The 243,679-nt window shown below is 46.9% G+C and overlaps 8 protein-coding genes, 4 non-coding genes and 3 pseudogenes across 18 annotated transcripts; 8 read left to right on the top strand and 7 right to left on the bottom strand.

The window, feature by feature from the left end:
• Positions 1-4,159: 4,159 nt before the first annotated feature.
• On the top strand, positions 4,160-22,745 carry TERB2 (telomere repeat binding bouquet formation protein 2). The gene is made up of 7 exons (XM_044231327.1): positions 4,160-4,223; positions 4,338-4,419; positions 4,990-5,129; positions 7,170-7,231; positions 10,997-11,082; positions 16,617-16,705; positions 22,603-22,745. The coding sequence occupies exons 1-7, from the start codon at positions 4,160-4,162 to the stop codon at positions 22,743-22,745; spliced, it is 666 nt and encodes a 221-aa protein (XP_044087262.1).
• A 25,445-nt stretch (positions 22,746-48,190) lies between these two features.
• Positions 48,191-53,408, top strand: LOC122894578. Its single transcript, XM_044232363.1, is given in 3 exon segments — positions 48,191-49,646; positions 49,649-49,813; positions 49,816-53,408. Coding segments are annotated over 3 exon segments (5,214 nt in total).
• An 8,850-nt stretch (positions 53,409-62,258) lies between these two features.
• SORD (sorbitol dehydrogenase) lies at positions 62,259-94,969 on the top strand. Of its 2 annotated transcripts, XM_044230545.1 has the most exons (9): positions 62,259-62,442; positions 74,463-74,496; positions 77,274-77,438; positions 80,981-81,140; positions 84,628-84,746; positions 87,921-87,986; positions 89,153-89,328; positions 92,538-92,659; positions 93,532-94,969. In XM_044230545.1, exons 1-9 carry the CDS (start codon positions 62,380-62,382, stop codon positions 93,695-93,697), a joined length of 1,071 nt encoding a protein of 356 aa, XP_044086480.1. In that variant the 5' UTR covers positions 62,259-62,379; the 3' UTR covers positions 93,698-94,969. The 2 variants fall into 2 exon arrangements, with proteins under 2 accessions (XP_044086480.1, XP_044086482.1); XM_044230547.1 differs by lacking the exon at positions 74,463-74,496.
• A 3,571-nt stretch (positions 94,970-98,540) lies between these two features.
• Positions 98,541-100,325, bottom strand: LOC122894577 (annotated as a pseudogene).
• A 6,083-nt stretch (positions 100,326-106,408) lies between these two features.
• LOC122894575 lies at positions 106,409-107,262 on the bottom strand (annotated as a pseudogene).
• LOC122894019 lies at positions 106,536-106,935 on the top strand (annotated as a pseudogene).
• Positions 107,263-119,916: 12,654 nt separating the features above from the next.
• Positions 119,917-139,163, bottom strand: DUOX2 (dual oxidase 2). Its single transcript, XM_044230745.1, has 34 exons — positions 139,111-139,163; positions 138,530-138,613; positions 138,186-138,275; positions 137,740-137,904; positions 136,925-137,112; positions 136,583-136,784; positions 136,270-136,436; positions 135,810-135,870; positions 135,563-135,659; positions 135,045-135,135; positions 134,660-134,762; positions 133,913-134,076; positions 133,131-133,306; positions 132,785-132,903; positions 132,287-132,424; positions 131,953-132,066; positions 131,557-131,759; positions 131,067-131,252; positions 130,425-130,650; positions 130,252-130,345; positions 128,241-128,422; positions 127,614-127,683; positions 127,127-127,210; positions 126,439-126,623; positions 126,064-126,294; positions 125,780-125,879; positions 125,018-125,067; positions 124,631-124,758; positions 124,222-124,375; positions 122,796-123,028; positions 122,397-122,555; positions 121,907-122,062; positions 121,671-121,799; positions 119,917-121,358 (listed from the first exon to the last, which is right to left on the bottom strand). Exons 2-34 carry the CDS (start codon positions 138,597-138,599, stop codon positions 121,236-121,238), a joined length of 4,638 nt encoding a protein of 1,545 aa, XP_044086680.1. The 5' UTR covers positions 138,600-138,613; positions 139,111-139,163; the 3' UTR covers positions 119,917-121,235.
• Positions 139,164-139,742: 579 nt separating this feature from the next.
• DUOXA2 (dual oxidase maturation factor 2) lies at positions 139,743-143,240 on the top strand. The gene is made up of 6 exons (XM_044230282.1): positions 139,743-139,955; positions 141,064-141,121; positions 141,387-141,521; positions 141,783-141,996; positions 142,289-142,503; positions 142,865-143,240. Exons 1-6 carry the CDS (start codon positions 139,809-139,811, stop codon positions 143,056-143,058), a joined length of 963 nt encoding a protein of 320 aa, XP_044086217.1. The 5' UTR covers positions 139,743-139,808; the 3' UTR covers positions 143,059-143,240.
• Positions 143,241-143,774: 534 nt separating this feature from the next.
• Positions 143,775-152,887, bottom strand: DUOXA1 (dual oxidase maturation factor 1). The gene is made up of 9 exons (XM_044231105.1): positions 152,829-152,887; positions 152,462-152,539; positions 152,039-152,117; positions 147,011-147,187; positions 146,614-146,671; positions 146,138-146,272; positions 145,708-145,921; positions 145,242-145,459; positions 143,775-144,540 (listed from the first exon to the last, which is right to left on the bottom strand). Exons 4-9 carry the CDS (start codon positions 147,155-147,157, stop codon positions 144,284-144,286), a joined length of 1,029 nt encoding a protein of 342 aa, XP_044087040.1. The 5' UTR covers positions 147,158-147,187; positions 152,039-152,117; positions 152,462-152,539; positions 152,829-152,887; the 3' UTR covers positions 143,775-144,283.
• A 947-nt stretch (positions 152,888-153,834) lies between these two features.
• On the top strand, positions 153,835-185,676 carry DUOX1 (dual oxidase 1). Its single transcript, XM_044230426.1, has 34 exons — positions 153,835-153,885; positions 154,866-154,974; positions 157,030-157,113; positions 157,304-157,468; positions 159,187-159,374; positions 159,515-159,716; positions 159,863-160,029; positions 160,431-160,491; positions 160,663-160,759; positions 161,927-162,017; positions 163,007-163,109; positions 163,363-163,535; positions 164,681-164,856; positions 165,042-165,160; positions 165,702-165,839; positions 166,505-166,618; positions 167,348-167,547; positions 168,171-168,356; positions 170,473-170,698; positions 170,966-171,059; positions 171,325-171,500; positions 173,756-173,825; positions 174,236-174,325; positions 174,876-175,054; positions 175,220-175,450; positions 175,989-176,088; positions 176,383-176,432; positions 177,804-177,931; positions 181,451-181,604; positions 182,025-182,257; positions 182,498-182,656; positions 183,737-183,892; positions 184,121-184,249; positions 184,905-185,676. The coding sequence occupies exons 2-34, from the start codon at positions 154,917-154,919 to the stop codon at positions 185,025-185,027; spliced, it is 4,620 nt and encodes a 1,539-aa protein (XP_044086361.1). The 5' UTR covers positions 153,835-153,885; positions 154,866-154,916; the 3' UTR covers positions 185,028-185,676.
• Positions 185,677-187,156: 1,480 nt separating this feature from the next.
• On the bottom strand, positions 187,157-206,520 carry SHF (Src homology 2 domain containing F). 6 transcript variants are annotated; one of them, XM_044230405.1, is made up of 7 exons: positions 206,020-206,520; positions 197,172-197,313; positions 194,749-194,955; positions 193,050-193,190; positions 191,643-191,814; positions 191,379-191,498; positions 187,157-187,983 (listed from the first exon to the last, which is right to left on the bottom strand). In XM_044230405.1, exons 1-7 carry the CDS (start codon positions 206,518-206,520, stop codon positions 187,797-187,799), a joined length of 1,470 nt encoding a protein of 489 aa, XP_044086340.1. In that variant the 3' UTR covers positions 187,157-187,796. The 6 variants fall into 6 exon arrangements, with proteins under 6 accessions (XP_044086340.1, XP_044086341.1, XP_044086342.1 ...); XM_044230406.1 differs by lacking the exon at positions 193,050-193,190; XM_044230407.1 differs by lacking the exons at positions 191,643-191,814; positions 193,050-193,190 and having other exon boundaries at positions 191,379-191,574.
• Positions 206,521-212,123: 5,603 nt separating this feature from the next.
• On the bottom strand, positions 212,124-212,195 carry TRNAH-GUG. The gene has a single exon. It is a non-coding gene; the product is annotated as a tRNA-His (tRNA).
• Positions 212,196-213,654: 1,459 nt separating this feature from the next.
• Positions 213,655-213,726, bottom strand: TRNAH-GUG. Its single transcript has one exon. It is a non-coding gene; the product is annotated as a tRNA-His (tRNA).
• A 631-nt stretch (positions 213,727-214,357) lies between these two features.
• Positions 214,358-214,429, top strand: TRNAH-GUG. Its single transcript has one exon. It is a non-coding gene; the product is annotated as a tRNA-His (tRNA).
• Positions 214,430-222,675: 8,246 nt separating this feature from the next.
• LOC122894904 lies at positions 222,676-222,779 on the top strand. Its single transcript, XR_006381904.1, has one exon. It is a non-coding gene; the product is annotated as a U6 spliceosomal RNA (small nuclear RNA).
• The last annotated feature ends 20,900 nt before the right edge of the window (positions 222,780-243,679 follow it).

Genomic DNA, 243,679 nt, shown 5'->3' with positions numbered 1-243,679 from the left:
TGCAATAAGGACTTGTTTTGTGCCTGAAACCTTGCTGGATGTTTTGAAAGATGTGAAAGAAACATAAAAAGAAAAAAAGGTTCATTTGGAGAGACTTAAATTCAGATGCTTGGATATTTAATCAATATCTAAAGTCTGTCTTTGGGGATAGAGAAGTACTACAGAGTTCAGAGAAAGGAGAGGTTAATATTCACCAGAACAGGAAGATAAAGTTCTAAAGAAAAGTTGTTATTAAGTTGGAGATAGCGAAAGATGAATAGGAATGAATAAAAAATTCTAATCTGAATTGGTAAATATATTTCTTAAAAATGAATGTTTTTTGTGGTTGATGGTTGGATAGCTGCATAAATATACTAGAAATTTTAAACCATATACTTATAACAGGCAGATTTTACGGGATGTAAATTATATCACAATAAATTTTTCAAAAAAGGGAAAAATAAATATTTTTTCTGAATCACCAGGGGAACCAGGTGTATACATATTTTCCACTATCTAAGGTATCTACCTTAATATTTTCTCTAACATACTATCTTAACTTTCCAGCATTTGTCTTATAATAGATAACACAAATTTATTTTCATGCAGTTTTCCCTGATAATTGGTTATTCTATACAGAATAATTTGAGCAATCCTTCTATATAGAACTCAGATTACAATTAAAGGCAGGAATCCTTCTAATGAGTATGAATCATAAAACACCAATATGAGACTTTCCTGCTAGAAATAGATTCTGAATGGTATTCACTAAGAATTATTATTAGAGCTATCTTATATATTGTTCTATCCCAGGCTATAGGAGATGAGTCTGCTAGTAACAAAAAAGTAGAAGGTAAAGTCACTGTGTTAGAATTCAGAGATGAGAACCTTAAAAGGAGAATGACTGCACTTTTCTGTGACAAATTGACCTTTAGAATAGCAGTGGCAATATCATTGCACAGTTGTATAACATAGTTGAGATATAGGAGAAAAAAAAAAGAAATATTGGATTACCAAGTACTTCCTAGGAAAGAGATGCTCTGGACAAATTTATTATTCAGATGAGTAAAAGTGATTTATTCAAGGCCAGAGATATGCTTAACTACTTTACAAAAAACCCTCAAAAGTTTACCTAATTGATTATTCTTAAGAATTAAATTGTAAAATATACACAAGGGAGTATATACATATATTATATATATATATAATGTGTGCATGAGTGTATATATATATATATATATATGCAATTTAGAGAATGATACAAAAAACAAATACTCACTAATTGACCATCTAGTTTTGCATATAGAATAGTATCAAAATCTTTTAAGGCCCCCAGTGTCCCTCTCTAGGTCCTGAAGTAATCATTATTCTATATTTTGTACCTGTTTTTTCCTTTCTGAAAATAATTCATAGGTATATTTTTCCAACAACCATACTGATTTGTTTTTTCATATATATGTATCCTTAAAAAGAAAGTTTCATTATGCCTGCATTTTTTTAATTAAAAAAATATTTATCTAAGTAATCTCTACACCCAATATGGGCTCAAACTCACCACCCTGAGTTCGAGTCTCATACTCTTCCAACTGATCCAGCCAAGAACCCCCCTTATGTCTGTTGTTTGAAGTTTAAATGAATGGAATCATGTTCTATGTCTTCCTTAGCTTTTTGAAATTCAAAATTATGTTGTATTTCGTTCTATGAAACTACAACAGTTCAAATATCCAAACTACTATTGACAAATAAGTAGTTGTTTCTAGTTTTGTTTTTGGTTGTTACTGTTGCTTTAGCAACAATTTTGCCATAAACATTATTGTACAAGATGTACTAGTAAAGGAGAGCAAGAGTTTCTCTAGGTATATATCTAATAAATGCTGGCCAGTAGGGTATGCACATTTTTAAGTAAGTAATGCTAAATTATTGGTCAAAGTGACTATGCCAATTTACGTTCCTAAAGTTCCCATTAATCTATGTTTTTAGCAATTCAGTTATTACCAGTTAAGTGAGTACATGATGGTATCTCATAGTTTCAGTTTGCATTTCCCTAAATACCCCTATGGCTGAGCATCTTTTTTTAAGTTTATTGGCCACTTAAATTTCTTCTTCTATGAAATGTCTATTCAGGTGTTTGCCCATATTATCTATTGTGTTGTCTGTCTCTTACTGAATCATAGGGTTACTTACGTGCTCTAGATACCAATCTTTTGTTGGTTATTCATAGTGCAAATACTTTCTACTGGTTAATACTTTTGTCTGTTAAAATGTTATTCTCCACCCAGAGGCCTGAGAGGTATTCTTCCCTGTTTTATTCTGGGTTTTAAAGTTTTGCCTTTCATATTTAAGGGCTTAATAGTTCAGTCAGGTAGAAAGTATACATTAGCATGTGCCTAACAACATAATTTCAATATATATAAAGCAAAAATTAACAAGACCCTCTCTCTCTGCCTGCCTCTCCATCTGCTTGTGATTTCTCTCTCTCAGATAAATAAATAAAATCTTTATAAAAAAAATTAACAAGAAATCAATTTATCCACAAAGGAGATTTTAGTATGCTTCTTTCAGTAACTGACAATAAAACCTGACAATATGATTAACAAACTTGACCATATAAACATGCTGAATCCTGCATCCAACACTCAGAATATCCAACAGCTGCAGAATATTCTTTGCAAACACACAGAGAACACTGACTATATTCTTCAATCATAAGGGAAATTTCAACACATTTTAAAAGATTATAACCATACAGGCCATATTCTTCGACCTTACTGCATTTAAAATAGAAATCATTGGGCGCCTGGGTGGCTCAGTGGGTTAGGCCGCTGCCTTCGGTTCAGGTCATGATCTCAGGGTCCTGGGATCGAGGCCCGCATCGGGCTCTCTGCTCAGCAGGGAGCCTGCTTCCTCCTCTCTCTCTGCCTGCCTCTCTGCCTGCTTGTGATCTCGCTCTGTCAAATAAATAAATAAAATCTTTTAAAAAAATAAAAAAATAAAAATAAATAAAATAGAAATCATTAACAACAAGTTAACTACATAATCTCATGTTTGGAAATTTTTTTAAAAAAGATTTTATTTATTTATTTGACAGAGAGAGATCACAAGTAGGCAGAGAGAGGGGAAGGGAAGGAGGCTCCCTGCTGAGCAGAGAGCCCCATGTGGGTCTGGATCCCAAGACTCTGGATCATGACCTGAGCCGAAGGCAGAGGCTTTAACCCCTTGAGCCACCCAGGTGCCCCTGGAAATTTTTAAGCCAACACAATTTCAAGAAAATTTATAGCCTTATATGCACATATTAGAAAACAGAATGAAAATCACTCATCTCTTTCAAGAAATTAATAGAACAGCAATTTAAAACCAAGAAACATACAAGAACAAAAATTAATGATATAGAAAATACATTAGAGTATCAACAAAGCCGGAAATTTATTCTTTGAAAAGACTGATAAAACTGACAAAAACCTGTGGTGAGACCAAGAAATAAAATGGCACAAATAACCAATAACAAAAATGAAAAAGGAACCGTTGTTACAGAGCCTGCAGATATTTAAAAAGATAATAAAATGTTTTATCACCTTTATATCAATATTTTTGAAATTTTAGATTAAATGGACCCAACACCAGAAAAATATAGATTATCAAAACTAATGTAGGGGGTAGGTGGTGTGTGGTGGAAACAAAAAGCAAAGTATAATTTTGAAAAAAAAAAAAAAACCAGAAATTTCAACACTGGTGCAATTTGACTGTATTAAAGAATTATTATTTTTAAGTGTGATGATGGTATTGTGGTTTTGTCTTCCTAAAAGTCGTTATCTTTTACAGATTCTAATTGAAACATTTATAAATGATAAAATGAGTTTGGCTTCAAAATAATACCTTATGCCACAGAACCTGTGGCTATGCCTGTAACAACAGCACAATAACTTTAACACTGAAGGTTTAACACTCACAAGCATGACTGACCCTTCTCCGCCACCTCGGGGGGTGAAAGCTGAGCCGCTTCTTCACAATCCCACGCATCGGTCGCTTGCCAGTAGTGACCATACGCCTCTTCCTTTAGCTTCGGGCTTTTCCCGCCCATTACTCTGAGAACCAATCATCGAGCTTCGCTTCGCACCTCAGACCAATTAGCGATCGCCATTAGGCCCCCCTCCCCCACACCCCCGGGTGCGAGCAGATCGCCATGTTTCAAGGGCAGCGGGGTTGGTTCTGTGGCAGCGTCGGCCGAGAACTGAGGCAGTTCTGGGGTAGGCAGCTGGGTGGAAGGTGCGGGTGAGGTGGTGGGCAGACCATCTCTGTTTTCTATGGGGCTTTTATCCCAGGGTACTAGATAGGCTCACCTTGTGCTTTTGCCTCCACAGTGGCCGAAGGGGGCTCCATCAGTGACCCAAGGGACGCCGACTTCTTGTTCAGCTGTGATGCCTCCCACCCAGACACGCTGAGGTACCTGAAGGCCATCAGTCCGTGCCTCTCGGGTCCTGATGATCCAGGAGCTGAAAATGGAAGTCGCGGTCACTAAGAAATATTGATGATAGGAATAGACGGGAAAGGAGCAAATTTTCAACCCTAGATTGGAAGGGGAGAGGGACATAAACAACCTTTCTCTTCTCCTTTCTGCCACAATGACATGGCCTCCTACCTGGTCCATGAGCCTTCCCGAGTTCCAGTCTTGTGCTTCTCTCCCACAGCTCTCCGTGGTGCTTTGTAAATGTTCTTGCTCACTACTACTATCTTCCTACACACGGTCATTACTTCTTGCTGGACTATCACACTAGCTTTGAGAGAGATTACTCTGCCTCCAATCTGCCCACCCGCTATCCCCCTTCACGTTATCATTACAAAGCAGAGATCTAATCACCACCCTGGCTGCCCTTTCCCCATTCCCTTATTCCCCACTGTCCTGATTGCCTGTAGATAATTATCCCTACTTCCACTCAGTTATTCTTTCTTTTGAAAGGTTGAATACATTCTTGTTTCTTTTATAACCTAAAATATTTCATTTCTTTCTCCTAGAATATATCAGAGTCTTGATTACATAGAAGATAATGCTACAGTTTTTCACGCCTACTATCTCTCTGCAGTAGCTAATGCTGAAATGAAAAACTCAGTGGCTTTAGGTCATTTCATTCTTCCTCCTGCATGCTTGCAAGAAGGTTAGCAAAAATCATTTTTCCAATCTCTATTAGCCAAATCCACCTAGGTCTCCCAACTTGGTTGATCTTCATTCTCAATAAGAGATTTTTGCGTTTTGCATCATTTAATATAAGTGGAAAATCAGAGACTCGGGATCAGATTGCCTTGGGTGTATATTCTAGCTTTGTTTGTTGCTCATTCACACATTCACTGAACTCCTGTGTGTCAGGTTTCAACCCAGGTGCTGGGGATTCAGTAGTGAATAAGACAAAAAGCATATCTTGCCCTCCCAGTGCTCCTTGGAAAAGATACAATATTTACTAGTTTTGAGAATTTTAAAAAGTTGTTTTGAGGATAAAATGAGATAATATATTAAGTAGTCTGACATGTGAACATTTAATAAATATTTGCTAGTTTTCAATCTCTTCATTATTATAAAGAAATTTTAAGATTCATTTTAATAATGAACCCATATATTTGTATTATTCTTTATACATTGGGGTGCCTGGGTGGCTCATTTGATTAAGCATTTGACTCTTGATTTCGGCTCAAGTCATGATCTCAGGGTTGTGAGTTCAAGCCCTGCATTAGGGGCTGCATACTCAGTGCAGAGTCTGTTTAAGACTCTCTCTCTCCCCCTCTGTTCCTCCCTCACCCTACAACATATGCGTGCTCTTTTTCTCTAAAATAAATAAATAAACCTTTTTAAAAATTAAATTAATAAATAAAATTTTAAAAGATCTGTTTTAAATAAAAACATGTAATAAAAAGTATACATTATTATCCACCTAGACCAGTAGAGTCTAGTAGAAGTGTGAGATGCAAATATGAACCACATACTAATTTTAAATTTTCTAGTATAAATAAGAAATCTGTTGATAAAATAGGTGAAATTAATGTTTTAAAGATTTGTTTGTTTTTAGAGAGAGAGAGCCCAGGGGAGGGGAGGGGCAAAGGGAGAAGGAAACAATCTTAAGCAGACTCCCCACTTGATTTCATGACCCTGAGATCGTGACCTGACTAAGCCAAAATCAAGAATTGAACACTTAACCAACTGAGCCACCCACGTACCCCTAGGAAAATTAATTTTAAGAATATAGTTTATTGGGGTGCCTGGGTGGCTCAGTGGGTTAAAGCCTCTGCCTTCGGCTCAGGTCATGATCCCAGGGTCCTGGGATCAAGCCCCACGTCGGACTCTCTGCTCGGCGGAGAGCCTGCTTCCTCCCCTCTCTCTCTCTGCCTGCCTCTCTGCCTACTTGTGATCTCTGTCTGTCAAATAAATAAAATAAAATCTTTAAAAAAAAAGAATATAGTTTATTTAGCCTAATATATCTAAAATGTCATTTCAGTATATAACCAACAGAAAAATTATTGAGATATTTAATTCTTTTTTTGATGCTAAATCTCTGAAATTTAGTGTTTATTTTACACTCATAGCTCATCTCACTTTGGACTAGCCACATTTCAATATGGTGCTCATATATAGCTAGTCCAGTGGTTACTGTATTGGACAACATAGGTCTAGAGGAGTGTTACCTTTTTGTCCTCAAGTGGTCTACTGTGGAAGCTTTTGAGATTATTAAGGATGATGACATATTCCTTTGATATGCTGAACATTCTTAGAATTCCTATAATACTATGCCCACTAGACATGTTTCTCTTCCACTCTTCTTTTACCAAATTACTGAATTCTTGAGGACCTCTACTCTACAAATTTAGGAATTTTATGCCTTTTATTTTGACTGATTGGTCTATTTTATTTTTATGGTTGGCCTAAGACACATATCTAATGAAGGCATAAATTCCAGCAGAAAAAATTTACAATAGTTATTTTCATAATGCTTTGGAATCATCTGGGGAGGTTGTCAGAAATGCAAATTCCTGAGCTCCTCGTCAGTCTTCTGATTCAATAAGAATCTGTGTTTTAAACAAGTATCTTAGGTGAGTTTGATGGAAGTGGAATAATGCTGACCTAGAAATTTCAGACTTCAGGTAAACTTCAGAAAATTCTACAAAATTACTTAAAAAAAATAATATTGGATTTGTCTTTCTCACCACAGAAATAAGAAGAAAACTTGGTAGTTTTATTTGGGAACAAGACCAACATATTCAGAGAGAGAAGGTAAGAGTAAATTAAAGTATTTGGTTAGAATCTCCAGTTTCAAAAGTTTTTGAAAGCAATGTAATCTGAAAAATGCTTATTTGTGACATGTTAACACAGTGATCCCAGTTATGGAATTTAAAGGGCATGCTTTTATTGAACATTAAGTACTCTGACATTGTTTTCACACTAGTACACTGACAAATTTGAGATATTTTTGTATGAATAAAATTATTCATGTAAAAAACTTGAAAATTTGCTTTTATCATTAATTAGGGGAATAATAGGTTCACAGTATTTACCAGTTTTTTTTACTGCCAGCATAGATTCTGATTTACTAATTCCTGTGTTGTGTCATTTGTTAAATGTTTTGAATAATACCCCTCAATAAATGTGTACAATACTGGAAATTGACTGTTTTATAGCTTCTGCTGTTCTGCCTCAAAGTTGTCAATGCTTTTGACTTACTTCAAAATCTTTATGCAGTAGCCAAATTTGAGATAATTTGAGAATCAAAAAGAATGACTAGTATGAATAAGTAATGAATAATGCATTAAATTTAAAAGAATCCATGATTCAATAGTGATACTCCAAAAGCAGAAAGAAAGAAAGAACAGCAGGAAGGAAGGAAGAGAGATGAGAAGAAGAAAGAAAGGAAGGCAAGAAGGAGGGTTGGAAGGAAGGAAAGGAAAGGTGGAGTAAGGGAAATTTTCCTTATAAAATAGCAGCTAAATAGAAAACCCTATTTTACCACCCCCAATAAAATAACTGATTTAGGCAGAGTCATTATTGGGTGTTAAAACCATGTTCTCAAATTATCACCTCACAGGTTACCTATTAGTTACAAAGGTAAGCAATGTACCTTCACAGTAGGGAGATCTGGCAGACACCATCTTAGCCAACTGGTCAAATTTAGCATCACCAGAATTGGAATACCCTCTCATTACGTTCAGCTGGATGTGATATAGTAGAAAGCATACAGTGTTATCTATATAGTGTTCTTGTTCAAAATGTTTAACCTAATTAACACTCAGACTGTTCCAGGATGTGAGACATATCACACTAGACTCTTTAAAACAATATCATAAAGAAAAAAAGCAGGAATACTGTTCTAGATTAAGAGACATAACAACCAAATATGATATATTAAACCTTGATATGATTCTGGACATTTTAAAAATAGAAAGTAAAAAAGACATGTTGAGAACAATTGGGAAAATTTAAATATGGATTATTAGGTGAGATTGAATTAATGTTAATTTTCTTAATTGTGATGGTAGTATTATAAAGATAAAAGAATGCTCTTTAAAGAAAATGCAAGCTGGGGCGCCTGGGTGGCTCAGTGGGTTAAGCCTCTGCCTTCGGCTCAGGTCATGATCTCAGGGTCCTGGGATCGAGCCCCACATCTGGCTCTCTGCTCAGCAGTGAGCCTGCTTCCCCATCTCTCTGCCTGCCTCTCTGCCTACTTGTGATCTCTCTCTGTCAAATAAATAAATAAAATCTTTTAAAAAAAATGCAAGCTAAAGATTAAGGAGTAAAATGTCATAATATCTGCAAATCTTTTCAAATGATCCAGCAAAAAATAAAAAATGAGAGAAGTAATAAAATTTATTACATGCAGAGTAATAAAAATGTTGACACGTTAAGAATCAGGTGAAAGCTGTATAGTACTTACTGTATTATTCTCTAACATTTCAGAGTTTGAAAATTTTCAGAATAAACACTTAGGGAGAAAATCTTCTATGTCTGAAGTCAAGCATTTAACTTACACATTTTGTATTTCTTTCATTAGTTTTTTTTTTTTCCCCAAGTTGTCATCATCTGAAAATCATAGTTGTTTTAGTATCTTTGGCTGTGTTGTACTAAGGACCATAATATCTAATCCTTGGCTTGTGATAGTGTTTTCAGGAATGTGAATGGTGACTGAATGGTTGTTATTTAACAATAATTATTGAGTATGCAGAACTTTAGAGCTAAAAACTCCTTAAAGCCCATTAATTAATCACTCAGTTCTGAAACTGAGAGAACCAAGGTAAAGAGAAGGTAAAAACCTGTTTTAGTTCACATGCTAGACATTAGCAAAATGGAATCAAATTTTCTCAGCTCCAACCCAATCCATTATTTTTTCTATGAAAAAAATTAGTAGAGTAAGCCTGATGATTCACAGACCTATACTCCTGGGTCAAATAATACATTATATGTTAATCAAAAAAAAAACAGGGAAAAAATTAGTAGAACATGCCTGTAGTGATAACTGACTCTAGAAATTATGTGATTTTATGATAAATGATTTTGTTAGTTCTTTCAAAATAATGATTGATATAGCCAATTATAATAATGTAACTATAGAATATGTAAGTAGAAAGGACTTCATTGAATGGCAACAACAAGGGTAAATCTGGTAAGTAATTTGAGGAACATTATTATTGTTTGGAGTGGATTTGTGATCTAAACAGAGAAATTTCCTAATGGCATATTAAGTAATTATATTATGTGACAGGTACCAGTACCTGAGTCACTTTCACATATCTTTTTGAAAAGCTTTATACACATTTTACTCTTCCTTAACTCCATAGCCTAAGACTCCATTTTAATTTTGTGGGTTTTTTTAAAATTTAAATTTTTCTTTAATTTTTTATTTTTTTAATTTTAAATTTTATTTAAATTTTAAATTTTTAAAAATTTTATGTATTTATTTGAGAGAGAGAGGAAGAGAAGAGAAAGAGAGAGAGCAGAGAGGAAGAGTGAGAGGAAGAGGGAGAAGCAGATTCCCTACAGAGCAGAATTGGACATGGGGCTCCATCCCAGGACCCTGAGATCATGACCTGGGCCAAAGGTAGACACTTAATGACTGAGCCACCCAGGTGCCCCTCCATTTTAGTTTTGGAGGGGAAATGTGATTTGTTCAGGTTACTTCATACTTTTGATTTGTAAGTCAAGGGAGTCTGGGAATTTTCGAGTCAAAAGATTTTTTTTTAAAAAGATTTTATTTATTTATTTGACAGAGAGAGAGATGACAAGTAGGCAGAGAGGCAGGCAGAGAGAGAGGGGAAGCGGGCTGCCCTCCAAGCAAAGAGCCTGATGCAGGGCTTGATCCCAGGTCCCTGAGATCATGACCTGAGCCGAAGGCAGAGGATTGACCCACTGAGCCACCCAGGCGCCCCTCAAGTCAAGGATTTTTAAGACAGTTTAAGTTAATAAACATTTTTTTGTTTCCTTATCTTTTAAAAACTAAAAAGTAATAAGGCTACATCAGGGAAAATGTAAAAAATTGAAAAGAGAATAAAATTAGTCAAAGTTTTATGATCTAATACAATCAGAACTGATATTTTAAAAATACAGTCTTCATTACATAGCCCTAAAAGCAGATAGTATAATTGTGTGTGTGTGCAAAGTTTTGTAAGTTTTTGCCAACGCACTAGATTCAATGTGCCTAAGTGTATAAATATTTTTATGACTCTTGATACATATTGTCAATTTACTTTTTTGCTTTTTTAAAAACCATTTGATTGGATCATTGGTGTGCTCATTTTAAAAAATGTGATTTCTTGGGACGCCTGGGTGGCGCAGTTGGTTGGACGACTGCCTTCGGCTCAGGGCGTGATCCTGGAGTCCCGGGATCGAGTCCCACATCGGGCTCCCAGCTCCATGGGGAGTCTGCTTTGCTCTCTGACCTTCTCCTCGCTCATGCTCTCTCTCACTGTCTCTCTCTCAAATAAATAAATAAAATCTTTAAAAAAAAAAAAAAAAAAAAAAAAAAAATGTGATTTCTTTTGCTATCTACAGCATGATGAAGTAATACCAAATGAAACAAAAGCCCTTAGGGAAAGCAGTGAACTAGCAACAGATCAAGAAAAAGAATTATCCAAAAGGTATTGAATTCATACATTTCTTTGATATTCAATTCCATGTAGGGATCTTCAAACACTAACTCTAAGTGTTTATCTCATTTAATTTTCACAGTCTTCTTGCATAATTGATATTATCATTATCATTATCATTATCAGCAAAAGAGATCTAGGATTAGACAGGTTAATTTGCTGAAAGTCATACAAACTTATTAAGTGGAGAGAAGTTGGATTTGAACTGGGTCAGTGTAATTCCAGAGCCAACCACTATGATGGACTATCCTTGCAAAAGAAAAAATAAGAATTTATGTATATTGTATTACTGTTACATTATTTTTTAATTTTTTAAGTAAGGAGATACATATAATATGAGCAGTAATTTTATTAGGATTGGAAGTTCTGAGTGATTTTCCCCTTTCCTTTCTAAATTGTTTGTAATGTGGTTACTTTGGTTTAAGAAATTAATTTTAAAAAGACAGACAATCATGGATTTACCATTATGTTGGAGCCAATCTCTGAGAGGCCCCCTTTGTTTCAGGCTTATTTATTATCCAATCCTAATTCCATATTTTCTGGTTCCTTTGTTTCCAAATACTGATAGAGATTACTGGCTGTTCGAAGGTCTGGCATTTAGCTGCAGAAATAAAAATTATCAAATAGTAGTGTCTCTTTTCAATATAAAAATTAAAGGGTTGGCTCAGACCTTTGGAGAACAGTCTCCCCTGAGCCCACCAGTGTTAAATAAACCTCCAATCATCCAAGAAAAAAAAAATTAATGGGTTTACATTATATAGTATCTTCGATTTTAAGTTTTTCTTTGTTTTTTACTTATATCTCTTGTACCTACTATTTGTTTGTTATAATTTGAAGTTGGTTGTTATCTAATTTACACAAAGTTTTGTATTTAATTAATTTTAGTAAACTATTGTTTCATGGTCCTGTGACTTCTAGATATTCTACCACTTAAGTTAGAGAATCCATATTTTAACTCTTGGGATCTCTATGTATAGCACTCCTTTGAACTTACTCCTTTGAACATAGCAAAAAAAGCTATGCTTTTTTTTGAGATAAGAAACTGGTAAAGAGAGGAAGGAAAATAAGAATGGAAGAGGTAAGACCATGAAGATATTCTTAATAGAGATATTCTTACTGGAAGAATATCTTAATGAAAATAATAGAGGAAAGAATAATAATCCTAAGTGACCTTGTAAGAAAAGGCTGGGAAATATAAAATAAAAAGTAACTCCCAGTGCTTCACTTGACTAGGAAAGATATAAGATATATAAGTTCTTTAGGAAATAGTTGCCCTGCAGAACACGGATGCCATCAAGGAAAAGATTGGTAAGTGTGACTATCAAAAATATTTTAAACTTGTACATGGCAATAAAAACACCATAAACTAAGTCAAAAGAAAAATATGCACGTGGAAAAACACCTAACAAAAAGTAGTTTAGGATACAAAGGTGACGTACTAATTTGGGGAAAGTATGTCCAATCCAATAACAATAACAATGGAAGAAGGATATGAACAGATGCCTTAGTAGGTGTCTAACCTAGAACCTTTACTTTATAGAACCACCAGAGGGTGCAGTGTGAACATAGATAAAATATACTTTGCCCTTACTCAGGAAACATTTTGATTTGTTGGCATACTACTAATGGTATCGAACAGTAGGTAATGAACCAGTTATTAAACACTTGCTAAATGTACAGCACTTGTGAGCTTATCGGTTCATTTGATTCTCATAACTTTGTAAGAGATAAATGCTATCAGCCCCATTTCACAATTGAGGAAACAGGTTCAGAGTGTTTAATGTCACCCAACATTACTTACATAGTGAAGCTGAATTTGAAGCTAAGTCTAGCTGATCCAGAATCCAAACTCTTAATTACAATGCTTTTCCTGCAGAGAGCCTGATGGAAGGCTCTATCTCAGGACCCTGAGATCATGACCTGAACAAAGACAGAGGCTTAACGCACTGAGCTGCCCAGGCGCCCAGGCTCCCCTCTAGTTGCTTATTTTAATGGACTTTTAGGTAATTTCAAATTTGCTGTTTAAAACAATGCTTCAGTGACTGATTATGTCATGTAGCTTTTTAGGGGTGTAAGTGTCTGTACGGTAATTCTTAGGAGGTCAAAAGGCATGTAGATTTGTATCCTTGATAAGTCTTACCAAATTGCCTTTCATACGGGTTAAATCAATTTATGCTCCTACTGGTTGTGTATAAAAGTGTCTTTTACAGCAAGGGGAACCAAACATCCAAGTTTGCTTAGAACTCTCCTGATTTTAACACTGAAAAGTCCCATGTCCTGAGGAATCCCTTAATCTAGGGTAAATTGGGATGGTTAGTCATCTTATTTTATAATACCTCCCCCAACATAGAGTACTATCATGTATTTTGGTTTTTGTTAATCTAATAGGTATAAAATGGTATTTTAGTCTCCTTTTGTTTGAATTGTTATTATTATGAACAAGGTTGTGTGTCTTCAGGTGTTCTTCATTTCTGTGAACTGTTTGTTCATATCCTTTGCACATTTTTCTATTGATCGAGTTTTGCTTTTATTTTTTGATAAGAACACTTTACATTTTAGGAGAATTGCTTCATTGTGAAATGTTGGAATTAATCCTTAGCCTATTGTCTAAAATGCTGGGTTTGGGGCGCCTGGGTGGCTCAGTAGGTTAAGCTTCTGCCTTCGGCACAGGTCATGATCTCAGGGTCCTGGGATTGAGCCCCGCATTGGGCTCTCTGCTTGGCAGGGAGCCTGTTTCCCCTTCTTTCTCTGCCTTCCTCTCTGCCTGCCTATGATCTCTCTGTCAAATAAATAAATAAAAAATCTTTAAAAAAATGCTGGGTTTGTCATGCAAATATATTTTACTATATACATTAATGCTTATTAACTTTTTTTTTTAAATGGCTTTCAGGTTTTGTGTTGTACTTAGGGAAGTCTTCCTTCTCTTAAGATTATTATTATTTTTTGCTTTGGTTTCTTCTTAATTACTTATTTTTCAATTTAAATTTGTAACACATTTGGAATATGTCTTTGTGTAATAAGTGAGGTGGGGATCCACTTTTTTTTTCTTTCCTTCAGATAGCTAACTACTTGTGGCTATTGATTAAATAATTTATCTTCCCCTCCCCTAACCTGCCTTAAAATGCCACCTTTATCAAAGGGTTAGATCCCTATAGGGATTTGGGTCTATTTCTGCATTTTATATTTTTATATTCCATTCATTTGCCATACAAATGACTCTGTTTTAGTTCTTTATAATACGATTTAGTATCTAGTGCTAGTTTTCCTCTTTACTCTTTTTCAAATTTTCTTCTTGCTGGTTTGTTTTTCTATCTGAATTTTAGAGCCACCTTGTTCATATATTTTTTAAAAGGTACTGTTGTTACTTCTAGTAACATTACAAAAAATATATAGATTAACTTAGGGAAACTATCTCTGATACTGAATCTTCTTATCTGAGAAAATGGTATTTTTTCCCCACCTGTTCGAATTTTCTTTTGTGGCCCTTGAGGAACATTTTCATATTCTCTTCACATAAATTTTATTTATCTTTTAAGATTATTGCTAGTTTTTTTTCCATTCCATTATAAATTTGGTCTGCCTCTTATTAGATATTCTAACATGTTGTTCAGGTAAATTTTAGAATTATTTTTTTCTTAATCTCTAAAATCCCTATTAAGAATTATGTTAAAATTTTTTAAAAAGATTTTATTTATTTATTTGACAGAGAGAGATCACAAGTGGCAGAGAGGCAGGCAGAAAGAGAGGAGGAAGCAAGCTCCCTGCTGAGCAGAGAGCCCTATGCGGGGCTCAATCCCAGAGCTCCACAATCATGACCTGAGCCGAAGGCAAAGGCTTTAACCCACTGAGCCACCCAGGCACCCCGAGAATTATGTTAAAATTTAAGAAGAACTGATAACTTTATAATTTTCTATATTCCTCTGCAGGAGAATGTTTTTTGTTTTTCTTTATTTTCCTTTTCTATATTCCAATAAATTTTCCCATTTTTCTGCATATAGAGTAACAAATACCTTGTTATGGTTATTTCTAGATTTTTATGAATTTTGTTGCTGTTGTGGATTGGTTCATTTTTTCCATTTTATTTTTTATTAGTTATTGCTATTATATAGGAAAGTTATTGATTTGGGGATATTTGTCTTATAACTACCCACTTGGAATCTTTAAGATTCTAGAAATATTTCAGTGATTCTCTTGGCTTTTCAGGGTGTATAATCATATCATTTGTTAATATGAAAAGATTGCTTCTTCCTTCTTTCTAGATGTCTTTTCCATTTCCTTCTCTACCCTCCCCCATCTCATTGCTTAGCCAGAAATTTTAAAGCCATACTAAATAACAATAATGGTTATCCTTTTATAGTCCTGACTCTTCTGGGAACATTATTTTGCTTTGTTTGAAGGATCTTATCCTAACTGGGCTGTCATTTCTTTTGTAGGAGTTCAGGGCACCTGGGTGGCTCAGTTGGTTAAGCATCTGCCTCTGGCTCAGGTCATGATCCCAAGTCTTGGGATCAAGTCCCACATCAGGTTCCCAACTCATTGGGAATTCTGCTTCTCACTCTGCCCCTCCCCCTGCTCATGTGCTCTCTCTCTCTCTCTCTCACCTGCTCTCAAAAAAAATCTTTAAAAGAGTTCAGATGAAACCTAATTTTTAAGCAAATTGAAAATAAAGCTTTACTTTCACTAAGTATAACTTTAGATTTTTTAAGGAAAATAATAAATTAAGGATGACCCCAACTTTATTATTGAGGTTTTTATTTTCATATAATCTATTGTATTATCTATTGGTTATATGTAGTCTAAATACAGTAAACATTATTACTTGGCACAGTTAGAAAACAGAATATTTTAGTTGAAAACTACTTAGCTCTTAAAAGTGAGAATATAATTAATTATACTATACAACCACACTCAGAATACTTTAACTTTTTTTCTTTTTAACTCAGAAGTCACTTCAGAATCTTAGTGTACCTCATGATTTCCCCAAATTTCATTTTTTATTTAAAGCATTGAAGTACTAGTTAATAGAGTTCCAATTCTTTAAATACTGAATAAAAAAATGCTTTGATTATTTCAAATAAACCCCACTATACTTTGGCATATTTAAAATTATATATATATATATATATATATATATATATACACACACACACATATATAATCTAATTATAAAGTATTATTGAATTATTTTGCTTTTAAGAATACTGAAAAAACACTGGGTGTGGTGAAAAAATAATGAATACTGTTTTTCTGAAAATAAATAAATTGGAAAAAAAAAAGAATACTGAAAAAGACTTATGCCTCTATATACACAAAAAATATGTTTTGTGAAGTGGCCAAGAAAGCCAAAAATATCTATATGGGAACTTGTATTACTTAGAAGCACAAAAGAAGTTTTGTTAACATTTTCACCCAATAAGATTGAAGTCTGCTCAAAAACAAATAGATTACTGTATATATATTGTCTGGAATAATTTCTCAGGGAAAAACAAATATAAATAAGACTTTCTGTATGTTTGATTTTATAGCACAGAAAAGCATTTTATAAGGACTCCAGTTACAGAAAAGCAGATGTACTTCCCTCTTCAGAATTATCCTGTGAACAACATGGTAACAGGTAATTTAAAATAAAATAAAATTTAGAGAAAACCCAAATAGGGAAGAAACAAAAGACTATTTTGTATGATAAAGCACTAAATACCCAATGTACAACAATGCATTAAATAAATCTGCAGAACTGACCCAGAGATAGGTCCCATGTTTTCTGTTAAAACATTTGTCTATTGGTAGCGTGAATACACATTCTTGTGTACACAAGACAGTCCCAGTTTATGTCTGTTGTCCTGGGATCAGTTTTTTCCTCTTGGGTGTCCCAATTTGGAAGATAAATTATATGGACAACTCTAATCATAGTTTTCTCTGAGAATCTGATGGAACATAGACCCCCTTCCCTAGCATGCACACATACAAACATAACACACCAACTTTGCATAAAATTTAAAGAGGTTCACAGGTGTCCCCAGACTCCGTATTTGGGTTTTCTAGTACCTGACATGTAGAAGGACTGCTTACTAAGGCTGACATGAAAGGGTGGAACCATGGGAATCAGATGACATTGGCCATTGGGATTTGGACAGCAGTTAAGTGAGGTCGGTATTTATATACTTTGATCTAGGTAGTATTCAGTAGGGTCACGGATTGTTTTTTAAAGTATTGTGTTTCAAACACAGCAACTTAGAAGTATAGGTTTTTGAAATTTCATTTTAAAAAATCATTTGTATATTTATCACATTCTCTTTATCAGTGTTAAAACTAACTCTTGCATCTTCCACAAATTCTTACATCTCTCATACTACTATTCCTTCTTATGTTTGGTCTAGTCATTTGTTCATTACTTTTTTCCTTCTGTTCATAGTCTTTAGAAAAGCACTTTATTATTATTATTTTTTAAAGATTTTATTTATTTATTTGACAGAGAGATAGATCACAAGTAGGCAGGCAGAGAGAATGAGCCTACTATGGGGCTCAATCCCAGGACCCTGAGATCATGACCTGAGCCGAAGGCAGAGGCTTAACCCACTGAGCCACCCAGGTGCCCTAGAAAAGCACTTTAAAAAGAACTTTTGATGTGTCTTCTGAGGCTGTGTCTGTTACCTAACTTTCACAGCAGAGAAGTCAGTTCTGGGGTTCTTAGGACCAATCGTGGCCTGCAAAGGACAATGAACTAAGTAGAAATACTTAAGTGTTCTAATATCAGGAGCAGCGATTGCTACCCTAATTTATCCCTAGGTCTAAACATTCAGATAAAATATAGGTACCCCTTAAACCATGGTTTTGGCCTATTACTGGTATTGATTTTGTTTCAGGCAACTTTATCACCAGATTCTAAATGTCTCATGTTCATTTGGATTTACCAAGTGTTTGATAGCATATTTTAAAAATCAATGATAAGTGTTAAAATCAGCCGTAAAATAAAGACAAATCCTTAGATTTGGACATGTAACAATACTGTTCTGTTTCATTGCTGACTATTCAAAAGACATGAAAGTGTTGTATTAAAAACAAACTAAAAAAGAACTATGAAAAATCATTAGTCAGATTTTTTTTTTAAAGGTTTTATTTATTTATTTGACAGATAGAGATCACAAGTAGGCAGAGAGGCAGGCACAGAGAGAGAGGAGGAAGCAGGCTTCCCCGCCGAGCAGAGAGCCCGATGCGGGACTCGATCCCAGGACCCTGAGATCATGACCTGAGCTGAAGGCAGCGGCTTAACCCACTGAGCCACCCAGGCACCCCATTAGTCAGATTTTTTAAAGTAAAATTTCAACCTGTGATAATCTTTTGTTAATTTTATTGATAGCCAAAGTAAAATTTTCTGATCTTTTGATTTTCTTGATTATTTTCTTTCCTTATATTTCTATATTAAGATTTTATTTTTTTAAGTTTATCTATTTTTTTAAAGATTTTATTTATTTGACAGAGAGAGATCACAAGTAGGCAGAGAGGCAGGCAGAGAGAGAGAGGAGGAAGCAGGCTTCCTGCTTAGCAGAGAGCCTGATGTGGAACTCGATCCCAGGACCCTGAGATCATGACCTGAGCCGAACCCAACACTGGACTCCAGCTCATGACCCTGAGATCAAGAGGCATGGCTCTTCTGACTGAGCCAACCTGGTGCCCCTACATTAAAACTTTTATAAAAAAATTTTTAAAACTTTAAACTGTACTTTCTTGAAAGAAAGTTTCAAGCTTTAGAGATGATTCTTTGACTTTAGTTTTGCTGTGAAATGACAACTACTTCCCTTTTTTTTTTTTTTAATCATGCCCATCTGCTCTATAGGAAGGAATAACTTCTTGTTGGAATATAGTGAGTGACAGTTCTAATTTAGGCAGTGGTAGTAACTTCTGTGACTGTAACTTGACTGTGTCTTCCTCAAAATGGATTGGGTTCATTTTAATGACTGTTAAGTCTCTTAAAATAGAACTAATTAGATTTTAGTTTATAGAAAATACAAGTTGGAACTATACCCTAGAACTGGTGGTCCCAAGTTGTGACAACCAAAAATATCTTCAGATAGTGCCAAATGTCCCATAAATTTCAAGGGATTTTTTTCTTTTTTGGTCTCTTTTTGTTAGTTTTTGCTTTTGATCAGAATTAAATTATTTTAGTCTGATATCATTACATATCACCCATGATAAGAAATTCTGATTGACCACTACATGTGTGACTAATTTTAAAAATTAGTAAATAACTGGAAATAACTTGTAACTGTAAATATCTTGCAGGCAAAAATTTTCAAACCAAAAAGTTCTGATAATTAAAAATCTGGGAACTTATAATAGATACCGTATTAGTTACCTATCACTGTGTAACATATTGCTCTAAAAGTTAGCAGCTTAAAACAATGAACATTTATTACTTGCTAGTTTCTGAGGGCCAGGAATCCAAAAGCATCTTAATTAGATACTCTGTCTCAAAATCTCTCCTAAGGCTGCAGTCAAGTTGTCAGCTAGGCTGAAGTTACTCAGGGACAAGTGGAACTGGAAAATCCATTTCAAAGCTCACTCATGTGGTTATTGGCAAGCTTTGGGTCCTTGCTGATTTTTGGCCAAAGGCCAAACTTCTCACCAAGTGGGCCTCTCCATAAGGCTGTTCACAACATGGCAGGTCACTTTCCTCAGAGTGAGAAATACAAGAAGGAAAAAAAGAGCATACCCAAGACAGAAGCCACTGGTCTCTTTTTCTATCCTACTCAGAAGTGGCATAAATCATTTCTGCCATGTGCTGTTGGTCATACAGACCAACCTAAGTACAGACTCTCCTTCTAGAGACTACACAAATTTGTGAATACTAATAGATAGGGATCATTTAGGGCCATCTGGGAGGCTGGCTACCATAGACATGTATGGAATTCTCCACCAAGAATACCTTCCTTAGGAACTTTCTTTTCTTCCCCTTCAATTCATCTGATACACAGAAATAGTCATTTCCTAAAACATGAGCTTGCTCCTCACCCCCAGCAGTTGCCTTGGGAATGAATACCTGATTTGAGTTGGACCAATCATAGCTTTCTCTAGATTTTTATACATAGAATGCAGCCAGTCAAATCATTCTCATTCAGGTGACCTTGGCTTTTTAGATCTAAAACTTGGAAGTCATGTGGGTCCATGTTTCCTACCATGTTAAAAAAAGCCAACTTGCCTCAAGAGAGAAGAACTGAAATTAACACAGAGAGAAAAATTGGATACCAGTGAGAGACAGCTGTGAGCTCTGGTTACTTCTGAGGCCCTGCAATATGTCTGCTTTCTTACAGTTTGGTTGACACAGCAATCTTTCTATTAAGCTAGTTTAGTTTGAGTGTCAGTGAACTTCAGCCTGAAGTCCTAATTGCTTCAAAACTGCTAAAATAATCCATTTCTGATGCAAAAATGTCCTATCCTTCTTATAGGAACATTTTTATTAATATTAAAATTATTTTAAAAATTCCTATCCTCACACATACCTTTAGAAACTTCACACAGTGCAATTAACTAAATGTTAATATTTTCCTTTACTAGTTTATTTTACACAGAAACCTAGTCATTAGGCAAAGATCATGAACCATATGGAGTACAGAAATAGTGCTCAAGAGATTTTCTAAAGTAAATGATTATGATTAAAATAGCTTTAAAGACACTAATCAGTTTTATATTAGTGAATTCATAGTTAATTTATTAACTGTCAATTTATTATATATTATTAAAAGCAATCAAACTATATACATGTGTACTGCATGTTGGTGGTGGTATTCTAAAATCAATCGTCTTTGAGCTCTACCAGAATTTTTTTCACACAGTATTGACTTCTAAATTAGGTTTCAGTTTTAATATCAATTATAAATATATTACTCATAAAATATAATAACTCAGATAAGCAGTTGCTGTGAAGATAATATTGCTTCAAGTCATTGAGTCCCTTTTTTTTTTTTTGAAGTGAGTAAAAGTTTATTAAGTGAAGGCAAGGACAGAAAGAAAGGGAAAAAATTCTTTAGAGTGAGAGGGGTCCCAAATGGGTTGCTCTAAAGTCATTGAGCCCTTAAGCTTTTAAGCTCTCCACATTCTAAGATGGGTTTTTTAATACTCTTATCAATTTCAGATTACTGTTATAAAAGTTAATCATACTCATAACCTTTGTTGACTTAGCAGTAATACTGATTATTCTTAATCTATTATTTTTAATTTTTTTTTTTTATTTATTTGACAGAGACAGATCACAAGTAGGCAGAGAGGCAGGCAGAGAGAGAGAGGAGGAAGCAGGCCCCCTGTTGAGCAGAGAGCCCGATGCGGGACTTGATCCCAGGACCCTGAGATCATGACCTGAGCCGAAGGCAGCGGCTTAACCCACTGAGCCACCCAGGCGCCCCTTAATCTATTATTTTTAAAAGATTTTATTTATTTATCTGAAAGAGAGCATGGGGGTATGGGTTAGGGCCAGAGGGAGAGAGAGAAGCAGACCTCCCCCCAGCACACACCTTAGAGAGCAGGGAGCCTGATTCGGGATTCAATCCCAGAACCCTGAGATCATGACCTGAGCTGAAGGCAACTTAACCAACTTAGCCACCCAGGCCCCCCTTTCCTTAATTTCTTATTATAGAATGCTAACCCTGTGTTAGCAGTGCAGGAAAGTGTGTCCTGCTCTACTAGTGAAGATGAGCTGTTTGTGTTGTTAGTAGCTATTGGATAGATAGTTCTAAGTTATTGTATTCTAAGCCAGACACTTTCCAGTTATTTTGGTCTAGGTACTTTATGGTTTATCCTCAACCTGGACATTATACTCTCAGTAGTCAAAGTGGATAATCAAATATTTGTGTTTTAAAAAGAGGTAGAAGGGGCTCCTGGGTGGTTCAGTTGATTAATTCAGTTTTAGCTCAGGTCATGATCTCAGGTCCTGGGATCCAGCCCTAAATTAGGCTCTGTGCTCAGCATGGAGTTTGCTGGAGACGGTCTCCCTCTCCCTCTGCTCTTCCTCTGCTCACTCTCACTCTCTCACTCTCACTCTCACTGCTCACACTCTCTCTAAATAAAAAAATAAAATCTTTAAAAATAAATAAATAGGGTGCCTGGATGGCTCAGTTGGTTGCGCGACTGCCTTTGGCTCAGGTCCTGATCCTGGAGTCCCAAGATCGAGTCCTGATTCAGGCTCTCTGCTCAGCAAGGAGCCTGCTTCTCCCTCTGACCCACTCTCTTCTTGTGCTCTCTCTTACTCTCTTTCTTTCTGCCTCAAATAAATAAATAAAATCTTTTAAAAAGGTAAAAGAAAATAAGAGGTAGATGGCTTCAGGGAGTGGGGAGTTGGGAAGGAGGTGTTCCATGGTAATTATCAAGTTTCATAGAGAATCTTCTCACTGGCATTATTTCTTCTTTTCACTTTTTTCTAAAAACTTTCTTTAGAAATCTTAACTCTAATAAATCAAAGATACTTCAAAACAGTATGATAACATGATAGGATTTCAAATATAGGTATTTTTTATTTTGTAGGTTATATATCAATTGATGCCATGAAGAAATTCCTTGGGGAGCTGCGTGACTTTATTCCTGGAAGCTCAGGATATTTGGCATACCATGTTCAAAATGAAATTAACATGTCTGCTATAAAAAACAAATTGAAGAGAAAATGTTAAGTTAAATTTTCTTTATATCTAGGCATTTATTTTTTCTGAAATTTTATCAAAGATGTGCATAATTTTACATTCTCCCCTTTGGGAGAGGGGAATGGGGAAATGGGGGAGAATTCTGTTTCTTTCTCAAAATGTGTCTTCCGGAATTTCAGAGTCATTCTGGCTCCATGATTTGACATTTGAGCTGGATTTTTTCCCCCAACTTGTAATGTTATGTCCACAAATCCTGAGTATGCAGTTGTTATGGAGTAGTTGTCTTTAAAACACTTCATAAGAAGTCTCAGTCCGTCAGATGGTCTTTTGGCTTTAACATTCTATTAATTATTGTTTTTCTAGGTTCAGCGCTTTGAGTACTAAGTTTAATGATTCTGTTCATCTTATTTTGATTTTAAAAAATTAAAATGTTATTGTTGAGTTCTAAATCATTGTTTCTATCTTGAGAAATATGGATAAAAATGTTTTAATGATGCAGACTTCATGTGTGGACAGTTCCTGATAACATACATGTACCAGAAGTGATTTAATGTATACAATACTATATCATCTGAAATAGGCCCTCACGTCACCTTAGAATCACGGTGCTGGAAAGAACCTTAGGGAACAATGAGGAAGTGAAGGCCTTGAGAGTGTGTCCTGCCTAGAGTGACTAACTAGGGGCCAAATAAGGACTAGAACATGACTGTCTTGATTTTCCTAGTCAGTTCCTCCCACTGTCTCACGTGATATGTGCTGTAGCCTGTTTCAAATGTAACTGACAGCAGATCTGCAAAGGGGACCAGAAACCAGCCAACATGCTTGGCTTATTTTTTAAATAATGATTTCAAGACAGCAACTTCTTATCTTTATATATATGGTCATGCTATATAGAATCTGGTGGATTTATTACTTTATATATATATATTTTGTGTGAGGCTATCATCTTTTTAAAACTGTAATTTCTCCTAGGAAGTGCATACCAGCTGCAGAATTATCTAAAGAAAATGCACTTTTTAAAAGTGTTTGGATCATTTGGATGTATGTGGGCTCTGACCTTTCCTTTCTCCCATGATTCAAATTTTATTATACAGCATATTAAGGTAATCTCAGCATCATTTGAAAATTCTATTTTCCCCATATGGTAACTTTTCCTTATTTATATTTGTATTTATGATTAACTCTTCTGAACTTGTAAACTAAAACAAAACAAAACAAAACAAACCCCACTAAACTAAATGTTAATAACCTTTTCCTGAAACATATTAAATGTTATCTCTCCTGAACACTTTATCTCAGTCACATTGTTTCTTACATAGAAACCAAGCATGTCTGTGGATCTTAAATTAATGATTAAAAGGACTAAGTAAATTTACATTAAGTTGTGTACACTGCGATTTCTGGGAATGTTCAATATTTTTCTGATAGTATTAATATAGTAAATAAAAAACTACAACCACAGTGATTTCTAAGGAAAATTAATTACATCTTTACGAGTGTAGAGAAGACTAGGTATGATGCATATCCTTGAAATACTACCAGAAGCAAAAAAAAGAAAAAGAAAAATCAATTGATAAGGTAAGCCCTTTGGAATTGGAAACATATGAACAAATGAAAGAGGCAAAAATAAAGTGTTTTGATAAAAATTGATGGTCTTAATGGGACCTGAAAGGAAGTGAGATTTTACTTATTGTTCATTTAAGCCACTTTTTATTTGCCTAGTATATCTGACTGATATTGCCTCTGGCTCCCATCTTATAAAAATACTCATCCCATTTTACTTTTCTTTTTTTTTTTTTTTAAGATTTTATTTATTTATTTGACAGAGAGAAATCACAAGTAGATGGAGAGGCAGGCAGAGAGAGAGAGAGGGAAGCAGGCTCCCTGCTGAGCAGAGAGCCTGATGCAGGGCTCGATCCCAGGACCCTGAGATCATGACCTGAGCTGAAGGCAGCGGCTTAACCCACTGAGCCACCCAGGCACCCTACTCATCCCATTTTAGAACTTTTGGTTATTTCTCTACCCTTTTGCAAACATGTCTCCTCTGATGCTTTTCACTATTAGGCATAGTTATTCCTCATACTGCTTAATTTTTTTTCCAATTTATTTATTTTCAGAAAAACAGTATTCATTATTTTTTCACCACACCCAGTGCTCCATGCAAGCCGTGCCCTCTATAATACCCACCACCTGGTACCCCAACCTCCCACCCCCCCGCCACTTCAAACCCCTCAGATTGTTTAGTGTATAGTTCTTAGTTCATCTTACTTCTTTCATCCTTTGTGACCAGATTACCTTTCTCTAGATTTTGATGGGGGTTTGTGACAGATAAATTCCGAGTTACTGGGAGAGTCTGTGAGTTTTCTGAATGTGTGTTTCCCTTTCTTTCATGATGATAAAACCCCTAATTTCTACCTGGGTACATGGTAACCTGGGATAAAGACCATATTCTCAGTCTCACTTGAAGTTAAGTATGGCTCTATCACAATGTTGTGGTCAATCAGTGCACAGCAGAAAGGGCATCTGGGAACTTTTCTTAAAGACCTTGGCACATACACTTGGTCCCCTTTCCTCCAACCCCTGCTCTTTCTGTTTCATCTTGTTGCTTGGATGAACTGTAACAGCAAGAACTCTACCCTATGGTTGACAGAGCAGTAGACTGTGCCTGGGACCTGTGACAGGAGCCTGGGATCCAGAGGTCATTTGAGAGATATCTGCCATCTCAGCCCTGGGTTGACTGTTATGTGACAGAGAAATAAACTTCTGTTTTGTTTAAGGGAGTATATTTTCATGTCTCTTGCTGATAGAGTAATTTGAATTGAGGCTTAAGGACAGGCCACTGACCTTATTGTATGGGAAAGAATTGTGTGGAAGATAATAGTTCTTTACACCTGTAAAGTGTTGACAGATTTATGATGTTGAAAACATGTAGGTGACCTTAGGGATATCACCTATCTATTATAATGTTTTGTAGTAGTTTTAGTAAAACACGGTTCTTTCACATGGAGTGTTTGGTTACACTAAGCAATGTGAAAAACTAAAAATGAACTGTTTAATAATAAACGAATAGAATGGCACCTTAAATAATTTTATTTATTTATAAAAGATTTTATTTGTTCATGGGGGGGGAGAGGCCGAGAGAGAGCACAAGCAGGGGGAGGGGCAGACCAAGAGGAAGAAGCAGACTCCAGGCTGATCAGGGAGCCCAACCATGCTCAATGCTGGGTCCCAGGACCCTGGGATCAGGACCTGAGCCAAAAGCAGGTACATAACTAAGTGAGCTACCCAGGAACCCGCCTCAAATCATATTGCATCAATTTAATGGAATAGCCACTTTTTAATAGCTTTATTAAGCTATAATCATATACCATAAAATTCACCCATTATATATAATTCACCCATAAAACCATTAAAATGGTTTTTAGTATCACAACAGAATTGTGCAAATACCACCACAGTCTGATTTAGAACATGTTTACCACCCCAAAAAGAAACCCACTAGTAGTCACTGCCCATACATCCCCCCCACCCCCAGCCCTAGGCAACTACTCATCTACTTTCTGTCTCCATAGATTTGCCCATTCTGGACATTTTATATGTACAGAATCATATAACATGCTCTTTGATGACAAGCTTCTTTCACTTAGCATAACATATTCAGAGTTGATCCATGTTCTATCATGTATCAGTACTTCTTTTCTTTTTTATTGCCAAGTAGCATTCCATTGTTTGGAAGATACTACATTTTATTTATCTGTTCATCAATTGATGGACACAGGTTGTTTCTACTTTTTGGCTATTATGAATAATGGTGCTATGAACATTTAGTGCACAAGTTTTTTGTGAATGTATGTTTCTGTTTCTCTTTGGTATATGAAAGTGGAATTGGTTTCTCTTTGGTATATGAAAGTGGAATTGCTGTATCACATGGCAACTACATTTAACATTTTGAAGACTGCCAAACTGCTTTCCAAAGTGGCTGCATCATTTATCCACCAGCAATGTATGAGGGTTCCAATTTGCCTACATCCTCACTAACATTTGTTATTATCTGTTTTTTTTTAATATAGCCATCCAAGTGGGTGTGAATTGTTATCTCATTGTGGTTTTGATTTGCATTTTCCTTATGGCTAATGATGTTGACCATTTTTTTCACATACTTATTGACTATTTTTATATCTTCTTTGGAGAAATGTCTAACTGTTAGATGAGGTCACCAAGAGGATGTGACCACTGATTAACCTGCAATTTGGACCCAGGCAATTGGAAGCTCCTCATCCCTTCCCATGTCCCTGAAATGTGTGTTCTGCCCACTGTTTCCCACAGTGAGAGCCATTTTAAAGGGTGCAGACTTGAGGAGAGCAATATGGTGTTAAGACCATCTGGCCAATATATATTCAATTTAACTCAGTTAAAGCCTCTATATAAATGTTTAAGATTCTGGTGGGTGTGTGCAGATATCTATCCATCTTGCAACTGCCCAAGACAAGCCTTGTATGTAAGTGCCCTTGCTTATTAAACTATCACCTACCAATCTGGAGTGGTCTGCCTCTTTCTTCAGCCTTTCCTTGTCCTCTATATCTGGGGCCAGTTACAGATTTCACCTTAGTTTAGGTTGTCTTTTTATTATTGAGTTGTAGTAGTTTGTATATATATATATATATATTCTGGATGTAAGTGCCTTATCACAGATATGATTTATAAATATTTTCTCCCATTATGTGGGTTGTCTTTTACTGCCTTGATGGCATTGTTTGCAACACAACAGTTTTTAATTTTGATGAAGTCCAGTTTTTATATCTTTCTTTTGGTTTTATATCTAAGAAGTCTTTGCCTAACCCAAGATCATGAAGACTTAGGCTATGTTTTCTTCTAAGGCTTTTTAAAATAAGATTTTATTTATTTATTTGTCAGAGAGAGAGAGACAGACAGAGAGAGAGGGAGCAAAGGCAGGGGGACAGGCAGGCAGAGAGAGAAGCAGGCTCACTACTGAGCAAAGAGTCCAATGCAGGACTTGATCCCAGGACCCTGGGATTATGACCCAAGCTAAAGGCAGCCACTTAATGGACTGAGCCACCTAGGCATCCCCCTTCTAAGACTTTTATAGTTTTAACTCTTACATTTAGGTCTGGGATTCATTTTGAGTTAATTTTTGTATATGGTATAAGGTAGGAGTATAAATTCACTTTTTATTTTATTTATTTGACAGAGAGAGAGAACACAAGCAGGGGGAGCAGCAGAGGGAGAGAGAAGAATGCTCCCCACAGAGGAGGAGGAGCCCAATGTGGGACTTGATCCCAGGACCCTGGGATAATGACCTGAGCTGAAGGCAGTTGTTTAACCAACTGCGCCACCCAGGAGCCCCACAAAGTCATTCTTTTTCATGTGGATATCTAGTTGTTGCAATACCATTTGTTGAAAAGACTATTCTTTCCCCTACGAATTATCTTAGCAGGAATAACCATTTTATTTTTCTGATTATGTGTGATGTGTTCTTATGAAAAATTAAACAACATATAAATAATATTAAAAGTCCCTTAAAATGCTACCTTCAAAGATAATGATTGTTAATACTATAAATAAGTGGTCTAAAATAATTGATCTCTAAGGGACCTTCCAGACCTATGAGTCTATAATATTTTATGAGGTATAAATTATTTCCAGAAATACTATTTAGCACAAATTTCTATTTAGTATGAGTGATTCCTTGAAGTACTCAAATGAAAGACCTAGTGGCCCACTGCCACATATATCATCCCGCTACTAATATATACCAGAAGAACCCACTTGAAGCTATTAACAATTTATTAAAATATATAAATCTTTCCTGGAGTACCTTAACTATTTTTTGTTTGTTTTTTTTACTTTGCATGCTGCAGTATGTCAAAGCAAACATGCTCATAAATGACACCTGGGCTCATATCTTCTGGCCTAGGGAGGGCATCTCATCTCAGTAGCAGTATAAGGGAGTGGCTAAGAGTAGAGTCAGACTGTCTTGTTTTAAATTCCAATATAGGGGGCGCCTGGGTGGCTCAGTGGGTTAGGCCGCTGCCTTCGGCTCAGGTCATGATCTTGGGGTCTTGGAATCGAGTCCCGCATCGGACTCTCTGCTCAGCAGGTAGCCTGCTTCCTCCTCTCTCTCTCTCTCTGCCTCTCTGCCTACTTGTGATTTCTGTCAAATAAATAAATAAATAAAATATTTGAAATTAAAAAAAAAATTCCAATATAGTGCTTATCTAGTTGAGTGATCTTAGACCAGTTACTTAACCTGTCTATGGTAAATGGGAATAATAATGCCAAAATCATGGGGAAATTGTGAGGCTTAAGCAAGTACTTCATGTAAAGTACTTAGGGCAACAACTGGCACTTAATAAGTGCTCAGTGAAAAAGTTATATAGGGGCACCTGGGTGGCTCAGTCGGTAAGGCAGCTGCCTACAACTCAGGTCATGATCCTAGAGTGCTGGGATTGAGCCCCACGTCAGGCCCCCTGCTCAGTGGAGAGCCTGCTTCTCCCTCTCCCTCTGCCATGCTGCTCTGCCTACTTGTGCTCTCTATCTCTCTGTCAAATAAATAAATAAAATCTTAAAGAAAAAAAAAAGAAGGGGGCGCCTGGGTGGCTCAGTGGGTTAAAGCCTCTGCCTTCGGCTCAGGTCATGATCCTGGGGTCCTGGGATCGAACCCTGCATCGGGTTCTCTGCTCTGCGGCGAGCCTGCTTCCTCCTCTCTCTCTCTCCTTGCCTCTCTGCCTACTTGTGATCTCTGTCTGTCAAATAAATAAATAAAATCTTTTTTAAAAAAAGTTACATAGTTTCATTACTATTATTACTACTAGCATATTTTAGTATCATACTAACATACTATAATATCTAGTATTATTACTAGCATATTTAGTACTTTCTAAACTCAACTTGGGGTTACCGGATATGGAGGAATGAAATAGAGTTAAGATGCTCTGTATTCTTTCCTGTAATTCACAAAAACCAAATAATTTAACTCAAATAAGAGGAGAAATAGGCAAATATAGAATTATAGTGAGAGATTTTTAATATACTTCCCAGTGATTCACAGAAAGCAAACCAAATCATTAAAGATATAGATTTAGATAAGCAAACTAATGAACTTGGCTTAATTGATACATACAGAACACCACACCCAACAATTATAATTGTCAGTTAAAAAAACACGCACAGAATATTTAAATAAATTGACCATGTTCTGGAGAACTATTCCTGCATTACAAATAACCCATAAATGTAGAGCTTAAACATAGCAATTTATTATCTCTCAAGGTTCTGTAGATTGGGCTCAGATGGGTAGTTTTCACTTAGAGTCTCCAGTGTGACTGCAGTCAGAAACAGCTGAGACTAGAGTCATCTGAAGTCTTGACTAGATAGCCAGGATGACTAGTCACATGTGCTGGCACCTGGGTCCTCCTTGGCCTTGCCTTCTCTTCTTAAGATATCTCATCCTCCACAGTCTCTCCACATGGCTCAAGTCTTTCAAGCATGGCGGCCTCAGGGTAGTCACTTCTTATATGGAAGCCATCATCCAAGAAGCTGGGAGCAAAAGATGTAAGGCTATTTTTTCTTGGTTATCTTGGAATTCTGCTGAGATTCCAGGGGATGGAAACCTAGACGTCCCCCTTCTTAATGAGGAAGCTGCATAGTCACATAGCAAAAGAGCATGAGGCATTGAAGATGTTTGTGGCCATCTTTGGAAAATATTATCTGTTACGGACCATATACTGGGTCATAAAGCAAGTCTCAACAAATTTCAAAGAACTGATATATTTGAAGTGCGTTCTCTAACCACAGTACAACTAGGCAAGAAATCAATAAAAAATAATAACTAGAAAATCCCCATATCTAAATATTAAAATATATCCTTCTAAAAAACCCATGCATTAAAAAAAATCATGATGGAAATTATAAAATATTTTAAACCAAGTGATAATAAAATAAAAAAGTGGTGGGAGGGGCACCTGGGTGGCTCAGTGGGTTAAAGCCTCTGCCTTCAGCTCAGGTCATGATACCAGGGTCCTGGGATCAAACCCCGCATCAGGCTCTCTACTCAGCAGGGAGTCTGCTTCCCTCAGCCCCCACCTGCCTCTCTGTCTACTTGTCATCTCTGTCTGTCAAATAAATAAATAAATAAAATCTTAAAAAAAAAAAAGTGGGATACTGCCAAAGCCGTACTTGAGGAAACTGTGTAGTCTTAAATAGATACTGGAGATAAAAATAGAGACTAAACGGGTGCCTGGGTGGCTCAGTAGGTTGAGCCTCTCTCTGCCTTCTGCCCAGGTCATGGTCTCAGGGTCCTGGGATCGAGCACCGCATTGGGCTCTCTGTTCGGCAGGGAGCCTGCTCTGCCCTCCATCCCACCTGCTTCTCTGCCTACGTGTGATCTCTCTTTGTCAAATAAATAAATAAAATCTTTTTTTAAAAAAAGAATAAAGACTAAAAATCAATGAGCTAATAAGCATCCATCTCAAGAAAGTAGGGGGGAAATTTACCAAAAAAACCTAATAGTGGAAATAATGTAGATAAGAGGAGAAATTAATGAAATAGGAAACAAATTTATAATAGAAAGGGACAACAAATCAAGAGATTGTTTTTTTGAAAAGACTAATATAATGGATGTATCTCTGGTAAGCCTAGTAAAGAAAAAGAAGTACCTGTAATGAATATCAGAAATGAAAAGAGGAATACATCTCAGATCCTAAATTGTTTTTTTAAAGATTTTATTTATTTATTTGTGTGTATGTGAGAGAGAGAAAGAGCAAGCATGAGCAAAGGGAGCAGCAGGCAGAGGGAGAAGCAGGCTCCCCACTGAGTAGGGGACGCCACGTGGGACTCGATCCCTGGAAGCTGGGATCACGACCTGAGCCAACAGCAGACACTTAACCAACTGAACCACCCAGGCAGCCCTCAGATGCTAAATTATTTTTAAAAAACAAAGTTTTTTGACCAGATTCATGCCAATAAGTTTGGAGGTTTAAATGAACTGTCTAAATTCCTAGGAAATGTATCTTACTAAAACTGATACAAAAAAAGGAAATCTGAAGAGCCCTATAACTATTAAAAAAAAGCTTCCTACAGCCCCATAGGTTGCTAGCATTGTGATCTTAGCAAGTCATGTAGCCTATCTCCCTGAGAAATGAAGATAGTAACATAATGTCATAGGTAATATTGTTTTTTTTTTTAAAAAAGTTCTATTTATTTATTTACCTGTGATGGGAGGTGGGCAGGGAGGGGCAGAGGAAGAGGAAGAGAGAATCCCAAGCAGACTCTGCTAAGTGCAGAGCCTGACAGAGGGCTCAATGTCACAACGATCTCCCCCACCCCCCAGATCACCACATGAGGCAAAACCAAAAATCTGATACCTAACTGACCAAGCTACCCAGGCGCCCCTGTCATAGGTAATATTGTGAAGACTAAATGAGATAATACCTGTAAAAGCACTTTGCACATGGCCTAGCAGTTACCACACACTCAATGTATGCTAGCAATTATTAGTCTCCATTACAGCTTTGGGTGTGTGTCACTGAGTACACAAACGTATGTTCTTTAGGCACCCTTGTATGCATGCTCTGAAAGGTGGAGCACAGTCTGGTCTGTCTTTTCTCGGAAATAAAAGTGTTTAGAGGCAACAGATGCATCTGACATTTAAAAATAAAACAGAAAGTAAATCAGTCTTCTTCTTAAATCAGATTCTGGTTTCCTTTTGTACACCTGTTCCAATGCCAGTCTTGGAATTTTTCCCGTTGCCGCAGATGCAACCTTTGTATGTGTAGATTACTACCTACACACCTCCAGGCGAGAATCCCGACTTCAGTGATTGGGAAAGGCTATCCCAACTTGTAATTTACACTATAACCTAGTCACCTGCTATTTCCAATCTGCTTTCATTCCCCCACCGGGGGCTGATTTCCCAGGCTGATGTCTGACTTGGCGTGCCGACTGCTCCTGTGATCTCTAGGGCACGCGGTACTGGCTAGACCGAATATTGCCCACATCTTCTGTGTTAGTTACGTAAAGTTCTTTCCAGCTTATCTCATATCTTCTCATCCTTTCCCTGTCACTCTGGGACTCTGCTCAAATCGGGTTGTTTAACATATTTAGGGGAGTCTACTTTCCTTGATCAGAGAAGGATTTTATTCTTCTGGTCCCTGCCTCTGCCACAGGAGTGTATGACATAAACCCATCTCACTTCCTTTTGGAATTCCCCGCTTCACTCCCCGAGCCCTTCTTCCCGGCATTGTCTTCTTCAACAAGGGTGCCTTCCAGGTCTGGAGTCCTCACCCCTCTCCTGAGATTTGCTCCTCCCCTACCCTGCTGTGATTTCTTCCACCCTGCTCTTATCTTTGTGGTCAGTCTCATTTCCTTGTCCTAAGGAGTCTCTTCACCACACCTCCTCTGTATTGTGTTTCTTCCTCATTTGTCAGATTTCTAAAAGCTGTTTGTTTCTCTCCTTCCATTCCCACTTGTCCAAATCCTGTCCTAGCCTCAAGCATCATCTCAAGGATAGGTCTGAATGAAGCCTCCTTTGCGAGTCCCTCTTCTTGCCCCTCTCCTACCTGGCCTCTTGATTCCCCTTATAGCCCTGAGGTTACTCAACCTAAAATTATAATTATTTGTGTAGACCTGTCAAAGGCCCTGTACTAGTTAGGGACTTGAGGGCAAGGGTATGTGTTATTCATTTGTGCACCTCCCAGAGTACCCAGCACGATGCCTGGGGCATGGAAGTTGTTCAGGAACTATTTGTTGAACTGAGTCTGTGTGCCTGAGATCCAGATGACAAAGACAAGTATTCCCCCCAGTTTCTAGGCTGGGACTGACAGTGCCCTGATTGGCTTCACTGTTGATGAGGAAACAGGCTGTATGGACCTAGGGGTGTCAGATAAAACAAAGGTTTCCATAATACAGGTTTACCAGTTCTGTAAGGAGTCATTCATTTATTCAACAATTATTCATTTGTGGATGACTAGGTGTTGCAAAAAGAGATGCCTTTGAGACCTTTGTAATCCAGCTGGGGATTAACATAACAACGGAGTGTAAAGCAAAATGAAATAGAATCCTATAACATAGACCACATTCTGTGAGAGCACTAGCCCTTGACTTCAGGAAGGGAGAGGAGAGGCATATTGGAATAGGTGAAGATGGTTCAGAAGAAGAGCGACTTGTTTTTTCCTAGTGAACTTACGGCATTGGCATGACAACAAGGCCTCTGAACTCCTGGCCCACCCCTCAAATCCCTGCATCTGATGGGAGTGGGAGATAGAGTGGGAAGGAGGAATCAAGTCAAGTACCTCTAGACCTGTGCTGTCTAATACATAGGCACCATCTATACCAGATGGAGGTATAGCGCACCTAAAACTGTGGCTAGGCTGGGTGCGCTGGGGGGTTCAGTTAAAGCATCTGACTCTTGATTTCAGCTCAGGCAGCTTAGGTCATGATCTCAGGGTTGTGGGATCCAGTTCCACATTGGATTCTTTGCTCAGTGTGGAGTCTGCTTGGGATTCTCTCTCCTCTCTGCCCATACCCCCACCCCTACTCGTGTACACATGCTCTCTCTCTTAAACAAATAAATAAATAAAATCTTTAAAAAAAAATGCAGTCAGTCTGAACTGAGATGAATGTATGCGTAAAAAAATGCCCCAGATTGTGAAGACAGGACCAAAAAAATTAGTTTTCATATTGCTTGCATGTTAAAAATAATATTCTGGATATACTGGGTTAAATAAAATATATTAAAATTAATTTCACCCATGTCTTTTCACTTTTATTGCATGAAAACTGCACAAGTTTAAATTAGATATAGGTTTGCATTATACTTCCACTGGACACCACTGTTCTAAAGGCTGTTCCTCAGGTTCAGAGAGCCTGGAATATTTGGAAAACACCTGAAGGAAATGGATTCCGATACTGAATCAGGACCCAGGCTCAGTGGTATTTACCGGCCCTGACCTATATTCAAACTCCCAAGGACTTCCGTCATCATCACTTGAGTCCGGGCTGGGCAGAGTCAACCCACAGATAGGAAACCTGGTTCTGTCCCATCTGTATTTCCTTATGACTCAGGCCAGGGGAATATATGTGACAGGGAGTTGGTTTGTTTTCTGTGTTTCTTTCAGGCAGCTTCCTTGAGGACACAAACAGCTCTTAAATAGCAAAGGTTAAGGGACAGATTTGGTAGCATCTTCTAATAACAATTAGGTTTTTGATCATTAATCAAGTTAGTATAATTTTTTCCTGGGAGGATATATAACAAATTGTTGATGGATCTTTAAGATGTTAAAAATGATACGTATTACTAAGACAAAACCCTAGGTGTGAGAATAACAAAGCTTTGAAGAAGGAGCTACTTCTTCTTCTTCTTCTCTTCCTCCTACTGGTAACACAGTTAAGTTGCCCATGTTGGGCATCTAGGTTCCCAACTATCCTTCTGAGCCCTACTGCCCTTACCCTTTGTGAGAGATCACAACCCCCTGACTATTGCTCTGAGGCTGTGCCCAGCCACTGATATCTTTATGTTCTCTCAGCTCCAAGCCTCGACTCTTGATATTTCCTTTGCCAGTAATATTCTTCTGCCTCCATTATGCCCCACTGTTTCAAGATCCATTTAAAAGTGAGACAGAACTACCACTTGGATTCTTTTTGTTTTAATTAAACTCTTTTGTGTAAAATAAGGATCCATTGACAAACTCAAGTAATAGGACTTTGTTTTAAGATGGCATGTGGCAATAAGGAAGATCGACAAATTGTGAAATCCAAGATTAGGAGCTTTTCTGAATCGAAGATGGCACTAGGCATCTCCGTGGCAGAAGTGAATGGGTCTTCACTCTTCTGTTCTGCCATTTTTGTGACTTGGCTGAGACTTTGCTTATTGGGGGAGTTCCCCACTTCTGGCTTTCTTAGCATCCATCCTATCACTTTTATCTTGACCTCCCTACGTTTGCATACTCATAGTTTCTGTTTCCTCAGTAACTGAGCCCTACTCAAGAATTATGTTAGCCTTGGGGTGCCAGGTGGCTCAGTGGGTTAAAGCCTCTGCCTTCGGCTTAGGTCATGATCCCAGGGTCCTGGGATCGGGCCCCACATCGGGCTCTCTGCTCTGTGGGGAGCCTGCTTCCTCCTCTCTCTCTGTCAAATTAATAAATAAAAATCTTAAAAAAAAAAAGAATTATGTTAGCCTTAAAAATAAAACTGCCGTTATTTTGCCAGCAAAAATGGGTTTATTTGGGAAGAGCAGAGAACTGCAATCCCAGAAGGAGGCTATAGCAAACCATAGGCAAATCCAGACAACAAAAAACCCTTTTTTTACGGAGGAAAGGGGGAATTGGGAAGGGCCATTATAAACAAAAAGTCCATTGAAGTAAACTGGGAGCTCAAAGTATAGTGGCTTTTCATTGGTTGAAGTTTTGACAGTCTCACCAGCCAGGATGTTGCCAGGGAGAAGGAAAAACTTTTTCCCTCCTGCTGGGATAGTGAAGAAATACACACCTGGAAAGCCTGTCCCTACCTGTAGGGTCTGCAATTCACAAGGAGTAGCGGGGTGTGAGAGCTCCTTCTGTTGGCCTCTCCACACCTTTCTAAACAAAGGTTTCCTTTCATTAATTATAACAATCACAACTTGCTTTTGGCTCCACCTCTTCCTTCTCAACATCTTTTTACCTCCAGTTCTTATCCCTAATTGCCTAATTCCCTCTTTACGTTCCATTTCAGGTTCCAGAGAGCAACCTGAGGTTATCTTACTGTTTAGACAGAACTTTCTCCACTGAACTGCATCATTAGCATCTGATCCGCCTATGGATCTTGCTGACTTTGGGATATCAGGCACCCACACGTGGTCTGACCAACTGTGGCTGGCAACCCTAAATCTGCCATCAGAAATCACCATTTATAAATTTTATTTATAAATAAATAAAAATAAAGAAAGAAAGAAATCAAGTAGCAGCCTCAATGGAACACATTAAGTGAATTCTCTAGAAACAAAATTACAAGGCAGAGAGATGTCAGAAGTAGGACAACACTACTGCTGCTCTCTGTTCCTCCCACAACTGCATAAAGGGCAGGTTTTCCTAGAAGAACTCACATATGGTTTATGAGTGTGTGTTGTGTGTGTATATGAGAGAGAGACTGTCCTGTGGATTCAAACCAAGGATATTACTTAGAATAAAGCCTGATGGGGTGCCTGGGTGGCTCAGTGGGTTAAAGCCTCTGTCTTCAGCTCGGGTCATGATCTCCGGTCCTGGGATCAAGCCCTGCATCGGGCTCTCTGCTCAGCAGGGAGCCTGCTTCCCCCTCTCTCTCTGCCTGCCTCTCTGCCTACTTGTGGTCTCTGTCTGTCAAATAAATAAATAAAATCTCTAAAGAAAAAAAAAAGAATAAAGCCTGATGGATGAAGTTTAAGATGGGGACAGGGTGTGTGGTGGGGCCAACTGAGGATGGGGCCAACCTACTAACACACCTCTCTATGATTAATGAGGAGATGGGAAAAGGTGAGAGTTGGATGAAATAATATATAGAAAGCCTTTAGAATAATGCCCAGCTGTATTCATTTACTATGGCTGCTGTAATAAATTACCACAAACTCGGCAGCTTAAAACAGCATACGTTTGTGAGTGACATTACCAGGATGGTGAAGTAGGAAATTCCTCCATCTCTCCTTAAAGATCAACAATTAGATAGTTACCCACAAATAAAAACAGCGCTGGAGAGCTCTGGAGTCCACTTGATAAACTTCAGCAGTGCAGTTAAACAAAAAGTTTGAGAACAACCACACAGAATGGGAAGGAAGAACCGCTTTGTTTTGTTACATCAACCCATGGCCCCTGCCAGCACTGCTTAGCATCAAGAGGGAACTCCCAAGCTAGAAAGGGTTCCCCTTACCAGGAAGGAAAGAGCCGTGTGAGCAATGGGCACTTGATAAGGAGCATGCAGTTGATGGGACAGCCCCCAGTGGCCTAAGCTGACAAGTCACCATGGCCGCCAGACCTGGTGCCACTAGAGGGTGTTCAGCATCACTGGATTTGCCTTACCAGAAATGCTGAAAGAGTTCCTCAAGCTGAAACAAAAAGATGCTAACTAGTAACATCAAACATGTGAAAATAAACAACAAAGATGTGCCTGGGTGGCTCAGTCAGCTTAGTGTCTGCCTTCAGCTTAGGTCATGATCTTGGGGTCCTGGGATGGAGCCCCGTATTGCAGGGAGCCTGCTTCTCCCTCTCCTCACCTCTCGTGCTCTCTCTTGTTAGCTCTGTCACTATCTCTCAAATAAATAAATAAAAACTTCAAAAAGAAAAGAAATAACATACTGGTAAAGACAAGGATACAGATTGAGAATACTCTAATATTGTAATATAGTGGTGTGTTTACCACTTAACTAATATAAAGTTGAGGAGCAAAAGTATTAAAAATAGCTATAGCTATAATAACTTATTAATGGATACACAATATAAAAATATGTAAAATATGAAACAAAAATGTGGTGGGGGGGGCGCCTGGGTGGCTCAGTGGGTTAAAGCCTCTGCCTTCGGCTCGGGTCATGATCCCAGGGTCCTGGGATCGAGCCCTGCATTGGGCTCTCTGCTCCGCGGGGAGCCTGCTTCCTCCCCTCTCTCTCTCTGCCTGCCTCTCTGCCTACTTGTGATTTCTCTCTGTCAAATAAATAAAATCTTTAGAAAAAAAAATGTGGTAGGGGTGTGATAAAAGGGTAGATTTTTGGTATACAGTTGAAGATGTTCGCAGTTCAAAATAAATAGACTAATGGAACCAGAAAAGACCTCGAATAGCCAAAGAGATATTGAAAAAGAAAGCCAAAGTTGGTGGCATCACAATTCCGGACTTCAAGCTCTATTACAAAGCTGTCATCATCAAGACAGCATGGTACTGGCACAAAAACAGACACATAGATCAATGGAACAGAATAGAGAGCCCAGAAATAGACCCTCAACTCTATGGTCAACTAATCTTTGACAAAGCAGGAAAGAATGTCCAATGGAAAAAAGACAGCCTCTTTAATAAATGGTGTTGGGAAAATTGGACAGCCATGTGCAGAAAAATGAAATTGGACCATTTCCTTACACCACACACAAAAATAGACTCAAAATGGATTAAGGACCTCTATGTGAGAAAGGAATCCATCAAAATCCTTGAGGAGAACACAGGCAGCAACCTCTTCGACCTCAGCCGCAGCAACATCTTCCTAGGAACATCACCAAAGGCAAGGGAAGCAAAGGCAAAAATGAACTATTGGGATTTCATCAAGATCAAAAGCTTTTGCACAGCAAAGGAAACAGTTAACAAAATCAAAAGACAACTGACAGAATGGGAGAAGATATTTGCAAACAACATAGCAGATAAAGGACTAGTGTCCAAAATCTATAAAGAACTTAGCAAACTCAACACCCAAAGAACAAATAATCCAATCAAGAAATGGGCAGAGGACATGAACAGACGTTTCTGCAAAGAAGACATCCAAATGGCCAACAGACACATGAAAAAGTGCTCCATATCACTCGGCATCAGGGAAAAACAAATCAAAACCACAATGAGATATCACCTCACACCAGTCAGAATGGCTAAAATCAACAAGTCAGGAAATGACAGATGCTGGCAAGGATGCGGAGAAATGGGAACCCTCCTACACTGTTGGTGGGAATGCAAGCTGGTGCAACCACTCTGGAAAACAGCATGGAGGTTCCTCAAAATGTTGAAAATAGAACTGCCCTATGACCCAGCAATTGCACTACTGGGTATTTACCCTAAAGATACAAACGTAGTGATCCAAAGGGGCACGTGCACCCGAATGTTTATAGCAGCAATGTCCACAATAGCCAAACTATGGAAAGAACCTAGATGTCCATCAACAGATGAATGGATAAAGAAGATGTGGTATATATACACAATGGAATACTATGCAGCCATCAAAAGAAATGAAATCTTGCCATTTGCGACAGCATGGATGGAACTAGAGCGTATCATGCTTAGTGAAATAAGTCAAGCGGAGAAAGACAACTATCATATGATCTCCCTGATATGAGGAAGTGGTGATGCAACATGGGGGCTTAAGTGGGTAGGAGAAGAATCCATGAAACAAGATGGGATAGGGAGGGAGACAAACCATAAGTGTCTCTTAATCTCATGAAACAAACTGTGGGTTGCTGGGGGGAGGGGAGTTGGAGAAGTGGGGTAGGGTTATGGACATTGGGGAGGGTATGTGCTTTTGGGTAAATTGGAAGGGGAGGTGAACCATGAGAGACTATGGACTCTGAAAAACAATCTGAGGGGTTTGAAGTGGCGGGGGGGTGGGAGGTTGGGGTACCAGGTGGTGGGTATTATAGAGGGCACGGCTTGCATGGAGCACTGGGTGTGGTGAAAAAAATAATGAATACTGTTTTTCTGAAAATAAATAAATTGGAAAAAAAATAAATAGACTATAATATCTACAAGATGTTTCAAGTGAGCCTTAGGGTAACCATAGAACAAAAACCTATAGGTGATACATACAAGACAAAAAGAAGGAAACAAAAGTATACCACTATGGAAAATCATCAATTCATGAAGGAAGACAGTAAGAGAGAAAAGAAGGAACAAAGAAACTACAAAACAGCCAGAAAACAATGAACAAAATGGCAATACTAATTCCTTACTTATCAATAATTACTTCAAATGTAAATGGATTGAATGTTCTAATCAAAAGGCACAGAGTGGCCACATAGATTAAAAAACATGACTCAGTTACATCCTGCCTACAAGAGATTCATTTCAGCTTTAGGAACACATACAGACTCAAAATGAAGGGTGAAAAAGGGTTATTTCATGCAAGTAGAAATGAAAAGACAGCAGAGGTAGCTATACTTATATCAGAAAAAATAGACTTTAAGTCAAAAACTGTAACAAGAGACAAAGAACATCATCATATAATCTTAAAAGGGCCAATTCATCAAGAGTATATAACAGTTATGAATATATATGCACCCAACATTGGAACACCTAAATATATCAAACAAATGCTCAGATCTGAAGGGAGTAATAGACAACAATATAATAATAATAGGGGACTTCAATACCCCACTTTCAACAATGGATAGATGATCCAGACAGAAAATCAGTAAGGAAACATTAGACTTGGCTATTCTTTAGACCAAGTGGACCTAACAGACATACAGAGAACAATCCATCCAATGGCAGCAGAATACATACTCACCTCAAGCACACTGGAACATTATCCAGGATAGATCATGATGACTCTCAGCAAACTCATAAATATTGAAAGTGTGCCAAATATCTTTTTTTTTTAAGATTTTATTTATTTGACAGAGAGAGAGAGATCACAAGCAGGCAGAGAGGCAGGCGGTGGTCGGTGTGGGGGGCAGGGACAGGCTCCCTGCTGGGCAGAGAGACGGATGCAGGACTTGATCCCAGGACCCTGAGATCATGACCTGAGCCGAAGGCAGAGGCTGAGTGGGTTAACACTGAGCCACCCAGGCGCCCCCCAGGTATCTTTTCTGATCACAATAGTATGAAATCAGAAATTACTAACAGGAGGAAAACTGGAAAGTTCACTAATTCATGTGGTAGCATGACCAATGGGTCAAAGATGAAGTCAAAAGGGAAGTAAAAAAATATATTGAAAGAAATTAAAATGGAAACATAATGCATCAAAACTTACAGGATGGGGGACCTGGGTGGCTCAGTGGGTTAAGCCTCTGCCTTCGGCTCACGTCATGATCTTGGGGTCCTGGGATCGAGCCCTGAATCGGGCTCTCTGCTCAGCAGGGAGCCTGCTTCCCCCATCTCCTCCTGCCTCTCTGCCTGCTTGTCATCTCTCTCTCTCTCTGTCAAATAAATAAATAATATCTTTAAAAAAAAAAACACCAAACTTACAGGATGATGGGGCACCTGGATGGCTCAGTGGGTTAAGCCTCTGCCTTCACCTCGGGTCATGATCTCAGGGTCCTGGGATCGAGCCCCACATCGGGCTCTCTGTTCAGAGGGGGAACCTGCTTCTCCCTCTCTCTCTACCTGCTGCTCTTCCTGCTTCTGATCTGTTAAATAAATAAACAAAATCTTAAAAAACAAACAAACAAACAAACAAACAACTTACAGGATGCAGCAAAAGCAATTCTAAGAGGGAGGTCTATAGCCATAAATGCCTACATTAATAAAAAGAAAAGATCTCAAATAAATAGCCTAACTTCATGTGTCAAGGAACTAGAAAAAGAACAAATTAAACCCAAAGTTATCAGAAGGAAGGAGATAACAAAAATCAGAGCAGAAATAAATGAAATAGAGAATAGAAAAACAGTAGAAAAGATGAGCTGGTTTTTTGAAAAGATAAATAAAACCAGCAAATCTTTGAGTAGATTAACCAAGAAAAAGAGAGAAGACTCAAATAAATAAAATTATAAATGAAAAAGGAGATATTATAACTGATACCACAGAAATACAAAGAATAATAAGGGACAGCTATTAAGAGTTATGTACTAACTAATTGGACAACCTAGTAGAAATGGATAAATTCTTAGAAATATACAACTTAGTAAGTCTGAATCATGAAGAACAGAAAATTGGAGTAGACCAATAAGTAAGAAAACTGACTCAGTAATCAAAAACCTTCCCACAAAGAAAAGCCTTTTGGAATGGATAGTTTCACTGGTGAATTCTACACAACATTTAAAGAATTGATGCCAAAAATTTTTAGAGGAAACAGTCCCAAACCCATTTTATGAGGCCTGTATTATGCCGATTCTAAAGCTGGATAAGAACACTACACAAAATGAGAATGTACTTCTGTCAATGAATGCTGAGGAATATATGGAATGTACACCTGACACTAACATAACACTGTATGTTAACTACACTGGAATTAAAATTTTAAATAAAAAAAGGTTTAAAAATCCTAAAAAAAAAAAAAAAAGAACACTACATAAAATGAGAACTATAGGCCAATATCCCCGGTGAATATATAGACACAAAATTTCTCAACAAAATATTAACAAACTGAATTCAAGAGCACATTAAAAGGATCATATACCATGATCAAGTGGAATTTATCCCTGGATACAAGAATGGTTCAACACATGTAAATCAATAAATAAGACACACCGCATTAACAGAACGAAAGACAATAATCATACGATTGTGTCAATAGGTGCAGAAAAAGAAATAGGCAAAATTTAACATCTTTTCATGATAAAACAATAAATTAGAAATAGAAGGAACATAAGTTACTCAGCCATGAGAAAGAAGAAAATTCTGCCATTTGTGACATCATTCATGTCAGAATGCTTAAGGGCATTCTGCTGAGAGAAATAAGTAAGAGAAAGAAAGACAAATATTGTAGGACCTCACTTATATGTGGAATCTAAAAAACTGAACTCACAGAAACAGAGTAGAATGGGGGTTGCCAGAGGCTGCGCAGTGGGAGTGATGGGGGATAGTGGTCAAAGGGTACAACTTTCAGTTATAAAATGAATATGTTCTGGGGATCTAATTAACGTACAACATGGTGACTACAATTAACAATACTATTTGTGTACTTGAAAGTTGCTAAGAGAATAGAGCTTTACTCTTCTCTCCACAACAATGACAAACTGGTAATTATGTGAGCTGAAGGATGGAACTAACCCTATTTCAGTAAATATCTCCCAATATATCTGTGTATCATATCATCACCTTGTACACTTTAAACTTACACAATGTTAAAAAAAAAAACTTACACAATGTTATGTCAATTATATCTCCACAAAAGTAAAAAACAAAAACAAAAACAACAAAAAACATTACCACACATTTATTATCTTATAGTTCTGGAGGTCAGAAGTCTGAAATCTGTTTCAGTGGGCCAAAATCAAGGCATCTGCAAGGCCACACACCCTCTCAAGGCACAGTAAAAAAATCCTGTTTCCTTGTCTTTTCCAGCATTGAGATCTGGGTTCTTTGGTGGCACCTTCCTCCATCTTGAAAGCCAGCAGTATAGCGTCTTGCTTTAGGCATCACATTGCCTTCTTCTGTACTAACATATTCCTTTGATCCCCTCTTAAAAGGACACTTTTGGTTACATTTAGGATCCACCAAGTCCATCTAGGATAATTTCCCCATCTCAAGATCCTTAACTTAATTACACCTGTGAAGTCCCTCTTGCCACATAAGGTAACACACATACATACAGGTTCCAGGAATTAATACCTGGATATCTTTGGGGGCCATTATTTAGCCTGCCACACTGGCATAAAGAAAATGCTTAAGAAACATTAGCTATTATTATTACTGGGCTAAGTACATCATCTGTACCACCTCATTTAATCCTCATTACAACCCTGTGAGGTGGAGACTATATCCCTATCTTACAGAAAAGAGGTATGAAAGCTTTAATAGTTGCCTAAAATCAGATGGCAAGTAGAATTTCAACTCAAGAGACGAAAACCCAGAGCCCATGACCTTGACCACGATCACAGTCTGGCTTGGGGAAGCACACCTAATATTCTTTCCTTACAGTAATGGTGAAGGCCATCCTACTTTTCTATTTCAGTCATTTGAATGGATACATCTTTTCTTTTCTTTTTTATATTTTATTTTATTTGACTGAGAGAGAGAGGGAGAAAGCAGGCACAAGCAGGAGGAGGGGCAGAGGGAGAGGGAGAAGCAGACTCACTGCTGAGCAAGGAGCCCAATGTGGGGTTCAATCCCAGGATCATGACCTGAGCTGCAGGGAGACATTTAACCAATTGAGTCACCCAGGTGCCCCTGGATGCATGTTTTCTTGGAGAAGGGACGTCCTTCCCCACTGACTAGACTCTCTTTCAGAATAGGGAGTTTGTCATACACTTTCCCTTGTGCCTGGTGCTCTGTACATACTGAAAATGAAATCAATGTTGTTGATTTAACTGTCAAAGCTAGAGACCATAAAGACAATTAAATGCAAACAATACTGATCAAACAGAACAAAACCCACAACCTTATTTTGCCAACCCTTAGAGGCTGACATAGTGAGAAGGGTGAACTGAAACGGAGTTTAGTTTTACCTTCTAAAGGTCAGCAAGTCTATTGGTCTGGGACATGCAGAGATTAGAACTACTTTTTGGGAAAACATCTCATTTTGTTCCATAAAGAATAAATATGGTTTTGTTAATGCAGTATGTTCTAGTCATCCTGGCACGTTGGGACTGTGGTTAAACTCGGCATACTCTGGGATGGGTAGGAAATGGGCAACATTCAACAGGAGAAAGTCAAATCAGCAAATAAACTATGAAAAAAGAGGTATCTACAAGGTTAAACTGTTAAGCATTCTGGGTGACGGTGGAGAAAAGTAGTATGAAGGAAAAGTGATAAAAGTATGTGATGAAGGTGGGGGACCTGATGGCTCCATCAGTTGAGGATTGAGTATTTGACTCTCAGTGTGGTGATACTGAATCCCAGCCTCTCCCCGACCTTCAGGCTCTGAGGCCAGCGCTGAGTCTACTTTTCCCTCTCCCTCACCCCCTACTCCCCCATAAATAAATAAATAAAATATTTTTTTAAAAGGTTCATGATGAAGGCACGTATTTCTGAAAGATAATAAAACATGATGAAAGAGAAGAAGAAAAGAAAGGCTTAGAATTAGGCAAGGAGAAGGGGAGGCAGTTTAAGACTGTCTCTAAAATATGAGAGAAAGGGGGCATGTGGGTGGCTCAGTGGGTTAAAGCCTCTGCTTTTGGCTCAAGTCATCATCCCACGGTCCTGGGATTGAGCCCCACATCGGGCTCTCTGCTCAGCTGGGAGGCTGCTTCCCTTCCTCTCTCTCTGCCTGCCTCTCTGCCTACTTGTGATCTCTGTCTGTCAAATAAATAAATAAAATTTTTAAAAAAGAAAGAAAATAACAGAGAGAGGAAAAGAAGGAGCAATAGTGAAATATTAGGAAGAAATGAAATGTGAGCCAGAAGACCTCAGGAAGGTGGAATAAAACAAAATCATCCCCCCTCCCAGAAAAATGAAAGCAAAACTGGAAGTATCACAAAAAAGTAGGCATTGCTAAAAACAGTGAAAGACACAGAGGACAGAATTGAGAAAAGTAAACAAAATGAAATGGAAAGGGACAAATTTAAAAGGAATAAAGAGAAAGTGACAGATATGGAAGATAGGCAAAAGAGATCCAATATTTGCATAATGGATTTCCTGATGAAGATAGCCAAAATAATGGAATAGAAAATAATTTCAATGTGTAATTTGAAAGAACTTTCCAAAAATAAAATAATAATGTGGGGAAAAAATATGTGCTAGGATAAGGGGTTTTTGGTTTCCAGAACCATCCTGGAGAGACGGTTCTCTGACCTAAGGCTGTGAGGAGCCAGTCCCCACTAACAGCTGTGGAGGCATCCGGCCACAGAAGCAGGGTGGCATCAGCAATTGTGAACATCCAGCACACCCCCTCTCCCATCCCGTGGTTTCATGCTCACTGTGCAATCTTCCTAGTGACATTTTGATTTCCACCCAGATTTGCTCACAGGAAAGGGAGATGAACCAATTGCATATCCGCTCAATCCCCTTAGTGCTGTATGAGTGGAAATCTAAAACTCCTTAGACCTTGGCCACCTTAATTCCCTGAGTTAGGCCCTTGGAGATGCTAGTAAGGATACTCTGTTACTTATTGTAGTTTCTATTTTTTTATTAACATGACACCCCATGTTAATACCATTTCCCTGTAAAGATGCCTTTCTCATTCTACTCAGGCTCTACACCTATGTTGCCCTCCCCCACTCCTGTTTTGCACCCCTTCCATCCTACCTTACCTCCATTGTGGAGATTGGATACCCTCTTCAGTTTAATGGCAAACTTCTCTATCACAACTTTCATTTGATCCCCAGCAATATTTTTCTGGTGAATGTTCTTTATTTCTTTTCCTCTACCTTTCTTCCTCTTTTCCTGTTTTGTTTCCTTTATCGTGTTTGTACAGTTCCTATTCTGGAACTTCACTGATAACTAATGAATAACATGAATTACTCCTGGACCAGTTATTTGTAGACATGACATGAAGAGAAGAGGACAAAGCAGAGTTCTAGGCTAACAGGAATTTCCTTTATAACCCAGGTTCTTTATAAGAGCTCTTTTAGCACTTAACCACGGGGTGGTTAAGTGTCCCAACTTTTGATTTCAGCTCAGGTCATGATCTCAGTTAAGATCGAGCTTCCTGCAGGGCTTCGCACTGATTCTCTCTCTCCCTCCCCCTGCCCCACCCTTTCTCTCCCTCTTTCTCTCCTAAAGAAAATAAAAATAAAGAGTTCTTTTTAGCTCCTACTTCTCCCAGCCATGGCATAGACCGGCTGTTTGCAACAGAGTCTGCCAGCTGCTCCCTATTGCCTCTTCCAAGACAGACTTGTTAATGGCATTCCCTTTCCAATCCTATCTTCTCTGATTCTTAGAATCATACCAGTTCTGGTGAAAGGACCTCTTCCCCCTTCCCCTTGCTTAAACAACCCTCCTTTGTTTTAACGGCCCGATGGCTAAAAAAGGCAACAGCATGTTGCAAAAGTGATAAGTAAACTTGCTTAAAGATATGCTGGGAGACCAGCCTCCTAGCCACGTTCGCCTAGTCACGTAGGCGGGATGCTTCTCTGCTGAGTAATGAAGACCTTGTATCCCCTTTCCCGCGCGCGCCAAGTATGCCTTTACATTCAAACCAGCCAATGAGAACCTTGTATCCCCCTTCCCGCGCGCGCCAAGTATGCCTTTACATTCAAACCAGCCAATGAGAACCTTGTAACTATGCTTCTGCTTCTGTACGAACGCTTCCGCTTCCCGAAACCCCATAAAAAGGCCCTGAACAAAGGGCTGGCACGCGAGTCCTCCTAAGACTTGATCGCCCGCAGGTACCTGTGACTACTCAATAAACCTCGTGCTGTTTGCATCTGATCTGTGGCCTCGGCTCGGTTTTTGGGTCCTGGGGTGTCCTCCTGAGGAGAGGTCCATTCCGGGGTGCTTGAAACCCGGGGGGATCTTTCATTTGGGGGCTCGCCCGGGATTCGAGACCCCCACCCAGGGACCACCGACCCACTGTCAGGAGGTAAGCTGGCCAGCGCTATATTCGTTGTGTCTGTGGTTGTGGTTGAATCTGTTACTTGTGATTTTGCGCACGCGTTTGGTTTGGGGTTCGATCGGATCCATTTGTATTTGGCGAGGGCCAGAAGGAGCTGACGGGCTCGGACTTCTCCCTCGCAGCCCTGGAAGACGTTCCAGAGGCGTTTGTAGTCCCACCAGGCGGGACATTTGGGTCCTTCGGGACATCTATGCCCCGGGGCAGCGGGGCATTTGGAGCTCGGCCGGTATCGGAGGGATACGTGGCCTTGGTTGGAGAGGGGGAATCCGGACCCCCTGGATCTCCGCTTGAGTTTTTGCTTTCGGTTTTGCGCCGAAACCGCGCAGCGCGTTTGTTTGTTCTGTGTCTGAGTCTAGTCTTTGTCTCTGTGATACTAACCTTTTTTGTTCTTGAAATTATGGGACAGACAGTGACTACCCCCTTAAGTCTGACCCTAAGCCACTGGAGCGACGTCCGGGACCGGGCAAACAACCAGTTGGTGGAAATACGGAAAAAGAAATGGGTCACCTTCTGTTCCTCCGAATGGCCCACTTTCAATGTAGGATGGCCACGCGATGGCACCTTTAACCTCGATATTATTTCTCAGGTGGAAGCCAAAGTTTTCAGCCCCGGGCCCCATGGACACCCCGATCAGGTGCCCTACAATGTCACCTGGAGGGCTCTAGCTTCAGACCCCCCACTTTGGATCCAGCCCTTTGTTCCCCTTCCTAAACCCTGCTCTTCCCCTATCACCCCCACCGCCCCGCCTCCCCTAAGAGAGCAATTGTCCCATCCCCAACCCACTCCTCCACCCACTCCTACTTCCTCTTCTCTTTACCCCGCCCTCACCCTGCTCCAAGATAAGTCCCCAAAACCCCCCAAGCCTGCTCCCGTTTTGCCTCCAGACACGGGGTCCCCTCTTATCGACCTGTTAACAGAAGAACCTCCTCCATACCCGGAGGCTGCAACAGAAGAGCGAGAGCCTAGTTCTCTGGCGTCACCCATTGCGGGGCGACTTAGGGATCGATGTGTGCAACCTCCAAGCCAAGCCTCCCAGGCTTTCCCCTTGAGGGAGGGTCCAAATGGTCGGCCACAGTATTGGCCCTTTACCGCTTCTGACCTTTATAACTGGAAGCAACATAACCCCCCCTTCTCTAAGGACCCCGTCGCCCTGACTAACTTGATTGAATCTATTCTAGTTACCCATCAACCCACTTGGGATGATTGTCAACAGCTGTTGCAGACTCTGCTGACCTCGGAGGAAAAGCAGAGAGTCCTCCTGGAAGCCCGAAAGAACGTACCGGGCGATGATGGGCGACCAACCCAGTTGCCCAATGAGATCGACACAGCCTTTCCCTTAACCCGCCCAAATTGGGATTTCGCCACACCTGCAGGTAGGGAGCACCTTCGTCTCTATCGCCAGTTGCTCATAGCGGGTCTCCGAGCAGCCGCGAGACGGCCCACTAATTTGGCTCAGGTTAAGCAAGTAATACAGGGGAAGGAAGAAACACCTTCTGCCTTTCTAGAAAGACTTAAGGAGGCTTATAGAATGTACACCCCGTATGACCCTGATGATGAAGGGCAAGCAACTAGTGTATCGATGTCCTTTATCTGGCAGTCAAGCCCTGACATTAGAAGCAAATTACAGAGATTAGAAGGGCTACAGGGGTATACGCTGTCTGACTTATTAAAAGAGGCAGAAAAGGTGTTCAATAAGAGAGAAACTCCAGAAGAGAAAGAAGAGAGAATGTGGTTAAGAATGAAAGAGGCACAGGACGAGAGAGACAAGAAGCAGAGCAAGGAATTGACTAAGGTATTGGCCACCGTAGTTACTCAGGGACAGAACAGAGAGGGAGTCAGACTGGGAGAGCGAAAACGAAGAGGGACCAACTAGACAAAGACCAGTGTGCCTATTGTAAGGAAAGAGGACACTGGGCACGAGAGTGTCCCAAGAACCCCAAGAATCTCAGAGGACCCCCGACGCCCAAACCACTGACTTCCCTACTGACGTCGGAAGACTAGGGAAGTCGGGGCCAGGAGCCCCCCCCGAGCCCAGGATAACTTTAAGCGTCGGGGGGCAGCCAGTTACCTTCCTAGTAGACACCGGGGCCCAGCATTCAGTCCTAACCCAGACTCTAGGACCACTCAGCAACCGAACTGCTTGGGTACAAGGAGCAACTGGAGGAAAGAACTATCGGTGGACCACGGAACGCGGGGTCCAGCTGGCTACCGGTAAGGTGACGCATTCATTTTACACGTACCCTGATTGCCCCTACCCGTTACTGGGAAGAGACCTTCTAACCAAGTTAAAGGCCCAAATCCACTTCAACCCGGAAGGGGCAGCGATAACAGGCCCCAACGGGGGACCCTTACAGGTACTAACCCTCCATTTGGAGGAAGAATATAGAGTATATGAACCTGAACAACCCTCAGAGGTCCAAAATGGAGCCTGGCTAAAAGAATTCCCTACGGCCTGGGCGGAAACGGGGGGCATGGGAATGGCTCATCAACAACCCCCTCTCTTAATCCAACTCAAGGCAACAGCCACCCCAGTGTCGATAAAGCAGTACCCAATGTCTCATGAAGCCCGCCAAGGCATAAGGCCCCATATTAAGAGACTTCTCGATCAAGGAATCCTAATTCCCTGCCGGTCACCTTGGAATACACCTCTCTTACCAGTAAAAAAACCCGGCACAGGAGATTACCGGCCAGTACAGGATCTGAGAGAAGTTAACAAAAGAGTTGAGGACATACATCCCTCCATGCCCAATCCATATAATCTACTGAGCACCCTGCCCCCTTCCCATGGATGGTATACGGTGCTAGATTTGAAAGATGCCTTTTTCTGTTTAAGACTACATCCGGTGAGCCAACCACTCTTCGCCTTTGAGTGGAGGGACCCAGATCTTGGGCTCTCAGGACAGTTAACTTGGACCCGGCTTCCCCAGGGTTTCAAGAACAGTCCCACTCTGTTTGACGAGGCGCTGCACAGAGACTTAGCTGATTTCCGGGTGCAGCATCCCTCCCTGGTACTTCTTCAATATGTCGATGATCTCCTCTTGGCTGCTAACACCAAGGAAAACTGCCTGAACGGCACTAAAGCCCTCTTACGGGCACTGGGACAGTTAGGGTACCGGGCCTCAGCAAAAAAAGCCCAGATATGCCAAAAACAAGTCACCTACTTGGGATACCAGCTGAGGGAAGGACAGAGATGGCTCACTGAGGCACGAAAGCAAACTATCCTCCGCATTTCCACACCCACCACCCCACGACAGCTAAGGGAATTTCTGGGAACTGCTGGATTTTGCCGCCTATGGATCCCTGGGTTTGCGGAAATGGCAGCCCCTTTATATCCCCTCACTAAGCAAGGGGCTCAGTTTCACTGGGGCAAGGAGCAGCAACAGGCCTTTTCCAACATCAAAAAGGCTTTACTAGAATCCCCAGCCCTGGGACTCCCAGATGTGACTAAGGCCTTCGAACTGTTCATAGATGAAAAACAGGGCTATGCCAAGGGAGTACTAACCCAAAAGCTAGGGCCTTGGAAGCGCCCGCTGGCCTACCTGTCAAAGAAGTTAGACCCTGTGGCCGCTGGTTGGCCACCCTGTCTGCGAATGGTGGCTGCCATCGCCATCCTAGTCAAGGACGCGGGCAAGCTAACCTTGGGCCAGTCACTGACCATCTTGGCCCCCCATGCAGTTGAAGCCTTGGTCAAGCAGCCCCCAGACAGGTGGCTCTCCAATGCTCGCCTGACTCATTATCAGGCCATGCTCCTGGACACTGATCGTGTACAGTTCGGGCCTGTGGTGGCGCTCAACCCTGCCACCCTACTCCCCTTACCCGAGGCAATGGAAACACATGATTGCCTCCAGATTCTAGCTGAAGTCCATGGCACCCGAAAGGATCTGATGGACCAGCCCCTCATGGGAGCGGACTACACCTGGTATACAGATGGCAGTAGCTTCCTGCACAATGGCGAGTGAAGAGCGGGAGCTGCAGTGACTAGTGAGACAGAGGTAATCTGGTCCAAGACGCTATCCCCTGGGACATCAGCTCAGAGGGCGGAACTCATCACCCTGACCCAGGCTCTGCAGATGGCAGAAGGTAAGAAACTAAACGTTTATACCGACAGCCGCTATGCCTTTGCTACGGCCCACGTGCATGGTGAAATCTATCGGAGAAGAGGGCTCCTCACCTCCGAGGGAAAAGAAATTAAAAATAAACCTGAAATACTGGCTCTGCTCAAAGCTTTGTTCCTGCCCCAAAAGTCGAGCATTATACACTGCCCGGGTCACCAAAAGGATAATAGCCCGGTGGCAAGGGGAAACCAGCTGGCAGATCAAGCTGCTAAGGAAGCTGCCCTGGGGGAAAAAGAGACTGGGCCCATTCTCACCCTGAGCACACGGCCCCCACAAGAAAATAATAAACCTATGGAATACAGTTCTGAGGATCAGGAGCTGCTAAAGAAAATGGGGGCTACATGGGACCCGAGAGAAGGGACATACATCATGAACGAAAAAATTGTTATGCCCACTTCGTATTCTCACCACATAGTCCAATCCTTGCACTCACTGACCCATCTGAGCGAAAACAAAATAAAAACCCTCCTAAATAATGAGCACCAACCGTATTTGTTACTAAACCAAGACAAGGCGTTGCGATCCATAATTAAAAATTGCTTAGTCTGCTCACAAGTAAATGCCAGGAAAACTTATGCTGCCCCTGGAGTGCGCGTTCGAGGACATCGCCCTGGTGTTCACTGGGAAATCGACTTCACGGAAGTAAAACCTGGACTCTATGGCTACAGGTATTTGTTAGTTTTTGTAGACACTTTTTCAGGATGGGTAGAAGCCTTCCCCACCAAGCACGAGACTTCGAATGTGGTCACCAAGAAACTACTTGAAGAAATCTTCCCCAGGTATGGGATACCCCAGGTATTGGGCACCAACAATGGTCCAGCCTTCGTCTCCCAGGTAAGTCAGAAGGTGGCCAAGTTATTGGGGATTAATTGGAAATTGCATTGTGCATATAGACCCCAGAGCTCAGGGCAGGTAGAGAGAATGAATAGAACAATCAAGGAGACTTTAACTAAATTAACGCTTGCAACTGGCTCTAGGGACTGGGTCCTCCTCCTGCCTCTGGCCCTATATAGGGCCAGGAATACCCCCGGGCCCCTAGGGTTGACCCCTTTTGAAATATTATACGGGGCCCCACCCCCTATTGTAAACCTTTTCAATCCTATTGATCCTCATGTTTCTTCTCTTGCTGATTGTGCTACCCTACAAGCCCACCTCCAGGCACTCCAGATCGTTCAGAAAGAGGTCTGGAGGCCACTGGCTGCAGCTTACCGGGAGCAGCTAGAAAATCCAACTGTGCCACATCAATTCCAGATCGGCGACTCTGTCTGGATCCGCAGGCATCAGATCAAGAGCCTTGAGCCCCGATGGAAGGGACCCTACACCGTTCTCTTGACCACCCCGACGGCGTTAAAGGTCGACGGCATCGCAGCTTGGATCCATGCCTCCCATGTAAAGCCAGCTCCTCCGGAACCAGACGACCCGGCAAAACCCGACCTCAAGGAAAAATGGAAAGTTCAGCGCACTCAAAATCCGCTAAAGATAAGACTCGTGCGACCCTAGCACTGACTATTCTTGCTCTGGCCTTGAATCAGACCTCTGACTATTGTGTGTTGGTACAACTGTGGCCCCGAATAACCTACCACACAGATGAACTGGTCCTCAGTTATCATGAATGGAGTGATCTTAGCCGAGTAAGGCGTGAGTCTGCCACCCTAATCACCCTAGCTATGTTGTTAGGGGTAGGAGGCATTGCAGCCGGGGTCGGTACCGGGGCAACCGCCCTGGTCCGAACAGATCAATACCTACTTTTACATCATGCTATGAATGAAGATCTTAGGGCCTTAGAGCTATCCGTACGAGCCCTCAAGGAATCCCTAACCTCCCTGTCAGAAGTGGTGTTACAAAACAGAAGAGACTTAGACTTACTGTTCCTTAAGGAGGGTGGCCTATGTGCTGCTCTCAAAGAAGAATGCTGTTTTTTTGCCGACCAGACTGGAGTAGTAACAGAAACTCTAGACAAATTAAAGGAAAGGCTAGATAAGCGTAAAAGAGACTTTGAATCCCAACAGTCTTGGTATGAAGGAGTTTGGAATCGTTCACCCTAGTTTACTTCCCTAATAACCTTCTTAATAGGACCCTTAATACTCTTGATGTCAATTCTAACCTTCGGGCCATGCATCATTAACAGGTTAACCCAATTCATAAAAGATAGACTGTCACTTGTCCAAACCATGGTATTAACCCAACAATATCATGCTATATATGACAGCGAGATACTAGTCCCCCGTAAAGTAAAAGATTTTACTCGGGCCAAAAAGAAGATGGGGGAATGAAAGGACCTCTTCCCCCTTCCCCTTGCTTAAACAACCCTCCTTTGTTTTAACGGCCCTATGGCTAAAAAAGGCAACAGCATGTTGCAAAAGTGGTAAGTAAACTTGCTTAAAGATATGCTGGGAGACCAGCCTCCTAGCCTCGTTCGCCTAGTCACGTAGGCGGGATGCTTCTCTGCTGAGTAATGAAGATCTTGTATCCCCTTTCCCGCGCGCGCCAAGTATGCCTTTACATTCAAACCAGCCAATGAGAACCTTGTATCCCCCTTCCCGCGCGCGCCAAGTATGCCTTTACATTCAAACCAGCCAATGAGAACCTTGTATCCCCCTTCCCGCGCGCGCCAAGTATGCCTTTACATTCAAACCAGCCAATGAGAACCTTGTAACTATGCTTCTGCTTCTGTACGAACGCTTCCGCTTCCCGAAACCCCATAAAAAGGCCCTGAACAAAGGGCTGGCACGCGAGTCCTCCTAAGACTTGATCGCCCGCAGGTACCTGTGACTACTCAATAAACCTCGTGCTGTTTGCATCTGATCTGTGGCCTCGGCTCGGTTTTTGGGTCCTGGGGTCTCCTCCTGAGGAGAGGTCCATTCCGGGGTGCTTGAAACCCGGGGGGGTCTTTCACTGGGAGGTTCTATGCTCCCTGTCCTTGCTACAAAAATGGACTTTTTGTACTTCAGAGGGAACTCCTGACCTTGGAGAGGTGTGATTTTCCAACTTTTCCCCTAGATCTTCAGGTATTCCTGCCACATTTCTTGTAGTCCTGTATTTCAGTAATGTGAAACACTGGAAAACCTATGTACATCCCTGGATTGGGTTCCCTTATTCACCATGGCCCTACCACATGGCTAACTAAAGATTTATTTTACTTATTTTTTATAAAGAGAGAGAGTACAAGAGCACATGGGTGAGCAGGGGGAAAGGCAGACGGAGAGGGAGAGGATCTCAAGCAGTTCCCAGCTGTGAGCAGAGCCCCACCCAGGTGCAATCACACTACCCTGGAGATCAGGACCTGAGCCAAATCCAAGAGCTGGCTGTTCAGTGGCTGGGCTGCTAGGCTCCGCAACACACTGCTAAGGTTTTTTTTTTGTTTTTTTTTTTAGATTTTATTTATTTATTTGACAGAGATCACAAGTAGGCAGAGAGAGAAAGAGGAGGAAGCAGGCTCTCTGCTGAGCAGAGAGCCCAATGTGGGGCTCCATTCCAGGACATTGGGATCATGACCCGAGCAGAAGGCAGAGGCTTTAACCCACAGAGCCACCCAGTGCCCCACCACACTGCTAACTTGTAACGCTGGTCTCTTTTGCCTCTAGGACTCCATGCTTGTGTTGCTGGAATACACATTCTCTCTTCTTCACCTCCCTGGTGTGACTGCTTAAGCCTTTCGATTACAGCTTTTGTATCACTTCCTAGGGGCAATCTTCCCTTGCTTTCAAGCCGGACTGGGTTTTTCCTGTTACACACTTTCATGGTATCCTTTCCTTTTTCTTCATAGCCTTTACCTTAATTATGCTAGAGTTAGACTTCTGTAGTCCTCTATTTAATGGCTTCTTCTTCTTGAATGGAATTGTTTCTGTCTCGCTTATTGTACCTCCAACATTTTATACCTGGCATGTCATGGATTACCTACTATGTATTTGCTAAATGGATACATGAATGATTCCAAACGAATATGGCTCCTGCTCCTATCTTCATACCAAAATTGTTTGCCATGATCACCCAGGACCTCCTTTTGGCTAAGTTCACTAGACACTTTTTGTTTCTATCTTGATCTCTCGTCAGTATTCAACAGTTGGCTGTGTCCTTCTTAAAATACTGGCTTTTGCCAATATGATCTTCTTCATTCTCAGGATTCTTTGTTGGTTCCTCTTTCCTTTTCCTGGTCCCTCAATGTTGGATGCTGGAAGTTCATACCTGAAGTGGGTCTTTTTTCATTCTATAGCTTGCAGGATTTCTTTTCCTTTATTGTCCACAGTTCTTGGTCATGCCACTTCAAAGAATAAAGAGGTAGACCTGAAGAAGAATGACAGGCAAAGCAAAGTTTACTGAGTAATGGTGAAGCAAAGTTTATTGGGCAATAGTACAAAGCTCCCGAAAAGGGAGGGGACCTGAGAGAGTTGCCAATTTGGCGTTTACATCTAGGTGTTTTTAGGGACTTTTGGGTGTGGGCTGCTTTTAATCTTGTTAAGTGTCTGTCACCCCATCAGGTTTTTGTTCAGGTGCTCATCTACCTATCAGGTAGTTGTTCACGTGGGAAAGGATAGAGGGTTCCTTCCAGGGTGGTGTTTCATAGCCCAGGGGCCAAGAGGGCAATGGCTGCCACTATCCTAAGGCATGCTGGGCAGCTACCAGTCACCAGATCAAGCTCTTTGTTTAAATATCCCACTGGCTGTCAAGCTGTCCCATAGGCCTGTGTTAGGACGCCCAGGGCCATTCCCTTAAGTCCCTTCCCTTTCTCCCACTAGCAGACTTAAAGCTGGGGCACTGAATAAATACAGTCTAGATTAACAGCATGGGGGCTTTTTCCTTTTAAGGGTAGTTTTCCTCTTAGGATGGGGGCCCTTGTCCCTGCCTACAATTTATTACTATATACTCTCCCTACATTACCTCCCCCTCTCTTATTGCTTTAAATACAGTTTATATACCAATGATACCCAAATTTAGTCTAGATTTTCCAAACCAAGACTTTCTCAGACACTCATATCCCTGGTTTATTTCTCTTGGATATCTCACAGGCATCTCAAATGTGCCCTATCCAAAATTACCAGCCTGGTTTTTCCCAAAATCTGTCCCTCCTCCCTCAGTACTGCCCATTAACAGATAACAGGACTCATCTATCCAGTAATCACGTCAGAAATCTGAGAGCCAACCTTCCAACTACCTTCTCCCCAACCCCTATAAACCAAAATAAATCGCAGGTCTACCCGCTTCACTCCATCTCCACCTCCAGCATTTATCCAAATCACCATCCTCAGCTAGCACGTGACAGTAACCTTTAACAGGTCCCCTTGCTTCCACTTGTTTGGGCCAGCACTGCCGCCACTACCAGCAAGCACCTCTCTTCTCTGGATAGTTCTAGACTAGAACACCTGCTATCCTTATTCTTTTCCTAAAGTTTTTTTTTTTTTTTTTTTAACAGAGAGAGATTCCTTCCTTCCTTCCTTCCTCCCTTCCTTCCTTTCCTTCTTTCTTTCTTTCAATTTTTTATTTATTTGAGAGAGAGCATAAGCAGGGGGAGCAGCAGGCAAAAGGAGAGAGAGAGAAGCAGACTCCCCACTGGGGCAGGGAGCTCGATGTGGGCTCAACCCCAGAACCCCGAGATCATGGCCTGAGCCCAAGGCAGACACTTAACCAACTGAGCCACCTAGGCAGCCGGAATCTGAAACAGACTGCACTGAGCGTGAAGCCCAATGCTGGGCTCATTGTCACCATCCTGAGATCACGACCTGAGCCAAAACCAAGAGTGGGGTGCTTAACCCACTGAGCCACCCAGGCTCCCTATTCTTTTCCTAACCTTCCTTGAACTTTGTTAATGGAGGTATGTTATTAGTTCCTTAGGGAGGCCCATTAATCTCATTCATAGCATATGGAATATATTAATTTAATTTTCATTGGTAAGCTTATTTCCAAGGTTTGCAAGATACACCATAGTTTCTTTTTTTTTTTTCTTTCTGTTTTCTCTCTTTTGTTTTGTTTTTCCTTTTTTGTTGTAAATAACCAGGCTGGAGTAACATGAACAGTTGATGACCAAATGGTGAAATCAGGATTTTACAACTCTATTGACCTTTAGAAAACTAAGGCCTCATGGCACACTTTACTTGTTAGTACACAGTGTTATCTACACCTTAAGTAACCCAGTGTTTATGATAGGATACTGCCTGGACTAAAGTCTCCCTTTCTCTTAATATGTGACCCCAGGAGATATGCAACTGTGATTTAATTTTTAAATTCCAATAGGAAATGTATCACCAACTTGTAGTTGTATTCAGTGGAGAGTGCCTCAAAGTGCTATGCTATATGGGAAAGTTAGGCAGAGACCCAGAGAAACTGGGCTGAGCAGGGCACCCACAAAGGCAAAGTCAGCATTTTATCCTCTATTCAGTAAAATGCCTAAAAAAAAAATCTGTTCCTCGCCATCATGAATGCTGGCCTCTGTTGGAAATTCTGTAGAAATGCCACACCAAATTGTTTAAATACTCTAATAACAACTTGCTTTTCTACTTTAAAAAATGTCAGTTTCTTAAGAATCCTTATCAACTCACCCTTTTGTTTTTTTCTTAAAATGGCCTCAGTCATAAAATATATTTCTAAATTAGTCTCCTGCTTTTCCAAATCTCTTTACCCTTAGGCAACAACCCTCAAGACAGTTTCCAAGTGTTATTACTCATGAGAGAACATATACCTCTCCAGAGTGTGGCCATTCTGTCATATTTTCTTGTCAAACCTCAGCTTTGGTTCTGGTGTTCTGTTTATTCAACTGAAAAGTCAGTGAGTGTCTACTTCAAGTGCCCCCCGTCCCACCGCTCTTAAGCCATTCCTAGGCCTTTCTCCATAGTCAGCTTCACCCACTGGAAAGCCATGCTTGGAAGACTGTGAAGAACTCAACAAGGCAAGGAGGGAAAGCTGAGTTTTAAGTTCAAGTGTATGAATGAAGCTGGGTAACTCCGAGTTAGTCCATCTCTCCAACCAAAGCCTGCTCAGAAGCTGAGTGCAGGAGGTGCTGGTGGGACCTGCCAAGTATAGTCTAGCCTTGTGGGATAGATCTCAAAGCAATGAACATGACAGACTCTACAAGTCCCCTACAAAAATCTATCCCATTGCTTTGTCACACCTTACCCCTGCCCTGACACATACTTTCATTTTTGCCATGACTGAGGTTCCAGAGCTTGATCCATGTTTATCATCAAATATTTTTTTTTGAGCTCCTTCATTGTCCAAAACACTTTAGCAAATTCTGTTTTTAAAAATGAGGCCTTGGGGGGCACCTGAGTGGCTCAGTGGGTTAAGCCTCTGCCTTTGGCTCAGATCATGATCTCAGGGTTGAGATCAAGCCCCACACTGGGCTCTCTGCTTCCCTTACTCTCTCTCTCTCTGCCTGCCTCTCTGCCTACTTGTGCTCTTTCTCTCTCTATGTCAAATAAATAAATAAAATATTTGGAAAAAAAATGAGGCCTTGGGGAACCTGGGTAGCTCAGTGGGTTGAGTCTCTGCCTTTGGCTCAGGTCATGTTCTCTGGGTCCTGAAATTAAGCCCCGCATCAGGTTCTCTGCTCGGCAGGGAGCCTGCTTCCCCTCTCTCTCTGCCTGCTTGTGATTTCTCTCTCTCTGTCAAATAAATAAAATAAAATCTTTTTAAAAAAATAAATAAAAATAAAAACAAGGCCTTGGCAAGGGTTCCAGAGAAAAAGAAAATTGGTGAGGATGTAGAGTAAAAAGAACCTTCATGCACAGTTGGTGGGAATACAAGCTGGTGAAGCCACTGAGGTAAACAGGATGGAGGTTCTGCAAAAAATTAAAAAGAGAATTATCATATGATCTAGGAATTCTACCACTGGGTATTTATCCAAAGGAAAAAAAACCCACTAATTTGAAAAGATATATGCATCCCTATGTTTACTGCAACATTATTTACAATAACCGTGATATGGAGCCAGCTCAAGTGTCTATCCATACATGAATGAAGAAGTGGTATATATTTATAATGGAATATTACTCAGCCATGAAAAAGAGGTGTGTTTTTTGTTGTTGTTGTTGTTGTTGTTGTTTGCCATTTACAACAACATGGATGGACCTAGAAGGTGTAATGCTAAGTGGAAGAAGTCAGATAAAGACAAATACCATGATATTACTCATATGTGGAATTCAAGAAAGAAAACAATGAAAAAAGATACAATAACAACAAAACACTCTTTTTTTAAAAAAAGATTTTATTATTTATTTATTTGACAGAGACAGAAATCACAAGTAGGCAGAGAGGCAGGCAGAGAGAGAGGAGGAAGCAGGCTCCCTGCTGAGTGGGGCTCGATCCCAGAACCCTGGGATCATGACCTGGGCCAAAGGCAGAGGCTTTAACCCACTGAGCCACCCAAGGGCTCCAACAAAACACTCTTGAAGTCAGACACTTTACCAACTAAGCCACCCAGTCGCCCCAAAATATCTAAAATCTTTGAAACTGACCATATGAACTGTTGGTGAGGATTTAGAAAAACTGGAACTCTCCGCTCCAGCCACACAGTTGCTGGGAATGTAAAATGGTACAGTCACTTTGGAAAACAGTTTAAAATTTCCTCCAGGGGCGCCTGGGTGGCTCAGTGGGTTAAGCCGCTGCCTTCGGCTCAGGTCATGATCTCAGGGTCCTGGGATCGAGTCCCGCATCGGGCTCTCTGCTCAGCAGGGAGCCTGCTTCCCTCTCTCTCTCAGCCTGCCTCTCCATCTACTTGTGATTTCTCTCTGTCAAATAAATAAATAAAATCTTTAAAAAAAAAAAAATTTCCTCCAATGGCTCAATGCAGAATAACAATGACCCAACAACCCAGAAAAAAGGAAAGCCTATGTCCATATCAAAGCTTGCTCATGAATGTTCATAGCAACCATATTTTTAATAGTAAAAAACTACAAAAAAACCATGTCTCCATCAACACATATATGAAAAACACATTACGGTACATCCACACCAAGAAATGATACTCAGCACTAAAAAAGAATGAACATATTGATATATCGATAAAAAGGAATGAACATATTGCTATATGTAACAACTTGGATGAATCTCAAAACAACTGTGGTAAGTGAAAAGAAGCCAGACTAAAATAAATACCCACGTTTTATACCATTTATATAAAATTCTAGAAAATGCAAACTAATCTGTAGAGAAGAGAGAGAAGCAATGGTTGCTTTGGATAGGGAGATGATTTTTGAGGGGGACAGATATGCTCATTGTCTTAAATATGATGATAGTTCATGATGTACATATCAAAACTTATCGTAGTGTGTACTTTAAATATTGGCTATCTACTATATGCCAATTATACTTCAATAAAGCTGTTTAAAAATTGAAAGTAAAAGGAAAGTAAGACATTTACTAGATTAAGGAAAAAGAAGGAAAGAAAAAAAAAAAAAAGAAAGAAATGAGGCCTTGCCCTCAGTGGCCTTCCAGAGCATTTGCGGAAAGTATGGCTACAGGTGAAAGTTACAGATGTGACCCACTTGTGGGTCATACACTGAGTGCCACAGGGAGATATCTTCAAGGGCTGGGCACTGGGGCAAGTCTCCTGGAGGAGATAAAATGATCCAGCGGTGTGTCTGGGCCTGGGGAGAGCTGTAGGGAATGAAAACCTGAGCACTGTTCTCAAAGAAGGGAAAAGTGTTTATGGACTTGGGCCTGTCCTGAGCTCTCCCCTTGGAGTACAACTTCACTCCTGAGGAAAAAGAGGCTTAAAGGAAGAATGTAGGCAGAAATCTCACTTTCATTATAAGAAGCACAGCCAGCTGCTCTGAAAGGGTTTGCAGATTCTATTTCATAGCTTTTTTACTCTGATGCATCAATCCCATGGGATGGTACTCCAATTCACTGACTTTTACTAGTACCAGGCGCTTGGCGGGATGCTGGGGACGCTGGGAGAACGTGCGGGTTGTTTCTCTTGTGTATAGACCGAATCCTACCTGCAGCCTCATAATTCCAATGCTACTACAGATACAGACACCCCCCGCCCCAGGCCTCACCCATAGGTAAGACCTAGGCTTACCCTATCAGAATCTCAGTGCTGGTCCCAAGACTCTGCTCCCCTTTGCAGAACCCCCTCCTTCTGCAGCTGAAGTCTGAGGACATTGGTCTGGTGGCTGCGGCCTCTGCAGGCTACTTGCAATGCAGCCATGTTCCCTTGAATTGGAGGCGGACAGAAACACCAGCGTCGGCAGATGGCTGCGGCGTTCAGGGTTCCCCCTGCTCCCCAGGACCCTCCGCAGTCCTCTCCCAACCTTCCCCCTGCCCTCTCCCGAACCCCCTAAGGTCAAACGGCGGAGCATCGCAGGGAGGCCCCGCCCCCCCTAGCCCCACCCCGGTTGTCAGGGGCGAGGAAGCCCCGCCCCGGGCCGGGCGTGCGCCTTTTCTGACAAGCGGGGCCTCCTGGCTCTAACCCTCAACCCTCGCGGGGCTGCCATCAGAACCGTCAGGCGTCCAAGCCCGGCAGGGAGAAAACGACATGGCGGCGGTCAAGCCCGAGAACCTCTCTCTGGTGGTGCACGGACCCGGAGACCTGCGCCTGGTAAAACGGGAAGGGGGAAGGGAGACCTAGCCCGACCCTGCCCTGCTGGCCTCCGGACTCAGCCGCGGTCCCAGCTCGCCAGTTCCAGCCTGGCGATGGCCCTCACCTCCGTGCCCCGGCCACCCGGATCAGAGCTGGTTACCATGTTGGGGGGAGGGGGCTGTTGGGTGTAAGGTGCTAAGAGGAAGGTTCTTGTCGCGTGCCTCCCCGGAACCCAGCCCCGTGGCCGGCACGTGGCCAGAGCCCAGGAAGTTTGCAAACCCTATTGAAGCCTTCTGCCTCCTCCTCCAGCTGCAGAGTCGTAGTCTAGCTCCTTGTCATTGCACATCGAAAGAGATCCCAGAAGGCTCCCTGATAGAGGACATGCCCTGAACTTCTTCGGGAAGAAATTTCTGCAGGGCAGAAAGGAGGGCCACAGGGAGATTTAAAAGCCGTGGGACTCGTGTTTAATGTGTCTTGGGTGGGGCTCATAACTCCTTTGCAGGATTATTATGATCACAAGAGTACCCAGCACTTAATTAGGTACTCAGAAAGTGCCAGTTGCTGCCTTTCTTTCCAGCACCGGCTGCATCTCCAGGACTCCTGTTGTTCCCTGTTCCTATGCCAGACTTCTGGATCTGGATAGTGACCATGTCTCTAAAACGTCTCTCCTCCTTACCGCCTTTAGTCCACACTTGGTTCACTTTTGGCCATTTTCCTCTGATCTGGCTCCATTGTTTCTTTAAGAGCATTGTGTATATGCCTCTGGGGCACCATACCTTTTCATCTGCTCTCTGGCTCGCAGGGCCAAAGTCAGGGTGATCGGCCAAAGTCAGGGTGCTGCAGGATCATCCCTGTGGTCGTGTCAGGGGTCCCCTGACAAAGTCCATCTCAGATGGGCCTGAGGTGCGTGGGACGGGTGCCAGCCCTCTCTACTGCTCCCTGGTGCTTCCTTCCTCCTCAAAGAGAATATGCATAAGGATCTAGATAGGAGAGACTCAGGAGATTATCCAGATTAGCAGTTCTTGACTGTTTGAGAAATCTGTGGTCTCTCTCCCCACAGAATCCAAATAGACTGAGTTTGGCAGCAGTTTCAGAGATTTTTGTGGACTTCCTTTAAGTCCCTCCATTAACTCTCTAGAGGTTTGTGGACCCCAGATTACAAACTCCTGCCTTGAGCCACTCTCCCATCTCCCTCAGTTAAGAAGGTGCTGCCCAAGGGTGACAGGCTTGATTAGTTAACAGAGCCCAGATGAGAGCTCGGGTCCAGTGTTCTCTCCACTCACTGTGGAGCCTCACCCCAAGGTCCTGAATTAAAGTGATGCTATTAGTGTTTATTGCTCCCAACACCAGGTGGTATTGTAAGGAAGGCTAAGTAGTACAGCTAAGTGCAGCTTGCAGAGTGATCTCCAACTCAGTCCTTCATTCCACAAACATGTATCAGATGAGTGGGTGTCTGCCATATGCCAGGCACTGGGCTGAGGGCTAGCAGCCCCTACCCTCAAACTGCTCTAGGGAGATAGATGAGATGAACTTAACAATGAGAGTGTGAGGGCTTTGATGGAGACTACACAGAGTAAAGCCCTCACAGGGAGGGACACTTGGCCTAGGAAAGAGGTCCTAGAGGAGATGGATGCTCCTTGACCTGTATCTTGAAGGATAAGTAGGAGTCATTCAGGAAAATATAGAAACAAGTGCAAAGATACATGAAGTACTAGATTATAAATCCTGTTTCCTGGTCCTGAAAATAGTGGGATGTACTGAATGGAATTTGAGCCTGGAGAGGTGGACAGGATCTGCTTCTCCTGCTGCTCAGGCCCTGCTTTAAGTCATGGACCTAATGTGTAACAGAACTAAAATTGCAATCCCAGGATCTGCTTTGCCTTAACTCTTAAACTCATGCTCCCCCACCACACTGCCACATGACCTCTCTTTGTCATGGCTCTCTAGAGCAAAGCCTTGAAGATTGGAGGGGGTAGGAATCTGAACTTAAAATTGATTTTATGAACAATAATAAACATTTTTTTAAAGATTGATTTTATCAGCTTTGCCTTAGAATCTGCTTTTTGTATTAGGGAGGAATTGGGGTAGGTGTGTCCTGAAGGCTCTGGAAAAAACAACGGGCTAGAGAATGTTGACTGTGGTTGTGGGATTGGTACACTGAAAGGGTTCAGGGTGGGTTCCTGAGGGCCTCAGGTCTGTTTGAGAGTAGGAAGTGGTGGGATCATTTACTAGACAAAAGAGTAGATTAGAATGATGAGATCAGGTTTGAGTTTAAGATGTCTCTGGGACGGCACAGCAAGGTATCTTTGAAAAATTACCTTGGTTCTAGGGATCTGGGATCTATGGATGATTTTTGGGCCAGAGATGTAAATTCAGGAGTCATCCGCTTCTTTACTGAGCAGTTCTGCACCCCCTTCCCATGAGGCATTTGGGAATATGTAAGGGGGGGGTGGTTGTCACAATGACTGAGGGACAGACTTCATTTGGTTTACAACTCTGGCTTCCCCTGACCAAAGTAGCACCCTAGTGGGAGTTTGTAGATGAACGAGCTTGCTAGGCTGAGTGGGACGTGCAGAGAAGGCAGCAAGTGGAGGACATTACCCTGGAGAGAGCCCCACACTCAGGCGAAGGGGCAGAAAGTTGTCCGCTGAGAAGAGTAACCAGGGATGCTTGTGCTGCCTCAGAGATGCCTGTGCCTCAACACAGACCCTCTTGGCCCCTCACCGCTCCCTCTAGAGAAGGACCCCCAGCACCTCCACAGAGAGTCCCCGACTTCCTTCGAGCATCTCTGCCCTTCCACCCCCTCCTGTAAGGCAAATAGGTAAGTTGTTGGGGGTTGGTGGTACTATTAGTAAACAAGGAAGCAACAAGGAGGAACAGCCCTAGGGCAGTTTTGGGAGCGAACACCAGTTCTCCTTTCCGTGGGAGAACCAAAATGAAATCCAAGATTTCCTGGGAATAGCAGGCTGTGGCCACTTTGGCTAGCCGGGGTCAGGGTCCACTGATAGAAATGGTTGTGCCTCGGGAGCTCGTGTGAAGGGAGTAGTCTGGGGACAAGTCATTTCTAAAATCTGAAGCAGGATTTAGAAGGGTTCCTGAAGCAGGAAGCAAGGGCTCAACCCTTCCTGATGCTGCCATCCCACTTCAGGCAAGCCCAGGGACCAGTCAGCATCCATGGCAGCGGTCTCTGGGGGACATTTGACCTGGGCCTCTTCAACCTTCCTGCCATCTTCCACCTGCCAGGAAGGAAACTTAATGTCTAGCTTCTTCCTACCTATGGAGAAGGCAGGAAGGATTCCCTTTTTTTTTTTTTTTTTTAAAGATTTTATTTTATTTATTTTTTGAGAGAGAGAGAGACAGTGAGAGAGAGCATGAGCGAGGAGAAGGTCAGAGAGCGAAGCAGACTCCCCATGGAGCTGGGAGCCCGATGCGGGACTCGATCCCGGGACTCCAGGATCACGCCCTGAGCCGGAGGCAGTCGTCCAACCAACTGTGCCACCCAGGTGTCCCTCCCTTTTCTTTCTTGATAAACTGGGGCTGCAGGGAAGGAAAAATTAAATTCCTTGCCTGCTGTGTAGCTAGTGATCCCCTTGGCCACAGCAAGGGAAGGACCCTGGCAGCTCCAGAACTCCCTGGCCTGGGGATTCAGGTCTGCATGGTGCCTTGGCTCTGGGCATTTCTAAATTGGGTGGTAAATCAGAGAGAGAGTGGATGTGTGTATACACACACACAGGTTGGTGGTTTATCTTTTATAATGAGGAAAACACAAATATGAGGGGAGGAAAAGGACTTTTACTTTCCCCTCCCTATTTTAAATAGAGCAAGGGGGAGAGGCAGCCAGCCTGATGTGTCAAAGAGGCAAAAGCCTGTCAGCAATAAGTGTCAACTTTGAAGTACAGCTCACTGAGGTCCTCTTTAAAGGGAAACAGTTATGAAGTCATGAGCCAGGTTGAGGCCCAGAGTGGGGTTTAGTGCCAGCTCCGCTGTTTAATAGTTGTGTGACTCACCAGACTACTTTCTGCTTCAATTTCCCATCTGTATAATGGGCATGACAGGAGTTCTCATCTCTGGGTTGAGGACTGAAGGGTGTCAGAGAACAAGAATTCCTGACCCCTCAAAGGTTCTAGCTGGACCCCAGATCAAATTGACGTAAGACAGACTAACAGGAGAAAGTCAAGTTTAATAGTTTGTATATACTATTAATACTATTAATCCACACATACAAGGAAATGCGAAAGACAGACAAAATGAGCTCTCTGTGTCATTCTGAACTAAGGGGGAAGAAGGTAGGGGCTTGGAACTTCAAAGGGAATGAATGCATATCACAGGAAAATCAAAAAGAATAAATGTTTAGTAAATAAATATTTCCCTTCCCATATAGATGGATTACTCAGATAAAATTTATCTGTGGTCAAGACCCTCCAATTTAGATTCTTCTTTGTAGTTAAGGGAGGGACAAAAGTTTCTCCTGATCCTGTAGAACCTTGATTGCCTTCAACTCAAAATAATCCACACGCCAAAATGGCCCATTTTGGGGCAGCCTGCCCTCGGTCAGACCTTACCATGAGATGGTGCCTGTAGAAGGCCCAGCATATGGGAGACTAGGGCCTAGGAGAATCAGACATTTAAACCTTCTCAGCATAGGGGTTCCTGGCTGGCTCAGTCAGAAGAGTACAGGACTCTTGATCTCAGGGTCATGAGTTCAAACCCCACATTGGATGTACAGATTACTAAAAAATTTTAAAAAATCATCTCAGCATAGGAAGAGATAAAGACCAAGACCTTCAAATACATGGGTGATTTTTTTTTTTTTTGAAGTTAAGTTTTATTTGAGAGAGAGTGCATGCATGAGCAGAGGAGGGGCAGAGAGAGGGAGGGGAGCAGACTGCTGAGCATGGAGCCCTGTGCAGAGCTCAATCCCACTGATGGGTGAGGTCCGGAACCAGGGGCCAAGAAAGAATTCTTGAGATGTCTTTGGTGCAAAAAGGATTTTATTAAACCAACTAGGACAAGACCCCAGGGCAGAAAGAGGGGCAGTACTGGAGTTGTGAGGAATGGCTGATGAAATACTTGGGGGTTGGGGTAAGAAAAAAGGGAGGTGTCTAAAATGACTTTCATATGCTAAAGTAGGCCCTGAGGATACTAAAGGGTTGGTTGGTTAAGTGGCTATTGTTAAACTAAGGTGGTTTTTCCCTTGGCAAAGAATTAACTTTAAGATAGTTGGAAGTAGGGCGCCTGGGCGGCACTATAGGTTAAGCCTCTGCCTTCAGCTCAGGTCAAGATCTCAGAGTCATGGGACTGAGTCTCGAATTGGGCTCTCTGCTCCGCAGGGAGCCTGCTTCCCCACACCCCCGCTCTCTGCCTGCCTACTTGTGATCTCTCTGTCAAATAAATAAATAAAATCTTTAAAAAAAAGATAAAAAGATAGTTGGAAGTTTCCTGGAAAAATGTCACACATAATCCACCCAGAAGGGGTGTGTGTGTGTGTGTGTGTGTGTGTGTTGGTGGAGTGGTTGTGGGGTGTCATCTTGTGCTTCGTCCTCAGCTTCCCTTCTGTCCCCTCATCACCACCACCCTGAGATTATGACCTGAGCTGAAATCAGAGTCCGGTGCTCAACCGACTGGGCCACACAGGTTCCCATGTATGGATAGTTCTGAACTAAATTGTAATAAATGTGGACCCAGGCAATAATCTTGTATTCATCTGTATTTACCAGTTTAATTACTTTGTGCCTCTTGGTCAGTTTTGAGAAATACAGAAATTCCTTTTGATTGGGAAATGAATTCTCTCTGAGTTACTAGTTCATGAAGTTGGAATATAAAACAGTCAGATGAGATTTTATCCCCAGAAGCTGTTTTTGCTGGTAGGGGCAGGGCGTGGCTTTGGTTTTTTTAATGCTCTGGGTTTCACTGGACAGGTAAGGGAAATGGAGAGAATGAACATGTTGAGTGTGTGCTGTATTATGAGGCAGCTGCTGGGTCCTTTGATGTAGTGCTTCACTAATGATCCCAGATGAAACACCAGTTCTATTTACATTTTCAGCCATGGACCAGTGTGTTTGTATTGTCGTATTTTGATGTTGCAGCAATGTGAAAATGTGGTAAATATTTCCAAATGCTCCGTTTCTGTACATGTTGCATCACAGATCAGTAGTAGGCCATCAACCACATTGAGCACACTTTATCTGTCTTACTCCTTTTTTAAAAAAATATTTATTTATTAGAGAGAGAGAGAGAGAGAGAGATCATGAGCAGTGGGGAGGGGTAGAGGAAGAAGCAGACTCCCCACTGAGCAGGGAGCCCAACGAGGGGCAGACACTTAACAGACTGAGCCACCCAGTCACCCTGTCTGCCTTACTCCTGACAGCTCTGCCACATTTCAAGCACCAGCATCTGGCCAGGGAGAAGAAAGGAACAACCCAGGCCCCCTTTGCAGGGGACAGAGCACTGGATTTGGGATGCCAGATAGTCAGATTTCTGGTTTTTTTGTGATGTGCTTCTAGGTTCTTGGCCGAGACCCCTTGTAATGGAAGATTTACAAGAGAAAAACAAGTTCAATAATGTGTAGGTAATGTACATATGGGAGGCATGATGAAAACTGAGTCATTTCATGAAATGGCCCAAGGTACACCTTAAGTACTATTTCCAGCTAAAGACAAAAGATCTTGAAGTAGGGGAAGCCAGTTATGGGAAGTTTTCAGGAAAAGCACTGTACACAAGGGTATGGTTGTTAGGCAAATTTAAATCTTTGCCTTCTTCTTTGGTAAGAGAGGTTTAGTCATTTTCCTGATGTGGAGAGGGAGACACCCTTACAAAAGGAGAAGGTAACTTTTCAGTTTTCAGAGCTTTTCCTAAGTCTGCTCTCTGTTAAAAATAATCAGCCTAAAATAACTCTTTTGTCAAAGAGATCTATTTGGGGATGGCAAATTCTGCTCCCCTTGAGGAAAGACCAAATTAAAGGGAAAATCGTTCTTTTAGAATGATGGGTTGATGTTTAATTATAAAGTGCAGAGAAAACATGTTTGCGTCAAGCTTAAATATTAATTAGGCCCCACGAAGATACTTCTTGAGTTTTGGCCCTTTGAGGAAATGTATTATACCCTAGGTCAAAAGAACTGCTTTGAATGTGTAATAATTGCTTTGTTATAAGGTTTTATTTATTTATTTGTTAGAGAGAGAGAACACAGGCAGGGGGAACAGTAGGCAGAGAGAGAAGCAGACCCCTCACTGAGCAGGGAACCCGAGGCGGGGCTCCATCCCTGGACTCTGGGATCATGATTGGTGCCAAAGGCAGATGCTTAACCGACTGAGCCTCCCGGGCCTCCCTATAATAATTTTTACAAAGTAAAATAATTCCATGTCTGTAATATAACACATTGAAAATATCTCCTCCTCACATATGTACTTTACTGTTAAGCTCTTTGGGGTAAGGAGGAGGGGATTATTTAATGGTGGGGGGTGGTCATCGACACTGGCAGTGCAAGTAAGTGGTCCTGAGCATCACAGTCTCTTTCTTCCCTTGATTATTTTTCCCACCAGCTGAGGGATGGAGATCAAATTAAAGGGCTGTAATACATTTTAAGTAGCAGCTGGATTAAACTGGGAGATTACAGGCAAGAGTGAGGAGGAAATGCCGCCTACTTAACCCTTTAACCCCTGAACTAGATTTATCAGTCAGAGGCACTGAAAATAGAATATAAAACTCCTGAAAAAAACAAAGAAAATAACTGGAAGAAATACCACTTCCCTTTATCTTAATTATGTTTCAGTAATAAAGCAAGACCCAAACCAGATAAACAACAGGAAATTAAATCCTGCAAATCTTGCCATCTCTGCCAACTGCTGTGGAAGGACAGTTTGTCTGCAATAGGCCTAGAATGCTCACTCCCCCACCCCCCCAAAAGTAGCAGCAGTACCACAAATAGAATCTTAACATTTTATGTAATAAATCCTAGTACTACTAAGAGGTGGAGTGAAAGTAGCCCTATTCTGGAGGGAAAAGCTAGAACTATGGGTATGGGGGAAATTTCTCTTTTATTTTATTTTTTATTTTTTGGAAATTTCTCTTTTAAAATGGCATGGCAGAGGGACGCTTGGGTGGCTCAGTTGATTGAGTGTCAGCCTTCAGCCCAGGTCATGATCGATCCTGGGGTCAAGGGATTGAGCCCCACTTAGGCTGCCTGCTCTGCAGGGAGTCTGCTTCTCCCTCTCCCTCTGCCTGCAGCTCCCCCTGCTTGTGCCCACCCCTTTCCCTCTGTCAAATAAATAAATAAAATCTTTAAAATGTATCACAGAGAAATTAAGAAGGGGGAGAAATACGTACTTTCCACAGTATTGGCATCCACTTGGTAAGTCTTCTAGTGTGGCTGATAAACTGGCAGTTCCCTCAAAATCAGATTTACACGAAGGAGGGAATATATTCAGATTTTACGAAGTGATAGTCAGCTAGATAAATAATTTTTTTAATGTAAATGTCCCATTTCCTAGCCTGAATGCAGCACTTAATCAATGTTACTAACACATGAGAACATCCAACAAAGATGAGAGACTTCATATATTTGCTTAAAGAACCATCAACAGGTATAATGTGCATTTTGAATTAGGGGGACATTAATTTTTAAAAATTGACTTATCACAGCTGAGAATGAAATAGTCTTTTAACCATCCTGTGTGGATCCAGTCCTAGGTGCTTGGGAAGCTCAAAGGAGAGAAAGGAACCACCTTCCCAGCCCCATGAGCACAGGGATGTCTTCTCACAGGAGGTGATAGTTTCAGTCTGCCCTTGTGTCTCTCGGTCCCAGGAGTACAGCCACCTATTGGACAGCCCCCCACCCCTGCCCACCGCCACCAGGATGTCCCCAGGCACTGCAATTCCAACCCATCCAAACCTCCATCTCCCTGAGTTCCCACAAGCATTAGGAAGTCACCCCAGATATCTCCCTTCCCTTCACTTCCTGCCTCATGTGGAAACTTGAAGGTGGGGAAGTGGTCCCAGGAGGTGAGGGAGTGAGCCCCAGGGTGTACTGGGAATTGCAGGAGGCTTCCAGAGCCTGGGGATCCACCAGGGCCACTGGGCACTTTAAAGGGATTTGTATTTTAAGAAATATTGTTAGCGGAAGGAGGCTGGTTGGAGCCCTGAGAGCATGGGCTGGAGTGTGGCTCAGTGGACTTTGGGAGAGTGTTCGACCCTTCTACTTTGACCCCAAGTTTGTCAGGGCTAATGCGGCTAGAACAAAGCCATTTATGACCAAATGGCCAATTAGGAAACCTTTGGATTTTCCTCCTATGCTCCAAACATGCTCAAGGGAGGAGGAAAATCAAGGTGGAAGGTTTAAGCAAAGTAAGGTCACCTGCTCTGCTCATAAGTGTGGGGGGCAGCTGGTGGGCAGGTTGTCAGGAGGCCTCGCAGGTGGGAGGAGGTGGTGAATGAGAGCTTGGAGGCCCCCAGGTGAGGCCGGCCTCCAAGTTCTCACTCTAAGGCAGGGAGCTTGGCTTGACACACTTTACAACACCTGGTAGAATGAGGCTAAAACACGGCTCGAATCCTATTTCCCTTTCTCCCAAATGCCAGCCTTTTAAGGAGCAGTGTAGTTTTCTTAATATTGACATGACAACAAGGGAAATAACTTGTCCCCAAAACAGTTTCTGAAAAAAGTGCACTTTGCAAGAGGAAGAGGACAAGGAAGGCTGTCCAGAGCTGGTTCAATCATACTGTGAGTTAATGATAGGAAATAGGACTTCGGTTCTACTTCTTTTGTAACAAGAGCTAATTTACTTATTGTGAGTGGGACACTGTGTCTGATGATTATCCTTATTACGCAGAGAGGGAAATCAAAGGCACAAAGAGCTTGCATAAGTGCCCTGAGGTCAGACAACTGGCAAGGGGAGCCTGGGTTTGCACATCACTCAGTTCCAGAGTGTGAGTTCCCCTGCTCTACTCGGGTCAGCTGCAGGAGGGAAAAGGCATTTTCCCTTGATTTCTCCTCATGTCAAGGCCGTTACTGCAACCCAGGCAAGAGGCACAGAGGGTGTGAACTCAGCCCTGTGGGTGGAAGTAGAGAATGGAGGCCCGTGAGGATCTACTTAGGAAATAAACTTTCAGGCTAATTTAACAAAATATATTTAGGAAATCCAAGATAACAGGAAGCAAGAGGCCCCTGGAATGATTCTAAGCTCCCACAGAGAGTTCTTCCTGAAGTATTTCCATAACTGATTGGGGGAGGTTGGGGGAGACCTGGAGGGATTGGAAGGGAGGATATGTATGTGATGTATTTCTGACTGGAAGTGAAAAAGGCTGGAAGACTGACATAACTACAGGAAAGAACAGTTACCTCTACTCCCCTTTATCCCTTTGTTAACTGTCATTCAAGAAAGGTAAGAAATCCTGTTCAGAAAACCATGAATATGCCTGATAACAAAACTCTGGGGATGAAAGGGCTGCAGGGGTAACAGTGAAAGCTGGGGATCTCAGGGGAGCTAAGAAACTGGTAGATGAGGAATAGGGTGAATGAAAGAATATCATCACTGAAATCTGAGACAGAAAAAGAGATTAAGCAAACAGAGGACTGTGGCCAGCGTCATTCCAAGGAACCACAAATGAAAAGCAAGTTGTTTTTGTTTTGTTTAGTTTTTTTTAGTAATCATGCGGTGATAACTTTCTCAACCATGATCTCCACAGCCTTGCTTAGGATAACATTTACAGACTTAAGGGCTGATCTTAACACGGTCCTGTGCTTCTGTGGCATGTCTCCTGCAGAGAGGGGAGTCAGGAGCCCAGCCGATTAGTAAGGGTGGTTGGAGTCAGCAAGAAAGAAGGAAAAGGAAAAGCTGATTTGCAAAGAGATAATATGCAATCAGCCATTAGGGAAAAGCCGGGCTATCTGCACAGCACCCTCTAGTGTCTAGGAAAGTCACTGCAGCTATGGGGGGTGGTAGGGCAAAGATTTGGTCGCTCTGTCCCCTCCAACAAATGTTTACAGTAGTAATCACTAGCGACCCAGGGCTACTTGGTGGGCCCAGCTGTTGCTTTGAACTTGATTATTTTCCCAGGTATTCAGGGCTGGCTTGGTTGGAGGCAGAGATAATGAAGGAGAAAAGGTATATTCCACCTTGGTGTGCAGTGGGATGTAGTGAGGCATGCTGAGGAGTCAGGTTTAGTCCTGGTTTAGCCACTCTGTGGCGCTATGACTTTGACCAACTTATTTCACTTCCAAGCCTTGGGTTTCTCTTCTGCACACTGTGGGCCTTGTGCCATGATGTGCTTAAAGCCAGAACATTGACTGGTGCATAGCTGGTTCAGTGAACATCTCACCTCCCTTGTCTTCTTGGCCACCTTCAAGGAATTCATAAAATGAACCCTTGGATCTGGCCACACAGTGTCCTTCCTTCTTGTCACCATGAATTTCCCAGCTCGTTGCAGTTGGAAGCAGAGTTGGTAAATAATCATAATAGCTACGAATTCTGAATAGCTCAGATTGCTTTTTGAACCTGCGGAGTGGCTGAGGCGCAGGTCCTGTGTGTTCCCAAAGGGCCTCTAAAACTCCACATGGGAGGTTTCAGAAGAGAGGGCTGAGTGCTGGTCAGTGTGTGCGCATGTAAAGGGAAGAGCAGCAGTGTGCATTTTTTTCAGCGTGTCTAGAGGTCAAAGCCCTCACGTGCTACTACCAGATGCCTTCACCCTTCTCCCTATAAGAGTTTCCCAGACCAAACAAATCTCTATCTTAAGAATGTGTTTTTCGAGAAGGGAAGGATCTGATATGGATATCAGTCCAAACATCCTTTCTGCCTAGGGGAACGTTTAGTACACTTTATTAGTCTAGGGCAAATTGCACCATGGGGTGGGGTGAGGTAAGGAATTAGAGACAGCACGATTTAGGGGGCCCCCTCAGGCATCCGCTCAGCTGCCCTATGGTCTGAACCTGTGTTCATTTTAGAAAAAATATTTGAGTAAAACTCTACATTGACTAAACAGTTGAAAATAGCCATAAGGGAAAGTTTTTATGAATGCTAAATGATTTTTCTGTTTTTATTTCCTTCAGGAGAACTATCCTATCCCTGAACCAGGCCCAAATGGTAGGTCCTTGGGATACTCGACTTACATTTTATTGTTTCTTACTAACCTGAAGACACCAGTGCATTGTTCCTTACCCCTTTTTCCCTATTATTTATTACTTTGCCTCCAATTAAAAACTATCTTTTGGGGGTTCCTGGATGGCTCAGTCATTTAAACACCTGCCTTGGGCTCAGGTCGTAATCTCAGGGTCCTGGGATCAAGCCCCTCAACAGGCTCTCTGCTTAGCTGGGAACCTGCTTCTCCCTCTCCCCTACTCATTCTTTCTCTCTCTCAAATAAATAAATGAAATCTTAAAAACAACAACAACTGTCTTTTTGTTAAGCTGTCAACCTAGTCTGTCATCCACAGCATGACTAGATAGATTCAACTTGACTGCTACATAAAGTAAACAGTGATAGATTCAGAAGAGTTACCGTATCAGATTGCTGACTTGTCCCAGAGTTTTTGACATAAAATACTTCTCTGGACCAATTGCAGAGTTGTTCCTCATTTGACCTAACCTAGAGTTGGGTTACTCTGTGTACTTTAAACTGCTATTCAAGTGGCCAGATCCTGTCCTAACCCTAACCAAAGCTTTGAAAATGAGCGAGTCTGTAGAACTTAATCTCTTAATTAGAAAGAGAGCATCACTTTAGGAAGACTAGGACCTTCAGTCCAGTGGGGATGGGAGGGGCTGCATGGAGTGCTGCCCCAGGGTCCTGATCAACTCTGGGGCAGGCTTCCTGCCACCTTTGTTCCAGTCCTCTGGCCTCTCACTGGGCAAGCGTGTAAGACCCAGATGACAAGCACATTTCCTGGAGTGCTGTGTGTACCTGGGGAAGTCATGGCCCCTATTCCCTGGGGCAGATAACCTGCTGATAGTTTTCCAATCCCTCCCAACCATGGAGTCCCACTTCAGACTGCGGGACTCTGAACTGAGGCAGAGAGTAAGGCGAAGAGTGTCTATAGATAACTCACCCCATACCCAACCACTCAGGTCTCCTCTCTGTCCTGGGTGAGTTGGGGATGTGCGAACAACGGACTGAAGGCAGCTTTCCTGGAGCCCCCAGAGCTTTGCTATTCAAAGGTCAGCTGGCTTATTAATTGATAGTGATAAACATACAGACAATAGCTGTTTCTATCAGTGTTCAGCATGTAATACATATATAGGGCTGAAGCATTTTCACCAAGATACCTTGTTCAGAGAAGTGAAAGAGGCCCCTCACCGTGTCCTGAGAAATTGGTATGGATTCTAGAAGTTGCAAAACAAGGGCTGTCTTGGACTCAAAGGATCCTGGTGCTGTTTCTCTCTGTGACCCGGCATTCTGCTCTCACTTGTCTCTTGCTGCCCTTGAATTAGAAGGAGAAATGATGGTAAATTTCAGCTGGCATTCTAGCAAGTCAGATTTAACCTCTTATTATAAGTTGGTAAGTTTAGTATATGTGCTGCCGAAGCGAGCACTATAAGTTGGTAAGTTTAAAGAGAGGAAACTCAGATAATTTCCTCTACCTTGATCTCTATCTGCACCCTGCCATGTCTTACTCTGTTACCAAGGCCAAGGACAGAGAAGTTTCTACAGAGCCACACCTGGGGTGGACTGCTGGTGGGCAGGGGCAGGGTGTGAGACACCTGAATGCACAGCAGAGCTTTAGGTCTCTTTGTCTTTCTAAGACAGAGCTTTTTCTCAGGGAGATACTTGCAACGTGGTCATCTGAGTCAGACCAGGCCAGTAATCCTTTAACACTTACTTCAGCAAAGGGGCTCGGTGGCATCATTATTTTTAACTTGGAAAACTGACAACAACAATACCAACAAATCTCACTTATTCAAACCCGTGAGGGGGAAATACCCTTTGAAACCTTTGGATGGTTTAAACTAAAGCTGCATTCTTAAACAAAACGACAGGCATGAAGAACGTAGATAGCTCACAAAGTGTTGCCAAGCCTAGATTTTGCCAGCCTTTCTGTCAAGATAGGTAAGAAGCAGGCATAGCATATTAATTGTGTGGCATCAGTTATCTCCTAGAAAATAGTTTTTCCCTTAGACGGTTGATACATTTTTTTTTCCTATTAATAATATCTTGTTTATACAGTATATTAGAGTTCTCCAGAGAGATGGAACCAAGAAAGAGAGGAGAAAGAGGAAGAGATTTATTACATACATTTGTTTATATATAGGTTTATTATATATGTCTCTAGGGACAGGGCAGGGGAGATTTATTTTAAGGAATTGGCTCATGTGATTGTGAGGACTGGCAAGTCTGAAATTTGTAGGGCTGACCAGCAAGCTGGAAATTCAAGTAAAAGTTGATGCTTCAGTCTTGGAGGATTCCTTCTTCAGGAAACTGGTCTTTTCTCCGAGGGCCTTCAACTGATGGGGTAGGGCCCACCCATATTAGGCAGAGTACTCTGCTTTACTCAGGGTCTACTTGTTTAAATGTTAATTACATCTAGAAAATGCCCTCACAGCACAACTACTGTTTTTCTTTGGGGTTTTTGTTTGTTTGTTTGTTTTTGTTTTTTTGAAATATTTTTATTTATTGAGAGAGAGCTAATGAGAGAGAGAGAGAGAGCATGGATGGGGGAGGGGCAGAGGGAGAAAAAGGAGCAGGGACCACAATGTGCGACTCAATCCCAGGATGCTGGGATCATGACCTGAGCCTAAGGCAGACGCTTAACTGACTGAGCCACCCAGGCACCCCAATAAGTAGAATCCAGAGGGAAAGCATGGTGGTGCCTCAGACGGCAGAGGCGTCATTGTGCCTTCCCTCACTTGTTTTCTCCTTCCTCTTCTCAGAAGTGCTGCTGAAGATGCATTCTGTTGGGATCTGCGGCTCAGACGTCCACTACTGGCAGCATGGTCGAATTGGTGATTTTATTGTGGAAAAGCCCATGGTGCTGGGTCATGAAGCTTCAGGGACAGTTGTAAAAGTGGGATCACTGGTCAAGCACCTAAAACCAGGTCAGCAAAACTCTTCAACTAACTGATTTATTTATTCCTCAGCATAAATGAATATTTGTGTGTACTTTCTTGGGGCCGGACCCTCTATGAAGCTCGGGGGTTACAGGGGTGAATAAGACAGTCTCCATTTCTACACGCATGGAATGTGACTTTTCACAGAGGAAGACAGGTCTGGAACACACATACAGCTGCTTAGTTACTGTTGTGTTGAGGGCCCGAGAAGAATAGTGGTTTGATCAGTACCTTCTAACCAGATCTGACTCTTCTGAGGGAGGAACAATTAACCCAACATCTGAAGGCAGCAAAGGGATAAGCTAGGTATAGGGGTGGGGGAAATACTCCAGCCATAGGAAACACAAACTGCCTCCACCTACTGAGAAACAGGGTCTTGGATGTAGTCTTTGGTCTTCTTGGATGATTGGAAAACCACGAGTATTTTTCTAGACTTGTTTAGTTCATTCTCTTGGAGGGAGGACTTCTCAGCTGTGTGGTAGCCTGTGATGTTCCCCAACACAGTGAATTATATCCCACCTGTGTGACAAGGCCAGCTGTTGACTGTATCCTTCCTTTGCTGAGGAGGCCACTGTACAGCCTGGTGATGACAGCAGATGATTCGAGATAAGGAGAAGGATGGCAGGAGACACCATTCTGTGTCAGTTATGAGACTGCCTCAGCATAGCTACACGGAGAGGAACTGTCAAGCTCTGAAGAAGCTGGACTTGGGTTTCATTTCATTCTGAATAGAAGTCGAGGCAGCCCCTGAGGTTTTGTGGCATTATCCCCAAGAGGAAGATTCATAGTTCCCAATAGCCACTGATTGATTCTTACCTGTGGGACAAGATCCCTTAATATCAGTCAAAACAGGGTGGGGTTCTTTAAATTTAAGTTATAAGAAGTGCTTGGTCAGCATCTACAATGGGTCTCACATTCTGCCAGGTGCTTTGAGGGATACAGAAAATTGAGAAGAGCCAATCCCTGGATACTTTGATCTAGTTGGGGAGATCAGACATCAGGGCATATATAAATAGAAGTAATTAGAGAATAAGACCATAATGTGCGGGACACCTGGGTGGCTCAGTCGGTTAAGCCGCTCCCTTCAGCTCAGGTCATGATCACAGGGTCCTAGGATCGAGTCCCACATTGGGCTCCTTGCTTAGCGGGGAACCTACTCTCTCTGCCTCTGCCGGCCACTCTGCCTGCTTGTGCTCTCTTTCTCTTTCTGACCAATAAATAAATAAAGTCTTTCAAAAAACCATACTGTGCTATCAGGTGTGAAAAAGAATAGGGCTCTTACAGTTCAAGGAAAGGGCATTTGTTGTAGGCAGAGGTGTTTAAAGAAGGTTCATGGAGGAGATATGTCTTTGAGCTGGATGTTGAACAATAATAATTACAGGAAGAAAAAGGCAGCTAATATTCATTGATTTAACTATTTGTTAGCCTCCACGTTAAATATTTACATGTATAATTACATATTTCATTGTTGAAACAACTCTAATGTAGGCATTATTTTCTTCCTTAACAAATGAAGAAAGCAAACCATGGTGATTGCCCGGGGTCCCACACCAGCGAATCCCAAGCTGGGGTCCCAGCCTTGGTCTTTCTGATACTAAAGCAAGTGCTCAGAACCACTGGGCTGTCCAGCAACTGGAGAACTGAGAACAATTTTGTATTTGAGTTCGTGAAGAGGTCAGAAGTGAATATTCTGGTTAAGAGGAACAGAAAAATAAAATTATGGAGGCAAGTGTAACATATCTGGGTTGCTAATAATTCTGTGCTGTTCAGAGTAGAGGTTCTGTGTTGGGAAGTTAGTGGGGATGTTAAAAATTAGTAACCTGTATAAAATTCCCTCTTTAAAAAGCACTACACAACTGTGAGTTATTATTCTTTTATTATAACATAATCATTAAAAGACAAAACTGAGATGTACAAAACCCCACCTGATGATGATGGATCTTGAATCCTAGCTTGAAGAACTCATTGTCAGTGTTAGAACATAATTTGGAGCAAGGGCTGCAGAGAAAGCAGAGAGGGGTGCCTACAGGTGGAACAGCACATTTTGGTGGTTGCAGGGACTTTTGTGGATCCTATTTTAGAGATTTTATTTATTTATTTGTCAGAATGAGAGAAAGCACAAGCAGGGGGAGCAACAGAGGGAGAAGAAGCCTCCTGCTGAGCAGGGAGTCTGATGTGGGGCTCATGTGGGACTCAATCCCAGGATCCTGTGATCCTGACCTTAGCAGAAGGCAGATGCTTAACCAGACTGAGCCACCCAGGCATCTGTAAAACACAAAAATTTTTATTGAAGTGTTTCCCTTGCTGATTTGGACTGAAAGTTCTAATCAACTAGTCTAGAAAGAAGAAGAGCACTCACTGAGTAGTTCTTTACGTTTGTTTCTAAAATTCTAACATAAATCTTAAAGAATCAATAAGGCATGGAAGAATTTCTAACTTATATACAATCTGGCTATCTATCTTAGAGTGTGATTTCCTCTTCAATAACACCAGCTCAGATAGTTAGAATAATGATAAATACAATAAAAATAGTTAATACTACTTACATTACTACTACTACTAGTTCCATCACTGCCCCACTATTGTTAATGAACACTAGCTACATACCAGGACTCTGTACTCTTCTATAGGCACTTCTAACACAAAAAGACATAAAATTAACTTGTCTGTTTAGTAAAGGGCAAACCTCCCACGGGTGACTCGTGTCAGGCTAAGGAGGCCCCAGCTCACCTTGTGCAGCCCTCTGGGGGTAGGGAGTGAGGAGTGACTGGGAAGGGACGTGAAGGAAAGCATTTCCAAGGTAGTGGTAATGTTCTGTATGATGATGGGTGTTCGTATTACACAGGTGAGTACATTTATCAGAATTCATGTAGTGATCCATGTAATCTGGCCCATTTTATCAATACCTAAATATTACCTTAAAAAAGAACCAGAGACAAGTGGACAAGAGGAGAAGGACACTAGTTCACAAGCCTGAGTGTTATTCTCCACCAGAGCCTCAGACCTCCCTGGGTCTTTTGCCTGAGCCAGCCTCCTAACCCAAGACTCTGTTAACTCCTAGTTATATCTAAATACAACCAGACTGAACTTAAGACATGCCATAACTGTGGCTCTTGTGTTTGGTAAGAACTTGTCCCATATTTTCAAAGCAGGTGAAGTGGAAAAAGCCTGCGAACCCCACACAGCAGCTTGAGCTGGGTCCTGGCTTACCTTAGAGAGGGAGCTTTTCTCTGTTTCCCAAGCTGGGAAGTGATTGTGGAGCTGGGGGTGGGGGTTGGTTGGTTCCATGAGTGGGTGAAAGGGTAGGTCAGACCAGTCTGTGGAGAAGCAGGCTGGTCATTCGCTCCCAGAGTGTGAGTCTATCCTGCATCCCAAGTTTTCTGTGGCAGCTCTAGGATAGGACTTGTCTGGTGCACCCTGGGTCCCAGGGAGGGGGGTGGCTCTCTGGGACAGAGTTCCCCACTGGCACCTGCCCAGGAGCATGGCCCCCTTCACAGAAGCGCTGCCCCCACTCGCGTTTTCCTCTCCAGGGGATCGTGTTGCCATCGAGCCTGGCGCTCTGCGAGAAATGGATGAATTCTGCAAGATTGGACGGTACAATCTGTCACCATCCATCTTCTTCTGTGCCACGCCCCCTGATGATGGGAACCTCTGCCGGTTTTATAAGCACAACGCTGACTTCTGCTACAAGTTAGTGCCCGAGACCTGGCCTGGCCACCTGGGACCTCTCCCCCTTTGGTTGGGGTTCTTTCTTCTAGTTTCCTGTGGTGATTTGTTCTTTTCAGCTCATAATTCCAGACATGAAGCATCCCCTCGATAGGCCCTTCTTGGTGGCACTGAGGGAAGGTAGCTTGCCTAGGGCCAAGACTGACTCACACCACTTGGTTTAGTCTTGGCATTGAGCTCCCCTCACCTAGGGCAACAGTAGAAAATTGTTGCCAAACTCACTCCCCTCCAGCTATCCTGCGGATAATCTGCTGTAGTTTGTTCTCCATTACTGGTTTCCAGGGCAGCTCCCAGGAAAGAGAACTTAGCACAGCAGTGACCATGCTCACAACACCAGTAACAGCAGCCACTGGGGGTTTCCTGAGGAAGCATGGCCTGGAGCCAGCACTGAGCTCCGGGATCCTGGATCCCCTCCCTCCTAGTGAGTGACTTTGGGAGAAATGACATCACCTTCTGCTGCTTTAGTCTCATTTAAGTCACCTGAAGACCCAATAAGGCAATGCATGTGGAGTCACAGTTATTAGTACTCCATGCCTGGCCTTGTGGTCATCGATGCTTTGCACCATTTATCTGAATTAACCTTCATAAGAACAGTGGTGAGGTGGGCAGTTTGGTGGAGGGGTGCAGAGGCTGGAGGGAGGAGGCTAATTGGGCACACGGAAGAGCCAGGAGTCAAGCTTGGGTTCCTGTCCTGGGCTCACTACCCTATCCCAACTCGAAGTGGTTTTGGGGTGAGGACTTGTATCTGGCAGAGGCGAAGTATTGCCCCTTCCACATGGGTCCCAGCCCATGGAGCTGTGGGTGCTGATCTGCCACTTTCCTTCTGACCTTCTGGCAGGTATGTTTTCCTCCCTCCTGGCTTGGCCCCAGCTGTGACTCCATTGGCCAGGTTGGGGCTTGCCTGAAGGAGGCTAGCTGCCAGTCACAGGGGCAGCTGGACAGATCTTAGTTTTCTAGTGCCCACTGCAAGCCCTGAGAGGGGTCACAGGCCAGACCTCATGATGAATTTAAGTCAACACCTAACTGCTCCAGAAGAAAGCAGTTTACGGGTGTAGAGTCCACCTTTCAGCAAGTGGTTCCTGAACCAGCCCACTTTGTCGGGGCCCTTTCCAAGTGGAGGTACCAAACAAGGTTTTCTTGAAAGGCAGAAAAGCAAAATGGTAAAGTTTGAAACTGACCATGGGTCTCTGCTGTTTATCAACTGTGTGACCTTCAGCCTGTTAAACTTTGCATCCTTAAGGTCCTTGTCTGTAAAATAGAGATGGTAATAGCACCAATATGATGAAATGCATAGACTTACTGACAGAATTCAATGAGAAAAGCATATCAAGTATTCAGCATGAGGCCTGGCACATAGTAGGTGCTCAGTAAGTGCGGCCGTGATGTATCCTAGCCATGGCCTTGTGTCTGGGGGATAAGTACAGATTAGGTCTGAAAGGAAGCCTTGTACTGGGGATAGGTGTGGTGGAGGAGGGTGTGTTGGTGATGTTAATGGGAGGGCAGAATAGGGGACAGGCAACCCCCCATCTTTCCTTTCCTCCCAGGGTGCTTTCTGCTCACGTCCATACATCAGCCTTGGACCCACGTCCTCCTCTCTGGTTTCTGTATGAGGATTCCTGTACTGTCACAACCTCTTTTATTTTCCTACCGACCTTGTTTTCTTTCTTTTTATCTTCCTGCTTCCCCCTTAGCTTCTTGGTCATCCTCTACCCTTTGGTTATTCCCTCAACCTTATTGTGAAAACCACCAAGTTGTCTTATTCTCTGGTATTTATAAAGTCATGATTGATTGGAGCTGAGAAGAAGCTTAGGGTGCTCTCATCCTCCCTCTCCCTCAATCCCCACTGAACAAGGTCGGGGAAGGAGGACCCAGAGAAAGTGTGGTTTGACGGTTCCTTGGAAGAGTTTGGGAGTCTTCATTATTTCATTTCAAACTTTTGTCCCTTTTATAGAATCGGTGGGGTGGGTGGTGTGGGTACAAGGGGTGACGGAGGCAATCTAAGCAGATGAGGATTGAAGTGGGGGGATTGTGGGAGAAAAGCAGAGGGATGGCATGGGGGGGGTGAAGGCGGGGCAGCCGGCCAGCAAACTTCGGGCCTCATTATTCCGTGATGTATCACGGGAATGAGCACTTTGGCTGCCACCTGTCTTTCCTTTCAAACTTGAGGGATTTTATGTCTAGCATGTGGAGGTTTGGGGCACTGAATAAAACTACCGGCCAGCAAGGACCATGCAGAAATGAGATATTATCCACAGAGCCACTTGTACCAGGAGGCAGCTAGTAATGGGACAGGCAGGATGTGGAGTGGGGAGACCTGGCTTCAAGTCTTGCTTTCCAGCTCATCAGCCTTGTAACCTTGGGCAAGTCTCTGAATGTCATTGGGCTTCAGTTTCCTCTTCCATAGAATAAAGGTAAAAATAAAGCCTGTCCTTCCTGCCTGACAAGGTCATGGTGAGGATCAAATGAGATAATGGATGAAAAAGCCCTTAATCTGTAAAGCCTTATGCAAATGTTTACTGTCATCGTCAGTGGGGTAGGTAATAGGGTCAAGTGGACTCAAGTGAAAACCAAGAGCCCGGTGGAGAAGGTGACACAGCATTTAATCAGCTGCCGGAAGACAGGCCCTTTCCCCATCATGACCTGTCCAGGGACAGCCAGGCAGCTGCTGCCATCAGATGTGGTTCTTCTGGAACATACCATATGGGGACAACAGAGTGATACCAGGTTCTAAATCATGGTTCTGCAAAGCTGCTCATAGTTGGGATTGTTGTACGTAAGTTTGAGAAGCAGATGAGATGCTGACATGTGGTTATATTAACCTCTTGTTAGATGAACTTCTCATTTATTTGGTTTTATTTTTTTTAAAAGATTTTATTTATTTATTTGACAGATACAACAAGAGAGGGAACACAAGCAGGGGGAGCTGGAGAGGGAGAAGCAGGCTCCCCACTAAGCAGGGAACCTGATGCGGGCCTCTATCGCAGGACCCTGGGATCATGAGCTGAGCTGAAGGCAGATGCTGAACCGACTGAGCCATCTAGGGGCCCTGAAATTCTTTATTTATTAGTGACAGCCATACCATACCTTGTCTTGGATAACATGATAAAGCAAACATAATGTGTTCATTTACTGAAGTGACTTGTCCAAAGAAAACAATTTTCAGAGCAGGGCAGTGTGGCCTGGGCTCTCAAATCAGGCGTATCTGGTTTCCATTTCAAACCCTTTGAGCCTCTCACTAGTTTTGAACCTTAGAAGCAAGTCATTTAATTCTCCAAGGTTTTGTTTCCTTGTCTGTAAAATGGGAGTATTACTACCTGCCCCAGAGCTCTCCAAGGATTTACATGAGGGAATATATGTAAATTATTCAGCATTTAATAAATGCTCAGTAAATACTAGCTCTTGTTTTTATTAACCCAAAGGGACTAACTGAGTGTGTTGAATGACACCCCAGGCTTCCTGACAATGTCACCTTTGAAGAAGGGGCCCTGATTGAACCACTGTCTGTGGGGATCCATGCCTGCCGGCGAGCTGGAATCACCTTGGGGAACAAGGTCTTTGTGTGTGGAGCCGGTAAGAACCAGATGACCCCTAGTTATGAGTTCCTTAAAGGGGAATGTGGAAATCCCTCGGTCTATCTCATCTCCCCCCCACACACACCCCCCCCGCAATGTCTGAAATTGGTCCTTAAATCTTTCTGGGGGTGGGGAGGATTATGGTGTCCCCTTCCCACCATGAACAGAACTTTCTGCTAAATAAACCGTCTGCAGGCATAATAGTAACTGAGGTCATTTCCTAGGCAATATAACCCTTTCGGTCATTTAAAGAAAACAATTTACAATTATTTTTTAACTTGACAGGAAACAGGGACATGTTTTTGGTAGTAGAGGGAAAGGCAACTTCTGGAACTTTCACATCATGCCAGAGAAGTGGTCTCCTGGTCCATCCAGGAATGAGGTGGGACCTGTACATGACCAGTGGAAGGAATGGAGTCTGGTCCACTGTGAGCCAGCACTCTGCTTGTTGGGGTTACAGCTGGCTGCCTTCTTTCCACCCCTGCTTCCAGCCACCCAAACAAACCTGGACAAACAAAACCATTCAAAGTGTCTAACGCTAGTGACACAGACAGCATGCTCATGCTCCCTGCGGTTGTGATCTGGTCGGTGTTTCTCACACAGCTTTTTCTTTTTGGTATAATTGACATACTACATTAGCTTCAGATGTACGATGTAATGATTTGATATTCGTATATATTGGAAAATGATCACCGTCCAGAGTCTAATTGACATCTGTCACTATGCATAGTCACAAAGTTTTTCTTACAATGAGAACTTTTTAAGATCTGCTCTCATAGCTACAGTCAGATATGCAATATGGTATTATTTATTACAGTCACCACACAGTACATTATATCCCTGTGATGTATTTATCTCATAACTGGAAGATTGTATCTTTTGACCTTCCTCCTCTTTCACTCACCTCTCACCACCCTCACCCCAGCAACCAATCTGTACTCTGTATCTGTGAGCTTGTTGTTCCTTTTGTTTGTTTAAATTCCACATGTAAGCGATATCATACAGTATTTGTCTTTGTCTGTCTCATTGATTGCTCTTAGCATCATGCCCTCTGAGTCCATCCGTGTCACAAATGGCAAGATTTCCTTTTATGACTATGAATAATATTCCACTGTGTACAGACAGACCACATTTTCTTTGTGTCTTCATCTCCATGGGTGGACACTTAGGTTGTTTCCATATCTTGGCTATTCTAAGTAATGGTGCAGCGAACAAGGGGATGCATATATCTTTTTGAGGTAGTGATTTTCATTTGCTTCAACTAAATACTCAAAAGTGGAATTATTGGATTACATGGTGGTTCTAGTTTTAATTTTGTGAGGAACCTCCATATTGTTTTCCACAGGGATCAGAAATTTACATTCCCACCAACAGTACTTGAGGGTTCCCTTTTCTCCACATCATCGGCAACATCTGTTATGTCATGTCTTTTTAATAGTAGCTGTTCGAACAGGTGTGAGGTGATACCTCACTGTGGTTTTCATTTGTATTTCCCTGATGATTAATGATGTTGAGCACCTTTCCATGTACCTGTTGACCATCTGTTCGTCTTCTTTGGGGAAATGTCTGCTTGGGGGTGCCTGGCTGACTCAGTCAGTAGAGCATGCACATTGGAGATTACTTTAAAAAAAAAGAAAAAAGGAAAATGTCTATAGATCCTTGGCTCTTTTTAAAATTAGATTGCTTGGTTTTTTGCTATTGAGTTGTATGAATTCTTTCTATAGTTTCTGGGTATTAACCTCTTACCGGATATGATTCGCAAATATTTTTTCTCCTTTGGCAGATTGCCTTTTTTCAATTTGTTGATGGTTTTCTTGGCTGTGCAGAAGCCTTTTAGTTTGATGTGGCTCCCCATGTTTACTTCTGCTTTCATTCAATTGTGTCAAATTCAAAAAATCATGTCGAGGCTGATGTCAAGGAGCTTATGGCCTGTGTTTTCTCTTAGGAGTTTTAATGGTTTTAAGTCTTGATGTTCAAGTCTAACCCATTTTGAGTTAGTCCTCATACATTTTCAGGACTGATTTTGACAGGGCTAAGTGACTGTAGGACTAGGAGAGATGATGGGTGTAAAACAGACTTGCCTAAGTGAGCTCACAGAGTGTAGTATTCTGGTGACATCTCTGTTTTAAACCTGCATAAGTAATACCTTTTTGACATAGAAAAAGGAGTCATTTGTATCACATGTGTACATATATAGAGAGAGGTTGACCCGTAGCCCTGTCACCTATCAGCAGGAGAGAACCGCAGTAAATATTTTCATGTAGAATCTTTCAGGTTTTGTTTAAAATGAGACCATGCTAAACATACTTTATTTTACCCTTTTTAAAGAAAAAAAGCAGTATCTGATGAACATCTTTCCATGACACTAGATGAAAGAGTTATGACATAATTTTTAAGAGCTGTATGATATCCCACTGTAGTTTGTTTAGCTTATCACCTCTTTGCTGGTCAATTATTTTCCAATGTTTTGATTTTGGGGGGAATTCAACAAAAGTATTTTCAAAGGCATTGTGAAAAAGCCAATCCTCAAAGATAATCTGCATAGCTTCATTTGGTGGGTCTGATTTTTTGTATTAAAACTATGTCATCTAGCATGCAGATACTGTGGGGAGAGGTGGTCTCTGGGCTGATTTTTAGGTACCTGAACGACTTAGAGCCTCCTGAGCAGCTGGGTCAATCCAGGGGGCCAGTTCCCTTAATGATACCCTCCAAGGTAGTCCTCAGAGGGCACCTGTAAAGGATGTGTCTCTCCTTGGGGAGATGTGATGGGATGTAAGAAGGTAGGGGTCAAAGAGAGAATAGGACAATGTATCCAGACCTCCTAAGACATCTTATTCTCTTAGTAAATATATGTTTTCTTGAGCCTTCTGGTTCTTTGATATTATCCCCAAGCAGTATCCAAGAGTAAATGGCAAATTTCTAGCTCTGAGGTCTGAGAGAATTAAATAGAACTCAGCACTAGGAGAAAAATTTCATGTAGAGAACAATTCTTCATATATTCATTTACTTAACCATTCAAACAGTTGTTAAGGTCTCAGCATGTGTGAGGCACTGGGATAGATGCTAGAGGTGCACAAAAGATAGGGTTCCTAGCCTGGCCTGGACAAGGGGGAGAGCTGATGAACTGATGTTTAACATTTCACAAACATCTCCCATTTCCTGCTTTATTTAGGGCCGATTGGACTGGTCACTGTGATTGTGGCCAAGGCAATGGGTGCAGCTCAAGTGCTGGTGACTGGTAAGAAGGTTTTCTTTTTAAATCTCCTTGAAGGGGGGAGTGCCTGGGTGGCTCAGTTGGTTTGACACCTGCCAGGGTACTGGGCTCAGGATCTGCATCAGGCTCTCTGTTCAGCAGGGAATCTTCTCCTCCCTCTACCTCGGCAGCTCCCCCTGCTTGTGCGATCTCTCTCAAACTAAGTAATAAATTTTTGAAAATCTCCTTGAAGAGGAAACAGCTGGCCTATAGTATGGGGCAAGGGCATAAGAACTCTTCTCTTCCTGGGGTGCTGGGTTTCTAAAAGGGCTTCTCCTTTTTCCCCTTGGGTTCCAGCATTGAAAATCCCACCCAGGGAATGACCAGCTCAGGGCTCAGGAGGAGGCTCTTTTAAAGCTTCTGGGAGAGGGTAGATGCTGTGGAGAAGAGGGCCTGGCTCTTTATGTGTGGACCTCAGATGCTACTTCTCACTTGTTTCTAAGAAGTGGCTTAGCCCTTGACCCATTTGGCCAAACCCAGGAGGCACAGAAGGTGTGCTGATGTGGAGTTAGTGGGATGTATATGTTTATAAGAGGGTGTTTGTGTGTGAGGTGTGTGGTGTGGGTGGGAAATGTGTGTATGTGTGAGGAGAGCTTATCTGTGACAGCATGTGTGGGTCAGGGAAGTATGTATGGAAGCATGTAGGGTATAGAAGAGAGAGTGTGTGTGTGTGTGTGTGTGTGTAGAAGGCATCTATGAGACAGAATGTGTGTGTGGGTGCGAGTAAGTATGTAGCATTGTGTAAAGGGGAGTAGGGTTATAAGCAAGTATGTTTTGTGTGCAAACAAGGTATCAGAGTGTGTGTAGAAGGTATCTGCAAGTGTTATGTGTGAGGAGCAGTTACCTGTCAGAGAGGGAATGTGTGTGCAGTGGTGTGGTGTGTATAGGGGTGTGTGGGGGTGTAGAACAGTGTGGGTGTCTGAGAAGTGATCTGAGAGAGAGATGGGGGAGGGGAAGGAGAGCTTGTGCATGCGCAGCTGTGTGGTGTGTGTGGGGAACCTATAAAGATGTACAGAGTATGTGTGTGCTGGGCTGTGGACACCATCCACTACACCCGAGCTTCGCTACCATTAAAACCTGCACCTCCACCTTTTTCCTCCTAATCCGCCAGCCAGTTTTCAGTTGTAAAGAAGCTTTTCGTTCCCCTTTAGATCTGTCTGCCTCTCGGTTGTCTAAAGCCAAGGAGGTTGGGGCTGATAACGTCCTTCAGGTTTCCAAGGAGAGCCCTAAGGAAATCGCCAGTAAAGTGGAAGGTCTGCTGGGGTGCAAGCCGGAAGTAACCATCGAGTGCACAGGGGCGGAGCCTGCCATCCAGTCAGGCATCTATGTGAGTCGGATGAGGATGGCCAGAGCTGGTGGGCAGCTTTGGGGCATTGGCACATGGCAGGTAGCAGTAAGGGGTGCTGGCACCTCTCCTGTGACGACCCCCCCACCTCCAGACAAAATGAGGTGATCTCGGTATCTCTGGATTCTGTTTTATCTCACTTGCTTCACATCCATCCTTATTGAGTCATTGTGAGGCTTCCGAGGTAACAGCTGTATATGGCCCTTGAAAGATGTTAAAAGACCCACCCCTTAAGTGATCGTATCTGTGATCATAAAAGGACTCTTGGCAAAAAAAAAAAAATATCAACAGGAGGAAGGGAGAGCCATGCCTTGTGTGTGGGAAATCCCTTTCTTCCTTTATTGAGGAAAACTGCAGTCTTTGAGTCGTTGTTAAAAAGCAACAGCCATTAATGTAGTCACAAAGGTGGGACGGTTTTTCAGAGTCACAGTCGGCTGCTACTCTTCTTTCCCAGACCTGGGAATGGATAAGCTACCAATGCCTGATTTGACCCTCAGGGACCCACCCATAATTCATGGGAAGTTGCCAGAAAAAGGGAGTGGCGGGGGCACATAGACACATGAGGGTGGGAAGTGGCGTTGATGGATCCACGTATGATGAAATGAGGGGAGAAAGAATACTTTCTAGGTTCCAGCCCTACCATGCGCTGGGTCTTCTGCTGGGTGCTTTATACATGTGCTGTCAGTGTGCACCAGATGAAGACTAGTTCATCTGGTGACTTGCCTTGAGCACACTGCTCCAATGCCTGAGCTTTTCTTACTCTGTCCGCTGCTTAGGAGAGAAGGAAAGGAGGGGACAAGGAGCCGGTGGGCAGCCATGCTAGGAGGGAGGGACAGGGCTGAGGACAGCAGTAGCAGCAGCCTGTCCCCTCTACCCTCTGGGCACTCCTGCCCTGCTTCCCACAATGCTGTCCCACAGCAGCGCAGGCTTCCTCCTTCCTTCTGAGTCACAGCTGGGTCATGGAATAGGGCACTTTGCACCACTCACGACCTGCTGGGGAATGCCGGCCTGGTACCCTGGCTGAGCTGCCTAGTCATTTGCCCACCAGGATGCCCCTGGCATTAGGGGTGAGAGGAAGAGGTGGGACAGGAGAGGAACAGCTGCCACTTTTACTCTGTCCTAAGTTCCAGTTGAAGCCAGCCCACCCTCTGCTCCACCGTCAGAGATAATGGTTGCCTTGTGGGAAGGGGCAAAGAGAACCCAAAACTCAGAGGATGATGGGTCTGTGTGATCAGTCAACCAGTGACCTGTCTTGGGCACCTGCAGTGCCCTGGCTTCGTGCTGAGGACCTTGGGGGCTCTGATGCATAAGGTGTATCCAGCCGTCTTCAAGTTGTTGGCCAACTTGGCCAAGTTGTTGGCCGAGTCAGTGACCCCCATCCACAGAGAGGCAGGAAAAGACATGGCTTCACAATGCAAGACTTTCTTCCTCTTCTCTGCTGCCTGGAAAGCACTGGGAACACTTGGCATCTCCCTCTAGCTGTTGATGGTGGGGGCCCCATTGCCAGGCTCCCTGAGGTGGGTGCAGAGGTAAATGCCCAAGGGCCTCACCACGCCTGAAGCTGGTACTTCTCCCAAGTGAGGAATGGAGCCATTCTGCATGACAGATGCTACAGAATGCTGCAGGCCACCCTGCCAATGGGCAGGTTAGGTGGAGGCACCTTATACGGACATACCCGAGAGTCACTTTCCTGCCAGATTCGTGATTAGAAAATCTTTGGGAGGAGACGTGGCAAATGCTTAGGGTGGAATTCATGTCATCTTGGTGCAGAGGTCACACCCACAAAACAATGGTCAGTTAGTCCAAGCATTCCTTCGTGGTCAGCATCCTGGCACCTTAGGATGGCCATTCGGCAGTATTCGTTGTCGTCGTCCTCCTCCTTACTAGGTGGAGAGGAAATGCGAATAGGGAAACAGTTTCCAAGAAAATTTCTCGCTTACGAGTTTTGTGTGGCTCAGTCACAACTTTGACTCTACTCCCCACCCCACCTTTTCCAGTGGGGAGAGAGCCTTCCCCGTTACCAACAGTGTTCATAAGTCACAGGTGGTTTGTCAGGAACTCTGTGCTTCAGTTAAAAACAAAAAACGTGCCAGACAGTGAGCCCAACCTAGTGCTGAGCACTAGGATTGTTAGGCCAACCACTCTGCTTGGGAGGCATCATCCTGATCCTCCACACAAGGAAGCTGGTTGAGAGGGTCTCACAGATCCATCCAACGTGTAAATTCCAGAGTCACCCCCGTGCTACAGGCCTGTCTTCATGGTGTATCCTTCCCCTCAAAGATAGAGGCTGTGGTGCGGGCCTCTTTGTAGCTCCACTGGTTAAACTGAGAATGGTTCCAGTAAGTGCTTGCTGCTGGCAACTGTCATGAAAACTGAGGCAAATGGACTATTCTTCTGTCTCTCACAGCACTGGCCACAGTGATCTCCAAAAATCTCTGGAGCAGGCACAGCATTCTTGTGGAATCAGGTAGAGATTATCAGGAGAAGTTTCCATGTCTGGCCCACGCCAAGGAGGGAACTGATAAGGCAGATAAATGTTCAAGGAAGACAAAATCCATTGTGGCTGATGATACTATTGGGATGAATGTCTCTGGAACAAAATATTTCCAAATGTCAGCCAGTGTGCTTATATAAGGCAATGTTCAAGCCATAGAATTCTAATGGCTCTCCCCATCTGTATGTGCTTGGTAGTTTCCTCACCAAGAGGGTGGTTCCTTAGAGGTTTGACAAAGATTCTGTCTTTTGTGGAGTTGACATTCTGGAGGAGGGGTGGGTGCTAAGATGAGGAGGTACCTCAGCCAGCACCTGGTATGGAATTAGTAAAGCTCTGAGAGATGCTCAGGATCTCTCAGCTGAAGGTTAAGCTTGTTTGTAGGGAAGATTCTCGCTGGGGTCTGGAGATCCTGGGCTGTTGCCTAGGATCTTGTGGACAGTGGAAGGGGCTCCCACTGGGCCTGGTCCTCCACTGGTAAAGTGTATGATCTCAGGATCCTCCAAGAAGATAACTCTGCTGCTCTGTTAGGTTTGGCTGACATACGGAATAGCTAAATGGTAGAGAAAGAATCGTAATCTCTGGAGTATTTGGATATTCACCTGATGCAAACAGATATTTATGTGACAAAAGTCCTTTTGAATGGAAAGACTGCATTTTCTTATCTTCTGGGTTTTCTTGTTCTCATCTCCTCTTCAAGGCTACTCGTTCTGGTGGGACCTTGGTGCTCGTAGGGCTGGGCCCTGAGATGACCACTGTGCCCCTGGTGCATGCAGCCATCCGGGAGGTGGACATCAAGGGCGTGTTTCGATATTGCAACACGTGAGTATGTGGTGGGTGAGCTGGGGAGGGGGGACGATCAGATGGCAAGACCCCTGCTCAGCCTCTGGGACCAAGAGTTGTCCCCATTTATTCATGGGAAGCACTCCCGAGCCACACTGACACCCACATGTCATGGTCGGAGTCCAAAGAGAGAGCATCACTGCTGGTTAAAAAACGGGAGGGCAGAGATGGCAGAGGGAAGAAGGGAAGGTAGGGGATCTTGAAGGAAGCATGTCTCTTCATTTCCTCAAGTGGCCTGCTCTTCATTTTCCCCCTGAAAGAAGGAGAGAAAAGGGAACCACAGTAAGAACTCAAGTCCCTTGGTTTCCACCCCAGATCCCAGGGCCCATCCTGAGAAGTGAGAGGGTTTTAGTTCATCTACTTCCTGCTCTGTGGCTCTAGGCTCTCCCCAATAGGGGAACTTTCCCAGGACCACCTTCCCCAGCAGTGTCCCTACTCCCACCATTATAGTCTATGACCATTCTGTCAGCAGAGTGCCATTTTCCAATAAACTCTGCCAAGCCAGAGGGATATGGATGGCTGCAGAGCGATATGGATGGCATATCATTGGCTGCTTCTCTGGGGCTTTTCTGCCTTTTCACAGTGGCCTCTGTATGCCTTATGCCTTCATGCCAAAGGAATTCTAGACTTTGTGACAGACATTGCAGTGGGGTGGAGGCGTTGGGAATAAATAGACTGTACTCCCAGTTTGTAAATCACAAGATCATTTCTACCATTGTTTGTCGAGCAGACCTTGTAGAACCATAGTGCTATATAAATAAATAGAGCCAAGCTGTTCTTGTGCTTGGTGGCTTTGGGGACCTGGTTCTTTCCTCTTGTAGGTTGAATGTGACATTTGTGATCTTTTACAGGTGGCCGATGGCAATTTCGATGCTTGCCTCCAAGTCTGTGAACGTAAAGCCCTTAGTTACCCATAGGTTTCCTCTGGAAAAAGCTCTGGAGGCCTTTGAAACAGCCAGAAAGGGACTGGGGTTGAAAGTCATGCTCAAGTGTGACCCCAAGGACCAGAATCCCTAATAATGAATTGGGTTTTGCCCTCAACCCCCTACCCCCAGCCCTGTGCCAGTATCTTGGCAGGGCGGGGCTTGATGCAGAAGTTTCTTTTAAGTAGGAAAAATAATTAAAATAATTCATTACAAGCAGAGAGCTTTAAACAACAGAGGAACTGGTGTACCTTAAAAACACAAGTAGGGACAGTTTAGGGGAATTTTCAGGCAGAGTGACCTACCTGTTCATACAAAGCAAAGTTCAGCAAGTAGAGCAGAGTTTGTTAGGCAGGTGCTGGGAACTCCCCTTCTTCCTGGAATGCCTCAGTTAAGTGAGGAAAGAAATCTGCCCATTGGGTTCCTGGTTCCACTGTGACTGGGCAGGTGGGGTTGGGAGCTAAGTTACGGAGAGACAACTTGATCAGACTTGACTGGCACAGAAACTGATTTCATGAAAAATCTCAGCTCAGGGTCTGGGTTAAAGGGTTGTCAGCAGTTCATAGATGGTCTTTCTAGACATAAGTGCTCTTTGGTTGGATGATAAAAGGAGACTTTAAGGAACTAACCTTCCTGGGTCTAGGGTAATTTTTAAAATCAATTTTAAAAAACCTAAAACTGAAATCCCGTGTGAGATCCAACCAGCTTACATTCTCCAAAAGTAGGGTCAGGCAAGCTCTCAATACTGCTGGAAGATTGCCTTTTCGGCAACTCCTCAGAATTCTGTTTAACATCAACAGCCTTCCCCACACTTCCCATTCCACCCTTCATTCCTTCAGGGGCGGTCACTGTGGGCTCCTTTGTCACTAGTCAACCAGGAGGCGCCTTCCTTAGGGCAACTATCAAGGGGAGTCCTCCTGGGAGACTTGCCCAGGAGGGTTTGGCCAGTGCCCCTGTCTTCCCGTCTCACAGGGTCAGCATTCCCTTCACTCTCATGATGATGGACAATTCCATTTAATTCTGATGATTATAAACAGAAATCCCTTCTCCTTCTCATAGACTGTTAATACTGTTGCTATCATTCTGTTGGAACGATCGCTCCCATCTTATTTTAATCGTAGGATTTTCCTGTGTAAGATTTGGGGTCCAAATCACTTGATGCCCATCTGGGATTTTGAGATAGTTAGTCAAGAATGAGGATATTGTAGCTATGACATAACTTGGGCTGCAGCCTTTTAATCCTTCAGCTGGGAGTGGAGACTAAATTTGAAGAGGCTCTGTCTTTCCTATAACTGGGGAGGGCTGTGACCAATGCTTGGAATCCCTCAACCTGCTTTGGGTAATAAATTATGGTTGTGGTGCCTCACCGTTGCTGCCCCTTTGTGTCCCTTTTTATGGGAGGTGGGGTGGCTCTGGTTACTCATTTCATAAAAGGAAAGATCCAGGATTTCTGAAAGGGACACATTTTCTGCATCAAATATAATGTCATTAACTGCTGGAAATTTATGGTAATGATCTCTAATCCTCTCAGCAAGTCTCAATGCATGGGATTATTTTACACCTAAGGAAGTAGAGAAGCCAAGCAGTTTGCTCAAGGTCACCCACAGCCTTTCCTCTTTCATGTTATCTCTGGAGGAGGGCGGGGAGAATCTTGAGACTTCGGCACACTCGGCAGCCAGGCAGCCTGCTTGTGGAACTGTCCCACTTCCTTCTCAGAGTCCTCTTCAGCTCTAGGGGCACACTTGCCAGCCGCCTCCTCTTGAAACCAGTTCCAGCTCCGTGGTCCCCAGAGTTCCTTGAATGTGGAATGGGAAGACCTTCCCCTTCTAGACAAAGGCTTCCAACAGAAATGCCCCCCAAGGGAAGTGGATTCCCTGTTAAATTCACAGGCAGCACTTTTCCTTTGATTGTCGTCCGTTGGAGGGAGGAGGCCACAGAACCTGACGGGGGGGGGGGGTGTACCCTGGAAAGGTGAGGCTACCAAGGGCAAAACAGGTGTCATTTATGTCACAATCGGTATTGGTCTGGATCTTCCAAGTCGGTAGCCTGAAGTCTCCATTTCCTGGTGTGTTGACCCGGGCGGCCCTGTGCTGCTGCCACGTGTGCAGTCGCAAAGACCAGACAGCCTGATGGAAAACAGCATCAGGGAATACCTCCCCTTTCCAGATCCTTCCACCACTCCCAAACCATGCTGCACTATCACAGCTCCCAAGGCGGGGGTGGGGGGAGTGTTGGAGGGGAGGGAGGGTTGCCGGTGGGCAAGGGAAGGCTGGCTACCCAGAGAGTCCTCTGGGCGGTGGGAGGGCTGGAGCTGGTGTTGCTGAGCTCTGCCTGGCTCCCTGGCCTTTGCAGCCTTGTTGGATGTTTCCCCTGCTGCTGGGAAGGACATGCAGGAAGCCCAGGAATTGATTCCTCCCACCACCTCCACTGCCTGCTCAATAAATACTGATTAACTCAGTGAATCAGTCCCGGAACCCAGAATATGGCCCTGCCGGCCAGTGTGTGTGCTGTCACCAGTGCCTGGCACCTTGTGGGCTTTCCATCAACACCAAGGGCCCCACCCAGCCAGCACTCCCGGCATGAGGGTGGTGTGTACCAGTGGAGAGCTTCGAAGAAAGACCCTGAAGATAGGCTAGGTGGTGGAAGGGAGAGGCCTGCTCATGGATCCTAAAGGAGAAAGGGGGCCACATCTTCAGCAGCTCCCTCTTGCCGGCCACCTTTGGCTCCTGTGGCTGTGGATGTGAAGTCACTAATGGACTGACTGCCTGTCCCTGGCTCTCAGGCCATCCTGGTCAGCCTCACTTCTGTGTACTCAGTGCAGCTTCTTCCTTCTGGGTTTTTTACTACCTTTGGGAGAACAGTGGAGGCCTGTGGGCAAGTCGCTTGGGCCAGAAATTAGGAGTGCAGGAGATAGGATTTAGTGGGTATTTGCCTTTTCCTGAACTGTCCTCTGCACACCATCTCAGCCTAGGCTTGGAATACAGAAGGTCAACAATGGGACCTGCATTTCTGAGCGGGAGGCAGATCTCTGCCACCTCCGCACACCCCCAACATGTGCCCGCACACGTGTACACACACACACACACAAGTCCTGGGAGGTTCAGGGAGGAGCAGGGTGAGGAGCAGGCAGCAGGGAAGTTGTGTGGCCAGGAGCTCCTCACAGAGCAGTCTGCACCCCCACTCACTGGATCCCCCACTCCTGATCCCCCCCCCAAAACCCTACTAGAATCGAACACTGAGCTCCTCCCTGGGTACCTGGAAGAGGGACAGGATGTACAGCCGGTGTTCCTGCCAAGAGACTGCTTGGCAGATCTTACCATCAGTGGGGTGGAGAAGTAGCCTCTCTTCTCAGGGTCTATGACCCAGCACAGCGAGAAGAGACAAGGGTTTGATGCCAGGATTTAGGGTTCTTTTCTTTTTTTTTTTTTTAAAGATTTTATTTATTTGACAGAGCACAAGCTGGGGGAGCAGCAGAGGGAGAGGGAGAGAAGCAGACTCCCTGCTGAGCAGGGAGCTTGACACGGGGCTCAATCCCAGGACGCCAGGATCATGACCTGAGTGTAAGGCCAGGTGCACTGGGTTCTCTGGAATCCTAGACGCCTCACTGACTCACTGATTTGCCTGATCACTTTCCCACTCCAAGTCTCAGTATCCTCCCTTTTTAACCGAAGGACAGGGCAAGATGATCTCAAGGTCTCTATCACCACTGTTCTTGTCACCAAGCTAGACCCTAAGACCTGATCTCCTGCCCATTTGCTTGTACTCACTGACCTTTGTTCCACTTTTCCCGTAAGCTCTTCTTTCCAGCTTATCTCTTAACTCAGGCAAAAGACTGAATGAGCATAACATCCCATGACGGAAACCAAAATTCAAGCAATAACTTCTGCCCTGATAAGATCCAGATGACCCAGGCCACTTTGCCTGAAACGCCCAACCCAAGTCACACAGACGAGCCATGGAGTGGCCTCCAGGATGACTGGCAATTACCTTATCTCATTATAATGCTAAAATCTCCATCCAAGGAGGAGCACAAGCCTCCTTTACATAACATACAATGTATGTATGCATGGCCCTATGCCCCCCTCTACATACCATGACAAGAATACCCTTTTTAAATGGTAATCCTAACCCAAAATAGGAGGAACTCATCCACCCTTGCTTGGAAGGGTGAGGGGCGGTCACAGCTTTGGAAATTATTTCCCATGATTCTATTTGCTGCAAATAAACTGTAGATTGTGCAACAACCTATCTGGTGGTGTTTCTACCTGCCATTCACCAAGGAGGGAACACACATGAGTTCAGTTACAATATTATACAGGGTTCCCATCATGCTAAAGCCCTGGGAAGTGAGGACCACTTGCGGTGGCAGTTGAGGGGGGAGGCCTTGGGCTGGAGGTACGAGGGCATTCTTGGGTTTCAGTTCCAGTCCTGTGTGTGTGTGTGTGTGTGTGTGTGTGTGTGTGTAGGTCACCTGAAGGAGGGAGATGAGAGGAAGTGGTGGTGGGGTTGCTGCCTATGGAAACATCTGCCTCTTGGGCATCACCTTGTTCTGCTGCTTGGCCTTGGGCCTCCAGGTATGGTCCTGAGATGGTCTGCACAACCCAGAGCTGGGCCCTAGGAGATCTGGCCCCATCCTTGCTGGGGTTACTGATTCACCTTTCTGCACTCTCCGTAGGACTGGATGGAGAAGCGCAGCCTAGCAGGGGGTGGGGGACCCCAGCAATCCATCCATAATTAGGAAGGAGCTCTGGGAAGAAGGTGAGCCTGGGCCAAAAGTGGGCCCATTGTGGGCACAGCAGGGGTGCAGCTCCAATGGGACCAGCTCCAGCCTTCCGGAGGGTAGTGCTGAAGCCCCATATGTCTTGCCTACTCTCACAGGCTCTCTGTTTGCTGAACACCCCCCCACTTGATCCTGGAGCCTGTCCCACAGATGTGCCTCAGCTCCTCTTCCCTGAAGGAATGGCAAGAGGCTCAGCTGTTTAGTTCTATGCAGAGCCCTTGTCACCAGGAGATAACATTGTGTATGCCTCCCCTTATCACATGCATTCATACATTGTGAAGAAAATAACACCAGAAAAGTAAGAAGAGAAAATCAGCCGTAATCTGTCCTTTAAGGATGCTAATAAGTGGGAGACCTTCCTTCCAGCTTTTCCCTGTGTATCTCCATACATCTCTAAAGCATGTACACATGTATTTATAATCAGGAATGGGAATATACTTTACCTACTTTCCCTCCATTTTCACCCATAACAAATAACGACTTTTTTTTTGCTGTTCACTTAACAATCACAATTCCCATTAACGAAATTTAACAATAACTGCACCATCTAACACCCTATCAATCCAAGTCCAACTTTCCCTAATTACCTAAAAAAAAGTGACTTTCTCCACCTCATTTTCTTCTTTTTCTTTTTTTCTCTCTCTCTCCCTCCCTGCCTTTTCTCTTTTTTTTTTCCCCTTTTGAGCTCAACCTTTTAATATAAAAAAATTCACTGGTGTACAAAATATGAAAGCCTGAAAATGACAACATATGAAATCCTGTGATTGAGAGTCCCCTCAAGTGTGTGCTGTGATGCCCAATACATACCCCAGTGTGGAAACAGAAACTAATGCAAACCACTGCTAACAAGCTGTGCAGACAGGTGCATTCTCCACTCCACCAATCACAGACAATGTCTACTCCAAACATTCAGTAAGGAAAAGCATGGCATCTTCCAGAAGCAGAAGGCAAACTTCTTACAATGCACCAGCACAAATACACCCAGCCGAAAGGGTATTGCCTACTTAAATTTAGGATAGTCATTCATGAGGATCATCACAATAAGGAACAAACCTCTTGCTTTCCCCACAACATCTTTCCTCAGGGACAGCCAGTACTGTCCCTGTTTATAGAGGCCTCAGTCATCAACCACGTTATTATCTCCTTTTGTCAAAAATTTGGTATGTCTATTTTGCTTCTTTTTAAAAAAAAGGTTTTATTTATTTATTCGTCAGAGAGAGAGAGAGAGAGCACAAGCAGGGGGAGAGGCAGGCAGAGGGAGAAGTAGGCTCTCCGCTGAGCAAGGAACCTGGCTTGGGACTCTATCCCAGGACCCTGGGATCATGACCTGAGCTGAAAGCAGACGTTCAGCCGAGGGAACCACCAAGGCTGTCCCCATTTTGCTTCTCATGAGTCTTCAAGAGTCCAAGGAGTCTCTCTTCCTTCTATCCTAAAAACAACCATTTTCTCCCAATCGAATGGTATCTTCAACTCAATTTGTTAAAAAAAGGAGATCTCTATGAATGCAGGTTCCGTGATGCCACGAGCACTACTCCAACTAGACTTTCACTTCCAGTTATGAGCACTAACCCATTCCAGATCATTAGAGCCGAGGAGATGATCATTCCAAAATTTAGGACTTGATAATACAGTGGAGCCCTCTGCCCAGGCTCAGCCTCCTGCTCCTCGTGAAGGTGGCTCCCTGGGTTAGCTGGGAGGTTGCCCTGCTCCAAGGCATTTTCTTGAATCAGGATCCAAACACATTGCCTGAGTGGTTAATATGTCTCTTAAGTTTCTTTTAATGTGTTATAGTTTCCCTACGTTTTGTTTAAATGTCCTTATTATGTTGAAGAAACTGGGTCATTTGTCCTCCACGTACTGTTTTCCATTTGTTTTCATTTAATAAATTATTATATTCCTTTTTGTGTCAATATTTACACACATCATTACTTTCAATCACCATATTCCATTGTGTGGATGTACTGTCACCCATTAAGCAAATCACAGTATTTGGGGTATTTGTATAGTCTACAGGGCTTGGGGCTTACAATAAGGTTGTAATTATTAATTTATACATACATTTTTGTACTTCTTGCTTTCTAAAGTTATGTTTTTTTTTAATTTAATTTTTAAATTTTATTTATTTATTTTTTAATAAACATATAATGTATTACTAGCCCCAGGGGTACAGGTCTGTGAATTGTCAGGTTTACACACTTCGCAGCACTCACCATAGCACATACCCTCCCCATTGTCCATAACCCCACCCCCCTCTCCCGACCCTCCTCCCCCCGGCAGCCCTCAGTTTGTTTTTTGACATTAAGAGTCTCTTATGGCTGTCCAGTTTTCCCAGCACCATTTATTGAAGAGACTGTCTTTTTTCCACTGTATATTTTTTCCTGTTTTGTCAAAGATTAATTGACCATAGAGTAGAGGGTCCATATCTGGGCTCTCTACTCTGTTCCACTGGTCTATGCGTCTGTTTTTATGCCAGTACCATGCTGTCTTGGTGATCACAGCTTTGTAATAAAGCTTGAAATCAGGTAACGTGATGCCGCCAGCTTTATTTTTGTTTTTCAACATTTCCTTAGCGATTCGGGGTCTCTTCTGATTCCATACAAATTTTAGGATTATTTGCTCCAGCTCTTTGAAGAATGCCGGTGGAATTTTGATCGGAATGGCATTAAAAGTATAGATTGCTCTAGGCAGTATAGACATTTTAACAATGTTTATTCTTCCGATCCAAGAGCATGGAATGGTCTTCCATCTTTTTGTGTCTTCTTCAATTTCTTTCATGAGTGTTCTATAGTTCCTCAAGTATAGATCCTTTACCTCTTTAGTTAGGTTTATTCCCAGGTATCTTATGGTTCTTGGTGCTATAGTAAATGGAATCGATTCTCTAATTTCCCTTTCTGTATTTTCATTGTTAGTGTATAAGAAAGCCACTGATTTCTGTACATTGACTTTGTATCCTGCCACGTTGCTGAATTGCTGTATGAGTTCTAGTAGTTTGGGGGTGAAGTCTTTTGGGTTTTCAATATAAAGAATCATGTCATCTGCGAAGAGAGAGAGTTTGACTTCTTCATTACCAATTTGGATACCTTTTATTTCTCTCTGTTGTCTGATTGCTGTTGCTAGGACTTCTAATACTATGTTGAACAAGAGTGGTGAAAGTGGGCATCCTTGTCTTGTTCCTGATGTCAATGGGAAGGCTGCAAGCTTTTTCCCATTGAGGATGATATTTGCTGTGGGTCTTTCATAGATAGATTTGATGAGGTTCAGGAATGTTCCCTCTATCCCTATACTTTGAAGCATTTTAATCAGGAACGGATGCTGGATTTTGTCAAATGCTTTTTCTGCATCAATTGAGAGGACCATGTGGTTCTTCTCTCTTCTCATATTAATTTGTTGTATCACATTTGATTGATTTGCGAATGTTGAACCATCCTTGTAGCCCAGGGATGAATCCCACCTGATCATAGTGCATAATCTTTTTAATGTGCTGTTGGATCCTGTTGGCTAGTGGAAAAAAGACAGTCTCTTCAATAAATGGTGCTGGGAAAACTGGACAGCTATATGTAGAAGAATGAAACTCGACCATTCTCTTACACCGTACACAAAGATAAACTCAAAATGGATAAAAGACCTCAACGTGAGACAGGAATCCATCAGAATCCTAGAGGAGAACATAGGCAGTAATCTCTTCGATATCAGCCACAGCAACTTCTTTCAAGATACGTCTCCAAAGGCAAAGGAAACAAAAGTGAAAATAAACTTTTGGGACTTCATCAAAATCAAAAGCTTCTGCACAGCAAAGGAAACAGTCAACAAAACAAAGAGGCAACCCACGGAATGGGAGAAGATATTTGCAAATGACAGTACAGACAAAAGGTTGATATCCAGGATCTATAATGAACTCCTCAAACTCAACACACACGAAACAGGCAAACATGTCAAAAAATGGGCAGAAGATATGAACAGACACTTCCAATCAAGACATACAAATGGCTATCAGACACATGAAAAAATGTTCACCATCATTAGCCCTCAGGGAGATTCAAATTAAAACCACATTGAGATATCACCTTACACCAGTTAGAATGGCCAAAATTAACAAAACAGGAAACAACATGTGTTGGAGAGGATGTGGAGAAAGGGGAACCCTCTTACACTGTTGGTGGGAATGCAGGTTGGTGCAGCCTCTTTGGAGAATAGTGTGGCGATTCCTCAAGAAATTAAAAATAGAGCTTCCCTATGACCCTGAAATTGCACTCCTGGGTATTTACCCCAAAGACACAGATGTCGTGAAAAGAAGGGCCATCTGTACCCCAATGTTTATAGCAGCAATGGCCACGGTCACCAAACTATGGAAAGAACCAAGATGCCCTTCAACGGATGAATGGATAAGGAAGATGTGGTCCATATACACTATGGAGTATTATGCCTCCATCAGAAAGGATGAATACCCAACTTTTGTAGCAACATGGACGGGACTGGAAGAGATTATGCTGAGTGAAATAAGTCAAGCAGAGAGAGTCAATTATCATATGGCTTCACTTATTTGTGGAGCATAACAAATAGCATGGAGGACAAGGGGTGTTAGAGAGAAGGGAATTTGGGTAAATTGGAAGGGGAGGTGAACCATGAGAGACTATGGACTTTGAAAAACAATCTGAGGGGTTTGAAGTGACGGGGGGGTGGGAGGTTGGGGTACCAGGTGGTGGGTATTATAGAGGGCACGGCTTGCATGGAGCACTGGGTGTGGTGAAAAAATAATGAATAACGTTTTTCTGAAAATAAATAAATTGGGAAAAAAAAGAGAGTCTCTTATGGTTTGTCTCCCTCCCGAGTCCATCTTGTTTCACTTATTCTTTTCCTACCCTCCAAATCCCCCATGTTGCATTTCCACTTCCTCATATCAGGGAGATCATATGATAGTCGTCTTTCTCTGATTGACTTATTTCGCTAAGCATAATACCCTCTAGTTCCATCCACGTTGTTGCAAATGGCAAGATTTCATTTCTTTTGATGGCTGCATAGTATTCCATTGTGTGTGTGTGTGTGTATATATATATATATATATATATATATATATATATATATATCTCCCCCACATCTTCTTTATTCATTCATCTGTTGATGGACATCTAGGTTCTTTCCATAGTTTGGCTATTGTGGACATTGCTGCTATAAACATTCAGGTGCACGTGCCCCTTCAGATCACGACGTTTGTATCTTTAGGGTAAATACCCAGTAGTGCAATTGCTGGGTTGTAAGGTAGCTCTATTTTCAACTTTTTGAGGAATCTCCATGCTGTTTTCCAGAGTGGTTGCACCAGCTTGCATTCCCACCAACAGTGTAGGAGGTTTCCCCTTTCTCCACATCTTCACCAGCATCTGTCATTTCCTGACTTGTTAATTTTTGTCATTCTGACTGGTGTGAGGTGGTATCTCATTGTGGTTTTTGATTTGTATTACCCTGATGCCAAGTGATGTAGAGCACTTTTTCATGTATCTGTTGGCCATCTGGATGTCTTCTTTGCAGAAATGTCTGTTCATGTCCTCTGCCCATTTCTTGATTGGATTATGTGTTCTTTGGGTGTTGAGTTTGCTAAGTTCTTTATAGATTTTGGATACTAGCCCTTTATTGGATATGTCATTTGCAAATATCTTCTCCCATTCTGTTGGTTGTCTTTTGGTTTTGTTAACTGTTTCCTTTGCTGTGCAAAAGCTTTTGATCTTGACGAAGTCCCAATAGTTCATTTTTGTTCTTGCTTCCCTTGCCTTTGGCAACATTCCTAGGAAGAAGTTGCCACGGCTGAGGTCGAAGAGGTTGCTGCCTGTGTTCTCCTCAAGGATTTTGATGGATTCCTTTCTCACATTGAGGTCTTTCATCCATTTTGAGTCTATGTTTGTGGGTAAGTTCTTATTTCGTGGTGTAAGGAAATGGTCCGATTTCATTTTTCTGCATGTGGCTGTCCAATTTTCCCAACACCATTTGTTGAAGAGGCTGTCTTTTTTCCATTGGATATTCTTTCCTGCTTTGTCAAAGATTAGTTGACCATAGAGTTGAGGGTCTATTTCTGGGCTCTCTATTCTGTTCCATTAATCTATGTGTCTGTTTTTGTGCCAGTACCATACTGTCTTGATGATGACAGCTTTGTAATAGAGCTTGAAGTCTGGAATTGTGATGCCACCAAGTTTGGCTTTCTTTTTCAATAAATTCTTTGGCTATTCGAGGTCTTTTCTGGTTCTATATAAATTTTAGGATTATTTGTTCCATTTCTTTGAAAAAAATGGATGGGATTTTGATAGGGATTGCATTAAATGTGTAGATTGCTTTAGGTAGCATAGACATTTTCATAATATTTGTTCTTGTAATCCATGAGCATGGAACATTTTTCCATTTCTTTGTGTTTTCCTCAATTTCTTTCATGAGTACTTTATAGTTTTCTGAGTATAGATTCTTTGCCTCTTTGATTAGATTTATTCCTAGGTATCTTATGGTTTTGGGTGCAATTGTAAATGAGACTGACTCCTTAATTTCTCTTTCTTCTGTCTTGTTGGTATAAAGAAATAAAGTTATGTTTTAATATGAAATGCAGCCAGGGGCACCTGGGTGGCCTAATAGGTTAAGCAACTGCCTTTGGCTCAGATCATGATCCCATGTTCCAAGAACACTAAAGTGAATTATGTCCCTTGTCCCCACTTTGTGGGGTGGGATGGGATGGTACTGCCATCATTGCTAGTATCACGGATTGAATTCTAATGAACTTCTGAGAAACTGTTTGTGATAAGCAGAAAGAAGACAACGCATGACCTGGGAGAGAATGAATGAGGAAAAAGCTGAGAGGCCAAGAAATTAGTAATCTAGGGCAGGGTGAAGAGTGTGACTCAGCTGTGGCCTTTGGGGACTGGGGTTGTTGGTTCTGAGGAGCAGCTGGGGTGTCTGCACAGCACAGGGGCAGACAGGCTCCAGCCAGAACTTCCCTGAGCCAACCCAGCTTGGCTTCTCCTGGTACCACATGTAAGAGTCCCATATCTTGCTGCACACCCAACAAAACTAGAACCTGAAGAACACCGTTGCCCCGTTCACTGATTCCCCAAAACCATGCTGCCTTCTCTTAGAATAGGGTTCCAGAGGGAGTGAGGCTTCCAAGGGGAAACAGACATTGTTGGGGTTGTTGTCTGGGGAGGTGTTTCTGTCACCCAAAATATGTCTCATATTTTACCTCTCTCAGTATCATGGGTTTGCCTGGAGGAAAAGCTCCCATGCATTTGGAAGAGGTGGTAAAGAAAGAGACTAGCAGGGGCACCTGGGTGGCTCAGTGGGTTAAAGCCTCTGCCTTCGGCTCAGGTCATGATCCCAGGGTCCTGGGATCGAGCCGCACATCAGGCTCTCTGCTCAGGCAGGAGCCTGCTTCCCTCTCTCTCTCTCTCTGCCTGCCTCTCTGTCTGCTTATGATCTCCGTCTGTCAAATAAAAAAAAAAAAAAGAGAGACTAGCAGGGTGACTAGATGTCATGACCTCCCTACAGTAAGAAAGAGGTAGGTATACGTTAGCCTATCCTATTTCCTTATGACTTTGAGCAAATCACTTCAATTCTTTAAGCCTCAAGCTTCTTCATCCTTTAAGTAAGAAAAATAATACCTAGCTCAGGGTTGTCATTAAAACAGAAAGAAGTGATTTTGAAGTCTTTTTTTGTAAGGGTAGAATCAATATTTTATTGTCACTTATAATGAAATGGCAGTTGAGAGACACCTGGGGTGGCTCAGTTGGTCAAGCAGCTGTCTTTTGTTCAGGTCATGATCTCAATGTCCTGGGATGGAGTCCCACATCGGGCTCCTTGCTCCACGGGGAGCCTGCTTCTCCCTCTGCCACTGCCTGCCCCTCTGCCTGCCTGTGCTCTCTCTCTCTCTAAAAAATAAATCAATAAAATCTTTTTTTTTTAAAAGGCAGTTGAGTGTATAGCCTTCACACTCGATCTTTCCTTTCTGTAAATAAAAAAGAATTACAAGTTTTAAACAGCCAAAGCCTAGTTATGTTTTCAGAAGATTAGTTTGTTCTTAGTTGCCACAAGTTCTTCCTTATTGGCTTCCGAAAATTCCCCTGAGGAGTCCCGGTGCTACCTCCGGCTCTTCCGGCTCTTGCGCGCTCCTCCCTTCGCTTCAGTCATGGCGGCCTCACTTCCGCTGCGGCAAGGACGGTGCTGGGGCGCTGAAGCCTATGCTCCTGGAAGCCCAAGTGTTTCGAGGACTTGCTTCCAAGGTTTCTCTCTCTGCAGAATGAGAGAATAGCGAAAGGGGGCTGCCCCCAAATTCCGAGAGACAAAGTCCACCAAAAAAGTCCGCTCAAGCCGCCAGCCCTGCCGAGCCGTGAGACAACACCACGTACAGGCACCTCCAGCACCATAACTACACCCCGCACGCCTTCCAAGACCTCAGCCTGGGCCTGTCCTAGTTCAGAATGCCCCAGCCCTCTTCCGGACCCGAGTCACCTTGCCACCAAGTGCTCCCCGGAGAGAGGAAACCTTCCCGGGTCTGGCCCCAGAAAGAAAATGCGCTCGGGTCATGAGGTCTGACATGTAAAAAAGAAGGAAAGAAAAGAAAGAAAGAGAGAGATGAGAGGAAAAGAAAAGAAAAGAAAATTCACTAACCTTTTGTCCCTTTTTAAAAAATTGGAAGGTTGGCATGTATTTGGCTTCACACTGTGAAGCAACGCCGGGACTGTCATCCACGTCTACTTCAAGGAACACCAGGACGTTGGAAGACTTCTCCGAGAGGGAGTGAAAGGCTTGCTCATTTTGCAAGGCCCACACCACCTGACTGAGAAGTCAACAACTACAGGTTTATTTCCTATGTTTCCTGAAAAGCATACTCGCTCTTCCATCTGTTTCACCATTTTGCTGGCTGGGGTCTGACTCGTGACTGTAAGGGCTGATGCAAGTATATCTAAAACTCCAGACAGAGCTTAGACTTGAAGTCTTCAGCTTGGTGAATGGCGCCATGATTGTTTTTACTAAATGCATGGGCTCCCCCCTCCCCCTCACCAAAACTCATCTCCTCATCTGGTAAATGAGCAGGGGGGATGATCCCCAAGACTTTTCCAGCTCTGCGCCTGGAGTCTGGAAAGGCTATTGCAAGTAAGTGAGAAGTTCCCAGAGTGGCAGGAAAGCCCTCAGCTCATCACGACCCAGCACCCTCAACCCTTCCACAGACCTGTCAGGGCGAGGACATAAGAAGTAGACCTGGAGGGCAGACAGAGAGGAGGATTAGGAGCCAGGTAACTGTACTCGGGAGCTGCCCCTTACCTGCCTGCCCTGTGCTGCCCCTGAGACCTCCCCCGCTCAGAGGAAGCCCTGTGCCCAGGAGCCCTGAGCAGTTGGCCCCAGTGGGACAGGGACTCCTGGAGGCATGGAGGTATCCCCCTGGTTAGCACAGTGCCTGGAACACACAGAAGGAGCTCTAGAAATATCTGTAACCTTGTAAGCAGCCAGACCTCCCTCTCAGTTCCAAGCCATTGCCATCCTGCCCATCAGCTTGAGCTGACCCCAGAGTGGCCAGGAGACCTCAGCAGGACTCATTGTGTGAAAGGGGAAGTCAAGCCCCAAGGACCCAGGAGGGGCATGTTGGGAGACTGCAGCAAGAGGAAGGCTCATCTGAGCCACAAGTCCCCAGCCCTGGGAGACCCAGGAGACAGCCTGGAGTCCTAATAAGATGGGGACCTGCTGCCCACTCCATACCTTTTGGTTTTAAGAGAGATTGTGGGGGACCCTGTGGTATGGTAAGAACAATACTGTATCAGGAGTCCTTGGTTCTGGGGCCAACAGAACCTCCCAACCCCAGCTAATTTTAGGAGAGCTAATTAATTTGTGTGTGGTCTCAGGCATCTGTAGTGGGGTCAGTAACACCTGTCTCAGTATCATTATCATTTATACATTAGAATACTAAGCTGCTGTGAAAAGAATGAGGGAGTAATCAGAACAGCTAAATGCCCAAGTGCTCACTAGCATATGGGCCAGACACTTCTAAGAAAACTTAATGTCTTAACTCACATCACCTTCAGATAACCCTGTGGATTAATATCATTCCTCCTATCTTAAAGCTGAGAAAACTGAGGTACAGGGGTTAAATAATTTGCCCCACTCCCCACTCCACCCACATATTTGCAAATGTTTGAATATGTCGGTGTGGGGTGGGGAATTCCTATGAGGATAGATACCAAACTGTTAATGACAGTTAACTCTGGAGGAAAAGATTTTGAAGTTTTGTATTGTTTGAAGGGAGGGGAACAGAAGGAATTTCTTTTTAAAAATCATATACATTTCTTTATTGATTGAAAAAAAAAATTTTTTAAACCAGTATCATGTTTCACTTTTGGAATTTAAGAAAATGAATAAGGAGGGGTGCCTAGGTGACTCAGTGGGTTAAGTATCCGACTCTTGATTTCAGCTCAGATCATGATCTTGGGGTTTAGCCCCAAGTTGGGCTCCTTGCTCAGTGGGGAGTCTGCTTGAGATTCTCTCTCCCTCTCCCTTTGCTCACCCCCACCCCACTCTCTCTCTTTCTCTCTCTAAAGTAAATTAATAAAATCTTTTTAAAAAGAAAGAAAGAAAATGAATAAGGGAATCACAGTTCACTGGCTTTCAGACCTAACCACAGAAGAGTATAAGCAGCAGCATGGGTCCCCAAGGCAGGGGACACCCTCCATTTCCAAAAAGCCTTTGGCTGCAGACATTTCCCAGAATCAGTGAGACAGAGGGAGTTACTCACCCTCAAGCAATTAAAACCCTACCCCAAGACCCAGCAGACCCCTGGGAGTCTGGGCAGGCTGATTTGTTCCATCATGTGCCTCAGGGTCAACCATGTGACCTCAAGGACTTTGGGATAGATCCACTAGTTCTGGGAAGCCAGCTGCCTGCGTGCTTCAGCCATGAGACTGCACTGTTCATCTTTTTAATTAATTGTCTTCTGTATCTGATGACTGGCAGAGTGACCTCCAACAGCAGGTCAGTCTTTGGTGTCTCCTGTGAGTCTCCAGATGTCCACATCTTTTGCTCTTAACCATGTTTATTGGACTTCATTGCACTGAGTTTTGTTTTTGAATCACTGATGACCCTTCCACTGTTGGAGGAATTCAGCTGGTAGTCGCTATAGCTGTGACAATGGTGTATATGGCTTCCTCTTCCCTTGGACCTGCCCCGGTTTCTCCTTCTGTTTCCTTTCCCTGTATGTGATTTCTGTAGAGGACTTTGTATTTTCTGGATCCTTGAAAGTGAGGTCAGATGAGAACACTACCTCACCTTTCTCTTTTTTTTTTTTTTTTTTAAGATTTTATTTGTTTATTTGACAGAAAGAGATCACAAGTAGGCAGAGAGGCAGGCAGAGAGAGAGAGGAGGAAACAGGCTCTCCACAGAGCAGAGAGCCCAATGTGGGGCTTGATACCAGGACCCTGGGATCATGTCCCCGGGCTGAAGGCAGAGTCTTTAACCCACTGAGCCACCCAGGCGCCCCACCTTTCTCGTTTTTTAAACTGATTTTTTTTTTACCGTAAGAATCTTTAATAGGTATTTTTATCCTTTCTACTCCTGATTTCATATTTTAATCTTTCTTTAGAGAAACATGGGTTTAAGTTTCCACCCCAGCCTTACTAGCCCTTTGATATCATTCAATTGTCTAGAAAACCCTGCGAACCTCACTGTTCACTTGCCTGGTAGTTCTCGGGATATCGAAGCTGTTACACCATTTAATTAGACCTCACACCATTAGACATGACCTCAGTCTCTCAAATCACTCCTGTGTTCATGTCCTTGCTATTACTACGAATGACTTCTGCAGCCCATGACCTCTGTTGGTGAAGACTTTCAAGTTTTCCATTTCTTGAAATATGCTCCTGGGGTAGCAAAGTCTCCTTGGGGTCCTTATCTTACATTGCTGGTTCCTTTTTCTTGGTGTTGTGGGCCTTTTCTTTCAAGCTCTTCTCTTTCCCCACACTTGAGACAAGAGGCTCAAAAAAATTTTTATTCTAAAAAAAAAATCTTTTTTATTCTAGCTTTCTTAAAACATCTCTTACCAGCAGCCCCACCAACCACTCACCAGGTGATGTACCCACATTTGTATGATCCTATTTGATCTCACCTCAGAATTTGCAGACTTGGCAAATAGTTGTACAAGGAAATATGGAGGATTGGGTCGCACTGTGCGCTTTACAAACATTATCTCATCTTGCCCTCACATTAAGGGTCAGTGCTGTGATGGAACTTGAATGGGGATGACTGGCTCATGGGGGTTTGAGCTCAAATGACGATCTCTCAACCACAGTGATGCTGCATTTTCTTTGTGATATTCTTGATTGCAGTGTGGCCCTTGGACCTTGGTATTCTCTCTGTTCAGCTGCTAGGTACGTGGTGGGGCCAGGGTGGTTTACATTATAATCAACTCGTTGTTTAATTTGGCTCTATTTCTAGGCTAGTATTCTTGGCATTGCTAATTATTTGCTCTCCTGTAAAATGGAGATTCAACTCAGCTGAGAAATATAATTTCCCTACTTTACCTCAATCGCCATTTTTGTAGAACCCTGCATAGTTAATAATTTGGAATATGTCCTTGCAGATACCCACAAATGTTATATATACACTATATCCATGTATCTATGTCATACATATACAGATTTAATTCTGCAAAAATGGGATCATGTCCCCATTACATATACTTATATAATAGTCCATGTAGACCATATTCATTCTTTTTAATGCTAAAATTATTCTATTGACTGGATATACCATGTACTGTCATATACCTTTTCCAATATGTTGCCGTTACAAATACAATGAATTTTATTGTACATATATCTTTCCATGTAAATACATAAAACATTTCTGTAGGATTGTTAGAAGTAGGATTTCTATGCTGAAGATTTTTTCTTTTCTTTTCTTTCCTTCTTTATTTTTTTTGGAGAGAGAGAAAGAGAGCGTGAGCTGGGGAGGGGCATCAAGGAAAGAGAAACAGAATCCTTAAGCACACTCCCTGCTGAGCGCAGAGTCCAATATGGAAGGTTCCACTGCACCCTCCCTGAGATGACCCTGAGATCACCACCTGAGTCAAAATCAAAAGTTGGCTGCTTAATGGACTAAGCCACCTAGGTGCCCCTGTGCTGAAGGATATTAATGCAATTTTTTTAAAGATTTTATTTATTTATTTATTTGATGGACACAAGTAGGCAGAGAGGCAGGCAGAGAGAGAGGAAGGGAAGCAGGCTCCCTGCTGAGCAGAGAGCCTGATGAGGGGCTCGATCCTAGGATCCTGGGATCATGACCTGAGCTGAAGGCAGAGGCTTAACCCACGGTGCCACTTAGGCGCCCCTATTAGTGCAGTTTTCAAGGATCACCCATTTGCTCCTTTGGGGAAGCAAAAATATTTTCCTCTTTTCTTTTTAATAAATGCTATCTATAATGGATAAAGAAGATGAGTTATATATATACACAATGGAATACTACGCAGCTATCAAAAGAAATGAAATCTTGCCATTTGCGACAACATGGGTAGAACTAGAGGGTATTATGCTTAGTGAAATAAGTCAATCAGAGAAAGACAACTATCCTATGATCTCCCTGATATGAGGAAGTGGAGATGCAATGTGGGGGGCTTGAGGGGTAGGAAAAGAATAAAGGAAACAAGATGGGATCAGGAGAGAGACAAACCATAAGAGACTCTTAATGTCACAAAACAAACTGAGGGTTGCCGGGGGGAGGGGGGTTGGGAGATGGTGGTGGGGTTATGGACATTGGGGAGGGTATGTGCTATGGTGAGTACTGTGAAGTGTGTAAACCTGGCGATTCACAGGCCTGTACCCCTGGGCCTAATAATATATTATATGTTTATTAAAAAAATTAAAATATTATTTAAAAAACAAAAGATCAGGGGCACCTGGGTGGCTCAGTGGGTTAAGCCTCTGCCTTCGGCTCAGGTCATGGTCTCAGGGTCCTGAGATCGAGCTCCGCATAGGGCTCTCTGCTCAGCAGGGAGCCTGCTTCCCTCCCCTCCTCTCTCTCTACCTGCCCCTCTGCCTACTTGTGATCTCTATCTGTCAAATAAATAAATAAAATTTTTTTAAAAAAATATTTTAAAAATGCTATCTAGTCAATTGGATATTTGCAGTTCTTCAGCATTTCTCCCACTGTTTCTTCCTTCTTCAGTTTCCTCTTAACCACCTTTTCCCTTTTGAAGGTTGAACATTGATTTAAAAACAAAAACAAAAACAAAAAAAACAACAACTTTTTTTTAAAAAGAAAGAGTTGCTAAACATGACCCTTCCAGGTTGAGACATTATATGAAGTAAAATATACTGGATGATGTATTAGAGGATGTTACAGTTTTTAATTGCTGCACAAAAAACCCAACACACACCTAATGGGTTAAAACAGAAACCCTGATTTAAAAAAAAACTTTTTTGACACAGCTGTAATACAAATTTTGACTTGACAACCATTAATATAACACATCAACTTTGACTTTTTCTCTGTTGTCAATCCTTGCTCTCTATTTTTTATGACTATGAAAGTGATATATACTTCTCATTTTAAAAATCTTAATAAATACACTTCTTACTAAAAAAAAAATGAAAGTCATTCTCAGTTCTACTCCGCCCCCAAAGATAAGCACTATTAACAATTTATAAATGTTTTCATAGTTACCATCAAAGCATAGATATGATTTATTTTTACCCAGTAATAAATATTAGTTATTTTTACATGTTTACAAAATCTTTGTAATTATAGTTTTTGCCAAAATACTTTTGTTTGGACTGGAACCCATTTTAAAAAATTTTTTTTTAATTTTTATTTAACAGACAGAGATCACAAGTAGGCAGAGAGGTAGGCAGAGAGAGAGAGGAGGAAGCAGGCTCCCTGCTGAGCAGAGAGGCCGATGCGGGGCTCCATCCCAGAACCCTGGGATCACGACCTGAGCCAAAGGCAGAGGCTTTAACTTACTGAGTCACCTAGGCACTCTGGGACCCAATTTTTTGAAAGATTTTATTTATTTATTTGAGAGAAAGAGAGAGAATGAGTGGGGGGCGGGACAGAGGGAGAAGCAGACTCCCGATGTGGGACTCAGTTTGAGGTCCCGGGATTATAACCTGAGCCAAAGGCAGACACTTAACCCACTGAGCCACCCAGGGGTCGACTGGAATCCATTTTTAATGTTTCTCTTTTCCTCTTATTAGAAATACCTTGTATTTCTGAACAATGAAGAAAATTACAAAAGGAAAGTAAGATCAACCATAGCTTTGTCACTTAGAAATGATCACTATTGCAATTTCGGTGCATTTGCATCTATAAATGTAAATCTTTGTCCAGATTTTTTAGCATTTTCTTGGGATAGGTTCCTACAAGAGGAATTGGTTGGGGAGGGGAAAGAGCTTAAATATTTTAAGCCTCTGGAGATATTTCTATCCTAAATTTCCTAAGCATGAGATTACTCGTCGAATATTTCAAAGATTGTATTTATTTATTTGACAGACAGAGATCACAGTAAGGCAGCGAAGCAGGCGGTGGCGGGCGGGGCGTGAAGCAGGCTCCCTGCTGAGCAGAGAGCCTGATGTGGGCCTCTGTCCCAGGACCCTGGGACCATGACCTGAGCTGAAGGCAGAGGCTTTAACCCACTGAGCCACCCAGGTGCCCCACTCGTCTAATATCCAGATGTTAGGGGTGTCTCACAGGGCTGCTGAGAAAATTAAATGAGAGAACATAGTAGGGAACCCTGCCCTGGGCCTGACTCAGAGGGCAACTCCATTACCTTGGAAAGAGCAGAGAGTCTCGAATTTCAAGGAACCTGGGTTCAAATCCTGATTTTGCCTGTTACCAGCTGGATACTTGTGGGCAATTTGCTCTCTGAGCTTCAGGTGCCTCCTCTGTACAATTGGGGCAAGAATATCTCCCCCAAAAGTTAGTATGAGCATTTAATGAGGAAATTTATATAAATATGATATAGAATCTTTAATGTCAGTTCCCTTCCCCTAGCCAATTGAACCTTGAATGAGAAAACTAGGAAGTCTTTTTTCCTAAAATGGGGGCTTCCATTCATTTGAGATGACAAGTGTAGAAGGAAATAGTCAAATTTTAGGTCTGGAAGGGATCTTAACTTAGTCCTTTTATTTTCTTGGTGAGGAATTTGAGGCCCGAAGAACTCAGGTGACTTCCCTAAGGTCATGCAGTGATTTTAGTAGGGTGGCTGGCGATAGAATCCAGGTCTTGATTCCAGCATCCAATGTGTTTTGGGCAGTCTTTCCTAGAATCTCATGGCCAGCCTCTCTCTCTCAGAAAAGGAAGTGCCTTCACATTACAGTTCATCTGAGGTCACCCTCGAGGGAGGAGAATTCCTGTGAAACTGGGTGGAGAGATTCTCACGTCCTTTATAAAGTTCTGGAGACTGGGTTGGAAAGCCATCAGCTCACCTTGTCACCTTCCATTTCAGGCAAGGCAAGGATGGAGTGGCTTGCAGATGATCTGTGGACTAGATATCCCTAGAGGGTACAGTAAGCCTCCTCCTCTCTTTTTTTGGGGAGATGATAAGGTGGGGGAGTGGTCACACAGGACAGGCCTGGACTAGAAACAAGGCATTAACATCACTCAAGACCCAAACACTCCAGGGATGCCTGGGGGGCTCCGCTTAAGCATCTGCTTTCAGCTCAGGTCATGATCCCAGGGTCCTGAGATTGAGACCCACATTGGGCTGCTTTCTCAGCCAGGACCTGCTTCTCCCTCTGCCTGCTTCTCCTCCTACTTGGGCGCTCTCTCTCTCTCTCTCCCTCTCTCTCTCTGACAAATAAATAAATAAAATCTTTAAAAAAAAAAAAAAAGAAGATCCTCTCTCCCTCTGCACCACCCCCATGCCTATGTGCTCACATGCACACACTCTCTCTAAAATAAATAATAAATAAATAAACCTTTAAAAAAGAAAAAAAAAAGAGCCCTTATTCTCAACTACTTTGCTAGATTGACCCCACTTACTCAAAAATTCTTAGGAAATGAGTGGGAAGGTTTCCACATCTTGTCAACTTTCTCTCAAGTGGGGTAGAAAGTCAGTCTGGGAAGTTGGAAAAAGAGCCAAAGAGCTAGCCTTCATTCCTTTTCTCCAGAGCTTAGCCTCAGCACTTCCCCATTCTCATCCACCCTTTCCAGCCTGACCCTGAAGCTTTTCCATCCAATTTCATCCTTATCCTGATCTCCTCCATCCCCATTCCCATTGCATCCAATCCCACATGATACCTTCTCCATCCTTGTTCTATTTTCATCCTCATCCCTACCCCTTTGAGGTAGAATTTGGGTTGGGCTTTGTCCCAAGTCCTGAGATCAACATCTGTAACCTAAGGTAGAGGTTTGTTCCTTTTACACTGTTAGTATGTTTCCATGAATTTCCTCTAAGTCACCCTTCCCCAGTTCTCTTTCCCTGAGGAGTTTTTGTGGCTTGCCTTGTGTACATAATTTTCCAGAGTCCATCCTCTCCCCTACACCCACTTGCACAGTTGATGACCTCATTTTCTCAACCCAAAGGCACATCGTGTGATTTCTGCCTCTTCCTGACTTATCCCAGGGATACTTACTCTTATCTCAGCAACAAATGGCTTACTGGAAGCCTTATCTCAGCAACAAATGGCTTACTGGGCAAGGTTAGGCTGAGCAGCCAGATCACAAGAATATATGACCAGCAGGGTGCCTGGGTAGCTCAGATGGTTAAGCTTCTGCCTTTGGCTCAAGTCATAATCCCAGGATCCTGGGATCGAATCCCACATTGGGCTCCCTGCTCAGCAGGGAATCTGCTTCTCATTCCCCCTCTACTCCCCCTGCTTGTGCTCTTGTGCTCTCTCACTCTCTGTCAAATAAATAAATAAAAATAAAATCTTAAAAATATATATATATATATATATGACTAGGGTTGACATGTAGAACCTGCCTAGAGTAGGGAGTCAGAACTGAGGCCAGGCCAGCTGAGTACCTGAGCTATTCAAGATCATGATGGCACGTCCTGCTTTCCAGCTAGACAGCACTTGACATTTTGTGGTATCTAGCCAAGCATGATCATGGAGTCTTCAGGAGATCCTTGGGCCCTAGCATGGCAGGGAGGGTGGGGCTGAGTAGAGTGTTATGGATAATCATATCAATATCATCAATATCATCCTCTAGTCTGGCAAGAAGAGGTGAGTTAAGATGGGGAAGATAAATACTTTATCTTTAAAAAGATTCAGTCTTCAGAGGCACCTGGTTGGCTCAATGGGTTGAGGCCTCTGCTTTCAGCTTGGGTGGTGATCTCAGGTTCCTGGGATCGAGCCCCGCATGGGGTTCTCCGCTCAGTGGGAAGCCTGCTTCCTCCTCTCTCTCTGCCTACTTGTGATCTCTGTCAAATAAATAAATAAAATCTTTAACAAGAATAAATAAATAAAAAGACTCAGTCTTTAGAAAGGAATAAGGAAGGCACTGATGGGCCAGATTTAGGAATAAGCTAAGGTCAAGATTTAAGAGACTAGAGTTTAGGATTAATCACTGGTTGTGCACCAGTGAGGAGCAGGAGGGCTGGAAGCTCATAGGCTTGGTGCTGTTAATAAACAGGTAGATTAATAATCATCACATATTGCAATTATACAATACATTCTTATACTGGAGTGCAAGCCCTGATCATTTTTTCTTTCCTCTTTCCCCCTTTCCTTTCTCTTTCTTTCTTTCTTCCTTTCACTTTCCTTCCTTCTTCCTTCTTTCCATCTTCCTTTTCTATTTATTTTTTTTCCTTTTCTATTTATTTTTAATTTTTTTTTAAGATTTTAGTTGTTACTTGACAGACAGAGATCACAAGTAGGCAGAGAGGCAGGCGGGGGGGGGGGGAAGTAGGCTCGGGGCCCTGGGATCACCACCTGAGCCAAAGGCAGAGGCAAAGGCAGAGGCTTTAACCCACTGAGCCACCCAGGTGTCCCTCTATTTCTTTTTAAATGCAAGTGACTAACTTAACTTTTGATTGCCAAGGCACTGGCACAGTTGAGCATCTGATTCTTGGTTTCAGCTCAGGTCATGATCTCAGGATCCTGGGATAGAACCCTGTATTGGGCCCCGTGCTCAGTGCAGAGTCTGCTTGTCCCTCTCCCTCAACTCCTCCCCCTGCTCTCTTTCTCTCTCTTTCACAAGTGAATAAAATCTTAGAAAAAAAAAATCGTCAAAGGACCAAAGAAGACATAAAAAAGATCAACAGGTACATTAAAAGATTCTCAATATTGCTAGTCATTAGGGATGTGCAAACTAAAACCTCACACCTATTAGAATAGCCATCATCAAAAAGATAAGAGACAACAAATGCTGACATGGCTGTGGAGAAAAGGGAACCCTTGTGCACTGTTCCGTTAGGAGGATTGTAATTTGGTATAGCCACTGTGAAAAACAGCATGGAAGATCCTCTAAAAAGAAAACACAGAACTACCATATGACCCAGCAATTCCACCTCTGGGAATATGTCTAAAGGAAACAAAAATGTTAACTTGAAAAGGTATTTGTACTGCCTTATTTATAGAGGCATTTGTGTTAACCAAGGCACAGAAACAACTTGGGTGTCCATTGATGGATAAATGGATAGAGAAGTTGTGGTATGTAAGTATATATGTGGACCATTATTCAGTCAAAAAAAAGAGGAAATCCTACCTTTGTGGTAGCATGGATGGAGCTGGAAGGCTTTATGGCAAGTGAAATAAGTCACACCGTGAAAGATAAACCCCGTATGATCTCGCCTATACATGGAACAATAACAGAAAAAGCCACCAAACTCATAGAAAAAGAGATCAGATTCATGGTTACCAGAGGTGGGTGTGGGGAGGGGGAAGTAAAGGAAGGGGATCAAAAGGTACAAACTTCCAGTTATAAGATATATAAGTTCTAGGGATGTAATGTACAACATTACATTAGCTAACGCTGCTGTATGATACACAGGAAAGATGTTATGAGAGTAAGTCCTGGAGGACCTGGGTGGCTCATTAAATGTCTGCCTTCGGCTCAGGTCATGATCCCAGGGTTCTGGGATCGAGCCCTGAATGATCTCCTTGCTCAGTGGCAAGCCTGCTTCTCCCTCTCCCACTACCCCTGCTTGTGTTCCTTCTCTTGTGGTCTCCTTCTGTCAAATAAATAAATGAAATCTAAAAAAAAAAAAGAGATAGAGTGACTCCTACAAGTTCTCATCACAAGCAGAAAAAAAAAGATTTTTTTCTTTTCTTTTTATGGTAGTTATATGAGATGATGAATGTTAGCTGAAGCAATTGTGGTGATCATTTCACAATATATGTAAATCAAACCATTATGCTGTACTCCTTAAACTTATACAGTAATAGAGTGATAAGGTTAATTATTTCTCAATAAATACGGAAAAAAAGAGGCAGTCATTTAAAAGATAGCTATCTCGAATAAACACATTGCCAGCCACATGACTAGATAAGAGCCGGGCCACAATCCCTCCCACCTCACCACTCAAAGCTCCATTGTTTAAGAAATCTACGTTGAGTTTGATAACTATTTGAGCTTCTTTCTTTTTCTCTTCCTGTACTTTCAATTCCTACCCTTATGGGGATTTTTTATTTTTATTTTTTAGAGATGGGGGTGAGGGGCAGAAAGAGAATTTTAAGCAGGTTCCATGTTAGGGCTTGATTCATGACCTGAGCCAAAATCAAGAGTCAGATGCTTAAATGACTGAGCCACCCAGGTACCCCTCTTATGGGTTTTTTAAAAGATTTTATTTTTAAGTACTCTCCACCTAACTTGGGACTCAAACTCTCAACCCTGAGATCAAAAGAGTTGCGTGCTCCACCTACCAACCCAGCTCACCAGACACCCCTCCACTCTTATGTTTTAAATTCACCAATAAGGTGTGAGCTTGCAAAACCCTAAACACCCATCCTCTACCCCAATAGAAGCAGAACCCCAGGCCTGAACTATGACCTCATTGTGTGGCCCCAGGTGTGCAATGTAATTTCCAACTCTTAAAAGTAATAAGCCTCATCTCTTTCAAAGTCCCCTGATGGTTATCGCTATGGACATCTTACAATCAGAAGGAGAAACCCAAGGACTGGTCCAGCTATAGCACTAATTATTTTATGCTGAGACTGGCACACAGCATATACATTTTCTCATCTGAAACATTTTCTGTGCCTATATCGGTATCTGACTTCCTAATACCCATATAGACATTTTAATACATGAGGAACTGGCTCAGAGAAGTTAAGGGTTTTTTTCCTCTGTAGCTACTTAGGGGTAAAGTTGGCCCCAGAATTCTGGTCTCTGATCCAGCATTCTTCCACTTTTGCCAGAAAGATTCCTTCAATATAGAAGGTTGGGAACCAAAGGCATTTGGCCTGGAAGAAGAGGTTGGGTGGGACCAAGGAAGAGAGGAGCCTGGGGCAGGCATGTGGAGATGGACAGAAATTCTCCCTCCCTCATGTTGGTTGGAGACTCCATGATCCAGCAACTCCATTACTAGATATATACCCAAGAAGAATGAGTGCACCAGGTCCAACAAAGACAGGTACAAGAATGTTCATTGACGCTTTATTGAGAATTATAAAAAAACTAGAAACAACCCAAATGTCCATCAGTGGAAGGAAGGATAAACATTTTGGTACATCTCTATAACGGAATACAACTCAGCAATGAAAATGAATATACTATTGATAACATACAATATGGATGAATCACAAAGACATTCTGCTTAGTGAAAGAAGCCAGTTTCCAAAGGATACATTCAGTATGACCAAAACTAATCTGGAGTGACAAGAATCACATCAGTGGTTGCTTCTACTGGTTGGGGGAGACTGACTGGAAGGGGTACAAGGAAGTTCCTGGGGTGATGGAAATGTCATATGTCTTGACTTGAGTAGTGTTACCACATGTACATGTAACTTTAAGATTTGTATCCTTTGCTGTATGAAAATTATACTTCAATTTATATTTAAAAAACTAAAGCCCAACTTTTTAGGAAAGGGTCAGTTACAGAAGGAAAAGCAAGGTCTCAAAGAGCCCAGTGTGGAAGTGACATCCCAGGCTGCCTCCTGTTGGGGGGTGACCAACTTTGTCAGAGTTGCCTGGGACTGAGGTGTTTCTGAGGACAGGAGACCTTTGGTGGTTGTACAGGGAGAGCCCTGGGCAAACCAGGACAGCTGGTCACCCCGCTCCTGTGGAAGTAGGGAACTAAAAGGGAGTTCTCAGCATCTGGCAGACAGGCTAGACTACCTTGGTCTCAGAGCCCAGAGGTTGTTCCATAAGCTCAAAGAGGGGCCACAGAAAGATCACAGACGCAGGCATTACTAGTTGACCATGGGAACATCAGGAGTAGGGAGCCATGCTTGTTCTTTGAGCTCTCTTTAGGGGCAAGAAGGGGTTGTGGGTGGAGCTGGAGGGACAAGGCCTCAGAAACTGAATAGAGGCAGTTTGTCCAGGTTCTAAGCATCATGGCTTCTGAGATAGGCTCTGAGGTGAGTCTCACTTAGCTCTCTCTTCACATCAGATATCCCCACCCCATCGTCCCTTAAATGCTTCGGTCAGGAAAATACCAAAGAAACACACTGATTTTGTGCAAGGAAAACAGAGACATGGGGACCTATCAGAGGCAAACCCTATTGTATCTCTTCACCTCTACAGATGTTACAAGGCAGAGGCTGTCCCCACACTGCTTTTGTTTGCCATAACCTGCTGTGACTTGAGCTGGAGGGGTCTTTTCTACCTTCTCAGAGAGGGCCATGAGGGAGGGGCTCATCCAGCTTTCTAGCTGAGGCCTGAGGTGGATTCTGACAAAGAAGCTGCCGGTAGGGCTGGTCCACAGAGGGGAAACAGGAACCAGGAAGTTCTCAGAGGTTCTCAGAAGTTCTCATAGTGGTGCACGAAGTGGGCCTGGTCCTGCCTGTTGATGAGCTGACAGGCCTTCTCTACATTCTTGGTCATTCCTGGAGGGCCACAGCTGAACACTCCAATCTTTGGTACCTGTCAAGTGTGTTGAGGGGAATGGTTGCAGAGAGGAGAGGCCTGAAAGCTTAAGATTCTCACCCTGGGAAGAAGCTGCTTCTTAAGCTTGCTGGAATGACCAGCGAACTGACCCCCCCCCCCCGCCCAAAGCGGGAGGCTTGAGCTGGGGAAAACAGGGGGTTGGGCTTGAAGCCTTCCTCCAACTCTTGATCCTATCCTGGGGCTGGCATGGGGTGGTCCTCCACTCAGATTACATCTGTAGGGTGCTTGAGGGCAGGATATCCTGGCAGGGGAGGGCCAGGGTCCCAGGACAGGTGACATGGGACTGACCTGCGGGTGGACCTCCTGCAGGGACTTAAAGAAGGGCTCGAATGGGGGGCGGCCGAAGTGGGTGATGGAGCGCAGGCCCGTGAACAGACTCCGGTTCAGCACCTTCTGGAAGTGTCGCTCACAGATGTACTGAGAGAGGGAGTAGAGGAGGAAGGGCGCCGCCAAACGGAGCCAGAATTAACTCTTGGTCTAGATGGTGGCCCACCTAGCTGCCCTGACTGCCGGCCCTGCCCTACCAGCATGGTGGTCCTGAGGTCAAACTTCTCGGCCAGCTGGGTGATGTAGATGTGCACGGACACCAGGTCCTGGCAGTCATTCTCCTCCACCTCCCGGATGATGTCAGCCAGCCACTCAAACTGCCGCTGCGTTCGCGTCACCCAGATGAAGTAGATCTGGGGACACATGGTGGGAGCTCAGGATCTGGCTCCAGTCACGGTTCCTCTACTCCAGATGCCTTCACCCAAGAGGCCAGAAAACCTCCGACCACCCACAGACATCAAACGTTGGCAGCCCCACAGGCTTTTAATCAACAAATCCCAGTAGAGGCCCTTCTGTCTATACCTCCTACCCTCCCTCAAATGTTGAGCACGTGGACAACAGCGTATGAATGACCCCAGCAGAATCGGTGTCTAGAAGCTGAGGGCTTTTCCTCTTATTGTTCTGCTGTGACGTGGGGCCACAATCAGGCAGTCTGTCCCCTTCAAAGGATGGGAAAGAGACACTCACCTTTTTACAGAGCATTTGACTGCCCAAGGATGACTTGAAGACCAGGTCTTTGAGGATGGAGGCAAAGGGGGTGACCCCAATGCCCCCTCCCACCAGTACTGACACCTCAAACTTATGCCATTCCTGGTGGCCCTCTCCAAATGGCCCATCGAGGTACAGCTGCAAGACGAGTAGGTTGGAGTTAAGCCCCACCACCACAATAGTTCTGAAGCTAGAGGAGGGAGGCAGGGAAAGGCGGGTATGTTTACAGAGAGAGGCAAAAGGGGGTACCATGGCATTACCTGGAAAGACCGGTCTCTGGACTGGGGGAGGGGAGGGACACTGGGGAGCCTGGGGCTGCAGGGCAAGGCCTGCTAAGGGATGTGGGGTGGGTAGCTCATCTGGCCTGGGTCTGGTCACCTTTGGGTATTTGGCACAGCCATCTCCTGTTGGAGGTGAGTAGATCTCCCTGAGCCGAGTGGTCCAGGGTCCTGCCGCCCGGATGTGCAGGCTGAGCGTGTCCTCGTGGGGCGCAGAAGTCAGTGTGAAGGGGTGGTACTCAGTGGTCCCCAGAGCCAGACAGGCGATCCGCACCCACTGTCCTGACTTGTACTCAAAGCCTTGCGGCCGCTGGAACTCCAGGTGGGTCACTCCTGGGGGTCATGGGCAGGCAAGGGCAGGGATCAGAAGGCTTGCTCCTAGTACCTGAGGACAGGCAGATACCCTGTCTTCTCCACACACCTGAGGCACAGGGAGTGGGCATATATGGTCTGAACAAGTGGAGTTCCTGGGGGTGGGAGTTGGAGGATCCCCTTCTCTCTTTCCTGGGTAACCCAAGAGCTGAGTTTCTCTGCTCCTGGTTCCAGCTCTTGTCTCCCCTCCATTCCTTATTCCGACGAAAGGCCCAGGCCCTATATCACTGTCCTGAATACCGACCTACAGGTCAGGGGACCACGGGGTCCCCAAGGACCATCTCAGTGTTTACCAAACCTCTACCATTTGAGAATTACCTTTGTGATGGGCCATTTCTGCACACCTCTGCACTATTATTTCCCTAATACTTTTTTTAAATTGACCTACTTTTTCAATTTGATTTACCTTGACAAACTTCAGCTCACTAAGACAGGTGGAAAACCAGTACCATGTGTTCTGAACAGAAGGCAGCACATTTTATCAGATTTTAGCTGGATGCTATTTGGTACCTGACTGTGGCTGAGCTTCAGGCCTGTTCTCTCTTTGTTAAAAAAGTTGATTAAAAAAAAAAAAAAAAAAGTTGACTTGCGAGTACTGGAGAGTACAAAGGTTATACTAACACCATGCTGAGCTTTTGTCCTTGAGTAATCTTAATTGACATAAAGTTGAAATGAGGTTAATTTTCTTACTTGGTCCTGAAGATTAGATGGTCCCACAATACCTACAATCATCTGCCAGCCTCTACAGTGATGTGAATCCTCACCTTGGTCAACAGACTCTTGAAATGTTGTTGAAATGCCAGTTGCTCATCTCTGATTGGGGGGGGGTGGTTATTTGTGGAGAAGGGAGGAGTGTATATGGATCCCCAAGGTGCACTCGGGCCACACACAAGAGGTGTGGGGTCTGTGTTGTCCTTAAACCTCTCTGTATGAACCTCCAGCTGCCTCTTCTCATGGTTACTTCTACTTGTTTGCAAGTCCTCCTGGGGGCAAGCATAGCCCTTTCTGGGGCTCTGTTTACATCAGGAAAGGCACAGTTCCCCAAGGGGCTCTAAGAAACCTCAATGGTGGTCTGGAGGCCTAGGGAGCTGTCTCCACATATCCCTAGAGTTGACTTCTACTGCTCCCCGCCGGGGTCAGGCTGGGCCTGGTACCTGAAGGCAGCAGCTCGGCCTTCACCACGCTGATCTCCACCTTTTTCCTGCTCAGGCTCACCAGCTTGTCTCCCACATAGATCAGTGCTGGGACCAGGAAGTAGATATGGAAACGGGGCAGCTGGATCAGGCCAAAGCTGCCATGGATAATGATCTGGAGAAAAGGCCATTTAGTACAACTTAGGCCCAGCCAGGCGCCCCCACACCCCGCACTCCCCTTGCCCAGACACTTCCTGCCTGGGCCCTTGGCCTGGGTTGGGTCAATGAAGCAAGTATAGACTTCACAGACTGGGGTCTCTGATCTCAGGGTCATACTCTGAGATCTTAGGTCCAGTTCAGCCAGCTCCCTATCCCTCATGAGGGCTCATCCCTGCCCTGTGGCCTGGCCCCGCCCAGAGGAAGCCCTCACCAGCACGTAGAGCAGGATATAGAGGTGATGGGTCAGCCAGAAGCCCCGGAAGCTGCGGCGCCGGAAGTGGTGGGAGGCAAAGACATACATGATGGCCAGTACCAGGAGCAGCAGCACCCCCGTCATACCTGGGAGCAGGGGAAGAGGGCCAGATAATGCTCTCAGGACCTCCGCATGGGCTGAAAATACAACAGAGCATGCCCCCGTTCTGCCCTCCTTTTCTGACCTCGCACGCCCCCAGAACAGCTTAACTGCAGCTGGGGCCTGTCCTGGAGACGAGAAAGAAATCATGACCACTACAAACAAGGAGGTACTCATGGGAAGAGGAAGTCAAGCAGAGATCCTCAGCTAGAACCCCCAGACTCCACATACAGCCCCACTCCCTACCTGGGACAGTCTGGAAGAACCACCAGTAGAACTTTTGGGGAAGCTGGGACCTGTGGGACAAAGGCATATGGAACTTCTGGCTGGGGCAGGATGGCCACCCCCCACCAACCGTCACCATGTGATGCTGCTCCCACCAGCACTGACGGCTGAGCTTCCTGGACCTCCACCACTCAGATGGCTAGGGATCCATCCAAGGAACATGGCACCCAGCCTCCCACAAGTCTACCCTCTGCTCTCTCGGCCATTTTTCCTCCTGTGTTATCTTGAATTCTCCTACCACAGCTGACATTTGCTTCCTTGAGTGCTTGGTTCATATTCTGTAAGCTCCATGGGGGCGAGGGTGGGGCTCTGCTCTGCTCATTGCTCTAATCCCTATGCTCAAACAATGTCAGGCACGTAGTAAAGACTCAGTAAGTATTTGCTGAATGAGTGTGTGAATTTGGCCTGCCTGTTCTCTGCACCTGGATGGGCCCATAAGATGTGCTCCATAGATGGTTGCCCAGTCAATGGAGGATAGGCTAAGATGCCATGCTCTATGCCAGGCACACACGGGAAAGGGTCTCTGATTCATCTCCTGAACACCTTTCCCAGATAATTAAGGCCAGCTTCCTTCCATGGCAAGGAAGTCACTTTCAGCTTCCCCAGCAGGCTTTTCACCCTCATTCAAAGATAGAGCAGAGTGTCCATGGCCATCTCTTGCTTTTCCATTATGCCCTTTGGCCTGCCCAAATGTCCCAAGGGGGAACCCTCCCCAGAACTGACCCATCGTTCACAAATACGTTGGGAAACATGCAGGCCAGCAGGCTGAGGGGACTGACCGAGAAGATGAAGACATTGACCGCGTGGCCAGCACTGTGCAAAACTGAGAGAGACCCCATTCAAGATGCTACCCAGGCCCGACCCTACCTCCCACCCTGAGGGACAGAGGACGCCCAGAGGGACAGATGGGGGGATGAGTAGATCCAGTCTCCTCACTATTTCCCCCACAGGTAGACCCAGGGGGTTGCAGCAATGGGGGTGGGAAAGGGGGCCCAAGAGCCACGGACTGGCCAGGACAACAGCAGCCATGGCAATCCAGCGGTGGAAGTCCACGGCGGCGTCAAAGGGCACATAGCGGTGGAGGAAGGTCTCTCGCAGGAAGGTGATGAGGTTGCGGCACATGGTGAGCAGGATGTAGGAGAACATGAAGGAGATGCTGGCGGCTGTGCCCCGGGACAGGATGATGCCCACAAATGTGGTCTCCGCAATGCCTGAGGGCGGCGAGGCAAAGGCGTAATCTGGGGAGGGGGCAAGGGGTGGATCAGCACGGCCCAGAGGTTGGGGGCCCGGGCCTGAGTTGGCACACCTGGGCTCTGGTGGAAAGAGCCCCCAGAAGACTCTCCATGTCTCCCTTCCCACTGCCCGCAGCCCAGAGCTCTTACAGTAAGCACGCTCTGCAAACAGGCCTGCACAGATGGCTGAGAAGACCGCCACACACACGATGTGCCGCCGATAGTTTTCCACGAAGCGCTTGTACTGCCGAAGCTTCTGGGCCAGGAGGCCCCGCTGCATCTTCTCCTTCAGCGCCTCCGTGTACAGCCGGGGAGTGGACCCTGCCACCCTGCAGCTGTGGGAGGCACTGGCCATGAGACCCGGGGGCCCTAGCATGCCCTAAATGCTGCCCCATGAAGGAGACCTGGCAGGGTTAGGAGGGGCCGGAACAGATGAAGGAAACAGCACCTGGTGAGCAGACCCCAACTTGTACCTCTCATCTTTATTTGCTCCATCTACACATACTCTTCTGTCTCGCCATTACTCCACCTCATCTCCCTCTGTCCGACTGTCCTTCCCTCTTGCTATTCCCTGCACAGGCCTTGCAGCTGTGCCCAAAGCAGGCAGGAGCCAAAAGACCCCCTATTGCCATCTCAGTCTTGCCTTTGCGTGCAAGGCCCTATGCCTGAAGATTAGGGTGCAGAGCTTGGAAGATGTCAAAGAATCACTGACTCTATGTCCCACCAGTCAGGAAATGAGACACATGACCTTGTGTGTCCAGGAGGAGTAGGCTGGGCCCTGAGACTCTGAGGCTTCTCCCCATGTTTCCTTGGACTTGATGTTCTGGAAAATACTCACTTTTTGCCAAACCTCTTCTTCAGCCCAGGGCCTCCGAGCTCTGAGGCTTCTGAGGGAGGGAGCTCCAGTTTCTGGGAGCAGGAGCTGAGAAATGGAAAACGGGGCTTGTTCTCTCCTTGTCTTTGCAGCCAGGAGAAGAACCACCTGATCAGAACTTCAGAAGATGGGGATGGATCCTGGGGCCCATGGGCTGCCCACAGAACCTGCCCATAAAACTGGTCAGAGAGAAGCCAGGCAGGAGAGGCAGGGCAGAATGAACAAATATGATCTGGTCTTCTGTTTTAGAAGATTCTGTCCTGGAGTGGCAGGGAGAGAGCCAGGCTCCTGAGCCACATGAGATGTGGGAAGCAGTGGAATTTGGGCCAGGATCGATTGTGGACTAAGAGCTACTTTCAGAGGGCAAATATCTGGTCCCGGGGACTGATGCAGCCAGTCCTCCTTCCTTTACTTCTCTTCAGGGGATCTGCCGATACCCATTCATGCTCACCGTTCCCCAGGAGTCCGAGTGATGAATGAGACTCGACAGCTGATGTTTGGTTTAAAGATGTCACCAACGCCTGAAGTGAAGAACAAGAGTCTGGACAGCTTCCCCACCAGGGCAGAAGCATAGGAGACTGCCCCCAACCCTGCCACCCCACTTCTCTAGGAAGGCTGCCACAGCACTTGCCAGTGACTTTGTCACATTCTCATCTCTTGTTCCAGCCTTGTTCCCCTCACTGCCCACACTGAGCACCCATTGTGCACAGGGCAGTCATTGCTCGGCAAGGTAGTGACTTGGTACATTTGGGAAAGGGGACCACTGCAGGCAGATGCAACCCTGCATCCTTTGTATAAAGAAAATAATGCCTCTTCCTTTGACTGGGTGTATCCCAGGCAGTGCACACGAGCTCAGTGAGTGACATGTAGGCTGGATTTCAGCCCACCCGCTGACCTCTCAGTAGGCATCTTTGTCCAGTGCACAAATGGTACAGCTGTACGTGACACCCTTGATGACAAGTGTTTGGCTCTATACCAGGCACAAAAGACTTGGGGAGACATACAACCCAGGTCCTATCCACTCTCATGTTAAAGGAACACCCCTCCCTGACTCCTACAACTTCTTACATACACACACCTCCCCCTCTGACGCAGAGCTGCGTGCGGCGGAGCTCGCTGTCATGGTCCCGCAGCATGAAATGGAAGTCCTCCCACGTCAGCTCCTCCTTATCCTGGAAGCCAGACTCCCGGAACATGGAATCCACCACCTCTGTCAGCTGAGCCTTGGATAGGCAGTTGTTGGAGATCTCAATGAAGGACCTTGGGGGAAGAGGAGAGACAGAGTAGCCTGTCATCCAGCAAGGTCAGGTTCAGGCAGGAGCAGGGTGGGGCGGGCCCCAGATTATCTCATGTGGTTACCAGTGACCCAGGAAATGGCACTGAGAAGGTGTTCATCTAGCCTGCAGCTGACGTGAAGCTGGGTGGGGCGGCCAAGGGTTTGAAATTGAAAGCAACCTTGACCAATTACAGAAGGCAGCCCTCAAATGAGGGGGCACTGAGAGTTGGGATAATTGTCCATTCAGTGTAGGGACACGTCCAGATGAGCCATGGGCTTCTCACGTGACAGGCTCTCTGACCACTCTCTTGCGTTAATGCATCCCATGCCGCCGCTGGCCTCCCCCTTTCACAGTCCAGTGAGGGCACAGATGGCCCAGGTGTGGGGAGAGGAGATGTAGCTACAACGGTTGCTGCTTCCTTGTGTCAACACCCCAGGGCCCATGCAGGAGTGTCTCCACACCCCATCTGATAGCACCCAGACTGGCAGATGCGGTGGCCACACTCTTTTTATAGGCTAAGCTTTGGGACACAAACCAACCAACCGTGCACATTTGTGTGAGAAGACGTCTGTTCACATGGCCCAGCAAACACATTTCAAAAATGCATCATCCAAGTGAGACTGAGCAGGATTCATAACTGGGTAGGAGGAGATGGTGGTTGCTCAGCCCTAGGGGACAGGGACCCTCTCCTGGATTCCCTAGAGTCTCACCCAGGCCTGGGTCTGCGATGGCACCCCCAGTGAGGGATGGACTGCAATCGGCTTCACCCTTGCCTTTTAAAGATTGATTGATTGATTGATTGACTAGAGAGAGAGAGAGCAGAGGTGGGGGGGAGGGGCAGGGAGAGATGGAGGGAGAGAATCTCAAGCAGGCTCCAGGCTGAGCACGGACCCAATGCCGGGCTTGATCCCACAACCCTGAGATCATGACCACTTAACTGATTCAGTCACCCAGGCAGCTTCACCCCAGCCTTTTAGACGCCCATACCCAATTGTGGGGATCTGGGGTGCAAGAGGGATGCAGCAGTTCAGGGAAATGCTGAAGGCAATGGAAAGGTAGAAAAGGTAAAAGACTCCGCACAATTTTATGCATTCTATTTGTTAATTTGTTCACTTATTCCATGTGATCCAGGTAAGTTTGTATTTAATACATGCCAATCACAGTGAAGAAGAGGTGGATTTGGTGGGAAGCAAAAGAGAAATCAGACCCTTGTCCTTACGGAGCTGAAGGGGGCTGTGTAACCAGAACAGTGTTTTTTGGAATAAGAAGTCCATGCACTCAAAACTGGTCTTTATCAGCACACCCTAACCAGAAATAGCTTACGCAAGAGGAAGAAAGAGGATTGGAATATAGAGGAACTTTCTAGGTTTCTCCTCCTGTATGTCACGGTGATTAATACAGGAAGAATGACCAAGCTCATCTTGGTCATTATTTCATAGGGCAAAGCACAGTGTTATGTACAGTGGACAAGAGTTTATAAAGGTCCAAAGGCATCCAAAAGGGGGCTGATAGACTTTTGTTATTGGTCATATTGGTTTGGCTGTTGTTGCTTGTTTATCTGTCTGTTTGTTTTTAACTAGGGAGGGAGAATTTTCTGGCTGGTACAGACAGTGCAGATAACAGACCCTCCTAGAGGCAGGGGCCTGGCCAGATAAACTTCTTATGAAGCTAGATGCTCTTTGAGTCTAGGAGGATGCAGCTAAGCCACCTTTCAGTACAGATGGTCACATACCCTCCTCACCCACCCTCTGATTTGACATTCCCTGTCTCAAATAGCAGGGAGTCTCAGAACTGGAAGGGCCCACACCATACCGCATCATGGTGAAGAACTCATCCTTGGAGAGGAAGCCATTTGCGTCAAGGTCATACATGGTGAACATCAGGCGGGACTTGTCCTCTGGAGAGCCTGGGAAGAGAAAGAGGGATGCAGGTCACCTCTGCGCTGAAAGACTGCAGGTTCCTGGAATGGCCCACCTTCCCCCTACCTTTCATGAAGACCACCAGGATGTCCAGAAACTCCCGGAAGGACAGGTAGCCATTGCCATCTTTGTCAGCCAGGGAGAACATGGACTCCACAAACATGTCCTGGGGCTTGAGGCCCAGGGACTCGGCAAACTCAGCTCTGCTTAGCTCACAAGTCAGGGCCTCCCGTACTTTCTGGGATGAGTCCAGGGGCAGGGTCCCTGCGTCTGCCTGGTCGATGTCCAGCACCTGCCCCCGGGCAGCAGCAGAGGGAGGGAGAGAGAAGGAGGTGAGGCCTGGGTTGGGTGCAGTTCAGTGACCCTTTCTATCTCCCCAAAGTCTAATTCAGAAAGGGTGAGCCCGGTGGCTACTCCCGGTCCTTAGATACACTTCTAACTTGGGCCTTGGCTCTCCTGTTAAGGGGGTGACTCCAATTTCTAGCAGCTAGCCCATTTTCTCCCTGGACCCAAGATCCAGGAGATTTACACAGTAAGGAATGGTGCTAGCTGGGTGTGGTGGGGTTGGCGGGTCAGGCAGGGAGCGAGTGGCAAAGCTACAATTCAGTCAAGGCTGACTGTCCCCAGCCCACAGACCAGAAGCTTAGTTCACCCCAGGTAAGATCCTGTCCAGCCATGTCCCGTCTCCAAAAGACACAGCCATGGCACCTGGGCAAACAGGTGTCTGAAGAAGATCTCCAGGATGCGGCCCCGCTGCTGCTTGGTCACAGCCCTCCTGAACAACTCTTTCTCTCTCATCTCAGCCACATCAAGGCCTAGAGCCCACTGCGCACAGAAGTCCCGCAGGTGATTCACGAAGGTGCCCCGCTCCTCATCAGAGTTAAACAGCAGCACCTGGGTGGGAGGAAGCCCGCTCAGTGCTCGGAGCTCCAGCTCTGGCTCAGCCTCCCCTCAAAAGGACCTTGAGTTCAGGGAAGACGAGAAAAGTTGTCCCCTGCCCCCTCCCTCCATCCAGGCTGGAACCAGATGAGTGGCCCAAGGCGGTCAGAGGGAGGGTCACGTGGAGTGCGGGTCTGCCTCTCCCCAGCACTGCCTTCACAGGGAAGCTCTGTAGCTGAGGAGAGGGTGAGCTGACAGGACTCGCTCTGAGAGGGGAGACTGGTGAGCATTCCAGGTAGGGGAAGCAGGACAGCCATACCAGGTCATACTCCTTGGGGATTTTGAGCAGTAGGGCGCGACGTCCGCGGTCGCCCGAAAGGATGAGGTTGACCTGCTGTGGGGACCGCAACTGGACCGTGCGAAGCACAGAGAGCCGCCTGTCCAGGACCTGCAGGCGCCTGTCTGGGAGCAGCTGGATGGTGATGGGATAGCTCTTCTCCCTGGGGCCCGGCCACTCCATCGCTGGGGAAAGGACAGTTGGGCAGAGCGGTTCAGCAGAGGTAGATACCCAAGCCCTGACCTCAAGCAAATTCCACTCTATCAGTCTGAGCAGGCACACAAAAGCCTGGCTTTCTCCCCATATCCGTAACCTGTTTTTTCTCCCAGGGCTCCCCATCTGGCCCCCAGCCCCTCCCTCCCCTCAGCCCCATCTTACCTGGCACACCATCTTTGGCTGCTTCTTTCTTCACACTCTCTTTGCCTTTCTTCTGTAGACTCTTGCGCTCTCGGCTCCGGAAATGGGCCACCACACCAGAGATAAGCAGACTCACTGGAAGAGATCAGAAAGAGCCTGTGGAGAGGGGAGCCCCTTGCCTGCAGCCTCACTGAGGGTTCTGCTGCTGCCCCTCCCTCACAGGGTCCTCTGAGCCGGGCTTTGACAGTGGCAAGGAGCTCATGCCACAGACCAGCAGGTTATGAGGGGCAGAGACAGTCAGCGGGCGCAGGGGTGGCCAGGGGAAAAAAGGTGGATGAGCATGTGGAGAGCTCACCTAGCGGAAGACAGCAGAGAGCCACAATGGTAATGCCAAACCCAGGACCACTGCCCTCGAAGTAGTCCAGTATGGTCAGGGGCACACAACGGGGCAGGCCTTGGGTTGTGAGTTGCCGAGGCTGAGGGCAGGGGGCACCTGAGGAAAAGGACACAGAAGACCTCAAAGTCAGCATCTCATTCAGGGCCAGGGACGACTCCTCTTTCTCCTGTAAAGAACTAGGTACAATTCCCCTTCCAGGCCCACCTCTCTAGGGCTGTTCTCCTCAAAAAGTTCCCTTCCATATCCTGTTCTCAGCACCCACCACAGCCTGACCACAGAGTGCAGCCTGCAAACTAGTCCAGTCCTACTAGGGGAGGCAGCCTCATGCAGGCTTCCCAGCACCACAGCAAACAGGCTGCCTGGCACCTACTTCCCTGGACAGGACCAAGTGCTCCTGTCCCCCATCCTTGGTCCTCTCGCTGGTTGCCATTCGCTATGTTCTCCCAGGCCACCCACCGTCCTGCCAGATAAAGACGTTGGGCTGCAGGGCACTGGGGTCCACGTTGGTAACAGCCACCAGCACATCCCAAAGGGTGGTGTTTCTGATTTCTGCGATTTCCTCTTTGGAGAACAGCCTAAGTTGGAGAGAGTCAGGAATTGCTGGAATGGGAAGGGGCTGCCAGCCTCCAGCAATCTGGGACCCAGGGCCTTAGATCGGGGAAGAGACCCAGAAGGGCTGAGGAGGAGGAGGAGGAAGGCCAGCTGGGAATCAGGGGCCCACATCAGCCACTGACATTACACGCAGGCGGCCTGGGGCCCAGGCCAAGGTGAAGTCTGAGGAAGGGACCCAGGCAGGCCTTACCCATTCCCGGTGTTCTCAAACCAGTAACGGTCGCCATCCCGCAGCCGCACAAACTGGTCAAGGACAATGGTGCTGAAGAGGGGCCCGGGGTCCCCATGGCTCTCCAGGAGCCCCCCAGGGAGCAGCTCCAGCCGGGACAGATCCTGGTTGTACAGGGCAGCTGTGGCCTCCAGCACCTGGGCACCATGGGAGGTGAGGAGTGTGTGTGCGTGCCCGTTTGTGTGTGTGTTTGTGCACGCCCATGTGCATGTTAGGGAGAGCACTCGCTGATGCTCCCTCCTTCAAACACAGGACTCCGTCAGCTGCCTATCTTGCTGCTCAGGCCCGAGGGGGTCTCCTCTTCCTAGGCAGTCCCCCTCAGGATGGCAAGTCTGATGGGAGGACCAGTGTGTCCCTGCCCAGGTTAAGACCACCATTAAGTGTCTGAGGACCATATTCTCTGACCACCAGTGTCCAGACTATCTGGTCCCAGTGATGAGCAGCTTCAAGGTCACCCAATTCATTCCTGCAGGAGGGATCCTGCAGAAATAGGACACTGGCACCCAACCCAGGCCACCCTGCAGGAGTGGTACAGTGTAGTGGTGAGGAATGTACTCTGGAGTTGGCTGGCTGAATTTAAATCCTGTCTCTAGGACTGACTTAGCGGCTATGTCATTGGTAAGATAAGGATGATGAAAGTATCTACCCTATAGCATTTTTTATATAGATTAAATGAGTTACATGTATACAGGTCTTAAATTAAGAAAGTTTTAGCTCCTATTGCCATCATTACTATTTCTCACCTGGGGGTCCACACTGGGGTTGATGTGACTCCAGTTCTGTGGGGTATCCAACCCCAAAGCCATCAGGGCTTGGGTATAGCTGGGCAGTCCCATATCTCGGCCACGTTGGATACTGCTGGCCACATAGTCTGTGCGGGAGAACTTGCCAGGACCAGGCCAGTAGTCTGAGAAGGAGAGACACCAGGCTATAGGGCTGAATCGTCCTGACCCTTCTTCGCCCAGCAACCCTACATTAGGCTGTTGGCACTACCTGTGTCTGGCACACTCCCCACATGTGACCTGTGCCAATATCAGCCTTGCCTCTATGTGGGGCTCTCCCTAACATACACATGGGTGTGTACAATGTTATCATGTGTGATCAAGGGCAATTTTTCTGGCAAGAATCTTCCCCTGGGACTCAAGACTGTTCTAATCACCAAGCAGTATATTCCCTGTTCTTTACCTCCTCAACCTCAAGACAGGACTGGATGAAAATCTTTAGAGACCTAAGCACCAAGGAGATTGTGCTGTCACCCCTCCCCCCTCCACATATTCAGACACAGGTTAATTTAGAATGAAAAACCACACTAAACTCAAATTAAGCAAAAAAAAAAAAAGTTAAAACCTTTTTCTTCTAATGGCTATTTGCATCATGTATATTTGTGCTTCTGCATTGTAGGTACCCTAGGGTCTGCCTGTTGGTTCACTCAGAAGGGTCCCCAGGCTCCCGAGCCTCTGGCCCTTATCCCCTCTGGCTCCCAAGCTCACCCCTCAGATCTTCAACCACTATCCTGTCCTCCAGCTCTGAAATCTGGGAGGCCATTCCCAGTAGCAGCTGATCCACGACTTGGGCACTGTTCAGGCTGGCATTCTGGAAAAAAAAAAAAATAATAACACATTCAGGATAGGCTCTTGGGCCTCTTCCCACAGCCTCGTCCCTGTCACCCTAAACCATGCAGCACCTCAGGACTGAGAGCCCTTGGCCCGTCCTGACTCTTGAGCTGCTGTCTCCAGATAATTTTCTGATCATTCTCCCCTTCATCTCCTACTATCTGGAGTGGCAACACGCAAGATCTGGAATGGTTGCTTTGCCCAGCCTGTGTGCCAAGACCGACATTGACCCACCTTCCCCTGACCCAGACCCCAGGCTGACCTCCCGACGCCAGTAGCTGTTGCAGACCCTGAGAGCTGGGGTATGGCCAAAACCCTCATTCAGGACGATCTGGAAATGACAGCTGGCATTTCTGAAATGGGGAATCAAAGATGGGATGAGAACTCAGGGGGAAAGCTGAGATGAGGTTGAATGGGGTGAGGGACTCCTAGGGGTTTGGCCAAGACTGAGGACGCAACTTCTTTGAACACAGCAGGGATATGGCAATATGTGTGGATTGAAGGTATGGGTTGCTCTTTGTCCACCTAGAGTGGGAAGGGAAGGAGGGACCAGAGTAACAAGCTGCTGGACAAATCCTGTTGTCAGCAACTAAAGCCCAGTCATTAGGAGGGGTTGTTAAGGTTGAAACTCCTACCCCTGCGTCTTATTTAGGGTTTCAAATCTGCTTCTCTTCCCCTTTAAACTGTGGAGGTGTATAAAAGTCTCCAGGTCCCTAAGGTCCTTGACCCTTTACCTCTGCCAGTGTGCTATGCCTCTCCCACTGCCAGCCTCTCCCTCACCTCATGTAGACGCCAGGAGGCACCATGGTAGAGAAGAACTGCTCAGATGCTGCCAGGAACTCTGGGGAGATGCTGGGATCCAAGAAGGAACGATACCCTGCCCAATAGGGGTAAGAAGATAAATAGACTCCTTATCACATCTTGCCATCACATGCAGCCACCTGTTTTTTTCCCCCTGTATATCCTGACCATTGTCCCTCACTGTCCCCCCACGGCAGCCCAGGTGTCTCCCCCGCAACTCCTTTACCTGTATATCCTGGAGGTGTTTTCTGCAGGAAGCTGGGCAGCCACTCATACAGAGCTATGTTCTGAGGGTCAAGACAGGGCAAAAGGGAGGCAAGTGCTTGAGCAGCCACGCTGAGAACGGTCTGAGCCCAAGGAAGGCTTAGGTGGGAGATGAGGGCCAGGCAGGGGCAGTCAGGAGGGAGGCAACTCCAACAGGACAGGGGCAAAGGCCTGTCCCCCACTGGGAACATGGGATGGCAGTGGCCTGATAACTAATAACCACAGCCAAGTCTCGTGTATAATGGCCCTTGGCCTGCTCCTCATCTTCGGGGTCCATTTCTAGACGTTAGCTCCAGTTCTGGGGGCTGTTTGTGTGAGGATAGAGGGCTCTGCGGGGCAGCGGAGTCTCCCGCGCAGCAGCGGGCAGTGGGGGGGGGGGGGTTACCGAGCTGGGGGAGGCGGGGACGGGGCGTGTGACTGACCTGGTAGGTGGCGATGACCCTCTTGCGCGCGTGCTGGAACAGCTCCTCGTCCCCCCACTGCGGGTGCTCGCGGGCCAGCCGCTGCGCGCACAGGTTGTGGTAGCGGAACCACAGCAGGCCCAGCGCCTGCAGGAAGGGGTCGCGGTTCCCTCGCTCCGCCCCGAAGGCTGCACGCGACGCGGGGCCACAGGGCGCCGGGGCCGCAGGGGAGGACGTGAGCGGCGGACTGACCGCCAATGTAGCCGCCCGCAGCCCGCAGCCCACCCCGGCCCGCCCCGCGCCCCGGCCGCCGCAGCCCGCCCCGCCGCCTCACCGTACAGCCCCCGGGGCCCGCGCTGTCCGGTGGCCGGGTCGGGCGCAGTCCACATGAGCAGGGGGCTTTGGGCGTCCCGGGGGAAGGCGGGGTCGGGCCCCGACGCCAGCTGCCCCCCGGAGAAGCTCCGCAGCGCGTCGCTCCAGGAGTGCGAGGAGCCGTAGATGGCGCTGCCGTCCAGCCAGCCCGTCACCTCGTTGCTCTGCGGGGGCACGAAGACGGTGAGCCGCCAGGGTGAGCCGGTGGTCGGGGAGCGGAAGCGGGTGTGGGTGGGAGAGGAGGTGGGAGCCCCGCCCCGCCCTGTCGGGCCGCGACCCCGCGACCCCGGCCGCCTAGTCTCACCAGGTCGCGGGGATTACTGGGGCTCCGTCCGGTCTCGGGGTCCCAGCGGCTCCTCTGGAAGGGGAGGACCACGTCCCCGCGCCGGTCGGGGTCGAACACCGGGTCGCCGGGCGGGATGTGGATGTTGAGGAACTCGGCTGGGCAGCCGGGGGTCTCCACGCTCACCAGGTCCGAGAGCACGTGGTAGCCTGCGGCCATGGCAAACTGATGAGAATCGCCACTCACCATGGGCTCGGGGTTTCTCTAGGTTTCTCAAGACTCAAAAGACATGTTGGAGTGCAAGCTCGGCCACCGGCTCCGGGTCTTTTTTTCTAATTTTCAAAGTGGGGATATAGTACCCTCTCCAGCCACCTCATAACATTGTTGTAAGAATCAAAATAATATAATTAATATAAGGGCTCCCCCAAATCAATTCCCATCTTCCAACAGATCTTGCCTCCTCCTTTCACTTCGGAGGAAAGAGGATATAATCGTATGGGTAGGAGAGCGGTGGCAGGGGACTCAACTCCTAGAGCTATAATGGAGATCCAATGACACTCCTAGGTTTGGAGTAAGGGGTAAGAGAAAGATAAGAGAAGCAAGTATCCCTGACTGGACACTTCCAAATCCCTCGAGATAAAGAAGGGCTAGAAGTGTTCGACACTCCCCAATCCCTCGAGATAAAGAAGGGCTGGAAGAGTTGCTTAAGGCGGAGGAGGTGCCTGGGAGTCTGCGGTCCGTCCCCCCGGCTTTTGCGGACAGGCCGCAGGGCCCCTCTCCCCAGGCGCTGAGCTAAGTGACTGCTCACCCTCGGCGTCTTCCCACTTTGCTCTCACCAAAGAAAACCCCCAGCACCGTGCGGTTGCGGCGGGATGGCTGCCCGGCTGCGCCGCGCATGGCGGCGTCGCTGAGTCGGCGCGGGTTGGGCAGCAGCGGCTCCCCCAGAGCCTGGTAAACGCCGTCCGCGTAATTGGCTGGCATGAGGCGCTGGAGTCGGGAGCCTGTGGGAAGCAGGGAGCTGGGCTGTCAGAGCACCCCGTCCCCTACAAGCCCACAGACTTCTCCCTACGCCTACCTCAAATCCCCATCCTCACCCTCAAGACTCTCTTCGCCGGGGTCTCCTGGCCCCAGGAGTGCGTAGGAGTTCACTACACAGACAGCCGCGGGGGCGGGGAGATGGAGGCGGCGCGGCGCGCTGTCTCCGCTTCTTTGCTGGTGGTCTCCTGCCGCCCGGCCCTCCACTAGTCATCCCCCTAACTCCTACCCAGATCTCAGGACGCACCGGCTGCGCCACGCTCGTGATGCCTCAGGTTGTTGAACCAGCCGTCATAGCGCTGCACTTCCCAGGACAGTGGGAATGAGTCCTGGCCGCCTGCGGGTCAGAGAGCGGTTCCGTCAGCGCTTCCCTCCCTACGACAGCTCCCGCTCACGGAGCGCCCCCAACTCTACCTAAGAGGCAACACCTGAGCCTCTTGAGGCGCAGTTGAGGCTGCGCTGGGAAATTTCCCATCCCGCGGAGCCGCGCTGCGATTTGACCGATCTTGTAGCTTGCCTCCATCTGTTTCTTCCCCCCACCCTCAGGAGGTGCAGGGTGACATCCCGAAGCTAGGGGCACCGGACACTTACCCGCTGGATCCAGGGATGCAGTCAGCAGAGCTCCCAGGAGCATTACTGCCTCTGGCCTTGGGCAGAGCATGCTGACCTTGCTGCCTGGGAGGTGGGAGGTGAAAAGTGAGGGACAAGGAGCAGGTATCCCCCGTGCCTACAGCCCACATGGGGGAGGAGGTGCCTGCTGCTTTCGTTTCTGGAGCAAAGCTTTTAGAAGCATCACCAAAACCCGCATCCACATGCCACCCTTTTCAGTACACCTGGTAGGCACTGACACTGGTCCCTGCTTTCCACCTGCTGGAAGAACTAACACTGGTTAAAGGATGCCCCCCACCCCTGCCCCAGGGCTACCAGTCCTCTGGGGTTTGTCAGTTCCAAGCAGAAATTTACATCCAGCCTGGCTGCCTTCCCCTACCCCCCAACTCCCAACCTCCAACCTCCATCCCCAAGCCCTCAGTAACTGCTTCTCCTAAAGGAGGCAGGGAAGGGAAAGCGGTTAGTGAGCTGGGAACCGGGACCTGCAGCTCCTCCTACTCCACGGTGAATGCCTGTGCATGGATAGGAGGGATGGAAAGATCAGGCCCCAAACTCCCTCCAACCTCTGGTTTACAGCTTCTGGCTGAGGTCAGAAATCTTTCTTCTTGGAATCTTTGCTTCTCTGCCCTCCTCCCAGGCTTCATCCTCCCAACACAGCAATACCTCTACCCCCCAACCCTCCGAGCTCTGAAGATCCTTCCGCCCAACCCCAGCAACACCCTTACCCTCTTCTCCGGATCCTTTAAGGCCAGCCGCCCTGGTGTCTACTCAGGTCAGACCAGCGCCAAGTGACCACATCTGGACGGGAGGCTCGCCCTCTTACTGTGAAGGCTGGGCTCCCTCATTTGCATAGTAGCCTCCGCCTGTTATTTGCAAGATCTCTTCCGAGCTGCACCCAGCTGCCAAGCCCTGCCATCCGCCCAGCAAGCTGCCCAGGCTGTTATAAAAGGGCTCCAGGTCTTGTACCACTTTCAAACATAGAGCAAACCACAGAGCCTCGAAAGTAACTGGCTATAGCCAGTGAGAAATAATTCCTCTCTCCCGCCTACCCAACCCTGCCTGGGCCAACCCAGAGCACTTGAAGGCAGCCAGCCAGCCGCTGTGCTTCCTTAGGGGCAAGTTGAGGAGCTCAGACTTGACCAGCCCCTTAAGTCCTGTCCGAGAACGCAGGGAACAGGGTAAAGAGAAGTGCGGCCCCAGGCTTGGTTGCCAGGTTTGCACTTTTCCCTCTCCAGCGGACCCAGCTTGGCCCAGTTGCAGCATGACTCTGTGGAATGGCCAGCTGCCTTTCTACCCCCAGCCCCGGCATGCCCCCGGCTTCAGCGTGCCATTGCTCATCGTCATTCTGGTGTTCTTGGCCTTGGCCGCCAGCTTCCTGCTCATCTTGCCTGGGATTCGTGGTCACTCGGTAAGCGGGCGCTAGATGCTAGGACGTGAGGGTCATGGGCAGCTTGACTGTGAAAGACCTAGGACAGGTGCTACTGTAACAAGGGCCTCCGTGACTAGTCAGATGAAACGTTGAACCAGCTGAGCATAGGTGGAGCAGACCCAGAAGTCTGGTACAGCAGGGACCCCTCCCTGCCCAAGGACTGGGAGAGGTGGAGGCCCTGTGTAAGACATTCTAGACTGACCGTACCTGGATCATCCAAGAGGCTGCTGCGGAGAGTGGGTGCCCAGCCCAGTAATCCAGGAGCTAAGGCTAGTCTTCACATGTTGCCGGAGTTTCCCTCCTCTCCTCAGACTGTCGCTGCACTCTAATCTCAGCCTTCAGGTGCTGACCAGTCGACCAAGAGGACAGAAACCAGCAGCTGAGACTGTTGTGCTGGGTTGAGATGCATGTGTATGCATGCTCCCATCCTAAGGACTGAGGGACTTCTTCAAAGGACTCAAAACTGTAGCAGACTGAGTACTTATCCTTTGGCAATTCCCCCAGACCTCTCCCTGCTCCCAGAACCTAAGTTGTTTTTCCAGTCTAGAAGTACCTGGCCTCCCTGAATTTTTATCTGTGTCAGTTTCCTTGGGAAACTGGTGCACCTAGGACTATCTAAGAGGCTGCATTTCTACCTCCTCTACTTGGCAACAGGACCCTGGGGCTGCCCTCTCCTGGGGGAGGTGACCCCAGCCTGCCTGGCACTTCTGGACTCACTGAGCCTCATCATAGTAGTTACTCCAGTAGCCGGCAAGACCAGGACCTGGAGCCAGGGAGCTGGGACAGTGAAGGTGATGTGATAACACCAGGCAGGGAGCCAGGTTGCAGGGTGGACTGGGAAATGGGGCTAGAGAGGCAGAAGTGCACAGCTAGAAAACATCAGAAATGCCAGCGGCTCCAGAGGGACTTGCACAAAAAGCAAGACTGAATTTAGCTTTAAAACATCAGGAATATAAGTAGGAAAAGAGTATGGGGCAAGAAGGGACAGTTGCAGGGTCACTAAAGCTCTAGGTGGTATGGGGTCAAGGGAGGTCTTGGGGACTCTGGTGTCAGTTACCGGGCCTGACCCAGATGCCTGTTCCTCCAGCGCTGGTTCTGGCTGGTGAGAGTTCTTCTCAGTCTGTTCATAGGCGCGGAAATTGTGGGTGAGTGTGTGGTGCCACAGATGGGAAGAGGACCTGGGGTGAGGATGGAGGTGGATGGAGGGCACCTGGGGAAAATGGAGATTTGGGGTTTGTTTGCTGCACCCTCTTTCCGTTCTTCAGCTCATTCTAGTGCCCACTCTTCTACCCTTACCATGGGTGGAATGGACTCTGCACAGTGTCCTACCTGCCATCACCACTCCCCTCATTCCATCTCCCCAATCCTTTCCCTAACCCTCCCCTCTGACACTGGTGTCTCTCCCCACAGCCGTGCACTTTAGCGCACAATGGTCAGTGGGTGGGATGAACACCAACACATCCTACAAGGCCTTCAGTGCAGCACGAGTCAGCGCTCACGTTGGTCTCCACGTTGGCCTGGAGGGAATTAATATTACGCTCACAGGTGAGGGGGCTGGGTCAAAGTGAACTTCTGGATTGGCAGACCCCATGGCTGGGGGAGTGTGGTAGGGGCAGCTGGAGGAAATCTCAGACCCCACAGGCTGGAATAGTTTTTAGCCCTCGTGGATCCGAGTCCCCCCCCACACACAGCTGCCAAACCCATTTCTCTCACACCTCCCCTTTCCGACACGTACTAGCTTAGTTGCGGTGTCCCGGGTTGTGCGCAGCTCCATGACCCCGGTTCGCCCTCGAACTCCCGTCGCAGGGACCCCAGTGCAGCAGCTGAATGAGACCATAGACTACAACGAGCACTTCAATTGGCGTCTGGGTGAGAACTATGCGGAGCAGTACTCGGAGGCCCTGGAGAAGGGGCTGCCCGATCCTGTTCTCTACTTGGCGGAGAAGTTCACGCCAAGCAGTCCCTGCGGGCTCTACCGCCAGTACCGCCTGGCGGGACACTACGGCTCCGCCACACTGTGGTGAGCGCTGCGGGGGAAGGCACGTGGGAGGGAGGGAGTGTCGGGGCGGGGCGGGAGGATGTGAGGTCTAGCTACAGCCCCACCGCACCAGCCTCTCCGGTCGGAAAGTCTTGAGGTCCGCACAGACCGTCGAAACCCAAAGAGACCCAGCAAAGGCTGGGAGTCGGTTACTCCCCGGGAGGATTCCCCTGCGCCTTCGCCATCCCAGCCCCGCCTTTCGTACTGTGGTAGGGACACAGAGCAAGCGGGGCTGGGGGAAGCCAGCTCACTGTGCGGCGGGTCCCCTCCGCAGGGTGGCGTTCTGCTTCTGGCTCCTCTCCAACGTGCTGCTCTCCATGCCCGTCCCGCTTTACGGCGGCCTCGCTCTCCTGACCACCGGCGCCTTCACGCTCTTCTCCATCTTCGCCTTCGCCACCATCTCCAGCGTGCCTCTCTGCCCGCTCCGCCTCGGCTCCTCCATGCTCACCACTCACTACGGGGCCGCCTTTTGGGTCACCCTGGCCACCGGTGAGGACCAAGGGGATCGATTCCGGGAGGCTGGGGGTGGGGGCGGGATTTATACCGATGTGTTCCTCTCCCGTTTACAGAATGAGTTCACATATATTATCTAATTTGCTTCTCTTAATAGTTCCTAGAAACGGGCAATTATGCCCATTTTACAGATGAGGCAGGGGGCTCTGAAGGGTTGGGGGGCTTGCCCCAGTTAGCGCATGAACTCATGTATCACGTAATCCATATTAGAGGTCTTTCTGCCGTGTGGGGTTGGGGGAGGAAATGCAAGGGGTAGCCCCCAAGGGTTGTAGGGGGCGGGCCAGACTCTGGCCTGGAGCCCTGACTACCCTGTTTCTTTCTGTCCGCGTCGCCGCAGGTGTCCTGTGCCTCCTCCTCGGAGGAGCGGTGGTGAGTGTCCACTACTCTCGACCCCGCGCTCTTCGCACCTTCTTGGACCTAAGTGTCAAGGACTACGGTAGCCAGGCGAAAGGGAACTTGCATCTCATCCTGAGCAACCCACTGCCTAAACAGTTCGGAGCCCTGGACTTAACGACCAGCACTAACCTTTGAGGGGTATTCAACCTCGGACTCCTACCCGGCCTCTGCTCCCTGCAGGCGGGATAGCAATACCTGCTGGGCTCCAGCCAGGAGAGCTCCGGAGGGTCACTGCGCCGCAGGCGCCGGGAAAAGCAGGCGGCCTCAGATGTGCCGCCTGCCTGCGCCCGGGGAAAGGTTTCCCAGGATGAGATGTAAATAAATTTTTTCCTTTTTTAAAAAAAATACTTATTTCTATTACATTCTATGGCTTTTCTAGGCTTGGGGGATATGAGTCCTCGGCAGATTTCCTTGGGTTGGAAACAGCCTGCTCCATTTTCTCTGCCTTGCCACAAGGCTCTGTGAGAGGGGCGCCCTCTAGTGAGCCCAAAGGGGAACCCGCCTGAGCCAGCGTCTTCCTGAGCTGCCCCAAGGTGGATGGCAAGTAGCAGTGACCAGACAGGTCGCCTTCCGATTTAATCCCCCTCTGCTGGCTCAGCTGAGTGGACTAGGAGGGAATGGCATTTCTGAGGTCATTTGCTAACCAGTTTATTGACTAAGAGGTAGTGTCCAAGGGCCAAGGTAGATGTCAGCAAGGCATTAAAATGTAAATCCTGGGATTTTTTTTTTTTTTTTTTTTTTTTTTTTGGTCCTTTGCAAGACCTACAATCTTATTTGGCAAATTTGAGACGTGAAGCTTAAAGATAATGTAGCACATTCAGTTAATATTAGACCTGGGACAAGATGTTTGGTTTCTTCTGATGCCGAGGGCTTTCATTGTACCAAGAGATCACACAAGTAAAAGAAGGACAAAAGGGACCCAGGTAAAAGGAAAATAAGAGGTACAGAGGGATGAGGGGGACTACATGGGAACCGCATTGTAATCCCCCCCACCACACACACACACACACACACACACACCCTATGTAGATGAAGCAAAGTTTCAATAAATGGCCCCTCAAAGAGGCAAGGCATCAAGGGAAGACAGGGCTGCTGTGCAGAAATGGACAGCACCTGCTTGCTTTTAACATGGAGACAGGATTTATAGGCAGCCCCAATGTCTGTTTAGCATATTAGGGCTTTTGTTTGTTTTTGTTTTTACACCAGTAGGAAGAGGCTCTTTTTCTGACTCCACCTACAGGTTGGGGCTGGGGACAGATCAGATATAACCCATCCTGCAGTCAGTTCTGGTAGGTTTATGGAGCTCCAATGATATCTGCAACCAGACTGGAAGTCCAGGTGTCCACCAGGGAGAAGAACCTTATAGGGCACAGTCAGGCTCTCTGTGATGCTCCTCCTTACAGCATGCCTCCGAGGAAGCTTCTGACAGAGGAATGTCCTGGGGCTCAGGACTCTCAGCTGTGGACCGGTATCGTGGGCTCAGGAGTCCCCCTTCCTCAGGATTCCACTCCAGCACAGGATCCTCGCCTGTACTCTGATTGAAGAAAGCCTTAAGCCTCTGGGGCTGCACCTTGTGGGCCACTGCCATGGCCAGGCCGAGTAGCATACAAAGCAGTCCTGGGGATGAGACAACAAGTGTCCTGCCTTGGTGATAGTAATGCCCTCCCAAGGACATCTTCTCCCAAGAGCATCAGAACAACTCTAAGAGAATTGCTGGAGTCCCTGTTTCAGGGCAACTTGGGCTCAGAGCAGTGACTGACTTAGGGTCATACGGCTGGTGTGGCTCTGTTGTTCTGAGTTTGAGACTCTAAGCCCAGTGCTCTTTGCATTACCTCTCAAAAGAGAGAGAGAGAGAGAACTCTGAAAACAGAGAACCCTGGGGGAAAAGCCAAGCACAGAGGAGGAGGCATGAGAAAGGGCATGAGAGAAGAGGAGAAGAGAAGAAACCACAGGACAATTTAGGACTATGTGAGGCAGGGGAAGAGAAGAATGGGGGACACAGAGAAAAGTGTTTGGTGGGAGTGAGCAGGGACAAAAGACTGGAAGATTTAGGAAAGAGCTGGGTGAAGAGAGAGTGAGGGGCTGAGGGAAATGACAGACAGAAGACACAGGGAGTAGGCATCTATGGAGGGGAAGAGGGTCGAAATGGGGAGAGAAAACCCAGAGATGAGTGATATAAGAGAGATGGGGCTTTAATGAGAGGAAAGGCATCCTGGCCCCCAGAGGCAGACCCTCAACCCCTGCCAATATGGTGGTCCCTGGCCCTCCCTCCCTGGCATTAAGCCCTCCAGTGTCTGGTCTTCAGGGCTGCACCTCACCTGTAGTCAATGTGAGCCAGAAGGCAGGCCCACGGTGAGTGTGCAGCGTAGCAGTACCCAGGCGCAGGGCACAGGGTGATGCGAGTGACGTGGCCGTGGAGAAGAAGAGCAGTCCCAACAGCTGGAAGATCCCTGTGGCTAGCACCATGTGGCCACCGTAGACCAGCACAGGCATGGACAGCATCACGTTGGCCAGCAACCAGCAAAGGAAGGCCACCCTGGAGAGCCAGGACTCGTTGAAGGCTGGCCTGGACACCTCTACTTGGAAGGGCCCAGGTGGAGGCTCAGGGACCCAAGCATACCCCAAAGATGTGAGATAGGGATTTCTGCCTATAGGTTTCCCAATCAAGCACTGTGGGGCTGGGGCCACCCTGTCCCACCAGGGATTTCCATGTAAGTGAAGGAAAGATGGGTAGAAGCTCCATTCCTGGGTCTAGGCCAGCAAGGGCCTCCATCCCACCCTCACCAGAGCATGGCTGAGGTGTAGTGTCCTGCCAGGCGGTACTGGCCATGTAGACCACATGGGCTGTTCGGGGTGAACTTCTCAGCCAGGTAGAGCACGGGGTCCGGCAGCCCCTTCTCCAGTGCCTTTGTGTACTCCTCAGCATAGTTTTCACCCAGCCGCCAGGTGAACTTCTCATTGTAATTGATGGTCTCATTCAGCTGCTGCACTGGGGTCCCTGGGGAATGGGGCAGGTGTGCTCAGCAGGAACCCCAGGACCAGAGTGGGCATTTGCCTGGGTAGGGGCTCATCACATTGGGTAGAGGGACAGGAGCTGGTCTCAGTCTCTGGAAATTTCCCTTCCTACCATCCCCCCCCATCCTGTAGATCCAAATTAGATCCCAAAGACACAGAAGAATCTTCTCCTCCCTTCCAGGTTAGAGCCATCCCTCACCTGTGAGTGTAATGTTGACTCCTCCCAGACCAACCTGCAGCCCCACATCAGCGCTGATCCATTCAGAACTGAAGGCCTTGTATGATGTGTTGGTGCTGACCTGACCGATGAACCACTCAGAACTGAAATTCACAGCTGGGGTTGGAGAGGTGGACATGTGGGGGACTCAGGAAGGTCCAGGCATTACTGGGTTAGAGTCAGAAGGAGAGCTACAAGAGGTCTAGGTCTGTTTTGCTCATAATTGAGTATCCGTTAACTAGATCAGGGTCTGAATCACAGTTAGTTTGTCAATAGTATGTTTGCCCAAGATGAACAAAGGGTCAGAACTCAAGATTTCCTTTGGTGACACTCTGCTTACGGCCCTCCCACCCCTCCCTCCCCTGAAGCAGAAGATGCCATGAGGAAACAGGGAGAGGAGAGGCTGGCTGCAGAGGGAACTAGATGGGACAGAGGCAATTGACCAGGATTGTACTCACCCAGGATCACAGCCCCGATGAACAAGCTGGTCACCACCCGGAGCAGCCAGAACAGCCTCTGAGTCACAGGGTGGGTGGGGTTAGGGATGAACACCCTCCTTCCAAATCCACCCTTTCTCTTCCAGACTTGGGTGTGTGTGGTGCGGGGGGAGGGGATTCTAAAACTGGGGTCACTTGGTCAATTGTGATCAGAGTGTCTGGCATGTAATAGGTGCTCAATAATTATCCATTGAATCATTGAGTAGGAAACTCCCTCCTGGGGGTGGGGGTGGGTGACAGTTTCTCAGGACTGAAGTTTCTTTCCTGAGTCTGGTTGTAGTCAGAGAGTCTGGCCCCCTCACCTTGAGGCCAAGATCTCTCTGGGGCTGGGGTCTCCAGGGCTGGGCTTGTTTCTCACCATCTTGCCCCGAATGCCAGGCAGGATGATGATGAAGGTGACCAGTGCAGTCACAAAGATGGCAACGATGACGGCCAAGGTGGTGTCCATTGGGAAGATCGGCTTGCGGCCCACATAGAAGGGGAATGTGTGTCCCAACGTAGCCATTTTGCCAGGGTTGTACAGGGGAGGTGTATGCTGTAGGACAACAGTCATGTATGTCTATGTGCCAGGCACTGTTCTTGGTGCTGGAGATACAGCAGAGAATAAACTAGCCCAGGTTGCTCAACTCTGGAACTTATCAGACGCTACTGCTACTGCCATTCCTCTGCCCCTCTGCCATTCATCTCCCTTTGTTTCGACTGTGAGGGCACAAGGGTCTTGGTCTGATAGTCTCTGTTTTCCCATGCTCCTTTCCTAACCTGCAGGTCCCCTAAATCAGGGCCCCAACTACCCTCAAGTGTTCTCTGCTCCCTCTGGGACTGTCTTAAGAAATATAATTCTCTTTTATCTCTCTCAGGCCTCCAGCACAATCAGATCACAGGACATAAAAAGATCTATGTTTACTATCAAGTGAAGGCATAAGGGTGAAAGATGGTATAGATTACAAAAAGTTGGCTTTCCTCTTCAGTCCCCAAAGAAACAAAGGCCAGAAAGCACTGCTAAGTATCTAATCCAACTACATCATCAGAGGGCTGATTCCCAGGCCTGGCACTGCTCACACTGGTCTGTCCAGCTTTCTCCAGCATCCTGGCTCCTGCTCTGGCAGCTCCAGAATAAACAAACTAAACTGAGTTCACTTTATCTTACAGTCAATGATGCCAGCTCTGCCAGTATCCCTGTGTGTGACCTGTACTGGAGCCTTGGTTTGCCTGGGAGGCTCCCTTATTTATAGTCTGACCTGGTAGTGTCTTGTTAAGCGATGTGGTGAAAGAATAAGTTTGGAGTTGTGCAGCTCTGTGTCTGATTTCAGCCTCTGCCACTTCAATAGATGGAAAAAGGGGACATTTTATTGCTCCATTTATCTCTTTATCCAATCCTTCTTGGAAGGAACCCTGGGCTAGAATCAGTTCTGGGTCCAGTTCTATTCCTCACTAACTTTAAAACATTGGGCAGTCAAATGACAACCTCCCTGGCCCTTGGTTTCCTCATCTACATTTGTTTATGATGCTCTCCAGCTCCACTCTATTTCTAAATTCTGTGATTCTTCTTTAATACTTTGTGGCTCCCAGCCTTCCACTCTCTTCCTTGGCTGGCCACCTCCTATGCTGTCTCTGGGGTAGCATAGTGTCAGGCAAAAAGACAAAGTGACAGTTTTCTTTTAATCCTGTCATTTGGACAAGTCACACAACTTCTGAGTCTCAGTTTTCATATGAAGTTTTGCTTTTTTTTTTTTTTTAACTCTCCAATTCTTCCATTCCAGAGGAACAGGTATCTCTTTTCCTCCTGGGCTCTCACTCCAATCCTGCCTGCCTTCAATACCACCTTTCTTATTAGCCATGCCCTTTCTCTTTACAATTTTTCAGCTTCTCTTTCCCTGCTGGCTCTTTCTTCCAAGGATATGTGTAAATTTCTCCCATCTTAGGAACACAAAGGAACACAAGCACAAGACTCTCTCCCTTGACCTTCTTAGTCCCCTCCAGCTACTGTCTTATCCTTTCTTGTCCTCCTTAGACCTCCATAACACCATGCTCTCCTGGGGTCTCCTGCCTTTGGCCATTCCTTTTGTGGCTCCTTGGCCAGTCCTTCTGAAATGTTTCTGTTTCCCAAGAGTCTGTCTCGGTTTTTCCTTCTAGCACTCTTCATGATGCCCTAAGCAAACTCATTTATTCCCGTGGCTGATGCATCTCAAATATATGCCCCCAGGTAGACCTCTTACCAGGGCTCCAAACACAAAAGGTCCAATTACCCTGTTGACATTTTCACTTGGCTTTCACATGGATGCCTCAGATTTAACAGGTCCCATACTGAATTCACTGTCTCTGCTCTACTTTTTATTCTGTTTTGTCTCTTTGGTGGCATCACCACTGTATCAATAAAATAAATCAGAAAGCTGGACCATCTTACCTCCTAAACATTTCTTGAAACCATCCATGCATTTCCTTCTCTACTGCCCTACTTCAGCCTCATACTACCTTGCCTGGTGCCAGAACATTTTTTTTCCTAGCAAGCAAATATAATCCTTTTACTTCTTAGCTCTGGGAGAGCAGAGATTAGACTTCAATCACAATCTCACAATCACATATGAAGTCCTCTGTAATCTGATCTCACCTCTCATTGTATCTCTGTGTTTGGCGCAGCCTAACCTCCAGACATACTGAATTATTGGCCTCTTCCTGAATCTGACATGCTCTTTCAAGTCTTCATGCCTTTGTATATACTATTTCCTCTGCCTGGAATGCTCTTACCCTTTAGCAAACTCCTTTTTACCCTTCAAGTCTCAGCTTGTGTTACTTCCTCTGTGAAGTTTCCTCTGACACTATTGGACCAATGTGGATGTTCCCACCTCTAATAATCTGATTACATTTTGAATAAGCCTCTATGATTACAATAATTACACCCTATTGTAATTGTTTGAACATCAGTCTTCCCATTAGCTTCTAATCTCCATCTTTGCACCCCCAGCATGTAGCATATACTACTACTCAGTCTGTGGGGTGAATGAACAAATATATGAACGAGTGACTTCCTCTCCCTGGAGGTGGCATCTTCTATTTCACACACAAGAGGGAGCTCTAGAAGGTATTAAACTGTCATTCAACATTGTCACCAATATAGGGCTAAGATTGGGCAGGAAGGGATTTGACCAACCCTGTCCATTTTTAGTGCTTTCACAAAATTTTGAGAAAACCTCTTCCATTAGTTGGAATCCAAAGCATGAGTGGTCATGTTTAATCGAACATTTCAACTCTAGCTGAAGATAAATTATTAAGAACTTGTGGATTAAGTTATCTTTTATAAACTGTGATATGCTACTTATTTTATTTATTGGCTTAAGAATATTTTATCTATGACACCTAGACTGAAGCCATTACAATTGTGATAGAAAGCTATATATATTTTTTAATCTTTTTTTAAGATTTTATTAATTTATCTGACAGACAGAGATCACAAGTAGGCAGAGAGGCAGGCAGAGGAGGAAGCAGGCTCCCTGCTGAGCAGAGAGCCCGATGCAGAGCTCCATCCCAGGACCCTGGGATCATGACCTGAGCCAAAAGCAGAGGCTTTAACCCACTGAGCCATCCAGGCGCCCAGAAGGCTATATTTTTAAGAAAAGTCTATAAAATGTAAAACATCTTGGGTAATAAGGTAGGAAGATAAAGCAAGTTTCCTGATACTATGAATATATTTTATATGCCAAGATTTCAAAAACAAACATTTGCAATATAAGCAAATAAAGTGTAATGTATTTGGGTTAGCGTTATATGTTAGCATTATTCCTACATATATTTTAATGGGAGTTTATAAAATATTTTACAAGAATGGCTCATCTCTATTAACATCGTGCTTCAAAGAAACACTAACAAAAGGCTCTCTAAGTACAAAAGAACAATGTTAACTTATTTCAATTCTCCAGAATATTTATTAAAGATGACTAAAGAAAAAAGATAGTTGGTGGATAAAATTCACCTTCTTTAATTTCTTCTTACTTAACTTGATGAATTAGGTTTTCCTTAATCTGCATCCCCTAATCTAAATTTAATTTTGGATGACCCTGATCCCAAATTAGTTTTAATTTATGAAGGTACCAGGCCTCCTGCATGAAGTGATGGGACTGAAATGAAAAGTCCCTGCGCCCAGCCATCCTGCTCTTCCTACAAAGCTTGTAGTTTCCCTCTGGAATATCTTCCTCCTTGGCTTGCCAAGGAGGCTCTGACAGTAAAATTTCCTCCAACCTGAGAAAAATCTCTTGTTAGTTCTGCCCTAACTCACCACCATGACTGGCAGATATACACAATGGACACCGATATAAATAAGACAAGATACAGTCAGACATACACCTACAATTTCATGTAAACAGAAATATAGACACAAGAAGTAAGTAGTTCTCAGTAACATAGAGAACTGGACACAGTTAGAGGCCCCAGTGACAAAACTGAGGTGCTTTCTCAATGGGCTGGGCCAATCGCCACACTCGGGTCCTCCTTCCTCCCTGGCCTGGAGAAGTAAGGGTCATTTTTTCCCCTTTCTGAACTCCTTCAAAATACTGAAACATTTCTAATGCTCAGTTGTGTTTCAAACAGTTATCTAAACTTTACCTATATCAGGTTGAAGTGGGGTTCCTGTGTGTGTATGAGGGATGGGCAGGAAATAAAGTTACACATCTTTAAGAAAATTCAGCCTGGTACAGTTGGTCTTTAGTATTCAAAGTTGTCACATGCTTTCTTAGTGCTCTGTGGCCCCTCTTGTAGCCTCCCTCTGCCCACCTCCCCCATCCTCTGGAACCCAGAAAGACTACAAATTCCCTACAAAGGGGGAATGGGTGACATGGCTGGAGTTGCCACAAGTTCTGGTTGATGACACACAGCTACTAGAATGTGGTATTTTGTTTCTCTGGTTGGGGTTGGTCCCATTAAAAGTATACAGCTCTAGCTGGCTATGGGGACCCTGTCAGGAGCTCCTGTCCCGGCCCCTTCTCTTGAAGAAGGCATGTGGACATGTGTATGTGTGTTGTTGCACTAAGTGTTGAAATAGAAGATCTGAAAACTGGGGTTGGCCAGGAATCCCCAGTAAGGGCTGACGTTAGTAAGGAGTCCCGGGGTGCTGAATCATGCAGTCAAACTATATAGTTTCCAGGTAAGCCAAGATAAGGATCCCATGTCTGTAAACCTAGCGGCATTTATGGCCTCCTCTTCATTTCTTACCAAGGCCTCTTTGAGGAACTGGCTCTTGATCTGAACTTGCCCTTGGGTGGATGCGGGAAGTACGCCCCTAGGGGCCGGGTCAGGGACGGCACTCTAAGGCTCCCAACATCCACTCCCCAAAAGGGACCGCACCGACCCCAGCAGCCCCATCCCCGCCACTCACACCCGGACCACTGTTTCCTACCTTCGCGTCTGGCAAACGATGCGTGCGTGGCAGCCCGCGCCGCTCGCCTCCTCCTTGTGGAACCTCACGGGCAGCCCTTCTGGGGGTGGGATTAGGGCGGGAACTAGGGCCAGATGTTCTATCACCGAAAACGCACTCCCCTTTTCTCCGCGAAGCTCGCGTCCCACCCCACGCTTCTCCTAATGCACTGAAGGACCAGGCTTCGACCGGACAAACCGGGTCCGGGGTGCTTCCCCGCCCACCACTCCAAGTCGCTCTCAACCTTCCCAGACCGCACCCGAGGCTTTGAGGCACTGCACACCCCCCACCCCCCTCCTCGGCCTGGGACAGAGGAGCGCACAAAAGCGGTCCCCTCAGCAGCCATCCTTCTGGCCCCCCTCCTCCTGCCCCCTACCCCGAAACCCCGGCGGCTCCCGCACAAACCTAGCGATGTAGTCCGGGGACCCGCGGGGCGCGGGCGGGGCTCTAGGGCCTGAGACCTCCGAGAGCTCACGAGGAACCCTGCGGGGGGTGGGGGGTGTTGGTTAGGGTTGCCACAGATTCTTTCAGGGTCTTAGGACGAGTGCCTTGCTTGGACGCCTGGCCTGGATTGCCGGCATTGACCGATCCTCTTGGTCTTGGAGCGCACATCCGAAGGTGTGGGGAGTTTGGCGGAGCGCCTCCCCGGTCCCCCCACGCCCGCTCCCCGGCCACAGCAGACTTGCCCCTTTCGCTGTCCAAGTGGCCGCACTAGCCGAGCCCTCGCCACGGACCGGACCCGCCTGAACCCTGCGAGCCGGCGCCGTCTCACCTGGAGCGTCCCGGTCCCCTCAGAGCACCTCGGCGGGTCCCCGGCGCGCCGGCTGGTATCCCGCCCCACTCCGCCCCGCCCCGCCTCAGAACCCGCCGCGCAGCCCTTCTTCACCCCCAGCCCCGCCCGCCCCGCGCAGAGCTGCGGAGGAAGCCGGCCGGGAGCGGGCGTCGCTGCAGCGCTGCCAGCGGGGAGGAAGCCCATCCGCCCTCGGGGGTCCAGGGACGCCGCCGCCACAGGTCAGACCCGGACGGCCCGCGGGCCTAGGTGCTCCGGGGGAGGGACTCCGCCCGCGTGGCTTCGGCGGAGCGTGCCCCTGCTCGGCCACGCTTTTTGAGGGAAGGGGAATTCTAGCCCTGGGCCCCGTACGCCTCAGTCGTTAGCTTGGAGCTAAAATTGAGCCTGTTCAGACCTCTTCCTTCCGCACCTCCACCACCAAAGTTTTGGGTTCTTCGAGAACTGGGAATGCTGGGTGGCCTGGTTTGCTTGGGCCTAAAGGATCTCTGCGGAGCGACACCAGGGAGGTAACTTTGGGCTTTTAAGAGTCCAAGCTTCCCCTCAGCCTTCCCTTGGGGCCGGATTGGAATCCCTATGGCCTTGGCTTATATTTCTCCTACTTCAGGGTCACCGTTGTAGGACTTCAGGCTAGAAAAGTAGCCATGTGGGACAAGCACAAGGTAGGCCTGTGTTCCCTCCGGAGTTCTGCCACGGCCTGCAGCTTCACTGCCCTGTCATAAGGTTATGCCCTCCACTCAAGGCTGTTAGAAAGTCACTGAACCAATGTTGTTGTATAAATCATTGTGGCTACCCACCCGAAAGTAGTGGTTATTAAGCACGCCCACATTCCTCTTCAGGTTTATCCCCACAGCCGGGCCTGAAAGTTCACTGCATGCTTTTCCCAGCTGAGTGGTCTCTGGGGCCCAGATCCTGAAGAAACGGTGGAAGGAGAGAAGAGGCAGAGCATCCTAGATCAGGGAAGGACCACTGTGGCCAGTTCAGCATGCCCATCCTTATGGCTTCAACCATTCAGGACCCTGCTTTTCACGCACTATCAAAGGTCACCATGTGGACAGTCTCTGGGATGGAGTGGGTGGAGTGCTGACCTTTTGAGTTATGACAGGGCCTAAGGCTTTTCACTTGTTTAATGGGAGATGGCAAGTTGGGATGAGCTCACCCTCTGGGACTAGACAAACTGTTCAGGAGTCCTAAGGGTTTGGTTTGAGATAAGGCTTTCTCTGATAGTTCCCCAGTCCCACCCCCAGCCCCCAGTTTCTATGCCACCTTTGGAAGATCTTTACTGGCCTGAGGTACTTCCTGTGCCAGTCAAGAGTCCCAGCCTGAGTCCCCTGCTGCCTCTGTTTCCCTCTTGTCCCTGGGTGATTTGTTAGCCTGGGGAGAGAGAGCAGAAAGCTGGCACCAAAGACGGGAGAGCCTGGCACTGCATTCTTTGAGTCCACCAAGAGGAGCCTATCTCTAACCCACCCTCTGTCTACATCATATATACATAACACCTGTTGCCATTCTTGCTTTGTTCAGCCTCATTCTCACATTTGATTCTGGCAACCATGCTAGGAGATAGACAGTTCAGGCATGGTTACTCCCATTGTTGGAAGAAGTAACCAAGGTCCAGACCAGGTAAATGACCTGCCTAAGACCACACTCGTGGACTTGCAGCAGCTCAGTGTCCTGGCCCCCAAGTAAGGCTCTGTCCAAGGAATATACACTTCAAGAAGCTGGGCCATAGCAAGGTGTTTCAGTTAATCTAAGAAGGTAAGTCCAGAAAAGCAGAGATTTCTGTCTGCTTTGTTCATCACTTAATCTCCAGCTCCTAGGTCAGCCGGTGCCTGATACATAGTGGGTGCTTGTCAAATGTTTGTTGAGTGAGTAAAAGATTATTGGGAGACCTTGAGTCTCCTGCTCTTTGCACCCCACTGTGGTGTTGGCCCAGGCCACACGTAGATTCTCAGAGACCTTCAGAGGCCCTGGCCTGACTCTCCTGAATTGCTGGGACTCATTCTTCCTGTCTTCTTCTTCTAGGGTCTCCATTTTAGGGTGTTTTAATATCTGAGCCCAATTATCATATTCATCATGGGTTTCTATCTGGCTCTGGCATGGACACTCCTAGTCGGGTCATGGACAGCCATGGGTAAGTACAGATTGAAGAAGTATAGCTGGGAGCAGAGGAACCCTGCTCTGTCAGCATTTCCTATTTCATTCCTTACAGTCCGGAGGCCCTTTCTCCCTTCTCTGTCTTCTCTCTTTTTCATAAAGTAAGGACCCCTGATCCCAAAAGGGAAAAGACAGATGAGGCATAACAGATAATAAAGGATCCTGTGGTCAGACTAGACCAAAGCTGAAGGGAAGTCACCAATGTTTCAAAACAATATGAACAAAACAAAAGCAAAAACAAAACCAACCAACCACCACTACTAATATGGGTGGTCCGTTTGATTTCATCTTGTTTCTGTCAGCTTTGGACAGTCTCTTACTAGACTCTGAGGCCATTCTCTGAAGTCTGGGTCTCTGAGAAGGAAAGTAGGTTTGAAATGCTACAAGTTAGGTTAAAAAAGAGCCAGTTCCTGGAGTGCCTAGGTGGCTCAGTTGGTTAAGTGTCTCCCTTCAGCTTGGGTCATGATCCCAGGGTCCTGGGATAGAGCCCCACGTGTCTTTGTTGAGCTCCCTGTTAAGCAGGGAGTCTGTTTCTCCCTCTCCCTCTGCTGCTCCCTCTGCTTGTGCTCTCACTCATTAGCTCTCTTTCTCTCTCAAATAAATACCTACCTTTTTTCCTTTTTTGAGCGCCAGTTCCTTATCATCAAGGGCAGATGGGGGAGATAGAAGAAAAGGAAGCAGAGAAAACCTTTGGAAAGTCCTATTCTGAATGAAGGCAATAGACCCCTACAGCTTCTCCCAGGACAGAGCTGTTTGCATTCTCATTCCTTCTAGCTCTCTCTTTGCCTTGACCTTGGATTTTCTTTTTCTTGTTAGCTCTTGTCACTTATTCCCAGGAGGCATTCTCCCTTTTGCTCTCCACCAAAGACCCTCCTCCCCCTTGTTCTGCCACCAGTTCATCTTTCGTTAGAGATCACATGTATGTAGCTGTGCCAGTTCCTGCCCCAAGTCCGGGATTCTTAGCTGAGGTCTTTGCTCAAACATCAGAGCCTGAGTCATTTTCCTTCTCTGACCTTCTGATGAATGAGTGTGCACACATAGGAGTGTGGGTCAGGAGAGAAGCTCTAAGATCTTGTGCTTGGTCTGAGTGTAAAGACAATCAGGAATGGGTCTCTCTCTGATGAGTGTCCTTTGTTCTGTTCCCCAAAGTGAGCAGAGAGAGATTCCGCCCTGTAGTCTTCTAGTTTGGGGAAAGAGATCTGACTGGTCATCTAATCTACTAACCAGAAGGACTCCCATTCCACTTCTGATTCTGGATCCTTCCCTCCCCGTTCACTGCCTGAGTTCTTCCCTCAACAACTGAGTGCTCCCTCCCAGATTCTAGTTTTTGGAAAGTGTAATAGGGTCAATAAGAGGAATTACATGAGGAACATGATGCTTCAAAAGAGGAGGGGCTAAGGTTATCCCATGACCAGGCAGTCCCTGATCTGGTCCCCACCCCAGAACCTGGAAAAGAGACCAGAGTAGCAACAGGCCCCAGAGCCACAGCCCCAGGGCCCACACCCTTGCCCTCACTTTGCTGAGCAGGAGAGGGCTAAGCCCCTCTCCATACTTCCCCTACCCAGGGAGTGGTCACAGCATGACCTCTCCTTCCCTGGTTGGAAGAGTGGTTGGCTTTTGGGGTGCCATTGGCTCTTGCTCCATATGATATCTTAAGGCTGGGAATGGTTTCTGTCCTGCCTTGTCCCCGCAGGGAGCTGAGGTGTGAGGGCTGTAGTAGGCTCCTGTGTGCCGTTCCACATTGCCACTGTTCTCCAGCTCCATCTTGTTCTGATTATTTGTCAGCACACACCGCCTCTGGCTACACCGCTTCAGTGCTCCTTGCCATGTTTGCATGAGCAGCTGGAAGACTGAGCTTGAGTTTGAATATCACTTTGTCCTCTGTTCTCTCCCTCTGCCGCCCACCTTCCACGCTGTGCTGGGTGTCCACCTTCTGCTGCTTCTCTTGCCAGGCTCCCAAGAGCTTTATCCTGCAGGCTTGCCTGTCCTCTCATGACTCGCCCAGCTGCCCCTTCCCTCTGTTCTCACACAGGAGCTCAGAACCCCATTTCCTGGGAGGTACAGCGATTTGATGGGTGGTACAACAACCTCATGGAGCACCGATGGGGCAGCAAAGGTAGGTGAGGGCCAGGTGGAGACAGCCCCAGGGGCAAGGTTGCCCGAAGGGGCAGAGGCTGGCAGCCACCAGCAAAGGCTCATCCATTCTTAAGGTTTTAGGATCTGTGGTATGGAGGGAAGCCTGGGAGAGAGGCGGTAAGGGAGCCCCACTGAGGATTTATCTTTGTCCCTACTCCCTCCTACCCCAGGCTCTCGGCTTCAGCGCCTGGTCCCAGCCAGCTATGCAGATGGTGTGTACCAGCCCTTGGGAGAACCCCACCTACCCAACCCCAGAAAGCTCAGCAACAGTGCCATGAGGGGCCCTGCAGGGCAGGCCTCCCTACGAAACCGAACAGTGCTGGGAGTCTTCTTTGGTGAGGCCCTCTACCTCTGGGGGAGGGCAGCCAGTAGGGTTGGCTGGACACCTCTACGTCTGAGTGGGGAGTCAGGGAGTGAGGGAGAGAAGTGATGGAGGATCTTAGAAATGCAGGTGAGAGATGGAGGGAAAGACAATGAGATGGGGTATTCTTACCCAAAACTGGATTTGCCTCTTGGAGGGTATTGAGCTAAAAGACACAACCAAGCCAAGAATAGGAAGAGTTTTATTTAGAACTAGTAGAGGAGAACATGGAGGATATTTCTCAAAGCAGTGTCTTCCTGAATAACAAAACTGAGGAAGTTTTAAGCTAAGGGTCCATATGGATTCATGAAGGCACTTGTACAATGGGGAATTTCCCCTAGAATTTAGGCAAAAGTCATCTGGGAATGACAGAGTCCAGGGCTTTTTTATTTTTATTTTTTTTAAACAATTTTCTTTCGGGACACCTGGGTGGCTCAGTGGGTTAAAGCCTCTGACTTCGTTCGGCTCAGGTCATGGTCTCAGGGTCCTGGGATTGAGCCTCGCATGGCATTGGGCTCTCTGCTCAGCAGGAAGCCTGCTTTCCCCTTTCTCTCTGCCTACTTGTGATCTCTCTGTCAAATAAATAAATAAAATTGTCAAAAAAACACCAATTTTCTTTCTTTTTTTTTTTTCAGATTTTGTTTGACAGACAAAGATCACAAGCAGGCAGAGAGGCAGGCAGAGAGAGATGGGGAAGCAGGCTCCCTGTTGAGCAGAGAGCCCCATGTGAGACTTGATTCCAGGACCCTGGGATCATGACCTGAGCCAACAGCAAAGGCTTTAACCCACTGAGCCACCCAGGCGCCCCCAGAGTCCAGGTCTTAATTGATGGAACTCACAAGGGCTAGCAAGGGTTGGCATCAATTGTCTGCCTTTAATTGATCTGATATCTGAGTGGGCAAAGGGGTTTTAATCCTGCAAAGATAACTCAAGAATGTGCTTTGGGCAAGTAGTCATAAATCACAAGATGTCTGGGGCCTAAAATGACTTTTCTTAAGTCAATAAAGCTATGTCTTGTATTTCTTTTTCTGGGGAAGAAAAAGTACAGGGAGAAAGTCTGGTTGGGGGAGGCATAAATTTGTCCCACATTGAGCTGTTGATGGGACTGCAGGTAAAGACAGGAATATGACAATAATCTGGTAGGGACTCTTGGTGGGACCCTATTCTCACTCTTTGCCTCTGTGACTCCTAGGACAGTCTCAGGGCAGGGTTTTTATTTTGGCAAGAGGGTTGGTGGGTGGAGTGTCAAAATGGGGGTGCTAGAGTGGTTGGCCAGACCCCAGTGACTGTGGGTTGTTGCTACCAGCAGGAATGCCAGGCTCGTGCTGGCCACCCAGGGTGTCTCTATTTGATTCCCAGTGTCCAGTGTTGCAGTGAGACTGGGAGATTCTCTGTGTGGGCTGCTCTCAGCTGCATGTTGGAGCAGGTGTTCCCAGCCCGACTGCCTAGGCACACTCACCAGGGCACCTCCCAGTTACCAAGGAGAAGACCAAACTGGCAATGAAAACAGTTTGGACCAGGGTGTAACAAAGGACTGGGAAGGGTGAAGGAGGTCAAGACTTGGGCTTGCCAAGACTGGCTGAGGAGTCTTTTGAAGCTTCAGGGGAAGTTGGGGAAGGCTTATAGATACTTGATGAAGAAGAGAGAATGGTCCTTAGCTGGTCCTTGCCCGCCCTCCCCTGTTGCGGACAGGCTACCACGTGCTCTCGGACCTGGTGAGCGTGGAGACCCCCGGCTGCCCAGCCGAGTTCCTCAACATCCACATCCCGCCCGGCGACCCGGTGTTCGACCCCGACCGGCGCGGGGACGTGGTCCTCCCCTTCCAGAGGAGCCGCTGGGACCCCGAGACCGGACGGAGCCCCAGTAATCCCCGCGACCTGGTGAGACTAGGCGGCCGGGGTCGCGGGGTCGCGGCCCGACAGGGCGGGGCGGGGCTCCCACCTCCTCTCCCACCCACACCCGCTTCCGCTCCCCGACCACCGGCTCACCCTGGCGGCTCACCGTCTTCGTGCCCCCGCAGAGCAACGAGGTGACGGGCTGGCTGGACGGCAGCGCCATCTACGGCTCCTCGCACTCCTGGAGCGACGCGCTGCGGAGCTTCTCCGGGGGGCAGCTGGCGTCGGGGCCCGACCCCGCCTTCCCCCGGGACGCCCAAAGCCCCCTGCTCATGTGGACTGCGCCCGACCCGGCCACCGGACAGCGCGGGCCCCGGGGGCTGTACGGTGAGGCGGCGGGGCGGGCTGCGGCGGCCGGGGCGCGGGGCGGGCCGGGGTGGGCTGCGGGCTGCGGGCGGCTACATTGGCGGTCAGTCCGCCGCTCACGTCCTCCCCTGCGGCCCCGGCGCCCTGTGGCCCCGCGTCGCGTGCAGCCTTCGGGGCGGAGCGAGGGAACCGCGACCCCTTCCTGCAGGCGCTGGGCCTGCTGTGGTTCCGCTACCACAACCTGTGCGCGCAGCGGCTGGCCCGCGAGCACCCGCAGTGGGGGGACGAGGAGCTGTTCCAGCACGCGCGCAAGAGGGTCATCGCCACCTACCAGGTCAGTCACACGCCCCGTCCCCGCCTCCCCCAGCTCGGTAACCCCCCCCCCCCCCCACTGCCCGCTGCTGCGCGGGAGACTCCGCTGCCCCGCAGAGCCCTCTATCCTCACACAAACAGCCCCCAGAACTGGAGCTAACGTCTAGAAATGGACCCCGAAGATGAGGAGCAGGCCAAGGGCCATTATACACGAGACTTGGCTGTGGTTATTAGTTATCAGGCCACTGCCATCCCATGTTCCCAGTGGGGGACAGGCCTTTGCCCCTGTCCTGTTGGAGTTGCCTCCCTCCTGACTGCCCCTGCCTGGCCCTCATCTCCCACCTAAGCCTTCCTTGGGCTCAGACCGTTCTCAGCGTGGCTGCTCAAGCACTTGCCTCCCTTTTGCCCTGTCTTGACCCTCAGAACATAGCTCTGTATGAGTGGCTGCCCAGCTTCCTGCAGAAAACACCCCCAAAGTATGCAGGTGAGGGGAGTATGCAGGTGAGGGGATGCGGAGGGAAAATGGGGGAGCTAGCAGGAGTTTTTTGGATGGGGGAGAAGAGGTGCAGAGGGAGCGGGGAGAAGAGGAGGGGAAGGAGGGTAGGTGGTTTAAGGGCTAAATATTACTGTCCTCTTTCTTCTCCCCTTCCCCCAGGATACCGCCCTTTCCTGGATCCCAGCATCTCCCCAGAGTTCCTGGTGGCCTCTGAGCAGTTCTTCTCCACCTTGGTGCCTCCTGGCATCTACATGAGGTGAAGGCAAAGCATAAACGTCTCTGTGTTAGGAGGAATGGGGATGTCATTTGAGAAAAATCTGCCCTCAGGAGCCCTCAGGAAAGGTTTATCAGTCGGAAGTGTGCTAATTTCCCCAGAGAACAGTGAATTTGGAGTGGGGAGAAAATTGTTTAAAAAGACATCATGTGGTCTTGAAGCACTTTGTGTCCATTTTCCTACAGCTGGTGTATGTATAACCCCCAATTAAACACAAGCTAATTGAGGCTTAGAGGGTGAGTCACAAACCCTCCTGGTCTGAAACTTAGGTCTTGACACTACATTGGGGGCATTTGTAGTTATAAGCACAGGACCTGGATCTTGTAAGCATTTCTAGGAAATTATAATTTAAAAAGTGTGAGAGCTGAGGAAAAATTTTGACTCCAAAATAATGAAAAGCGAACTTTAAACTAAAAATATACATATTTAATTAAATGTATATGGAACAAAACATTAGTTTATTTTTTATAATTGCATTATAATTTGAAACAATTTGTTGGTTAGGAGCACCTGGCGGTTGGGTCAGTTAAGTGGCTGCCTTCAGCTCAGGTCATGATCCCAGGGTCCTGTGATGGAGTGCCGCATCAGGCTCTCTGCTCAGTGGGGAGTCTGCTTCTCCCTCTCCCTCTACACCTCCCCCCTGCTTATACTCTCTCTCTCTCACTCTCTCTGTCAAATAAATAAATAAAATCTTTTTTAAAAATTCATAGGTTTGATTTTCTTACTCTGGAACAATTTTTAGATATGCCTAATGATAGCCAAGAAATCATAGCAGTTGACTTATCCATAGACAAGTAATTTCAAAAGAACAACTAAAAATCCTTTTGAAATCTTTTAACTTACATATATGTGTGTGTGTGTATATATATATATATATATAATGAATTTTGTCTTTGGGAATTGGGAGAGAAGAGGTACTCTGAATAGAGCCCCGTGTGTGTGTGTGTGTGTGTGTGTGTACACTGAGTGTATACACACACACACACACACACACAGAAATGGAGAAAGAAATGGGGAGGGGAAGCATGTGGATGCTTTGGGTACATTTTTAAATGTTTACAATGACCTGGCCTCTGGCTATATCCAGTCCTGGAGACCAGCACTGACCCCATGGCCTAAGTCATCACGCCCCCACTCTTTGCATTTCAGAAATGCCAGTTGTCACTTCCAGGAGGTCATCCATACGAACTCAAGTACCTCCAGAGCTCTCCGGGTCTGCAACAGCTACTGGAGCCGAAAGGTCAGCACCGGGGGCACATATGTGGGTGTGTGGGGTGTGTGTGGTATGTGTGTATGTGTGTGCATGCATTTGTGTGCATCCGTGTCTGAGGTATGTGATGCAGGTGGGCAGTAGGGCCGAGGGAGCCGGTGTACATGCTCAAAAACCAATCCTCCACCTCCACCTGAGGGCTGTGTGAGGGACAGCGAGGCCTATGCAGGTGTGGCACTACATTCATTGCTTCCTTGTGGATTTTTCTTCTCCTTTGTCAGCTCTGAGTCCCTTGTAGGCCTTGGAGTACCCCAGCCATCCCACCCCTCCCCCCAAGGAAATGTCCCAGTGAGACATACCTCAGGCAGTGTGTGAATGTGTATGTTGAGGGGCAAGCAAGGAGGAGGAAAGAATTCTGAGATTATCAGGGATAATCTGTCCCTCTCAAACCAGGTCAGTGTGGGTGAAGAGAATTGACAAATAATTTAAAGCAAAACCTTATACTTTGTGTAGAGAAGAAGAGAGGTGGGAGGAAAAGGGAGAAGAGGAAAGCACAGGAGAAGAGTCACAGAGCTGAACTGAAGAAGACCTCAGTGTCCTCCTAATTGTTTTATTTTAATTTAACTTAAATTAATTTTATCCCTAATACCCTTTTTATTAAGGGGAAGGCACTGAGTTCAGAGAGGTCCTGTGATTTGCCCATGGTCATACACCTGTTCACTAACAGAGCAAAGACCAAGACCTAGATGTTCTAGTGCCTTTGTCGATCATATTGTCCATTCTCCTAAGTGGAAGTAAAGTTTTAGATCCCTTGTGTTTGTGGGGACTTGTCTCCCAGCAGCATGAGCTTTGGATGGGGACGTCACTCACCCTGAGTGAGGAATCAACCAATGGAGGAGAAATGGCCTGCTAGTTTCAGAGCAAACACCAGTACCGGGTGGGTCCAAGACATGCACTGTGGTGTGGGGAGATCCTGGCTGCTCAACCTTCAGCCCCGCCCTCTCTCCCCATTCCCAAAGCATCCAAACCTGCAAAGAGCTGAGGACGTGGATGCGCTGCTGCTGGGCATGGCCTCCCAGATCGCTGAGCGAGAGGACCATGTCGTGGTCGAGGATGTGCTTGGTGAGGCTGAGGCTGTCCCTTCAGCCTGTGCCCTGCTGGTCCTTGGGTGGGGCTTCTGCTGGAGCTCCCATGTCAGGGCAGAGAAGGTGCCTGGGGCTGGGAACCTGCACTCCTTAACTGCTGAGAGACCTAGTGACCATGGTTCCCTCTGTGTGACTTCAGTCCCCCTGGGGCTGGTTGGAGCCTGGGTCCTGGGCTAGTGTTGCTGTGGTGGCCCTGAGCTCCCTCAGACCCTCTGCTATTTCATCCCCAGATTTCTGGCCTGGACCCCTGAAGTTTTCCCGCACAGACTACCTGGCTGGCTGCCTGCAGAGGGGCCGGGATCTGGGCCTGCCCTCTTACACCAAGGCCAGGGCAGCACTGGGTCTGGCTCCCGTTACCAGATGGCAGGACATCAACCCTGCACTCTCCCAGAACAACCACACCGTAAGGAGGGGTTGGGACCCAGAGGGCAGGGTGGGAAGGTGGAAGCACATTGGCCCAAGACAGGGAAGGCAGTCAGTGAGATACAAACACTAGAGACAAGTCCCTGGGGAGAGGGATGGGACTCACCCAGGTGGCATCCCAGTGTCATACACCACGATGGAAGTTACCAGACCAGCAGGATTTGGCAGTAGACCTTGTGACTCTGCCAATCTAGCAAATGTTTGTTGAGCATCTTTTGCATGCCAGGCACTTAATAGGCATTATCTCATTTGCTCTTCTAACAACCATCTGAGCAGGTGTAGAAGGTCCTTGACCCAGGGAAAAGCTGTACTATTTTACACTTTTTGATACTCAAGCTGCCTTTGGGGAGTCAACTGTCACGCCCTGAGCTATCACCTGGGCAAGTGACGTCGCTTGCCATCAACAGACCAGTTTTGGTTGCCTTACCCTCTTGGCATAGTGGCATTTCTACAGTTTCATGCTTGCTTTATTGCTTTTGTCCTTACTGTTTTATAAGATTGTTGAAAAGTGGAGAATTGAAAGGTTGATGAAGAAGCACTATGCACATGGGGCATAAGCTTTATAAAATCAATATAAAGATAGGGATCACCGGGCACACCAAAAGTAACAAATCTTTATCTTAACTGGGCCTTGCTGGAATTAAGTTGGGCAAATGTTTGCTTACATTGCAGAGAAAAGAGCTAAAGTAAAGGTCAGGTAGAAAGTGCTGCTCGTATAATGTTGAAGTCTGTCTCCAAAAAGAATGTATATGAAGGGATTTGATTTTTAAGAATTTCTTTAGCTCTCAAGAATAGAAACCTTTTCTAACACATCATTCTACCTTTCCAGCTTTTGTATTGATTTTGATCCTCAACTTTCATACCTTTTTGAGAACAATCCACATAGGGAAAGGGCTGCCCATTTTATTCTAATGTTCTAAAATAGGCAGCTGAGTCTGTGAGTGAGTTTCCATAAATGAGTTAACTTGTGTAAAGCACTCAGAATGGTGCCTGGGGCTTAATAAGTGAGTAATTGTCACTTTCATTTATTATTATCATCCCTAGGGCTGATCCCTGCAAACTACCTCTTTGCCCCAGGGTGGGTGCCAGGTCCTTGCACTCACTGATATCCCTTCTTGGCCCCAGGTGCTGGAGGCCACAGCTGCCCTGTACAACCAGGACCTGTCCAGGCTGGAGCTGCTCCCCGGGGGGCTCCTGGAGAGCCATGGAGACCCTGGCCCCCTCTTCAGCACCATCGTCCTTGACCAGTTTTTGCGGCTGCGGGATGGCGACCGCTACTGGTTTGAGAACACCAGGAATGGGTAAGGCCTGCCTGGGTCGCTTCCTCAGACTTCACCTTGGCCTGGGCCCCAGGCCCTCTGTGTATAATGTCAGGAGCCCCTTGATTCCCAGCTGGCCTCCCCCTCTCCTTGGCCCCTCTGGAGCCCTGGGCTAGAGCAGGCATTTCTCTCCCAATACAACATCTCCCCAACTCTCCCATCCCCAGGCTATTCACTGAGGAAGAAATAGCAGAGATCAGAAACACTTCCCTGTGGGATGTCCTAGTGGCTGTCACCAGGATGAACCCCAGTGCCCTGCAACCTAATGTCTTCTTCTGGCATACGGGTGAGTGACCCGAGAGATGCTTGGAGTGGCCTGGGGTCTGGTGTCTCATCCCTCCTCAGCTGTGGGCCTGGTTCGGGTGTGGCTGGGCAGTAGACTTCAAGGAGGCAGTGAGTCATGGTTCTGCCCTTGGGAACTTTGGTTCTTGGCACCAAGGTGGCCACATGTGGCTGTGTAGTTTCCCTTCTGCGCAACCCCAGGGGGTACCCAAGTGGGGGCAAGACTGAGACTCAGAGAGACCTAGGGAGGAGGCTCGCATCTGCTGGGCTGAGCCTGGGGTGGGTGTGATATCAAGAAGGCCCAGTGCAGTTAGGATATCTTAATCCCCCAGCTGTGACAAGGGAAGTGCTGTGTGTGTGTGTGTGTGTACATACATATGTGTGTGTGAGAGAGAGAATGACAGGGTAAGCAGCTCCCACACCTCTGCTACCCAGAGCACCCCCCCCACACCCTATGTTTCCTGCTACCCTAACCTCCTCAGTGATTCTGTACCAGAGCCTCTGGTCCAGCACCCTCAGAACTCTAGCTTTCTCTGCCTCCCCAGGAGACCCCTGCCCGCAGCCAAGACAGCTCGGCACCGAAGGCCTGCCAGCCTGTGCTCCCTCCATCATGCGCGACTATTTTGAAGGCAGTGGATTTGGCTTTGGGGTCACCATTGGGGCTCTCTGCTGCTTCCCCCTGGGTAAAAGTGATGGGCAGGGGGGTACTGGGTGAAATGCGAAAGCTGAGGGGTGGCAGTACGGTGGTTTCATCTAGGACACTAACAATGCAGAGTACTGTTTCTTTGGGCGTATGATGAAAACATCAGAGCAGGAGGGGACGTGAGAAGTATCTGACCCGCAGATAAGTCAGCTTCAGGGAAATTTGCCTTTCTGTCCTCCTGGAGTCCTTCCAGGGCCCCGGTTGGTCAGGAGCCACAGAGAATCCAAATCTCACAGTTACTTGCAGGAGCCTGGGCCTGGGAAACTGTCCAAGGCAAACCCTGCCTGAAAATCAGTTGAGAACTAGCTGGGGCAGAGGCTTGAGAACTAGACTTTGGCATGGCCATGTGTGAGTCCACCAGGAGCATGGCAGAGCAGGTCCAGTCTCTGGCACAAGGACTCTGGCCTTAGTCTCCGGCTGGCAAGGGACCTGAGTGGTGGAAGCCGCAGAGGCTGTGCTGGTCTCTTGGAGGATATTCAAAGCTCCCTCCCCACCCCCAACCAGGGAGCTTCACAATTTGAGACAACTGAATGAGCTGACCTAAGAGGTGGGGAAAGCAAGGGGTCTTGCCTGTTAAAGGGGCCACTGATCTCGCCAGACCCCCCACCCCTTCCTCTGAACATCCTCCTGCCTCTGCCCTCTCAGTGAGCCTGCTTAGTGCCTGGATTGTTGCCCGGCTCCGAAGGAGAAATTTCAAGAGGCTCCAGGGTCAGGACCGCCAGAGCATCATGTCTGAGAAGCTCGTGGGGGGCATGGAAGGTAGGTCTGAAGCTGCCAGGGCAGTTCAGGGGAGGACATAACTCAGATCTGCAGACCACCCCCACCTCAGCAGCCTAAGGAAAAGGCCTCCCTTTTCTAGGCCTCCAAGCAGATGAAGGCAGGTGGGAAGAGCCATGGAGGCATCAGGTGGACTTTGGACCTGGACTCCTTCACCCTCCATAGATCTTCCCCATGGTCCCACAAAAAGTGGGTGTGATGGACTCACGGGGAGGGGTCACAAGGCCCTGACTACATTTCATAGGCTTACCAGGACTCTTTAGAATCCTCGGCAATGGATGCTGTGTGGCATCTTACCCTGGAATTTCAGGCAACAGAGAAGAAATTAATGGAAGTCCAGAGTCACACTGATGAGGACTGGAATCTGGATTCCACCACTTGGGCTTTTGGGCCTTAGGCAGATTTTTTAATTCCTTTAAACCTATTTTTTTTCTTATCTGTTAAACAGGAATAATAACAGCACTTACCTCACAGGTTTATGAAGATTAAATTAACTAGTTCACTCCAAGTGGTTGGTACAGTATTGGGCACACAGTAAACACTCAGAAAATGGTAGTTGTGCTTCACATGGGCTACAGGCACAGCAGGACTCTTGGGGAGGGGCCTCTGTACCTAAGAAGGGGCCAGGAGCTACAGAGGCCTTGACCTAACTCCAGCCTGAAGCCAGCCTCGTTCATCCTGGCCCCAGCCGACCCAGCCCTGTCTCTCTAGCATTGGAATGGCAGGGCCACAAGGAGCCCTCCCGGCCTGTGCTGGTGCACCTGCAGCCTGGACAGATCTGCGTGGTGGACGGCAGGCTCTCTGTGCTCCGCACCATCCAGCTGCGGCCCCCGCAGCAGGTCAACCTCATCCTATCTGGCAACCGTGGACGCCGTGCCCTGCTGCTCAAGATCCCCAAGGAGTATGACCTGGTAAGGCCCAGCTGGTCCCATTCCTGGGCCACAGCCAGGGAGGCAGCCCGGTGGAAGGGAAGGAGCACTGAATCAGGAAGGGTTTCCAGCTTCTAGTCCCAGGCTATAGTACCTGATAGAGAGAGAAACGTGAACACGTTTGTCTGGCTCTGGACCTGTGGGGTGAGGTGATCTCCCGTGCCACCTTCTTCCTGCGCAGTCTTCCCCCCCCTTTCTAAGGATGCCCCGGTGGGCCCTAGCTGGGAGTCCTTGGAAGAAGTCAGGCCCTCTTCCCTGCCCTCTGATTATAGGATCTAGTGAATTGTTAGAGATTTTGGAGAGGAACTCAACCAGAGGCTGGTTTTCAGCTCTGTCTGACTCCTGGTCCCTTCCATCATCTCTCCTCCCTGCCTTCCCTTCTCTTCTCCAGTGCGAACAGAGAGGGAAGGATGGCTGCAGACATGTGTATCTGAAGGCAGTCTCTGCACCTATAAGCGAGCCCAGAACCCCACTGAGCCCAGGACAGAACAGTAAATTCCTTTTATAAGGGCACTCTTTCCAGCGGCCTCCGACAGAACTCACGCAAAGCTCCTGGCCCCAAGAGGCCTCCACAAAGTGTTGCTCTCCCTGTCACCACTCCGTAGGTGCTGCTATTTAACGTGGAGGAGGAGCGGCAGGTGCTGGTGGACAACCTTCGGGCGGCCCTGAAGGAGAGTGGGCTGAGGTTCCAGGAGTGGGAGCTGCGGGAGCAGGAGCTGATGAGGGCAGCTGTGACGAGAGAGCAGCGGAGCCACCTCCTGGAGACCTTCTTCAGGCACCTCTTCTCCCAGGTATGTAGCTAGGCTTGGGTCTATCCATGCATGTCTGCTTGTGGTTGTGCGCTTGCCTGCATGCGGCCATGGGGTGACTCCAGGGAAAGTCAGGAGCCCTGACACTGATAATCAGGCCTACTGCATTTTTGGCCCAATCACCTGGCCTTTCTGTAAGGAGATGCTCTGATGCCTACCTGTGCGACTCCAGGGAGGGCACGTCAGAAGTTTATCTGCATGTGTCACTCAGCTTTCTCCTCAGGACTGTCCAGCCTTTCTGCCCTCACTTAACTCATTCTGGCTAAAAGGCCACAGAAAGCCCTGGTCAGTGTGGGGGCAGTGAGGGCCTTTGGTCCCCCCTTCCTTGGTGGAGTGCTGCTGCCAGAGGCCTTCATGGGGCATTCGTGCTCACTTTGCATACTTCCAAGAACTACTGAGAGGATGTGGGAAAATAAGCCAGGAAGAGAAATGCAAGGACTCAAGTCCCTATCTGGCACAGAAATAAAGTAGTCTGGGTCAAGGAGGGTGGAGAGGAGAAGCTTGGTAGAGATAAGATCCATCCAGCCCAGGCTTCACACAAGGACTCTGTCCTGCCTCTGGGAAGAAGGAACAGCCACAGAAGGGAAGATAACCAGCACGGAATGATGGCTACAAAACAGCTAGGTGCTAAGCAGTGTAGGAGTTCAGCAAAGGTGGTGAGTCTTCAGGCTGGTGGACAGTCATGGTTCGGGTCACATTTGGTGAGAACTTAAAAAGAGGTGGAAAATTCTTGCTCAGAGGAAAGGAGCAGGAGGGACTGCACAGTAGTGCCCAGTAGAAAGGCAAACAATTAATGTTTGAGGAGAAGGAGCGGGGTTGGCTGGCCTCGGAGAAGATCTGTGAGGGAAGTGGCCAATTAATGGTCATTTACAATGTGCCAGGCACAGGTCTTTTGTCATTTACTCCCCAAGCCCATTGAACTGGAGTATGCACTAGAATGGAGGGATCCCCAGGAGAGGAGACTCATTGCCAGGGCCTGGGGGGGCCAGAGCACCTCTACTCAGTTGGGGACCCATCAGGACTACAGGGACTCCTTGTGCTGAGGGTGCGAGAGTGGGCTGCTATGACTTGGGGGTAGCTGCCAACCCTCTCTATCTTCACAGTGCTTCCAGTTTTCAAGACATTTTCCACACAGTTTCTCTTGTTGATTCTCACAATAGCCCTGTCAGACAAGTAGGGCACATGAGGAAAATGAAGGCCAGACAACTGGAGAGACTTGCCTGTGGTCACACAGCAAGTGGGTGGCAGAGCTGGGACAGGAACCCGATCTTTTGCCTCTAGCCCCAGGCTCTTTCTACTAAAGCTCCTTGTTTGAAGCAACAAGGTTTGCCTCATGAAATCATAGCCAGGTTTGGACCGAGGGCCCCTAGTTGACAGGCAGGAGTAACAGGTCCTGTGGCCTGAGGCCTGCCTCCTTCCCCCACTGCCTGTTCTGATGCTTGGGAAGCTCCTGGATGGGCTGCAGATAGCCCACTGTGAGAATTCTCCTTTCCCAATCCCAGCTTTTTCTCAACTCAGCTGAGGCTTTTCTTTTCTTTTTCTTTTTCTTTTTTTTTTCCAGTCAAAACTCCTTTGGGTGTAAGAGCAAGCTTGTACTGACAAAGGATCAGTTGACTGAGGCTACAGTGATGTCTCAGGAATTCCAAAGGGAGGACTGTGTCCTGGCCTGGAAGGGGCAAGGAAAGGGAGAGTTGCCTGCCAACAGGGTCACTTACTTCTCTCTCTCAGCCTGCCTGGTTTTCTCTATATGTTTACTTCCCTCTGTCTGTGTCTCTGAGCACTTGGAAGAACATGGTTGTCCAAAACTTCTGAGTTTTCTTGTGCTCAGGTCAAGACAGACCTGAGACCTCTTAGTCCCATTCCACATCGCCTGCTTGGATCAAGTGTGCATCCCTGGTCCACCCAGCTAACACAGAGGACCAGAGCTCTGTAGAACAAATGGCCCCAGGGACCACCTGCAGGGCACAGGACAGGTGCTCAGGAGATGGTGGAGGGCAGACACCTGGAAAAGGCAGCTCCTATAAGCCTCAGCTGGACTTCAAATCAAGGATACCTTGTCTCCTTCTCTCTCCCTCCTTCTGCTACTGCCCGGGGGCAGGTGCTGGACATCGACCAGGCAGACGCAGGGACCCTGCCCCTGGACTCATCCCAGAAAGTACGGGAGGCCCTGACTTGTGAGCTGAGCAGAGCTGAGTTTGCCGAGTCCCTGGGCCTCAAGCCCCAGGACATGTTTGTGGAGTCCATGTTCTCCCTGGCTGACAAAGATGGCAATGGCTACCTGTCCTTCCGGGAGTTTCTGGACATCCTGGTGGTCTTCATGAAAGGTAGGGGAGAAGGGAGTAATCGTCCAGGTAGGCGGTGATAGAAGGGGCTAGAGACTGAGGCTGGAGGGTAGCTGACCCACTGGAGATGGGGAAGTGCCAGGCCAGGTCTCCAGCCACAGCAGGCATCTGGGAGCACCCAGGTAGAGATCAGGAAGCAGAGTGACCCCTTGTGCTCAGCAGTGGGTCACACTCATGTGAGGCCCCTTCTGGCCAGCCTGGGGTTTAGGCAGGTAGGTTGGGGCTCTCACAGGGTCCTCCTCCTCCCAGGCTCTCCTGAGGAGAAGTCTCGCCTTATGTTCCGCATGTATGACTTTGATGGGAATGGTCTCATTTCCAAGGACGAGTTCATCAGGATGCTGAGGTTGGTCCTGTGGGATGGCCAGAAGAGTGGGCCAGGACAGGGACTGCTGGAGGAAAGGAGTGGGGGCATGAAGGTGGGAACAAGAGGGTAAAGAGCAGAGGCCATATAGCCGAAGACTGTTATAAACTAGGAGGGGGCTTGGGATTTGGCCAGTTGGGGCCCTTCTGTATGGGCTCCGAAGGCCTGGTGGGATGGCCAGTAGGTCCTCTTGTCTAGGCCTCAAGCTCCTTTTTGGGGCCTTATGGCTTCCCTCCCCCATCCCCAGGTCCTTTATCGAGATCTCCAACAATTGCCTGTCCAAGGACCAGCTGACGGAGGTGGTGGAGTCCATGTTCCGGGAGTCTGGCTTCCAGGATAAGGAGGAGCTGACGTGGGAGGACTTCCATTTCATGCTGCGGGACCATGACAGCGAGCTCCGCTTCACGCAGCTCTGCGTCAAAGGTGGGGCGGTCTGGGCTTGGGGCTGACTGATGTAGCCATTAGACACAGCAGGCACAGTGCCTCGGGCCCACCTACTTTAAGAAGCCCGCAGAAGGGGCGCCTGGGTGGCTCAGTGGGTTAAGCCTCTGCCTTCGGCTCAGGTCATGATCTCAGGGTCCTGGGATCGAGTCCCGCATTGGGCTCTCTGCTCAGCAGGGAGCCTGCTTCCCTCTCTCTCTCTGCCTGCCTCTCCATCTACTTGTGATTTCTCTCTGTCAAATAAATACATAAAATCTTAAAAAAAAAAAAAAAAGAAGCCCGCAGAAATGTTTTAATCTCTTTAAAATCAGAAGAAGGAATAATAATAATGAATAGGTGGCAACATATCCAGCCTGGATTATATCCTTCTATATATCAACATGACTGTAAAAAATATTTACCTTTTATAAATACATGTATTTACTTTTTTTTTTTTTTTTTAAGGGCAGAAGTGGTTTAGTAAGTTGCCAGTGCCTAGGGCCCACAAGAGTCCTAATGCAGTTTTGCCCCAGGGGTGGGGAGGCAAGATCGGGATGGGGTGCAGGAACAGCAGATAAGATTCTGCCTCTCCCGGCTCTCTGTCAAAGCCCCTGTCCTGGGTGCCCAGCACCGGGGGAAACAGTGTCTCCCTATTACAGCCCTGGGCCATATTCACCTGAGCTACAGGGTTTGGTGGCAGGTGTTGATGAGGGGGAGGGGTGGCTCTGGTTTTGTTTGCCTTTATATTCCTTGTCTGTGTGCTCAGTTCATGTTTGCTTGAGTGCACGGAGACCCACTTCTGTTGTCCTTCCCCCTACTCCTGTCCCACTCGCGTCTGACTCAGGTGGGTGGGGGCTAGAGCCAGGGTGAGAAGGGGGCAGGTAGCAGGACTCTGTGGCCTCCTCCAAGCTGTTACAGTACCATTACATTGTCTCACTGGGGCATGTTGAGACCAAACCCAGCCCCTCCCAGGATTACGAGAACATGGGGGAGTTGAGCAGCTCAGATCGGGGAGAGGGGTGAGTTGGGCAGGACAGAGCTGACACTCTGCTCAGGGCTTCCCTAGCCCGGAGCTGGAGAAGAGGAGCAGTACAGTGCAGTGCAGACCCAGTACTCCCAATTCTCCTGCTTCTCACTTTTCCCAGGCAGCCAGGGCGGTAGGCACCTGGGCCTGAGGGCAGAGCAGGGGCAGGTGCCTGGAGATGAGCCCAGGCCAGAGTCCCAGGAACATCCAGCCCCTGGGGTGGAGGACCAGGCTGGGGGAGTGAGGATTATGTAGAAGAGTACCTCTGAGTCCTATCTTGTTTTGCTTTTAGTTGTTGTTGTGTCTTGCTGTTTCCTTCAGATTTACTATGAAACACTTTAAACATACCTACAGAAAAGGTACAAGAATAGCACAAGGATCATCCCTTTCCCTGTGCACCTAGATTTGCCTTTTGGTACCATTTTGCCCCTCAGTGCTCAGCCCAGACAGGCATGGCTGGCTCATGGGAGAGTATCTCCCTCCCCAGCATTTTATTATGAAAATTTTTATTTTTTATTTTTTAATTTATTTTTATTTATTTATTTAATTAATTTTTAAAATTTATTATTATTTTTTTATTTTTACTTTTACTTTTTATTTTTTTATTTTTATTTTTATTTTTAAGATTTTATTTATTTTCTGACAGACAGAGATCACAAGTAGGCAGAGAGGCAGGTAGAGAGAGGGGGGGGAAGCAGGCTCCCTGCTGAGCAGAGAGCCCAATGTGGGGCTCGATCCCAGGACCCTGGGATCACAACCTGAGCCAAAGGCAGAGGCTTTAACCCACTAAGCCACCAGGTGTCCCGGTTATGGACATTTTTAGACAGAGGAAGGTGGCAAGGATTTTATGGTGATCTCCATTTATGCACCTCCTAGGGCTACATTTAATTCCCAGTAGCTTTTAAGCTGGAGGGTTTAGCAGGGGTTTTGTGGCAGAATGGTCTCAGCAGGAAGATTGTACATAGTTCCTTAACTCTATCCCATAAGCCTGGTTCCAGTTCCAGGAGTGGGGCTGAAGGTGGACATGCACCCAGGGGACACTGCCTGGCCAACTTTGTTTTAGGCCTTCTCCCTGCCCGCTCATGGTTGGGACCGGGTCCCACTGGGAGCAGAGGTTAAGGCTGGGGCACCCAAAAGGCAAGGGTACTGGCCAAGGACCCTCTATGGTATGGATATGGGGTGAGTGCCAGGGCTTCCTGGGCTCTGGGCCCTGAGCTGCTGCTCTGCATTACAGGGGTGGAGGTACCTGAAGTCATCAAGGACCTGTGCCGGAGAGCCTCCTACATCAGTCAGGAAAAGATCTGGTGAGCTCTCATTGGAGAATGTTGGAAGGAGGGCTGAGGTGGGAGGATGACTTTTCTCTCCCCTACCTGCCTATGTTGTGCCTTCACACAAATTAGAAAAAAGGGCTCCTCACTCTGGGCAGACATAGCCCTGCACCAGGAAGAGCAGAGAACCTGCTGGATTTCAGCCCTCACATACTTCCTGGGTCAGATGCCCTTGTGAAGGGCACCACTGTGTGTGTATCCCCAGGACATAACTCATTCTCTCTCTAGGTCTCTAGAGAATCCTGCTGTCCCCTGGCTGAGAGCTCTGACCCCTCTGAAGACAGACTGGGGCAGCAGAGGATTAAGTGGCTCAGGTGGCCAAAATCCTCTCTCTCTCATTCCTGTCCTAGTCCCTCCCCCAGAGTGAGTGCTCGCTGTCCCCACAGCAACGCTGACGTGGAGTGGACAGCACAGAGACTGAAGTGCCCCATGGACACAGACCCTCCACAGGAGATCCGGCGGAGGTTTGGCAAGAAGTACGCCTGCCCCTCCCCTTAAGGCCAGGCAGGTCATTCATCCCTTCAGCATAAAGGGGTATAGGCAGGAGGCAGAGTTCATGCCCAGAGAGATCACAGTCTGACAAGATGATCTGGTACATTGATAGATTGTCCCACTGATGACTGTTGTAATAGTGGTCAGAGCAAGGGGCTTCAGAGCTCAAGGAGGTTCTCACCTCTGCCTGGGAAGTCAAGGCAGGCTTCCTGGAGGGGGTGTCTTCTGAGCTTCCAGCAAAGGGTGAGAAGAGAGCGGGGTAAGAAGGGCCAGCTGCAGACTGGGAGGGGAGAGGGCTATCTGAGTGTGAGTGGGAACTGGGCTAGAGGAAGAGCATCCCCTGGGATAAACTGACCAAGTGAGCACTTGCAAGGCTGTCCCTACTCTGACTGCTTGAAGAGTGTGGTAGAACCTTAGAGGGTCTGCACACTGTTTGGCTTGAGCAACTGATGGCCTTTCTTTGCTCTGGGAAGATGGGTTTGCACTGGGGGAGGGGGCACTCCATAGCCAGAGCCAAGACTTCCCATCTCCCAGGGTCACATCCTTCCAGCCTCTGCTGTTCACGGAGGCTCACCGGGAGAAGTTTCAGCGCAGCCGGCGCCACCAGACCTTGCAGCAGTTCAAGCGCTTCATCGAGAACTACCGCCGCCACATCGGCTGTGTGGCTGTGTTCTATGCCATTGCTGGGGGCCTCTTCCTGGAGCGTGCCTACTGTGAGTGTGGGCAGCCCTGCGGTCCCGGCTCCTGTGGGCCCAAGGGGACTTTTTGAACTTGAAGAGAGGCTCTGGGGGAGGTGGCTGGGGTGGGCCCTTAACCCGCCTCCGCAGCTCTCTGTCCTTTGCACTGTTCCCCTCTCACCCACCTGGGCTCCCCGACAGACTATGCCTACCGGGCTCACCACACGGGCATCATGGACACCACCCGTGTGGGCATCATCCTGTCCCGGGGCACAGCCGCCAGCATCTCCTTCATGTTCTCCTACATCCTGCTCACCATGTGCCGCAACCTCATCACCTTCCTGCGAGAGACCTTCCTCCACCGCTACGTGCCCTTTGACGCCGCTGTGGACTTCCACCGGCTCATTGCCTCCACTGCCATCATCCTCACAGGTAGGGCCCCGCAGTCCCAGGGGTTCTGTCCACGTCCTCCTGCACCCTGCTGCCTGCCCCTCTGCTCTCCTTTGTGCTTGAGTGTAAGCCCCGGATGTCCTTCTCAGAAAGATGGAGCTGGCCCCATGGTGGTGTGAAGTGAGCCCAGGAGCCCCACATGCTCTCTTCCCATGCTCTCAGGGCCCCCTCACCAGCCTCTAGCTGACAAGCTACCCACACCCCAGAATGAGGGCACATCAATGCCTTCTTTCCCAGCTTTTATGTGGTAAAACGTACTCTTTGAGAGAAACCTAAAGAATGAACTTCCAATGGTATAATTTCAGATTCCTGTGGCTGTGCTCACAGATGGTATATATGGGGCATGGTGGGGGTGGGGAGGGACAGGAGGATGATGAGAGACCAGAAGTGCAGACCCCTACGGTCCTTCTTCAGGCCTCCAAGACTGGGTGGCTGGAGTCCTCCAACTTGGGCTGAATGGGTTGAGGGCCCCCACCAGGCCACCCCCTGACTCACTCCCACCCTGTCTGGTCTTCCTTAGTCTTGCACAGTGCGGGCCATGTGGTGAATGTGTACCTGTTCTCCATCAGCCCACTCAGCGTGCTTTCCTGCCTCTTTCCTGGACTCTTCCATGACGATGGGTGAGTGAGTGGGTGACTGTGTGTGTGCATGTGCATATGTGCGTGTATGTGTGCATATGTGCGTGCATGAGTGTGTGTGTCAAGGTGGGGGATACTTTATGGAGCCAAATTTCCTTGGCTCAGAGGAGAGTGTCACCTTCCAAGCGATAGGACAAACAATGATCAGCCAGAGCCCTGGCCCCAAGTGGGCAGAAAGGGAGACTGGTGGCTGGGTTGGGGTGTTTCTTCTGGAAGATTCTTTCTGGAAGTCCCAGACATCTGTCAGCATCCTTCCTTGATTTCCCTTCTCCACAGGTCTGAGTTTCCCCAGAAGTATTACTGGTGGTTCTTCCAGACTGTGCCAGGTGAGAGTCCCCCCTACTCTGAATTTCTGGGTCTGGCTCCGAGCTCCTGGCTCTGGGTTCCAACTGCCATGAGGCAGCACTCACTCAGCTCTCAGGGTGGGCCAGGCTCTGCCCTCTGGTCCCGAGGACTCTCCGGGGCAGTAAGAGCCTCTGCTTCCCAGTCCTTCTCTTGGGAGTTTGGCTAGGCTCCTGCCCCAACTCTGAACATCCTCTGCTGTGGTATGGGAGTGTTCCCCTCTCCCTACACCCCAACATACACACCTACCATGACAGTGGCTTTGAGGAATGCTATGCCCCAGCTGCATGTTGGAGAGATGGGGCTTGTCAAACTAGGCAGAGCCCTCCACCCCTTGTAGTCTGTCTCGACAAGGGCTGTTTAGGGACATATCCCTAACTACCCATAATCACCTATTTTAGAACTATTAGCTGTGAATCTATTCAGAAGCTTCTCAAACCTATTTATATTTTCAGTCTGTTTCCTCCTTGGGGTAATACATTTTCTACACTGCTCTCTGTGAAACACAGCATTTTTTTTTTTTTAAATCCTAAAACAATCTGCTTTGAACTTCAGAGTGCTTGCTAATTCCTGCACACTGGGATTTAGTGGGTAAGGCTGTGTTTATGCCCTCCTCTCTGTTCAGGCCTTTACAGGCTTTGGTTAGATCCCTTCTTAACCTCAGCTTTTCCATACTGCAGGGCTCTAATCTTCTTAATTCCTGCCTCTCTCCTCCTTGACACTTGAGAGGCCATTCTCTGTCCTCATATTCCCATCCTGAATCTAGTATTGGTCTCTTGTGTACCCCAGGCCTGGGATCCCCTGTGAGAGGAGGGGGTCTGAACACAGGGGTCTCAGGTGGCTGTGCTTACTCATTAATGGTCCCACAGCCCATGCTGTTGTAGCCAAGGCAGGGGCTATGGGGCTTAGACAAAGTCTTGACTCCATGGGGGCAGAACCTGCAATGTCCAAAGTCTAATCCAGAGGGCCCAGAGTTGTTGCCCCTGCCTTCTTTCAGTCAGCACACATTTATATGAGGCTCACAGGATGCCAAGCCCTCAGGAGGTGCTAGGATTCTGAGCTGAACCAGCAGCAGCCTGGTCCCTGTTCTTGTGGGCCCGACAGTGAGGGAAGTGATAGACAAAAAACAAATGACACCAGTACTCGAGAAATAACAATCAGGACAAGGCTTAGGAGGGATGAGCAGAGTCTGTTGAAATAAAAGGAATCTGTAATCAGTGGTGTGGGGAGAGAACAAAGGAGAACCCTGGCTTCCACCACCCCCACCCAGAGCAATGAAGTGGGATGGGAACCCTGACCTCTGGCTGCCTCAGAACAGCCACCCCCCCGCCCTTCTCCCCATATTCATTTCGCAGGGCTCACAGGGGTGCTGCTCCTCCTGGTCCTGGCCATCATGTATGTCTTCGCCTCCCACCACTTCCGGCGCCATAGCTTCCGGGGCTTCTGGCTGACCCACCACCTCTACATCTTGCTCTACGTTCTGGTGAGGGCTCCTGGGGTCTGGGCAGGATGATCCCAGGAAGGCCATGATGGCTTCTCCATTCCCTTAGTCCTCTCAGGAATCCCCTCCACTTCTCACTTCACAGCTGGAGAATCTAGTGTGGGGCTGCCAAGCAGACAGACCCGGGGATGCAGCACCTGGAAGATGGGTGCCCTGGCAGGGGTCTGGCAGTAGCAGCCCCACCAGCCTGGTCTGCATTCCTTGAGATACCCCCACATCATTTCTGCCCAGCCAGTGATTCTGTAGTTCCCCGGTGGCTAGTGTGAGCTCCTAGGTGGGCTGTCTACATGCAAGGGAGCAATACCCTTTCTATTTGAGAAAACGTATCTTAATTTGGTTCTGCCACTTTTGTTCCGATCCTGTTTTTTGAGGTCTTAGTACCCCAACCCCTCTGCCCAGTGGAGTGCCACTTGTAGAGTTAATGAGCTTGCTCAAAATGTCTTCACTTGGTTTATTGATAAGATGGATTTTTAAGACTCTACCTGTTCCCTATCCTTCTCCTTAACCCAGGCTCTGCCTCCCTCTCTTCTCTTGTCCTTCTGTTCCCTTTATCTTCTGTGGGTTTGCCATCAATTGCACAAGCTAGTTAGTTCCAGAGCTGACTCCAGTCTGTGCCTGTGTCATGGTTCCACTTGGCTTCCCTTCTTCATGGACACAGGCAGTTCCCTAAAGAGCACCCGAGAGTCCTGCTGAGAAGCTAAACTAAGTCCCAAGGCCCCAGTGTCCCCACCGATGATAGCTTGGCTGCCAACATTCAGAAGCACAGAGCCCAGATGGTTGCCATCTGTCACCTGGCTCCAGGCGGAACTGCACACAGTTGTGAGACAGAGGGAGAGAGTCCATGGTGGCCTGAGTCAGGCTGGCACCTGGGGGCTGCCCTGCCTCCTCTCAGGTGCAGTTCTGTCCTCACCGATCAGAGGGTCTGTTTCCATGTTGCCCGAGGCTCAGCACTTCACGGTTCTGAAGATGAATACCCAGCCTTGGGTGAAGTCGTTTCCTAGAACTGATGATGTTTGTTTCCAAAGGGATCTCTGCGTTCTTTGGAAGCTGGCTAATTTGTCCCTCCCTACCCACCCTTGCTAGGGTGGAGCCGCAGCCTCCTGGGTCACAGTTTCTGCTGGGGGCGGAGGTAATGTTCTGGGTCCTGGTGAAAAAGCAGCTATTCTCGATGGGAGATCCAGAAGGGTGGCCAGACTGACTCCCTGAGACCAAGACCCCTTTCTGACTTATTCCTGGGTTTGGGGGATCACTGGAGTTCAGAGCCACCCTTCCCGCCAGCAAGGAAGTCAGTGGCTCAGAAAGGTGCGGGACCCTCTGCTGGGCAGTCCTAGAGCTGGCCGCTAGAGGGAGTCTCACCGGGGGTGGATATCAGGGCCGAAACACCCACTTATCCCTCATGGCCACTTGACTTGGGACAGAAAGAGAAGCTACAAGTAAAGGACCCCAGCGTGGAGTGGACCCTGCAGAAGGATGTCCAGGCTCTTGATCCAGGCAGAAGAGGGCAGGGCTAGCTCCCGCCACCCCACCCCAGCTCCTCAGCCAACCATGAATCTGCAGCAACTTTGTGGTTGTAAAAGTAGAGCCAACACTAAATGCGATGTATAAACAGAGCGGTATGAGGTCACCCAGACATTGTGCTCAGCCTGGTTCAGTGCTCAGAAAGCCTTGGGGGTGGGTGTGGGCTCCATAATGAAAGAGGAGCTTGGGGAAAGTGGAGCCAGTTCAGGGAAGAGCCCAGAGAGGTTTGGGTTAGTCCTGTGGGCAGAGGAACACTAAGCTGGGGACAGGGAGAGCTGAATGAGGTGCCAGAGTTCAGTTTAACAGTTGTCCGTTGAAGGGTCTAGTACACATTTGTTCGGTGGTATGCCGTAGTAGTTGGGTGGAGGACAGGGAGACTCAAAGCTAGGCCCTCAGGAACTTGGGATTTGCTGCAGAGATAAGGGCCATGCACTTGAAATGGTCAGAATGAGCAGACAATATAGGATTAATTGCTGAGCTGAGTGTTCCAAACAGTGAGTTTATAGTAGCTCACTGAAGGGAGTTTCATTTGGGCCAAACTGGTTAGGGAAGACGTTGGGGAGAAGATGAGACTTGAGCCAAGCCTTAAGGAGAGGTAAGCTAAGATTTGACAGGGCAGAGTGGAATCTGAAGAGCATTCCAGATAGAATAAAGGGCATGAGCACTGGTGCAGAGGTGGAAATGATGACAGAATATTCAGGGCACAGATGGGACAGGCCTGGCTGTGGATGGCCCCAGGGTATTAGGTGGTGGCAGGACCTGTGTGGGCTGCAGTGGCCACTGAGGGGCTGTGGCTCAGTGGAGGGGCCGGGCCACATGGGACAGCATAGACAGAGGAGACTGGGCAACATGCAGGATCAGGGCTGGGAGAAGGAATAGAGAGCCAGTGGAGGAGATGGAAAATGAGTGGCCCAAGAGAAGCAGCAGATGTGGCAAGGAATGGGCAGTTGCTAGTGCCACAGATGGCCAACCGTGGGAGTAAATGAAAGGAGACCTTGGGGTCTGACCATTCATGGGACCGGTGAACCCCCAGCGAGCAGGTCCTGAGAAGAGGTGGAAGCAGAAGCCAGACTTACCCGACTTAGGAACAAGCAAATGGGAAGCATGGGGGCAAGTTGTGTCTGACCTTGTTAGACCAGCTTGTTGGGGAAAGGACAAGAGCTGAACAATTCCTCAGTTATTTCATGGAAAAGGTGGACTGGTTAGGTGTTCTTAGTCTCCAAAGGCAGAGGATAAATTGGAGGAACTCCTTTTACTAACTCAGCAGTTATTAATTGCCTGCTGCGTGCAACTGGTAAGAGCTGAGAGTATGGTGGCAAAAAAAAAAAAAAAAAAAAGACACACACAAACCCCCAGTCCAATGGGGAAACATGTCAATGAAGAAACAACATTAGTGTGGATGATGACAAATGTTCTGACAAATTTTAAATACATTTTAAAACAATGAGAGAGGTAGCCAGGGGGAAGAACCAGGGAGAAGCCATTCCAGGGAGAGGGCACAGCAGGTGCCAAGGTCCTGAAGCATAAAGACTTGCTACATTTGAAGAACAGGGAAGGGGAAACAGTGGCAGGCAAAGGCCAGAGCATCTCAAGATCCTGTGGTATAATGGGAAGTCCACTAAGGCTGGTTAAGTTGAGATGGCATGATAAAATGAACTTTTAAAAAGTCACACTGGCTGCCTTGAAAAGAATGGGTCACACTGGGCAGCCCTGTAGAAGACCACCCAGGAGGCTACTGCAGAAGACCCATCAAGAGTCAAAGGGGCTGGTTTAGGATGGTTCCAGAAAGGTGAAAGTAGTTGGGATTGGAAGTGGTTAGATCTGGGAACCTGGAGGGAGCATGGTACACGGAGAGGTGGGGGTGGAAGGTGACCGTGGGGTGGGGTGGGGTGGGTGGAGGATACTAGGGGCTAAGCTCTGAGCTGGCCACAGGCACTGTTGTGGGTATGGCTTGGTCTGAGCCCAATTCTTCACTCTGTCCAGCTCATCATCCACGGCAGCTTTGGCCTGATCCAGCTGCCCCGTTTCCACATCTTCTTCCTGGTCCCGGCACTGATCTATGTCGGGGATAAGCTGGTTAGCCTGAGCCGGAAGAAGGTGGAGATCAGCGTGGTGAAGGCTGAGCTGCTGCCTTCAGGTACCAGCCTAGAGACAGTCAGGGACCACCTGGGTGGTACTAACAAAGCCCACAGGGCATGGCCAGAGCCTGGACCTTGCAGTCTCCTGGCCTGGCCCAGTGGAGTTGGAAGGGGCCTTGGGGTGGCAGTGATGAGGGAGCTGGCAAGAGAAGCTCTTGGCCAGGGGACCTGAGCCTCTCTCACAACAGAGAGGGAAGGAGCCCAGGCCAGGCTTCTTCTTTCCCTGTTGACCATGAGTAGCAGTGCTTCACTGCCCCTCCTTCGGGTGGGCATGGCCCAAAGGGAGTAACGCCTTCTGGTGGGAAGAGGCCTTGGCATATTCCAGAAGGAGAGCTGAGGCTGCAGGTGGGGGAACTTTCTAGAGGCCACAATGGTGTTGGGTCCTGGATAGCAGCCTCCTGCCCACTTCCTTTCCTCAGGAGTGACCCACCTGCAGTTCCAGCGGCCCCAAGGCTTTGAGTACAAGTCAGGACAGTGGGTGCGGATCGCCTGTCTGGCTCTGGGGACCACTGAGTACCACCCCTTCACACTGACTTCTGCACCCCATGAGGACACGCTCAGCCTGCACATCCGGGCGGCAGGACCCTGGACCACTCGGCTCAGGGAGATCTACTCACCTCCAACAGGAGATGGCTGTGCCAAATACCCAAAGGTGACCAGACCCAGGCCAGATGAGCTACCCACCCCACATCCCTTAGCAGGCCTTGCCCTGCAGCCCCAGGCTCCCCAGTGTCCCTCCCCTCCCCCAGTCCAGAGACCGGTCTTTCCAGGTAATGCCATGGTACCCCCTTTTGCCTCACTCTATAAACATACCCGCCTTTCCCTGCCTCCCACCTCTAGCTTCAGAACTATTGTGGTGGTGGGGCTTAACTCCAACCTACTTGTCTTGCAGCTGTACCTCGATGGGCCATTTGGAGAGGGCCACCAGGAATGGCATAAGTTTGAGGTGTCAGTACTGGTGGGAGGGGGCATTGGGGTCACCCCCTTTGCCTCCATTCTTAAAGACCTGGTCTTCAAGTCTTCGGTCAGCTGCCACGTGTTCTGCAAGAAGGTGAGTGCCCTCTCTTTCTGCCTAGCCCTGCTCCCTATCACTATGTCCATCTCTGCCTGTCCCCCCTGCCTCTGTTCTTCATCTGAAGAACAAGGCACAGTTGGCCTGACCCCAGAGGGTTCAGGGTATCCTCAGACCCTAAGGAACAGAGTTGGAGAGGGTTAAAAAAACCCTCTCTCTGTCTTAGAGAGGTGGCCAGCCCCTGAAGGGAGCATTGTTAGGTTGGGAGAAGGAAGGGAACATTTGGGGTGGGGCAGAAGTGAAACAGGCTCTGCATTCAAGAGGAAGAAGAGGGGAGGTGGTGCGAGGCAGGACTGGTGGGCTGGGTTGGTTCCGGGAACACAGCCCAGGCCCTCAGGCCCCCTCCATCCCAGGTCCCTTCACCCCAGCCTGGACCCAGTAGCAGGCCCCTGCTTGTTTCTCTGGGCCTGGCGGGTGAGTCAGGGGCACAGGAACGCAGCAGGCAGAGGCCCAGCCCATGTGCTGTCAGCACTTGGAGGGTGACAGACCACTCCTCTTCTCCGCTGTCCATGCCAACTCTGCCTCTGCTTCTTAACTCACACAGCTCCGCTTCATCCTCTTCAGAAGTTGGACGTGGGTCTCTCTGTGGCAGCTTCCATCCTTTCAGTCTCTCTTTGAGCCCATTCCCATCTGCTCCAGGAAGCCAGCTGGGTCTTCCCTAAGGCTGCTCTGTGACGTGCCCCTTAGTAGAACCCTATCCCTCTGGGCTAGGGTTAATTTAGAGCCTCGCAGCCTGAGGAGGGCCCATTGGAGGCAATGGCAGGGCAGGCTAGGACTGAAAAAGCTGCTTCCCACCCCATCAGACCTTCAGCTCACTTGACAAGGGTCCTTTTTCACCACCCCAGGTTATCAAGCCTTCTACCTCTCTATGCTCTGGGGTAACGCCACACATACCCCCCACCCAGAACCTGGCCTCGTGGTCCCTGCAACACACCATCCCCCAGGGTGTCTGGGGAGAGACACAAGCTGGCCAAGACCAGAAGAGTTCTGTTGCTGGATCCCTGGGATATGGGGACCCTGAGCTAAGCCAGGTCCTGAGCTCCCGCCATGTGTCCCCAGATCTACTTCATCTGGGTGACGCGAACCCAGCGGCAGTTTGAGTGGCTGGCTGACATCATCCGGGAGGTGGAGGAGAATGACTGCCAGGACCTGGTGTCCGTGCACATCTACATCACCCAGCTGGCCGAGAAGTTTGACCTCAGGACCACCATGCTGGTAGGGCAGGGAGGCTAGGTGGGTATATGGGTTGGCAGGGTGACACAGATGGCCAGGCCAGGTGTGTGGACAGCCAGGTTCAGACAGCAGGAGGCACAGAGATGGTGGTCCTGATCCTCAGCCTCCAGCTCCCTCCCCACCCCATTCTTTGTCTCCTGAGCTGCCGGCTGGCTTGGGCTAGGCACGGACCCTGACTGTCCTTGGCCTGACCTACCCCTGTGCCCCCAGTACATCTGTGAGCGGCACTTCCAGAAGGTGCTGAACCGGAGTCTGTTCACGGGCCTGCGCTCCGTCACCCACTTCGGCCGCCCCCCCTTCGAGCCCTTCTTCAAGTCCCTGCAGGAGGTCCACCCACAGGTCAGTCCCACCCCTATGAAGGTTCTCCTGGCCTTTATCCCCTGAGGTCTGAGCAAACCTCCCAGGTCATCTCCATGAGGGAAGGAATTGACGGGTGATGAGAACACATCACCCAGGAAATAAGTGGGTTTCATGGAGTAGAGAAATAGTAGGGGTCACTCTGAGGGGCTAAGGGGGAAGCAGCAACAAGATTGCTTCTTTTAAAGCCAAGGTGCCTGTCCAGAGGGAAGGGTGCAGTGACAGAGCTCGTCCTTACCGCAAAGTCAGAGCTACTCTTACCATGAATACCCAGCCAGCCCTCACCCTAGATGCTGATCTTTACCATGAATGCCGGGCTAGCCACTGTCTCATAATGGCCTAACCCTCAGTGAGACACTAAGCTAGCCTTTAACTGGAACGTTTATTAACCCAGCCCTGATCTGAAACACTTATCATGTCCCCAAAGCTGACAAATGCCTTCAAGGAGCTGGAGGTTGGACCCACACAGAGCAGGTCTACCAAAACTGAGCTAGATGTAAATACATCGAGCCAGCCCTCACCACACATGGTGCAAAGCAAACCTTTACCAGAAACCTGGAAGGAGCCCTCATCAAGGACTCTTGCCTGTCTTTAACATGAACACTGAGCTAGCCTTCACGTTCCCCTCCCCCAACAGGTCCGGAAGATTGGGGTGTTTAGCTGTGGCCCCCCGGGCATGACCAAGAATGTGGAAAAGGCCTGTCAGCTCATCAACAAGCAGGACCGGACTCACTTCTCCCACCATTATGAGAACTTCTAGGCCTCCTGCCCAGGGGTTCTTCCTACTGCTCAGCTGAGCAGAGGTTTGGGCCTGTACCTTACTCTGTACTTCCAATTTCTGACTCCCTCTGCCTCCTCCCCATTCCCACCTCCGAATTTTGGTCCAGGCGGCCATGGTCACCCACCCATATGGGTTCAGAGACCCCCAAGTCCAGAATGTCTCAGCCTGGAGAAGGGGGAGGCACTGGCTGGGAAACAGGTGGGACCTGGCAGGAGAGCTGTTATTACTTTGGGGCAAAGTGATACCTCTTCTTCCAAGCTAAGAAAAAGTCTCTGAAGACTGGAGCTGACAAGCAGTGTGTATGTGTATTAGGGGGCTGTGAGCCTAAGGATGGAGGGGGAGCACAGATGCTGGCATCTTGGAACTCCCCCACAAAAAAGCCTCCCCCTCCCCTAGGCTCCCCACTGTCAAAAGGGCTGGCAAATGCCTTGGGGTGGGGTAGAGGCTGGGCCCACAGAGGGAAGTCTACAGGAACCCCCTCAGCATCCTAGTCTAACAGCACAACTGATCTTCTCTCCCCAGTTTTTAAACGTGTACTGTAGTCAGAATCTGGCCCAAAATCTATGTAGTGCTCCTCACGCCTTGTCTCTTCTTCCTACTGCAGCAGTCTCCTTTACAAATAAACCACTTTTCTGCCCTCTGGGTTTCTTTATCCTGCCCGAGAGTGGGGGTGGGCACTGGCAGAGGAAGCTACTCCACCAGCCAGCTCACCCAGGCTGGTGCAGACAGTCCTCTGAACCTGCCAGCACCTTCTGGATAAAGGAACCAGCCCAAGGCCGAGTGCTTTAGCTGGAAACCTCTTTCCCAGCTCCCGTTCCTAATGAAGGGCCTCTCAGGGCAGCTAGTGTGGGGCTTCTGGAGCCTGATCAGGAAGGGGTGGGAGTTCCTGAGAAGGTGGACCGGGCACCAAGTTGTGGGTGTGTGTGGCAGGACAAGGCAGGAGCCCACAGGGAGCCAGAGTCTGCCTGGCTGGCTCCAGGACCTCTGAGCAACAGGAGTTGGCCACTTGGTGCCTACATGGGTCTTCCCCATAAAGAGATGAAAGCAAGGACACGGATGAGCACATCCCCTAAACACTCTGAGCCTGTTTGCTCATCTCATCTCCAGAGTGACTCAGTACCCTTCAAGTTATAGGGCAAAGCTCTGAGGGAATTTCTAAAGCAGGGCCCAATTTCAAGTGAGACTTTCAGTTGTCCTCACAGAATTCTATTTGTGAGATCGCATAACCTCAATTTCGATAAAATATTTCGATAGAATAGAAAATCCGAAATCCCATGTTGGACACTACATTCGGATGTTGCAGGTCCCAGGGAAGCGGATGTTTGTTCAGCCCCATGGGGAGCCGCGTGGGAGCAGGAGGGCGGGCCTGGGGCGGGCCGCCAGCGGTTCTGACCGGCGACCCGGTGGGTATTCCCGGGGGCATGGCCCACAGGCTTTGGCCGGTCCAGGTGTGGGCGCGGGCCGGGGCGTCTCCGTGGCCGGGCGCCGGGTGTGGCCCGGCACCCGCGACTCGCGGTTAGAGGCACGGCCAGCAGGGGGCACGCGCGGACCGCCCCGTCAGGCTCAGCCGCCAGCCGGAGGCCTCAGCCCGAACGCAGATCGGGCCCAGACCTGCAGGCTGCGTTTCCTGGGGCCCGGAGTCCGGGTCGGCGAATGGGGGAGGCGCGGCAGGCCCGGCTTCCTCTGGAAAGAAAGCGCAGTCGGCCGCGCCAGCTTTCCCGCCTCCGCGGGTGCGCGGCTTCCGCGTGGCAGGGCCGCCCGCTCCCCCTCGCCTGGCGCGCTGCCCCTTTGTCTCTCCGCGGCTCCCCTCCTCCCAGACGAATGGCTGTTGGCAGGAAATTGGACGCGCTCTTGGGGAGCCGCGCAAGTCGGCGTGGCGGGGAGGGGGCGCCGCGCGGCCGGCCGGCTCCGGGTGCCCCCGTCCGGGGCGGGGGCGGCGGGGGATGTTTTTACATCTCGTCAAGGGAAGGAACTTGATGCTTCGAAAGTGCTTTTCACAGCCGGCCTGTGTCTGCTCCCAAGCTGATTTATAAACAGAATCTGCGCTCGCTTCGCAGCTCCCTCCCTCGACAGCCCGGGGGGCGGCGCTGGAGGCGCGGACGCGGCTGTGCCTGGCAGGACTGGGTTTATTTATTGCATCTGGCCGGGAGCCGGGGCGGCCTGGGGACTGCGCAAGTTCCCTCCGGCCCGAGCCCTTCCCCTCGTCTTCCAACCCCCAAGACCCGATCCATCCTTGGTGGGGCGGGGGTGGCGGTGGTTTCTGGCTTCCCCAAGCCCCGCACCGGACTCTGGACGGAGCCCGCCGGTGGTTTAGAGGTGGAGGCAGAGAGATGGCCAGGGCGCCCCAAAGGCCCGCGTCCTGCCCCACCCCACACTGACCCGGGGGAAGAAGACGGTGAGGAATGGGGTCTCCCCACTGTGCCCTAGCGGCGGAAAAGGCGGGGGGGGGGGGCCTGCGGATCTTAAACTCCTCTGGCTGGCGACCAGGGGCTCTGACGCCCCCTTCCTCCAGGGGCTGTCCTCTCTCCCCAGAGATTCCTCTGTCCTCAGCTCCAGACAGCCTTTTACTCCAAGGCCCCAGTAGGCCTTCCCGTTTAGAATAAATTAAGGAATCTCCAGCTTCCACTTGATCTTGGGAAGAGGGGAAGAAAGGTTTGTCAGAACATGTCCCTGGGAAGAGCCACAGACCTCAGCAGGGGGGTGGGCACAGGGCTGGTCCAGATTCGTCACAGTGCCCAGGCCTCCCATTTACAGAGTCCGAATGGCCACAGGGTAGAGCAGGGACATGTGCTCGGCCCCCTTAATGGGCAGCTTGCGGCTGGCGTAGTGATGCACAATTTCAGGGACGCTGCTGAAGGGTGGGCTGTTCTGGCCCAGCACGTACTTGTGTTCCTTGGTCCGGGACAGCTTCATGTGCATGAAGCCCTGACTGCTCCTGGGAAGAGGAGAGGAGACCCTGGTGAGTAGGGGCTCTCTCCGGTCCCCCTTCCCTCCCCAACCCCTACCCCTGCAGCAAATGCTCTTTCAGGCCAGCTGTGTGTGGAGGTGACTAGGGAAGGTGGAGGCCAGTCCAGAAAACAGGGAGGAGGCAGAGAAGATTTTGTGACTGGGTAACAGTAGGCATTGGTTTTGTGGTAAGGGCATTGGGTGTGCCAAGAATGTGTATGTAGTGTACAGGGCATGTGCAGGTGGAAACAAGCGACCACTCTCCCTGCCCCAAACCCTGGGACCCAGGCACCAGTGTCCTCCAGTCTGTATGGCGAAGGCTGATCTGGCCTCCCCATCTCTGAGCTGTGGAGGGGGTGGGGGTGGGGCTCCTAGTGACTCATACGGAGACACACACATCCTTGGCAGGACATTGTTGACAACCAAGTGAATCTTGGTTGAGGCTCTCTCTTGCAGAAACCAGGGGAGGGTGTGAGCTAGGGGCTCTGGAAATCCTTTCCAAATCTGGAAGTCTCAACTGCCTTGTCCTGGGGATATCCCTTTACCCTCCTGCTAACTGGGCCTTGAGCCAAGCCCCCCAACCTCCTTTATCCCTTCAGCCTGGGATGACATCATCGGTGAGGCTGTAACTCCCTCCCTCAGAGAGGAAACGCTCCACTGCCTCTCCCATCTCTCAGACACAATCCAGGAAATCCACATTAGTGCCTGGCCCTGCCCCCAAGACAAGGACCCTGCTGCTCAGAGCTCTGGCCAGCTCCCAGCTACCCGGACACCCTCTGTCTTAGAGAGAAAGCATGGGGGTGGGGTGGGGACCAAGCAAGAACAGGGTCTGCCCAAGCTACCACAGGCCTGGCCCACAGGCAAGAAGGAAGCAATCCTTAGGGGAGCCCCAAAGCCTGAATACTTGTCTCCCAGTCAGAGCCTACCTGGGGACAAGTGCAGGGCTCAGAAACTAGTAAGGAAGTAGGACTGGTGAGGGGGACCCTCATATGAGGTAAGGCTGGCAAACTTCATTTCCTTCCCCTGCCTGGGTACGAAGAGGGCTCTGACTGGACCTATTTCACTGGGCCCACAAGTGAAGATGGAGAGTGGATGACTGAAGAGAGGAAAGGGATAACAGGAAAAACCCTCCCAATTCCTTCTCCTAGGATACAGTACCCTAAAGCCTGCTGGGAGCCCCAGGCTGGGTGTATGGGGCAGAGGGTGGGGGACACAGGCATCCCTCTTCTGTAGGCCTGAGATAATGACTGAGGCTGATGATGACCACACAGGCCCTGGGGAAACTGTACAGTCCCTGAGGGCGGTGCAGAGAGGGGAGGCAGTGAGTAGATCCTCCCCCCTGTCTGCCCTATGCCATGGCCCAGGCCCAAAGCTGTGGGTACTAGCTTGGGCCTTGCTTTCCCTCACCCTCTCACAGTTTGGGGACAAGCCCCTACCCACAGTCCACTTGGGATAATCACCTCTCCCAAAAATTGCATTGCATCTTCTCCTTGAGGAACAGCTCTGGCCAAAAAGGGCAATAAGTGGCAATAAGCCTCCATCTGGAGAACTGACCTCCTGGGATAAAGTCCCAAGCAGAGTCCTTGCCCAACCCTCAGGAGCCTGGATGGGACAGGCTGGGCTGCAGGGCCAGAGCTGACATGGCTTTCGGAGGAAGCTGTTTAATTACCAGTGAAAGCCCTTCTATTACAGAGAGCAGAGAAACCATAATTGTATTTCAGAGAAGCCATTTATATGCAAACGAGGCTCTGGCAGACAGATGCTGGTGGGGCCAGATGAGGCTGGGCTGAAGCAGCATCCAGGCCTGCCTCCCCCTTGTACTCCCCAGGCAAGGGCTGAGCTCTGCCCCACTCTGTTCAGGGAGCCAGACCCTTGCTGTCTAACCCAGCCTTGGACTGTTCCAGATTTGATGTTGGGTGGAGCTATGCGATGGAAGACTGCGGGTCTTGTAGTCAGGCTGAACTGAGCTGGGTGCAAATCCTGCTTTTGGCACTTCATTACCTGTGGCCTCAACCAACTCACATAGCTCTTGGTATTTATTTCTGTCTATAAAAAAGAGATTCATCTTATAGGCTGGTGCTTTGGGAGAGGGTATATATGCTGCTCAGCACACAGTAGATGCTCTGTGACTCTAATCTATTAAAGCAATACACATTCCTAGTGTTTTATCAGATTTTTGACAGATTAACTTTTCCTAAATGCTCCTTCGATTTTATGATAATTTTCAGGGTATGAGAGTGGCAAGAAACCTAAGTGGTACCCATTAATGCATTTTGCAAAGGAAGAAACCAAGTCCCAGACAGGTTTCATGATTTGCCTAGGGTCACATAGCTAGTTTTATTAAGCCCAAGAATAAAATTCAAGTTATTTGAATATAGACAGGCATTTTTCCCCTTGTCTTTTAGTTGAAGTTGAATAATTATCCTCAAATATATCTGTTTAATAGTCCCAACTTTTCTGTATATTGCATTTGTTTGAAGTGGGGGTATACCTGTAATCTAATGCCCCCGGAAAGTGTGGTAGGAGGTGGTACAGATGTCCCAGCAGTGTTGCGGGGATATGAATAGACACACCATCTGACAGGCTGTCGTGTGGAGTGTAGGATCTACCAGGCAGAACTCCTGAGGACGAAGGGGAGGGCTGGCCATTCTACCAGGATGGCCTAGGAGGCCAGTGCTGATCTATCATTTCCTGGGAAGGAAGGCTGATGGGAGGGGAGGTCCTGCCACCCCCTCCTCTTCCTGGATCCTTTAAGATTCAGTTATCAGCCACTAGTACCCAGACCACCTGCCCACTTCTTCACAGTGAACAATAGCTTTGTGTCCGCTGTTCACCCTCCTCCCAGGACCCAGCCTCCCTTGAGCAAAGTTCCTCTCTTCTTGCCTGTGCTTTAAGAACATTTGGACTTCTATTAATCAAGATGATGGTGATAATTTATTTAGCATTTAGCACCATGTTAAGTGCCTTCCATATATTACTTCATTTGATCCTTCCCTACAAGGTAGATATTATTATTCTCCCATTTTATAAGTAAGAAAACTGAGGCCCAGAGAGGTTAAGGGGCCTCCAGGCCACACAGCTAGTAAGTGACGGGGGAGGGGTGGCAGGACCCTCCCCTCCCATCGGAGAGGCTTGACTATTTCCTCTAATGGACTCTGAGCTCCTTGAGATCAGGGGCTGAGCCTCAGACTGCTCCAAATCCCCAGGGCCTGGCCCAGGGTCAGCAAATGTTCATAGGGACAGAGCTCTCCCCAGCTTGGTCAGGCATGGGGAGAATGTTGGTCCTCCTGTCCTGCTGGTTGTCTTCCCATGGATTCTCCTTGGTGCCATGCTGATGAGCTAATAATCCTGCCTAACACTGCTTGTTGGCCCACCCCTACTCACTTGAGGGACAGGGAGAAATCATTCTTGCTGGTCTCACTGTTGCGCACCAGGTAGCTGGCCTCTTTGCACAGTCGGAGCAGGTTCTCGGCATCTGTTCGACTGATGGCCCCGTGGTACCAGCTGAGGACAAGAGAGAGGAAGGGGGGCATCTCTGCAGGGTCCCTCGCCGTCCTGGCCCACCCATTCTGGGTGTCCCCTGCAGGCAAGCCAGTGGCAGGAGGGGAAGGGAGGGGAGAGAGTCCCCAGCTGGACACAGACACTCACACCTGGTTTTCCAGAGGCAGTGCTGGGTCTGTCCACTCCCCAAGGGGGCTGCTGGGCTCCACGCTTAGGGGCTTTGCTGACTTGGGGTTCCCTGCAGAGAGTCGGGGAGGTAGCCGCCCCTTCTCCTCCCGGCCAGGTGACAGGCAGCTCTTCTCAGATCCTTCAAACTGGGCTGTGGGGAATATACCAGTCATAGACTCCGAGGACCCTTAGAGACAGAGCTCTATAGAATAACCAGTGCTCCCCCCATTTTCTGCTAAAAGGGGTCAAAGGAATGTTCTAGAAGGGTGGGACATGCTCCTGGGCTTGACTGGCTCTGGAGACAGAATCTTGGGTCTACTCCCCTGTTGGGGGTGGGGCTCAGCCCTCCTATGCCACACTGTACCTACCAGTCCCCATACTGTGGGAGGAGAGGAGAGAGAGGCAACATGAGAAACCACTTCAACTTCTCCCTCTGGAGCAGCTGCCTGCCTTCCCCTATTCCATTACCCCTCGGGGTGGCTTCAGCGCTGATAATATTGTTTCTTTCTCCTCCTCAGAGTTCATTACCGTTCTCCATATCACCCTGCCAAGCCATTCTGTAGAAATGACTTATCGATTTGAGAACAATTATCCGATTCCCCTTGGTGCCATCCTGACAGGCTAATCCTGCCCAAAGCCGCCCGCCAGCCCGCCCCTCCCCCGCCCACAGGGCTGCTGCCCACAGGCTCCCTGCCCCCACCTGAGAAACCCAGGTCGGGTAGCTCTGCCCCACTGAACCAGCAGCCCCCTGGAGGGAGGAAGCCAGTGAGCCACATGGGCACAGGCACACATGGACAGGTGACAGAGACCCTCTTTCATCCTACATTTACAAAATACCCCTCACACTCAGGCACAAATGTACAAACAGGTGTTCACAAACCCTTGGCTGCCCATTCTGTACAAAACTGAATGGAGATGGAAGTGCTCAATGCTTCCTTCCTTCTCATTTGGGTTTTTTCTCTCCTTGCAGCATTTTCAGGATCTTATTGTCTCTCAGTTACCAGATGCAAGGATCAGACCCTTTTACGTACTGGAAGGACTCAGACACTTCCTGTGCTAGCATCATCCCTGCCTCAAGAGTTATTTACACTGTCAAAGGGTGGGGTCAGGCAAAATCCTATGCAAATAAGCGAATCTAAAATAGTGGATTTTTGTGGCATGGTGGGAAAGATATTTGGAAAGGGACTCCTTTAGGAGACCCCTTCCCCACACGTTTTGGAGGAAGGGGGAATGTGTGCTTTGTCCCTTCTCTCTTCCTCCAGGACGAAGGGAATTCTTCCTGGGTTCTCCAAACCTTGCCCCATTCCAGCTCCTCCAACCCAAGCCCACAGGGCCTGAGGCATGAGAGAACATGTCACCCTGGCCAGAAGCTCCCACAGGACCCACCGCTGCCGTCCTCCAGGCTGGGCTCAGGGAGGGGTGAGGCTGGACCGGTGATGTCCCTGTCCCCGTCAGGGAGGGAGGGGCTGCTGTCCAGCTGTCCCACCGGCGGAGGCCAAGGTAGGTCTTTGATGACCTTAATGTCAACTGGAGCCAGCAGCAGGGAGAAGAGACACAGACAGGGACAGAGACAGAGAGAGACAGAGAGAGGCAGAGGTTGAGACACCAAAACCCAGAGCCAGGACACAGGATAGCCTAGAAAGGAGGAGGGTCAGAGCAAAGGCAGGAGTGGCTTCTGAGTGGGGAGCAGGACTCTCAGAAGGTTGGATGGAGCCACAGTGACCACACCAGGCTAGCTCAGTCAAAGGGTGGGGGGCACAGATAGCAAACAGGATGCAGAGTCTTGCCCTGCCAGCCACGTGGGTCCCCTTCATTTGAAGCCTCAGAAGCCTCCAGGGCCCAAAAGGAGCAGGAAAGGAAGAAAGGAGGGACAACGATCTGCCCTCACCTCCCGGCACCACACCCAGGTTCCCACAGCCTCCTGGCACCCTCAGACTTGCCGCCCTTCCTCCTTTTACCCACGGTCTGGGAAGTCATGGGCAGCGAGACTGACAGCCCAGCTCCAGGCTGTCAGGAATACTCCGATGTGGGGGCAGATGTTTTATTGAAATTTAGCCCCACACCCTCAATCTTGAGCCCCAACAATTAAGAAAGGGATGCCACTGGTGGCTGCAGGACTGCTAACGAGGTTTCCTAATGACGAGCATAGATTTTCCCATTAAGCAATCCAAACAGTATTGATTCTCCAAGGAGACTTCTGGAGATAAATGGTCCCTCCTCAATGGTGCACGCTTTACAGGAAACAAATTAGAAACCTGTGGTTTCCCAGTCTAGCCGCCAGGGTGGGGAGGACAGGGCAGAGAGCTGAGTCCAGCTCTAGCATGAGCCCCCTTGCCCAAGGAGGGGTGAAAGGGCCATAGGAGTGGGGGTGAAGTCAAATGGCATTTACATCTTTTATGTTCTCACTGAATCAAGAATCCAGGGGCTAAAGCCCTCTCCAGCCACACCCACTCAGCACGACGCCCCCAAGCCTCCCCGGGTTGGACTCCAGGCCTGGGATCCGCACTGGGGTGTGTGACACAGGAGAAACCTAACCCTCATTCAACCAAAGGGATTTCTTACAGCCTCCCTCTCCCCACCTGTTCCTGCTCCTCAGAAATACCCTCAGGGCACAGGTGCCCCTGGTCTCATCCAGCCTGCTACTGGGAGACAAAGCTCTCTGATTCACAGCTGGGATCTCTAAAGGTTACACACACAGCCGTTTTCATTATCTGGGCTGTTAAATGCCTTCTTTTGTTAAGGGTAAATATTTAACATGTCACAAGTTTTATCTTTTTGTTTGGAATTTCTGTATTTTAAGATATACCCTGTCTCCCAAAAGAAGGAAGTGGCCTAAGCCTTTTGGGCTCTGAGAGGTGGTGATGCAGGGAGACCCTCCATCCTCCCTTACCCGTTCCCTGACCCGCACACAGCGCTGCACCCACATGGCCCAATTCGCCAATCTCTGTGATGCACGCAACTATTCCTCCCTTGTGCCTAGCTTCAGGGCCTCCCCCAGTCCCTGGGGTCCACTCCTTCCACTGCCCTGGGCCTGGAGAGCTGTTTAGAGACCCCAGCAGACCCACCAGCTCCACCAGGGGCTTACCTGCAAAGGCTTTGGAAATTCTCTCCTTCTTCCACTCCCAGGGCTGGTCATACTCCTCAGGGGGCCTCTCATCATCCTCTGGCAGCCGGGACTCCCGAGGCCAGGTGGCCCCCTCACCCTCAGGGGTGGTCCCCTCCTCCTCTGGCTCATAGGGCGTGTCATACAGCGGCAAGGCCTGAGCGGCTGTCTCCTTGGAGCTCCGGATCTCTACCAGGACAAGGCAGGAGGGGAGGTGTGAGAGCGGCCCTGGCTGCCCAGCTCAGCTTCTCTGTCAGCACCCTCAGCAACACACCAAGCCTCCTTCAAAGGAGATGCCACTGGCTCTGGGGGCCCAATGGCCCTCAAAACATTTCTGGGGTTCCAAAAAGCATGGGATCCAATGGAGGCAGGGGCAGAGAAGCACCAGAGTGAAAGAAAAAAGATCTTTAGGTGGCCAGCAAGGGGCTGGGAAATGAGGCTTACACATTTCGGAAACTGAGGCAGGGTCCTCTCCTAATCCACCTCCTCCTGGCTACACAGCTCCAGTTTTTTCCTTGCATCCCAAGTAATACCACTTGACAATCAGAAAATACTTCTTTGTTGCTCAGCTACTGCTGAGCACTCCCTCCTTGCAACTGTCCCCTTCTGACAAGTCATTTACGTGGTTGTCCTCTCTGGTCACCCGTTTGGACTCCTTCCCTGGCCCCTCTCTTGGTCTCTGTTCCCCAGAACCAGGCCTTATTTGCCCTCACTCCTTGCCCAGTCTCATGGCACCATATACACTTCCAGTTGCCAATAAGATCTTTCACTTGAATGTTTCAAACCTGCCACTTTCCCAAGAAATTCTTCTACTCTGTTCTGTGATTTTCTTTTTGGGATCACTGGCCCCATTGAAAATACAATAAGAGCTATGGAGCTACTCTCCAGAACATGTGCAAATTCTCACATACAATTCCAGGGCATTCATGAGCCGCTAAGGGATACACACCACCCTGATCTAAAGAGGGTAGTCACCCTCCCACCTTCTCCCTTTCTGTCCACTACACTGCTCTCCTTGGTCCTGGCCCTCCTTCCTGCTCTAAATCCCACCTGTTTGCCCCCAGTACCTGAGGACTCTTAGCCTCATCTCTCCACATCTAGATTGCTGCTAGGGTGAGCCCTCCTCACCCTCCTCTACTGGCTTGAATTTCCATGAGCTCCATGGAGAACACTTCTGACCGCTCTTTCATGAGCTCCATGGAGAACATTTCTTACCACTCTCTGCCCCCTCACCCCACTCCCAAGGAGGGAGAGCAGCTTATCTGATCACCAGCAGATGTACACTCTCTTTCTCAGCTCTGCCTTCTGGCTCTTTCTCCTCCTGCCTCCTCGCCCTGCTCCTATGAAGGGGCCTATAGCTGTGCTGCATTGCCCAAGCCCGAGTGGGGAAGTTTAATTCTGTGAATTATTAAGCAGCCCACTGTGGAGACATAGCTAAGTGATGTTCTCCAATCTACTGTATCACTAATAAAGCTGACATTCTTATCTTTGTCCATCTAGTTCCTTAATCTGACTTCTCAGTGATCTCCAAGCTCAGGAGGGGAAGAAAGCGGTGCTAATTATTGCTCCCTTAAAGCCTCAGCAGTTTCTACAACTGCTAACTCATCTTTCTGATGCCCAGTTCTCCTGGTCTGTTCTGTACACCAAAGCCTCAGTAATCCCCTTAAAATGCCATATTTGTCCTGTTTCTGTCTTGCTCAGGAATCCATATTGGTTTTCTTCCTCCTTCAGAGCAAGTCCAAATGCCTCATTCCCGCCTTCAAGGCCCTTCACTGCCCCCGTGACCTCTCTCATTCTGGCTCCTCAGTATGCCCAACACTAAAATGGTATGCCCTTGAACAAACCTTCTTCCCCTCCTGCCTTGGGGTCTTGACTTGGACCAACTCACCCCTGTCCTCCTCTCAGATCACCCCTGCTTAGTTCTCTTTCCCTGGACCCTCTCTTGACCTCTGCTCTGCTCCCCAGGACCAAGTCCTACTCATTGCTCTCTGCCTGCATTCCTTGACCAACTTGCCCTTCTCCAGCCCTGTGGTTCCAACCGTTATAAAGCTGTTTCACTCTGACATCACAACCTCTCAAGCTCACCACCTTCCCTAAAGCTAGCGATCCTCTTTTTTGGGTTCCATGACTCCCAGCCCACACCACTTATCCTGCCCCTCCTGACTATCCTAACTCTATCGGCCTGACCTTTAGTTGTGTGGCCTTCTCTACTACCTCACATCTCAGGCACCACAAGTCATGGCTCCAAACTGACTCTCTTGAAGGCAGTGGCCAGTGACCCAAGGTGGTCCGTGGTGTACCCATGGTCTCATGGAATCAATCCTTAGTCCTGTGGGTCCCAGAGCCTGTTGCGCCAATACCTAGGTCTCAGGCAGCAATCTCCCACCCCTGACTCCATCACGCACCAGCCATCATCTTTTGGGCCTCATAGGGTTCCATGTAGCCATCATTTTCAGGGACCTTCTCTGGGGCTCCTGAAGCTCCTGCTGGGCCTTCACCAGTCTCCTGAACATCAAATGGGTCTGCGTAGTCTTCAAGGATTGCCAACTGTGGGAAGACAGTGAGGACAGCAGCTTCAGACATCTGAGAGACAGCTCTGCATCTCCCGAGATGCTTTGTCCATGGGAGCGAGTCCTGGACAGAATGTCTTAGACCTAGAGGAAGAGGCATCCACAGGCAGGCTCTGAGCTTGGACGGGGACAAGCTCTGCCTCTTCCTCTGCAGGTTTCCCCTACTGGGCTGCCGACAAAGCGGCAGATCTATCTTTTCTGTTCATTTTTTGCCTCTGGGTCATCACTTAGGTTAAATGACCAGGATAAAGCTCTGGGCACTAAGGCCTGCCTCAGTCCATGTCCAGGCAGAGCGACAGAGGTGTTCAACACCAGATGGTTCAACAGAGGGAATCAATTCAGAGAACTGGTTACAAAGGTATCGAAGGAGTTCACAGAACAAGTAGGAAATAGCAGGCAACTCAGAGATTAACTTGGTCCATGCCTACAAGTTCCATCCCAGATGCTGAACAAAGAAAAATTTGCTGACCACAGAGAAAAACAAAGTCAAATACTCACTTTATGGCACAGTCCTGCTGGTCTAGCCTCAGAACATTCATCACCACGTCATGAGTGCATTGCTACACTCATTTTAAGGAAATGGAGGCTCAGGGAAGGTAGGGAATAATACGGCCAAGACCATTTCACCTAAGTGGGGGAACCCAGTTGGAACGTGTGCCCTTTGTGCAAAATGCCGCTGCCAACCTGCCACCAGTGGGCGTCTTGGGCATCCCAGGAGAGAGACCAACTTTGACAGCCCTGAGGAAAGCCAGGGTTTGGGCTCAGTTGAAATCCCCTGGTTCCTGGAGGCTAGGAACAGGGAAGGCGTAGCCTTGACGCTCCACATCCCGCACTGCCCCTTTCTCCCTCACAAGTGGTTCATGACCAACCCTCTTGTCCCTGCTCCAGTCAAGGCAGAGCGAACTGTAAGCCACACACCCTGAGGAAGAGCCCAAGGTGCTCAGGGCGGGGTGCAGCAGAGGACAATAGAGCCTTTCTCCAAGCTGGGCACAGGCTCCTTGAAGGGGGCAGGCCTAAGCAGAGACAGAGCCCAGCCCACCAGGACTGCCAGCACCTGAGGGGAAGCACTGCACTGAGTTGACAGGCATTGACAAGAGGTGGCTCTGGGGCCTGTGGCATGAGGAGGGGCCACTCCTGCCTCTCCTCCATTCTCAGTGTAGGCTTTGGGTCTGGGCCAGACCAGAACTGCAGGAGCCAGTTGAGCAGGGAGGCTATGGGGGTGATTTTCTGCCCTGGGTCAGTGGATCTGGGACCCCGTAGCAAAGCAGTGATGGGGGAAAGGAAACTGCCCACCACAGGGACTCCTCCTGCATGTTCCTTGGACCCCCACGAGCCCCTCCAGGGGTCTCTGAAGCACATCCCAATGACTCCTACCATCTCTCCCTTCAGTTTAGTTCCCACCATGTTCCACTTTGTTCCACCCAAGTCCCCCATCTCCTTCATCTCCCTCAAATCTCCACCTGCTTCTGAGAAGACCACCATCTCAAGTCATACCATCCCCACCATCAGCTCACCCACCAGCCTAGAGTTCTTTATTGTTTCTGTCCCTCTAGCTCTAAGAAGCGCCTGGCTCACAGTAGGTACTATAAAAATGTTTCTACTAGATCACTGCCTGTCTCCCCTCGGAGCCCTCCACCCCTAGTCCTCCTTCTTCCAGGAAGGAGAGAAAAGAAATCCACTCCCACCCCAAGCTGCTTCCTCCCAGACATACCAGCACTCACGGCCCCACCCACCCACCCAAGGGGGCTCTGCGGTTGGCAGCTGGCACTCAGCCTCACACTCCTATGGAACAGCTCTTTAACAGGAACCGAGTTATCGGATGAGCTATCCTTAAACAGTGTAATGCCCACAAGAGAAAGTCCAGAGTTAAAGGGACTTAAAGATTCCACTTCCCTCTTCGGCTTCTCCCTACCCACCTCGGATCACTCTGTTGCCTGAAAGGTCTGTGCTTTGTTTCTTACCAAAGAGGCTTTCCCTCTGCCTGGATTATATGATTTTCCTTCTTCGGAATTCCTTTCCATTCTCCCCCTAGGTATGGTTAGATGCCTCTGTGCTGGGGTATTATTACACTGTGTAATAAATACTTGTTTCATCATCTGTCTTCCTGCAGATCCTGAGCCTCCTGAGGGTAGGACCATGCTTACTGCTAAATTCCCAGCACCTAAAAGTGCTCAGTAGGTATCTGTTTAAATTAGTTCACATAAAACAGGAAGAATGGACAAAGGACGTACTTCTCCTTGTTTATTCAGAAGAGAAAGGCATCATGAGTCCAGTGGGGGGCGGGGCACTGAGTCCTGGAGAAACTGCTCACAGAGAAGTGCTGCGCCCAAGCCCCAGTCCCCCAGGCTCTGCAGAGACCCCTTCCCTGGCTCTTTCCCCCAACCCAAGCCAGTGCCCTTCCTGCTGGAGCCCCAGGCTGGACTTGAGCTGTGACCTCTCCCTGGCCCAGCACGGGCCTCCCTAGGGCCAGCCCATGGTGCCTGTGGGCACCCAGGTGGCAGCTCTGTGGGCAGTTCAATGGCTCCTCTGTTCCACCCCAGACTCCACACCCTGCTCCAGGAAAACCTAGCCCCCCCGCCCAGGCGGGTCACCTAGAGGAGCCACCCACAGGGCTGGGAGGCAGGAGCAGAAGCAGAAACACCTGCTGGGAAGGTTGGCAAGAAAGGCACCCACCCGTGATTTCTAGGCCATGTGAGAAGGCCAAATGCTCAGTGGGGGGAAGTTGCCTCTGCAGGCTTCTGACACCTTTGCTCTATCATGATTTATTTTGTTCATGGGACCTTTGTCTGACTGCTGTACTCACTGCTGTATACCACGTCCGCCACAGGGCCTGGCACAAGGGAGGCACTCAGTGTACATTTACTAGATGCTCCAAAGGCCTCTCTCTCTAAGACTCTAGCTTCTGGAGCAACAGACTCTCAGGTCCCCATTCACCCCAACTCTGAGCACTCGGACAGACCAGTAGCAGCTGTGGGAGCAGGCTGTCCGGAGAACCGGCACTTGAGCAGGGATCAAAGCCTCTGGTTCAAGGGCAGAAGGGAAAAACTGGCAGGGAAGGTACCTAAAACCAGGGCTGATATTTAGGCAAACCTCTGGTAGGCAGAATGCTACTGAAAGGCTGAAATACTTCCAAATTAGTAGGCAAGTAGCTGCTGCCCGGAGGCCCCCTTGTCCCCACGCCTCCTGCCAACCAGATCCCCTCCCTCCTGCCATCCAGCAGGCTCCAGACCCAGGTCCTGTGCCTGTTCCAACGGGGCAGTGCCCCTCCCAGAGCAGCTGTCCTTCTTTGACTCTCCTTCCTGCCTGAGCCTCTCCTAAGATAGATGGCAGGCCTACCATCTGGTGCGACCTTCCGCTCTGCAGCTGGGCCCCACTAGGAGTTCCTGACCCTACCCATGGGGCTCGCTGGTCCAAGGGCAGCTAGCAGGGGGCACATGTCATAGGATTTGGGCTCTGCAAGGTTGCCAAAGTCTACCCCTGCCCCTTTCCTCCATGTCTTCAGTTGACATTTAATGTCTGGAAGCCTCTGGTTTTTCACCTGTAGAATGGGGATGGTATTACTACCCACCTCCTAGGATTGGAAAGAGGACAATGAGTGTAAAAGTCCTTAAGTCAGAGGCTGGAATGCAGTCAGTGCTCAATAGATGTTGGCCCTGCCACTGATCTCTTCTATTCAGACACTAAAGCCCAGAGTTTAGGTGCTGGACAGGGGACACAGATGGCGGCAGTAGAGACAAGACTGGCTCCCAGGTCTCCTGACTCTCACTGCCTTGCTGCAGATTTTCCAGACAACTCAGGAAATGTAGCATCCTCTCTCCTCCTCTTGTAGATTTAAAATACACTTTAGCATGTTAAAGGCTCTGAGAAATCGTGTAGCAAAGAGAGCTGTCTAATTTTGTTTAACTCGGCATTTCTCCAAAGTATTTAACCGTGAAATCCTTTTTCTGCCGAAAGTCTGTCAGTTTTGGAAACGGTATGTACTATTTACCTTCCCCAAAATCTAACTTTCTGTGTCCTCTGTTCCCACTTATTGGAATTACCCTTCCTCATTTTATCTGCCATGGAAACTCCTTCCCACGAAACAAATCTGTTAGCATCTTTTTCTAATTACAAAGAAATGTCAAACTTGTAAGACATTCGAACATCACGGATACACAATGGAGGTCAATAACCCTTGCAAGGTGTGTCTGAGGCCACCTCAGGACTGGGTGGCAAGTGCTGGCCTTTCCGTTCAGAAAATGGAGAACCCAGTACGGGGTGCACTCTTCATTCCTTCTCTGAGTCTGCTCCCCACACTCAGTGAACAGCTCCCTGAAAGGGGCTGTGGTCCCACAGCACGGTGTTGGCAGCCAGTCTGCCATCGGGCCTCCTGGCTGTGAACCTCAGCTCTCCTACTAGCTGTGAAATCAGGCACGGGTGACGCAACACTCCTGGGCTTCAGTCTCCCTCTAAATAACCTGAGAATAATAACAGAATCTCTCCTAGGGCCGTTGTCAGAAGCAATTGGTCTGTAACACATCAGCTGTTTCAAAATGGTACCAGGCACACGGCAGGTACTAGTTAATGGTCTGCGAGTATACCATGAAAGATGGAAAGACCAGATCTCTGGGTCTTCCAGGGGCTCACAGGGACAGCCACAAAGGAAGCTCCCTGAGTGTGGCTCCCCGAGGGGCTGTGAAGCCCTGCAGCTGCGCCCCCAGCTCCAAAGGCCCCGCAGGCTCCCTGTGTGCCGGTGGGACTGGGCCCCAACTCTGCTCTCGCACAGCATCCCCACTGGTTCTGCAGGGCGGGGGGTGAGCTGGAGGGGGCAGCAGCTGCCCTTCCAAGCCCCACGCCCCAGCCAGCTGCTCCCACCCATGGTCTGCAGCACCTTAGCTGTTTCTGGCTCCCAACAGGTGGAGTGCCAGCGCTAACTGAGGTGTCCTTGAGTCACTGGCCAACAAGCTACAGATGCCTTCCCCCAAGAGTGAGTGCCACAGTGTGAGGAGGCAGCAGTGGGAAGAGTGGGTAGGCCCACCATAAAGTCCCCTGGTAGCCGCAGGCCTTGGCAGTACCCCCTAACCCCCCGCAAAGCCCCAGTGACAGCAAAGATGGCCAGCCCTGGCCAAAGGGTTAAGAGCTCTAACCAGTCCACAAAGGTCCCTTCACCTGGACCCTCCTTTTTTCCTCCTCCTGCCTCCACTGGAAGACATGTGCAAGATAAACAGATCACAACTCCAGACTCTGTGGAAGTCAGAAAAAGGAAAATTAAAACAAGAACAAACTCAAAAAAGGCAAGGACCAGGTCTTCTAGGAGATGAGTACCTTTCAGTGCCTGCCTGGGCTAGTGTCACTTAATGTTCTAGAACTCCTCAGTGAACACTGGCTGAGGCACGGTCTTACAGCAGCAGTCCTCAGGTCAGACTCCTGACCCCAGAGCAGGAATGTCTTGTTTGCCTTCTGACACCATCAATGTCTCCTTCCTTTTCCTCTCTTTGCCTGACTTTTCACTTGCTTCCAAATTTGGGCCTGGAGGATCCAAGTCCATGTGAACACCATGTATTTATTTTTTAAAGTTCTTGGTATTTTGGGCCCTATGAAACCCTTTAAGCATCTGGAAGCTGTTAGCCTCTTCCCAGAGAAATGCTCATGCACCCAAATATTTGCACAAAATTTCTGGAGGTTCATGAACCCCCAAAGCCTCTCCATGAGCTAAGAACAAGAGCCCAAGTTTCAATGCATACAGGGTGCCTTTCTTATTGTTCACATCATCTCTTTCTTGGTCTCTCTGTCTCTTTGTCTCTCTCTCTCTCTCTCTCTCTCACACACACACACACACACACATCTTGGCGGCATAGAGGCAAAGGACACACTGTGCAGATGGTCACAGGCAGCTCCAAGCTTTATCCAATTAGGGCCCCTTTTCCATACCCATCCCCCTTTCCTAATTAGACCAGGTTTTTCCTGTCACAGATCTGAGAAAAGGAAGCAAAGCAACTAAGGCCCAATTCTCTCACCCCTCTGCCCAAGTGTGGCCTGGAGGCCAGACAGGGCCCAGCACCATGAGGGAGTTCTTCCCATGGCCAGATGGTGTGGCCCTGACTGCCTGGTCCAGGGGGCAGCTCCTGCGGCTCCCACACCTGCACTGCCAGGCCCGCCCAGATGGCCACCCTTGCCCCCTTGCCAAATGCAGCAGTGGGTCTCAGGGAGGGCCAGTAGCCAGAGCCCTGCATGGGGAAATACTAATGGGCCTAAGCTCCCTAGGCCTCTCAGGGCCCTGTAGAAATCCCCATTCTCTCCTGCCCTCCAAAGTCACTTTCCACAGGGCTCATTTCCCCTCCATCTTCTCATCATAGCTGTATTTCCACCCATTTCATCAAACCTCACAACCAGGGCCTCTCACGGGGTTCTGAACCACCCGGCACCAGCAACTGGGCTCCAGGAAGGGAAGGAAAGTGGGCCAGCCTATGGCCCATCCTCGTCTGCAGTCCCCATCTCACCTCAGAAAGTAACCCCAAAGCAAAAAGCCAAGACGACCTGCATGGCCGAGAGGACAGGAACAGAGGATAGGGACAAAACACTTCACAGAACAGAAACTCCAGCTCAACAGGCCAGCTCACCATTCAGGGACAGGAACTTGGGTTTAGGGTAAGGGGCTCAGGTGCCTAGCTTGGACTCTTCCTAAGGGAAGACTCTGGGACCCCCCCAAACTGTACTCCTAAATGAGTGGAGCTCCTCTCTCTCAATGGTGGGAGGCTCCAGGTCGGGTCCCGCAAAGATAGTGTCCCTGCCCCTGAGCCAGTTTGGATGGCATCCTGGATCCTTCTCATCACACCCACTAAAGAAACCACAGATTGTGTAGCTCCTGGGAGATCCTGCTGGATTTCATTCCTGTCCCTGCAGCTGACAAAGGAGTCAGACACCTCTTGGCCCCTAACGTCTGAATAGCCCACAGATCACAGAGCCAACCCAGGCTGAGGCATGGATGCCCTCGGTGAGAAGAGACCATGGATCTCTCACAGTTGTGTAGATGCAGCCCCTTCCTTGGGGGGTCTCTGTGGGGAAATGTACAAAAGGGAGCTGTAGTTAAGGGAGTCTCTGACCTTCAGGTCACCCTAGCAATGGCCAGTCACCATTCAATGGATGTATTTTATTCACCCCTTTTTATGCCAAGCATGTCAGACACTTGGGAAATTCAGGCATGAGGAGGACAGTGATCCTTGTCCTAGAGGAGCCCCTGGCTTCAGGGGCAACCTATTAGGCCATTCCAAGACTTCAGAGAGGAAGGCCAGGTATAGCTCAGGCCCATGTGCCAATGGATCAGGGAGTAAGAACAAGGCTCAATGCTTCCTCTGCCTCACTGCCACTGCCACCAACACATCACCCAACAGTGGGGGACAATGAGGAAGGAGAGGAGCTGAAGGTCATGTGGTGAAAGCAGTCTCCTTCTGCAGGCTAAGGATCCTGGCCCAGGATGGACAGTCAGGTCCCGTGGCAGGAACGAGGGGAAAAATAATTCACATTCCTGAGGCTTCTGCTCTGATCCTGACACATCTCTCTTATCCAAGACAGAAGGGCAGTTTCACCACCGAAAGCCTCAACACGGGATCCAATGGATTCAGACAGCAACTCTGCTCTCCAACCAAATAAAACTGTGTTCTCTGCTGAGGAAAGGGATTAAGCCCCAGGGATGAGTTTCCAGGGATGTGTGAGGAGGGGACAACAGAGCCAAGGCAGTCCAGAGAGTCACTGTCATGGAATTTAGGGCCAGAGGGACCTTGATGGCTTTCAGCTATCAAGGAGGGATAAGACTTAAATGGAGTTGGGCAAGGGCTGATTTCTCCACCAGTGGCCTCTGAGGCCCAGCTTTCCCTTCATCCCTTGCCTGCAGGTCCCCCAAAGGCTCTAGCCTTCCTCAGAATGGACCTGGGAAAGGGGAGGGCAGGAGGAGACAAGTGGGCTCAGCTGCACAGCCCCTTCTGGGCAACAGGTCCAAAGCACTGACTGTCCCCTTACACCAAGGGAAATAGTGCAGGAGTGAGCCTGCCTGGACCTCAGTGGTCAGTATCCTTGGTGAAGAACTACATACTGTTTGTTCTGGCTTCCTGAGAACAACAGTCCACCAGGCTCCAGTACCACTGGGTAAGGCAAAGGCCAGCTCTTGCTGGATCCACAGGGAGAAACCTCAGCCCTCACCTCCTTCCTGGGGCTCCAGCAACTGCAAGGATGTTTGGGCTCCCCCGAGGAGGAGGAATGGAGCTTTGTGCTGCCTCTGCCCCGGGGGGAGGGGTCAGAGATCAAAGGGCAGGGAGCTACTGCTCCCGGAGGGCAGAAAAGCTATAAACTGGCTTGGGGTGGGGGGTGTTCAAATACCGTTAGAAAAAAGCTCGCTGATTAGACCCTGGGAGGAGGACTGACATGAGGAGGGCAGAGCCCCTGAGGAACAGGGCCACTAGTCCTGGGGCGATAACAGGAACAGAAGCAGAGTTTAGGGCACACGTCCCAGATTAGTCGGTCGAGAATTTGAACAAAGGTGGATGAAGCCTCCGAGCCCCCGGGTCAAGGATTAAGATCTTGTCCGCCAGGAACCGTGACATTAAGGGGCCCAGGCCCGGCCCTGGCCGGGCCACCTTTGTCCCTCTTGAAAGCCCCAGACCTCCTACCACCTCTCCTCCCGGCCACCCACGCCCGGAGCAGCACTCACCCTGTCGCTGCTAGCTGGGGGTCCAGAGATCCGCTCCTCGGGCGGGGGCGCTGGGGGGCCAGGGGTCTCAACCCGAATAAGGCGGTGGGGTGGCGAGCCGTGGCGCGGGGGCGGCGTGGGGCCGGGGACGGCGGGGGTGGCTGGGGCAGCAGCGGAGCTGGATGGCCCCCCAGAGTAAGGGTCTTCGAAGTCGCGCTCTCTCTGCAGCCGATAGGCGGCCAGGATGTCCGGGGGTGGCGCAGGGGGCGCGGCCGGGGACGGTGCTGGGGGACGGTAGTCCGGCTCCGGGGGCGCCGGCTTGCCCCCACCTCCGCCGCCGCCCCCCCCGCGGAAGCCCAGGTGCTCCCGGAGCCACTTGGCCACTCCGCCACTGCCGCCCCCTCCAGGGCCGGCTCCCGCTCCCCCGGCGCCCCGGCGCGACCCCCCCGGGCCGCTCCCCGCGCTCCCCTGCGCCCGCTGCCCCGGGCCGGAGCCCGCCGGAGGAGCTCCGCTCAGTAACATGGGGCCAGCCAGACTGAGCGAGGGGAGCTCTGTGGCCGGGCGGGGGGCGGGGGTGGGGGCGGAGCTCCGCCGGGCGGCGGGAGGGGGCGGGGCTCGTCAGTAACAAGGGAGGGGCGGGGTTCCGCTCCCTATCGGGGTCTGACCTCCCCCAGGCAGGGAAGAGATGAGGGAGTGCGGGTTTCCAGCTGGTGTGGACGTACGAGAAGTAAGTGGGAGACCCCAAGGCAGGCGATGCGAATCCTGGACTTGAAGGTGAATCCTCCACGTGTCCCCACACGTGCCCCTGTGGGGGCGCACCTGTCTCCATCTGTTCCCCTTCTCCAGATCGCAGCTCACACGCGGCGCCTCACACCCCTGGGTTCCCAGCCCTCGGACTCCTCCGGTCCCTCCCCTCCCTTCCCCCAAGGACTCCTAACTGGGAAATATCCCAAGAGGAAAAGCTAGGGAGGGCGAGAGATGGGGCTGTTCCTGTAACATTCTGTTACAGATGTGTCTGTAACAATCCCCTCTTCTGTGTACCACGGGAGCCCCACCTACCTCCTCCCATCCAGCTGCTCCCACTGCATTGCTTCCCAATCCAGGCAGACATATCTCACATCACAGATAATCAACTCTCTAGTGGCACCCACTTCTCCCGTGTCTTTTCCACACACGCCCTCCTCACATGCAAACAGCCGTCCTATGAACACTTCGAACCCAGGCACGGCAGCTTAGAGCGGGCCCACCCGGCCCTGATGGCAGCATGCAAACACGCAGAAATCCCTTAAAGTCAAAGCCCAGGTTTCATTGTCAGTCAGATTAGTGACAGAATAGAAACAGACAAGTCAATAAATCAAGTCTAGAAACAGTTCCAATGTCGTCTATCACAAACCCCTTATCCTCTCCAGGCTCTGATGCTCAAGCCATAGGCATTTTTGTCTTAGAAATAAAGCCAGTTTCTCCACAGAAATAATGTAGCCCTGAAGCAAATGCCAACATTTGCTTTTGGCTCTGCTGGGAAGGTGGCAGCTTTGCCTCATCATCATCCCCCCAGGGCACTGCCTCAGAGTCTGTCTCACCCTTGGGCTCGAATCTGCATGGGAGGGAGCAAAGAGCCACATTAGGCCCCAAAGGGAAGGGGTCTCAGAGGTGGGGGGAGTAAAGAAAGATGTGATGGCAAAACTGCGAATCCCCTAGAAATCCCAGGGCCCAGGTCTCCAAACATTGGTTGGGTTTCGGCTTTGTGCCAACTCTAGCTGGCACCGTAAGACAGCGCTTCTCGAACTTTAATGTGAACACAATCACCAGGAGGGAACTTGTTAAATTGCCGTTTCTGGTTCTATAGTACTAGCTGGGGTGGGGTTCTAGACTGTGGTTCTAACAGGTTCACAGGTTTATACAGATGCTGCTAGTCCACCACCCCCATCCATCCCCAAACATACACACATGCTTGGAGCAGTAGGGTTGCAGGACACACTGACTCAGGAATCCAATGGTTGCAGGCTCTAGCCAGATCTCTGGGCAAGTTACTCAATGCAACCGATCTTCACTTTCGTTATAGCTGCAAAGGGCATAATAACTGTTGTGGGAGGATTAGGGAAGATGATGGACAATGAACAGGCTTTGAAACCTGTAAAATGCTTATAATAGTAGGTGTCAAATGAAGCCACCTTTGTTTAAGAAGTAGGGAGTTAAGGTGCTGACAGCTCAGAGGAATGGAATCAATCAAATCTATACAAAAGATGGCAGACTTCATGGGGGAGGTAGACCTGAGCTGGGTAGGATTTGGGCACTTGAAGCAAAAGAGCCAAAGGTTACTCTAAGCTATGAATGAGGTCAGCATGAACTGAGCCAAGGCAATGAGGTAGGAAGCAGCATAAAGAAGGGGAGGATTCCTGGTGGAGAAGAATAGGAAAAAATGTTAGATGGGGGTGGGGTGAACCATAAAGGTAGAATTTAAATGATAATTTTAAAATGAATACCCCGTGTGTACCTTGCACTTCCTGTTGTTTTAAATGATTTGTTAATGTGCTTTCTTCCCTCACCAGAGTGTGGACTCCTGGAAGCAGTCTGTTGAACACCTTGTGGGGGCCAAGCAGCTTGCTAGGAACCCAGGATGTAGAGGTGAGGTCATCATGGTAAGGCTCTCTGAGACTTGGATGAGGTTTGCCAGATCCAAAGTCTTGCATTTTAAGCATTACACCATAAAATCAGGATTTTGGAGGGGAGCAGGGTCCTCCCATCTCTTAATGCAGAGCTGGCAGGATCTTAACAAATGTTGAAATGAATAAAGATCACTTCTCTTGTTCTTATTTTTATATAGCTATAATTGTGGTATACACAATTTTATGTCCTTATTCTTTGTTCACTTAACATTGCATACTTTCCCCATTTTTATTATGTAAGCTTTATTTTCTTCCATTTTTCTAAAAATGTCAAACCTATAGACAAGTTCAAAGAAAGTACAGTGGAAATCTATATACCCTTCACTTAAATTCACTACTTTTTAACATTTTGCCACATTTACTCTACCCATTTCTCTTTTTTCCTTAACCGTTTGATACAAGGTGCAAACATCATGACACTTTTGCTTTAAATAATTCAGCAGCCATTTCCTAAAAATGAAGAATTCTTCTATAGAGCCATTCGGACACATCCATAATAGTGTTATTTATTATGTAGTCCGTTTTAAATTTTTTCCATTTTGCTGAAATATCTTTTATATATATTTTTAATCAAGGCTCTCCCATTGCATTTGTTTAAGTTTCCTTAGTCTTTTTAAATCTTGACCAGTTCCCCATCTTATTGTTGTTAATTTTTCATGACATTGATCATTATGAAGCGTCCAGAGCCGTTGTCATGTAGAATGTCCCACATTCTGGGTTTTCTAGTTGTCTCATGATTCAATTCTGATTAGACATTTTGGAAAGGACTACTGCATAGGCGATGTTGTGGACTTCCCACTGAATTACACTGGTAGGCCGGTAGTGCACATTTGTCTCTTCATTGGGGATGTGGGATTAATCACTTGGTTCATTTGGAGTCCACCACATCTTTCCTTCACAATTTAAAGTAAGCTGTGGTGGGATATCCCGAGACCTTTGATTATTTGTTCCCAACAATGTTTTGCCCAGTGGTTTTAACTTCCATTGATGATCTCTCCTATTTGTTATGATGCTGGGGGATTGCAAAATGGTGACTATAATTCTGTCATTTCTTCTGCATTTATTTTCTGGCATTCTCTTGTAACGAAGAACTGCTGCTTGCTTCTCTGTCTCTCTGTTTCTCTCTCTCTTTCATCCCCATGGTCTAAAAAATTATCTATTTATCTACACGTCTATTTATTCAGTGTGATATAATCCATTATTGGATTATAATAATGGATTATATATTGGATCCATTATTGGATCCATATAAAATGGATTATATAATGGATCCATTATAATGGATATAATCCATTATTACTGTTGTTACTTTTTGATGCTCAAATTATCCCAAATTTGGCTAATAGGGGCCCTTTAAAGAGGCCTCTGTGTCCTTTTGACTTGATTCCATCAATCTTTAAGCAGTTAACTTGCTTCCTTACAGAAAATATTTCAGACTTATAATCGTCCTGCTGGAGACCCGTAATCAGTCATTTTTTTAAAGAAAACCTTACTCCTTTTGGTTGGAAGTGGTATTTAAAAGTTGACCTAGAACTTCATTTATGTACTTTAGATACTTTAAAAAAGACTATTCAATATTTCATCAAATTAACATTTTAATTTGGCTCAATGTTACCTTATTTGTTGAGCATTCAGGATATTTGCACTCTCTTTCTTTCTAAATTACCCTGTGATAAACATCTTTATACAGATTCCTTTTCCAAGTTACGATTATGTCCTTTAGCAAGATTCCCAGAAATGGAATTATTGGGGAAAAGGATGTACATTCTTTTTTCTGACTCTTGACACACATTGCCTAGTTGCTCTCATAGAAGATTTTTTAAAATCAACAATGACTTCTAAGTGTCAAACTCAATGATTTTATCTTATTCCTCTTTCTCCTTTGCAGTACCTGAATCTGCTGACCTCCATTCCTGAAACCTTCTTCTCCCAAACTTTCCTTAAATGACACCGTTATGGTTCTCCTCCTTTCTTTTAGGCCACACCTTCTTCCTCCTTTAACTTCCTAAATTTGTGCATGTCCCAAAGCCTCATCTTTAGCCCTTACTTTTCTTAGTAGGTACTAAGTGGGGTGTCCTCACTTCTGTTTATCTAAATTTGGATGCCCAGTCCTCTCCTGAGTTCTGATCCCTTCTGAGTTTTGCCTTCTCCTAAGACTAGTCCTTGCCTTCTGTCTCCAGCCTTGCCTCAGGCCCATCTCTGTTCACAAACTTGAGAGGACAAACATATCTCAGTATACTCAAGCATGTACTCTGTTCTTTGAGATTCTAGATATAGATGGAGTTTCATTTGGGCCATGTTTTCTATTTGTCTGATATGAAAATAATATGTATTTGAAAGAATACAACCTAAGATACAATCATGAAGAAAACTGGCCCACTTCACTCATTTATGGACACCATAAGAAACCTCTCTTCAAATATTTATGTATGCTTGGAAAATATACATAGTAAGATTCAGTTCTGCCTTTGATTAACTTGAATTTTCTAACTCTAGTGGCCTATAATTTAAGTTTGATCCTCATAATAAAATAACAGAGAAATTGAAGTGAAGGGTCTCCCAACGGACTATCAAGTCAAGTCCCTCTTCCCAACCCCAAACCTAGGATGTTACCCCTGCCCTTCCAGCATGAAATCAAAACAGGACTGCTTCTCACTAGAGCCCAGGCTCCGATCCAAAGGGTTTTATAAGCACAGTAAGGAATCTCATTCCTCTGTCTCACCAACCCAGCCATCCCTCACCTGCCCCAGCCAGGATCCAGGGCCTAGGGACAAAAAGGACAGGGTGGGTGGGTGGATACTCCCTCCCTGTATGTGGTACTCTTCCTTGTAAAAGGAGATTGCCTATTAGTGCAAATATATCACCTCAAGTTCTTCCTGACTTCTAGGGATGAGGGCAAGGAAGGGAAGAGGTCATTTGTATTATGCAAGAAGGGGGGGATATATTTTTACACATATATGCTGTATAAATGTTTGTTTATACAAGGACTACCATGGAAAGGTATGAAGAAAACTGCAATAATTGGTGGATGAACTGAAGAATGAGGAGACTTACTTTTCACTGGACTTGTGCGCATGTATTCTCTAAACATAAGCAACTCAATTTTTTAAAAAAATTCATAAAAGGGAAAATCGCAAGGTCACGGGGGCGCTGTTTCGCTGCTGTAGAATGATTTAGATACCGATTTTCAGTTTCTTTGGGAGGGAAGGGATTATAACTGCTGTGAAACTGAATTCATAGTGTTAAGTTAGAGTTACTGGAGGTGGTGATCTTAAGGGTGGCTTACTCTTCAAGGCAGAAAGACGCGGTGGTTCATCTCAAAAAAGCGAATTGTGTTCTCTGTAGAACCTCGCTGCAAGAAGAAAAATTTTAATAAATAAATAAAATCTTTAAAAAAAAAAAAAAGAAGAAGAAAAATTTTAAAAAGATAAGCCCCTTGCCGTGCCATTGTTCCCACAATGCCGTGACTCGGATTCGAACCGAGGTTGCTGCGGCCACAACGCAGAGTACTAACCACTATACGATCACGGCGAGCTACCGGGGACCTGTAAGGACGGCTTTCTGATTGTCCTCTTCAATAGTCATAGGCCTTCCCACTGTGCACGTCACCAAAAGACCCACCTATGAGGCGGAGTTCCAGCCTAAAACCGAATCTGAGAATGCGCAGGCGCATGGGCTCTCGACAGTTGCTCGGGTTCTCTCAGGTTTGGGTTCCTTAGCCACAAAAGTGGTTATGTTGCGGTGGGGAAGGGTGGGTTCTGTGTGAATAAGGTGGGAGTTTAGGGGGGAACACTTGGGTATGCAGGGACGGGACTGGCCGGAACTCAATGTTCACAAGTTGTAATTCCCCCTCCTAGGACGATGCCCATCTGCTATGCTTGGGAGGTCCTTCCAGCGACCCGGTCTGTTGGGGACGCTACTAAGGGGTTCGTGTCCCTGCTGATTCCCCTAGAAGTGACCCAACATCGCCTCGTTGGAGGATATGGACACCCCCAGGACCGGTTGGTCACGCAGGAGGAGTTCAGTGAATGCGTCTCGCCCTGCTGATCTCCTCCCCGCCAACTTCCTTGCAGCTTCCGTTCCTGCCGGGACCGCCCTGAACTCCTCCCTCACAGTACTCCCGCCGCCCGAGCCGGTGGCCCCCTCGGTTGTACCCCGGGCGGCAGCAAGCACCAGTCCGGTTTTTCTTCTTGTCCATCGGTGCTCCCGCCCCCACGGCGCCTAGAACCAGGCCGAGTCCACAGCAGGCAGAGGCCTTTTGCTACAGTGAGAACGTGCCACTGGTTCTAACGAGAGAATCCACCGTGACCGCCTATCTGCTCTAATCATCACGCCCATCCCCTTCAGAGTCAAGGGGGGGATGCTACCAAACACGATTTGAATCCTTTCATTCCTCCACCCCTCACCCCCCACCCACAGACTGCGGGAGATTCGCCCACCTTTTCCAGCTCATCCCTTGGCCCTCCGTGTCATTTCCCATTCCTGAATTACTTGCATTCATTCACTCAACAGGTCCTTCAGAGGTGGGGAAGGAGGAAGATTTATAAAGAATTGCCGATAGTTCCTTTTTGAGACCTCCTTCGGACCTTTGCACACAAGAGTATCCTGGCTGCTCGTCAAATTCCTTCTCTGCCTTTAAGAGCTACTTCAAAAGTCACCTCTGCGAGGCCTTCTCTTCCTATTATTATTGGGAGTCCTTTTTAGCGCTGCCATGGAAATTCGTACATATGTCTATGACAATTATCAGCCTTACGAGAGCACTGTGCTTTGTCCCCCCTGAACGGTATCGCGGGTGGGACGAGTAAACGGTAGCCTATATTCTTCGGAAGTCCAATTTAGCCAGAGCTGGCGTGACGTAAACCTAGTTTCCAGCTGTCACAAAGGGATTGGGATCCATTTTCGAGAATGTTATTACAAATTCGGGGAAAAAAAAAAAAAATGGAGGACAGCGATAAAAGTCGAACCCCTTGCCGTGCCATTGCTGTCGCAATGCCGTGACTCGGATTCGAACCGAGGTTGCTGCGGCCACAACGCAGAGTACTAACCACTATACGATCACGGCGAGCTACTGGGGATTCGGCCCTCGGCCTCTTCGCCTGAGTTCTTCTGTGTTGAAAGCCCCGCCCCCTTCTCACGTCACTATCGGTTCCTGCGGATCTTTAGCTTTACTGTTACCCGCACACAAGCAGACGCACTGATCTCCGTGCGTTCTCGATTGCGATCCGCGCTCGGCCCCGGCCAGACCCCGCCGCTTCACGGGTCTGGCGGCTGCGCTGGAACTCTCCCTGGCCCCCGCGCCTTGAAGGAAGGAGTGCGGGTGCTTGGAACTAATGTTTCCTTCTTGTTGTAGAATTCGAGAGACAGCCCCATTCCCAGCCAGAATCCTCTCAGATTGCGTCAGCGCCGGGCACGGTGGGTGTGAGAGGGACGACCCCGGGGCGTCATGTTCGTCCTCTTCGGACCGAATCCTTTCGTTTGCCAAGCACTTATCAGTCCTTTCTTTTACGATGCGTGCGCACGACCGGCGGAGACCCGCGGAGGAGAACAACGGCACCCCAACTTCGCTTCGGGGTCAGCGCGAGGGCCAGGCAGGCCTGGCAGACCACGGGAGACGTTGGAAGGCTAAGGCGGAGGCCGGCTACACCTGAAGGCCCATTCGCGGGAGCCCGCGTCCCGTGGCGTCCCGGTAGCTCGCCGTGATCGTATAGTGGTTAGTACTCTGCGTTGTGGCCGCAGCAACCTCGGTTCGAATCCGAGTCACGGCATTGTGGGAACAATGGCACGGCAAGGGCGCCTTTTTAGCTTTGGGGAAAGCACATTGCATCGCGTGGTTGTTCCCCGACTGCCTCCTAGAGAGTAGGTTAGGGCAGGGCCGAAATTATAATGCGGCCAAAGTGGACAGAAGTTCTGCGGATCTCTAGGACTTTACTCCTTTAATTCTCTAAGTCCGAGGGGAGCGGCCCACCTCCAATCCTCTCTGCTGTGTGATCCTTTTTAGTAGGACTTCGTTCTGTGTGGTACTTTTCTCTTTCCTCGTTTCCTCAGATCGTACACACCAGGTCCTCAGAAAAGCCTCTCCCGGCTATAACTTCAATACTTGGAGTGGAGGGCTTATAGGAACAAAGGGCAAACATTTCCTGGGCGTTAGAAGAATTCACAATACGGTGAACCATTTCTGGTTCAGATCCTGTGACCAGTGAGAAACATGACCACACTAGAGGCACTATTTCCCATAGCCCCTGTGAGAGGTGCTAATGTGGGGCTTGTAGCCTCCTCTACCACAGCCTTCTAGGTGAGAGGGTGTTTTCTCCTGGAGGGCTCTTCCCCCCTCCCCCCCAAATCTACCTCAGATTTAAAGCATACTTCATTTGTAAGTTTGTTTTATGTGCACTTAAAAAATCTGAGCCTCCCAAATTCGGGTCTGTTATTTGGCACTGGACAAAATGGAAGTGAGTTTTGGATTTGGCTCTCAGGTGGCTGCTGGCGACCGGGGTCACTGCCAAGGAGGGAATGAGATAGGACTGAGTGAGGAATGAGCCTCTTCAGCTCCTCAGGGGATCTGGAGGTGGCAGAGCAAGTCAGGAAGCATTCCTGAAAGAGATGGACATTTCCCTGGGGCTGTGCCCCCTCTACCCACAATCCATCAGCAAAGACTCACTGAACAGCATGTAAAAAGCAAGACACTACTGCAGATGTAATTTCCTAGGGTCTCCCCGCTGCCAGTTCCCTAAATTTGAGCCCAGTTCCCTAAATTTGAGGAGTTTAAAGCCACAAAACGGGACACGAGAGAATAGAATAGCATAAAGTCAACCTGGGAACTTGCTCTCCCTTCCACCTTGAGGTCTTTTCTAGGTATCAGAACCAGGAAGGAGGCAGGAGATGTAAAACCTGTGTCTATTCACACATTCCAGCTCCAGCTCTTTCTGTTTGAGATGGATTTGTTATTTTTTGTAGGTTTCCTAGTCTCCACTGTAAATCACTTAATTTTTTTCTTTTCCTCTGATGGACTCTGTAGTAGCTGACACTCTTTAGGTTAGTCCTAACTCTAATTTTAAAGGTTAGCATAGCTTTAATTAAGACAGTGACACCTAGAAGCAGGCTCACCAAGGTTTGAATCTTGACTCTTGAATTAATTAGCGGGGTAACTTTAGGTAAGCTGCATAATGTCTCAGTACCTCAGTTTTCTCCTTTGTAAAATGGGAATAAAAGCAGGCTTATTATGAGAATTAAATAAGTTAATATTTGTAAAGCAACAGTGCCTGCCACTCTCTAAACCCTATTTAAGTTTTACTTAAATAAACTAGTAATGAAATCAACTCTTTAAAATGGAACGAAGTGGAACTAACAATCTAAAGGAGTGTTGTGTTTCAAAGGAGACATTCCACTTTCTCCAATCAGCTGCCCCAAATATTTTTGGAACTCTTGTTTGGGGATTACCATCAGGCCTAATTTATAAGTCATACAAGTAAATCCATCTCAATATTTAAGGTCACGTTTTATTTTGACATATTTTTTGACTGCTTTTAAATCCACCTTGAAAGAAAAAGAAAAACTGAGTTTTTAAGGTGCAACAAGCTTCAGCAACAATTCCAAAAATGTTTTTGGCAACATTCCAGCAAAATACTTTTTGGTATCAGTGTGTTGGCTTCTTTAAAAAACATTATTTTTATTAAGTTTTTAATTTTAATTCCAGTGTAGTTAACATACAGTATGCTATTTTTTTTAAAGATTTTATTTATTTATTTGGGAGCTGGAGCCGGAGCGGGATGTAGAGCCCAGTCCAATGCGGAGTCCAGTCTCAGGCCCCCAGGATCATGACCGGAGCCGAAGGCAGAGGCTTAACCGACTGAGCCACCCAGGTACCCCCAGTGTGTTGACTTTTAAGTGACAATTCTTGAAGGGGACAGCTGTAATTTATCAACTTGAGAATGTTTGCATAAACAGCCAACCACATGGCTTATGGGGCACACCTGGTGCACTGGGGGCTTCTGTTGCTCTAATCACTGGCCACCACAGAGGTGCAATACAGACTGGGCCAATAGCCTTGGTAGCTCCTGGAAGATGGTTGGTAATTCAGAATCTTGGTTCACCACCCAGAACTACCAGATCAGAATCTTCATTTTAACAAGATCCTCCCCAGGTGATTTATCTGGACATTCAAGTTTGAGAAGTAGGGCTATTCTCTAGAACATTTGGCTGGAATGTAGCCCTTCGTTGTTCACCTTGTCAGTCCTTGGGGTTACTAGAAGGGACCTGCCAGAGTCCACTGGGCCTCATTTAAGGGAGTAACATTAAGGTTTGGAGGAATGACAAGATGTAGTTCTGGGAGGGAGTCACCAAGAGGCCTGTATTTGGGGGATCCAGGGAGGAGGTAGCACCCCTGGATTTCCACTAGGAGGTGCTGCACCCCAGGAAGTGGATATAAAACGCTGAGGCTGGAGAAGACTCCCTTTTGGAGACACCACTTTGGCCTTAACCCCAACAGGGAGCCCATTCCTCAGAAGTTTTCTGGATATTCAAGACTCAAGTTTCATCCATTCATTCATTTGGTAGACTAGCATCTTTTAGCTCTCAAAGTGCTTTGCATCCTGGGGAGCTGCGAAGGTATGTAGTGATACTGCTTGCCCAAAATAGTTTCATTTTCCAGCTAGGAGAAACAACTAGCCCAGAAGCAACAATCAGAAAACAACGCAAAAGGGGCGCCTGGGTGGTTCAGTTGGCTAAATATCAGACTCTTGATTTCAGCTCAGGATATATTCTCAGGGTCCTGAGATGGAGCCCTTTCTCCTGCATGGAGCCTGTTTAACATTCTCTCTTTTCCTGCCTCTCCCCACTCTACACACACACAGACACACACACACACACAAACACACACACACGAGGAAGAGGCACATACACACACACACATACACATACACAGAAAATGGTAGAAGGCATGCATTTCTTCAGTGGAAAACTTTCCAAGAGAAAACGGATACAAACTTCTACTAGAATGTAAAAGAACTGAAGTTAATTTTTAGCACTTCCAGCCTCTCACTCTGACACTCTTTGTATTGTTCTTATCTCGTCATTCTCATTCATTAGATCAGTATTTATTGAGTGCCTCCAATGTTCCAGGCACTATTCTGGGTTCTGGACTATGGTAATGAGCAAGACAGATGTGTTGTTCTCGTAGATCTATAGTCTAGTGCAGGAATCAGGAAGGAAAACTAAACAAAAAATAAGTAAGAGAGTTTGAGCCATTGGAAAATAATGTGATACAGTGTCCTATTCTCCGCTTGTTGTCCACCCTTCTATTGCCTCAGCTCCTTCGTCTGTACAAAGTACAGTGACTGATAATAATAAGTGTTAGGGGCACCTGGGTGGCTCAGTGGATTAAGCCTCTGCCTTTGGCTTAGGTCATGATCTCAGGGTCCTGGCATCGAGTTCGGCATTGGGCTCTTTGCTCAGCAGGGAGTCTGCTTCCCCCTCTCTCTGTGCCTGCTGCTCTGCCTACTTGTGTTCTCTCTCTCTCTGTCAAATAAATAAATCTTAAAAAAAATATTTAAGGAATAATAAGTGTTACTGTTAGGGTGTGTGATCAAAGGAGCGAGACTGATACAAAGCAAAGGTAAAGCAAAGCTTTATTTCACGCCAGCACCAAGAATCAAACCAACCCGTCGGGGCCACCTCTTACAGGGAGAGCGACACACACAGGTGGCCAATGAGATTGTAACACACAAAGTTGCATAGTCAGGCTAGGTCACAAATGGGTGGCCAATTGAATTACTATTCACCCTATAGTAGTTATTTGAACTAGCCTATCACCTTGGTCAGAATTGGAGCCCAAAAGGCACCCAAAAGGTGGGGCCCACATTCTTTAGGGAGATAGTGACTGGATATCTCCACCTGCCTGACCCACCCTTGTATTTGGGCTCTGTTATCTGGGACTGGTCGCCCATTTTACTAGTTTCCCAGACTTGCTTTTAAGTAAGTCCCCTGGCTGGGGGGACAGGGTCAGTTTAAATTTTACTGCATAAACAACAGAACGGCTGTTCAACAGAGATGGAGCCACTCTGGCTAAACAGGCCCTTACATTACATTTTATTTTTTTTTTTAAGATTTGATTTTATTTATTTGACAGAGAGAGATCACAAGTAGACGGAGAGGCAGGCAGAGAGAGAGAGGGAAGCAGGCTCCCTGCCGAGCAGAGAGCCCGATGCGGGACTCAATCCCAGGACCCTGAGATCATGACCTGAGCCACCCAGGCGCCCCTACATTACATTTTAAAAGAGATCAAAGTTTTACACTGAAGAGAGAAATTCTAACCCTGAATGGCTGAGATGTGGCATAAAGAGACTTCAAATCTGAGGCAGTCTTTTGTGTGAGGATGATTCTAGTCATCTGCATGGACACACAGTAAAATCAAATATATCCAAGTGGATTCTAAGAACCAATGAGCAGAACCAGATGACCCCACTGGTAGGCCTAGAACTTACCAAGGACAGCAGGGAAACAAAAACCCAAAAACATAAGACAGCTTTTCGAAAGAGTAAAAAGCATTGAAGTGATCATTTAAGGAGAGAGAAAAAAACCCGAGAACTTTGTTGGGAAATAACGAACTATATGTATTTAAAATTTTTTCTTTTCTTCTTTTCTTTTTTAACCCTTTGCCTGTTTCTTTCTTTTAAAAAAATGGTTAATTAATTTATTTATTTGACAGAGAGATACAGAGAAAGCGCAAGTAGAGCAGCCGGCAGAGCAGGTGGGAGATGCAGACTCTCTGCTGAGCTGGGAGCCTGATACCGGGCTTGATCCCAGTATCCTGGGATCATGACCTGAGCTGAAGGAAGCCACTTAACTGACTGAACCACCCAGGCACCCCTGAAATTTTTTCAGTTACATGTGAGACATCATAATCTCATCAGTGCTTAAGACCTTGAGAGGTTTCATCTAGCCTGCTTGTGCACTAATTCAGTCCCCAGGATCAAAGATGAAAGAAAGGGAGAGGAACCCTGAATTAAGATTATATTTGTCACCCACTGGGACATAGTCAAATAGAAAATAAATTCAGTAAGAAAAAGATAAGGTTGCATTTCTCGTAGTCTTGAGTTTTTAACTGTAATGGTAAGTGCTCAATATGCACTTCTCTCTATTACTGCAATAAGAAACCCACAGGGAGATCCTGAAGGACTATTCCTGGCATGAGGCCTAAAACTCCTGAGGAAAAATGCTGGAGCCACCTCTCAGAAGCAAAGGTCTAAATCAGTGGTTTCCAAACATTGTTCTAGAACTGATAAACAGGGAGGAATTTTTCTTCATGGAATGAGAGAAAATAAGGTCAATGTGGTAAGGTTTTCAAAAGGCCAAATGTATTTAATACCAAGGACTATCTTCTAGGCTGATTATGTCCTTCCTACTTTTGAGGTTTTTTTTTTTTTTTTTAATTATTTATTTATTTGACAGACAGAGATCACAAGCAGGCAGAGAGGCAGGCAGAGAGAGAGGAGGAAGCAGGCTCCCTGCTGAGCAGAGAGCCGGATGTGGGACTCGATCCCAGGACCCTGGGATCATGACCTGAGCTGAAGGCAGAGGCTTAACCCACTGAGCCACCCAGGCACCCCCCTACTTTTGAGGTTTTAAAGTGACTTTTCTTTTATAACGTGATGGAGAAGGTAAGTGATAATTTCTACTGAAGTCTTTCCTTGGAAAATTAAAAAATTGGCGATCCTATGTTGATCTCAGTAAAATCTAAAAGTATAAAGCTCACTACAGAGCAAAGCATTAGGGAGAGAAGAAATGGCCCTCAGTTTATAGGGAGTCTGCAGGGGAATGCTCATAGGTTATCCCTGTTTTGTCAGGCAGAGGTCCAAGCTAACACCCATTCACCTACCCAACAAACAGTAGGCCCTAGTATGATTTATGTTAGGCCTTGGAGATATAAATTTGAATAAGACTCATTCTAACTCTGAAATGATCATTTTAGTCCAGGGTTAATCAGAAGAGTGAAGAAACAATTATGTTAGAAGTATATACAAAATGTATTACAGCTTAGATCATTCATTCCCTCAGGAGATGATATTTGAGCTGGGTTCTAAGGCATGCGTACTAATTTTCCTGGCAGAAAAGATGGAAAGGTATTCTAGGCAGAGAGAAAGGCAGAAACAAAGGCAATGAAGCATGAACATACAGGTAGTGTAGGGAAAGACAAGTCATAGCTGTGACATAAGATATGGAAGGGAAAGGAAAGGTGGAGTCAAATTCTGATGATTCTTTTGCCCTTTATTGAGTCAGACCTTTTTTCCTGGAGCCTGGTGGTTCTTGACATTTTGTGTAACTTACTGTTTGGGGGATCCATTTAAAACCATAGCATTATTCTCCAAATGATGTCCCTATGACAAAAATGTCAGGAATTCACAGATTTCCTAAGAGCCATGTATAGACTTTGCTATAGGTATTGGGGAACCATGTAAGCCTCCATTTTTACACAGAAGAGGAATATAATCATATATGTATTTTAGAAAGATGAGGTACAAATGGGTAATATTATCAAGTTTTAATCCAAACGAGAGACAGAAAAGAATTTCCAGTTATGGTTCTGGTTGTCGAAGGTCAGGGCTTGGGGACTAATCCCCCGATTAGAGTGAAGGAGGGACTCTTCCCTCACATCACATCCTTAGGTGTGTGATCAGAGGGCAGTAAGTTCAGAGGGTCTTGAGCTCAGAAGTAGAGGGGATGGACATGTTGGATGAAGGAAATGGTTGTGAGGTTTTAAAGGAAGCTCTAATATCAAGGGTGACATACTTTTTGTAGTCATGGTAGTTAAAATAGTATGAAATTTGTATGTTACTCTAATAGCCTTGCTGGTATTGAGAATCTGACATGATGACAGAATATGCAATTTTCAATTTTAAGTTAAAAGGGAGAGACACATGTATAAAACTGCAAAAAGATGACTTGACTCTTTTCCCAATTTCTGTTAAATTTCGAAGTCAAAATACTTCTGTGTCACGACTACTCTTTGGTTCACTGGCCTCATACTGAGTCTGATTTGAGGAGAGTGTTAGGAGAAGTTTGGGTAGGGTCTCCCTTCCCGTTTAGGGTAAGTGTAATCTTTAATCCCAATCACCTATCTCACCCATTCCCCACCCACCCACCTCCCTTCTGGTAACCATCAGTTTGTTCTCTATATTTGAATCTGTTTCTTGCTTTCTCTCTCTCTCTCACTTTCGCCTTTGCTCATGTTTTGTTTCTTAAATTCCACATATGAGTGAAATCATATGGTATTTGTCTTTCTCTGACTGACTTATTCCATTTAGCATTCTACTCTAGCTCTATCCATGTTACGAATGGCAGATTTTATCCTTTTTTATGGCCGAATAATATACCATTGTATATGTATACCACATCTTCTTTATCCATTCATCTATTGATGGACACTTGGGCTGCTTCCATAGTTTAGCTATTGTAAATACTGCTGCAATAAACAGGGGCACACGTATCTCTTTGAATTAGTGTTTTTGTATTTTTTTGGTAAATACCAAGTAGTGTGATTACTGGGTCATAGGGTAGATTTATTTTTAATATTTTGAGGAACCTACATATTGTTTTTCACAGTAGCTGCAACAGTTTGCATTCCCACCAGGAGAGCATGAGGGTTCCTTTTTCTCCACATCCTCACCAATGCTTGTTGTTTCTAGTGTTTTGATTTTAGCCATTCTGACAGGTATGAGGTGTTATCTCTTTGTACTTTTGATTTGTATTTCCCTGATGATAAGTGATGTTGAACATCTTTTCATGTGTCTGTTGACCATCTGGATATCTTCTTTGGAGAATATCTGTTCATGTCTTCTGCCCATTTAAACAAATAATTTGTTTTTTGGATGTTCTATCAGTTCTTTATATATTTTGGATACTCATCCTTTTTTTGATATGGCATTTGCAAATATCTTCTCCCATTCACTAGGGTGCTTTTTAGTTTTGTTGTTTCCTTCACTGTTCAGAAACTTCATTTTGATATAATCCTAATAGAGGGCTTACTTTGGCTGCACATATACTAAAATTGGAACAATGCAGAGATTAGCATGGCCCCTTTGCAAGGATGACACACAGATTAATGTATAGTCCTAATAGTTTATTTGTGCTCTTATTTCTCTTACCTCAGGAGACATATCTAGAAAAGTGTTTCTACAGCCTATGTCAGAAAAATTGCCTGTGTTCTCTTCAAGGGTTTTTAGGATTTCAGATCTCACATTTATGCCTTTAGTCCATTTTGAGTTTATTTTTGTGTATGGTCTAGTTTCATTTTGTTTTTGGTTTTTGTTTTTGTTTCTGTTTTTTGCAGGTAGGTGCCTAGTCTTCCCAGCACTATTTGTTGAAGAGACTATCTTTTTCCCCATTGTATATTCTTTCCTCCTTTGTTGAAGAATAATTGATCATATAGTTGTGGTTTACTTCCAGTTTTCTATTCTGTTGATCTATGTCTATTTTTATGCTGGTACCATACTGTTATAATTACTACCACTTTGTAATATAACTTGAAGTCTGGAATTGTGATACCTCTGGTTTGTTTTTTGTTTTTTTTTTTGTTTTGTTTTTTTCAAGATTTCTTTGGCTATTCAAGGTCTTGTGGTGCCATACAAATTTTAGGATTGTTTGTTCTAGTTCTGTGAAGAATGCTGTTGGTATTTTGATAGGGGTTGCATTAAATTTGTATATTGCTTTGGGTAAATAGTATAGACATTTTAACCGTATTTATTCTTCCATCCCATGAAGATTGAATGTCTTTTTATTTCTTTGCATTGTCTTAAATTTCTTTCATCAGTATTTTATAGTTTTCAGAGTAAAGATCTTTCACCTCTTTGGTTAAGTTTATTTCTAGATATTTCATTGTTTTTGGCACAATTATAAATGGGATTATTATCTGAATTTCAATTTCTGCTGCTTCATTATTAGTCTTTCGGGATGCAACCAATTTCTGTACGTTGCTTTTGTATCCAGTGACCTTACTGAATTAATTTATTAGTTCTGGTAGGTTTTTGGTGGAGTCTTTAGGGTTTTCTATAGATACATAGTCATCTGCAAGTCGAGTTTTACTTCTTCCTTACCAATTTGGATGCCTTTTATTTCTTTATGTTGTCTGATTGCTGTGGCTAAGACTTCCAGTATTTTGTTGAATGAAAGTGGTGAGAGTGGACATCCTTGTCTTGTACCTGACCTTAGGGGAAAAGCTCTCAGTTTTTCATCATTAAGTATATTACCTGTGGACTCTTCATACAAAGCCTTTATTATGTTGAGGTATGTTCCCTCTAGACCTATTTTGCAGAGGGTTGTTTTGGTTTTTTTTTTTTTTTATCATGAATAGATGTTGTACTAAAGTCTGAATAGTCTTGAAGAAGCTGCCTCAATTCTGTTCTCTTTCATGCAAGCACCTGTCATTTGTGGAATCTAACATAGAAAACAGTTGTCAAAGGATTCTAAGAAATATTTTCCAGAATTCCTAACTCTTAGGGGAGCACAGAAGTGGGAAGCTGAATTGTCAGTAGACAGTGTAGCATAGTTCATTATTTTAGGTACTGAGGATCCATATATACCATTTTATTTTATTTTATTTATTTATTTTTTTTTAAGATTTTATTTATTTATTTGACAGAGAGAGATTACAAGTAGGCAGAGAGGCAGGCAGAGAGAGAGAGGAGGAAGCAGGCTCCCTGCTGAGCAGAGAGCCCGATGCGGGACTCGATCCCAGGATCCTGAGATCATGACCTGAGCCGAAGGCAGCGGCTTAACCCACTGAGCCACCCAGGCGCCCCATACATATATACCATTTTACTCACATTTAGTTTCCAAACAATGATAGTGATGATAATAATGCTTATACCTAATGTGCTGTGACTATCTCTCTTACAAAGATGCCTTATCATCTAAAACCCAAAGTCTTATCAGTCATTTTTTTTGTCTATATGATGGTCATCCTTTTTCTTTTTCAGTCATGATCCCCCGTTAATATCCTATAAATTAAAAGCAAAATATGAGGTTAACTATCATCAACTCTTCCTATATGGAAGAGCACAGGAAGGGAAGAGAGGAGAAGAAAGAAACTAACAAGTATACATATATACAGAATAAACCAAGGGGAAAATATGCCTAGCTGTTAAGATCTTGTTTCTTAACTGGTGGTCAGTTGGTTCTTTATCTGATGACTCAAACCTTTACTCTTAGGTGTGTGAATTAATACTGGTCCTGACTTAATGGTATTGCTGTAGTCTTCCCTTAACTTCTACTATGTAACATCAAAGTATTAAGGGACACCATATTCAGAATAAGTGTTAAGTTCATAGAGGAACTGCTACCCCCTCCATGATGGGACAACATAATCAACTGTTAATGAGTGACTGGCTAGTGCCCCTGAAAAACAGTGCGATATTATGAACTTAGCATTGGTCACAGTTTTAGGTAGATTCCGCAATCACCAGCAGGAGAGGCCAGATTTGCCTTGGTGAGAAGTCCCTGTTGTAGAGCCTGTGCGTACCTTCCATCTCTGCCACCATGGCCATTTTGTTTATGAGTCCATTGAACAAACACTTGATGAATAGACTGAAAGATATCTAGTCTTTTGTCAGTGGTTCCCATTGGCTAAACCTAACCAAAAACCAGAAACTGAGGCAGCCTGATGATGTAGCTCACACTAGTCAGAGGAGGAGGAGAAAGATGGAAAGAGGATCTGGAGAAGGAAACAAAAGCTACGTGGTGTGTTCTCCATTGTTGTACGTCAGGTAAGATCTCTGCTTAACAGATCTAGACAAATTTTTTTTTAAAGGATTTGTGGGCATGTTTTATTGTTACTATCATTATCATTATTATTGCTACTGTTTTTTAAAAGATTTTATTTATTTATTTGACAGAGATCACAAGTAGGCAGAGAGGCAGACAGAGAGAGAGGAAGGGAAGCAGACTCCCTGTTGAGCAGACAGCCTGATGAGCTAGATCCCAGGGCCCTGGGATCATGACCTGAGCTGAATGCAGAGGCTTTAACTCACTGAGCCACCCAGGCACCCCATCATCACTGCTATTTTTAAATAAACTCTATACTCAGCATGGCGCTTGAACTCATGACCCCATGATAAAGAGTCACACGCTCTACTGACTAAGCCAGCCAGGCCTCCCAACTTTTTTTTTTTCTGTTAAGGCTTTTATAGACATTTGTTTTACTTCTATGGAGATCATGAACAATTAGTCAGTGACAAGGATGCCTATAGCTCAAACCATCCTGATTAACATACAAGACTTGTATCCTATTTCCCTAACCATGACTATACTGTCTCAGGCATTTATATGTTGCCCTTTAGCCCCTGCTACCCTGAGATCCCATTTTTCCCATTGAGATCAAGAAGTCTTGAAAAATGGCTAGCACATACAGTATGCTCAGTAAATCCTGTTAACTGCATACAGATTTTGTGAGTTACATATTGTTATCTCCTGTGTATGTATTTTGTTGGAGTCAACTGCCTTACCTTTCTGGCTGTATTTTATCAGTTCTCTCCTCTAGATCTTAGAATGATTCCTTAATGCCTAATATCAGTCTTAGTCAGATGTATTACTTTCAAGTCCAAAAGCTTAGTTGTTGGATGGCCTAAGCATCAACTCATAGGAGAAGCAGCACCTGCAATGTTCTTCAATGCCTCCATCTCAGAAGTTATATTTTCAGCTGTGAAAAGTGTGAATTTTTTCATGTCTCTGACAAAATCAGAACTTAGAGGATGTGGAAAGGTGGCAGGGAAGTAAACATAAGACTAAAGGAGTCCTGAGACTTGGGTTCAAACTTAGTTCTGCCCTTTGGGCGCCTGTATTTGCTTCCTAGGCTGTTGTAGCAGATGACCGTAAAATGGCTTAAAACAGAATTTTGTTCTATATGGCAAGGTATGTGGTGATTGGAGGGTGTGGGATGGGGAAGTCCCTGATGGGCAGTTCCCGATTGGGAAATTCCTGGATGGAGAGTTTCAGTTCCTGGCGGTGAGGTGGAGGCTGCAGTGAGGGTGGCGGGAAAGTCCACCATCTTGGAGAGGATTGGCGGGAAGATCCGCCATTTTGGAGCCCCAGTTTCCCAGCTGGCCCACAACTTAGCTCCAACACAAGGCCGAGTGAGGGAAAGTGCCAATGGTGGGGGTTGGAAGGGCTGGTATAAGAGGAGAGAAGCAAGTCTAAGGAGTACCTTACCCAGGGGTAACAGAGGGGAACTGGGAAAAGGTGACATCTGAGAAGATATAGGAAGTTCTTGTTTGTTTGTTTAAGATTTTATTTCTTTATTTGAGAGAGAGAGAGAGCACACATGCAAGCACAAGTCAGAGAAGAAGAATCTCAAGCAGGCTCCATGCCCAGCAAGGAGCCCAATGTGGGGCTCAGTCCCAGAATCCTAGTATCATGATGGGAGCCAAAGGCAGACACTTAACCCACTGAGCCACCCAAGTGCCCCGATACAGGAAGTTCTTTGGTAGAACATAGTGGTGCTGGACATCAGTGGGTCATCTAAATGGAAATGACTTTCAGGTTTTGGGGAAGACAGGAGCATGGAAGAAGACTTCTTAAGGTCAGGGTTAGAGAGAGGAACTGGATGTCCTCTCCAGGAAGCAGGAGGTATAGTAAGCTGTTGAGTTCACTGAGGGCCTGAATGCAGAGCCAGCAGAGCACCGAGTCCTAATGCCATATCCCTCAGGTGACTGCCTGTGGCTTGATGATTTGCATTATCTACAACCAGTATAGTTGTGATTAGCAGGAATATCTTAAAGGTCCAAAAAGCTCTAAAAAATCTATATGACTCTACTAGATAATCTGCTCCAAGCCCCCAGATAACAGCTATTTTATGACCCTGGCTGGCGCCAAGGACTTGAGATGGAATTGGGTAAGAGAGGAACAGGGGAAGGCCTACCTGTACTCTTCCTTGGTACTTTGATTTCTTCAGTCATTCTCTTGGAAGCAGAATAATTTCTAGAGCTGTTCTCTTAGCTGATAACAGGATCATATAACCACCCAACATTAACTCAGCCAATGATTAAAAGTTGGAATTTTCAGTCTCTTGAAATTTTCAGTCTCTCAGCCTTTCCTCTTAATATAATTCTTTCATTTTAAACAAAGTTTCAGCATTTTCTCCAGAGGTAGCTAAATGACATAAGCACTATGTTAATACTGGCAGACCCAACCTTAGAGCTCAAGAAAAGGTCACCCACATGGGAAGATTTCAGGAGTTCCTGAAAGATCCTGGTGTTCAAAGCTATCTAGCTCCTTTCCTTACAGCATGATTCCTTCTGTCTTCATTATTTAAAAAAAAAAAGTTCCCTTTTAAAAATATTTAAGTATAGATGACACACAATGTTAGTTTCAGGTGTACAATGTAGTGATTCATCAACTCCATATGTTATGCTATGTTCATCACAAGTGTAGCTTTCATCTGTCACCATGCAACACTATTATAATACCACTGACTCTATTCCCTATGCTGTACCTTTCATCTCTATGACTTCCATAACGGGAAGCCTGTACCTCCCACCCCCTCCTCACTCATTTTGCCCATCCCTTCCATCTTCCTCTGTCAACCATCAGTTTGTTCTCTGTATTTATGGGTCTGTCTCTGCTCTGTTTGGTCATTTGTTTTTTGTTTGTTTGTTTTTGGTTTATTCCATATAGAAGTGAGATCATATGGTATTTATCTTCTCTGACTTATTTCACTCTAGGTCCATCCATGTTGTCACAAATGACAAGATATCATTCTTTTATGGCTGAGTAATATGCCATTGTAGGTATATACACACACATATATATGTGTATATGTGTATATATGCATATGTGTGTATATATATATGTATATACACATCTTCATCCATTCATCTGTGGATGGACACTTGGGCTGCTTCCATATCTTAGCTGTTTTTAATAATGCTGCAGTAAACATAGGGGTGCGTGTATCTCTTTGAATTAGTGTTTTTGTATTCTTTGGATAAATACTGAGTAGTGAAATCCTGAATCATATGGTAGTTCTATTTTTAATTTTTTGAGGAAACGCCATTCCATTTTCCATAGTGGCTGCACCAATTTGCATTCCCACGAGAAATGCATGAGGGTTCCTTTTTCTCCATCTCCTCATCAACACTTGTTCTTTCTTGTCTTTTTGATTCTGGCCATTCTGACAGGTGTGAGATGATATCTCATTGTGGTTCTGATTTGCATTCCCTGATGATTAGTGATATTGAGCATCTTTTCATGTGTTTCTTGGCTATCTATATATCTTCTTTGGAAAAATCTTTTCAGGTCCTCTGCCCATTTTTTATTTGGATTGGGGGGGGCGTTGAGTTCTTCGTTATTAACTATTTACTATCCTATTTATTATCCAATTATTAACTATTAACTATCCAATAAGTATCAAGTATCTGCTGTGTAACAGCCTAAGAAGCACTGTGCATTTGTCGGAGCCAAGTGCTTTGGTTGGTTTGTTTGTGTGTTTGTTTCAACTGGGTTACTAGTCTGCTGGAAAGGCTTTCCGTCTATTTGGCAGATAGCTGAGGACATCACAGAGAAGAATGGAATCTTTCTGGGGGAGAGATAGGAGCAAAAAGGCCTTCTTTGTGTCACCTGACCTGTAGACAGTTTAAACAACCATTAAAAAAAAGTTTGAAATTGAACTTCTAGAAGTGAAAACACAAATCTAGAATGAAAGTACACTGAATGGGATTAATAGAAGCTTAGACATTGTAGGAGAAAAGATTAGTAAACTTGAACACACAGCAATAGAAACTATCTAAAATAAAACAGAGAAGGGGGAAAGACTAAAAGAAAGAGAAAGAGAACAATATTAGAGATCCCTGGGCTATCATCAAGTGGCCTAATATACGTATAATTGGAGTCCTAGAAAGAAGGGATATATGAGAGAGGCAAAAAAAAAATATTTGAAGATACACTATTTTAAAAATCTTATCTTTTTAAAAAAGATTTTGTGTATTCGAGAGAGAAAGAGGAAGCACGAGTGGCAGGCAGAGGGAGAGGGACCCTGGGATCACAACCTGATCCAAAGGCAGACACTTAACCCACTGAGCCACCCAGGCACCCCTAAAAATTATATCTTAAAGTATATTTCATTGAGCTTCATTTTTTGGTATACAGAAACACTGTTGATTTTTGTATTTTGTTTTTGCATATTCTTATGGAAATCATTCCCACCATCAATGGGTGAGAAGTCCACTTGCTCTGAAAACCCATTAGTATCTGGTATGGTTCTTGGCTATCCTGTAAACAGCTCTCTCATATAGAACCAGTCACCTTTTAAGTGAAAAATCTAGCATCTTTTTCTCATTTGCATGCTACCTGATTTTATACATCACTGAATATCATTGATCTCTCCTCCTTCTTACAGATTATATCTCTTTCTCACTTTTCCTCCTAGCTCACCAATTGCTTCTACTAAGTCTGCTCTCTCTTCTAGCTGTCCTATCAGAGTAACTATTCCGACTTCCTTGAGGATGGTGGGAAGCCTGGCAGGGTCAGGTGGGCATAGCAGGATAGGTGGGTGGGTATGAGCTGTACAAGTTCCCTGGGGGGAGGTCTGGAAGAACATCTCAGACTTGACTACGTTACATGTGAATGCAAATCCCTAGTGAAGAATTTTAGGCAGTGCATCCTTGGTAAGAGCTCCCTTGTTCCTCTCATTAGGGTCTGAGTGTCCTATCTGCAGCTGAAGAAGCTACATTTTTTGTGTCCTCAAATTCCTACTGAAATTATTAAAAGAATGTATAAATAGGAACAAATTATATCAGCATAGGAAGTCCATGATCAGCATTAACTGTATACTAGAAACCAGGAAAAACTGTTGCTAACAACAGAACCTAGGACTTGGCTTGAAAAGGCCACTGGAGCTAGAGTCACGATTCTTCCCACAGAGAGAAGCACCTTATCTGGGAAGACTTTACTGCCTGTCAGAACAGTGTTATCTCTAACTCTTAGAGATAAGAGTTCTGGAAGGAAGAAGTTGAGGGTGGGTTGAAGGGCCATTTGATATCTCACCTTACTGTTTTCATTGACCTTTGGCTTTGGATATCCACCCTTACTGGAAGCAGATCAGATGTTTTCAGTTGTCTGAAATGGGTAGAGGAAACAGATATTTGGATACTCCATGGAGAAAGCATTCTTTTCTAAGGTAACACATTCATCACAACTCAGCAGTTAAGCACTGGGCCCATTCTGGTTTAGCTTCCCTTCTCACTCTACCTGCGCTCATGGCTCTCAGAGCTGGTCATTGCCAGGTTCACAGAGTCTGTGCCACCATTCATAGGTTTGCTGGCCTCCATCTGATAGACTTTTCTCTTGCTTTCCAGGGTTTTCCACCTTCTATTTGGCTTTCCACTTTGGCTTATTGATAACGTTTTTGCTTTTCAGATTCAGTCGTTCTTTTTTAAGCTAGAGCAGCAAAGAATCAGCCTGGGCCACAATGCCAATAGCACTGGAGATGGATTTTCTGAAAGTCATCCTAACTTTTCCATTCTAACTACTAAATGCTGGTACCCCAGGCCTTTCTATAGCTCTGTCTCCCTTAGTTGGGAGTTTCCACACCCTGTGGATAAGGTCATTGAGAAAATGCGCGAACACCTTTTCTGCTAAGCCTGACCTGTAATGCTCTGTTCAGCTAGCACTACCTACCACCTTTACCCTACTCTTTCTTGCTCTGTCAGTTGAGGCTACAGGCAGTAAGCATGAGAGAGTGCTATTGTTAGTCCATATTGGAAAAGCCTCCCATACACATACCTGGAGAATTTATCAGTGGGTACATACTTCATAGCAAGCTACGGCCAAGGTATTACGTTTCACCATTTATCAGATAGATTTCCTCTCAGTTCAGCTTTCAGATAGAACAGTTACTAATCCTTCAAATTGTACCATTATATAAAGAGCTAGGTAGTATTAACAATACCCCAGCTAAAAACAAACAAACAAACAAAAAAACCCAATATCCCAGGCTAAGCAGGATACCAAGACTATGAACTACCACATCCCTGTGCCCTGCTTCTCAGTTGGTTTAAGAGTGTGAGAGTTTTCTCTCTTCCTTTGCAATGCCCCTTATGACTTTTTTTTCCCCCACAAGAGAGGTCCAATTTCAACTTAATATTCCAGGATCAGGTTGTTAATACATTCTGCTAAAATGATTGTTCTTTTTTTAAGATTTTATTTATTTGACAGACAGAGATCACAAGTAGGCCGAGAGGCAGGCAGAGAGAGGAGGGAAGCAGGCTCCCTGCTGAGCAGAGAGCCGAATGCGGGGCTCCATCCCAGACCCTGGGATCATGACTGAGCCAAAGGCAGAGGTTTTAACCCACTGAGCCACCCAGGAACCCCTAAAGTGATTGTTCTTAACTGATTTCTGGTGGTACCTGTAAAGTTTTTTCCGGCGAGATAAACACAACACCAGGCAAAGTGGGTGCAAGATTTATTAAAAACACTCTCCAGCGAAGTTTCAGGGCTCAGGAGAAGGGGAGCCGAGAAAGTTGCACCGGGAGGAGGTGGGCACCCTCGGGCGAGGTTCCGCGACTCTGGAAAGCAGAGTGGCGGAAGTCGCGCCCAAGGCAGGGAGGAGGGGGCTTTTAAGGGGTCTTGGAGGAAGCTCAGTGGTCTTTTGGAAGTTTCCCTTATTTGGATATCTCGCCTGCTCGTCGGGATCCCATTGGTCCACAGGAGCCCGGGGCGGGGGTCTCAGATTCCTGCTTGGGCCTTTGTTCTCCTGTCCGAGCTCAGGTTCTGTGGCAGGAATTTTCGCCATCTTTAGTAGCCCTTCCTGCCAGCCCAACATTCTGACCTTTTGCTTAATATAATGGTGTCAGGGGCGTCGACTGGGTTCTGGCTACTTCCTGCTGACAGGGGGCGTCGTCATAGGGGTAGTCGGAAGTGGGCAGGTGAGAGTAGGCCTGGAGGAGGAGTTGACGGATATTTGGGCAAGTTCTTGTAGGCGACCCTGCAAGTACCGGAAAAGACAGGGAGCAACTGAGATTAGAAGGAGGATTATGCATACAGGTCCCGCCAGAGGGAGCAGCCAGGTTACCCAGTTGTAGGGGTCCAGGCCCCAGGAGGACATGTCTCGCTGCCGTGCTTGGATCCGATTCCTGAGTTCTTTGATCTTGGAAGTAACTATACCTGATTGGTTAACAAAGTAACAACATTCTTCATTTAAGAATAGGCCGGTCCCCCCTTTTTCGGCGGTCAGAAGGTCTAAGGCCCGTCGCTTCTGTAGAGCTAAGGCTGCTAGGCTGGTGATTTGCGTCTGTAGGGCTGTGAGGAAGTCAGCAACCCGTTCCGTGTCATCATTCAGGGCTTGGGAGAGTTCGTCAAGAAAGTCTATGAAGTTCCTATACCCGCTGTTCCAGTTGCCACCCCTGTGGCTGGCTACTCCTGCCATTATGAATGGGAGGAAGGCAGCCCTTCCTGCACGGTGTTGGGGGAATAGGATGGATAGCAACTGGGATTCAGAGTAGATGGTGGTAGAAGGAGATAGGAGAATGAATATACAGCCCAGGGAGTCATTAGTGGTCAGGCAGCGATAGGTTCCCTGAGGGCACGAGAGAAATATTCCCGAGGGAGTACAGTACAGGAGGGAGGAGTTAGTGATGTTGGCAGCTGCTGTGGTAAGGGGGGAGGACACATTAATAATAGGTATGTTTCCCCCATGCAGCCAATATGGACCGTATTATTTGTGGCCCTGAAGTTGGGGAGTGGCCAGTCAATAGGGAGGGGTATCCCTACAATGTAGAGTGAGGTAAGGTAGATAGGATAAAAGAGGCGGGGAAATGGCCGGAAGGCTATGATTTATAAGAAAGGGCTGGCTGTGTAGTAATTCAAATGGCCTTAAGCCCGAAGGCCCGCGGGGCGTAGCCAGGAGTCTGGTGAGAGCCCTAGGCAGAAGTGTAGGCCAGGAAAGAAAGGGTTTCTAGGGTAGGTTTGGTGAGTTGGGCTTTGAGCAGCCTGTTGGCCTTTTCTACCTTACCGATGACTGTGGGTGGTATGGGATGTGAAGTTTCCAGGTTATGTTGAGGCTCTCAGCTACCTGTTGGGTTACACTGGAGATGAAGGCGGGTCCGTTGTCCAACTGGAGGGTTCGGGGCAATCCGAAACTCGGGATGATGTGCTCGATGAGTATTGTAGCCACCAGGTCCGCTGTTTCCTGAGCCGTGGGGTATGCCTCGATCCAGCCTGTGAATGTATCAACCAACGTTAATAGGTAGCGAAAGGTTTTATGGCGAGGCATGTGAGTGAAGTCCAGTTGCCAGTCTTCCCCCGGCTGATGGCCTCGGAGCTGATGGTTAGGCCCTGGTCTGCGGATTCACGGAGGAACAGGTTTTGCAAGCTCTGTGGACAACTTTAATTACCTTAGATAAGGAAGGATGATAGAACAGTGGCTGAAGAAATTAGTGGAGAGCCTATGGGCCACTATGGAGGGATTGGTGGATGTCAGTAATCAAGGTGTGCACCAGATTGCCTGGCAGGGCAATCCTGTCCTGAATGTAGATCCACCCCTTATCTGGCAAGGGTGTAGGCAGTAAAGCTGCAGGGTTTAAGCAGGGGGGAGGTAGAGAGAGAGAGATGCGAGTTTTCTAGGAATAGCAGATGGAATAGCTGGAGATGAGGAGGAGTCAGATGGGCCAGGGATCGGTGGCTAAGGTCTGTGAGTCGGCGGAGAGTAGACCATGATTTGATAGAGGGGGTGACTTGATATCCCTTGGCCCCCCAGAAAGTTAAGTAGGGTGGAGGTGTCGTCTTGGGAGACCAAGAGGGAGGGGCTACAGAGGAGGAGGTCATCCACATATTGCAGTAGAGTACTGGCCTTAAGGATGCACTGCTGTAAATCTGTAGTCAAGGCCTGGCCAAAAATGTGAGGGCTGTCCCTGAACCCCTGGGGTAGAACAGTCCAAGTTAGTTGTCCAGAAGCGTGCCTGTCGGGATCCTCCCACGTGAAGGCAAAGAGAAAATAAGAATCAGGGTGCAGGGGGATAGTGAAAAAGGCGTCTTTTAGATCCAGTACAGTAAAGTGAGAGGTGTTTGGGGAATGCGAGACAATAGGGTGTAGGGGCACGGCCTCGTTGATAAGCCTAAGGTCTGATACCAGTCGATAAGCACCTGAGGGCTTGTGTACTGGGAGGATGGGGTGTTACAGGGGGAAATGATGGGGATCAGGAGTCCCTGACATTAAAGCTGTTCTATGATAGGTTTCAGGCCCCGGTGGTGGGCTAAGGAAATAGGAAACTGAGCTCAAGAGGGAAACTTAAGAGTTATCCTGAAGCTGTACTTTAACCTGGGTAAGGTGGGAAGCAATGATGGGCTCTGAGATGTCCCACACCTGAGGATCTACAGTAGGTAGGTCATCTGGAGTGAGGGTCGAGGGAGTGGAGAGGTGTAGGATGAGACAGGTTGAGGTGGATAGAGGGGAGAAAGGGGAGAAGCAGATAGTTGCCCTTAGTTTACTGTCTCGGGGGGTCCCCCACGTTGAGGCGCCGAAGATACCCCGAGGTTAGGGCAGTCGGATTTCCAGTGGCCCATCAAATGGCATTGAGGGCAAGGCCGAGTTGGCGGCTTTGGATTGGGGCACTGGCGAGCCCAATGTCCCTCAGCCCCGCATTTGAAACAGGCCCCCGGGGGGGGGGTGCGGTTGGTTGCCCCTCTCTCCTGGCTCCCAGAGCCGGCCGGCCGCAGGGCTGCTACCAAGGCTTGGGTCTGCAACTGAACCTTTTGCTGGAGTCTGGCTTGTCGTTTAAGCTCAGCCGCCTCCTCACGGGAATTAAAAACCTTAAATGCCATTTTCACCAAGTCAGAAATGGGGGTCTGAGGGCCCTCCTCAGCCTTCTTTAACTTTCTCGGTATATCCGGCGCTGATCGAGAGAGAAAATGAGTAGCCAGTACCGTGGCCCCTGCAGGAGAGGCGGGGTCCAAGCGAGTGTACTGGGTTAAGGCCTCGGTCAATCGGTTAAGAAACATAGCGGGGTTTTCATCAGGGGCCTGGACAATTTCCCTAATCTTGTTGTAATTAACGGCCTTATTAGAGGCTGCCCGCATGCCGGCTATGAGACATTGGACCATGCGGTCGCGGCGCCGGCGGCCATCTTGGCCATCCTGATAATCCCAACCTGGTTCTACAGCTGGGACCGCCTGGGCTCCAACTGGCATGGCAGCATCAGTGAGCTGGACCTGATCATCGTGCTCCCGGGCAGCAGCCTGGATGCCTTCCCTCTCCTCTGTGGTGAGGGTGGTGGTCTGGACCACATGTAAATCATGCCAGGTGAGGTCATAGGCTTGGGCCAGATATTGGAATTCTTTGATATAGTTATAAGGATTGGCCGAAAAGGAGCCCAAACGTTTCTCAATTTGGGAAAGGTCTTGTAGAGAGAAGGGCGGGCGCATGAACTTACTCAACTCCAGCAACCTCCCTTAGGGGGCAGACTAACTCGGGGGGGGGGGTGCTTTCTAGCCCTAGTGCGGGTGGAGCCATACAGACACATTCACGCAGTCAGGCACTCTTCAGATTCAAACAGATTGGACACCCTCCTCTTTGGGTATCTCTGGCTAATGGGAGGTGATCAGTCTCCCCTTCCATTCTTTATGAAAGGATCTAGCTCAAACAGTAGCCCTGCGGCTATTACAACAGAATTCAATTAAGCACAAAAGATGTTTACCAACAGATTTCAAAAGCGTAAACCAGTTCCAGCGACCAGCGCTCTGGTATTTTATTCCATTCTGTTAAAGGTTACCAAAGACTTTGAAAGCTACCTTAAGAATTACCCATTAAAACTCTGAGACACACAATTAACCATCAGTTCTAGTCATCTCTTTGCTAGCAGATTTTAACAAATAACAAGAGCCTATTTGACCTTCAGTAAACTTTGATTGGAGTTTCCCGTTTACTGCAGATAAATTTGTCAAGAGTTCCGAAAGGAGTGGGGAAGGAGAGGGGGAGGGGGTAGACGAGGGCGCAGGTTCAGAAATCCTGAATTTAAGGAACCTTGGGGTAAGGGATCGCGGTAAGGAGGAGGAGGAGGAGGAGGAACCAGGGGCCCTCTTGTTGGTGGGTGGGTGAAGCTCTCCGGGGGTTCAGAGAGAGGAGACAGGGAGGAGAGGTCTGAGTCTTTGGGAGCAGTGGGTGGCAGGGTAGGGGGAGGGGAGTGGGCCAAGAGGACCTGAGAGGTGGAGCAGTGAGAGCAGAGGAAGGGGCGAGAGTGCAGAGTCCAGAAAACCTGGACATAAGGGACCTTGGCCCATTTGCCTTGGTGTCTGCCGAGGTTATTTAGGTCCATGAAAATCTGATAGTTAAACGTGCTTTCTGGAGGCCATTGGGACTGATTGTCTAATCAGTATTGTGGCCAAGCGACAGTACAGAAACATTGTTTTCGCAGGTCCTGGTCCAGTTCCAGGGTTTTAAGATTGGCCAGCAGGCCTAAAACACCCCTGGGATGTTTTAGGGTCGAATTTGGATTGGGAGGTCCCCACGATTCGTTGCCGGGCAACCCGAGGGTTGAGGAAGGCGTCCCCTCGTCCACCACTGGGTTGCGGAAAAACTGTGTCGACTGCCGTAGAGGTTAGGACATCTCCTAGCCTCTTGGAGTCACGGAGGTCACCTGGTGACCGGCGGGGTCCGCCCTGACGCGGCCGCGATTAGGGCAGGGCTTTCTGGAAGGAGGCGCGGAATTGGGGGAAACTCACCACAGCTTCAGAAGTGGCGAAGTGGCGTTCGGAAAGGCAGGTCCGGTTCGGCCAGGGAAAGGAGAGAGCCTCCCCACTGTGTGGGGGCTCAAGCTCCTTCCCGGGTTTCGGCACCAAATGTAAAGTTTTTTTCCGGCGAGATAAACACAACACCAGGCAAAGTGGGTGCAAGATTTATTAAAAACGCTCTCCAGCGAAGTTTCAGGGCTCGGGAGGAGGTGGGCACCCTCGGGCGAGGTTCCGCGACTCTGGAAAGCAGAGTGGCGGAAGTCGCGCCCAAGGCAGGGAGGAGGGGGCTTTTAAGGGGTCTTGGAGGAAGCTCAGTGGTCTTTTGGAAGTTTCCCTTATTTGGATATCTCGCCTGCTCGTCGGGATCCCATTGGTCCACAGGAGCCCGGGGCGGGGGTCTCAGATTCCTGCTTGGGCCTTTGTTCTCCTGTCCGAGCTCAGGTTCTGTGGCGGGAACTTTTCGCCATCTTTAGTAGCCCTTCCTGCCATCCCAACAGTACCCACTGAACTTTAGTTCCCAGGAAACAGTCAAATGTGATTACGAAGATTAGAAAGATTAGAAATCTTTTCTAGGCATGTGATTTTTATTTATTTTTTGACTAGTGCATTCCCTCTAATTTTGCAGTGGCTTTACTGAACTAACATGTGACTGGGTATAATCTTAAATCAGCTTTAACTAGTGTATCAGTTTGGGACCCAACAGGAAAGAGATGGAATACTTAAACTCAGATTATAGGAGGGTTTATTTACAAAGAGACCATTACAAAGATGTGTGCAAGAAGGAGCAGAGCCACAAGAAAGGATTGTGCAAGAACCTGCCGCGGTAAGCAGAGAACTACTACTACTCCTAGGCCTGAAGGAACAAGATGTGAGAGAACCCAGGAGGAAAGTCAGATAAAGACCTCAGTACACTGACCTCAGTCTTCTTGGACACTCTGATCTTTTTGTGGTTCCCCCTGGGAGAACCCAACTAGATGAGCTTGAGGGCATGGGAGACTGTAGTCCACAGGTTTGGGCTCCTAGGATCCAGAGCCAGGAGGTGGAGAGTGGATCTAGAAGGGCAAACTGAAGGTATCTGATGCACAAAGGAAGTCTAGGATTAAAACTAAATTAGTTCCTTGATACACTTTGCAAATGATGTTCCAGAGGTAATGATGTCGCTCAGGCACACTGACACCTCCAAGCAAAACTTTTTACTCACTATGTTCTCTATTAAGCATGGAAAGACAACAGAGTTCTGGTGACCCTAAAGTAGCCTCTTGAATTGATTCAGTTAGATGGTGATAAAGATTATTTTCTCTTTTCTCAGATTACCTGTGTCTGGTAATATATACTCTACTCAGCTAACACAGGCTTGGGCTCCCTGCAAAGGGCAAATGAGGAGGAGGGAAGGGTGCAAAGGAAGGCTATGTATAAGGAAGTGGAAGCATCTCAGATGGGAGTGATAGCAGTGAAGAAAGAGTCATGGAAATCTGTGAATCAAGACCTGTGGGCATCTGCACTTAGTGACTGGTCCCAGCTGTGGCCTGCCTCAGCATGATGGCCAGTGGGGACATTCTTGCTGGCTTTGACTTCTTTGGACCTTCCTAGAGTTTGGAAATTGGAGAACTTTGCTCATATGACTTCAGTGTGCTGAGGATACTTAGGAAGAGCGGAGATGGGCGAGCCTGGCCCAGGTAAGGTGCAGCATAGGAGAAAGGGAGCTCAGATTCTGAAGCTAGGCTGCCTGAGTTTGATTTCTGTCTATACTCCTTAATAGCTTCCATGACCTTGGGAGAGTTACTTAACTTTTCTGTTTTCCAGTTTCCACCTCTGTAAAATGGAAAAAGTAACAGTAACCACCTCAAGAATTCTAAGGAGGAGTCAGTGAGTTACTCTTTGTAAAGTTCCGACGAAGAGCCCAGCACATAGAAAGACAGTTAAAATGTTCAATCAAACTGCAATAGCTCTACTTGCTGGGCATCTTGGCTCAGGTCCTGCCCACCACAGAGTGTTGAGGGTGGTGGTGTTTTCTTTCCAGTCTGTCAGTGCACATCTGGTTGACGACGCAGGGATAGAGGTTTGTGTCATTTTTTTTTTTTTAAGATTTTATTTATTTATTTGAAAGAGATCACAAGTAGACAGAGAGTCAGGCAGAGAGAGAGGAGAAGCAGGCTCCCCGCTGAGCAGGGAGCCCGATGCAGGGCTTGATCCCAGGACCTGGGATCATGACCTGAGCCGAAGGCAAAGGCTTGAACCCACTGAGCCACCCAGGCGCCCCGGTTCTTGTGATTTTTATGGAAGAATGGTTAAAGCTGCCTCTGAGAATAGGCCCTTTTCTGAATCTGGAAGCTAAATAATCCCTTGTCCCTATGGAACAAGGGAGAAAAAGTGAGTCTCAAGAGACTCTTCTGATGTCACTAGCGTCCCCTTCCATGGTAGGAGATTACTGAGATTACTGATTACTAGTCCAGGTTGGGTAGGCCTATTCTGACTTGCTCCTCCTTGGCAAGGTTTGATCTGGCCTTTTTGCCATTGCCACAATATTATCTAGTGTCCCCTGGCTGAATAATTTTCCTCATTGATTAGCAGAAAGTTTTCCTCAGGCCAGGTTAAGTTCTGGGAATTGATACAAATGAGATTAAGTAATTTTTGTAACTTAGTTTTTAGGTGCTTGTCAGGGGGAACCGACAGCCTTTCACCAGAGCAAGAGGTTTCTGCAAAACACATGCTGGCTTGTTCAAGTAGATCCTGCTGGGCCTGTTTGGGTGAGGTGTTGAGAATGCACGGAAGCAAGAGACACAATTTTAGGAATGTGACCTTGTGTCAAGACAATTACTAGATGGAAAACAACTCTCTTCACTAACTGATCTAAAGGGCTATTTGATGTATAGATCTTAGTTACTTGAAAGTGAATCATAATTTATTGAGTTACACTTCCAGGAATAGGTAAAATCTTGAGAATAAACTATTTTTCAAAACTGTACTATTTGATAGACTTAAATATTTGAGAGAATCTAGGTTTGGCTCTTAATTCAATGCAGGGCCTGGTTCTTGTAGCCTTTACAAGAGAAGCCTAGTATATAGTACTTATTTCTAGCTTTATTAGTAAGATCAATGATATAAAATACTTTTTTAAAAAGATTTTATTTATTTATTTGACAGAGATCACAAGTAGGCAGAGAGTCAGGCAGAGAGAGTGGAAGGGAAGCAGGCTCCCTGCTGAGCAGAGAGCCCAATGTGGGGCTCAATCCCAGGACTCTGGGATCATGACCTGAGCCAAAAGCAGAGGCTTTAACCCACTGAGCCACCCAGGCACCCCCAAAATACTTTCAGAAGAGAGAAAATATCCATTTAAAATATACTGTCAGTAATGTATGGGATATTGATGCCAGTATTAGAGGGAGCTGGGATGGTGAAAACAAACGTCTTATTCTGAGGTTAGGGAGCCATGAGGTGAGAACCATATGACTGTACTTCTTATTAGTAGCCTCAGATAAAATAGAAGGGAGTGAGATTTCATTAGAGATAAGTGAAAAAAATGTAGTATTCAGACTAAGCTGGACTCTCCCTGGGAATCCTCAAGAAGAAAACAGCCATCTCTCCGTACTTGAGGACTTCAGCTTAGTCTGACACTTTGGGATGGGTAGCAAGGTCGCCGGAGGGTTGTTCTTGCTTTAAGTCTCAGACCTTCATGACTGGAGCTTCATCTGCCCCCAAGGAGCCCTGCTTGCTGATCCTCACTCTGTACCTTCTCTTTTTAGCTTAAGCTGCTTACTTCCTAGCACCTGCATCGTGGATTCCCAGAGGGCACTGGCCTTGTCTGTCCTCACCTGTTTGGTGCTCTTGGTCCTGGTTCACCACTTTCTGAAAAAGGTTCTTTGATAAAAAACTAACAAGATGTCTAAAGCCCTTTAAAAACTCCTGCCTGAAGCTCTGGATGAAATGATGAGTAAGGCTTCAGCAACTTCCCTTTTTCTCCGTTGACAGCTCCTGGGCTGTGTCTTAAACCACTCCCCTGCACCTTCAAACCCAAGGCTCAGGGAGCGAACTGCAGCAGGTCTCTGTGCTTGGATCATCAGGTTCTTATAGCCTCGAGTCTCACTGCTAGGGGGCAGGAGGGGTTAAGTTTCAGAGAAGAGTTTCAGGCTGTTTATTGTCAGGCTTGTGTCAAAAATGAGAAAAACCATACTCCTGTTAAATGAAATAATCAAAACAAAGAGGCTTGCGGCTGCATTAAGCTAGTGAATTGGCTTGGTGGTCATATGTGTCTCCCTTACGTCCCTGATACTCATTAGGCTTTTTTCCCTCTAGTCCTCCAGACTTCTTGCATCCATTGCTGTCTTTTATTATTCCTTAGAGTTTAAGGGGAGAATTGACTGTCCAGTGTATACTGAACTGGATTCTATATCAGTCATAGTTCATCTAACTAACTATGGCAGGCTCGTGTCCTTTGATTGTAGGCTTGGGGTGAGAAAGTAACTTCCAGACTCTCTATGAGTTCCTCTTTTCTGCCTGTTCTCCAGTGGATGCACAGAAAATGTTCACACACACACTAAAGAAAAAAAGAAAGAAAGAAAAAAAGAAAAGAAAAGAAAAAAGAATGATAATTTGGAGAAACACACCAGAGTACAACCTTAATTTTCATACTTCATTTGTTAACAGGATGCATTCTGAAAACCAGATTTTATTCACTTCAAGTGAGATGAGTTCAGAGTGAGAACAGCTCTGAAATTCAACTCTGACCTATGAAGCTTTTTGTCATTGTTGTTGTTTCTGACACATCCCAATGGAGAACATGCTCTTTTTGTTTTCTTTTCTTTTGAGACCTCTCTTTTAATTTTCCTTCCTTGTCCAATACTTAGATGTGAGGAAGGCATTTTGTGTATTGATCAAACATGTCTGATACATCAACAGACCATAAGACCATAAGTAGTTGATCTGTGGCTTAGCCTTTACTTTTGCCCTTGGAGTGGTTGATATTGGGCAGAGATCCATAGGGGAACATTTTCCTCCTTTTTAAAAATACTTTGGTTTGGGCGCCTGGGTGGCTCAGTGGGTTAAGCCGCTGACTTCGGCTCAGGTCATGATCTCAGGGTCCTGGGATCGAGTCCCGCATCGGGCTCTCTGCTCAGCAGGGAGCCTGCTTCCCTCTCTCTCTTTCTGCTTGCCTCTCCATCTACTTGTGATTTCTCTCTGTCAAATAAATAAATAAAATCTTTAAAAAAAAATACTTTGGTTAGAGGTGCCTGGGTGGCTTAGTTGACTAAGCAATTAAGCGTCTGCCTTTGGCTCACGTCATGATCTCAGGGTCCTGGGACTGAGCCCTGCCTTGGGCTCCCTGCTCAGCTCTCTGTGTCAAATAAATAAATAAAATCTTTAAAAAAAATACTTTGGTATTCATTAGAATAGTCTTAAAAATAAACCTCTTTTAACATTTTTTAAAAGATTTTATTTATTAAACAGAGAGAGAGAGTACAAGCAGTAGGAAGAACAGAGAGGGAGGGAGAAGCAAGTTCCCCACTGAGCAGGGAGCCCGATGTGAGACTTGATCCCCAGACCCCAAGATCATGACCCAAGCAGAAGGCATATGCTTAACCAACTGAGCCGCTCAGACACCCCGAGAATAAACCTTTTTATCACATCTTACCGGTACAGAAACTTGAGGAAAAGGAAAAGGAAGTCATGTGACTTGTGTCCTCAGCTTGGACTCTTTTTTTTTTTTTTTAAAGGTTTTATTTATTTATTTGACAGAGAGAGAGAGAGACAGAGATCACAAGCAGGCAGAGGCAGAGAGAGAAGCAGGCTCCCCGCTGAGCAAGGAGTCCGATGCGGGGCTCGATCCCAGGACCCCGAGATCATGACCTGAGCTGAAGGCAGCGGCTTAACCCACTGAGCCACCCAGGCGCCCCTCAGCTTGGACTCTTTTAAACTTCATTCTGTGAGAGCTGTGGGGGAGAGGTGATAGCCAGAGTCTACAAAGCATTGACCTTCTTCACAGGAATCTGCGTGTTCATCCTCACCGTCTGCCTGCTTCAAACACGGCAGTGCAGTGAGTTTTGGGCATGCAGGATGGGTATTACAACATAGCCCAGGGCCATGTGTTATTAGTTAAAAAGTACGTAGGTCCACTATTGATTACAAAGGCATAGAACTAAGATCTGACAATCTCTGGAATTTGCTTCTCTGACAGTTTTCCTCCTTAGAGAAATTTTAAGGTTCTCAGAGGCCCTAGATCACTTATTTTCAAACTGTAGGTTGTGATCCATTGGTGAACTTTGATATCAATTTGTGGACCCAGAAAGAACAAACAAAAAATAAACAAAGAAGGA

The sequence above is a fragment of the Neovison vison genome, chromosome 13 (genome assembly GCF_020171115.1).
Source record: "Neovison vison isolate M4711 chromosome 13, ASM_NN_V1, whole genome shotgun sequence".
Taxonomy (NCBI): Eukaryota; Metazoa; Chordata; class Mammalia; order Carnivora; family Mustelidae; genus Neogale; species Neogale vison.
Note: the sequence above shows the minus strand (reverse complement) of the source record. Positions and strands in the feature narration are given on the sequence as shown.

Bases quoted from the DNA above. Each gene is read 5' to 3' on its own strand.
- SORD (XM_044230545.1), top strand. From the start codon at position 62,380: ATGGCGGCGGTCAAGCCCGAGAACCTCTCTCTGGTGGTGCACGGACCC. The intron at 62,443-74,462 runs GTAAAACGGGAA...TATTTCCTTCAG, and splicing joins GACCCGGAGACCTGCGCCTG to GAGAACTATCCTATCCCTGA. The intron at 84,747-87,920 runs GTAAGAACCAGA...TGCTTTATTTAG, and splicing joins GGTCTTTGTGTGTGGAGCCG to GGCCGATTGGACTGGTCACT.
- TERB2 (XM_044231327.1), top strand. From the start codon at position 4,160: ATGTTTCAAGGGCAGCGGGGTTGGTTCTGTGGCAGCGTCGGCCGAGAA. The intron at 4,420-4,989 runs GTACCTGAAGGC...TCTTTCTCCTAG, and splicing joins TCCCACCCAGACACGCTGAG to AATATATCAGAGTCTTGATT. The intron at 11,083-16,616 runs GTATTGAATTCA...TTGATTTTATAG, and splicing joins GAAAAAGAATTATCCAAAAG to CACAGAAAAGCATTTTATAA.
- DUOXA2 (XM_044230282.1), top strand. From the start codon at position 139,809: ATGACTCTGTGGAATGGCCAGCTGCCTTTCTACCCCCAGCCCCGGCAT. The intron at 139,956-141,063 runs GTAAGCGGGCGC...CTGTTCCTCCAG, and splicing joins CTGGGATTCGTGGTCACTCG to CGCTGGTTCTGGCTGGTGAG. The intron at 141,522-141,782 runs GTGAGGGGGCTG...CTCCCGTCGCAG, and splicing joins AATTAATATTACGCTCACAG to GGACCCCAGTGCAGCAGCTG.
- DUOXA1 (XM_044231105.1), bottom strand. From the start codon at position 147,157: ATGGCTACGTTGGGACACACATTCCCCTTCTATGTGGGCCGCAAGCCG. The intron at 146,273-146,613 runs GTGAGTACAATC...CTCCAACCCCAG, and splicing joins CATCGGGGCTGTGATCCTGG to CTGTGAATTTCAGTTCTGAG. The intron at 144,541-145,241 runs GTGAGGTGCAGC...TCTCATCCCCAG, and splicing joins CTGGCTCACATTGACTACAG to GACTGCTTTGTATGCTACTC.
- SHF (XM_044230405.1), bottom strand. From the start codon at position 206,520: ATGTTACTGAGCGGAGCTCCTCCGGCGGGCTCCGGCCCGGGGCAGCGG. The intron at 193,191-194,748 runs GTAAGCCCCTGG...TGCTGGCTCCAG, and splicing joins AATTTCCAAAGCCTTTGCAG to TTGACATTAAGGTCATCAAA. The intron at 191,499-191,642 runs GTGAGTGTCTGT...TCTTGTCCTCAG, and splicing joins CTGCCTCTGGAAAACCAGGT to CTGGTACCACGGGGCCATCA.
- DUOX2 (XM_044230745.1), bottom strand. From the start codon at position 138,599: ATGCTCTGCCCAAGGCCAGAGGCAGTAATGCTCCTGGGAGCTCTGCTG. The intron at 135,660-135,809 runs GTAAAGGAGTTG...CCTATTGGGCAG, and splicing joins AACACCTCCAGGATATACAG to GGTATCGTTCCTTCTTGGAT. The intron at 126,624-127,126 runs GTGAGTATTTTC...TGCCTCCCACAG, and splicing joins AAGAAGAGGTTTGGCAAAAA to CTGCAGGGTGGCAGGGTCCA.
- DUOX1 (XM_044230426.1), top strand. From the start codon at position 154,917: ATGGGTTTCTATCTGGCTCTGGCATGGACACTCCTAGTCGGGTCATGG. The intron at 154,975-157,029 runs GTAAGTACAGAT...GTTCTCACACAG, and splicing joins CGGGTCATGGACAGCCATGG to GAGCTCAGAACCCCATTTCC. The intron at 160,760-161,926 runs GTGAAGGCAAAG...TTTGCATTTCAG, and splicing joins CCTCCTGGCATCTACATGAG to AAATGCCAGTTGTCACTTCC.